Source organism: Triturus cristatus, chromosome 5_1, assembly GCF_964204655.1.
Source record: "Triturus cristatus chromosome 5_1, aTriCri1.1, whole genome shotgun sequence".
Taxonomy (NCBI): Eukaryota; Metazoa; Chordata; class Amphibia; order Caudata; family Salamandridae; genus Triturus; species Triturus cristatus.
In genome coordinates, this window is record NC_140587.1 from 649,311,239 (window position 1) to 649,599,596 (window position 288,358).

Below are 288,358 nucleotides of genomic sequence, written 5' to 3' on the forward strand. Positions count from 1 at the left end.
TGTTCTTTTCCTGAAGAAGTCCTCCATCAATTCACGTAGGCGTATCTTTCACAGATCACATTCATGCAGGCTCCTGGATAAATGTATATATTTTAATACGGTAGAAGAAAAGTGTAGGGTAATCAATGTCGACAAATAATACCTTAGGAAATCCATTGGGTAGCAGAAAAAAGATTTCTTCAGGACAAAGGTGTTGTAACAAAAGTTAGATAGATGTTAAAATGAGGAAAAAAAAACATGCTACGGCCTTGGGAACCCACGTATTAGGTGTGACTCAGAGTTGGGTGGTAAGTGCTGAACTCACGCGGCTAAGCTTTCTGTAATCCTCGGCATCTTAAAGCCAGATGTACCAAAAAGTCAGTTTGCGATTTCCTAATTGTGAATTTTTGCGATTTGCAATTAGGGAATCACAAAACCCATGTACAAATGTGTCTTAGACACCTTTTGCAATTCACAGTGGGTCACAAACAGACCTACCTCATTATTATTCCTGAGGTAGGTCTCGCTTTGCAACCTATTGGGAATAGCCTGCACTCACATTGATGGTGGCCTGCTGGGGTCAGCAGACCACTATGTCTGTGACTGCTTTTTAAATAAAACATTTTTGTTGTTGTTGTGAAGCAGCAATGCATTTCAACATTTAAAAAATAAACATAAAAAGCTTCCTTTTTATTTTTTAAGAGTAGGCAGTGGTCCGTGGAACCACTGCCTACTCTTAAAAAATGTTGGCACCCACATTCACAAAGGGGAAGGGGTCCCTTGGGGACCCCTTACAATTTGCAACTGGGTTACCACCAACTTCGGTAACTGAGAATGTTTTGCGACTGCATTCCAGGTCACAAAACATTCCTACATACCAGTGCGACTCGCTATTAAGAAGGGACGCACTTTACATGCCCCTTCATAATAACAACTTGCAAACTTTATTTTGCGAGTCTATAATAGGTTACCGACTCGCAAAATAGTGTTGGTACATGTCAAAAAGTATTTTACTGGTCGCAAACGGCGAGTGGTAAAATTCTTCATACATCTGGCCCTTAATGTCTTCTGAATGCCTGCTGAATCGCGTGGCTATGGCTCGTGCATAGCCACTCCAATTGCCATTGCTCGGCAAACCTCATCAATGAAACTCACAAAATAGCTGAAAACAAGCGCCAGCCACACCAAAAGGTAAGTCTGTTCCTTCCTTCCTGAAATGCGCTTTGTCTGTGAGCCAAATGCACCCAAATCTTGTGCATTAAATCAAAAGATAAAACTGACTTATTATCATTAATTAAGATACCGAGTAGTAAACACAGCATCGCCTCTGAAAAGTAGAAACTTAACCATTCATACCGGTAAATATTTTTAACAATCTGAAAACTTAACACTTTAAACAGTACTGTTCCCTATCAGGAGCAGCATTTAAAAGAGGAAGAGTGTTCTATGAGGGGAATATTTATGGACTAAGATTGGACTAGATTGTTGTTTTATTGTTTGTAAGTTCTTTAAAGGTGCTGCAGGAGTGGCAATTAAAATGTTGTTGCACAATGTTAGCCTCCTTTCTTGAAATGAAATCAGCCTGTGGTGGTACATGCAACACAGGAATAGTATCATGAAGGGGATTCTCTTCCAGACTTAGCACTTCTTTCAGACACTGTTGAACTGCATGTTTCCAACCAACTATAAATTGAGTATACACTGCTTGATTTAGTATTTGTCTGAAGGCTTGCCTGTCTCTCTCTGCAGAGGAGGAAACTGATTCCTCACATCAGCTGTTGACCATCTGCCATATTTTAAGATGCATACTTTTTCTCATTAGGTGACAGGCCCACTGACTCATGGAGGGATGATGCAACTAACATTCCGAATGTTGGCAATAGGAAGGTACACTCAGAAGAGGTGTAAGTTACCAGTACTCCTGAGTAAAATAGCCCTGATTCTCTAAGATCTTTCCTGCCTGCATGTTTTAGACATTTTGAAGCTTTTCAGAGCAAGATGATCATGTTCGTCTTGCATACAAGAAATCACTGGGGCTGGCGCATTAGTTGTGCGGTCCTGGGCAGGAAAAGCTATACTGCTCACATGCTGCAAGAAAACGCCCCAGTTCATTAGACAACTTCATTTGTTTTATTTTTCATGGAGATCTCAATTTTGGTGGTTTTGTATTGAATAGCAAAATTAATCGAATAAAGTTATTCAAATTAATTCAACAAAATAATAAAACTGTGGCCGTTGCCTCAGGCTGTCTTGACATTAAGCATGACCATAATTGAGCGTTTATGCTGAAAGTGTTCTTACTGTGACAGCAAAATACCTTCTGAGTACACCTCTTGTAATAGCATCCTATTGCTGTGCTGTGAAGTGGCCTGGTTTAAAAATCAAGCCTGTCAATCAACTGAGCATTTATAACATGATAAATATCTTCTCATCAAAATATATAATAATAGCTATGCACAATTAATATAGTCATGTTTCTTGCCTTTTGCTCTGCTCTGGTACCTCCTGGGGGTGCCATAGTCCTATGCTGGTGCTCCACCTTGACTCTGGCATCCACAGAACCCACTACTAGCTGGGAAAGGTCTGGTGTTCATGCTCCAGAATGTCCTGACCCTCTCTTCCCGTTCACCTACTCTAGCCAACAAGGGGGATATCGGCAGAAGAACCTTAGACAGTGGGTGAACTCTAGGGCCTTAGCCTTCTCATCTGGTGGTATGAGGGGGATCAAGAAGGTATCTGAGAGATCCCAACATCCTGATGCTGCCCTTGCACTGTGTGTGAAAATTACAACCTGCAGTCTGGAGCTCTGAGACTCGGAACCATGAAGAGACCTTGTGAAGGCAAGGAGATGCGAGACGGTACCGTCGGTGGTTCTGTGGGTGGGACTGTGGAAATCCACCTGAACCCTTCTTCTGCTTGCTCTTCTAAGCTAATGTTAACAAGACAAATGATTTCAAGGACTGATATTAGGATCTGAGAACATGGGGCCCGATTCACAAAGAGCTTATGCAGTTGTGGCGGAGGCTCCGCACTCGTTCCAGAATCTCCACTCTGCAGTTTCTCACTGCGGAGCTTTCACCACAACTGTGGAAAGTCTTTGTGACTCAGGTCAATAGAGCCAAGCTTTAGCTGTTTTCTTTCAACCACTATTGCTGGCTGACTATACGTATCCACACCACCAATTGTGGAGCCATTTAATACTCCTGAGTATTAAGGCTTCTAAAATGGAGAATGCCTGTGCAGTTAGCTCTAAGATAGTCCCCAAAGCAAAGAAACAGCATAACAGCAGTTAAGAGGCCTTTAATAATAAGGACAGGGGAACTGTGAGGGAGAGGCTGACATTATAGGAATCAGATGTCCCACAGAGGCCTTTTGCCCCAAAACCTTCTGCCCCTTTGTTGCCACCTCACACTATTCATGGAAACACATAGCACCTGGGTACACTACAATAGGTCAATACCGCTGCCATCCCTTAGTCATCTTATTGAGAGGCAACTTACCTTCGCTACCTTAAGAAAGGATCTTTCTGCAGCCACAAACACAGCCTCTGCTCAATCCACAGGCAACAATAGGCCGATAGAGCTATAAATTGACGTCAACTCTATATTAGCTGATAAGAATTACTCTAACAACCCATGGGAGTCAAACAACAGGAATAAATCCCTAGTAGATGACTGCACCTCCAATGAAGGAGGTTTGCTCATACCCCATTTTGCTCACACCCCATAATGCCATCCAGAGCGCCACCCAATAATATCAGAAAGGTCGGGCTTGAGAAAGAATCATCTAGCTCTGTAGTGTTAGCAGCTTTAGTCATATCACTGACCCTAAGTCTTCCAAGGGTGATTCACATAAATTTCACCATTCTCTGACATGCTTACCTTCCCTTGGAGCTGGCACCAAAGCGAAGATAGTACCTAATCAAGGTGAATTGATGTTACACCTGACAGCATTTGAGGTGGTCTTCCGCCAAGCGTTTTCCCTTTGGCCCTCCGGTTTGTTGAAATTTGTTTTTATTGACTGCTAACAAGTGCTAAAGTGCTTGTGCTCACTCCTCTAAACATTGTAAAATTGTCTAACACCCAATTGACACATTTAATTTACTTGTAAGTCCCTAGTGAAGTGGTACTCCATGTGCCCAGTGCCTGTAAAATAACACCTACTAGTGGGCGCACTGCATTGATTGTGCCACCCTTGTGCCACCCACTTAGGTTGTCCTTTAAAACATGTCCCACGGCTGCCATTGTAGCTTGTGTGAAGTTTTAAACAGACAAAATCAACCTGGCAAAATAAACCTTATGCCAGGCCTAAATCTCCTTTTTTAATACATATAAGTCACTCATAGGGAAGATCCCAAACAGCCGACAGGGCAGGGTGCATTGTATTTGAAAATGTGGAATAGCACTTTTAAATGTTATATGTTCTGGTAGAGAACAATTCCTACATTTGTGTTCACCTACTGTGAGGCCTACCTCTCCCATAGGATAATATTGGGTTACTTTATTACATTTAATACGTGCGGCGGGTTTCATTGGCAACAAGTAGAAATGTCATATTTGGTCCCAAAAGAGTTGTAATTTAAAACTCCCTTTAATGGTAAAGACTGTATTTAAGTCACAATTCTGAAAAGGCCATTTTAGAAAGTTGGCATTTTCTTGTCCTAACCAGTTTGTGCCTGCAGCCTGTTTCCTGGGTCACATGGCTGTGATTAGCATGGGAGCTGGCCTTTGTGTATTCCTCCCAGGCAGTGAGACAAAGGAGCATGCACACAAAAAACTTCACACCAGCCATTTGTTTCCCTAGACCTTTTGGTGCCTGGGCAGGCGAAGGGGGAAGTTTCCAGAAACCAGATGCAGAGGGGCCTAGAAGTTTTCCCCACTTCAAAGGCTGGCAGCAGGTATACATATTGGACCCTCAGAACAACTCTTCAGTTCACTACTGGACCTGCAGAGGATTGCCTTGTATTTCAGAGGACTACTCTACTGCTTGAGGCCTGCTTTGTACTCAGAGGACTGCACTGCTACTACCAAAGGAATGCCTTGCTGCTTGAAGCCTTCCTTGCTGCTTGATCCCAGAACTACCAAAGTGACTTCAAGGGCTAAATGCTGTGTTCTGAGATACAAAAGCTCCACAACCTTAAACCTGCACGTGGACCCCACCTGCAGTGACTCCTGCCCTCCAAGTGGTTCTCACCTAGTCCTGGACCCTCGTAAGTGGGGCTAAAGGTGCCCAAATAGCTAAAAACCAAACCTTTTCCCCAAAAAGTGTCCTGAGAACCTACAGGAGACCGGTACCTACCTGCTCTCTGATCCACCTGAGGTGCATTGCCAGTCAGCCTGACTTCGCAGTAGCTTCCAATACGTTCTTCTCGGTAGCAGCATATCCTGTTCAGTGTCTCCACTTCTGAAATGTATCCAGCCTCTTGGAGTCTTCGTCGACTACAGCCTGCAGCTTCATTCTGCTGGAGATTTTTTACATCAAAAAAAGTGACTAAGTCTGAATGTAGAAATCTCCTCTATCTTCGTCCAGTGGCTCCCCGATGCCTCCTCCGCGGACACCACTGGCTGCCTTGCCCAGGTGAACTTTACCTTCTCATAAATTTTCTTTAAAATGTTATTTCTTCCTAGTTCAAAGTCTCAATCCACCTCATGTATCGAAACCGTGCTCCATCGCGGTCAGCCATAACTTTTGACTTTGCCCCAGACTTACGTGGTTGGAGTCTTGATCTTTTAGACACTGTTTTTCACAAAAAAAAGTAAATAAATGGCAAACTCCAGTTCTACTGATTGGATTTCATTTGTTTTGCTGTCAAATTATTTCTTACAATTTTCTCAGTTCTTTCCAAATTGCAGTGGAATTTTTCGTGTGTGTGGATTTTTACGTTATTACTGTTTGTGTGCTGCATACATACTTAACACATTGCCTCTAAGTTAAGCCTGACTGCTTTTGTACCAAGCGACAGGGCCTTAAGCGCAGGTTAGTTTAGTGACTTTTATGGTTCACCCTAAAAGGGATTGTGGTTGTTGCTTGAGAAGGGTGAAATCTGAGCACTGAATCTGAGGTTTGAAGTCCTCTCGATTCCTATCACATTGGTAGCTGACTTTCTGATTAAAATGAACTGGCAAGGCTTTTTTCCGGTCTTTTCAGAGGTGGCTAAAGCACAGCAATTCATCTACCAATCTGTTGAAGAAACAATTTATAAATTTAAGATAATAGGCATGATCCAGCAGAAGGGGGTGTGGGGCTAGCAGGAATGCCCTAACCATGTTCTACCACTGGTATGGCAGATTATGGCTGTGGGTTAGGGTAGGCTCAGGGCAATAGGAGTTGGATGGGAAATAGGGAAATGTGGAAGGGGGCTGAAAGGGAGCACAGTAGAGTAGGGGACAATGGCATGATTAAAGCATGGTTTTGTATGGCTGTGAAACAGATTGACAAGGCTACCCAGATTAGAATTCTTGACCATAATATGAAAGGATTAAATGCTCAGGCTCAGCAAAATAGGGTAAAAAAGGAACTAACCTATTTACCAACACTTATTACATGCCTACTCTAAGAAATTGGGTTACTGGTTGATGGGCTTGAAACTCTACTTAAGCAGGAACCACAGTCCTTGTCAGGGTGAAGTCATAAGCAAACCCTAAATTAACTTGTGCTCAACCCTCTGGCAGCTTGGCACAGAGCCGTCAGACTTAGCTAAGAGGCAGTGCGTACAGCTGCAGCCCCCCATTAGGGCAGATGAGCATCGCCTCCCTGCTGCCAGTGCCTCAAAGGTGAAAAATAAAATGGTAATAAAATGAATTACCATTTTTTTCCCCTGCTCCCAGCCCGAGCAGTTTGAGGGCGGGGCCATTGCTGCTCACTGGCAGCAGGGGAGTGGTGCAAATGTCACTTTGGCTGGCTGCTTTGCGACAGCCAGTCTGACATGCGCACTTTAAACTTCTCCTGGGTGGAGAGCAGGCACAGACCCCCAGTGCCTGCTAGAGCGTCGATGCAGTCCGCTCTAGCCAATCCTGGCAATGCTCTCATTCAGCTCATCTGCAGCATGAGAGCAGCGTCGGTATTTGGAGAGCGAATTTGGCTGAGGCTCCATGAGGTGCCCTCAACATTCATGAAGAAAACACGGAGGACTGAGGACTAGTACGAGGACGAGGAGGCCAAGGAAGCTTGGGTGAGGGCATTTAAAAAATATTATATTACCTTAGTTTCATGTTGGCATGCTGGCAGAGCACAGCAGTGTTCTTCCCGGTACATGTCTTGATATTTCTTATAGCCGGTGGTCTCCGTGTGCCCTTGTAACACTGAGACCCTTGACCAGTAACTAGACCTCGATATGCAACGAGACCCCTTTTGGTGAACGAGTGGTCCTAGGTCATGTTTGTGTAAAGCACGTTATGCCGCCTATGGCATGTTCTGTAATTGAAGAGTAGTGAGAGCGGGTGTAATAGAAGTGAAGAGTGACAGAGGGAGAGATGAAAGGAGAAAAAGGGAATGACGAACGAGCATATGGAACAGCATTGTTTCACCATGAGGTTTGTACAAAGCTCTGAGGATTAGATGTCGTCACTCTGCAGTGAACATTTACATGATGCCAGCACTACCACTCATATACTAGTCTATTGGTGTTTGGATAACATTATGATTGCTTGCCAGTTCAAAGGAGCACGTTTTATTGCCCTGGGCTGCGAAGGACGCTCAGCTGAATTGTCTTTGCCCAGCAGACTGTCGCTGTGAGCTACAAAGAATGGGAACGCCTCCTGCCTTTGACCTATGCGCTGCCCACGATCAGCCAGATCCTCGTCAGCTCTCGGTGATTGATACACCCTTCCTATGTACGTGAGGTTTTTGGGCCGTAGCTGTAACTGGACAACATCCGGCCATGCTCAGTGTGCCTGGGTCCTGCGTAGGGTTACCTGCGGCCCAGCAAGGAATAACACCGTTCATGGTGAAAGCAAACCTTTACTTGCATGCCTTGCAGTTTTTGCATAAGCCTTTCCTGCTCACAGCACCACCAGACAATAACATGCACCATCTTTTATTGAAGGTGAATAGAAGTGAAATATGTCTGTTCAATCTGCTCATTACAGAGCCACTGAAATTATGTGACAATAATGACTAAATTATGCAGTGAGGAAAGAAAAATGATATGGTACATTCTATGGTATTATTTCGCTATTTTTGCATTTTTGGCCCACTGTGAGAAACTCAATTTGCCTTGAGCCTCAACTCCAGAGCCTTCATTCACGGCCTGTTAAAAACAATAATCAGTTAAAGAGCTATGATTGAGAGTTTAGGCATTTGAGCCTGAAGGCATTGTGATTTATTACAATGCCTGTCACTGGGTTTGGCTGTCAGTCTCCTCGATTCCCCTCCACTGATGTGGACCACCGCAGCCACTGAGTGTGTAACGTATGTGTGCAGCACTTCATACTGTAGCAAAGTGAAAACACACTGCAAAAAGGATACCAGACCAAACTAGAAAAATAGAGTAAATTTTAATAAATAAAACAAGACCAAAATGAGAAAAGTCCAATGAGTAGAACCAGAGATATGCAGGTTTAAAGATTTAAGTGAAAATAGTGTCAAAAAGCACAAAGAGCCAACTGTGGATATCTTGGTGCGATGGGCCAGGACAAAGGCACAAGTTCAGGTTGACCACGATGGAGCGCGGGGCGGCTACAGGGACCCACTTAGGCCGACTGAACAAGAGTACCATAAATTCTGATTGCGAAGCTTTTGTAACCTGTGGTTGCTGCTATGCATCTTCTCCATAGTTCCCAGTTCCCTGCTGCACAGCCAGTGTGGGTGTGATGTAATAGAATGTTTACGAGTACCTGGTTGGGATGAATGTCATTTGGAGAGAGTGGGTTTAGCAGCAAGGATGGTGGGGCATTTACCATTTTACTTATAACCTGTAACTAAGACTTAAGAGTAGCAGGCCAGGACAGCATGGCAGGCAGTCCTTCAGTGCGGCAGTCCTGCACAGTGGCAGTCCTTGCAGCAGGCAGAAGTACTTATTCCTGGCAGAAGTGTACTGAAGAGTTGGTGTCTGAGGTACAGCATTTATACCTGGTGCCTCCTTTGAAGTGGGAGCAGCTCCTAAAAGTTTCCCTTTGAAGTTCACAGGTTTCCTTCATCCCTTGCCCTGGCACCAAACAAACTACAGGGGGTATACAATCCTTTGTATAAAGGCAGGACACAGCTTATTTAAGTGTAAGTAGGGCTGAGCCCAGCTCCACCCTGCCATCTTGCCAGTGATGGCCCAGCCAGGAATGCCTAAGCTCTCTATTGTGTGTGGCTGTCTAGGAGGAATACACAAACACCAAATAGCCAGCTACACCCAAGTGGTATTTTCAAAATTGTAACCAAAAATTGGATTTTGCCATTAAAGAAGACATTTCATTACAATTCCAAAGACACTAAACATTAACTGTTTAACTGTTCCCATTTGGAAGTTACCGTTTATTAAATGTAATAAGTTAACTCTAGTGTTATGCTATGGGAGAGATAGGCCTTGCAATATTGAAAAACAAATGTAGGAATCTTTACTATTAAGACATGTAAAACTGTTACATGTCCAAGTTTTCAAATACATGGCACCCTGCCTTGTGGGCTGTTTAGGGACTACTGTAGGGGGGAATTACGTGTACTAAGAGAAAAGTTTGGACCTGGCAAAAGGTTTATTTTGCCAGGTCGAAATAGCAGTTTCACTGCACACACAGGCTGCAATGGCAGTCCTTTGACATGTTTCAAAGGGCTACTTAAGTGGGTGGCACAATCAATCCTGCAGTGCGACTAGGTAGCATTTAATTTACATGCCCTGGGTACTCATAGTGCCACTGTATTAGGGACTTATAAGTAAATTAAATATGCCTATTGGGTTTAAGCCAGTGTTACCATGTTTTAAGGTGTGAACGAATACACTTTAGCCCTAATTAGCAGAGGTAAAGTGTCTAGAGTCCTAAGGCCAGGAAAAACAAGAGCCCCAAAAATGGAGCAGGAAGGTAAAAGGCTTAGGGGAAGACCACCATCAGGCTGACAGGTCTGACACCTACAAGAAACAAGAGCGGTACATAAAGACTAGGTATGTTGTTCCAGTCTTGGCGACTTCCCAAATTTCATTATTTAAGGGCACCGCCATCCTAATCTTTGGTTCATCCTATCAATTCACATATATTGTGTCTGATCCTGGTAGTTTCTGGGTCGCATTATGTTTTAGGATAGTTGTGAAGGTATCACATGTCTGCAAAATTAGAAATACTGGCCTATCTGGTTACTTAGTCATAACAGGGGATTTCAACTGTATTCAGTGCCCTTCAAAAAGATAAATCAGTCTTCTCTGATGGTCTCACATACCACAAGTACGACATGCTATTTTTTCACTAATAGATAGTCTTCATCTGATTGACCCATGGAGTTAAAAAAAATACAAATGAAAAACTTACTTCCGTGTCCACTTTCAATACTCCCAATAGAATCCTTTGGTTATTAGAACACTAGCCGAAAAAAACTATCGTTCAATATGGGCATCCAGTCACACCCCTTTGTCATTAGGGCTGGAGGTAGATGGTAGAAGTAAGAAATATTTATCCCTGTACATTTCATTGCGCCCCCCTCCGCAACAGTTTATATCTAGAGATTAAGAGCATTATAAAAGTTACTGATAAATGCTCACACAGCTCCCAATAATATAGCTTAGGAAAGCCAGCATCTAAGGGCTCATTCTACATCATAAACTAGCTAAAACCAAACAGCAGCAGCTGAGGGACAATTTAGATGAAAAATATGGATATCTGTGGTATTTGTGTAGAGCAAATATAGCTAAGAGACCGCGGAGCGCTGTACAGTATCAAAGGCAAGCATTCTGTCAATGAGTGATAGGGAAGGTTGCTGGATTCTGGGAGCAGAAGTGTACTGTCACTGCACTGTGATGTAGTGTTCTTTAAAGATATGCACTGTTAACTCTTTGGTGCATGAATATGACGATGTTGTTCTAGATCCTGATACATGTATGAAAGTGGCCTTGTGCCTTGTTTCTATTTTCTTTAAACTTCTTAGTCTGCAGTCTGATGGTGTCCTGGCTGCAGGTGCCCCAAGAGCCACCAGAGATTGTCAGCGTGTATGCAAGATAAAGGAGAGTGTTGGATGGGATGGCTTTGTAAATGATGCCGCTGGTTTTGAAGATGGTGCAGGTGGAAAGGGGAGCCAATGGAGTTCCTCCATAATGGGGTAATGTGATCGTATCTCTTCAGGCCCTGAATGAGATGTGCAGTGTCATCTAGGATGCTCAAAGGGGAGACAATGTGTTATATCTCTGAGGCCATAGAGCATAGTGTTACCACCATCCAGATGCAAGAGTAAAAGAGCTTGAACAGCAGCTCTGCAGCCAGTGTTTGGAAGAAAGAATTTCACTTTCTTTAGCTGAGAGAGCAGGTGCTAGGCAGACTGTGATTTTTTTCACAATGTGTTCCCTGAGGGTGAGGTTGGTGTCCAAGGTAAATCGAAGTGACATGACATTTGGTGAAAGTTGGGGTTCAAAGCCGTTAAGGTTCATGTCACAGAGCCAAGTTTATACAAATCCTTGCTTGGTGTTCCTCACAAGTAACAGGGGGGTTTAAGATAACACAGAACTATGTAGCGCCATGGAGGAGTCTACTTGTGATATAGATCTTTTGGGATGTGGAAGTGACCATGCGAATGAACCGGTGTTGTCGAAATGTCGAAGAGAACCAGTGAAGGACAATGCCAGTGAATGCTATTGAAGAATACAGAGCGTGAATGAGAGTGTAATGCTTGAATGTGTTGAAGGCAGCTGAAAGGTCCAGCAATATCAGGAGGAGGGGTGTCATCTTCATCTCTAATTGAGTGTCATGTGTAAGGTGTCCATGCTGCACCATGATCTGAAAACAGATTGATAGTCTTGCAGGTAAGAAATCATGTGGTCTTGGACCTAAGCATAGACTACTTTTTTAATGATCTTGTTGACGAAGAGTTGGTGAGTGATAGACTGGTAGTTTGTGAGGTCATCAAGATCAAGTGTAGGTTTCTAAGGAGTGGAAGCATTTGGCATGGCTTGAGAGCTTCTGGTAACATGCCTTGATTGTGAGAGGCATTGATAATTGTGATCCTCACACAAAGTAATGGGACGCTAGTTCAAACACAACCAAAAGATATCCTTGTGTAAGGGGAAAAAGGGGGAAGTCTTTATCTTAAAGACGAGAACCCTCACTCACCCAAGGGTGACATGCTTCATCATTGGGTCCCCTCTTGCACACTGTAACTGCAAGGTATACAGTGTGGGCTACGACTCTCCCTGTGGAGAGGAGCGTGAGGTGTTTTGTAATATTCCCAATTTAGGCAATGGGGGTGAGGGGCAGAGTGCAAATAAACAACAAAATGTGTATTAAAACTAGCTCCTGGGAGACTAAACTAAATTTGATACATGTCCCCATAGACTAGGATTAAAAAGGCTAGTGATATGTAGGACTGAAAACATTTCCTATTCGTCAGTGGTCAACATGTTTCTGCCAGATGACTAAAAAGTTTGCGGCATTCATCAAGACCTCAAGCGATGTCACTCTGCTAAAGATTAGTGAAAAATAATAACGTAATTAAAAACCATACTTCATTGTTATGGTAGTTACGACAAAGGTACCAGCTGCAGTCTGTTCCAATGTCTGAAAAAGACAAACATTCATGTCAGTTTCATTATCACTTTCTACCATTGTAGCTCCCTTAACCACACACGTGATATACAACCATACATGTGATTTAAAAACGTGAAAAGAAAACACGTCTAAATGAACACAAAATAATTCACCTAGGCGGTAATATAAGTTTACCTCCACCTTATGGGAGTTTTTTACCTCAGATCACAGATTTCTGAGGATGAAAAAAAGAAACAGAAACTAAAGCTCAACCTCCAGTATGCACAACACATTATAAGTATGGAACATCATTTAGTCACATTCCAATTGCCCATATCATACGATGATGTATATTTTAGGATTGGTAATATAATCAATTTGATGTCACATCTGATATGGATAAAATGTCAAGAGCCCGTAACTGTGCTCGTCACTGTGTTAATTAAAATATATGAACATACATATCCACTACACATATTCCCAACTCAATGAATAGATGACTGAATCTCTTATGCATCTAAACTATAATGGCCCAGAGCGCCGCAGTTGCCAAACGCTCAATCACAATCATTCCAGAAGTAATGCCCGCTAATGTTGTAAAGGCTCAAATACCAAAATGTCAAGCATACACTCCTGAAATAAAGTCAGTCCAAATGCCGTCCTTCTAAAATATAACATAACCCCGTTACCTCATGTTCCTCTGTGTCCTTGCTTCAAACTGTAAAAACCAAAGGGGGAGAAGACATTGTCCCGGTGTGTTTTTGTATCGACGGGTGCCTCCGTGAATGCGTCTGACCCAGAAATGACGCCACCCACCTCCGGGTCAGTTGGATCATGGGAAATGTAGTTTGAACATCTCCCAATACATGTACTCTGGAACGGGAACCCTTATACAAAAAGGACGGTACAGTAAAGCTCAAAAATAAGAGAACATTGTCCCGATGTATCATTCTGTCGGATGGTGCCACCATAAATTTGTTTACCCACAGTGGCACCACCAACTGAGGTGTCATTGGGATCATGGGAAATGTAGTATGTAATTGTTCCAATGTCCGTAGACCGGAGTAGGAGCTCCTATACACACAGGGCGGTGCAGACTGCAACTTGCAAAATCAAGTGTGCACAGTATATATGACAATTACTAAATAGAGACAAACTTATACCGTTGGTATAAAATGCCATGCACTCATTTGTACCAAAAGTATCCTCCCATCAATGATTAGTGAGATACTATAAAGACCAAATGTCTATATCATGCAGTTTATCAGTATTCCAAACAGAACAATGTATATGTATTAAAGTTGTACCCACCCCAGTCAAGGTCTGGGGTATAACAAATGTACTGGATGTTAACATATACATAGACTCACTAACCCACAGAAAAAGGGCAAGGAAAGGGCTACACAGAACACCAAGGAATGTCCTCATTCAAGCCCCTCATATGGTCTTCGTGCGAAACACCCAACGTTGTTCGCGATGAAAGAGAACCCTATCAAGGGGCCCCATATTGATGTCATAGTTGGGTTTATCAATAATGACCCACTGTAAGTCATCCTCTGTGTGTGCCTTCTCTAAGTAATGTTTAGTCATCCGTGTGTTGGATCTTTTGCACTGAAAAGCACTCCGGTGTTCAACTATCCTGTGTCGGACCTTCCGTGTTGTCATACCAATGTAGATAAGTGAACAGGGACATGTTATCATGTAAATCACTCCGCTTGTATTGCAATTGGTATGATTATTCAGTTTCCACGGTGTACCTGGTAATATATTGACTTCAGTCATATGTCGCGTAAAGGGACTTACTGAACAGGATCCACAGGGAAAATGGCCACTCACAGGTGCCGCTCCCCACAAGGTCAATTGTCTGCTCTGGCTAATCGTAATCCTTGGTCTTGTGTGTACCATCAGGTTTTGTAAGTTACTACTATGTTTGAGTGCAAAAAGGGGATGGTCTAATGTCAAATTACCAGTATTGAGAATGTGCCAATTCTTATTAATAGCCCTTTTAATATTTTCAGTAAAATTGCTAAAGATAACCTTATCTAAGGTGAATCTATCAAGATGTTTCTTTAGTTTGCCAATTTTATATTTAACCAGGTCGTCTTTAACCTCATTCAAGTTCTTAGATATCTCATCTAATTTCTTTTTATAGGAGGTAATCTGTATTCCAGTTTTCAACTGTGTTGCTAGAGGTTGGATTTCTATAAGTAGTAGATCTGCTGTTTCTTTGGCTGTAGTAATTATTAAAACCAACCAGTCTCTAATACAGCGCCAAGCTATTTTCGACCAATTGGTAACAAAGAAGATTCTAGGGGCATTAGATACTATGAGGCCTGGAGGAGCTATATTAGATACTCAGTTAGAATGGCAGCATGTAAGATGGTTCGTACATGTTGCTTTTTGGTGTTACTAAGCTTCGTCCAATCTTCTGAATTGGAAAGTGTATGGGAAATGTGTGTATCGAGGATACTTGGTGTATCTAGTATGGCTTGTACTGTGTCTTCGTCAAAGGCCAATTCTGTATACTCCGTCATGTTCAAAAGGGCAAACTCAATGAATCACAATTATGTAATAGTGGTCCCTGTATTGCTTAAAGTGATGTAAATGGGATGTGCAACTGGAAAAAGACTCAGTTAAAGCTAATCATAAAAATCAGTCGTAAAAAACCCACAGCAGCTGCTGTACTCCATATAATTCACACTAAGGGGTTATAACATGCGAAGTGAGTGTCAGCATCCACACCACCACTCCAGAATATGATCCTCACACAAAGTAATGGGACGCTAGTTCAAACACAAGCAAAATATATCCTTGTGTAAGGGGAAAAAGGGGGAAGTCTTTATCTTAAAGATGAGAACCCTCACTCACCCAAGGGTGACATGTCACCCTTGGGTGAGTGAGGGTTCTCGTATTGATAATTGTGAGTAAGGGTGAGAGAGCTTCCCAGCAGAGAGGTTTGACGAAGGACTTGATAGAAAGTGGCTTTGAGGGAGTTGAGTATGTTTGTGAGATCAGTGGAAAATAGGTCTTCGAAGGATAACCATTTTGGGATTCTATGAAAAGTGGTGCATGTAAAAGGAGAAGCAGGCTTGGTGTTTTTGATATGCTGTTGGATCTTCTGTATTTTGTCACTGAACAAGCTAATAGCCTTTCGCTTGTACGTAGATTGTGGGATGGGAGGGTCAGACACACCGCTGATGCACTGCTTGGTGGTCTTGAAGAGTGTTCGGCTTAAGCTGGTGGCTTTATTGATGGTGTGGGTAAGCACATTAATTTGGCTGATGTGATGAATGGCCTGCATTTGTGCAAATGGACTCAAGTATCATGAGGTTATCAGGAGTTCTGTTTTTCTTCCATGTTTTTCCTGTCTGCAAATGGAGTATTTTTTGTCAACAAGGTCTTCAGAGTACCATGGTGACAAAGGTTTTGGCATGCACCTGCACATCTTAGTTGGTACATGGATATTTATATAGTTTTCCAAAAAAGTGTTGAGGGCATTTAAAGAAGGATGAAAGTAATGGATTTTTTTATTATCAACATACACTTGCATGACGGACAGCGGAATCCATCAGTCACAAACCCATTTAACCAATGAGGGATCGAGACCACAGAAAAAGGTAAGCACAGCATGAGTTCTGTTTTTCTTCCATGATTTTCCTGTCTGGAAATGGAGTGTTTTTTGGCAGCAAGGTCTTCAGAGTACCATGGTGACAATGGTTTTGAAATGCACCTGCATTAGTTAGTTGGTACATGGATATTCACATAGTTTTCCAAAAAAGTGTTGAAGGCATTTAGAAGGATGAAAGTAATGGACTTGTTTATTATCAACATACACCTGCATGATGGACAATGGATTCCATCAGTCACATACCCATTTAACCAATGAGAGATCAAGACCACAGGAAAAAGGTAGGTACAATATGGCTTGCTAGTCCTTCATACATGGCCGAAATGTCAGGCATCCAACATGGTAGGTCTGCCTTTAAAAATATTGTCTTCATAGGGTATGCACTGTGACAGAAACTTTATAGCAGACCATGAGTACATCATTGACAGAAGCATCCATCATCCAATATGTTGCTTCTGTCAAGAACAATACAAATGTCCTCATTACAATCAATAGCTTTACACTGTCTGCCGAGAAATTTCTATCAAGTTTAACAGATTTTTTAGAAAAGATTTTTAAAAACATGTTTTTTCAAATGTGAATACATCATTAATTTATTATATACTGTTTTAAAACTATATATTTAAAAGGTATCACCTTTATATTATTACAACTAGTAATTTTTGACAAAAAGAAAGAATTTAAAAAGTAGGTGTCTATATAGGTTAATTTTATTTTAATATTATTGTGCCTGTTGCATACTATATTTTTGTGTGTGTAAAACCAACAACAGAATTGACATTGTAGGCAGGTCATATGTGTGTATATTGATAAGTATGAGTTCGTTTTTAATAATAAACAAAGTTGTCTATGCAACAGGTATGTACCTATGTCATTTAGACATGGCATGTATATCTTGCAGTAGTGTCCATCAACCACCCCAGGAAAGACATAGAAACATGCATCAACATAATGAGTGCATGTACTGACCACAGATGAATTCACAGACCATGCAGGAAATGCACATCTTTAAGATGTGCAGGCTTACCTGAACAATCTGAACTGCTGCCAGACATCAGAATTCAAACCGCCATCCCATCCTTCGCAACACATGTAGTACAGCTCAAGAATCGGGGATATCATACCCCATTATCGGGGATATCATACCCCATTGTTCAAACGAAAGTGTGAGTGTCCCTGTTTGACATGCCATTATCATCATGCAGGACCACAATCTTTTAAAAAAGTGTCTAGTTAAGGGGAAGGGTATATTAAGAAATGGGTATAGAAAACAGTGTAGTACAATCATTTTTGCTACCTCAATTTGGCCCATGAGTGACAGCAGCATCTTGATCCATTTTGGTACCTGAACTTCTAATTTATTGATGGTGGTGACATAGTTGTCCTGCCAAAAGCTATCCAGATCTTTCTTTTCACATGTCCTGGGGTATCTTACTGTAGATGTGAACCATTTGCGGGGGAAGTCGAGTGTGCACTCAGATATCGCTTCTGTCAGAGGAAAAAGAGTTGATTTTGTCCAATTGAAGGTGATGTCTGTTAGCCACCCAAATCTTTCAAACTCTCTAACGACGACCGATCAGTTTGTCTCAGGTTCAAATACATATATCGTGACATCATTGTCCTGAAGAGGTATTAACAGGGGCTGAGCAAGGACATTGGGACCTCTTTTGGAATGATGGTGGCAGGGCCTGGCCGCAGACAGCGCAGTAGCTAACATAAAAAGAATAAAAGACTGACTATCACAGATTTGCATAGTGAGTTGCGGAGAGTACTTGTCTCTCCAGCTTCCGCATACACTGCCAGGAGTCTGGGGGCCAATAATAGTGCAAATTCTTTGTAGAACTGTGTGGTCAAGTTATCAGCCCCAGAGTCCTTGCCAGATGGCAGGCACATATAATGTGCACAATCTCTCCCTCAGACAACGCTATCTCCAAGTATTGGAGGCATCCTTATTTTTTTTGCAATCAATTCTTTATTAGCATTTTTGCACTTCTGTGCATTAAGTAAACCTGTTTTACATGTAATTAAGAATTCTGAAGAATCCTAATATTACAACCAGAAACCACATATTTAACAATCCGTATTCAACGATGGGTATAATTCATGTGTGTGTTCATACTCAGTTTGGAAAGGAAAACATAGGAGAAACCTATTACTCCACAAAGCAGATCACAGTATTACAAACAGGTTAGAGATAACATTTTAAATGTTTGGGGGATTTGTTTGAGGTTAAACACATTGTACTAAAGCAATTTTAAAGGTAAAAAATGAAGCATTAAAATACCTGCAAATCGAGAGTGGCGCTATTGGGAAGCAATCTCCTGACCTTCCTCTACTTTTTTTTTGCACCGCTTGACGGCCGCCATTTTGGGGTCATCAAAGTGAGAGGTCTGAATTTTTGCAATTTTCATGAAGGAGGGCTACAAAAGCGACATGGTGTCACGACTGCGCAGCTAACTATCAGACCGAGTAAAAGTTGAGTCAGTGACCTTTTGCTGTGGGGAAACGGCTGCTTTTAAAGGGGAACCATCTCTAGGCTGAGTACACTATCTTTGAAGCATTTCTAACTGTACTAAATTGAATTTGAAATATTGTGCAATGCCAAAGTGGTGATTTTAAATGTTTGGGGGAATTATTTGAGGTTGAACACATTATACTGAAGTGAATCACAATCTGATAGTTCTTTTTAGCAGCATAGAAGCGTAGGGGGGGAGAAAATGTGTTATTATTGCCAATCAATCAAACAAGAATTCCTTTGGACACATAGTAACCACAGACAACTACGTAAGGTTAGTTGATTTATTGCAAAGCCAAAAGTAACTGAACATAAAGACACCTCAAGACGAGTGTGTAAAAGTACATCAGAATGAGCATAAAGCCAATTCAGCGTATCCAATTGAGATGATGTAACATAAGAAAAACAATTAATTCAAGAAATAAAATGCAGAGGGTCTGCAAGCAGGAGACCAAATTTCCCTGCATCGAGGGTTGATGAGTATATTGCATTAATCTATCCCTACACTGACACTAAGATGACATCCCTACTCAAGCATCTTCAGGAAAAGGAATAAAAAGGCGTCAGCATGTGGAGTCTTCCTAAGAAGTCTCCCCACCATCAATGGGCCAGATAGTATAAAACTATAGAGACAGAGCTTGTTCTATGATGCTCTCTCTCCGAAGGCAAAAGAAGAAGTGGGCACTTTCCCTAATCCCAACATCACAATATTGTAGGTAACTTTCCCAAGATTCATTGCAGGTCACACCATCTGCCCTGGGTACAGTTCTAAAGGTAGTTTCCATGGGAAAACAATGTTCTTCTCTTGCAACAAGTTGTCCTTGGTTCCCAGGCCTTTCCTTATCGACTCAAGATTTTGTTACTTTTACTCTCCTTGACTGACTAATTAAACAAACACATTATTCTTGCTAACAAGAGCACTTCTTTCACCTGCAACACAAAACGTGAGAAAGAACAAATTCCACAGCACACATGAAATTCGATTTGTTAATTCTAAAGCGAGAATTTCCAGGGTACTGCATGTCAGGCCTACAAAAATTCAGCTGATATAAGATAACGGCATATGAGCTTTTTCAAATTTCCATTGGAAAATAAGGTACATTCAATTAATGCATTTATCTACATGTAAAATGACACAATTAATGAACACATTTAGTACATGAATAATTGTCCGGTTCGCAACACGAACACATTTTTCCTGCTAGTTACATTTACTTACTATGTTAATTCTCCATGTTACTTTTTAATGGCCTAAGAACATCATGTTTCAAGTTAATATATTTCACAATTCTAACACTTCATGTAAATATGACAAAGGATTGTATGCGGGTGCCCTCTATGCATGTGATTATAATGCACTCCTACAATTAAAATGTTATTTCCACTACATCAAAAGCAATTTTAAAGATGCAAAATGAAGCCTTAAAATACTTGCAAATCGAGAGGGTGGTATTGGGAAGCAATCTCCTGACCTTTCTCTTATTTTTATTGGCACCGCATGATGGCCACTATTTTGGGGTCATCAAAGTGAGTGGTCTAGCTGTGTTTGCAATTTTAGTGAGGGTGGGCTACAAAGGCGAAATGGTGGTGCATCCGTGCAGCGGGCGCACCAGGGGCGCACTGAAGGCACTCCAAAGGCAAACCTATCTGTGCCCGGTCTCGTCATAGAAGCGGCCAGCGCCAGCCATGCTGCTGGTTTTGGATTCTGTCCCACATGAGGTGAAAGGAGAATAACATATTATAACAGAGAATTATATGACCTAAACCCAAATACCTCTGAAACTCATCAGGATCAATCAGGTCCTGACACAGTGTTGTATAAAGAAGATGATGGATTAGGGAAATTGAATAATATCAGGAAAACCAAGTCAAACAACTTGTCATGTTGATTACTTAATACTCGATCCTTAGTGAAGCATGCTGCTGCGCTGAACCTATTACTAACATCTAATGATTGGGACCTGTTTGTCATTCCTGAAACCTGGCTCTGTCAGGAACCTGGGGTTGACTTGGAAAGGGCTTGTCCACCGTGCTTCAAAGCCCTGTTTCAATCTAGAACCAAAAAGTGAGGGGGAGGTTCACCATAATTTTTCAAGACAAGCAGGCCTTACTAAACCTTGAAGTGGAGGAACGTAAGGGAACAGAGTTACTTGGCTTCTCCCTAAAAGAAAGGAAGGCTTTACTCTATTGGGGCTACTATGCTATAGATCCCCTGGCCCGTTAAAGGAGTTTCCCCTGCCAATTCTGGATTTAATGGACAATTTTGTAATGACCCATATTAATTGCCTGATTCTGGTCGATTTTCACATATGGGCGGAGGACACCCATCAAAATCAAACTACAGATTTGTTAAAATCCTGTGAAGTCATGGGCCTCACACAGCAGGTCAAAGGGTCTACTCATGATGGTTGGCACACCCTGGATCTGATATCAACATTTTCTGAAATGTTAACTGTAGGAAAGTGCTCCTTTTTGCATGATTACCCCCTAAATGGTTTGCCAGATATCTGATGCCAACTTGACTGAGTGTGTGCTGAGACTCTGCTAACCAGTCCCCAGCACCTGTGTTCTTTCCCCAAACTGTACCTTTGTTTCCACAATTTACACATCTCTGGGACACATGTAAGTCCCTTGTAAAAGGTACCCATAGTAACAAGGGCCATGTGACCAGAGAGGGCCTCCGAAGGCTGCAGCACGTATTATGCCACCCTTAGAGACTCCTCACACTGCCATTGCAGGCTGTGTGTTTTGGTGCAGACCAAACTGAAGAGTCGACATGGCATACATCCCTGTGTGCCTTGCCCACCAACACTGTCTATGGCATGGGTAATTTACCCCTCGAGCAGGCCTTACAGCCCTAAGGCAGGGTGCACCATACCACCGGTGAGGGCATAGCTGCATAAGCAAAATGCCCCTACCATGTCTGTGCCATTCACAGACATTGTAAGTGCTGTGAAGCTATTTTGACTGCATGGGCTGGGAGGTTGGCATTACGAACTCCACAGCTCCATGATGGCATTACTAAAAATGGGAAGTCTGGTACCCAATTTCTCAGCATAATAAACCCACACTGATGTAAGTGTTGGATTTATTATAAAATGTACTCCGACGGCATCTTAGAGATGGCGCTTGAAAACGACCAACTTCTAGTGTTTTGGCTGACTGGTCCCTGCTGGTCAGCCACCACCAGACAGGTGTCTGACCTCATGGGAAGAGAGCCTTTGTGCTCATGGAGGTCAGGAACAAAGCCTGCTCTGGGTGGAGGTGCTTCACATCTCCCCCTGGCAGGAACAGCAATACTTGACGGTGAGCCTCAAAGGCTCTCACCCAGCCGCGGTCCATGCAGGTAACAGTGATGGGGCCAGGTAAGGGGGGTTTTGAGGGATGATGCAGAAGAAAAATTAATTATTTATTTACTTTTCCTTCTGCATCGTTCCTCGAAATCCCCATCCCCTACCGATGTTACCAGCACAGACCGCGTCTGCTCTCACCTTGTGATGTGCTGATTTAGGCAGCTCCAACTAGAGGAGATGCCCACACCCCTGTCCTGGCCCCACTTTTGGAAAAATATTAAGCAGGGTAGAAGTGTCCACCTCAGCCTGGCTCCCCCTAGGGTCATCGGGAGCTGAGGTGGACCCCTCTCTTAGAAATTCTCCATCTTGAATTGGAGAATTAAGCCCGATAGGAACAGGGATGTGCCCCTCTTGCCAAAGGGAAGGGGGCACCCAAAGGGTGTAGTCACCCTAGGGAACAGTAGCCATTGACTACTGCCCGACCTCAGTAACACCCTTAAATTTTGTATTTAAGGGCTCCCCTAAATCTTGTTCCTCAGATTCGACAGACCAGGACCACTGCAGACTGAACCAGGCAAGAACCCCTGCCACCTGCACTCGGTTCAACCACTGGACCTGCTGTCTTCCCAAAAACCCTGCCCGGCTCCAAGTATCCCCAGATACCCAACAACCTTTGCCAAGGTGCCAAGAACCTTTCTCTGTACTAGTGGCTCTAGTCCCCGGGGTCCGCCAGTACAAGACCTACAAGAACCACCAGAGGGAAGAACAACACTTGTACCAATGCGACTGCCTGCTACAAGAGAACTCCAAGAACCACCGCAGTTGAGGACCAACACTCCTGTCAACGTGACTCACTGCTACCCGAGACCTCCAAAGGCCGCAGTGGTAGAGGACCGGCACTTGTGCCGACGCGACTCTACTCCGCCAGAAGAAAGCACCGCAGCCGGACAACCTCCATGACCGTGAGGGATCCGCTCAGCCCCACGTCCATAGCTGTTCACATCCCCGGGCCTGAGAGCCCGTACTCTACTTCAAGTGACCGTGCCGGCCCCCTCCTGCACCACCTGCCCGATCGCGACTGCCCCAGGATGGTCCAGCGCTAGTGGGAACCCATCCGATCTACAGCAACTGAACACCAGCGAACAACGGTATTTGTGTCGGCTGCCTGCTGAAACATATCCCGCTCATTGCCCCTGCCAATTGTGAGGGTAAATATCATTGTTGGCATCGACTGCCTCGGTGCTGATACTGAATTCCACAAGTTTCGAGTGGTCATAGCCCCCACGACCAACACTCCACTCAGTGGTGGCCTGTATACAAAGAATCTTCTACTAGACTAAAACGTGTTTTACATATGTGTAAAGTATTGGTTGATGCTATACAAACCTGTTACCTAGAATATTGAAAATATTGCACAATTGGAAAGTATACTTGTCTGTAACTGAGCTTACTTGGTCAATAAAATAAAAGTAACTACAGTAATATTTTTACAACTATTGGTTTTGAGTTAGTCATTGAGTGTGTGTTCCTGTCTTGAATGAGTGTGCACAACAAATACATTCACATTACACTCTGATAAGCTTAACTGCTCAGCCCAGCTACCACTATTTTATCTACTTTAACTTCTGCCATACCTATGGGGACTCACTGGACTTTGTGCACAGTATATCTCTTTTTGGGATAGTATAAACTGAGCCGGCTTCCTACAGTAACAGTTAATGCCCCCACCCCCATCAGCTGGTTGGACCACTCTCTGGTTACTTTCAACCTTAAGAGACCTAGTCTGGTGAATAAGATTGAAAGCCCTATGAGAAATTCAACATTGATGTGACTATGGGCTAAACTCAAGAAGCCCAACTGGGAAGTTGATTTTAAAATTATCACATGCTTTCAGGAATCAAACTCAGTAGGGGTGAACCATTCAAATTATGAAAAGATAATTTTAGACAACCTAGATAAAGTAGTACTGCTAAAAGCTATCGGACCCAAACTTAAACTATTGGCACCTTGGTTCTCAGAAACCCTGAGAGACCTAAAAATAAAGTGTAGAGTGCGTGAGAGGCAATGGCGAAAAGTTTAGGCAGAGAACGACAACGCTGTATTAAAATTGACTTTTAAGGAATACAAAATAGAAATAAAGAAGGCGAAATCTGCTTTTCTCTCAGCTACCATTCTCTCAGCAACCAATAAGTCAATGAAAGTCTTTGATATGGTAAAAAAAATTAGCTATGCCTAATTGTATAAGACAAACTATTTCACCTTCACAGGAATTATGTAACAACCTCTCAGATTACTTTCATAATAAATTCAAGCACATCATTGCCGATATACAAAACTAGGTCAAGCGTGAGCAAAAGAATGAACCTGACAATGCGACCAAGTTGTCAGACACAACTCAAGGACAATCCATTGAGACAATCCTACATAAGGCTGGTCTGTTAGGAGTAAAGGAATTCAGAATCCTTTCTTCTTCAATCTCATCAGGCTCTCCTCTAGATTCCATTCCTATTGGATCTAGAAAATAGATCAGAGGAACATTTCCTTACTTTATGAATGATCTGCAATCAATCCCTTGACATTGCCATAGTAACAATAGCCTGGGAAAAAGGCATTGGTTCCCCCACTATTAAAAAAAACCCTGGCTGATATTCAAGAGCCCAGCTATTATTGCCTTATTTTGAGATTTCCCTTCCCAATCAAGATACTTAAAATTATCCTAGCAAGATGTTAGCAGACTTTCTTGAAGAAAATAACTTTCTAGAATAGATGCGTTTTAGGCTGCCCCATGGAACAGAGACGGCATTTTTACTAGCCTCTTAGGAAATATGGATGCAAGTTGCTGGTGGCTGAATGGCAGTACTGATCCTGCCGGACCTGTCTGCCGCCTTCGACACCGTCAACCACCAAATTCTGCTTGCAGGTCTAAAGGACATTGGAACAGGAGGCACACTGCTTAAGTGGCTTGAATCCTTCCTATCGGGAAGACTGCAAGCAATAACTCTTCCCCCATTTGTATCCGAATCCAAAGAAACTGGGCATGGAGTACCTCAGGACTGTGCCCTGAGTCCCATCTTGTTCAATGTCTACTCAAGACCACTGTTAACTCTGAATAAGTCCATTGGGATATCCTTTGTAATTATGCAGACAGCACCCAATTAATAATATCACTGGACAAATTGGATTTAAATCAACCAAACAACTTTCACGCCTGTCTGAATGCGATGGCCCAGTGGCTTGACAAGAACATGTTAAAATTTAATAAAAATAAAACAGATTTTCTATGCTACTCACCAGGGAATCTACAACAGCAACTTCTAACTAACTCCTGGCCCTCGCCTAACAACTCAGATGTGAACATAGCACAATCAGTGCGAAATCTTGGAGTCCAAATTGATGATAGCCTCTAAATGGGGACTCACATCAATAAAACGGAAGCGGTATGCCATGGACTACTTAGAAACCTGAAGAAAATTGTCCCTATGCTTCCACAGCCTTTTAGGAAATTATTAGTACAGGCCACTGTATTGAGCAGACTGTACTGCTGTAATTCATTGCTTCTGCGTAGTCCAGATTATCCAAAGGATCCAGATGATGGCTGCTAAATTAGCATTTAAACAACGGGAGACTGGACTCTGCAACGAAGACACTGCAGGAACTTCACTGGCTTCCAGTAAATGAAAGGTCATTTTTTAAGGCTCTATGGACATTACATTGGCCTCAAATTGTAAGGGACATAAGTCTCTGCAACAAAAGTTTGAACTCTAAAAGCCCGCATGAACTCTGAGATCATCCTCTGCCTGCCTGGTGTCTGTACCATGATTTAAAAAGACATGATTTGGAGGCATGTCTTTCCAGGTCAGAGCTGCTCAATTATGGTATGATCTGCTACTCTCTTTAAGAACCAATAACAATCTGTTGAGTTTCAGGAAAAACTTAACAACCTGGCTTCTCCCCAGGTAATGGAATGCTGTAGCAAACTGACCCAGTGTAACCATTTATAGATTCTCTTCTATACTAATAAGTTACTAGTGTCAAAATGCCCGTTGGGTGATAGCTGTACTCTATAAATGATTAATAATAACAATAAAACATTGCCTTCCAAAAGGCATGGTATCTTTGAATTAGAACAGACTAATGTGGACCCACCAGTGAAGTGGACTGGGGAGTAGCAGTTCAGGGCTCAGTCTGACACATTTGTAGAAGGGAAAGGACTCCAAATGTTTGGCACTGCAGGTACCTCGAATCACTACATTGAATGCCTCCCATAGAGTGCTTGTGTATCTATTGTGTCAGTGTTAACAGTTAAGTATTCTTTTAGAGCAGTTGCAAGCTCGGTATTGAGAATAGAATCCTTAAGCGTGTTGGGTGGGAGTGTCCAGGTAAAAGCTTGGCATTTCATGTTTCTAATGTGTACTTCTAGAAGGACCGGAGAATGGTCCAATAGAGTATGGGACATATGCTCTGTTAGTGCAGGAGCAAGTGTCTCTGGTAACCGACCAATAGTCTGTGTGTGACCATGACTTGTGCAAGCTAGGGATGCACAATTCTTGAGGATGCCTGAGTTCCATATATCAATTTGACTGCCGTCTTCCATTATGGAGTGTAGTTTTAATGCAGCTGGTGAGTGTGGTCATCTGGTAGTACTAGATCTATCCATGTCAGGGAGCAGGAGTCACCTCCCCATAATATCTATTGAGGGCCTAGCATGGCAACCTTGGTCCAAAGTTCCTAGAAGAAGAAGGGCCAGTATGTACGAGAATGTAGTGCTCAGGGTGGTCCGCAGTATACTGTACTGGTTGAAATGGTAGGGTCTTTCGTATCAAAATGTGACTAATCTTTCATAGGCAGAGTATGATGCAATGTATGTGGTACCAGCCCATTTCATACTAAGTCTGATTGCTGGGCAGTCTGTGAGGCGAGACTCCTGCAAGACTGCAAGGCTGATGTTTTGTCTGGTAAGATAAGCCAGAATGTGTTGGGAATTCCATGGATTGCTAAGTCCACGGATACTCTTGGCCAGGGACCTAATGCATCTCACTGTTGATTTATGTGGTGGTCTTGTTTGTAAGTATGTGCTTGAGATTGCAGATCAGTGATTAGGAGTGTTCTGTGCTACTTAGCATGTCAACTGTGTTAAGTGAGCATGTGCAAAGTCTAGGTCCATTGCACAGATGTTGTTTATGCTGTGCATTCCACCCCCTCCCTCTGTGGCCACCCAAATCTGCCAGAAAAAGAAGCAATCCATTCCCCCGCACCCATCTTTCCACATCAGCATTCCAACAATATCTACTTGATTGGCTACAGGTCACACCCAGCAGAAGAAGCAACTCAAGCACACTGGGTTTAGTAACTCCAAATACAAACCATATAGGGATCTTTTTCAGTTTTGATAGATGGTGATTGAATCAAGTATGGAAACAAACAAAATTCCTGGTCAGAGTGCAGAGCCATGTATTCCTTCTTAGGCACAAGAGGGCGGCTACCCGGGTCAGGTTAAACTGCTATTAAGTAAGTTTCTTATTTCAGTGTGACCCTGTCTAGTTAAGGCTCTGTGGGTACATGTGCGGAAGTCACACTGTTGGGGTTTAGTTTCCAGATCCATCCTCCAGCATAAGGATGCCAAGTAAGTGTGTTGTCATTGTGAATTGTATCCAGGTCTGACTCAACGAATTCCTGATCAAGTCAGTGGTCCTGTCAGTGCCGGTAAGTCAGCAGCCTGTTGAGTCCCAAGTGATTCAGTCTCGGCACATCAAGTAGTGGTTTCTTAGTTCATCTGCATAACTGAGATTATCAGAGGGCCATAGCAATCCAAGGGAGAATCTGTTTAATTTACGACATTATTTTGCAGCCTGCTTGGGGTCATTGAATAGCTGGGGTTTGACGATGAAAGATATGCAGAGCGGGCTGGATATAGCAGCACATACTATATGCCAGCCTTCTGGAGACCTCTCCTGAGAAACTCCCTCCTACGAATTTGCACCACAAGGGTAAAGCCAGGGTTTATTGACAACCTGCTGCCATCATATGAAATGTTCTCTGGCCAGGTGCAATATCATGTCCTTGTCTTTAAAGTTCTTTGGGTGGACTAAAATGGGACGGGCAGGCGCTGTAGGCAGGGGTCTCTGGCCCACTTATCTATGCCAACGCTCCATGGCAAACATTAAGGTAACAGCATATCTTTCAAAAATACTCTCCAGCAGCTTCTCCAAATAATCTTTCATTCTGTCTGTTGCTGTAGATTCTGGATCCCCAAGGATATTGATGTTGTTTCAACGTGAGCGATCCTCCAAATCTATTTTTTTGCCTTGATCATCTCAAGGACCTTTTCCATGCACATTAATTTCTTCCAGAGTACTTGTACGCTGCATTTGACACTCGGCTCCGGAAGCTCCATCTTGTTGGCGTATGTGTCTATTTGCTCCTTCATCCTGTCCAGCCTCTCTGTTAATATGGTAATTTTTAAAATCTATCATGACCAGGCTTGCTTCATGTCTAGGAACATTGTTTGGAGCTCTTGCTCTTACCAGTGTGGATAAATTAATTGCATGGGCTGGTCTTCTGTTAGCAGATATTGTGTTTGTTTGCAGGTGAGGGCTGATTAATTAATTAACTCAAAGAACTTTGTCAGGTTTAAATAGTTGGCCTGAATGGAAGGAAAGAACAGTTCTACAAGCTATCCAACATTATCACAGCAGAAGCAGAGTCCTATCTCATCCTATCAACAAGACCATGCCACTGGTGTCTGAGGAGAGGAATGGCGGGTCATGCAGAGACCTAGGCCTCGGAGGATGTCTCTGTGTAGAAATGGGAGTGGCCGTTATTTTCTTCGCACAATGGAGCTTTGTCGATGGCAGCGCTATTCTCAGCCCGTCTGTACTGTATCTCAGCAGCAGCAAAAGTGGGAGGACCATATCAGGTCTCCAGCCCAATAGTGAAATGAGGCAGTGGTTAGATAAAGCAGATTCACTGCTAACAGGGGAAAGGGATGCAGGGTCATTTCAGCAATTGTGGCCCTTGCACAAGATATTATTGTGCACTTCACCAACCCCAATAAGCTGGCAATGCAGCCTGCACCTAGAGGCGATCCAGGCAAACAGTGTTTACATCTGTGCACATACGAAGCTCAGCCGTGCCCCCTCTCATGAGCCACCCCTGCTGCAGCACACAGCCGATGAGTGTCAGTAGTCGATGCCAAGCCGCTTCACTGTCATCAGGTCTCAGGGCAGGGGTTGTCCATGTCTCAAGCCCTTATCACCACGGCCTCATTAAACAACTCTGGAACCTGAAGCAGCAAGTCATCTAGGCCATGACCTCTCTCTCAGCACAAGGTCTGCCAGCTTCTGCTTGACACCTTGACTGTAGCAGCAGTCTGTGACTCCTTTGGTCACCGCTGTATTTCCGGGCATGGCACTATCTTTTGAGGGCTCTTAACAGCCATAATAACACAGATTCTTCTGTATTTTGTGTACTTCAGACAGTCGGAGCTTTAGCAGAACCCAGCCATCTTGTGGCTCTCTGCTCTGGTGCCCCAATAACTTCAAGGTGCATTGGTGCATGGCAGCCAAGTCCAGTCAGGCTTGAAGGTCTCCAGTGCCATGACAGCCAGGCAGTGATTCGACACAGAATGTCTTGAAGCAGCAGCTTCAGTCTTTGGAATGGTGTAGTCCATCTGGCCCACCTTGGATGCTGGGCTAGCCAATCAGACTGGTTGATGGGGTAACCTCAGGTGGGGTGGGCACCACAAGTTGCAAGCTTCTTCTTCTGGGGTAGCAGTGATCGCTCGGGCATAGGGCAGAGAGTGTCATGTTCATGACATTGTCAATCAGAGGAAATCACATTTAGACTTTTAAACTAAATTACGCCATTTTTGAGAGAAAAATAATAAACGTGCACCAACCTCATGTTTAGAACACAATGAAAAACAATAGAATCTTAGTTACTACATCGTAAAAAGCATACCGAAAAAGGTGTAGTCTAGATGATATTATTCATGTAAATAACATAGACTGTGATTTATTAATAGATAAAGTACTATATTTCATTAACATGTGATAGAAATGTGCAAAATGGTGAATTCTCACGTTATGGGATTTGCCACTAGTCATTCTTTATTATCATTTACGTGTGAAACTAATGAGAATTTATCAAATATATGTTTAATTTTGACTATGATGATGAATTTACTAAAAATCTATCATTTATGTGTGTAAACGTGTGCACTGAAAATGACAAAAGAGAAGAAGTTGTTACACATTCCTAATTAATGATGCTCTCATGGAACTTACATAGATTGTATTTCGCACATGTACTAATGTTTTGCATTTCAAACGAGAATATAAAATACAAATGTAAAAATATTTACACGTTGGTACATTTGAAAAATAGTAATGCATCATGCTGACATGTATCATTTGTAATCATACTAAATGATTTTCAGTGCATCAGAGTTATACTAGAATCATGACATCTTTATATTTTCTATGAATTTATGCTTAATAAACATTTTATATATTTCACGTTATATTAGCGTGATTTAATGTAGGTTTAATTGAATGTGTAAAGCTTCTTGACTTTCTGAATCCACTGCTCATGAGAGAATTCCTCAGTATAACAAATAACATGAAACAGTGTGTTCTTTCCTGAGTTCTCATGTCTTGTACAAGATACTTGCTACAATTTCTGAAACAGTGTGGAACAGCTGCCTTGGAAAGTGTCCTCTTGAACTTGCTTACGTGCTCTTGATAAAGGAGCATTGTTCGAATGTTTCACGTGGTGGATTATCTGAGAACTTTATAATTGTACCACCTATTCCTCTACAGTTTGTGTCTTCTTTATGTCGCCTGACACTCATCCTATCCGAGCTGACCAATGGACTGAGTGGTCTGAACTAATGACGTGATTCTAGGAGGTGTCAGCCCTGGAAACTCTAAGAATATAATTTTGCCTAAATCAACAGACTCTCATTTTCCTTACTCCTTTGGCTCTTGATGGTGATAGATGAACTTTTTTCAGAACTTTCCTTGGCAAATCTTGACTTTCCTGATGTGGACTCATCTGGCTGCCTTTACGAACTGACGCATACTTTGTGTGCACTGAGTGGCCTTTTCCTTCTTGGGCAACTGCTCAAACTGACATATTTGATGTCCCTTCCTAAACCCTTGAGCTTTACTATTTTACTTCGAATGTCCTTCTGACTTGACACAAAATTCTTATAATCTGATTTATCTATTCACTTGACTTATTTTAGGATTTATTAAACTATACCAAAATTCTATATAGACTCAGCTATCATGATTTGTTTCTATCCAAGCGAATGTGCATTCATTATCTGGGGTTACTAATGACTAGAGGAGATCATATTAGAGAGATCTCAGAGCATCAAATACTAATGTTATTGTTTTGTATAGCCTTGACTGAACTCTTAGTGTGACCAATTCAGGAGATTTGGGATTGCAGTGATTATATATTACCTTGATAGCATTGTTCTGAGAATAATATACTTGTGTGAGATCTCTAGCTTATAGTTCAGTTGTCCAATTCCTAGTCCTCATTGGATGGCTGTTAGGTCCTTATATCCAACTCCTCTTGGCACTAAGCAAGATCCATCGGAGGGCCAAAAGAGTAGTATGAGGCATTGGCAGGAGAAAGAGTAAGAAAGACCTAAAAGAAAAGAAAATATTTTCCATGGGCCTAGTACTGCTATGACAGTGCCAAGCGGCAACATTAATCCCTACTTCAATCGGTCACACTTGACATGTGCCATCACTGTGACAACAGGGACGACAGTGGAGACTGCTCATGCACACTTCAATAGTGCTGTTGTTAGAATAGAAAATTCATGTTTACGCATTGTTCTATGTATGTTAGCATTCGCTGTGCCATTTTCTATGCCGCGCCATTTTGTGTTATAATCGAAACTTATACTCTGCTATTTCTAAGAAAAGGCCTCTGTTAGGTTCTGTTTGTCCAAGGTTAGGTTGTGCTTCACTAATGAAGACACTGTTCTTATTAGCGCATACCTTTCCCTTTAGATATAGGCCTTCTCCACCTTGTCTAGTGGTGGGCACGGGTAGAACGACCTTGGATAGTAGCTAGTGTGTGCCAGGCCTCAGAATCAAAACTTAATTTTGTTGCATTTCATGTTTTGCTGCATCTGCTTGGAAAATTCCATTGTGGGCGTGCCTTCATTGGTCCTGAGATGTACATAATGTATCTTTATGCTTGCTGATGTCAGTCCCACTGCAGCACTCCTAAGCGACTGGGCAGACTGGGCTCCACTCTGAGTGTATTCGAATAAACAGATACTGGTTTGCATTCTCTACTGTCTGACCGACTCTTCATTTGGTATGGAAGGCTGAGAGGTGGTCGTGAGTGACCCGGGTGACCCTAATTGGGCCACTTCCTTCAATATGGTTCCTCCGATGAGTTCAGGAACTGGCTCCCAGCCTAGAGCACACCAGTCACTTGGGTTGTGAATCTCTGGTGGAGAGAACACAGCACCAGACCAATTCTGTCTACATCAAAAGGCATCTCCAGTTGCAGAGCTGACTTGCTTTATACCTATGGCTTAGGTAGGACTCCTTATGCTTCAGGACTAGGCAGGAATTTATTTCTTCAAATTAAACTCCAGGTAATAACCCCTCACATCTGTGAAGGCGAGTGTCAGACAGATACCAGCTATAATTGGGAAGTAGTTCTCTAGGTATTCTATGGAGCACCATTTCAGAGTCAGGGAGAACTTTGAACTAGAACAGTAAGTGTGTCAACAGCTCCCATTCTTACACAGGAGTACCAGATAGGTGATGTGGGTTCCCTGCATGTCCATTCAAAACTGTTGTGGGTTGATTCTATTTTCATGTATCCTACTCAGGTTGTCTTCCAGGCTCAGCCTTTAGCCTAAGTTATGCTCTTCACTGCAGAGTTGTCTCCAGACTGGAGCACCCACAACAAAGTCAAAAAGAGGCTGGAGAAGTGTGGAACTGCCTATCTACAGCCACATCTGATAGTGACCAGGACAAGTCAAAGGGATGATCCCCTTCTAAAAGAACCTTCACACTCACACAATAGGAAATGCAATCCCACCCTTCAACCTGCTAGCCATGAAAGGGCAGTGTTAAGAAGACTAATCAGTAGTCTTCTTTATTAGAAAGGACCTAATCAATTTCTCCCAACTTCATTGTCTGAGTTTACTCCCTCCAGTCTCAAAAATATCAGCAATTCATTTCCACTGTCTTCGAAAGTAGCTTAATCTTCATCTTGTGCACATGAACAGGTGGGGACTTCAAAAATGGAATCCTTAGGCCTGTATCACTCTGGTTTACTCAGACACGCATGCAGCGTATGACACAGTTCTTACACACATATGCATTCTTCCAGGCACTGGGGATCTCAGCTCTAGGATTCCCAGTTCACAGCAGCGGAATTTTCTAGAAGTGGTTGAGTAGGCTATCACTAATGAAAAAGAACTAGTCACGCTAGGATCCATTCAAAACATGGAATGCTGCCATCACTATGCTACACGTATGAACCTGTGACAGGGACAGTAGCCCTCTTCAATACTGATGGCTCACTTAGTGCACTGCTCTATGTGGAGAACAAGTGGCAGTTAAACATTAGGCCTTGGCGTTCACACACATGCTAAGTTGGAGGTTGGGGGTCCAAAAAATCCAGAAATCAGGATACCAGATTTTGACAGTTAAGCACACAGGGCAGGGTTCTCCTCTGCACACAAAGCAGTTGACATTCCCTTCCCAATATATATCAAGACATTTTTCACTGAAAAATACTATTTTGATGATTAAGACAAGTGTTCAGAGATTTCATTTCCATTGTCAGTAAAACATCTCTTCTTCCCACTGTGTCAGATAAATTGTTCCTAAGAAATCAGTCATGTGCCCTCTGTATGATTGTAGAGTTTTGATAAGTGGATCTATTAAAATGGCAATGAATTCTGAAATTGTTTCTGTAAGGGATCTGATAACAGAGACTGTCAGTCTCCCAGTTGAGTTATGAGTGTCTTTATGAATTTTAAGAAGGAAGTACATTTCTGGAGTACATGATGTGTGCTCTTCAAATAGAGGTATGCTTCTTCTGAAAGAATTCCAAGATCTGTCCATTTGCTCAGCACTGAGAATACATTCGTTTTAGAGTTCCTCAACTCTTCTGCAGTTTCTCTTATACAACAATCCCTTCCATTTGGTTGTTTCAAAGTTTCACGCTTGTAATTGTCATAATCCATAACAACTACACCTCCTCCCTTATCATCTGCACAGATTAATGTAGTTATCTTTCTGTAATGATCTGATTGCCATCCTTTCTTTTTCACGTTGAAATGTCCATTTATCAATGTCCCTTAAGGAACATTTGTAAAAGACATCAGTGTCACAAAAGTTTCTTTACTTCCTCAGCTGCTTTTTCATATAGCACTACTGATTGTAGTCACAAAATGCCCTTTACCTTATAGTATGTATATAAATACCTTTGCATACTTTCCCCATGTCCAGGAAGAGCTGGATTATTCCTGACAGTAATAATACATTTAGCACAGTCCTTTCCTGTTGTTTTATGACAAAGAAAATGACAGTGTGATACTTAGCTCCCCTCCAGATATATATCTCATGTAATATATTCGTTCAGCTGATGTTTTTCATTTGTCGAGAAATCGGAGCAGGCAGGACGATGATTTAAATGGCCACCATTAAATTGTTTGATTGGAATCCAATCCTAATGAGGTGCAAACATTTCTCTCACAGTGCACATCCTTGATAATTGAATGCGGCTGGACTGCTGATAAGAGGAGATTGAGTGCTAGCAGAGGGGTAAGAGAACTAATGAAAAACTACTAGAAAGATCATGTTCAGGGAAACGTTATAAGGAAGGGAGTTAGGTGCAGGAAAGAAGTATAGAGAAATTGACAATAGGAACGTGTGAAGAATTGGATTATTATGTGGGTTGGGTGAATACCCACCACAAGGTATAATCACAACCCTTTTCATCGTGGACCCTCAAAGTAACTAAATTAGCCTGAGCGCAACTTCCTGGTAGATACGGCATAGAGCAGACAGGCTTAATTTAGGTCAATGTGTAAAGTGTTTATGCACTGCCAAAACAGTAATAAAGTCAGAATGGAAAACAATAAAAATTCCAAACCAAATTAGAAAAGTAAAGTAAAATTTAATAAACAAAATGACACTAAAAGGACAAAACTCTAAAACGTGGAATAAAAAATATGATTTTTTAAAGTGTTAAGTAAAAGAAGGTCCAAAAAGCACAAAGCTCAAATGATAGTCAGTGGTCGCACTTAGGACCTTGTGTAATTTGAGGTCAACTGTGATGGAACGTGGGTCGGATACACAAACCAGGTTCAACCTGGACAACGATTTTACCTTCTTAGGGGGTCTCTTTTTACTAAGATTTTATGCTGTGTTTGCATAACAAAAGTGACGCAAATCAGCACAAAAACTTTTTTTACCTATTTAAATTGTTTAGCGCTGGAAATTACTCAAAGCAGTGCATAGAGCTGCTTTGCATTACTTAAAGCCAAGGAGACATACCATGGGTGGTGGATGGGTGTTCCCATGCAACCACCCAAGCTTTTTGATGCTTAGCCCTATTTACTTAAAAAGTAGACAGGGGGTAGCATCAGCGAATAGCGCCCATTTCAAGAAGGTGCTAGGAAGGAGAAATACTTTAATTTCTTCTTCCTCTTCCAACTTTATCTGTGTGCTGTACTGCACAGCACAGATACAAAGAGGGAAACAGTTTAAAGTTAGTCTGAGTGTAGTATTTTGTACTGGAAGGCTTTCATCCCAGTACAAAACCTATGCTAGACACATGCAGACACCCTTACACTATGGTGCTAAGGTGTGTGCATGGAGCACAGTGGCTAATTTCAGCGCTGGAGCTAGGGAGAGGGGAGGAGAGTGCCATATTTCTGTAAATATGGCGCTCTCCTGCTCTCTTCTTCTCACACAATGCAGCACAATGTTTTTGCTTTGGCGCTGCATGAGATTTTAGTAAATCTGCCCACAAGTCTTTTATGTCCCAACTTGAGGAATAGACTTCTAAGGCCTCCAGGGCCTAAAGTGAGGCACTTAGAGACGCACAGGGTGTCTGGCAAAGGCCAACAGCAGGGCCCAGTCTATATCCAATTTCCACTGCTCAACTGGGTACTTCATGGAAAAGACCTCTTGCATCTTGTTGTGTCACTGTAGCCACACAGAAGGTCCACCAACTGACCCTTGGAATCAACTTCTTTGGCCTGGGTACAAGAGGGAGCAGGTCCAGTCCTTCAGGGTTCCTCTCAGATCACAGACAGCAGCTCCAGTCCTCTTCTGATCTTCCACAGGTCCAGAAAGTGTTCTGAAGAGAGTACCTGGGGATGACACATTTATGCCTGGCATGACCTAGTGGGTGTAGGTGACTCCTGGCCCCTCCCTAATCAATGGGGTGTCAAAGTTCTATCAGAACCCCTTTCAAAGGGGCAAGCGGCATGCAAGGGTTACTAGGCCCAACTGTGGTGGTTGTGACCTTTTACTCTTTATGTTTTAGGCCCAGGCTTAGTACGGATCCTGAACAACTGGGACAACTGGGACAAGTACCCCTTCTGCACTCGACTCTCAGTGGTAGCTATCATTGAACAGTCCAAGTCTCCCTTGCGGGGGCAGGAGGAGTGGTCTGTGTAGAGACAGTTTAGTAAACACAACTCATAACTAAATGATCAAATCTAGGAAAAATACGATTTTGAAAAAGAAATTGAATAAACTGAATAGGGGCAAGCAAAGCAAGGCAGGTGCTTTACTTAACTGGCTACAAAGAGAAAACGAGAAAAGCACTAATAGAGCCCTCCTCCAGTCTAAGTCATGGAGGAATGAGACTTGAGAAACCTGGATGAAATGTGAGTGAAAATGGTTCAATAGGGGAACAACACAAATGTGCTACATGGGCCCAAACAGCCGTAAAAACCAAAAAAGAGCAAAGAGAATGTCAAATCAAAGAAGAAAAAGAAAATTGGAAAGAACTGGGAAAACGTAACCGCAAACCCAACTCCAAAGGCCAGCTGCCGCTTTGGGGATCCCGAAGAAAATATCTCGAAGCCAGAAAAGACCTAAGAAAAGACCCTAGAAATATCAACAGGATGGCCACAAGCGCCGCAACACATTCGATCAGGGAGTGAAGAGGGCAACCCAATCCTGAACAGCTCCCATTACGAGCTACTGCACCAATGTGAGGCAAGAGGAGAAGGAAACAAACCAAAAATTGAAACTCATGGGACATCACCCCCAGTAAATTGAACGGATTCGACAGGGACAAATCAAAATGAAAGAGCGTTAAACACCACCCGTTTAAGACACAATAGACAACAGCACCCTGAACAAAAGGCATGGGGATATAAATCTCAATGTGAGGCATACCTAAATCACTCACAAGAAGTAACGTCCATTCAGAGAAGTCCTCCCCCAGAGCCCAGGGAGGACAGTGATGGCCTATTGGCAAGACCATTAGGAAAACAAGTCAAACTAATCAAAACGAGTACTCAAAATTTAACCCTGAAGATCAAAAGGTGAGGTTATACCCAGAGTACACGTCACAAGGGAACACTAGAGGTAACATCCTGAAGCCTTGCAAACACTTGCTGGGCCTTGAGAAACTTAAATCCACAGATATCAATAGCGTGGCATTTATTGGTCCTGAGTTGGGCGACCCAAATGAGGCAACAGAAGTCATCTTCCTCTGAAAGGACATGGCAAGTGCCTTAAGGAACAATAAAAACCGTCTCGGTGACTGGGGAATTCAGATCAGAAATGTAGTTACAATAAAGTCTCCAGCCATCTTAAAAGAAAGACCTGACAAAATGCATAAGAAAAACAAAAAAGAGAGAATTATAACAACACTACAAAGCTTACATCAGGCTCCGCTTTACAAGCTGCCACGGATGGCACAGGACTCATGCCCTGGAGAGAAGGTGCACTACAATTATAATGGGTAAAGAAGGGGGCAAGCGTCAGTGTCTTATCAAACGGAAAAACTCTCAAGATTGGTCCTGGCTCCCGCAGGCCCTCGGATCTAGTACCTAATATTCCGTTGAATAATATCACAAAACTAATTACATCTTTAGCCTATAAACCTGTTCCTGGAACATTCGAGGGCTTAATGATGATGAAGATAAGAGATCATCAATAGACCTCCTGATGAGCCACAACATCATCACATTACAAGAAACCTGGGCCTTGCAAACAATACCTTGGCAGAATTACACTGTCTATGAATCCAATGCAATAGTGTCCCAAGTAGGGGGTCATGCCTCAGGGGGCTGTGTCAATCTATGTTAAAAACAACTTGGCAGTACACTTCTCAATAATGTGCAAAGGCCATGGAGATTACATATTCCTCAAGGCTCAGTTCCAAACACAAAACACACGTACCAGAACAACAAACAGCGATCTTGCACAGCATCTACCGCCACCCTTCTAGGACCAAACGTGAAGCAACACTGAGAGGCATGCTTCCAGCCATGAGGGATCTCTCATCTCAGTCCCCAAATGATTTATGGATAATAATGGGTGACTTTAATGCTAATCTCATGGAATCTGACTTAAACTCTTCCTTAGTAACATTGGACAATCAAATATGGGCCTTCCTGGAAATAATTAGTCAGTATCACCGGAAAGACAACTCCGGGACAAAAATAGCAACTCATCTAAATCAACCATGTCTTTGTACTTTAAATGGAAGATCACCTACTGACTTACCTGCAGCCTACACCCACACCTCGTGTTTCAGAATGGCCACACTAGATTACATCTGGATCTCGATCGCTCATTTTCAAAAATTCCCAAAATTCTCAGTTATTTCATCAATGACAAGCGATCATGCAATCCTCTCCTGTGAAGTACCGGCTAGGCACCGTCCCCCAAAAATCTACTCGATTGGTGCAGAAGAGAACCGGTAAAAAACATAAGGTTGATCATAGGGCAGCGAGAGAAGATCGATGAAAAGATTGACCATCTGTTGGACAAACTAATCCAAGGATATAGGCTACCCGCTGTCCACAAAAACATGGGAATCAACATTGGAAGAGTTGAGAGAAAACCTAACCTGCTGGATAAATTCTGGCATAAATTGAGCTCTGCCTAAAATCCTACTCTTTACTGAATATAAGCATACAACAGCAAAAATTAAATGAAAGCTAAATAACATAATGAGCAGAACCGCCAATGATAATATCGAAGCCAGATTATTATGGGCAAAGGTCCCAACAACTTGCCAGGAATACAGGAAAGTGAGATTCACTTATAAGAGGATGATGGAAGAGCAATACTGGAAATTATAAAATCAAGAGGCCACAGGAAATTTTGGACTTGGATGAACAGATGTTTCAGGCCAAATCAACCGCCAACAGTAACAAATATTGTCCCCACAGATTGGGAAGCCTGCATTCAAGCACTCTATGTGGAACTTCTGAGCGAGGAGCGTGTATGACCTAATAATTGGTATAGTAACAACAAATCAAAGAATGTGCAACTCGAAGAGGATCCAACGAACCCCACCAAAATAGCATCTGCCCAAGTTGTACATATTATTTAAAAAAATGCAATCGGGGGGGGGGCGCTTGGTCCAAATGGCACCCCTCATGGCACCCTTGTTTTGGGAATGCAAAATGGGAGGAATCATCCCGGAGTCATGAAGGGGTTCCCTTCTCGTTCCAGATCCAATCCAGTAAACTATCGGATGATCGCTCTTCTTGACGTGGAGGGGAAGTGTTATGCCAGTATTTTACACCAAGAACTGGTGGTCTGGGTGGAAGAGCGCAATTTGATCCTACTCACACAAATAGGTTTCAAAAAGGGCTGTCACATCGAATACAACTTGATCTTCATATCCCACATGATCGAGGACACGCTCGGGACAAAAGGGAGGGCCTTATATCTCGGCTATATTGACTTCCAAACAGCATTCAATAGCGTGGTCCACTCGAGATTATGAAATAAATTAAACAACTGGGGCATACCTCAAATCAATGCAATACACGTACAATACAATACTGCTTGACCAAATCCCGGTGGGGCTCCAGAGACATTTGACCGTACTGACATCATACTGTAAAGAAAACGGCCTGAAAATAAAAATAGCAAAAGCCAAGGTGATGAGAGTCACCAGACAAAAGCAAGGAAAAGTTTTTGGCACTTTAAAGGAAAACCTATTGAGGTAGTGACCGCATATAAGTATTTGGGTGTCTGGATTGACAATAGGGGAAGACTGACTAAACACATAACGGCAATGCAGGGTTTGGCGCACTCCCTAAGGAGGGCTTTTGTCGAGTAAGGAAATCCATGAGCACGCCAGACCTTTCCCCCCTAATCCGAGTAATGGGTGCAACATTTTTACCATCAGACGCCTATGGTGCAATGATCTTTTAAAGATAAAATGTCGACATGGTTGGATAGAACTCAGTCTGCTTGCTTCCATAGAGTGTTGTCTCTTCCAGCTTCCAACTCTCACACTCAAATGCATGTGGAAGTTAATTTATCATCTCAACAATGGATGTTAAAAGCTAGATTTGTTGCCTACTGTTTGAAACTCAAACAAGCCTGGGATTACACTTTAAAGAATCATATTTGGTCATTATTAAATAGGGAAGACATGGCTTGGCAGTTCGGGCTGGACTGTTCCCATGAGGCACAAGGTCAGACTGATTTGCATATTGCCATGTCAAAACTGGGGTGGCGGAGTGAGCTAAAGAATGATGATGGATTAAACACAGATCAGTTGACTGGGGGTGAGTACTTGCAATGTTCAACACTCCATCCATCATCCCCTTTGGTTTTGCTTTGTTCGCCCTAAGTTGGCAGGGGATGCCCAGACGTGGGTCCCTTGCTCACTTTGCCACTGGATTCAAGCAAGCCTGGCTGACGATGGCTAATTAGCCAGAAACTGGTCCCAGGATGCTTGTTTCAGGTCCAGGGAAGACATGGCTTGGCAGTTCGGGCTGCACTGTTCCCATGAGGCACAGGGTGAGACTGATTTGCATACGGCCATGTCTGAACTGGGGTGGCGGAGTGAGCTAAAGAATGATGATGGATTAAACCCAGATCAGTTGACTGAGGGTGAGTGCTTGCAATGTTCAACACTCCGTCCATCATCCCCTTTGGTTTTGCTTTGTTCGCCCTAAATTGGCAGGGTATGCCCGGACGTGGGTCCCTTGCTCACTTTGCCACTGGATTCAAGCTAGCCTGGCTGATGATGGCTGGTTAGCCAGAAACTGGTCCCAGGATGCTTGTTTCCGGTCCAGGGAAGACATGGCTTGGCAGTTCGGGCTGGACTGTTCCCATGAGGCACAAGGTCAGACTGATTTGCATATGGTCATGTCTGAACTGGGGTGGCGGAGTGAGCTAAAGAATGATGATGGATTAAACCGAGATCTGTTGACTGGGGATGAGTGCTTGCAATGTTCAACACTCCGTCCATCATCCCCTTTGGTTTTGCTTTGAACATGATTCACTAGCCGTGGAAAAACCTGAGCCACGGAAGTTGGGCGTTAAAACTTTACGACTGTGGAGGCTTGCCTCACTAGCTATCATCCCCCTTAAAGCCAACAAGGAAGCGCAAATTAATGAGACTATGGTGTGGACTAATCCCAATGATGGAATAAATGTTTGGTCAGAGGTATAGGAAAGTCAAAGATAATACAGGGCCGTCTCTGCACAATAGGGGAGGAATCACTAATTCACGTGTTGTGTATCTGAAAAAAGTCCAGTGCTTTGAGATCCGTTTTGCTTCGCCCCATCTGGCGCATTTTGAATGTACGTACATGCCATGAGGCACTGGGAGAATGCACGAAAGGTGATTTGACACAATTGGCCGCCCGTTTTTTAAAATTTATGGCAGCAGTAGGAACTTTGATGAACTTTGATAACTGTCTAAAATTTTAAACATGCTGCTTTTGAGCCCAGCCACCTCTTTGTTTGAATACTGATAGTAGAAGGGTCTAAATACATCGACTTTAAGAGTAATGATGGCCACAAATTGATATATGTTTTTATAAAATGGAAAAAAGTGCTCTTTTACTGATCTTTATGTATTCAACTGCAATGATTATAAGTAATTGTGCAATAAAAATGTATGTATAATTACCCCCACTGGAGCGGACTCCATTGGGGGTAATTGTAGGCCCGCTGCCCGTTTTTAAAATTCCTGTTATTAATATTTTAAGTCGCTGATGTTCTTTAAATCTGATTGCTCATTTTTTTTTATCTGTGTTGTGTTTTACTACGGGGGAAACTTGTCGGGGGTGTGAGTGGGACTCCTGCACTGCTGCGTGTTGCAGGGTGCAGGAGAGTTGAAGTTTTCCCATTTTTTTAACCTCAATTTACTTGCCTTTTGCATTAGCCCTCTGTAGTAATCACCTCAGGAGTCTGGTCCTTTTAGCAGGTTTATTACTGGTCATCACAGCAGAGGCAACATAAGACATCCACCTTCAACAATAAAACGTCTCTGCATACATTTGAAAAGCCTGGAATCCTCTGACTCCATCACCCAGCAACCCCCATGAACATTCCTAAACCCTGCCACGCAGGCTAACACTCTAAACCTACCCACAAGGCATAACATATCCCCCTTTCTCATTTTTTAAAAAAAAACGAAAATAAACATTACACACAATAATAAAACAACCCCAACTTTCACATCAACACTATGACATAGAATCACTCACGAAAACGCATGGGAATTCTGCGCGTCCTACTGCTCCTCCTCACCATAGAACGAACATCACAAGTTCTACGACTAGCCTCAGAAGAGTAAGGCTCACCATAGCTAACCTCCTGTCCTGTCCCACTCGTTTCCCTAGCTTTAACAATCTTACCTACATTCCACCAACTTCCCCCTTCAACCTTTACAGCATTCCTACCTAATTCTATAACACGGATGGGTAGTCCAAACTTACTCTCCCCTTTCTTGACGTGTATGGAGGATTTAATCCTAACAAGATCCCCCACATGCACTTCAACAAGCTTTGCGGAATTTTTCTTATCAAACCACCGCTTTTGCTTAACTTGAGCACAACCAACATTCCTTTTCACGATCTCCATTAGACTGTTAACATCATGCAACGACTTGATCCACTTATTCATCCAACCTGGTCGGAAACATGTATTAGCTTTACGTCCTCTCAATAGCTCAAAAGGAGAAATTCTAGTGGTAGAATGAGGAGTAGTCCTATAGAACCAAAGCATGCTATCTAAGGAACCCTGTATATTCACTCTCTCACTCTTAGCCCATCTGATACAATCACCCACCACTCTGTTCATGCGCTCCACTTGACCATTAGACTGTGGGTGATACAGAGAACTTTTCGTATGTTTAATGTTGGAAGACTTTAGAAATGATTCAAATTCTACACTAACAAATTGAGTGCCATTGTCTGTCACCAATGTCTCAGGAAACCCCTCTCGAATAAACACCTCTCTCAAAAACATAATCACCGTAGAGGAAGAAATATCTTTAACAACCTTAACCTCTGGCCATTTAGAAACATAATCAATTAAAACCAGCACAAAACGTCCACCATTCTGCAAACCTTCTATCGGCCCCATGATGTCCAACCCCAACTTGCTCCAGGGAGCTGGTGGACAATCAACAGGCAGAAGTGGAGGAGTCTTTACTTTCAACCCTTTGTCCGCTTTACTGCATATGACACACCTGTCAACAACTTCTGTAACATCCGCATCCATTGATGGCCACCAGAAACCATCTCGAACTCTACGTTTGGTGAGAGTCGAACCTAGATGACCCTCATGAGCTCTGAGAATGATGTCTTTTCTTACACCAAGAGGAGGGATAAGTCGTTCTCCTCGAACCAACACCCCCCCTTCAATGGAAATCTCAGACTGTACTTTCCAGTAAGGTTGTAAATAATGCACCAAAGTGCTTTCTCTAGGCCAACCATTCATCACATAATGGTTCACTTGCTGAAGAACTTCATCTTGAGCAATAGCTTCTAACCAACTTCCTTCGTCTCCAACAGCAATATCAACTGCAGCTATGAAACAATCATCCGAATCGTCTTCGTCCTCTCGGTATTCATCTGAACAGACCCCTTGGTTTAAACCTACAGGAAATCTAGACAAGAAATCCGCTCTTGTATTCTTTCCACCAGAAACATGGACCACATCGAATTGATACTGCATAAGTCTAGAAACCATTCTTACAATCCTCGGTGAACAACACTTGCTAGTACCAGCACTGAGAATATTCACCAAAGGTTTATGGTCGGTCCTCAAAGTGAAACGTCTTCCCCAGACATATGTACGAAACTTACTCACAGCCCAAAGACAAGACAACAACTCTTTCTCAATTACTGAATATTGCGTTTCCGCATCCCTTAAGACTCTGGATGCAAACGCAATAGTATTTTCACCACCTCGAGTATCTTGCGTAACCACACATCCCAAACCCACCTGACTTGCATCCACCGTGATGCAAGTAGAAAGGGAAGGATCATAAGGCTTAAGTGCCTCACTGTTCTTAAGTAGAACTTTCACAGTCTCCAAAGCTGCAGTGCACTCGTTTGACCAACCGAACATAACACCCTTCCTCAATAAATAGCTGATTGGCCTAACCACAGAGGCATAGTTTGGAATAAATTTAGAATAATATTCCAATAAACCCAACAGAGACTTAACCCCCGTTTTATCCTTGGGAATAGGCGCATTGGTAATGGCATCCAACAAACCCTGCCTTGGTCGAATACCTTCGCCAGAAACGTGATGTCCCAAATACTCAACCTCATCACATAAAAATTTACACTTTTCAGGCTTTACTACTACGCCATATTCTCTGAACGTTTCAAAAACCTTTCTCAACAAGACATTGTGCGAACTAATGTCTCGGGAATGAACCAGCACATCATCTTGAAATACCAGCACCCCTTTGATTTCACCCAACATACTCTGCATCACACGTTGGAAAACCGACGCGGCAGAAGCCAAACCAAATGGCATCCGTTTATAGCGAAAAGTACCCAGAGGTGAAATAAATGATGTAAAATGACGAGACTCCTCCTCCAATTCGATCTGGTGGTAAGCATTTGCCAAGTCTAACTTAGAAAAATATCTTGAACCCCTGACGCATGCAAACAGATCATCAATTTTTGGCAGTGGATGGGAATCCACCCAGATCTCCTTATTCAGGGACCTAAGGTCCACACAGACACGCAACTTACCACACCTCTTGCGTGCTACGACAAGAGGAGAAAGCCATAGAGAAGACTCTGTTGGTTCTATGATGTCCTCCTGGCACAAACGCTTTATCTCTACTTCAAGGTCTTCCCTAACACTGAACGGGACACCCCTTAATTTGTGTTTAACAGGTAGAGATCCTTCTTTGACAATGATTCGGTGCTTGAACCCCCGGATAGTTCCTAACTCCTTTGAAAAAACAGTAGGAAAAAGTTGCTCCCATTTGACATTGCCATCAAAACCACCATCAGAAACTGTTAAAACTTGCACTCTACAACCTGGCTTAAGGATCATTCCAAATAACCCCTGGTGAAACCATCCTAAGATATTTAGTCCCTTGACAGCAACATAAATCTTTCCCTTGATCACCCTACCATCAAATTGAAGTTCATCCTCGAAATACCCCAACAGTTCTATCTTACGACCCTCATAAGATACTGGCGAGCGATCGGGGGGTAGCAAACTCCTATTTCCCCAAGTTTCTTCAAACAGTTCCTTGGTTATCATTGTTATCCTAGCCCCAGAGTCTACAAGTAAATTTAGTACTTTGTCCCCCACCAGAATTTCAACAATTGGATCGATACAGTCTGTCTCATCAGAAGTCTTTAAAACATGATCAGGACTATCTAGAACAACACCAATTGTTTCTGAATCTGACTCACAGTCTGACTCTAGCACACATGCAACGGACCTTTTTTGCTCATTGAATTTCTTCTTAAAACAAACTTTGGCAAAATGTCCTGTTTTTTTGCAATAACTGCATATAACATTCATCCCTGGGCATCTAGTCCCCTTCTGATGTTGTTTGTTACCACATCTGTTGCACATATTTTTGGAGTCATGTGAGGGATACATATTTTTCTTTGAAATGGGTCTCTTAGACTCATTATCTTTGACCTCTGGTTTGGAGTCAATACGCTTGAATTTTGAACTTGACGAGATCACATTCACCGGGTCTGGAAGCTTGTCTTCCAATTCTTTTAAAGATATTTGAGAAGTTTCAATACTTTTAGCTATCTTTATAGTTTCATCTAAATCAGGATTCGAGAGAGAAAGAAGTTTTTGTCTTATTTGTTTGTCACTGCAGTGACAGACAAACTGATCTCTGATCAGTTGCTCTAAAAATGTCTCTAACTGACATTCAGAAGCAAGTTTTCTTAGCGCAGAAACATACATGTCAACATCTTCTCCATCTTTTTGTTGCCTCTTGAAAAATTTATGTCGCAGCACCATCAGGCTGGGTTGTTTGTGAAACCTTGTCCTAAGTTTCATCACTGCGTCTTGAAATACATCTATGTCTTCACCTGGAGTATGAACGATCTCAGGAAGATGTTTGAAAATAGACCTCCCCTCAAAACCAAGAGAATGAAGAAGTAAAAATCTTTTACGTTCATCGCCGAATCTGGATGCTCCAATGGCACCCAAATAAGTTTGAAAAGCATCAAACCACAGTTCCCACCTAACTGGTGGATCCCCCGCTGATTCTAGAAAAGCAGGAGGCGGAGTGACTGATTGCATATCGGTAGTGAAAGACAAATGATGAACACAGAAAGATGATCAAACAGTTTTGATAAACAAAAATGAAAAGAGCAGAAAAATAACACCCAAAATACGAAATTATTCACAATAACGTCAAATCTGGGTTTGTATGAAGATAACTGGAAAAATGTGCTTCAAAAAACAACACAATGTGTATGACAAAAAAAAGAAAGAGTCTGGGAGGAAAAAAAACAATTTAAAAAAAAAAATGTCTGTGTGCAGATCACAGGAAGAATCTGCTTCTTTTTATTTGAAACTAAAAAAACATGACTGTGTGCAGATCACAGGAGTAATCTGCTGATTTCGTAGACAACATCACAGAATCCATGGATATATGTATGTGTGTGTGGATCACAGAAGCAATCCACTGAAGAAACGATATTAGCTGTAACACTGTACACTCGAGTGCAGCGTGTAGAAGGTTAATCACTCGTGTGGTGATTGTTGCTAGGTAACGAGAACAGCAGGACTGGCAGATAGCTTGGACGTGTTGCCGGTTCGCGCATGCGTAGTAAGAGTTAGATCAGAACTACCTTCGCGCATGCGCGGCAAAAAACGAGAAATAATCTCCAAAACGTCCGGAACAGACACAGAGTCAAAAAGAAGATACACCGCGGTACGACAACAGCGGAAAGAAGATCGATCTTCCTCTGGTCGGGTAAGTTCGTGTTTTCACGAAAAACGGTTGCCAGTCTGTATTTAAAACAAAATTAGACACCCTTACCTTGTGGCCACGTAAGGGTGTTTGTTTTTTTAGAAGCGTTGAATCGCTGGTTGTCTCGAGGTAGAAACCGCTCGCACCCAGCTCAAATTGGTTGTCTTTCTTTAGTTTGTCCAGACGAGGCTGAAACACTCGCGTAGGTTCGAAGGAACAGCTGTGAAGACCGGAAATCGTCGCCAATCAAATTGTAGTAATCACCTCAGGAGTCGGGTCCTTTTAGCAGGTTTATTACTGGTCATCACAGCAGAGGCAACATAAGACATCCACCTTCAACAATAAAACGTCTCTGCATACATTTGAAAAGCCTGGAATCCTCTGACTCCATCACCCAGCAACCCCCATGAACATTCCTAAACCCTGCCACGCAGGCTAACACTCTAAACCTACCCACAAGGCATAACACCCTCTCACCTGGGTTACGCTGGTGAAGAAGGGCTCCTGGCTCGCCTGGCTGACACTTCGGGTGCGGACATTTTCAGTCCTCCCAGTTGGGCCATTTCTCGGCGCCATCTAGGGTCGTGGTCTAGTTGTTGACCGACCGGCCGCAAATCCCCATTTAATGGGAGCCGCGACGCGGATGCGCAGCGAAGTCCAGTGGGGATAATTGTAGGCCTGCTGCCCAGTTTTTTAAATTCCTGTTATTAATATTTCAAGTCGCTGATGTTCTTTAAATCTGATTACCCTGGTGAAGAAGGGCTCCTGGCTCATCTGGCTGACACTTCGGGTGCGGCCATGTTCAGTCCTCCCAGTTGGGACATTTCTCAGTCCCATCTTGAGTTGGCGGTGTAGTTGTTGGGACATTTCTCAGCGCCATCTAGGGTCGGCGGTCTCAAATCCTCATTTAATGGGAGCCACGACGTGGACGTGCAGCGGACTCCAGTGGGGATAATCGTAGGCCTGCTGCCCGTTTTAAAAACACCTGTTATTAATATTTTAAGTTGCTGATGTTCTTTAAATCTAATTGCTTATTCTTTTTATCTGTGTTGTGTTTTACTATGGGGGGAAACTCGTACTGGGTGTGAGTGGGACTCCTGCACTGCTGTGTGTTGCAGGGTGCAGGAGAGTTGACATTTTCAGATTTTTTTAACCTCAATTTACTTGCCATTTGCACTAGCCCTCTCACCTGGGTTACGCTGGTGCAGAGGGGCTCCTGGCTCGCCTGGCTAAAACTTCAGGTGCAGCCATTTTCAGTCCTCCCAGTTGGGACATTTCTTGGCGCCATCTTGGGTTGGCAGTCCAGTTGTTGGCCGACCGGCCTCAAATCCCCATTTAATGGGAGCCGCTATGCAGATGTGCAGCAGACACGTCCAGCGCGCGCGCTGCTGGCAAGCCGACGGCAAGCCTGTCTGTGCCCGTCCGCGTCCCTACCGCGACCAGCACCAGCCATGCTGCCATTTTTCCTCTTTGACCAATATTGTTTGGGCCAGAGATCAACTATTAAATATGAATGAAGAGGCCTGTGCAGGTAGGGCCAAGATAGACCTGGGGACAGTCAACCAGGAGTATTGTTGTAACTCATGTCTCTTTACACTGGTGGCTGGCGGAGGAAGGGCGAATGGCAAATGGCAGTTTGACCATACTAAAGCCTCCCACAAAACACCCTAGGCTACCTGCACCCATATTAAGGATTGCTTGATTAAATGTAGATCCCTCCCTAAACATTCAGAGGACATCTGGTTTGCCCTGGAGCCTAACTACTGGGATCTCATGTTTTTAACAGAAACCTGGCTAAAGGCGAGCTCTAACCCGGATCTAATGTCAGCGGTACCTGAAGGTTTTCGAATGACATATGCTAAACGAGGTCGCAACAAGATGGGGGGGGTGTGGCTATTATTATAAGGGATGGTTGGGAGATTTCCTGTAGAAGACCAGAGCACTCACAAAAGCATATACAGTGGTTAATGAACAGCATACAGAGTAACTTACATCAAAATATAACTTTTTAAAAAAAAGCAAAACAAACAGTGCTTGAGTATCATATCAAAATCATAAGTTTGGGCCAGACAAATAGGATGCAGGATGTTGCCTAATACCACATCCAAACCCAAATTCTGGTGGGAATATGATAGGCTGCATAAAATGGCATGTAGAGATAATGAGGGCGGAGCGAATAGTCCAAGGTCATGCCCTCCACCCAAAATTCATGTGCACAGCTGACGACCATGCCTCTGGCATCTGTGGGCAGGGGTGTTGGAGCCAGGGCAAGGCTGCTGGCCATGTCTAATTATGTCAGCTCATTCATATTTTGAGCACTAGCCGATCATAACAAAAATCAAATTAAAACAGGACCTCAAATTGAAAATTATCATGCATATTTTCTGAGCTGAAAAACAAAGATCGCAGGCTTTTTCACCATAATGATCGTCACAAGCGCTACACATACATGGCAATTGGTTGGCAAGCTGTTTTTGAAACTCTGGACTCCAGTGGCCACTACACTTCATGTGTGGGACACATCAGTGGTGAGACCGGGTCTTACAAGTTTTCCATCCATGTAGTACACTCTTATACACTTCAATGGCGAATTCACCCCAGCTGTGATGTCAGGCCCATTGGTCTGTGCCATGTAGTGGCAGACCTATTTAAAAGCAGGATAATGTAATCATTAATGCAACAAAAATAGATTTCTCTGGGTGAAATGAAGAGCCTATAATATGCTCAGACATGACATTGCATCCAACACTTAGGGGCCAATTCCGATCCGGGTCGGAAGGGCATCGAACGCGATGTGGCCGGAAAAACTACGAGTTGTACGCGTGTTTTCTGGCCGACTCGTACAGCTGTACGAGCGAGCCAGTACGATGCGAGCTACATGAAATTCACCGACCGAGTCGTTTCCGGGTCCGAACTGCTCCGTACGTCTTGGTCGTGAGCTAACCGTGGCGTGCAATGGATGCGATTCACGACCGAGCCAGTGCAATGCATGCGTCGGACAGCCTGTGCAAAAGCTCCCGGAGTCGGACTTCGGGGGTCCGCGTCGGACCCCCCGACACCCGCAGCCGTACGACTCGCACACAGGGGGAGACCTATGGGTCTCCCCAACACAGGCATGTACGCTGCGGATGGCACCGACCCGTACCCACTGTAGGGGGCGCACTTGTTCGAGACGTACCCATTCAGTCAATGGGAGCGCATGTACGCGTCGTACAACTGGCTCCCATTGACTTCTATGGGAGTCCGACCGAACCGAGTCTGACAGCATACGTGCGCATCGTACTCACTCGGTCGGACTGTAGGGGTCCGGCTCAGTCGGAAAACACTCGGGATCCGACTCGGTCGGAGTGCTTTCCGACCCGGATCGGAATCGGCTCCTTAGTGATCAAACAGGCAGAAACTAAAGAGAAAACTCCTTTCAAATTCCTAATCCCTAAACTGGTGGGAGTCAAAAGCCTTGTCTCCAAACTGTACACTGAAGGCCTGATCCACAAAGGTTACTTACACTTTTGAGTACGTTTACTACTTTTTGGCATTCACAAACTTCACTTTTGTAGTAGTTTACACCTTTGTGGTATGTTGCACTTTTGTAGTAACTTACACTTTTGTAGCATGTCCAGCACTGCACATGGTCAACCATTAGTTAGGCATCACCTTTCCATATAAAATGATGGACCTAGGGACCTAAAATAAAACCCCATAGGAAACAATATTAAATTAAATAAAATTATTTGAAATAGTAAAAAATACTAATAAATATAAATAAACATTGGAAGTATTTATCTAGGTGCTTTATGGCAGCTTCTGTTTCTCTTAATGTATTATATGAGTGACATATCATCATGACTGACACTGTAATTCTGCATACAGGAGATAGGAGTTTTATGATATAATTTTCTATATGTAACTATGGGGGTGTGTGATTGTTATTCATCTCCAGCCATGAACGGGCTTGTTTAACTAGGAAAGCTATTCGGTAATTAAAGAAGCAGTGCAGGCAAAGTTCTCCTTCTTTCCACCGTATTTTAAGTCTAGTGAGGGAGATTCTGACTCTTATTTTTCCAAATGAGATTTGTTATCAATTTATCTATGTTTTTTTACATTTTTTAGATAAGTATAGTGGGAACATGTTGGTGATGGGGAACATGGCAGCTGCATGCTGAGCGGCAGCGGGTGCCCCGGGGGTAGTTTCCCCGCAGAGCCACACTAGTTGTTCAAGTTTTCGCCACAACATACCTGATTAGTTTTTAGTCTCGGTTGGGAGTCCCTGTTTCTTGGATGGAAGTGCTTGGGGGACTGGCTGAACCTCAGGCAGAGACGGTGATTGCTTACACCACTTTCAGCACTGCAGGCTCACGCTGGGAGGAGGCAGCACGGAAGCTCCAGAGTTGCAGGTCACCCAGTGCACGAACCTATGGCAAGGACAGCACAAGTCAGGCTGCTGGCAACTCCCCCCAGCCCTCAATGGTGACACGGATAGAGGGCTTTAGCCATTCTCAGTCATTGGGGGTTGTAAGGGGAGACTGGAAGGAAGGGATACAGAAGCAGCAGGTAAGGAGCCATCAGCATTTGGAGAAGGGTGCCTCAATTACCGGTAAAGCTGCAAATAAGGTATATGTTGCGTACCAGGAACAGTGTGGCCGGCAAGGTGGGTCGTGTGCCTGACTTCTCTCCTGCGGTAGTCCCTGGTACCATAAAGGACGTAAGGAAAGGGAAGTAAGGTGTGCCTGGCGGGGGCATAGGGGGTACAAGTTCTACTTCTCAGAGTGGGAAATTTGCTAAGTCTACTGGTAAAAGCTCCAGAGGATGGGGTAAAAATCCTTTGATCCAACAGATTAAGATAACCACCTCGCTAAAATTCTTCTTCAAGGTTTTACCAGACTCAAAGGCAATATCCCACGGAATAGATCCAGAATAGAAACTCACTGTAGCAGCTCCCAATACTACTTACTCCAGTACCACGGAAATACCTGCCTTAATAATGTCCTCTGAAAAAGAAAGGTGCCTTGGGACGTACTGAGAAATATGGTTTGGGTCTCTATTGGTAGTAGGTTTGAAGACTTGACAACAAGGGAGGTTCTGAAAGGGAAACATTCTTACAAAGCAGGCATTACAACACAATGCCTTTACAACACAGCAAATACAACACAAGTTCCATTACAACGCATGCTATTACAGTGCATGCCATTACAACGCATATGCCTCAGTGACCAGCACCTTCCTTGAGGTAAGCAACAGGTGCTGTTAGAATAGTAATTAACATTGTAATGGCACATGCATTGTAATGGCTTGTGTTGTAATAGCATGCATTGTAATAGAAGTTGCATTGTAAAAACCGCGTTGTAAAAGCATGCGTTGTGATAATTTGCGTTGTAACATCATACATCCGTTCCGGAAATGACTGAGGATCTGTCTTTGAGTAACCCTGGGTGGAGTTCATAGAGTTGCACTACGCGGAGCTACGCAAAGTGGAAAAAAGACTCCGTCGCACTACGCGGAGCTGCGCAAGCGGCAGAGTACGGTAGAAAAATGCCGTTCGCGGTGAGTGGACAGTGCCAGATGCCTGTGCAATCAATGCGAACAGCACCATGCACAGCACAAGCTTACCTTTTCTGCCGCTCAAGTAGATTTTTACTCGAGCAGCAGCTTTCTCAACGTAAACGGGCAGTTTCTCATCACGAGTGGTCGCAAGCATATGCGACCACTCGCAATGAGAAACCTGACACCCCGTGTTGAGAAATCTCGCCGGGAGGTTTATTCTCCACACTCGCGCTCCCCTAATTGATGTTGGCGATTGCAAACGAGGAAAAATCTCGGGAGGTGGATTTTCCTCGCTCGCCAACTTGGCGAAGCGGAGTTTTTCAGAACTCAGCGAGCTCCGCGTGACGCGGAGTGTTGGAAACTCCACAAAGTCCGTTAGCGGAGCGGAGTTCACCGCCCAGGGTTATCTTGGAGGTGTAATTTGAAAGAAAATGTGGAGAAACACCTAAAGAAAATGCAGAGGAATCATTGGCGGGTATTCTTTTGAGGCTAAAAGAAGAGATCAAAAATTGATTGGAAGTTTCGGAGGCAAATCAGGAGGGTATCCAAGGATCATGCTCGGCGTTAGCACAGAAACTTGATGAAGTTGCTGCCCATACCAGAGCTTTGGAAGAGGAGGTAGGATCAATAAGAAAAAATGTGGCAAAAAAAACGACTGGAATCACTATGTTGGTAAAGCACAATCAAAATTTGAGTGAGGACCTTGAGAGGGTTGAGAGTCACTCGCAAAGGAGCAATCTAAGATTCTTAAATACGACAATCAACTCTGTTTTCTATCGGTTCCATTTTAGCATACTTGGCCGCGATAGCATTTTGATGTAAAATCTCGCCTTTATGCATTTCGGCGATCGCACCCTCATGCTTACTGCCCATTTTGAACAATTAGGATTTTGCAAGTGAGGTACTGACCCTATTGGCACTTTATAATTAGAACTAAGTACCCTCACAAGTAAGATACATATAGTCACGGCAATTCCTTTTCCTAAATCGCAAAAGTTTGTACTTCGGCGATTATATCTCCGTGTGTCTGGCTTTTCCTATTATCATCATACCGCAAGTAAGGTAGTACTTCCTTCTTCCTAAAACTAGAATCCACGTAAAAACAGTGCTCCTTAATCGAATATTTAATATAACTAGAGATCTTACTTGATTGAGGGGCGCTACTATAAAGCATCACATATACACATACGCTTTTCTCACCACGAATAGTTAGCTTTTCAATAATCTCAGAAGGAGTTATAGTGATTATGCCATATAAGTCCAGGGCGTATGTACATATTAAACATAACTTAGAATCCTAGCTAGAAAAGACTCGTTCTTGGACTGATAGAAAATACAGTGTTATAAAATGTATTAGGCGGAGACGGAGGTATTTTGTTTTAACTATTACATTATTCTTTGCTTCACCCTTAGGAGGACACGTACCTTTGAACAGTTTTAGGGTTCCTACCCCTCTACTTTTCATTCTTAACTCCGAATATGGGGATGAACAGCTGACTATATGCTTGTTGATTTACAATACATTGAAGTGAGTATTTCACAACTCTGGGCCTTCATCTTGAGTCAAACATATCGCGCTTTTAGATCACAGTATCGCAATATATCATGGATTTACTCTGAATGCTTATTGTTTGGTAATTGTCTTTATATTTTTAGACAATTAACACGTTGATGCGCAGGAAACCGTCACTTTCCTCACAACTAGAGCCACAGAAGCAAATCCAAGTTTCATATATATATTAGGTAAAAACAGTTTACTATGCAAACTCTTCGTGAGGCCATGTTTGTCAGCAATTTTATCTTCATAAACCATTTAAATCGTTGCCTACTATCTCTTATTTTTCATGTTTTTCAGAATTAACTTTTACATTTGCGCACCACGGACATAATGTGTTCAATATAGCCTGTTGAATTCTGGCTTTTGAGTGTATATCTTCCGATACCAAATAGTAAGAGATTTACATGTGTAATCATCTGATCACAAATCTATAACCTCACATGCTCCTTTTCTATATTCGTCCCTTTTTAACACACAAATGGAATTTCTTGTGAATAACCTTTTTTCTTTCTTTCACTTCCTTATCTTCAGTCTGTTTTTGTTTTTTTTTAAAAATCACCCATCTCTGGCTTCAAACGGATGTGCACAATATCTATATATAGGTGGGGTATCCTTCCCTTTTCTTTTAGTCACATATTAAAATAGGTCTGACACACCTCTTTTTAGTCATTATGAAATGCTTGCTGTTCTAGCATGGGTCAATTGAAAACTGAAATGAATATACTGTTTCATTGTTACGTTTTAGGTATTCCTACTCTGTGCTAAATTGATGACACTGTACCCTAGTTGGGCGAGGTCCTGATGAAGGTGGTCCCTGTCTGTCTAAATCCACCGAAACGTGCGTAGACCACGTGCGCCCCGACCTGTTTAGGTTGTTGCCATCTACACACTAAACACTGGAGATGCCCCCACATTCTGATGCTCCCTGTACCCTTTAAGTACATGTATTATGTATGAGTGTGAATAAGTAAGAGTGCTTAGTATGCCTGGGAATTGATTGTGTCGTGCCGAGTAGGTTGTAGTTGTTTTTTTATTCATAAATTTTCAAAAAAAATTATGTGTTTTCTAATGTAAAATGATATGTACTGTTTTCAGTTAATAATGGAGACTAATGCTCAATGGTCATACAAAAAATATTATCTATGACCAACCAACAAAATAAAAGGAAGATTCTTATAACCAATGCAAAGACTAAGCATCTATGTATTTAAGTTAAAATCCTATATGCACTATAAGAAATGATTAACCCATGCATAGATTAACTCTTGGGTAAAAAGAAATATAGGTCCATGAGGAGTTGATTGTCGTATTTATTGTTGTTCTTTCCCCTCTGACTCCTGGACCTTATATGCTCTTAGAGGGGGTCCCTTTATTTACAAGTGCAATCTAAGATTCTTAAATATCCCTGAGGCAAAGGAAGGCATAGATATAACAGCCTTTATAATCAGTCTCCTGCGAGATATAGCCTTAAAAGATAGGCTAGAAATGAATTTAGAGCACGAGATCCAGAGAGCACATAGGGACTCTTTTAGCCGAAATCCCCAATGGACTAAAACAAGGAAGATCCTGGTTATTTTCCTCTTATACGAGGTCATGGAGGCAATCCTGAGTGAGGCCCTAAGGGATGGTCCTTTTATCGTTAAAGATTCTTCTGTCTAAATCAGATCGGATATATGCAAGGCAAAAGAGCAGAGGCAATGTGAGCTCGGTAAGAGGATGGAGGATCGTTGGAAACTGAGAGCGAAAGTACAATTAAAATTTCGTGCAATGCTCCGCATCATGTGGAATAACCAAATGTATAATTATCGTGCGGTGGAACATGTGGATGCATTGATAGACTCCATCAAAAACAAAGGAGATGATCTCTGAATTATAGATTGCCCTGAATATTAGATATATGGTGGCGGGAATGACAGGCGTGGTCTATGGAGGCTAAAACTGTTATGAAGGGTCCAGGTTTATAACCCTGGGGGTAGCACTCAAGGCATTCCTATGTCTTCAAGGATTGGGAGGATTCCCCAGGGTGTGGCAATGGGAAGGTGGTGGGGTTGGTGTGGTGGAGGGGCACATGGTAGGGAGCAGTGGGAAAAAAGTAAAAAAAATCCTCAATATCACCAAGTAGGTCTTTTTTTATCACATCAGAGATGCAGTGTATGAGGAGGGATTTAATCCAGGCAGATGATGGCTGGCATAGGTAAATATATAGGCTTTCTAACATGGAACGTGAATAATATTGGTACGGCTCCCCCAGGAGTTGTATGGGATACATTTAAAACATTTATCAGGGGATTGAAAAGTCAGGGTTGTTTGAAGAATAGGGAGGAGAGGGCGGAATCGGCCAAATTGGGCAAGCTGTAGGGGCTTTGGAGGACCACCTTACAGATGCAGAGTGAATGCGAGGAAAAGGAAACGGTATTAAAACAGCTCAACGAGGCACAGCTTAATTATAAAATCAAGCTGGACTCAAAGTGTAGGGAGAGGTGGCAGGCTGGAAGTATGAGGCAGTTTGAGTATGGGGAGTGAGCTAGGGCTCTATTGGAATGGAAGGCGAGGGTGGATAGATCTAGGAACATGATAAAGGAGCTGGTAGTAAGCCCCCAGGGGAATGTCATAGATAAGCTAGAAGATATGCAGAGTCATATGGTCTTCCTATTCTCTATGCTGTGTATGGAAGAGATATTCCCAGAGCCTGATAGACTGAGAGAGTGGTTGGGTGATATTGGCCTCCCTGAGCTTACAGTAAAAGGAAAAGAATGTATGGAAGCTCCGATTACTCAGGAGGAAATGAGAAAGACTTTGTTGTGTATTAAAAATGGAAAGGCGGCTGGTCTGGATGCCATCCCCTCTGAACTTTATAAACTCCTCAAGGAGGAAGTTGTACCTGTCTGGGAGACCTTGTTTAATTTTGTTTATCAGGGGAAGACACAGATTCCTGAATCCTGATTAATGGAAGGAAGCCACAATAGTTTTGATTATAAAAACAGGAAAAGATCCCAGGAAGGTGGATTCATACCGTCCAATATCTCTACTAAACACAGATTATAAAGTATTTACAAGTATTTTGGCGGGGAGATTGGCCAAACTTGCCTCTCAGCTCATACAACCAGACGAGAAGGGCTTTGTCCCAAGGAGGCATATTTACGAATTCACTCAGCAGCTGATTGATTGTATTGATATTGCCACTGCTTGGTCAATGCCCTTGGCTATAGTCACGTTAGATGCAGCAAAGGCATTTGACTGTGTCTCTTGGGCTTTTTTAGGGGAAGTGTTGGCAGTATGTGGTTTCAGCCCCTGGTTTATCGCAAAGTTAAAGGGGCTGTTTGAATACTCAACAGCCAGGATAATTCTTAATGGCTCACTTACCAGGAGCTTTGCTGTTTCTAGGGGCACCTGGCAGGGTTGTCACCCTTCCCCATTATTCTTTGACAATATATATTGAGCTGCTTGCCCAGCTTTTACTGAGAGATAATAACATTTTGTTATACGCAGATAATTTATTAATGTATACCTCGGATGCAGCTCACAATATTCCCAGGGTGAAAATCCTGGTGAAGGAATTTGGGGCCCTATCGGGATTTTCAGTAAAAATAATCGAAGTTGGAGGTGATGTGTTGGAATGTAACAGATTGGAAGGGGGAAGTACAAGCAGAGTTCAGGTACCTCGGTATTACTATTATAAATCCATTGGAGGAAATACCGCAGCATAACTTGGGGAGTGTAGCAAAGGAGGTAGATGCTTTGCTTGCCAAATGGAAGAACATCCCCTTGACAATATATGGGAGAATAAACTTGATCAAGATGGTGATACTTCCAAAATGTACATATCTTTTTAATTGTATACCGTTGACATTTCCAAGATCTGTAATAGACAAGATTCAGGGAAAAATGGTAAGCTATATATGGGCATCTAGAGGAGCTCAGCTTGCATGGCAAAAACTGACGCGAAGGCTTGAAAAGGGGGGCTTAGCGCTCCCAGATTTGAATTTGTACTGCATAGCTTTCCAGTTTAAAAACTGTAGGGTGCTCCTAGGTAAACCGGGTCCTCAACCTGGGTAGGTGTGGTGGAAGACATGGTAAGGGAGTAGGGCTCCGAAGGTTTTTTGTACAAGTTTGGGGCAAAGAAATGCTTCAAAAAGGTCCGGCTGAATGTCCTGATGGCAGCATTAACCTTTTGGCTTGGAGTCAGAAGGATTTTGTGCATGGGTTATTTTTAAGATTTTTCCCCAATTTGGGATTCCCCGGGAACCCCAGAGTGTCTTAAAGATGGGCTGAGTCTTCCACTACAGAGAGCTGGGATAGAAGTTTGGGGGAATTGCTAACAGCAATGGGTATATTACCCTGGGAATTCTAGCGGCTAAGACTGGCAGTTCCGTTTTCCAATATCTCCAGTTGTCTTCTTGGTTTGTAGCCAACTCACGGGAGATCGGGGTGCATGGGAATTTGAGTCAGAACTGCAGGAGTGCTCTCCTAGGGATAAGGAGGTCACTCTGAGGTACTGGAAGTTGCATGATGCAGAGGACAGAAAACTGAAGGCACTGTACTCCATTTGGGAAGGAGTAATTCAGGGAACTGAGCAAAACTCCCTAAAAATACTCTTTTCAGTAGTAAAACCTGCCAATTTTAAGTGTAATCATGTTTTCACTATCAACACATTATATTGGACACCCCAAAAGATAGCTAAGTTTGTACAAGAGCCGACTCCCGGATGTAGTAGGTGTGGTCTCTTAAGAGCGGATGGCCAACACTCTTTTTTCACATGCCCCGAGATAAAGACTTGTTGGCAGGATGTGGAGAATGTGGTCAATAACATCTTTGAGATGAATATAACTTTAAGCCTAACATTGGTTCTAATGGGAGTGCAAATCTGATCTAGCCAACCTCTAACAAGATGCTTTTAGCCAGGATGAAGATCTGTAAGCACTGGATGAATCCCCTACCCTCTAGAGCGATGGACTGGCTCCAGGCAGGGATTGTATTTAGTTTCCATTTCAGTTTTCCTTTTTAACTTAGCATCTTGGAGGGTTTGAACATGTTTTTCGCTAAACACAAGAAAATGCCAAACACGCATTTATTTCTGGCTGACATTGAATAAACAAAAAAATATATATATATATTTTTTTTTTGCAACATAGCATAGACAAATGGTAGACAACATTTATGCGAGACAATTCTATTATCTGCATGCATATGACAGTAACACTTAACAACCCATAGCTCCTCCACCCCCACTGACATTATTCCATACAGGTTTACTGATGAGCGAGAGCACCAGGTGATAAACGGTGATTACAGGAGATAAAAACACATATGTTGCCACCAAGAACCAGACCAATTCTATGACCCATCGTCCTCCAGCACCTGTAAAGAATAATATTCTATCCATTTACACAACACTCTGCGAAATTTTCGGGGGCAACCTCTACTGGCATATGTAGCCTTTTCAGCCGCCTTATACATGTCCATGCCTCTTGTCCATCACTTTAGTGTGGGGCACCTTCCAGACACCCAATAGCGGACCACATCTCATTGTAAAGCAGGAGTTGGGGCAGACCACTGTCATTTAGTTTCCCCAGGAGTAGGAACTTAGGGCGTTATTCCGATGCCAGTGGGCACACCAGCAACAGGCCGTCGGTAGCGGGCCCACTGACATCCACAGAAGGGGTCCTACCACCGGATTTTGATCTGGCGGTCAGAGGCATTAGACAGAGGGACCAACCGCTACTTTTCTGGTTGGCTCAAGGAGCCCGTCAGGGCAGTAGTGGGACCATAATCCCTACAGTAGGGGCGGTGCATGCTCAGGCACTGCCGTAGGAATTACAATGCCCATTTCCTTCTGTCTTTTCATGGCGGTCCAACTGCCATGAAATGGCAGACGGAAAGGCACTAACAGGGCCCCTATCCCTCCTGGGCCTCCGCAATGGGACATGGGAGGCACATGTGATGCCCTCCCAAATATCCATGCACCATGTGCCAGGGACCATGTGGTGCCTGGCACATGGTGCATGGATGTTTAAAAATATGCCTTCTTCAATTGGAGCTTGTTCTGCGGCCCTTTTCCAGGCCGCAGCACAAGCTACAACTGAAAATGGCATAATTCGGACTGCTGGGCTGGCGGTCGCATTGGAATATGGGGGTGGAGTTTGGCGCTTCCACTCCCGCTGCGAGGATGGTCGGATGCTCATCCGACCAGCATCGCAATGAGCCCCTTAGGGTCTAATGGAAGGTGTGTCGAAAGAATACCACCAAGTTCCGCAATGATCGCACTCCAATAGCACTGTATTTGGGGACGGCTCCAGATAGTGTGAAAGAAGGAGCCCATGTCATCATTACACCTCAAACAGTGGGGTTCCTGAGCCCTCCACATAGCATGGATGCAACGCCTTTCATAGTACACTCAGTGTACAATTTTGAATTGGACCAGTCACAGCCGCGTTTTTGTAGCTACTTCCATAGTGTGCATTGGGGCTGCCTCCCAATCTACGTCCTTCATGTCCTCCTCATGAGCCACCCATTTGGTTCGCAGACCATTCAGGGTATCAGGCATATTGTTATTAAGGGTCTTATACATGAGAGAAATCGCACCTCTCCCCAATGCCTCCATCAGCAATCTCCAGGACACCCTCACCCGGTAGTCTCTCTACCCTCCACCCATGCTGCATCTGCGCGTATTTTAGAAACTGATTCACTCTCTGGAGAGTGGGGAATGGCATAAAGTCACCCTTTCCAATTAAGCCACCCACTTTGGAGATTTCTATTAAATCCCAGGCCTTCAATCCCTTCAGCTTTTGCAGTTCAGGAAGCCAATGCCCCTCCCACAATAACATTTCACCCATATGCTTACCATAGCACCCGATGGACTTTGTGCCTCTATCCTAGGCTGCTATCACTACCCAAGTGGCTGGGAGGAGAGATTGAAACCCAGTATTGCCATACAAATAGTGTAAACGGTTCACTGACATAATATCGGGAATACTAACATCCACCTACAAAACTATTGTCACACTAATGTCGATAACCAAAATATTGGCAACCTCCTCGTAATAAAAAAAATACACAAACATCATAAAAAAAATTAGTCATAAAAACATTGATAACACTAAGTGGCCGATATCGATCTGGGTCAGAAAGCTCTCCGACCGAGCCGGATCCGGAGTGTTTTCTGACCGAGCCGGACTCCTGCAGTCCGACCGAGCGAGTACGATGCGGCCGTATGCTTCCAGACTCGGTTCGGTCGGACTCCCATAGAAGTCAATGGGAGTCAGTCGTACGACGCGTACATGGGCTCCAATTGACTGAATGGGTACGTCTCGCACACGGGTGCCCCCTACAATGAGTACGCGTCGGTGCCATCCGCACCCCACATGTCTGTGTTGGGGAGACCCTTGGGTCTCCCCCTGTGTCCGAGTCGTAAGGCTGCGGGTGATGGGGGACCCGAGGCAGACCCCCATAGGCAGTTTCCCAGACATTTTGCGAGCCGGAGGCTCCGACTCGATCCGGCTGTCTGAATCGAGCATCGTACTGGCTCGGTCGTGAAACGTCTCCACTGCGCGGTACGATTTGTGTCCGTACGGGTCGGACGGAGCAGTTCGGAACCGGATACGGGTCGGTCGGCGCTTATGCGTTCATTCGCATCGTACTTGGACGTCCGGACCTGTGTATGACTCGGTCGGAAAATAAGCCTCTGAATCAGATCCGCTACTGCCGAACCCGATTCGGTGCTCTTCCGACTGAGATCGTAATCGGCCCCCGAGCCGGAGTCCTGCAGTCTGACCGAGCGAGTACGATGCGGCAGTATGCTGCCGGACTCGGTTCGGTCAGACTCCCATAGAAGTCAATCGGAGCCAGGCGTACGACACGTACATGGACTCCCATTGACTGAATGGGTACGTCGCAGACAAGTGCGCCCCCTACAGTGGGTATGCGCCGGTGCCATCCGCACCGTATATGCCTGTGTTGGGGAGACCCATGGGTCTCCCCCTGTGTCCAAATCGTAGGGCTGTGGGTGACAGGGGGTCCGACACGGGCCCCCAAAGGCAACCACCCCGACGATTTGCGAGCCAGGCACTCCGGCTCGCATAGGCTGTCCGACGCGTGCATCGTACTGGCTCGGTTGTGAATCGCATCCATTGCACGCCACGGTTAGCTCACGACCGAGACGTATGGAGCAGTTCGGATCTGGAAACGACTCAGTCGGTGAATTTCATGTAGCTCGCATCATACTTGCTCGCTCATACAGCTGTACGAGTCGGCCGGAAAACACGTGTATGGCTCGTAGTTTTTCCAGCCGGATCACGTTCGGTGCCCTTCCGACCCGGATCGGAATCGGCCCCTCGGTCGGAAAACACTCCGGATCCGGCTCGGTCGGAGTGCTTTCCGACCCGGATCGGAATCGGCCCCTAAATGTTACTTTTAAATAAACCATATTTCTTGGAAATCTAAAATATCACATCACATTTTATGCAATTAAATTACTCAAAAATAAATAGCATATATAAACATCACAAAATAAAAAAAACATATTTCTTACATTAATTCAATTATATTACACATAAAATAAATACTTATATTTAATAAATAGTACACATTTAAAACTCCATATCCCTTTGAACGAAATAAATTAGCGTTTTCCATATCAGGGCATGAATGACAAAACAATGAAACAGATGCTATAACAGCCAATAAAATAAAACTACAAACAACAATAACCAGTAAAATCTTCTACCAATTAAATAAACAATATAAAAGACCCCAAAAATTATCTGGTGAAGGACGAAACTCAGCCGGATTTCTACTAGAACGCAGCAGCTTTAAATACATACTTCACACACCAACTTTACAAAGTAAGTATACTCTATATTTTAATACAACACCTAAGTAAAATAAGTTAAATGCAATATAAAATAATTAAAATAATTAATATTTTCTTTCTATACATTTTCTCTTCTCTACAGACTATGTCCACATCAATCAAACCAACTTCTCAGGAAAACAAAGAAATAACCAATTAAATATCGTAAGTATACTTTAAATGCAAACTAACACATAAGAAAAAAATCTAAACCACTTAACAACATACTATTTCTAAACTAAATAGCTAAACATTTATTTTTATTTCAACAGGAAGAAGCAGCAAACTGAAAATAAGAAAGAAGAACAGAAACATTTTCAAGAAACAAACATTTCTACGCACCCCAAATATGTAAGTGTATTAACAAATGTGAAATGATAAAACATAAAAAATGCATTTGATATATTTTACTTTTTCTACATATATACTTAATTGCAGCATAATTTAGAAAATGACAGAATGTGCAAAATGTACCTGTATGCAAAAAGGCACATTTTGTTTATTCTATATTGGGTACACATACAGCCAAGAGAAAACAACAGCGAACCACATCAATTGGAAATGTACAAAATAGTAATAAAATGTTTGCTATGAGAGGGCAATAACTAGAGAAACAACTGTTATAAGTGTTAAGGAACATAACCACCTCCATAACATGACTGAAATTAAAGTCAGAGATGTATTAGAAAATATTAAAGAGCAAGCACTAGGTCCCAAAAACCCACTACTATAATTCTCAAAGGCATTTTGCCCCATGTCCCATAGCACATAACTGGTCAGTTACCTGTGATACCAACTTTAAAATGACTAAGGGGCCGATTACGATGACAGTGAAACCGCCACCTCTCTCACCACCATCGTTTGCATAATTTCTGCCCACCATATTATAAAGGCAGGCAGAAGGATGCGGCCGGAAAGTCTGACCGCCCCGCATTCAACAGGCTCCTTGAGCAGCACCCGCCGCAATGCAAAATATAGACCTTGCGACCACAATGGTGGCGGTCACATCCAAATGCCTACTGCGGAACCGCCGACAGCCTGTTGGGTGGTCCCTTCTGCGATAGGGTGTTCGCCCACCAACCTGATTGGGCCCAAGTTCCAGAACCAAAAAAGCCTCAAAAACATTGAGTGAGGTAGAATTCCACTTGAACTCGCAATAACTCACAAAGTGTTACAGCACCGCCCGCTGCAATGTCAAAGATGCGGGATGCGACCCCCAGGGTGGCAGTCGCATCCTAATTGGCATTGCAGGACCACCGCACCACTGGCGGCCGGTCCCAGCACCGCTAGGGTGGTGGGCGGCATCCTAACGGGGCCCTTAGCATACATAATTTACTATTCCTACTCCAATGTAGCTTGACTCAGAAAAGGTGCATGACACTAAACTTGAAAAACATACTCTACTTATTTTACAAATATTATACTTTCTCATATACATTTTTTACACACCTTTGTTAACCAAAAGTAAAAGATATTATAAATATTGAAAGTTAACAAAAAATATTTTTGTAAAAAGAAATATTAAATCATATTTCATTGAAATGGCCTATTTATTACAAATAAATTACATATAAGTAATTAAACATATTAAAATTTAAATAAATACTTCAAACAACACAAATACAAGTAAATCACAAATACAAGTTTCAGTAATTTTACAATATAAAAAAAATAAAGCAATAATAACCAAACAAAATAAATAAATTAAATACATAAGACAATAAGTAATGAGGCTTCCGAAGTTATATGAATAAAGATTAAATATCAACAAAAAATATTTGTTAAAACAAATGTCATCATATTTAAATTGCACATGTAATTTGGAACCCATTAATTTTTTTAAATAAAAAAAACCAAGTCATCTTAACTAAAAAAAAACACTACATACAAATAATGTATTTTAAAAAGTTTATCACAAATTAATTTTTTATTTCAAAGTAAAATAACACTTACTTTTTAAAAAATATTTCAATTTTTTCACTGTTTAAAGCAAATGTAAAAATTCATAACAAAATTTAACATATCTTGTCACCCATATTGTTCGAAGTCCTACACCTAAATTTCTAAAATTAAAAAAAAAAAGAAATGCTCAATTTTTTTTACAATTTTAAATTACTGCCCACCCTTAGCACTGATAACACCAGCATCCCACTCTTAAATTACTTCAAACATTTTTAAAAGTTTACAATTGAAATGTAATCAAATTTCAAATTATTTGATAACATTTTTCAAAAAATATCCACTAAAATTACAACATCCCACTAATATTTATCCACAGATTCTATATAAATGTAACAAAAATGCAATACATTTTTAATAATATTCTCAAAATGTTTTACTCCCCACCTAATCCCCTATAAACCCAACGTCCTACTCCTAAATCTTTTAAAATTCTATCACTTTATTGCAAACTTTAAGAAAGCATTATACAATTTTTTTTAATTACTCCCACCCTTACCCCCTATAAACCCAACATCCCACTCCTAAAAAATATTTTTAAATGCACAAAAAACAATTCTACAATTTTAATTTATTAAAACATACAAATTTACATAAAATAATTACATTTTTTTTTTAATTTACAGTTTAAAAACATAAAAAATAAATATAAACTCTGTTTTACTAAAATATCAATATTATACACAACGATATTTTTAACTTAGATATTTTTGACAACAATATTTAATTCAACACCTAATTTCGATATTTTTGACTTTGACATTATTTACCACAATATTTTCAAATCACAATATTTTAAACACGATATTTTTGTTACTCAATATTTTTTTCCGATATTTTGTTTGAATGCCAGTGTAAACAAGGCCTCAATTGCCTTTGTGACTTTCCCAGTCTTAGGGGCTCATTATGATGGCGGGCGGACTGCATCATAACGTGACCGGACCGCCCGCCAGACGTGCAGCGGTCCCACCAGTGCAATTAGGATGCGCCCACCATAGTGACGGGCGCATCCTGGCCTTTTAACATTGCAGACGGTGCTGCAGCCCGCAGCACCGTCCGCAATGTTAAAAGAGCATGCACAGCATTTCCCTGCACAACGTGGCAGGTACCACCCGGTGCCTGCCACTGGGTGCATGGAAATACATGGGGGTACCATGGGTACCCCCCAGTGCACCCCTCACCCCACCCCCACAGAAGGGGCCTGCAACGGGCCCCCAAAGCCAGTCTCCGCCTGTCTTTTTGCGGCGGGCCGCAAAAGAGACAGGCAGAAGGGCAAATCATAATCACTATGGTGGTTCCTGCATGGCACCGCAGCAATGTTGCCCTGGTTCTGGGTCCCGCAAGGCGGGCGGAAAAGGACTGCCTTGCGGAACCATGCTGAACCATTGTGATTCCCACCGCCATCCTAATTTGGCGTTGGGTAAATCCCATTCTGATGGCGGGAGGATCGCCACTGCCGGGCCGGCGGTGGTGGTCCTCCCACCATCAGAATGAGCCCATTAATGTGGAGTGATCTGAGGGTGTAAAAAACAATCCTTAACATTTATGAGATGGGACGGCCAGTAATAGCTATTCCACCATTGTATTGGTTGCGCAACAGAGTTTTAAGTGTAATTCTAGTGTGCTTGCCATCCCACAACAAAGTCTGCAAATTTCCTTCTATCTTGGTAAAGGCCTCTAGGGGGATTGGATAGTATGTGTTTTGCAGGGCATAAATAACTTAGGTAATAACACCATCTTAAACATGGCAACTCTCCCTAGCAGTGTGAGGGGCAGTCGTACTCTCAGCAGGTGTGTATCACTCTCCGGAGGTTACATTGGAAGCATATCTCCTGTCATAAGGTCATAAATATGCCCAGATATTTAAACCCTAGGGTGGAGTGTGGCAAACAGTGTGGGAGAGGAAGCGTCTCTATCGTCTCCTGGGAGAAGTAAAGTACCGATTTGTCCCAGATAATGCAATAGCTTGAGTAGCTCCCATAATTTTAAAACAGCTGTAAAAACAGAGGGAGGGACTGGGCGGGCTTTGTGCTATTTAGGTGTCGATTCCGATTCCGGCCGCAAATCGAACTGACCGACACGGACCCGGACCGGAGACCGACCGACACGGACCAGCGCCGTACGACCCATGCAGTACGATGCAACGCATGTGAATTACAACCGACACGCACGGAATACAAGCCGTACGACCGAGCCGTAGGGAAAATAGTGATCATGCCGGAAAACCGACGCGAGTTTCACTGACCGACACAAACCCGGAATGAACCCGACCGCCCCGTACCCAAGATGTCTCTTCCAAACACAGGTGGTGCTGGGGATCCAGCACCAAATGAAGAGGATTCCCAGTCCCAGACTCTGGTGGACACTGAGCTCTCTGGTTTGACTCTGTCTCTGTCCTCTTCGGATGACAACGACCAACCTGGCCCCTCCGGTGTGAGTCATCATGCAGCACCAGCAGCATCAACATCTGCACCCCCTGTACCCACGCCTCCAGCATCTGGAAACCGACAGGGCACCCCCGCCAACACGGACAGACCAAGGCCACTAAAACACCCACAGCACAGGGACACAGGACCCCCCGGAAGCTACAGCAAACACCACCAGCAACACCACCCAAGGGGTCCCAGTGTCACCTGTGCGTCCCACCGCTGGTCCTGCCCGTGTGGATAGGGGTGCTGGGAGGGGTGGGAGGCAGAGGGTGCGTCTTGCAGAGGGGTCTGGACTGCATGATGACCCCAACTGGCACGCATCATAGATGCATACCAGCATAGCACCGGAGGAGTTGGCCAGGTAGTAGGGATTCTCAAGGACATGCAACAGGAGCAGGCTACCCACCATGCCCACATGGAGGCAGAGTGGGATGCCCTTGCTGCGGTGCATAGGGACATACTCCAATGCTTCCACCAGATCAACATAAACCTGTCCACACCTAGCTGTGTGGCCACCACATCTGTTGCAATACCATCTCCCAGCGCCACAGGGAGGGAGGAGGACTCTGGCGGAGAGTCCCCTGCACCTCAGAAGCCTGCACCTGAGGAACCCCCCCAAGAAGAAGAGGGGTCGTCCGAAGAAGGACATGTGAGAGGCAGATGTCCCAGCACATCCCCCAGGGCCTCTAAACCTGTTCTGGACAATGTTCTTTGTGCGCAACCCGTTCACCTTGTTCAATCGCACACAACTTGCCCAATTGACATGGAGGGTTCATGTTGGTCCAATGTAGCAGATGACTGTGGACTTTACTCTGGACATTTCATCTACCGGCACTTTCAACCCTAATGTGAACTTTGGATTCAAAAACCAATGTACAGCACCCACCATCCTGTGCACTTTCCTCACACATGTACGAAAATAAACTCACCAGTACACCATACTTGTTGTGATTCCAACTTGTCATGTGTCATGGAGATGTCGATCTGCTACACAACACAGTGCATGCCAAATACTGCAACAATGTGAACAACGTTAGGTGAGTCATGGTGATGTGACACATGTGAGGGAGACACACCACTATGGCAACACAACACATACTCACGATGGCCATGTTACTCATCCCACACAATGATGTTGACCTGAAACACATAGGTATGCCCAAACAGAACACCTATCCACAGTCATTGGTAACAAGTCCACAGGTGAGGTAAGCAAATGTCACTCAGATGTGGGAAGACAGACAACGCACCTAACAAAGCATAGCACAGGTTCATTACACATCAGCAAATGTTTATTCAAAAATAGTTGCAAGGCAATAGTACGTTACGGTGGACACACTGTCACAGAGTGTCTGAGAATTGTAGTCCAGGGGTGTGTGGCACATCACTTGATGTCAATTGACTAATCCCACACTGGTGTTGGATTCTGGGTGTTGGGGGTCAGTGTTGGCCAAACAATAGGCAAATTACCCTGGGAAGGACAGACACAAGACACAGTCAAAAGCACAGCAGAACAGGAGAGAAATGCAATACACATGCATAAAACATGTCACAAGAAACCTACACAGAAACAAGTTAGCAGTACTACCCTATTGTGAACTATACACCACCTGAAAGGACACATCACTGCACGCATCCAGTCAAGTGGCACACAGACACACTCAGACAGCAACAGAGCAGCCACAACACATTCCGGGCTAACTCCATACATTGACATAACAACCCTGGAAACTCACGAATGTGAAGAAGGTGAAGAAGTTGTTGATGAGCTGTGAGCGGACGCCACCCTCATCCTCATCATCACTGGCATCGTGGCCCAGGCCGAGATCCTCCACAGGTGGCAGAGGTTGGTCATCGTCATCCTGGATGAGAGGCACCTTCTTCCGCACTGCCATGTTGTGTAGCATGCAGCATACAAGGATTATTTTGCACACCTTTGCTGGCTCATATGGGAGGGCCCCTCCGGTCTTGTCCAGGCAGCGAAAGCAGCTTTTCAGGAGGCCGAATGTCCGCCTCCTGCTCCGACCATGTGTCTCATTATAGCGCATCTCGGCTGGTGTCACAGGGTTCCGGAGGGGTGTCAGCAACCACGGCATGTTGGGATATCCGGAGTCACCTACACACAAAATAATGAACAAGTAGCTGAGTTTTGTAGGAGTGCGGAATACAACATTGACAAACACACACAATGGAAAACAGTCAGCACACACCGACAAGCCAGGCACACTGATCTGGCATCTGTGACATCGGCATTGCAATGCGACTACTCCTCATTATGTAGGCATTGTGCGCAGAACCAGGGAACCGTGCACACACATGTGTGATAGACATGTCTGCAAGACATACCACCAGAGCATTGATCGAGTGGAAATGTTTCCTGTTACGGTATGCCTGCTCATGTGCCTGTGGTGGTATCAGGGCCACATGTGTCCCATCAATAGATCCGATGACGTTCGGCATCCTCCTCAGTGTATAAAAGGCATCCTTTATTTCAGGGAGTTCAGCTGGGCTAGGGAACTTGATGCACAGGTCAAGGAAATGCAACATCCCCTCCAAGGCATCGCATAGCACACGACTAAACATAGTTTGCGACATCCCACCTGCTGTAGCCACAGTGTACTGGAAGGTACCAGTAGCAAAGAAGTGCAGGGCTGCCATCACCTTCACCTCTGTGGTCAGTGCTGTAGGGTATGTCCAGCCAGATAGCAGATGTGGCGCCAACTGCTCCGCCAACTCCTCAATCAGTGGCCTGGTGAAGCGGTACCGTCGGATACAGTCGCGTTTCTGCATGGTTTCAAGGTCTGGGAACGGTCGATGGACAGCTGGTACCCTGCAGAACAGAGATGAACAAAAGAAGATTGTCGGTTCATCCACCCATGTGGCCATGACCAGGCTCAATATCACATGATACATCATGACATTACACAATGTACTGAGGTGTGTGCTCTTGGGCATGGACACATATGTCACCTACATGACCATCACCTCACATCTCAATTCCACATGTCCACATAAGTCCCATGTAGTGCAATGGCCAATCATTGGGCTGTGTCACCCGACCTATGTACTGCTGTGACTTTACAAACACACACCACAGTGACAAGTGAGGCCTGATGTCTCCCAGGCATCACAGATCTTTGCCATGCAGATACCCAGGGTCCATGTATTGCCAAATCAACACTGGCATGGACATGGCGTAACACGTACACACCACAAGGCAAGCGTGAGTCCCACAGGTAGTGGTCACTGTTGTGCCTGCAGGCCCTACATGTACGTCTCTTAGACACACATACACCATCAAGGTTGCTGCATATACCACATTGATATGGAGACTGTCTCCCATTGGGCACATTTGATCAGACACATCTGAGACACAACATGCACACAGACTGTGGGTGCACATCTGAATTGTGGCTACAGGTCTCACTATGACGTACATGCCATCACCCCCTAGACTCAGGGTGTATGTGACATGTCCTAAACATATCTAACCTGCAACTGTGTCCGTGACTCATGCCCATTACTGTACATTTGCACATCACAGTGGTAATGTGCACAACACACAAAGGATTCTGCCCCCATGTACACGTGCACAGCCTGGCAGTGGCTGAACAAAAGTGCCACACAACCAACCAAATGTTGCCCCCCCAACACACGGGCAATGCAGCCTTACATGCCATGGGACACTGTGTGGCCAATGCTGTAGTGAGGTAGGTGTGCACAGGTGTCCCTGGCAAGTAATTGTGTGTTTAATCCGTCAAATAGTCACACCAATGAGGTCCGACGCAGGGTGACAATGCGTACGCATTGCACGGTTCATGACCGAGCCGTGCGTACGCTTTGCCATTGACTGCAATGAGGTCCGACGCGGGAGACTATCATGCATGCGCGTCGGGAAGGCATGGTCCAAGACAGGCGTTCGCCTTGGCCATTGAATCGTATGGAGACGGGTGCATGTGTATTTTCAAAAATACGCGTTGTACAGTAAGTTGACCGAGCTGGGTGCACCAATTGGCTCTGGACTGTCATGGAGACGGATGCCGATTCAAAACTTGTACGAGTTGTGCGCTGGAAATTCAGTTGGATGCCTACAACAATGTTGCAATTCGTAGGGTTTCATGAAGGTGAAGATTTGAATGATGCAGAAGACGTGTACGAGTCTTACATTTCCATGGATTGGCCAGATTCATAGAATGCAACTGTGTTGGACCTATCACTGGGGACACATGGCACAGAGTCTGCCTCTGCAGCACAGATATAAGGCTGGCTGGCCCCCAGGGAGCTCACTTGCCTGCACTACATGCTACTGGACCACATCCCTGCTACCACTGCTGCTGTCTCTGCATCCTCTGGCTCCTGCTATGGCACGTACTCTGGAGAGGGCCCCAGCCTTCCTTGAGGAGGAGAACCAGGCCCTGCTGGACGGGCTCCTTCCACAGTACAGCAAGCTGTATGGGAAACCAGGGGAGCAGGTGAGTGTGTAGTCCACTGCCTACCTAATTGTGCATGTTGTCTGACTAGCAGTACTAGCAGTGTGTACACCAGTGGCAAGCATTCTCACTGACTACTTTCATCCCCCAAAGTGTGTAGGTACATGTAATGAACAGGTGTTCTGCTGCTAAAGTGCATTAGTGCAAGCTTAAACTTCCCAGGCATTGTTAACATGTCAGACATGCAGGTTATGTGTCCTTTTCCATTGTTGCACTACCTGTGTAACTCATTTTCCTCTGTGATGATGACATGTATATCCAAATGTGTGCATCACAAATATGGGGCATGTGTGTTAATGTACTTTTAACTTTGTCATCCTCACAGGTTGATGCTCACCAGAAGCAGGAGATATGGCTGACCATTGCCCGGGCAGTTCGTTCGGTGGGGGTCTACAAGCGCCGGATCCGCAACTGCCAAAAGAGGTGGCAGGACCTTCGGAGCTGGACCCGGAGGATCGCTAGAGTCCAGCTGAAGCTGTCACCTCCATGCAGGAGGGGCGGACACCGGACCCTGACCCCCCACATGCTCCGGATCCTGGCAGTGGTCTTCCCAGACCTGGATGGGCAGCTGAAGGCCAGACAGCAGCAAGAAGGGGGTAAATCTTTGCCTAATCTGTGTACTATGTCTGACATGCTAATTGCAGTCTTTTGGCCTGGTCACACTTCCACATTACGTAGGTCTTGTAGTCCAATACTCAGGTCCCTCAATTGTGTGATACACCCTCCTCATCTCTTCCACACGTGTGGCCCCTACAGTCTGTTGCTTGTGTCACTAGGGCACTGTGTCCCTGCAGTCAGCTATACTTCAGCTACCGGACAGCATCTGTTCCCGTGACTCAGTTGTGTGTTTCATGGGTGGATCAATTGTTTACCCAATGTCTGGGATCTGACATGTGATCTGTGTGTGCCCTTGATAAGTGTTACAATTGCTGGTCTGACTTGCCACAAGTGGCTGGGGTATTTCAAACAAAACCATGCAGCAGGGGACTCCAATTTGTGGGTCTCAGGAGTATGTATATAAAGTATGTCACACTTGCTTAGCCACCTGACTACTGTCCAGGGCCAAACACTGTTTCACGTAGACCTGGGCAGTGGGCAGTCATGCCTCCTCAAGTGCATTTAGATACACTCTGTAATCCCACTCCTGTGTATCAACTTACAGGTTGTGCTTAGTGACATGTGCCTTCAGGTGTCTGCCTCTGTGTCATTATGGTGTGGCTTCCTGTTACATACAACTGGGGTGTCCATGATTTTGAGGGTCAGCAGGACATCTGCGATGTGACTGTGAGAGACCTGTGTGACATATAGGTGTGTGATCATCTGACAGCGCACAATGGTGTGTGCAACTGTGTACTTCAGGCAGCTGGGTTACATGCACGGCAGACTGTGATGTGCTAATGTACAGGGAGTTGTGTTTGCAGAGACTCAAATGTCTGATTAGCATGATGTGGGGTCTTCTGGGTCCTGGATATGTTGTTTGCAGGGGATGGGCAAGTGCACTTATCATCTGCAGAGTTAGCTTTACCCCTGAGCTATGATTGTGACACAGTGCATACTGTTGTTGTCTGGATTCCTTGCCCCTGTGACAGGAGATAGTGTTGACTGACTTTCCAGGCATGCCAGTGCCATGGCATTTAACTTGCTATGAGTGATCCTGCATTGTGTTCAAGTGTGCACCATGCACCCCATTGTGGCATTGACTATCAGGACATGAGAACATCATAGTGTGTGTTGCTGGCATGCACCACAAGCATGTGAAATGAGTCTCTGCCCATCCCTTCATCTGCACACCTGTACTGAGTCAGTGGCAAGAGATGTGCTGTGTGTATACTGACATACTCCTACATGTTCACTTGCATGTCCAACTAATGTGTGGGTGGTGCATATTGGGACATTGGGGTATTAGCATCCAACATGCAACAGACATATGGGTGCAAGTCAAGGAGGGATATGTGTGCCATGGTTGATGTTGAGAATGACAATTGGCTTATTCTAAACAGTGTTGGCACTTTGAGCAGTATTCAGCTAATGATGATGCCAGGGCTTGCCCTGTGATGTGATGTACTCACTGTGGTGTGTGCAGTCAGTGCAGGTGACTGATGTTGTTCTCTTTCTTCCTATTCCTATCCAGATACATCCACGGCCACAGGAGGGGACAGCTCCATGGACCAGGAGGAGCCACAGAGCCTGACAGGGACAGAAGGAGAGGAGTCAGGGGGACCCAGTGGCACGGAGGGCGAGTGGAGCCACACCGAGGAGTCGTCAGCACCATCCCGCCAGCGGAGGGCCACGGCAGCTCTGAGGATGACTCCCCTGTGGAGGCGGGTGTCAGCAGCCACCAAACCCCAGCTAGTAAGGCTGTCCCCGCCACCGCCCCCACCACCACCATCAACACCCTCCCATCGGCTCCCATCCCAGAGGTCCGTGGAGGCTCCCGTATTCTGGAGCATGTCTCCTTTGTGCCAGGCACCGCACCACCTGCCCCTGTGTCCCCTGCTGCCCTGAGTGAGGAGTCTGTGGACTTACTTAGACAGATCCATGTAGGGCAGACATCGATGCTGAGTGTCCTCTGTGCACACACCACTCTGTTGATGCAACTGGTATCGTTCATGGAGAGCATTTCATCGGGCATGTCTGCCCTACAGAGGACCAATCAATCCATGACCTCCTCCCTGACGGCAGCAGTGTCCCTCCTCCAACAGTCCCACACCACTCCTACCCCTGCACCCTGCACCACCCACGATTCCTAGCAGCCTAGCTGTCCCAAGCACACACACACCTGCACATTCTCACAAAGCCACAGACACGAGCAGCACACAAACACCCAAACCAAGGGCTAGACGTGCACACAAGCAAGTGCAGGGGACTGACACCACACTCACAGGGGCTGGTTTGCAGACACACACACAGTCATCCACAACCACTCCGCATTCCTCTGAAACCTCTCCCTCCCAGCCCCCTTCCCTTGCCTCACCTGCAACCCCATCTCCACAGAAGCTCTTCATCTGTGACCTTGGCCTCTTCCCCACTGACCCAGCAGATCCAGATTACAAGGGGTAGAGGAAGTCCGCACACACAGAGGGGAGTGCCCATCACACCCGGACACCCTCCCCCAGGCGCAGTCAGAATGAGGTCCCCACCCGCAAGTCCCCCCAGAGCCGTAAGAGCAAGACCCCACCGCCGCCACACAGCTCCAAGGCAAAGTCTTCGTCCTCCATCCCCCAGGCCACCACTCCAGAGGTTCCCCTGCCACACCCTGCCCTGGGTTCCCCCACCCACAGATACACTATCCCCAAAATGCTGAGGCCCTCCCCCCTACCACTTGCTCCTCCACACCCGGTCAGACGGTTAGTGGCACTGATGTGGGGACCGTGTGCCCCCCTCTGTCCTGCCGACCTCACCTGAACCCCATTCCGCACATATGGATTTAGGCACTGCAGTGGAGGCCACGACCACCCCATCTGACCTGCCCACTGAAGTTGTGCCGGCACCCACCCCATCTGACTTGTGCCCCACAGTTGTGACTGCACCCACCACTTCAGGCAGCTCCACTGCAGTTGCAAGTGACTCTCCTGCATCCACCACCACTTCACTGCCTCTTTCTGCTGGGCCCTGATCCTGTCCCTGCGGTGCCTGGCCTGCCCCCATGTATGCCCCTCTGAGGGGATGTCCCCTGTCCTTAGCAGTGCAGGCAAGCAACGTGTGACAGTTGTCACTCAAGTTCACTCCTTGTAATTTGATAATGGACTGGCCATTGGCCTTTTGTTTTAACAAACGTTTGCATTTTGATATGCTGAATAAAGCTTTTTTCTTTATCCGTGTGAACTTGATTTAGCTGTACATTAGGTTGATGATGTTTAGCATGCCCTTGCACCTGTAATGCTTGGTTTCCAATGTTGAATACTGAGGTGTTTTTGTGAGGTACTCCATGTGGTCCATGAGATATGTATCCTATGCAGCTAACTGTGTGTGTCATGATCAACAATTTGTGGACATCTCTGTGAACATTTCATTTACATGATCACATCTGTGGCTTGCACCCATGCACATATGATGTGCTTCCCATTGTCCAATTTATCTATTTCCCTGACTTTGGGCACATCTCCACTGGACCTACAGGTGTGGGCATCATTGGTATAGGAGCAACTGCATCCTCTGTGCAACTTGCTTAACATATGTGTTGAGTATGTGCAGATGACTTAGGGGAGACTCACGTACCCAGGCTGTTGTTGTGACCAGAGCCTTCATTGTGTGGTAACTGATGGCTGACTGACCAAGTGTTCTGCTGACATGAGTGAGACGTACCGTGACTATGTTTGGCACAGCTGGGCTTCCACAGGAGTTGGGCCCCCTCAGGCTATGTCACGGATGTGTTGTTCCGTGACATAGCCAGGGCCCCTGGCGTGTGTTGTGTGAGCATGTGTGTGTGTGTCCACATCCCTTTTCATACACAGGCAGTGTTCCCTTGATATGTTCCTGTTGTTTGTACTTGCTGAGTGGAACTGTGTTCATCCCACAACTTTGCCATGGGCTACCAGATGTGTGGGTGCATGACACACTACTGTTAATTGATGTTTCATCATTGGGATTTTTCAGTTCTGAGTTGTGGTGATGTTGTCAGACGCAGATGGGACACAGTCAGGGGTCCCCAAGGCGAATGAAGCTTGAATCACAGCTTACGTGTCGGTCGGGTTTTTGGCAATTATTCGCATCGTACTTCATCAACAGGATGGACCGGCTACGGGTACGTGTCGGTGGCACTGTAAGGCTACGGACAGCTCTCGGAGAGCTGTCCGACCCGGATCGTAATCGACCCCTTAGGGGCCAATTCCGACATCGGTTAGGAGCCGCAACCGACCGACCTGCTGTCGTCGGTTACGGCCCTGCAAGTACGATGCGACCGAACAGGGTTCGGTTGCACTCGTAAACTTCACAATGCAAGCATGCATTCCGAGCGGAATGCATGCTTGCATTGTGAAAAGCAGGGGTGCAGTTCATCCCTGCACCCTGTGGCCAGCACCCCAAGGTGCCTGCCACCAGGTGCAGGGATACACAGAGTGTCACCATAGGTGCCCCCAGACCGCCATTCGGCAGCCTCGCACCCATGTGGGCCCTACTGGGGGCCCCCAAAGACAGTTTCTGACTGCCTTTTTGTGCCAGAAAGACCGGCACGAAAAGGCAGTGAAAAACTGCCATCGTACTCCCTCGGTCGCAAAGAGGTGGCCGGGGGAGTACTGAGGGATTTCCGGACGGCGGACTGGCTCTCTGAGCCTGTCGTCCACAATCCGGAAATCCAAGTTGGATTCCTTTCCGACCGAGCCCATCAGAATGGCTCGGTCGGAAAGGAATCCAGCAGACATATTCCGATTCGGTCAGAAGGGCTCTGACCATCGTCAGTAGCCCTTCCGACCGGAATTGGAATCGGCCCCAAAGTAGGATGTTCTTCATGTACAGCGAGATCTTCTCCGCAAATGTGGGCTCACCCGAAATATGAAAACCCTGTATCCCTGGATGGCCACGAACCCTGCATGCCAATGATTCCATCATGAGGGCAAACAGGAGAGGGGACAGCGGCAACCCTGTATTGTACCCCTACTGATCGGAAATTCCGAAGACATCACCCAATTCAGACTAACTGAGGCCACTTGGTGACTGGTAAAACAGTTTAACCCATTTCCTATAGCGGGAACCGAACCCAAATGTACCCAGTGTATATTCAATGAAGTGCCAATGCACTATATAAAAGGCTTCTCAGAGTCTAAAGCCAGAAAAACATGTGGCTCTATGTGATCTTTTATTTCATTCATCTAGTTATGCCTACATCTAATATTATATCTTGTGGACCTACTGGGCATAACGTCAGACTGGTCATAATGTATAAGTGGTGCAATAACTTGTATAAGTGTAGTGGGCAAAACAGTGGCCGGTATTTTCACGTTGAGTAGAGAAATCGGATGATATGAACCACAATGTTCCCTAGGATTGCCATCTTTCTGTATTACTACTATAGCTGCCCTCCTAAAGTCCGGGGGGGAGAGTCTCCTGCTGATCAGCATCCAAAAACTCTGTATCGCTTGTAGAATTTTGCTGGAATTTCATTGGGACCCGGGGTCTTATGGAAGTTGAGCTTAGCTGTGGTGGCTCTCACTTCTGCCAATGTTATCTCCGCCTCAACGGTTTCTCAAACCTCGTCTTCTAGAACAGGGCATGTTATTGACTCTAGACAGGAAGCTATCCGGGTTGGTACCAGCTGTGGTCTGGCTCTATAGAGGTCTTCAACATTAGGTGAATGCGCGCCGCGAGCGGCTTGCCATTTGTTATACCATTTTAACTGCTTTTTTATCATCGAATTGCTGTATTTTGCACAATAGTTGGCTGCTTAAACATGCACTGCTGTTTTTAAGTATTTCATTTTTAAAACAAAATTGATGTTTGCACTGATTGGGGGCTACTTACTGAGGGAAACTTGATCATGGTTATGGGCTCCCGGTCCCCGGTCCATCACGGCAAATTGTGCCGATTGTGCGGAGGGACAGACGCGACTCTGCCCACGCTACTCATTCACTTCCGGTGCCCGGCTATATGGCTCAGCTGACTTGGCAGCCGCGCAACATGAGGTGAATGCACGCCTCGAGAGGCTTGCCATTTGTTATACCATTTTAACTGCTTTTTTATCATCGAATTGCTGTATTTTCCACAATAGCTGGCTGCTTAAACGTGCACTGCTGTTTTTAAGTATTTCTTTTTTTTTAAAAAATTGATGTTTGCACCGATTGGGGGCTACTTACTGGGGGAAACTTGATCTTAGTTCTGGGCTCGCGGTCCCCGGTCTGTCACGGCAAATTGTGCCGATTGTGCGGAGAGACAGACGCGACTCCGCCCACGCTACTAATTCACTTCCGGTGCCCGGCTATATGGCTCAGCTGACTCGGCGGCCGCGCAGCGGACGCACGCAGCAGGCGCGACGCTGGCGCACCGAAGGCGCGCCAAAGGCAAGCCCGTCTGCACCCGTCCGCGTCTGGAGCACGGCCTGCGCCGGTCAGGCTGTCGGTGATGCAGGAGGTGAGAGTATATGTTGGTTGCGAGATGAATTATTGAGCCTCCAAGGCTCAATCTGTAATGGGAACACCTGATTGATTTAGGCAAAAGTCCTCTACCTTATCTATGTAGCTTATGTGGCCAGACTTTAAAGCAAGCAAAGGAATCCTGTTTAAAAAATAAAAAGACTTCAACCTGGGGTTTGACGAATGAATGCACAAATAAAATCAAGGCATGCCTAGTAAATTGCAGATCGCTGCCCAGGCATGCGGAAGAGGTTTGGTCAATTTTGATTGAGTCGAGATGGGACATCATGTTTTTAACGGAAACCTGGTTAAGTACGGATGCAATGACCACAGTTGCATTAGCAATCCCGCCAGATTTCAAAATATGTTTTGTCAACTGAGAAGATGGGAAAAGAGGGGGTGGGGTGGCTATTATCTTACGAGATTCATGGGAATTGGTGTCCTCAGCCCCGCTTCTTATGCAGGGCATTGCAGGCCTAAATTTCTGTCTACAAATCAATCCCTCTTTCGCCCTTGCGGGCATTCTTATTTACAGACCAGACTTCAACCTTCACGTAAATTACCCAAATTGCTCACAAGCAGCGCAACTGATCGAGTCCCTAGCAGGGGCTAATCTTTTACAACAGGTACCTTCGGCTACACACATAGTGGGACATACCCTAGACTTAGTCTTCTCGAATATTAGGGATACCACCGTGGAGACTCTCTGCCGCTGGTCTGGTCAGATCATTTTCTGATTCCCTTTTTAATTACCCTGCCATATATTAAGCAATTTAAGAATAATCGAATCATTGTAAAGAGAAATTGAAAGAACCTGTCCGAGGCATCAGTAAGCCCCATTCTGCGGGACAACTACCCCTGTCTTTCTTCTGACCCCAATGCTGATGCAGAGGCTATACACCAATGGATTGCGGATGCGGTTTAGCAAATTGCACCGGTTAGGGTAGTGAAACCCTCTAGAGGCTCCCCCTCCGCTCCTTGGTTTTCCAATGACCTGAAAGAACATAAAAGTAGATGCAAAAAATTGGAACGCAAATGGAGACTGGCCTATTGCGTTCTAGCTAAGGAATCCTATAAAAAGGCACTAAAAGAGTTTCATAAGGCTTTAAAAGCAGCCAGACGGGACTATTTGGTCTCATGTATTCAGAATGCAGACCACTCTTGTAGTGAAGTTTTTAAAGTAGCTCAAACCTTTTTTAAACCTAGGGCAATAGAAACGGAAGTGATGCCGTCCCTAGCCTTATGTGAAAAAATTTCCAACCACTTTCAAGATAAAATTTTAAAGGTTTATGATTCTTTTACAACTTCTGTAGCAACTATGAAAGTAGCTATATCTCCTGGGGCAGGGGTGATTGCTCCTCTTATTAACTTCATGCCGATCTCTCATCAGCAGGCGCTAGCTGAAATTAAAAAATGTCGCTCAGGCGCTCCAGATGACCCATGCCCATCTAAATTATGGAAAATATCAGCTCTACCCTTGACGGATGGGCTATGCCACCTCTTTGAATACGGGCATTTTTCCTGACAAATGGAAACATGCCACACTTCTCCCTTTGAGAAAGAAACCGAATTGGGACCCAGGTGAACTTGGCAATTTGAGACCCATCTCCCTGCTCCCCGCACCAGGTAAAATGCTAGAGAAACTGGTTCAGCGCCAATTGACTACTTTTATTGATCAGAACGACGCCCTTCATGATACTCAATCGGGCTTTTGAGCAGGCTGTAGTACGGAGACCGCTCTCCTTGAGGTGGCAGTGTCAGTTAGATGGTCATTGGATGCAGGAGCATCAGCACTGCTGGTGCTCCTGGATTTATCCGCTGCATTCGATACGGTTGACCATGTTATATTGGTTCAGACACTTCAGTGTGCAGGCTTTGGTGGGAAAGTACTAAGGTGGTTATCTTCCTACCTGACTGGTCGCACGCAGAGAGTTGCTCTTCAACCATTTGAAGCTAAACCGAAACAGCTTAGCTGCGGTGTCCCCCAGGGATCTGCTTTAAGCCCCTTACTTTTTAATCTTTATCTTGCTCCACTGTTCTCCCTTATCTCCAACTGGGGTGTGAAAGCAATCTCCTATGCTGATGACACCCAGTTGGTTTTTCCATTTAAGGAACGAACAGTGGATGCTTTTAAGAACTTTAATGGCTGTTTGCGGGACATAGCGCTGTGGATGAATACAAACAAATTAAAACTCAATGCGGGGAAAACTGAAGTGCTGTTTTTCTGCAAGGGCCTCATACCAGATCCAGAGTTGTGGTGGCCGCCTGAAATGGGCTCACCTCCCGCTCCTGCCAGTCGCATCCGTAATTTAGGGGTGAAATGGGAGGTGGACCTTTCCTTTTCAGCCCAGATACAGCAGGTGTCGTCCATCTGCTTCAGTAAATTAAAAAACCTTTCGGAAAGTTTTACATTTTGTACTGGAGGATTGCCGCAAAACCATAGTACATGCCATAGTAACATCTAGGCTTGACTATGCGAATAACCTCTATCTTGGCCTTCCCAAATCTGCCATTGGTCGTCTTCAGATGGTACAGAATGCGGCTGCGAGATTGGTTCGGCGAATTCCTTTCCGCCACCATGTCTCTCCGCATCTACAGAAGCTTCACTGGCTCCCCGTGGAGAAAAGAATTAAATTTAAGACTTAGGGCCTCATGTAGGTAGCTAAATACCGGTCGGTAACGGCCGAAATTCAGTAAATATCCCGTTACCGACCGGTATTTAGCTATTTGAGATGTAGGAGGCATATTTCAGGATTCGGTAAATTACCGAATCGGTAAAATACCGATTCGGTAAATACCGAATCCTGAATGTAGGGAGCACTCTAAAGAGTGAAAAATAGTTTTAAGAATTCGTTATTTACCGCCAAATACAAGTTGGTGATAAATAACGAATACCTTGCAAAAAGCAATATTTTGCAGATTTAAGAGTGCCATGTGGCAGACATACATGCCCTTAGGGCATGTATGTGCGCCACATGTGCACACATGCAAGATTCAGGGGTGCAACAGGGTGTCAATGTGACACCCTGCCACCCTTGAATATGCTCCCCCCATTACCGAATCGGTATTTACCAATTCGGTAATGAGGCATACCTTCCCATTGATTCCTATGGGCCTCCAGGCCCATAGGAATCAATGGGAAGGTATGCCTCATTACCGAATCGGTAAATACCGATTCATAATTACTGAATTATTCCGATTCGGTAAAATTTACCGAATTATTACCTACATCACATTTACCGATTCATAAATACCGAATCGGTAAAATTTGGTATTTATGAATCGGTAAATGTGAGGCTACCTACATATGGCCCTTAGACACTGGCATTCCGGGCCAGTAATGGAAAATGCCCTGGTTATTTGAAAGAAAGATTCTGTCCATACAAGCAAAACCGTGCGCTGCGCTCAAACTCTCAGAACTTGCTATGCACCCCCCGCTTTGTAAAGGCTCGGTTGGGCAGCAGAGCCTTCTCGGTTGGTGCAGGTTCAATGTGGAATGCCCTTCCAGGCTTCTTACGGCAGATTAGTACAGAGGCTGGTTTTAGAAAAGCCTTAAAAACGTGGCTTTTCACGTCAGTTTGATATGGTGTAATCATGTCCACCGTCTCCCTTGGCTGTATTTCTGCCTGCTTTTCTCAGCGCCGGGACACCCCTGTTTGGGGTAACTGTCGCGCTCTATAAGCTCCTGTATTATTATTATTATTATAATAACGAGCTAAGTCCGCGACCACCCTCCAAGCCAGACTATCCGGTGAACCCACCCGTCTTGGTAGACATTGTTGTTCTGTAGTCTGCACTGTTAGTTCCAGGGTCACCATACTAGAATGCAATGTCCTCTCTTTATTATGTGCTCTTAGTAGACAACTCTTTTCTTCAGACTAAAGAAAGATGTTGTTCTGCATCTCTAGAAGAATGAGATAAGACTGGTGTTTTATTATTTAAACAGAGTCCATTTTGAAATCGATGAGAGCCAACCAACAAACTTTGACCAGTACACCCACCTCCCACCCCAACCCATTGTTTACCCCCTGTGTCTAAGGCAAGGAATCATCCCACCCTTATGCTGTCCATTGGAATGACAGCACTGTGCAATCTCTAACTGGGACACCCGCCCGCAGCCACCACCCCACCCCCAGAAATCAGAGAGAATTTTAGCCCAAGTAGTAAAAGGAAAAAGTAATGAAAGGGTGTGATAGCAAGTAGGCATGCAAGAAGAATTCAGCATGCAGAGTCGAACATATTCAAGCATAAATAGGTCATGAGTCAGACACAAAAATTCGCCCACACTTGTTGTCAGACCATCAATATTTCAGATCAGACAGGCGCAGGTGGGCCTTGCCATTGACTGAGAACTTGTGCTGCATCTGATTCATTATAGCAGAATTGTGTCTGACCACCCTTAATAATCTTAAATCTGGCTAGTTCCTGAAGGAAAACCTGCGCCCCTACCACTTTCAATGGATCAATCATTTTGTGTAACTTCCAGGGCCCATCCATAGTGAGTTTCAAGAGGTCTGATCGACCAAACACAGACATTACGTCAACTAAAATAGGGACAGTGGGGTGAGCTTTGAGGAAAACTGCCTGCCTTATTAAGAAATTGCCCTCAAATATCAGAATCCGGCTAGTGTGCATTGTGTTGGGATTAGCATGATTTCGGATTATCGGAGTCGATGTGCCCACTCTATTTGGGAGCCCATGTCTACCAGGTCTGGGAACGCCTTCCCAAACCGCTTGACTATGAACTGCTGTGGATCATCTCCTTCTCTTCCTTCTGGTATCCCAAAAATCCTCAGAGTACTCCTATGCTGACGATTTTCAAATCTTCAATTTTAGACTGAACGTGCACCAGCTGATTATCATGATTTATGATAGACTTAAAGGTAACTGTCCCAACTTCCTCCGCCCCAACAACCCGCTGCTGGAGCTCCGCCATTTCCGCAGTAAGTGCTACAACATTCCTGATTACCTCTGCCAGGCATTACTATAATATCTGGGTGTCTGCTCTGACTTGGGCATTATGTTGCAGCGTCTCTGAATGCTGTACCTGCATAAGCTGTATAATTATTGACAATTATAGCTCCTGAGTTCCCCCTGGAATCAGAGAGCTAATTGATGTAGCTGGCAAGTGATGTCCTGTGGAGCTACTGCCAGAGAAGTCTAATGCTTTTTCCTGAGACAGTCTTAGATCAGGGCTAAGGGAACTGCTAGAATGCAGAGTCAGCTTGTGAGATGCCAACTGGATTTCCTCTCACCGTAAGGACTGGCCCACTTAGCCCGCAGTAGTAAGCTGTGAGATTAGAGCCTCTACCTCCCATTTAGAGGTAACCCAGTTTCCCAGCGGGATGCCTTTGATGTTTCTTGTAATGTGGGAAGTTCCTAAACTGCCATGCTATGCACTTAGTTGAGCCTGCATTGCGCCAACCTTTCTCGGCTTGCTGCCTGCCTCGCTTCCCCTGCTCCACCTCGTCTACCTGTGATATCGCAGCTGATATAGCCCCCGATTCCTGTATGGGCTCCTCTTGTGTGTTCGCATCAGCATTATGCCCTCATAAGTAAGAACATCAGTGGGTGTTATTGTGTTATCAAGCGCAGGAAAGGCTTCCTGCTGAATTGCTACATCAGTGGGGGTTCAACAATTGCTATTTATGCTTCATGCTTACCATTCGAGCTGTATGCTCAGTCTCAGTTTGCCTCACCTCCTCCATGGCCTCTTGGTTGCGCAGATAGGTTCCAAGATCATGTTTTGTGTCGGCTCTCCCCTCCCAGTTTGGGTGTCAGCAAGTGTAGCAGTAGTATCAGAAACAATGTTACATTGTTGTACCACAGTAACAGCCACTGCATTACTGTTGCCAGCCACAGGAGGGGCTGCAGACTGGATGAGTAAATTTTCCCAGCTAAGGCTGCCTCAATTAAAATTGCTGCTAAATCCACTGGTGATGATTCTCTGCCCGGCTCAAATTGATGTTCTGCACACGCCTGGAGCAAAGTAGTTGCTGTGTCCGATTTCAAAAACTTCATAATAGGCGACTGACTCGGTTGACCTGCCCCTTCTCCTCCACACTCCGATGGCTAGCAGAGACACAGAGAGCCTCTCCTGAGGCTGGAGAAGTCGCCACAATAGAGGGATGGAATTTACTTGTGTGGGACTGCGCCATGCTGCTGCCTGGACTTAAGGAGATGCCGCTAGCCAAAATACCAGAAACAAACGAGGCTGCCCCAGATCCCCCAGCCACACAATTGCCACATTGAAAATCACCCCTATATTAATGAGGGATTTAGCCACCGAAACCCGGCGGCTTCAGTGAGCAGCGACGGAGCAGCGCTGGGGGTGGCAGAGCATCATGGGAGTGAAACACATAGCAATGGCGTCAACCCGCAATCTCCCTCTCTACACCTGCTCAGTGCTTTTGTTGGGGGTTGATGGCAGGCTAGAAGGATGCTAGGGGTAAAAAGAGTCTGAATGGCTGCAATGTTATACCTGAAAGGGCATTTCGTTCTCACATTTATCTGTAATGCTATTACAGGATGGTTATGTTGAACATTCATGGTCTGTTGCGATTGCTCGATTAAAAATTCAGTTTTGGAATTTTGCTGGCCTGAACTGCCTCATGAAACGCAAATTGTTACGAGAGGAGATAATTTTGTACAAACCACAATTGCTATGTCTAACAGAAACTCCTTTAGTATATAAGGATCATTCTTTACTGAAACATCTTGGCTATGATGTTCTTAAAAGTACTTCACAGTCTGCCTTTATACTGGGGTTGTTGTAATGTCAGCCAGGCAATCTGAAGTCCTCAAAAATGCAGTTGACTTAAGTGGGAGGTGGGCAATTGTTCAGTTTTTATTGGGAGGACAGAAATATGTTATTTGCACAGTGTATGGTCCGAATGGGGATGTTCGATTTGCTGTGTATGGATCTATTCGACTGGGTGGAGGATTTGATATTGATGGGTGACTTCAATTGTGTAATGGACTACGGGTTGGATTCTACTAATCAAACTGGTCATCTACGTATTATTATAAAAAGGGCATCTATTTTAGAATTTTCCCGTCTGCATGGGTTGACCGATGTATGAAGGGTTTTATATCCTAACAGTCCTCACAATCAACATCCTAGAATAGATATGATTTTTGCTGGGGTAGAGTTGGTCCAAGGAGCAGAAATGGAGATCTGCCCTAAGATTACCTCAGACCAAAATCCATTACTTCTTATGCTTCAGATAGTTACTGGCAGTAGGGAAAGTCATCACCTCACCTTCCCACGTCACATTTTTTCTAATCTGGATTATCGTTAGTATCTGTCTAGGCTATTAAGGGAATTTATAAGGTTAAGTACTGGAACTGCCCCACCACTACAGGTTGCATGGGATGCAGTAAAAGCTTTCATACGTGGAACAACACTAAAGTTTACCCTGAAAAAAAATAAGGAGATGCTGGAGGGCACTAATCAGCTGAGACATCAAATAGGTGAGCTAGAGCAATCTTAGTTAGAGATCCGAGGGAGCAGGCTCTCTGGCTGGAACTGATCGAAAACCTGTGCCTCTTAGACGAGGGCTTAGGGAACAGGTGGCTGTTAGCTATCACAAATATAAAGTACTTCAATACTTAATTAATCAGCCGGCAAGATCTTTTGCAGTATCTGCATGTTTGTAGACTTTCTTGCTTAGAAGCTAAGCAGGTCCCTGTCTTGGAAAAAGAAATCACAGAGCTAGAAGTAGAGGCCGCTATTAAAGCCCTACCCTTTGGAAACGCAGCTGGTGAAGATGCTATTCCGCTTAAATGTTATCAAACATTTATGGATATTATACTACTGAAATGTATTAACTCGTTAAGGCATATTGATAGGGGGAGAGGTCCCTGCCACATGGAATCTTACTAACATAGCTGTATTTTTAAAGAAGGACAAGCCGCCAGACGACAGGGGCTCCTATTGGCCTATTATGCTGATAAAGTTGGATGTAAAGGTATTCTCTAAAATATTAGCAACCAGACTGGCCCCTCTCATGGAGACCCTAATGACATTCTAACAACACTGCTTTGTACCTGGTAGAACACTACTGGTCATACCTACATGGCTATTGCAGAATTCGATCTTGCGGGAAGAGCTGCCAAAAGGGTCGGTATGATCCTATTAGATGTTGTGAAGGCCGGTGGCGTGGTTTCTGGGGGGCGTGGTTTCGGCGCCAAAGGAAATGGCCGCTGCTCCGGAGAGCTCCGTAGGAACGTAGCCGCGACGGTAGTCCTTCAAGTGCTCCTTGCGACTAGCTGTGCCACAAAACCGCATAATTCACCTACGTAATGACTGCTGCTTCTTCTGTTGTCCTCAGGCTTCATTGGGGTGAGCGAAATAGTCCTTTTTAGGCCGTTGCGTTTTCGGCGGTTCCTGCTTGAGGTGCGGCCGCCATTTTGTGCTCTCTGCCACCCCCAGTGAATGATGCATTTTCTCCACTCAATGAGCGCTGCATATTCTTCGCTCAGCTTCACGATGACATAGAATTTGTCAAGCGCTTTTAAGCTGGAATATCTGCCTACATTGCTTTCAAGGAATGGAAATTTCTTTTCTAACTGACTTTGCTTTATTTTCAATTGTACGTTCAACTAACCGCCATTTTTGATGGGGGAATCTCCTCACTAGCCTATACCTCACTATTTTCCTACGCTACAAAATAGAGTTCTTCGAATTACAAATTTCTGCAAGTCGATTATCTACTTGAGGGGAAAAGTCATTTCTACTGTGAACTCCTCCCTGTTCAAGTATTTTTAGTCCTGTAGTGTGGAAATGACAGATAAGGTAATACTGCACCCACTTATGCCAAGTCGCTCTCCCTTTGTGACACTCTTTTTCGTGATTTGTTATTTTTGGATCAGTGGCTCTTGTGAATTTTTATTACAGCATTTACAATTCACGTTTGTCAAAGTACCCAACTTACTTCTTGAATTGTTATTTCATTTTTATATTCAAACTAAGCCTGGGCAAAGCACTACGCTACGCTCGCGTAGTTTGTGAAGTTTGCGCTACTTCGCACTACGCGAATTGCACGAAGCACAGTGCGAACACGCGTAGCATAGTGTTGCGTAGTGCAGCGGTCATTTTTTGCTTGCTCGCGGTCCTCAATGTCAAGTTGGCGACCGCGAGCAAGCAAAATGACATCCCGGTGAGACTTTTTCCTCGTTCGCGATCAGCAACATCAAGTTGCCGATCGCGAGCGTGGAAAATAAACCTCCCGGCGAGATTCTCAACGCGAGGAGGTCAGGTTTCTCATTGCGAGTGGTCGCGTATGCTCGCGACCGCTCGCGATGAGAAACTACCAGTCCGCGTTGAGAAAGCTGCCGCTCGAGTAAAAATCTACTCGAGCGGCAGAACACTACAGCGCGCACTGTGCAAGATGCCGTTTTCAATGATTGCACAGTGCCGGTTGCTTGTCCGCACTGTGCAATCATTGAAAACGACATCTGGCACAGTGCGAACAGGGTACTACGCAGTTCGCGAAGTGCTACACGTAGCTCGCGAAGTGCACTTTGCGTAGCTTCGCGTAGTGCTACTTCGAGAACTACGCCCAGGGTTAATTCAAACCTCATTTTCTCAATGGCAATGCCATGCTGTAATCGGAATTCCTTTCAGCAAATTAATGCTGCCAACGTGTCTTTGGAAGACGTTAACCCCTTCAGTGTCTTGCAAGAGAATTTGGAAGATTCACCCAATGACTCTAATGCTGCAAAATGCTCCTCTCCTCATATTTCGCGTCCAAGTTCAAAAATTGCATCTAAACTATCTTCTTCTTCTGCTTCTACGTCTGGGAAACGAGCGAAAGCGAATCCTCCCTCTCCTACAAATATAACCTCCTCCATCTCTATGGAGCTTTTATTAGAGGAAATTCGTTCACTCAAACCCTACATGGCAGAAACAAACGCCCGACTTCAAAGTCTCGAAGACAACTGGTCGCATACTGAACAAAAGGTGGAGCACCTTGAAAAGACAATCGCGTCAGTTCAAGTTTTCACTGACCAAGTTCCTAGTATGCACAAAGAAATTCAGAACCTCAAGCAGCAAGTTGAAAATTTAGAAAATCGAAGCAGGCGTAATAATTTACGCATTTATGGTCTTGCAGAAGGTCTTGAAGGATCAAACTCCGTATCCTTTTTCCAAACGTTTTTACCTACGCTGCTTGGTCTCCCAAGCTCTCCAGCTTTGAACATTCAACGAGCGCATCGCCTGGGTCCAATTTCTCGTTCATCTAGTGCTTCTTCTTCCTCTGTATCAAAACCCAGGGGTGTTATTCTGTATTTTTTAGAATATACAGATTTACTCAAAGTTCTTCAGGCTGCTAAGCAGAAAGGGGAAATTACTTGGCATGGCTCTAACCTTTTCTTTGCACAAGACTACGCCAAAATTACTGCAGATCGCCGCAAGAAATTTTTGGAGATGAGACCTGCTCTTCGTTCTTTGAATGCTCGTTATGGTCTGTTTCACCCTTGCCTGTTTAAAGTGACTTATAACAATAAGACGACGAATTATGAGGACCCAGCTGTGCTTCAACAATTCTTGGACTCTTGTACAAATGAGCTGATGGATATCCCTCGAGTTTAACTATCGAACATAAAATACTTTTTATATATTGGAATGATATTCCGTCCTGATGTCGTTTCTGTATTACTTCCCCTTTTGTATTTTGTTTTCCGTACTTGGTTTTTTGTAGTATATATTTTATGCTTTATACTCTCTTGTCTTCTGTTGTGATTTTAATTGTTAATATTATCTCTTTTTGTATTCCTTTAGACGCGGTTTTGTGACCCCTGACTTGTGTGTACTTCATGTTCACTTGGAGGTCGCTCTCCCCCTGCGCTTTCCTGTGGAGTTTTCGGTTTGGTGTGCTGGTTTCCTCATGTGGTTCCACCATCCCCAGTCTCATTGTTTTCTTGTGGTATGTCTTTTTGTCGTCTTTTTTCTTTGTCAATTGTTAATATTTAATCACTTCTTTGTTCATTGTTCTCTTCTCTCTCAGACGTTTTTTCTCTTTTCCTTCTCCCTCTTTCTCCCCTTTTTCTTTTACGGTATCTTCGCTTCTAATCTAAACTATATGTCTTTTGTCATCTCTCCTTTTATACATATCCTGTTTTTCTTCCTTAACCTGATTATATTTCGCTATCCTTTTTTCCCTGTTTTTTGTCTATTAGGTAATAAGAATCTGAACTATTATACTGTTTGCATTTTGATCGCTCATATTCTTTTTGCTAGATATTCTTCAACTGATTTCATTACACTTGTGCATGTTCTTTTTAATGGTTTGCCTTTACAGTTGTAACCTGGAACGTTAAAGGAGTTAATAATCCTATCAAAAGACAACGAGTGTTAACCCATTTATCTAGATTGAATACAGATATTGCTCTATTACAAGAAACTCACTTATCAGATGCTGAAGCAGCTAAGCTGAAAAGATGTTGGGTGGGTTATTCTACGAAAGAAGAAGGGTTCATCGATTTTATGTCATAAGAAACATCAGTTTTCAGTTATTTCTCAGAATAATTATCTAGATGGTCGTTGGGTAATTGTTAAATTACTTATTGATCAAATACCCTTAGTATTATTTAATGTTTATGGACCTGTTAATGTGGATAATACGTTATGGACTCAGATTTCTGACAAACTTCTTTTGTTAGATGATGATTATGTTATCTTTGGAGGTGACTATCTAATATGGGGTCTATAACCTGATTACAGACGCTCTTCTGTAAAATTTTCCAATACCAAGATGCACTCACAATTCCTTTCTGCCATACGTCGTAAAGCTTTAATTGACAGTTGGAGACTTTGTAACCCAGATTTACAAGAGTACACTTTCTTTTCTCCTCCTCACCATTCACAATCTAGGATAGATTATCTCTTTTTCAGTAAACCGTTATCTCAACATATTTCTCATGCTGAAATTGGTTCTATCCTCATATCAGACCATGCTTCAGTTTTTGTAGATTTTGATTTGCTGCCCTTTTCCCCTACTGTTGGTAGATGGCGTTTTAATAACACATTATTATCAGACCCTAATTTCACAAGCCAATTCACTTCTTTTGCTTCTGAATTCTTTTCTTTTAATTCCACTCCGGATGCATCTCCTGTAATGATTTGGGATTCTTTTAAAGCTGCAGCGAGAGGATTTATCATAAATTTTGTTTCACGAAAGAAAAAGTTTCTTGAAGCCAAAAATATTCAGTTACTAGCCACGATTAAACAACTTGAATATTGTTATTATCGCTCTAATTCTGAAGCATCGTTAAAGAATCTTATTGAAGCAAAAATCTCTTTTAATAAATCTACTACAGAAGCCGCATCCTCTTATCTCTTAAAAAGTAGTGCCCGTTATTATGGAGGACAGAATAAGATGGGCAAACTGCTTGCAAATTATTTGAAAATCCGTCGCGAACGGACTAAAATAGAATCCATACGTAATAATGTCAGAGATTTGTTGTTTAAAGATAATGACATCTTAAACGAATTTGTTTCATTTTACAAAAATCTGTATACACCAGAACGCCAGCCAACTTCAGATGCACTGTCCACTTTTTTCCAATCAATAAATTACCCCCCTTCGCATGATACTGATTTTTCCTTATTAGAAACGGACATTACTTTAGCTGAGATTAAGCACGCTGTATCCGTACTGAAAAGAGGTAAAGCACCTGGTCCAGATGGATTTACTATTGAATTTTATGCTCACTTCTCGTCCCTATTACTTCCGCATCTTTTATCGCTTTATAAGTCTTTTGTCAAGGATGGTTCCTCTTCAGGATCATTTCAAGAAGCTATGATTTGTTTGATTCCCAAGGAGAACAAGGATCCCGCTTTTTGTAAAAATGATCGTCCGATCTCCCTAGTGAATTTAGATTATAAGGTTTTCGCTAAGATTCTTGCTCTTCGTATTGATCCCATTCTACCGAACCTTATTGGCCCAGGGCAATCAGGTTTTGTCAAAGGTCGTTTGTCTTCAGATAATTCCAGAGTCTTTTGTAACATTTTGAGTAAGGCCTCTTCTCTCGATTATCCCATTGCTGCAATAGCTTTGGATGCGGAAAAGGCATTCGATAGAATCGGTTGGGATTTTATGTTTCATGTTCTTCAATGGATTGGTTTCCCCCCTAATTTGATTTCTCTTATTTCTTTATTATATTCTGGCCCTAAGGCCTCTATTTTTGTTAATGGGAAAACCTCTGACTACTTCCCTCTTTTTAGAGGTGTTCGTCAAGGATGCCCTCTATCCCCTCTTCTTTTCATAATCGCATCAGAACCTTTTTGGACGAAAATTAGGTTAGACGATAGAATCACTGGTTTTAATCTGACCTCTACTCATGTTAAAATGTCTGTGTATGCTGACGATATCTTTCTTTATTGCTCAAATCCGGCTACTTCTCTTCCAGCCTTTCTTTCCCAAGTTGATACTTTTTCTCATCTTTCTGGATATCGCTTTAATTCAGATAAATGTGAGGTTCTTCCATTAAATGTTCTCTGTTTAAAACAGGATTTTGTCTCCGCTGGCTTCTCCTGGAAAACCTCTAAAATAAAATATTTGGGTCTATGGTTCTCTCCTACTATCCCAGAAACCTTGAAAGAAAATTTTGATAATCTTACAAAAAATGTATCTATATCTATTGATCGTTGGCACCCACTTTTCCTCTCATGGTGGGGACACATGGACTCTATCAAGATGGTGCTTTCTCCGTTAGTTCTCTATCTCTTGTCTATGATCCCGGTACATATCCCTGGTTTTTATTGATTCTGTGTTAAATAAATTCCTCTGGAAAAATAAGACTCCTCGAATAGCTCTCAACGCTCTTAAAGTCAACCAAAACTCTGGTGGTCTCAAATTCCCTGATTTTAAATCCTATCATTATGCCTTTTCTCTCCGACAATCCTCCTGCTGGCTTTCTCCAGATCAAGGGATTCATCCCCCTATTTGGTTGAATATTGAAAAACACTTTCTATCTCCTTTCAACTTTCCTGAATCTCTTACTTTTACTAACACTATTTCTTCTTTTCGTTCTCAAGTCATTTCTCATACACGTAAAATATTAATGCCATTTTAGGTGTATTTATATATCTTTTTACTAATTTTTCTGGCTTTTATTTATGCTGTATTGTATTTACTTTTATGATACCTTGTTATCGAATAAAGTATGTATCAATCAATCAATCAATCAATTGGCATTACTTCCATCCTCGTATCCCTCTCCTTCTTCGTTAGACCAACAACCTATCTGGCATAATCATCTATTACGTGTCAAGGGTCGTACTATCTATTGGAAATCCTGGAGACTCAAAGGTTTACTCTGGATTTCACAATTGGTATCAAATAATATTCCGTTATCCTTCTCAGAACTTCGTTCACAATTTTCTTTACCCCTTCATGTAAATCTCAATATAACTCTCTTCTTCCTCCTCTTTTACACTATCTTCTTTCCCTGCCGCCTAGTCCCAATATCCCTTCCATTTGTTCCAATCTTTTTCCTCTATTATCTTCTAATTCATCGGCTTCATCTTTATATAGAACTTTGTTTTTCTCTTCTGATCGAATTAAGGGGAAGGCTGAATTGGCTTGGGAAAAGGATCTTGGGGAATGTTGGCTTATTTTATTTTGGGATAAATTATGGTTAAAAATTCATAAGACATCTAGGGCAGCAAATACTTCTCAGACTCTTTATTTTGTTTACAAACGCCTCCTTCTTACCCCTTTGAAATTAGCTACTTTTTCTACAGACTATTCTTCGGCCTGTTGGTCATGCGAAAGAGCTTCAGCTGATTTAAAACATATGCTCTTTGACTGTCCCTCCCTCTCCCGTTTTTGGTTTCTAGTTTGGTCCCAAATTAATAAAATTTTTAATACCCACATTCCATTTTCCCTATCTAACGTCTTTTTAGGCTCCTTATCACCTTCCTGGTCACACCCAACTCCCAATCCCTCTTTAATTGACGTACTATTAGCTATAGCCCTCCATTTAATAGCTTCCAATTGGAATCAAGCTGACAAAGTCACTTTCAATGCTTGGTGGAATGCTGTTTGTTTTGATCATAGACTGGACACAAGCAATGTTTCTCCCATATCTTTATCTATTAAAAGGGATCTTTTATGGCTTCCTTTATCTTCTTACCTAACTGATGTAGCTTCTAATTCCGCCACTAAAGTTAATACTCCTGATGAAGTCAGAAAACCTCCATAAATCTTATGTTGTCTCTTTAACTCGGTGCTAAGTGTATATTTTTGATATTGCTCCTTTTTATTTTTCAATATTGTTTTTTATGAATTTATAATTACAGTATATTCATTAGATTTCTTGTTTATGCAATAGAGTTTCAGGCTCTGATGGTTTCTTCTACCCATACAGGATTTTTCCCCTTGCCTATCCCCTCTCTCCCTCTCTCCCCCCTTTTTTCTTTCACTCATGGGTTTTTTGTCTGTTATAAATGTTAGAGTATTTCATTAAGCTGTGATTTATCCTATATAATGTTACTTCCTTGTATGCTGCAATTTATTCTTCAATAAACTTTAAACTTTAAAAAAAAGATGTTGTGAAGGCCTTCAACTGGTTCATATGGGAATGCCTATGGGCAACAAAGAGGGTTCTTGGTATTGGTGGCAGATTTAGCAAGTGGGTACAATCTCTCTCTAAAAACCACAGGGCTATATTAGTTTATGGCGGAAACTGTTCTCTGAAGTTATGTGGTCGGGAGAGCACACCGTTTATCATTTTTCTTTTCAACTTGAATGAGTTTTAAATTTGCGGTGCGACAGCAGGGTAGAAGTTTGTCCACTTCTACTGAGAAAATTGTAGTTAAATGACAAGCTGTTGGCTTGTGTGAAGCTGTGCACTGTTCGCCTGGTGTGTACTGAGACACTACAGTTTTTCGAAAAATAATTCAGTTTATTTCTGACAATGTCAACATAAATTCAACCTTATGTTAATATATCACACGTGGTGGCATAATGAAGTTTGTATACAATATGCTTTGATGTACATTATGAAGAAAAATGACACATAAAAATAACTTCTTTTTACATCATCATTAAGTTTCATCAAAACATTACATGATCATTGCATAACATTTTAGTATGTATGCCCAATGCATTTCGGAACACAGTGGTTCCTTCATCAGGGGCTGATCTGAAATAAAAGTAAACATGTGTATCATTGATGGTGTCATTGGAGGCTCAAAATCATGAATTAAGTATGTGAATATGAATGAGTTGTTATATGATCATATCCTACCTGTAATGGATTATTGGCTTGATATGCACTGTGAAATGAGGGTAAAAAATGAGTTAGTGATACCCTGTGTTCTAAGTGTTTAGAGGAAAAGTACTGCCTGAACGAAACTTTAACATCAAACCGTCTCATGGGCTTACCTCGATGAGGATTTAGTATGCAAGCTGTGGAGAAACGAAAATACTAATTGAGCGTTGAATAAAGCTCAGAATCATAACTAATATAAGGACGAAGCTAAAATGCTCAAACATTGATAATGAGAAGTAACAGCTCGCTTACCTCTAAAGTGTGATATTCAGAATTACTGAAAAATAATGACAAGAAACATTTTTGTCAGGAACTATTCTCAGGGGAGGTATCTGGTGTAAAGATCAAAATGCTATGAAACCCGCCTTACCTAATGATGGCTTTGACATAGAAGCAACAAAATTCTCCGTGATTCAGGTCGGGTTTGAAAACGCCACGGATACTGCGTTTAAAGAGAACGTAGCTATAGAAAGAGGACTGATCGAGAGAAATCTGCTCCAGAGTGATAAGTAGTAAGCGCCATCTTAGAACGGTGAAATAATGAACAAATGAAACACGTATGGTAAAAACAATGTTTTCAAATGCGAAATAGTTGGGAAAGAGACTTAATGTAAAAAAGGAAGAATGAAAACTACTGGAAATTTGTGATAATTCAACAGAATGGTGTTGAATATTGAATGAACCCTGTGGGCGAGTCAAGACATGAACCTTAAAGAAAAAAAAAAGGGATTATGTTTTCTTAGATGTCCAGAAAGAATCACCTCTAAAAAAATAGTCTATGAAAAATGGACTCTGACATGAGTACGTAAAGTATTCTGTCATGAGGTAGCGCGATGTTTCCAAAAATAGAAAATGCCAATGTATATAACATAAACTGAACTGAGATAATGTGAGAATGGGAGTTGAAAACAATTAAATGTTCCTGGTGACTGTTCTACCCTGTAGTGAGTCTACAACCCATGAGATGAATGTGCTAATGTGGGATATAAAACCTGTTGTGGTTATTTGCTCTGTGTGTGTAAAAAGGATCCCAGGACTGTGATAATCAGGAATTATATATAGTCAAACGTTCAAACCTAACATCATTTCATAAAAAACATGACATGTCTAATCTGTCATTAATACCCTGTGGAAGCATGGTATCAAGGTATTTTATCCAGTATACTTCGCGTTGTAACAATTTAAGGTGATTGTTAACCCCTTGTTGTGTTGGTATTTGTTCAATCACTTGAAATCTCAATTGGGATATTGTGTGGTTTGCTTCTACCCAATGGTTTGCCAAAGAGGAGCTCAAATTTTTTGTTCTTATGCGACTTTTGTGTTCTGTAATGCGGATCTTGATTTTTCGCTCTGTTTTGCCGACATACATTTTGCCGCAAGGGCATTTAATGCCATATATTACATTGCTCGCATTACAATCACTGGTGTGTCTCAACAATATGTTTTTTCCTGTGTTGGGATGTGTTAAAACATTTCCCACGATCACGTTATTGCAATGTGAGCAGTTTGTACAAAGTTCCTTTGAAAGGGGTCATTGGGTTAATGTCTTTACGTGAGGTTAAAAGTTCTCGTAAATTTTTGCCCCTAGTGTAAGCATGTAGTGGAAGATTCCCAAAAATTTTGTTGAAGTCTGGTTCTTGGGATAATAATTCCCATCTCTTATTGATTATTTTCTTGATCGCTGGAGCGCTCGTAGTGTATTTTGATACAAATACTATTCTGTTTTCTTGAGATGTTGTTGTGGTAGTGAGAAGTTCACTGCGATGTTTTTTTGAAGCTCTGGTTATGCACTCTTGTACTGTTTTCTCTGGATAACCTCTTTGTTGGTACTTCATCTTATGTTCCTCAATTTTAACTTGACAATCTTGTGAGTTAGAACAGATGCGTTTAATCCTGATAAATTGTGAGTACGGAAGGTTATTGATGAGACTAGTTGGATGGAAACTTGAATGATGTAACGCATTGTTCCGATCTGTAGGTTTGGTATATATCGAAGTTTCCAGTCTGTTGCCTTCAGGTGTTTTGGTAATTGTTACATCTAGATATTCGATGGTTTGTATGTGGATCTTGTGGGTGACTTGGATCCTTGGGTTATATGTATTGATTGTTTCGATCATGTTTTCCAGTGTCTGTCTGGAGTCTTTCCAAATTAAAAAAATGTCATCAATGAAGCGGCAATATATATGGATGTTAGCCCACCATTGAGGGTTGTTCATGATGTGTTCATGTTCAAATGCTGCCATAAAGATGTTGGCATACGTTGGAGCCCCCGAAAAACCCATTGAGGTTCCCGAGAGTTGGGCATAATATATGTAATTCCATCTGAAATAACTGTGGTGTAAGCAGAAATGTAACAATTTCATTAAGAACACTTTCTTAATGAAATTACCTATGGCAGGAATGGAAGCAGTGGAATGGGCAATTTTACAGAGAGAAGACATTGAAGTGCAGAAAGTGTTCTTAATGAAATTGTTACATTTCTATAGCTACGTTCTCTTTAAACGCGGTATCCGTGGCGTTTTCAAACCCGACCTGAATCACGGAGAATTTCGTTTCTTCTATGTCAAAGCCATCATTAGGTAAGGCGGGTTTCATAGCATTTTGATCTTTACACCAGATACCTCCCCTGAGAATAGTGCCTGACAAAATTTTTTCTTGTCATTATTTTTCAGTAATTCTGAATATCACACTTTAGAGGTAAGCGAGCTGTTACTTCTCATTATCAATGTTTGAGCATTTTAGCTTCGTCCTTATATTAGTTATGATTCTGAGCTTTATTCAACGCTCAATTAGTATTTTCGTTTCTCCACAGCTTGCATACTAAATCCTCATCGAGGTAAGCCCATGGGACGGTTTGATGTTAAAGTTTCGTTCAGGCAGTACTTTTCCTCTAAACACTTAGAACACAGGGTATCACTAACTCATTTTTTACCCTCATTTCACAGTGCATATCAAGCCAATAATCCATTACAGGTAGGATATGATCATATAACAACTCATTCATATTCACATACTTAATTCATGATTTTGAGCCTCCAATGACACCATCAATGATACACATGTTTACTTTTATTTCAGATCAGCCCCTGATGAAGGAACCACTGTGTTCCGAAATGCATTGGGCATACATACTAAAATGTTATGCAATGATCATGTAATGTTTTGATGAAACTTAATGATGATGTAAAAAGAAGTTATTTTTATGTGTCATTTTTCTTCATAATGTACATCAAAGCATATTGTATACAAACTTCATTATGCCACCACGTGTGATATATTAACATAAGGTTGAATTTATGTTGACATTGTCAGAAATAAACTGAATTATTTTTCGAAAAACTGTAGTGTCTCAGTACACACCAGGCGAACAGGAAACTGTTCTCTGCCATTCAAGATTAATAGGTGTGCCAGACAGGGGTGCCTGCTCTCCCACCCTCTTATTTGCTTTGTACATTGAGCCATACTAATAGTCCCTACTTTTAAATCAGGGAATTCAGCCAGTAAGATCGAACGGCTGTGAGCTTAAGGTCATAGCCTATGCTGATGATGATGCTATGTTCACGACTGCTATGAGACTGCTATCAGGTTAGTTATAGAGTTAGTTATAGAGGAGACCAACAGTTTGGAGTTTTCTCTGGATAGAAATTAAAGTTAGCTGAAACACTTGTACTGCTTGATTTCAAGTTGGAGGTCCCTATTCTGGGGGTAGCTGCAACGGGTACCTACTTAGGGTTTAGGCTTGGAAACAGGCAGTAGTAATTCCTCTGTTGAAAAAGGCAGGAACAGATGTTCTCAATCCTGAAAACTATAGTCCAATTTCCCAACTTCCATATCTATCTAAAGTTTTGGAGAAGTTGGTGAACAGACATTTATCTAATTACCTTGAAACTAACGACCTGTTGGACCCCTCTCAGACTGGCTTCAGGGCCACCAACAGCATGGAGGCAACGCTACTGGCAGTATCGGATAACATCAGATCCTGCACTGTCCAGGGAGGAGCTGTAGCTCTGATACTTTTAGACCTGTCGTCAGCGTTCGACACGGTCTCACATAATATTATGTTGGAAACCCTTCATGAAAAGGGAATCCACTCTACAGCTCTAAAATGGCTCAGCTCGTTTTTTAGTAATTGAACAATTGAACACACACGGTTCGACTAGGTCATTTCCAATCTAAATCCAGTACCATCGGCTGTGGTGTCCCACAGGGAGCATCGCTAAGCCCTACTTTATTTAACGCCTACGTCTCATCTCTGGCGGAAATTAGTAGAAAGTGGGGAATTGGTATCTGCTCCTACGCAGATGACACACAGCTGATGGTTGCCCTTGAGGAAGACCTGAAGTCACCAAAATAAAGCTACATAACTGTCTCTCAGAAATGGCACAATGGATGAAGGAGCATTGCTTGAAATTAAACGCAGGGAAATCAGAAATCCTGCTCTTTGGAGGGGCCAAGTTGATTTGGGAGGCCACATGGTGGCCACAAACACTTGGGGCTGCTCCAATCCCTAAGCAATGCGCAAGAAATCTGGGCATCCTCATCGATGATACCTTATCCATGAAGGACCATGTGCGGGCCCTTTGTGGTAAGGGCTTTGCCACTCTGAAACTGCTAAACAGGCTTTTCCCCTGGATCCCACTGGATTGTAGAAGAACAGTCACGCAGGCCCTGTTTATAAGTCAACTCGACTATGGTAACGCTCTATTTGTGGGCATGAATGAGTTTCTCACCACGCTGTTACAGGTGCTTCAAAACGCCGCAGCCAAACTAGTGTGCAATAAAAGCAGACTAAGCTCAGCATCAAAGTGCATGAAAAACCTGCACTGGCTTCCTATGCGTCAAAGAGCTGAATTGAAACTGCTCAGTCATGCACACAAAGTACTGTATCAAAGCGGCCCCAAAATACTTCAGGGGAAAATTGAGTTCTATGTCCCCACAAGGAACCTAAGGTCTTTACATCAAGCACTGGCCAGAACGATACGTATCAAGAAAGTAAGGTCTGGAGGGCGCTCCTTCACATATCTGGCAGCCAAAAAATGGAACGAACTTCCCATAGACTTACGGCTCACATCCAACTATTTGGTGTTCCGAAAAAAACTGAAAACTCATCTGTTTCCCAAAAACTAATACTCACCTGCTCTTCCTGTACCATCAGCTTAACCCTCTCTTTCGCTATTAGCGCCTTGATATCCCCTGGGATGAATGCTGCGCTCTAAAAAAAAAGAAATAAGAATAGGCTTAGTGTTTGGGTAGATAATATTCTCCAACTCCATTACAAGCCTCTGCTGCAGTCAGTAATTCAGTAAACTGTGGTCATGGAATCGGTTTCTCATCACTATACTTGGACATTGTAATACCATAAATATGAATAGTCTCCCTATATTTCTTTACTTATTCAGAACAATCCCACTTTGAGTTCCAGACTCCCTTTTTATGTGCTTGAAGGGTGCAATTGGCAGCTTCATATGGGGTTACAGATGGGCCAGGTGTGCTGTCTGAAACTCCCATATAAGCAAGGAGGGCTTCAGTTACCCAATTTTAAACTCCACTTTTGGGCAGCGTTTGCCAGCTGAATACATAATCTGCTTACCGTGCAAGACTCAGATCCATCTTCTTTGGTCCATCATTTGTCTCTTGGGCCTAATGCTCTGCTCTTCTTGTATCGGCTTACGGATCCTAACTACCTTAAGGGGGTTTGATTTAAGGTTCTTGGGGACATCTCTCGCATATGGAGGGAAATCTGTAGCCGGTGTTCTTCATCCACTCTGCACGTACATACGCCTCTTTGGCGGAATCCAGCAGTTCCTGAGTTATTTTATGATTCAATGGGCAAGTCTAGGTGTGGAGACTGTTGGGCAGCTATTCGATTTTGACGACTTCTGTTCATTTGCCTCCCTTTAGATCCTTTTCGATAAAATGAATTCGGTGAGAGGCACTTCACACCGGAGTTATCATGTATGCTACAGAGCAGTGCTTAATTTGTAAAATATGAAGTGCAGGTGCTCAAATGTTTGTCGGAGGCCACACCCACTTTTTTCTGGCTCCACCCACTTACTCTATTAGCTCCACCCACATCTTCAACTGGCACTGAGAAAAGTCAAATATAATATCCGATCTGAATTTCAGAAAGGGAGCCTTCCTCATAGTGAGGTTTTGATAGGAGGTTCCCCGTGAACCATTTTGAAAAAGATTAAAGCAAAAGTGCATTTAAAGAATAGTTTTGGAATAAATTAGCTAAAACCACTAATGCATTGAAAAGGGAAAATGTCAGTGCTCTGTGTGCTGATTTGGGGAAAGGACAATACTGGGGGTAGGGCATGCCATTTTTAACAGAGTCTATGAGTTCAAAGATACAACTTTGACATAGCTTAAGTTATGTGACAAAATAAAACAAAATGTTGTGAAAACACTAGTCCAACCAGATAAACTGAATAAAATCATGCAATACACTTGAATGAGTCAGCCACTGTCACTTTCAGTGGCTGAAGGGGTATTGGGTTAATCAGTATAGTAGAGTATTCTGTTAAAGCGATTACTTTTAGAGAAACAAAAATAAAAAGGATGATTACCAATTGGGCTTGTTACTATAGCTTATTCCCCTGGAGCTATATGTGCATTTATTAGACATTCAGAATAGTAAAAAAAAAACATGGAACTATGTAGTTCTGTATGACACAGACAACACAGAGATCAGAAAAGAAGCATATGTTCAAAATATAACTTTTTAATTAAAGATTTGTATCTTAACATAAAGCAAAGACAAATGTGATCCAAAAAGTCCTTGAGGTACCTAGGCCAAAGGAATAGGTAGTGGCTGGGCAGTTTGAATTTGACCTTATCTTAAATAAGTCATACCTATTATTAGTGCAAAATGTCCATAGTGCCATACAAAATGTAATTATATAAAAAAAAATAACTAAAAATAAAATATATAAATACAAATAAATACATGTTCTAAAATGAAAAACAAGTTAAGTCTTATAAAAACAAAATAAATAAAATATATTAAATAGAACAATAAATATAACATCCAAAGAAGGAAGAGACATAAATATAACAAAATATTAAATAAATTGACACTGTCAACAAAGTGTTCTAAATGCAAATAAATAACCTATATAAACTAGAACAATTAAAAATCCAAACACAGTAAAGCCTAACTTTTCCAAAACATTGCAATGACACATTTTTTCCAGTTGGAATGAGCTACATCTATTTTTCTAGAAAAGCCCAGAAACAGTCTAAATTGCTAATGCATTCCAAGTCTTCCTCTTTCCTTGCTTTACTCCTAGTGTCAACCTGGCAAGTTTTGTTAGACCAGCCCCCTTACGGTGTGTAGCAAGCGAGCGCAGCAAGCTTAATGACTGCTAGAGGTGTTTGCATGGGGGGAATTCTCCCTTCAAGAACATTTTGTAAAAAGAAAATCCAATGGTGCACAACACATTTTCCATTACATATTTAGCTGTATTAACTTTCAAAGCAAAGTGAATCGTAAATGATGACCTGACATAAGCAAGCAAGACAAGGAAGCATGGAGACATCACACAAAGGCCCCCAGGACAGAAATCATGGAAACGTCACACAAAGGCCCCAGGCCATAAATCATGGAAACATCACACAAAGGCACCCAGGCCAGAAAGCATGAAAATGTTAAAGACAGGCACTCAAGCCATTAGCCATGTCCTTCTACATTTCAGAAACAACATATGGTAGGAATCGGATTGAAGGATTCCCTGAACCAGCATTTCCCTTTTAGCTGCGCTTGAAAATTACGGATCTCACTGCACTCCACACTGCCGCCCATCTGTAGGACTGACCACCACTCCCTCTATGAGAGCCAGGCCAGCCAATAAGTCAAATGTACCCGAGGCCTGCTGATTGCTATCTTGAGTTAAAGCGTACCGCTAGGGCCTGCCGGCGTGGCGGCTTCAGGTTACTACTAGGCCAGGCACCAGGCAGGCAGGCAGGCACTGGTCTGGCATTCAGACAGTGAAAATGAATGAATCAGACATCGGACTCCGACTATGAGGATCCTATAATCGTCGTATTCGTATATTAGGGAGCCGCCAGAGCCGGGTGAGCTGCCTGCAGCCTGCCTGCTTCCAGTTCCACTGTCCACACCGGTGATCTACAAGTTAGAACCAGACCAATGCCATCACGCCAGGCCCGGCTTCAGGAATTTTTATTTGGGTGGGCCAAGGGTGCATTTGGGTGGGCCACTGCGGGCTCGATTTGTCGTATATATGTCTAGCCAGGGCTGCTACAGGGCCTTCTTAGTCTTACAAGGCCCAGTAAAACGCACTCTTTTCCAGATCTCTTTCTAAATGTTATCACTCTCAAAAAGTGTTTTTTCCATGTTATGTTCCTTTGATGGGAAGAGGAGGTTTCTGAGGTGGGAGTATTAGTCAAGTGACACTTCTCGGGCTCCCTCTGTGCGAGCCTTCAGGGAGTTTCTATCTTCATTACAATCTCCTCCACCTGACCCCGGACTCTGCAACGCACCCCCTTACAGGCTTGATTATCCACTACTCCTCTCAGTGTACCTTATCTCACAGCTGACCTTGGGCCCCAGCCCCATATCAGCCACCATCCAGCTCCACTTTCCTTTTTCCTGGTAAAAACATTAGTAAAATCACCTTCAAACTTAAGCCATTGAATATAGCAGTAAATATATTTAGCACACACTTTAATGTTCCACAGTAGCCCATATGACCCGACTGCTAATTAAATAAACAAAAACAGAAAGGCCATGACAGGGCTGGCTACAGCGCTGATGCGAAAGTCTTTTTTCGTGCCGCTCCAATAACCTCTTTCTCCGTAAATACCTTGACTACCACCTTCCAACAGTGCCCCTGACCTCCTCCTCGGATTCCCTCACTGCCACACGCCACAAGTGCCCCTCATCTCCCCATAACCCCTCCCCCTCATGACCTCCTCCTCGGATTCCCTCGCTGCCACCCTCCACCAGTGCACCTCATCTCTCTGTAGCCCCTCCCCCTCATGACCTCCTCCTCAGACTCCCTCACTACCACCCTCCAACAGTGCCCCTCATCTCTCCCTAGCTTCCCCCTCCACCCCATGAACTTCTCCTCGGATTCCCTCACTGCCACTGTCCAACAGTGCCCCTCATCGCTCCATAGCCCCTCCCGCTACCTCCTCCTCGGATTCCCTCACTGCCACCCTCCAACAGTGCCCCTCATCTTTACGTAGCTCCTCTCTCATATGCATTTCATTTGTTGTATAGCGCTACTCATATCACTGTAGTCAGTACTTTACACCACGCACACATTATACAGAGACAATGAATCATACCAGTATGTAAATTAGTCTACAGGGAATGATAAGCCAATGAAGATTACAAGGTGTAGGAATCACGTCATCCATACTGGTGGGCAGTATATGTTAAGAGGGTTTGGTCTTGGGAAACACAACCTTAGGATTTAAAGAGTATTCCATGGGGGTCAGCTTTACTGATAAAAATGTATATCTGCCCAAACATACTCATTTTAGCAACATTAGAATAATGAAAGACTGGGGAAGTTCTAACTATATCACAAAACAAAAAAAGCGAAGTTCTAACCATACCATTCATGTTTGTATGCAGCTCATTGGTCACCGTCCTATGATAGGATTGTAACTTCTGAACTGCAAGTAACACAAGAATCGCTGTCACAATGACAGTAACCCACTGAGCTTCCACATAAAATACAGTTCATCTGCACTTAAATGCTAACAGACAAATGATTGCTCTCCAGCAGGATCATTAATCCCCAGCGTTATCTGGGCATTTTGTATTGTCTTATTGTTGTCCTGCATCATCCACGATAATGATAAAAACTGTTTAAATAAAGCATACACAAAGTATATGCCTTGCTGGGCCTGTGCAGATTTAAAAAAGAAAAACTAATAGTAACACATTTCCTTACCAACTCCATTAGTCAAACTTAGTGTCATAGCCTGATGTAATAAGCAGCTGCAGGGGTCAGGAGAGGTGAATAGGAATAAACAAGCTTATTTTCTCCTGCACTGCATAGGAAAAGAAATATCCACGTAGCAGAACAGTAGGCAGAGGTTACCATTGTCAATGAAGGGATTTGTCGCCTTTCGCCATGTGGAGATGAAGGGGTGAAAAAATAAACAAAGCCTCTTTAACATGTAAATGGTCTTGTAAAGACCTGTGAAGTACTCGGGTTCGGCTGCGATCATCTCTAAAACTGTCTGCGTGTGTGCACGCCCGGGAAGCTTTCTCAGCCCGGCTGACACACAGAAGGGCGGCGGGGGGGGGGAGGGGGGTATTGGGGGGGTGGAGGAGGGGACGGGAGGGGAGGGTGTTTGAAGCACTTTGTTTGACCGTAGAACCAGGCCTGCATCACGCTACCGAAAAAAAAAAACACCGCGTTGGTGAAGGCACCGCATAGCATTGGAATCCCTAGTTAGCTCGCTTCGCTGTTCTAAAGATAGTTACTGCTTAACTTAAAAGTGCTTAAAGTTGAGACTTCTAAGTGCTAATCTTACCGTTACTCGTGTGGGGAAGCAGGTCGGCTGGGTCACACACACACTCAGTGCTAGCTGGCACTGCTCCCCTGCCCTTATTGTCGTCGGTTGGACCGGGGCTGCCAGTGCCGGGCTGACTCAGTCCACGATGAAGCTGGGCGTGGCAAATTGAATAAAATGTGCGCGCGCTACCGCGCGCACAGCAGAACCTCCAACCCGGCCCCACAGCCCGCCCAAATACGTGTGTGTGTATTCTAAACTTCCGCAGCCCGCCCACACTGGCAAGTCAACACTGCATCTGCGATTATCTGCATCTCTGCACTGAAGGGACGTTCGGCCCGCGGCCGCCATGATGATGATGACGAGGACATATTTATATTTATTATGCGAGTGCAATAAATAAGCCAAAGTACATTTGAAAACATCTATCAATGTGGGCGTGTGCAGCAGCAGATGCGTAGACCCGGCCCTAATAATTAAGTGCCGGTGCTAAGCACCGGAAAGCACCGGCACAAATTAAGCAGTGCTACAGAGAGCTGTGACTGACATGCAGCTCCGTCTCAGTGTGCGAGCCTGCACATGTCTCTGCTTGCACAGCTATCTTCCTTCTTGGGATGAATGTCGGGCCTTGCAGAACATTGGAAAGAGGGAGAGTGTGTGGGTTCAATCCTGAACGCACTGCCAAGCACTGGTCTCATTTTGTTATCTCATCTGGATGAAAACATTGAAATGAGAGTCCATTCTTTGCCTTATACACCAATTAAACAGACAGAACCTGCACTTTCATTCATGTTCCATAAGATATGAAGATAAACTCCACAAACATAAATTACTAGAGTTATCTTAAATTACACTCTTTAAGAAGACTGTTTCTGCTCACAGATGTACCTGAAATGGATGCTCATACTGTATTTGTTATTTGGCACTTGGATACTATACCTTTCGGGTAGAAAAGGGTTACAGAACCTTTGTTTCAGAAAAAGAGCTCTTCTTGGAGGTCCTTACATCTATTTGCGCCGACATTGAGTGCTGTAGAAGGGTCCACGCTGCACCTATGAGTGCTGCATAAAGCGGTGAAGTGCTGCTAATTGTGCCAATTTTGATTGAACCTCTTTTAGTGCACGGACAGGATCTGTTACATGCCTTTACTATGTTTGTGGTTCTGACTCATTGAACTCTTGCGTATTTCATTCATGTCTTGCTCCTTGATGCAGATCCTGTTGAGCTCTTTGAAAGCTGATGATGAAAGGGTACTCAGTTAGTTGAGGTTCTACGGGGCATATCAACAACAACCGGCGATAATTATCGCAAAGCGCACTTAGCGCTAGGATAATTATCGCCGGCTAGCGTGGATTTTTATCGTTGAGATAGCGTGCTATTAGCAACGCTTATCTCAATAGCGATAAAAATCCTCACGCTAACTGGCTAACGTGAGATTATCGCTGGAAACCCAGCGATAATCTCACGTTAGCTTGCTGATAGGGACTCACAAACTTAGCTATGATATCCACCTTCCATAGGATATCATGGCTAAGTCAATCCTGAAGCAGGCGTAAGGAAAGTAGCGATAACAGGTGTTATCGCTACTTTTCCTGACGCTATGCTTCATAGCGTGGGGCTTGATGATAGGAGAAATCATGTCAGGTCAGGAACGCCCACTTTGCATCTCATTAGAGATGCAAAGCTGGGCGTTAGAAATCCCCACGCTAAAGCAAGGTTTCACACGTTAGCGTGACCTTGCTAATATAGCGATAAAATTATCGCCGCTTTTCGGCCGAAAACGGCCGTTAAAGCGGCGATCATTTTTTATCGCCTCGTTGTAAATATGCCCCTACATTTTTAGCATTATACGAGTAGAGTTTGTGTTCCTTATTTGCTCATTGCTCCTCTTAACCCATTAGCGTTTGTTATGATCCTATAATATCCCATCACAAGGGTATCCTTATGGCAACCCTCTGGATAGCCTCTCTTCTTGAAGCCTCAGCAGAACTATGGCAGTGGCTCTAGAGAAGTAAATGGACGCCTTAAAGTAATCATGTTCAGCGGTTCCTAAGGGTCAAAGAGCAATGTTCTCATGTAACCCCAGATTTCTGCCCACTGTATGGGTGCATGTGTGCTTTAGAAAACGCCCCTGTTAAGCAGAAGCAGAGCCTTATCTTGAATGCAGGTCACACACAGTTTCTTTTCTCGACCTGAGAGGTCCAGTTACTACTGTTCACACATCACATCTAGAGGGATTCAAAATGGCTGACCTGTCTGCCTTCTAACTCCTCTCCAGGAAAGGGATGTATTTCTAGCGCGCATATTCTGAACTATCCTGGTTGCCTTGCCTTTAGGAAATTTGAGCCCTTATTCAAACATAATGTTTGCAGTAATTATCCAATGTCTGTGTTGTGTCAAAAGAATGGAACCATCTGCAAAAAGCCCATCTATAAGACTCCACCAGCCTTGGTGCATTGTCATTAGTTTGTTGCCAGTATAGATCTCATATTTAATGAAGATATTATATAGGGTCCAGGTAAGGACACCTCTTTTGGCATCAGGAAGAAATTTGTTGTTGCTCCCTTCTTTTCCTATCAGTCTGTAGGCCAAGTTGCCTTGGATTTGTTTGCAGATGAGGCTACTGATTGAGTCTACACGACTGCTTCTTACTTTAGGTGCTAATCTCATACACAACTCTCCAAAACTCTCATTAAGTATGATGTTTCTGTTCCCTTTCAAGTGACTTGTGCCTCTTGTATTTCCTGTTAACTAAAGGTCGCACGCTGACGTCCAGTAGGTTCTCTTGTTTGTGCTTCCATTCAGTTACAGTTTTTCATCCTCACAGCCCATGTTCTCTTTCTTGCCAACATTGCTTCATTCTTCTTTAGCTCTTGAAGTTGAACCCCGAGGGCCTCTTTACGGGAAAGTCTCCTGACGTCAGGTACCAGTACACCAGGCACCAGTTACTCTGGAGGGGGGAAGTGGGCAGAGTCGTCCATTATTGCTTGTGGGACCCTGATGGCACCCTAAGAAATGATGACAACACCAGGCACCTTCCCGTTTATTCCTCAGTCTTGTCTGGAACTCCATTGGGATGTTCCAGCTGCAGTTAGCAGACCCTGTAATCCCCATTCTTGCCCACTCTGTCTGGATTACGGGAGACCTCAGAATAAGACCCCCATGCTACTGTGTTTAGAATTTTGGTAACATACTTTCTATCGGGACACTGGGGGAGTACAAAATAAACACATACCACTGGTATCCTTAAGTTATCCTCTATGATTCTTCAACAACGATTGTTTAGGTAAAAAAAGGCATGCTGATGTTTTTCGGTATAAATTGTGAGGTACATTATGCTCTAAATTATTTATTTAGGATTTTATTTAAATGTTAACCTTATTTGTGAACCACGCATTGCTCTTAAAATACCTACACGTCCCATTTTATGTATGTAATACATCAGTGGGACATTAGTACTTAGCCCAGTTCGTGCAGCTGAAAAATATGCATTGATATATGCATCAACTGACAGAGTACCCTTATATAAAGCACAGGAATTACAGCAGAGCCTGATACTGCTTGGAATCTGGGACTGAGGTTGAAGCACTTTATTGTTTCAGCTAATAAAAACCAAAACAATCTCCCAAATAACAATTATTTCCACATCATAAAATTATTAAAATTGAATTTCACAACAAAATCTACAGGAGTGCTATCGTTTCTAATCTCAATATAAAATACAATTCATTAAGTCCATTTAAAACTAATCTGTAAATCATTTATCATACCTGACATAGTAAAAAACGAGCTAAATGATCCAATCCCTATTACCATAATAATAAAACAAACTTCCATTATCATCTTTTTCAATCCCAATATAAGGTCCGTTAATGCAATTAAAGAACCCATCATATTGATTACTTTTTTAACTCCTTCTACATCTTTTTACTTATACAAAAAATAATTCCAGTACACATAATCACTATTCGATCAATGAAGCAGGGGTGTGTTTGTCCTTTTTCATTATTAACTGTTCATAACGTTTCAGAAATGTCATCACCTTGCAGTTCAGTGACTAAAAACTAACAGACAACAAGGTCACCTAACCATGTAGGCAGGGTTTGGACATCTGACTGTTCTCTCGTTTGAAAAGCCACAATTACGAGTGGCGTGATACTTCACCTATTATCTCGTCACATGACGAACAACACAAAGTAATATCACAGTAGGTCACTGTGACATGCATTCTGAGAATTACTCCTCGGCAACAGTACCTGTCCATCTGAGTGAAAGTTCTCATACATTGAGGAATTTACATTGCTACTGTTTGTGACACCCAATTTGAATAAGGCTACTGGTTGTGCCATGGCCACACAAGGATGCTTGTGCCAGGTGCTAGAAAATACTGGAAAATTAGAAAAGGCTGGAAATAGGCATGATTGGTAACAGAGAGCTTGAGCTAAAATATGTTGTCTAAATTGCTTTGTCTCCATTGTGTGCCCTCTCAGTTCTTAAGGAGCGCCCTGTGCCCAGGTCATTTTTCGTTATTGTGTGCAAGCTTGCTATACTTCTTGCCGTCTGGACCTGGCCCTTTGGGTTGGCGCTGACTCTGCTATGCTCTATATTTCCATCTCTCTTCAGGTGTTGGGGAAGTAGGCACTTCTTCTTGCATGCTCAGTCACACCCGAGACCTGGCCACCATATTGGATTAGTGCATTTCACACCAAGGGCATAATTACGATGAAACTCGGACAGCCTCTAAACGCAGGTCGGAGGCTTTCTGAGTCTCATCGCGGTTTCTGTTTCGACCACCGCATAATGATGCATGCGGTCAAAAATGAAACAGGACGGTCATTCTGGACAGATTCGGACGGGCTCCAGTCAGAAGCCAGCCCATAATCCATATGAATGGCATTTTTGCCGTAGGGATTACAATGTCGGGTTCATACAGGCAGTGCTTAATTTGTAAAATATTAAGTGCCAGGGCTCTGACAAGGAGGCCACCGCAGCTTGCACCACCCAGCGCTCCTGTCGTCACTGCCAAAGCAACTACAAACCCTCTCTCGCATGTAAATGCGACAGTAAAGATTATTCCGGCTCCCCAAAGCTAAAGGAATGGCTGGGGTAGGCAGGTATTAGTAATTTTTTATGTATATTGTTTCCCTAAACAGCTGTTTTACTGCTCCTCTCTAAATTACATGAGCAGTGCCACCTTGTTGCAGACTGCTTTAAGCGCGGTGTTGACAATTAGGTTCCGGTGCCGAGCACCGGAAACCAATTAAGTGCCGGTGCTCAGTGCCGGTGCTCAGCACTGGAAAGCTCCGGCTCAAATTAAGCAATGCATGCAAGCTTTCCATGTTGTGCTTTCCTACATACAAATCCTGTCGGAAAGCGACATTGGGATCCCCTAGCAGGGCCCCCTTCACCCTGCGGCCTCCAGTTGGGAGCTGAGGGGGCACCTAATGTGCCCCTCTGTTAATCCCTGCGCCGTGTGGCAGGGACCCTGAGGTGCCTGGCACGCATTGCAGGGATGAACAGATTCTCCCATTTCTCTATGGGAGCTTGTGCTATGGCCGGTTTACGGCCGCAGCACAAGCTCCCATAGGGAAATGGGAGTATGCAACCGCACTATGTGAGGTTGCTTTGTAGTTCTGCAGTTGGGACCACCGATCCAAGGTTGGTCGGTCCCATTCCAGCAACGGTGTCGGGCAGACATGAGTCTGCCTGACATCGTAATTAGGCCCTAAGGGTGCTCCCACAATCTTGTCAGCCATTTCTGTTTTTTTAATATTTCTTTTTTCATCTGCTGCATTGTGAGAGTATTGTGGCTGCCTTACAGCTACAATATTGTCTGCATAAAACATAAAAAAGAATAATGTGACTTTCGAGTAGGGGTGTTTACCTAAAAGATCCTATCAGATCTCAACTAAAGAGAGATAACTGTGAAAGGAATTTTCCCTATCACTACTGCACCACAGCTATGCCCCTGTCACCCCACATCACCTTATGTGTGCATCTAGAAGTTTTTTCATGGACCAGACCAGTGGCAGTGGAAGTAAGGGTGCGAAGGGTGCTACTAACCTCCCATATTCCCTTTATGTGAGTCAGTTGAAGAATGAATAATACAAGGACTTTTGATAGTACATGGAGCATTTAATGTGCGCTGAAAAGCAAACTGGCACGCCAGCCAACATTGTTTCACATTCTACTGCGAATTTAGGGAGGTTTTGCCAAAGGGCAGCGCCACAGGTCTTCCTACTGCTCTGCCCTACGGCAAAAGGAAAAAGCAAGAATGTGCCATATCCATCAGATACAGTGCATTCCTGTTCTTTTCCCCTGAGCCAGCGCACAATAGGCTACTGTGCGCCAACACAGGCACCTTTGCACCATGGTGCAAGGGTGTCTTTGTTGCATGGATGATTGTTTTTGTGCAAAAAACAATCACAAGAGGCTTTTTCCTCTTTTTATGTGTGCTTCAGAATGCAGCACACATAGAAAAAAGAAGAAAAAAAGGAGAAATAAAGATATTTCTCCTTGTTGTGCCTCCCTTACGCCTCACCTAGGGAGATGTAAGTTTTGGCGCTGCCTTTGAATAAAGTTTTCTCGTAAATCTGGGGCAGTGTCAAAAAGCCATGGCTGCTGCTCAGAACTCCCCCAGCAATACCCATTGCATGTCCCTTTAATGCAGAAAACTGCGTTAAAGGGAATGATATTTACTGATCTTTACAGAATTAAGCCCAAAAAGGGGTTTAGTGCTGCCTTGTAAATATGAAGCAGGCTCCGGTGCCACTGAACTTCACAAAAAGTGACTGCAGCGCAAGGGATCTCATAAATGAGGCCTTTGTTATGTTGCAGACTACAGACCGTCATGTGTAGGTAATGTGTGCTCTGTATAGTTGTGGAGATGCAAAGGAGACAACTGGGCCTAGAACAAATAAGGGTCAGAGACACGAAGGGGTGTGGTATTGTTAGACTGTTTGGGGGTCAGTCACTGAGGTCACGCCCAGCAGCAGCCGCTTTTATAATCACAGTCCCACGTGGTGTGGAATGAACCAAGCCTGCATTAGCCTGGGGGCACAATGCTAAACACCCCCAGCTATACACTGACATCTTCGAGGTGCTCTGTAAACCTCTTCTGCAAAGTGGCGACCTTACATTCTCCCCAAAATACAGAAATACAAAACATAGGAGTATCTGTAACAACGTGAAAAATAGCAAAAACACAAACTGAAAATTCGTAGGAAGTCCCAAGCATCAGAAAAGATGCATTTACCCAACAGAAATCCAACATACCTGGGATCAGGAATTTACCTCCCACCTTGAACACTACAGCTCATCAGATCACAAGATCTTTCAGTCTGGTCGAGGGCCTGGGATTGCTACGGAGGTTATTACTGGTTCCAGAATCGCAGCTAAGTTGGAGATCAGTCACATTGTTGACAGGAGTCTCCAGGGGGTTCATGACTGCACCAGGACTTTGGACTCTTGGATTGACACCCCTGTTGACCCACTCTCCATTTGTTCAACTTCAGACCAATTGTTGAGATCGTTGGTTCCGAAAACTGATACCAGGGGCTTTGCTTCGGCAGGATGAAACTTTTTGAATGCTAAAATGTTCTAAGTTGTTGTTTCTTGCCCATGACGTGCAGTGACTTGAGTGCCATGCAGAGAGACAATGTACCAGGGGTCACATCCAAATGGTAACCTAAACTTGCTGCCTGGATGTCGATTTTGTACAAGCACCAAGTCACCTACTTTCAGATTTTACATCTTAGCTTTTTGTCAATGACTGACTTTCTCATTGGACGTCTTTCCTCTTTTCATAAACCAGATGGTCATTAACTGGATCCAGGACCTACTTGGAATGGTGGGGAATAGAGTCCACAACTATCCTTGCCATTGACAGGTGCCCAGGTGCTTGCCCCATAGTAGAGTGGGGAGTCTATCTATAGTCCCGTAGAAAAGAGTAAATGGCTTGCTCGGGAGACTGGTGGCTCGCTAAGGCAGTCCGGATGACCTTATAAAGAGTTCCCATGAATCTCTTGCCCGCCCCATTGGCTTGGGACCACTTTGGAGTAATCTTCTTTTAGATGATTCCTAAATAGTTGAGATATGAAGTTATTTCCTGCCCTTGGAAAGAAGACCATTGTCGATTCAGATTTCTTTGATTAATCCATGAGTAGACATGATTTTTTCCAACTTGGGCACCACCTCAGTGGCACTCAAAGATGACAGAATTTCTACTTCAGGATACTTGCAATAATTGTCAATTATCACCAGAGTATGCCTCCCATCTGGGACACTCCCAAAATCTAGGCTGGCGCATTCCCACAGACCACCTGGACCTTTCTTAGTCAGTATCAGACATGGCGGATTGGCAGCCCCAGATGCTTGACACCACGGGCAGGACCTGACGTCTTCCTCAACCTTCTCATTCATTAAGGGGAACCATACTTTAGTTCAGAGTTCACTTTTGGTCTTCACCATGCCCTGGTTACCAGCATGGGCAGTTGAATCACCCTTCCGGTGAGCGTGGTAGGGATGACTAGACGATGTCCTCTCAACAGACATCCATTTGGACTAGCACTCAATTCTTGGTGAACATGATGTAGACTTTCCCTTGCCGGCCATCTTTCAGCAGTGGGTAAAGCTCACTAGCTGTTGAAACTGTGCCACTTGTTCATTTTCAGAGTCTCCAGAGTTTTCTGGAGACATTCATCCTGGGTGGTGGCACGACAAAAATCTTCAATGGATAGTGGTATATAACGGGACCTGTCAGTCATGTACTGCACATACTTCTCAGTTTCATCAGCGTCATCTTCCTCATCAGGAGGGTGCTTGGACAAATAGTCTGCCAGGTTGTTAGATCCAGGGTGGTATTCTACTCTGCAGTTGTACTCTTGTAACTGAACTATCCACTTCTCTGTTCCTGGTGGTGGCTTAGACATGTTCACCATGAAAAGTGAAATCAATAGATTATGATCGGTGGTGACCAAGAAGTGTTTCCCATATACATATAGGTGGAAATGGCAGCATCCCCAATGGATAGCAATAGCTCCCTTCTCTATTTGAGAATATCACTGTATCACGTGCTGGTCAGGGATCTACTTGCAAAAGCGACCGGGGCCTAGTCATCTTCATAAGTGGATCTCTGCATCAGAACTGCCCCTAATCCGCGACGGCCGGCATCCACGGCTATTATTGTGTTTTGTTTCAGGTGAAAGTAACTCAATGTGGTGGAGGAAGACAAGGCATCCTTTGTAGCCGGAAAGGCAGCATCTTGTTCTGGCCCCCACGACCATGGGACAAATCCTTCGGTCAACTGTCAGAGAGGTTGTGTCAGTGCTGTGAGATTTGTTTATGAAGTGACCACAATAATTGACCATACCTAAGAAGCTGCGCACCTCGGTCACGGTGGCAGGTACTGGTGCTTCCTTGATATCCTGTACCTTCTTTGAGTCTGGGGCAACTCCCTCCGACGAGAAGACATAGCCAAAGAAGGGTAGTCTTTGCTGTAGGAATTCATACTTGTTGAGATGCAGGGTGCGACCAGAGTTCTGAACTCGTTGCAACACCTTCCTTAACCGGGCATTGTGCTCTGGTATGGGCTTGGCATGAATCAAGATATCATCGCTGACATTTACCAGTCTAGGGAGGTCCAAGAAAAGCTCTTGAATTACATTTTGAAATACATCAGCTGCACTCGAAACTTCAAAACTCAAACGTTTGTAGCGCCTTAGTCCCACATGTGTTGAAAATGTTGTAATGTAACAGGACTCTTCAGCAAGAACAAGCTGGTGATATCCTGAGCGCAAATCCAGTATGGAGAACCAGCTGGCTCCACTGAGCTTGCCAATTAAGTCATCAATTTTTTGGGTAAGGGGCCGTACCCTTTTTATGGCAACATTTGGCAGGCACATGTCTACACATATTCTCACCTCTCCAGGCTCTTAGGGTTTCCTTGCGATGACAATTAGTGATACCCATATAGTAGGTCCTTTCACTTTCTCGATGATCCCTGCAGCCTCAAGCTTGTTTAGTTCCCTTTCCACGAGAGGTCTTAGATGGAACGCAATGCGCCGGTGTCGGAGAGCCACCGGCTGCACTGACTGATCTATATGCAAGTGTATTTCTTTCTCTGTCAGGAACCCATTACCTTCAAATACCTTTGGAAATTCATCCGGAATATGAGTTATGGCTGCCTGATGGATTTCAAATGCAAACTTTATGATGCCCCCCAGAATCATGCCATGACCTTCTTCAGTAACATACACTTGGGAGTCTACAGATTGGGAACCACATATTATAGTGGTTTTTGAATTTCTCTTGCATCCCCAGAGGTTTCTCTTGGCTGTGTGCAAAGACTTTGATTGTGGCTGGATGTAGCTGTGGGGGTGGTCGCATGGCACCATGGGCTTCCGCTGTCATCATGTTGATCGTCGCACCCGTGTCTACCACCGCAGGGGACGAGTGATCTCCATCTGCATTTGGCCTTGTGGTAGGTGCGTTGTGGTTTGAGAAGCTGAACCAATGGTAAAAACAGAGTGGACCATGTGTTTCTCACTCTCGTCATCATCCATGTCGCTGCTTCTCTCCTGCACCTCTGGTAGGGCATTGACAGTGGTGCGCAGCATTCGCCCTTTTCATGAGTGGTAGACTTTCATGAAATGATTGCGTTTTCCACACCCTATGCACTTATTGCCTCTTGCCAGACACTCCGAGGATCGATGAGTGGGTCCACACAGCATCCACAGGTCCGGGTCCTCGTACCCATTCTCCTGTCTTGTTGTGCTGTAGTAGCCGGGGTAATTATGTTGACTGGTTCTGTTTTTATAGGTTTTTGTAATGCCGTTTCCATGTGCTCATTGCACGCTCTGGATAGTTCTTTGGTCCAGCCTAGCATCAGGATGTCAACTAGAGAGTTGCCTGACTCCTTCAGGATCTGCTCACGTAGTTTAGCTGAAGCACACCCTTGGATTATTTGCCCTCTTATTTCCTCATTCTTGTCATTGAACCCACAAGTAATGGCTAGCTACTTCAGAAGTGCATTTAAAACAGACATCAATGGATTCTTCCGCCTGCTGTCTTGCCTGCTGAAACACATATCTTTCGTAGTCCTAGTTTGCCATCAGTTCAAAATGTGTTGTTAAGGCTATTATGAGGGTGAGGTGTGTCTTCGGCGCTGCTTCACTGATTGATTTGGATATTTGATAAATGTCTCTTCCCCCTAAATGAAGTAACAGTGCCTGTTTTTGAGCATTATGCACCTTTGTGGCTTCAAAGAAGAGTAGTACTCTTTCCACGCACTCTTTCCACTTAGGTGCCTGCACAGATGGGGCACCTTCCACAATGAAAGGTTCCACTGTGGGATGTTTGCCATTATGGGTGTGGTGATGATCAGCTATATCTAGTCTTTCTTCCTCTGGCTCCCCTTGTGTTCCTACTCCTGTCTCACTTAGCCGGGATGCGGGGCTGTTGGGAGACGAGTGGACTTTGTGTGTTGTTAGGGGATGTTATCAGTGAGATCCTCCTTTGAAAGCAAAATGTGCTGTGTTTAACTTTGTCCCTTCTTCATGAATATTAAACTTGACCTTGTGTCTTTCTTTCCTTTTCTTTAGTTTAACATTAAGCACAAATGTCCTTCTCACAGGATGAACTTGCCCACCAGTAGATTTCCTTTTCTTTCATTTGTGATGGTATGGCAAGGTCTACAAGAACAACCTTTCTCCCGTTGTCCTCAACGCCATGCGCCAGAATACAGCTCCTCTCTTTGTATGAGCGATTCAGCCCCTGGGAGTGGCTCCTCGATCCGTGAGCAGAAGTTCAGGATTGCCTCGTTGCATATGCCGACTTTAGCGCACAGCGCGACCTGGAGAAATCACCCGCTGCAGCAGGGCAAATGCGCACACGCTTATTCACACATCGACAACGGCGACCACTATACAGGGACTTGGTCTGTTTTTCGATAAAATTTTAAAAAGTCCAATTCAATTTGCGTGGACACTACCCAATGAGTGAGGCTGACACGCTTCCACTATTATTGAGTGCAGTACTTACCATACTTCATAGCCACATAGAAAAATTCTACTATTGGAGTTTTTATCAAGAAGTTTTTGGGGCGACTTCCATCTTCCGCTACTATATACGCCTCGTTTGCTACTTTTTGCTTCACCGAAACAACTGTTTCGAAGCCTTGAAAAAGTCACATCTGTGACGAAACACATGTCGGCTGTTCTCCATCATCACCAAACATACGTGCTTTGAACAGAATTAGAAAACAATAACTTGTAACAATTGTATCTTGTTCATAAACCAAATTGCTAGAAACTGTTAAAGAAAAGCTTACAAAGAAAAAGCTCTTTCTTTTTGTACATCAACTCTTTCTTTCTGTTGGTCTACACCTGTGAAAATATTTAAACTTATCTTTATGAAGACAAATTATTGTCGATAACAGATTTATATGTAACTGTGGAGTGCCGGGGTATTTCTCTCGTATACACTCGAGGGGCTGGCCTGGGTCGGGCCAAAAACGCAGCACGAGCACCACACAACCTTCCACGAGGTACGCAGCTGCCATGTGACACCGGGAGCAACGGAGAGCACCCGCTGGTCACCAATGTTATGTTGGTGCACTACAGACCGTCGTGTGCAGGTAATGTATAGTTGTTGAGGAACAAAGGAGACAACTGGGTCTAGAGAAAATAATAGTCAGAGACATGAAGGAGTGTGGTTACTGCTATACTGCTCGGGGGTCCCTCTCCTAGGCCACACCAGGCAGCAGCCGCTTTTATTATCACAGTCCCACATGGGTCACAATGCTAAACACCCTCAGCTACACACTGACATCTTAGTGGTGCCCGGTAAACGTCATCAAAGGAGCAACATTACAGCCCTTAGGGTTTTCTGTAATTTTAACTAGTGAAACTCTTTCTGGGGTAAAAGCAGAAGTAGATGGCCACACTATTTTAGAGGTTGTCTATCACCTATATGAACAAAGATGTGCTTGCATTCCAAAGTAATATACACCTATCTCAAATATATATATCAGTGGTGTGTAAAGTAAAAAGGAGGGACTTAAATCACATGATGTTGATGACCAGCCCCCACCTCCCTTTCTGCAAATAGTTTCAGCGCCACTGTGTGGTTCTGCTTTAGAGGGAGAGGCCACTCAAGTGCAACATGACTACCACATTCAACTCACCATTCAGAAAGTCATAGAAATGTAGTTTCTGTGATTATTAGGAAAGTCTTGTGTCTGGAAGTTGACACACACCATCTCCTTGGGGCTCATAGTGATATTGGACTCACTCCCATATCTTATTCAGGTGACTCGCCGACTGGAAGTAATTTGGCAGCAAATGTTGCTATACTAGAGATTCTAACTCAATAACCCCAAATAAATCTTCCATGTCGACTTGGTCAGCCCAATTTCTGCACATTTTGTGGGTACATTACAGGGTCACTGTGTGTGCTTTGGCTTGTTCAATTTGTGGGCGGGTAACTTTTTCAAAACTTGATGAATATCCTGCCTTCTTTTCTACAAGTGCATTAGGCAGACGGAAGGAATATCTGCCATCCTGTGACGAGTACCTGTAGGGCCACCCCAGGATATGATTTGTGTGCATAAAACTGCTGACTCTCGTTGGCTACCATCATTCAAAAAACTATGCTGAAAGATTGCTCTTTGATTTATTATCTAAAAAGCTAATATCTCTGTGGACGGCCTGCTTCTCACAGGATCACGTAGCTATTTATATCTTGAGTTTGATAAATGTAAATCCCATTAAGTGGGTGCAGCACCTTTACACCTAAATAAACATTACCCAGCTGATTCACAAAGCTTTTTTTTCTAGGAGTTTGTGGTAAATATTTCGTTACCGGTACTATTTTTTATGCGGTAAAGTCTATTAAAAATAACTCAGTAAAATGAGAGGCAGAATCCGTGGTATTTAGAGGTTTAAAAAGGCTTTATTCCTATACAAAGGAATACAATTTAAATTGTAGGCGTTCTATTCCATCACCACGAAAGTTCAGGAAGGAAGGGCATATATTATTGACTAGTAATCATTTTTATAGAAAAGGCATTACAGTAAAACAGATGCAGTAGGCGTATCAACTGATAAGAAAAATAAATTATGCATGCGTAACTAGAATAGGCGTAACTAGACAACGTCATCATACATGATGTCATAAATGGGTGGATCCATAAGAGAATCCTGCAATGTCAGCAGAAATATTTGGCAGAGATGCGTGCGCAGTCGCATGACGTGTGATTGACGTGCAACTAGAGGGAGAAAGGGACTTGACATTTAGCTCTACATGTGGAGACAAAAGTCTGGGGTTATGTCAACCTAATCCCAAATCATATCTAATATCCTATGTTTAAAGAACTGTGTTATCCAAAAAGAGAGGTCTCTTAGGATAGAATCTTATTCTATACTGACTATACTGACTAGTGCGTGTACAAGCGTCTAAGTGTCTACACTAGATGCGAGGGGGTAGGAATATTCCATGGTAACAGGGCTATGAATTACTTGCATGAGGACAGCGAGGCCTGGCCCCTTTGCACGGTAGCTGGAGGAATGTTTACCTAAACTGCTAGACAGGAATGCATCGGATGAGGGGCGGAGGAGATAATCTTGAAGGTGAAATACAGTTCTTGGCAGGCGACGGGCTGGATCAGGCACCGTTAGCCGCGCAGGGAGTGAGACAAAGTTCATGGTCACAGATGCAGGCTCAGACTGGAGCTTTCAGAGGCAGAAGACAGGAAAAGGCTTGATGACAGAATTCGGGCCTACTCGCCTGAATCTGTAAAAATGTGGAAAATGAACCACATAAAGTCAGTGGCCTTTCATACTTAGAAAAGGAATATCTGACCCATTCATGGTGGATCTGAAAGAGGACATATTGACGGTGGACGCACATATATTTGCGTCTTCAAAACTGGAGCAGGAGGGAACATACATGTACGTATAGCATGTACATGGAGCCGTTGGGGTCTACGATAGGGGACATAACTGATCACAAAATTCATATTTCCTCATTCCCTCCTTGTCCCCTTCGGACCCTTAGGAGATATCGATCTTCATCAATCCATCGATCTGTTCATATAACATCATTTGTTCTTCTTTCTTCTTCCGGGATCTCGAACGAAAACTTGGATGTGGGATACACGAGGTGGCACACAGACCACAAATCGCTGGCCCACATTGTAAACATAAGCAGCAACTGACTAGTACGAGGAAGCCAATACCTAGGAAGGAGAGCATTCTCCATCCCCAGGCTGACAACACGCCCCAGAACCAACCGGACCAAGTCCAGGTGCCTGGACTCTGGTGTATCTGGCTTACAATCTTATGAAGGCAGGTTATGGCTTTATATACTGACGGCGAATTTTCTGGTATGAAAATGCAACAACTTGATCCGATGACCCTACAAGCTCCGCCCCTATCGGCTAGGATGACGTCAAGGACAAGACGATTTTGAAGCACAACAATCCGCATAGCAGACTGCTCTTCTGTTAAATTGCCTAAAGCGGAAATAGTTTCGTTCACTACTGCTTCAAGGGTTCTGGTTAGTCTACGTATCAGCTTACTATTAGTGACTGTACCTATATAAGGAAAGAAACCTTTATTGAAATCTGTGTATTTTTCCCATGCTGTTTCAGTGTAATCGACAATTGGGAGATCTCTCTGCTGTCTATTGTGTACTAAATGAGTATTTCTGTGATAATCAGGAGGAGCTAGGAAAACAGGTGGTAGGCGGAATGCTATGTAACAGGTACCATCCCAATCTAAAGGTAGGCGTATATATGCGGTCTGGCCACATATAAAGTAGGAATGACGAGAAGCTCTAAATGTAGACTTGCCTTGATCACTGAATTTTATTACAGTGGTGCATTTACTATGGCCCATGTGTATGGAGCCATTCTTTCTTATACATAGTTCCCCTTTTACTGGGAATACGGACATGGCGGGCAAGATTGGTGTAGCTTCAGATTCAACGTTCAGGATCATGAGGTTAAGTGTAAAATTACCTAATCCATATACTTCATTTTCTAGATCAGTTCCTGTTCTTTTGGGAAGTCCCTCCTTGTTAGGGTAGCAGACTTTAAGCAAAACTAAGTTCAGGTTTCCCCATACCCAGTTGTCTTGATAAACTGCGGAATTCGAATCTAGGGAATTAATCAAACTAAACCATGCTCCACAGGAGCCATTGTGTGTGAACTCCCTTATAGTTCTGATAGGGAGGGAGTCGGCCACATATCCAACAATTTGTGGCATTGCTGGTTTGATGGGAATGATGTAGCATACTAATGAAAGTGTTGTTGCGCAGCGCAAATCTATAAGACAATTCATGTGGAGGTAATTCACTAAAAGAATGTTCTGCAGTTATATTATAAGTACGCTTAGGAATAGGGTAATACATGTGCAATAGAATACTGACAATGATGATAAAAAGACTTAGAAAAAACAAAATTAATAATGTTACTGTACAATGACTACGAAATGATTTACAATACGCATGCTTTTTGAGCAGCATTTGATTATTTCTTTCTCTATTCCGGTCCAGAGGATACATGTCAGAGACAAATTCAACCGATTCACCTTGGAGAGGACTTAAACAATCAAATTGTCTGACTTACTGGACCTCAATTTTAGTTTATACAGTTCTTGTTTCGTGGATTCAGCCAAAGGGAGCTTTGAGTCTGTTTGTGAGGGAATACAGGGTTGAGTCTCTACGCTGGATGGTAGTCCATAAAATTTCTTGATATGACTCGAGTGCAACCACCCTTTTCTTCCCTCGATTTTCACAGCTGTCCTTGTGGTAAGTAAAACCAACTTCGGTGACTTCCACCTAGGATCCAGTTGGGTCTTCCGGTCGAAATTCCTGACTAAAACCAGATCCCCAGGAACCACGTCATGGGGTTTCACCTCAGTATTGTCGGGAAAAGCTGCGGATACCTGTGAACGACAAGATTGTAGTGCAGACATCAAGGAAGCCAGGTAATCTGTCAGCATATTACAGTCAACGTCAGTTATTTTACGAGGTATAGGCGTCCCCCACATATTTGGTGGTCTACCGAAGATCACCTCATACGGGGATAGCCCTGTTCGAGAATGTGCTACCATTCTCATGTAAAAGAGCGCAACTGGTAAGGCTACTATCCAATCGACTCCTTTCTCTCTACATATTTTGGACAATCTAATTTTCAGGGTTTGATTATGGCGCTCCACGAGACCTGCCGCCTCGGGATGTCGGACACAGTGAAATTTCCATTGATATCCTAATAGAAGGGAAACGTGTTTCATTAGTTCGGATGAGAACGGCTGGCCGTTATCTGAGTAGACAACACGTGGTAAACCATACCGTGGGAAGAATTCTCGAACTAACTGTTTGGCAGTAGTCGGGGCAGTGTAATCTGAAACCGGGTATGCTTCTGTCCAACGGGAAAGAGCACAGACAACTACGAGAACATATTTGAATCCTCGACATCGTTCCATCTGGATATAATCCATCTGGAGGACTTCAAAAGCATGATCGGGAGTTTGGAATCCACCCTGCTCTACGGGGATGCTTTTACCTGGATTAAACTGACAACATATCATACAGGTACGAACTTTTTGTTTCGCTGCGGCTCGCAAGTGTTTGTTGAACCAAATGTGTTGAATGCTGTCTAGCATAGCTTTTTCTCCTAGGTGCGCTGGACTATGTACAGTGTTAATGATGACTTGGACCATTGAGTCGGGAAGAAACCATATAGATTTTTCCTTCGTCATCCATCCTTGATCTGTTTGGATCCCTCCTAATTCAGTCCATTTCTTTATTTCTTCTGGTGTAGCATGTGTCTGTATGTCAATTACATCAAGGGCGGGATCCTTAACTGTCATGCAATGTGTTGGTGTCGGGACTATTGTCTTTGTCATGTCAGTTGTGAGAGTCTGATTCTGAGCAGTCTGTTTAGCTGTTCTGTCAGCTAGGTCATTACCCTGGGAAATAATATCGGTAACTTTTGTGTGGGCTTTGCATTTCATAATCGATATTGCAGTAGGTAGATGAATCGCGTCTAATAGGGCTTGAATGAGGGGTCCGTGTTGGATGTGGGCACCGTGAGAAGTTAAATAACCTCTCTCTCGCCACAGTACGCCGAAGTCATGGACGACTCCGAATGCATAACGTGAATCTGTGTATATGTTGACTTTTTTATTTGTGGCTTGAATACAGGCTTGTGTCAGAGCGATGAGCTCTGCTGCTTGAGCTGACAAAGTGTTAATACAATTTGTTTCAATGACTTCAGTGTCTGTTGTGACTGCGTAAGCGGCCACTAACTCTCCTGTACTTGTTCTCATACATGACCCATCTACATATAATGTCAAGTCTGGATCTGTCAAAGGGATATCTGTCAAGTCTTGTCTGGGTTTCGTCGTGATAGTAATGACTTCGACACAATCATGTGCCAATGGATCTGTTCCGCCTACTGGTAACAGTGTGGCAGGATTTAACGTATTACAACGTCTGATTTCTATGTGTGGCTGAAACAATGTTAATTCGTAACCGGTGAGTCTTGCTATAGTCAAGTGTTGTGTTTGTGTGCGGTTCAAGAGAACCTCTACTGCATGTGGTACTTGTACTGTCAATTGATGTCCTAACACTATGGCGTCGCTTTGTCGGATTGCTAAAGCTGTTGCTGCCACTGATTTTAGGCACGCTGGAAGTGCCTGCGCTACTGGATCTAATGTACTAGAGAAATAAGCACATGGTTTGTGTGATCCTGCTTGTTCCTGAGTGAGTACTGACAAAGCAGTACCTTCGCGTTCTGTAACAAAGAGTGTAAACTGTTTACTGTAACATGGTGTTGCTAGGACAGGTGCTTGACATAAAGCTTTCTTTAAGCTTTCAAAGGCATGTGTATGTTCTGGAGTCCAAGGGAGGACAGTCGGTGTGGCTGCCTCCTGTGTTGTCAACTGGATGAGTGGTTTTGCTAGAAATGCATATTGAGGGTTCCACTGCCTACAGTATGAAGTGAGGCCTATAAAAGCCCGCACCTCCTTTTGTGTCTTGGGTGGTGGCATGTTAGCAATTAACTGGATGCGGTCGGGTGTAAGCTGCCTTCCCTCCTTGGACAGCGAGTGCCCAAGATAAACAACTCGCTGGACACAGAATTGCAGCTTGGAAGGGGACACCTTGTGCCCCTTGTCAGCCAGAAATTTTAAAACCGTCAGTGACGCTTTTTCACATTCATGTTCGCTTCGGGCGGTGATCAGCAGATCATCGACATATTGAAGCAAGGCAGTGTTAACTGGCATGTGGATACTGTCAAGTTCTCGTTGCAGTGCTTGGCTATAGATGCTGGGGCTTTCTGTAAATCCTTGAGGTGCGCGTGTGAATTTAAAACTTCGTCCATTTAAACTAAAACCGAATAAGTATTGACTTTCTGGATCAATTGGGACACTAAAGAAAGCATTCTTGAGATCAATTACAGTGAAAAACGTTGCTTCTGAGTCAATAGCTGTGAGTAATGAGGAGATATCTGGGACCACAGGGTATTGTTGTACAATACATTTATTTAATTCGCGCAGATCAATAACCAATCGATATACTGGTGGTGCTTTTGGATCCGTTCTTTTAAGAATCGGAATTATCGGGGAATTACATACATTGGAGTCAGTTTCGACAACCACTCCTTGGGCAATAGGCTCGTCAATGATTTGCAGTAAAGCCACTACAGCATCTGGTGGTAACTTGTATTGTCGCATTCGTGGTAGTACCACTCCTGATTTCAGTGTAACTCGATATGGTGTAATGCTCATGCAACCAACATCAGTGGGGCCTTGTGCCCATAAATGTGTAGGTAAATTCTGCAGTCGGTGATCCATGTCTCTGGATACGTAGTGACCTTTAAAGTCACGTAAAAATAGTCGTACTCCTTCCGGAGAGCAACATATTATGGCTCCTAGAGCTTTCAATGTTTTTATACCTAACAAGTTTTCTGGACATGATTTAGTAAGCAATAAATCTGTAGTATGTGTTAATGGACCGACTGTAAGTGGAAGAGGTTGTGTTACGTCATTAATTATAGGTTTTCCTGAGAATCCAAGGGAAATATTTTGTGAGCCTGAGAGGGGTGCCCCTGGAACTTCACTGCATCTTATAGTTGTTCTGCTTGCCCCTGTATCAAGTAAAAACTTTCTGTCTTCCCCTAATAGTTCACTATGTACATAAGGTCCCTCTTGGTCTACAGGAACCTCTATAAGGGGTAAGCCAACTTCCCTCTCCAGGCTATCTCATGAGTATCGTTGATAATCGGGATAATCTGTTTGTGCATACTGATACATCTGTTGTGTTGTTGCTTGTGTTGCAGCAACAGGCTGCGCTTGTGGTGGTGCGACGATCTGTTGTGGAGCTGCCTGTTGCGGAGCTAACCTAGGTTGTGCCTGCTGAGGCAGTTGCTGTTGATTCTGATCCTGTCTAGGTGGACGTGGTCTCTCATGTGTTCTACCTGTAGCAATATTATGTTTCAGGACTGGACAATCGTGTATATAATGACCTGGTTGTTTACAGTAGTTGCATGTCCCTTTCGCAGGACTTGCGGAATCACCCTTTTGGTGACTATCGGCTGGAACTGATTGTGCAACAAGCATTTTCATTTTCGTATCTTTCATACGTCTTTGTTCATGTTCTTGTTCTTCTCTAATTCTATTGTGGTGATATTGTAACATCTGTAGCATCTGTGATGGGGTATTACCTTGCCAGGTACTTTCGAATTTCAATACTCTATTCTTAACTTGTAGCAGAGAATTTTCGACTAATTTTGTCACAAACAGATGTGGGTATGACTCACTACTGGCTTTTATACCACTATTTATACTAAAACATTTTTCAAATCGGGAATAGAAATCACTAGTGTCTTCATCTGGTTTTTGTTTACAGGCTGAGATTGCACCCCAGTCTTCCTTTTTCGTAGTTAATAAACGTGGCAGTACCTGTATTAGTAATCCTGCTAATGCTGTAGTCTTATCCCCAAGCCCTGCTCCTGCAGCTCGGGCCTTTTCTTCGTTTTCTAATGCTGTCCAATCTATCTTTTGGTCTCCCACCTCCCATTCCTTTTCTTTGAGTTTCTCATAAACACCGGCAGGTAATAGGACTTTCAATATTTTCATAATGTCGGGGTAGGTATACTCTCCCATGAGTAACATGTCTTTTATCTCACGGTGGAAACCTGCTGGGTCCTTGTCATGACTAGGTACTACTTTCTTCATTTCTAATAATTCCAGTTTAGTTATAGGCGTGTATACAAACACGCGTGTAAAATTATCATCGGCACCTCTAATTGGGTGTACTTCGCGTAACGGATTCTGTCTATCTATGTGATACATTTTTCTCCCCATGATGGGAACTGGAACGTGTTCTGGGCATACGAAATTTAAATATTGATTTCGAGATTCTAGAATTTCCTTAATCAAATCAGTACCTGACCCTCTCCATATATTCGTGAGTAGTTCTGTCAATATGTCAGGTAAGGGTCCTGGATCGGAGTGTTGGCCTTTATATAATATAAGGAGGTGTTGAATCATGTATATACTAGCTAAACGTTGTTCATATGGGTCTAGATTCAGAAACGTGTGTGCAAGTACATCGTCATTGTATTCGCCGGGACTGTCAGCCCATTGTACTGCTGACCTGGCTAATTCTTGTTCGTCCATGGAATCGAGCACGTGGTACCCCCTTCGATCTCGGAGTAATTTATCAGCGGCTTGGAATAAGTGTTCAGGGGATTTCGTATTTAGCATAGGGTTTGGAAGATGTCTATTACATTCTGGACGTATTGGACGTATTGGGTCGTTAAAACCTCTGGTATTGTTATGGGATCTTCCTCTACCTACATAAGCTATTGTATCTACTTGGTCTGATTCTTGCTCCTCCTCTCTGTTTAGGTCAGCGGCGTCTACCTCTAATCTTTCTTCGTGTATTCGTTCTATTTCTTTGCGGATCTTTCGGTACATAGCTACTATACATAACAGTTTATCATGTCTCCCTTCTGATATATTCTTACCCCAAGTGACAAGTTTTTGCATTTCTTCCGGATTTACCCCTGGCCGGTCTTGATTTCTGATTACACAGTTTATGAGGAAGCGTAACAGTTGTCCCTGTACCTCCGCTTTCTGGTACTCCATGGCTCTGCTAATACTTTCAGGACCTCGTCCTGACTGGACAAAGTGATATATATTTTCTAAATGTGTAGCCATTCCTGGTAGCTTCGTTAAATATATTGCAGCTCGTCGAATACGTAATGATGACAGCAGCATTTCGTCCCATTTACCGGGTACAGGATCATATCTACAATCTACTAGAAGTTCCTTGAGCATGTCGGGGTTTGCTAGTTTGGGCGTACGTTGGTGTGCTAATTCTCTAAGGGAAAATTTATTTCCTCTGGGTGGCGTAGAAAAAATGTCTGTCGTACCTCCTGTAGCACCGTCTGGGGTGCTGGACGTGAAAGGATTTGTTGAAGGTGAGACAGCAACCGTCGTTGCGGGAAAAGCTGTAGAAACAGATGTGCTTGTCGGAATGTGTGTCGAAGCTTGTTGTTGTGGAAGTACAGACGGAGAGTCTTGGCGATGAGCATCATCGGCAAGCGGTCTATGTGGTGCGGTATTAGCATACTCGGGAGCTGCGTCATCTAAATAGGAGGAAAGGAAAACATCTTGTGCGGTTCTAGGATGTCCCTTGGGATGTGCTTTTATCGGAAACAATGGAGGTGGCAAGTCTTTTGGTATTTCCGGAGTAGCCTTAGGTAACCCTTCGGCCAGAAGTGGATACATACCATTCATAAGGGCGTTTCTTTGTCTGTCTATTTGTTCTGATTTTACTCGGGTACCTTCCTCAAGTAATAGATTTTCTCGGGTTTTATTTGAATTCTCTCTACCTTTCTCTTCCTGTCTGAGTGCTTTTTCCGTGCGTCTATATGATTCTTTACGCCATAATTCAATGGCATCTTTCTGTGACTGTCTGGCTTTCTTTTTCCATAATTCTTCTTCTACTCTCATGATGCAATCCGCATCCCAGGTCCCAGCTGCGGGCCACCTCTGACTCTCTGGTAATTCTTTGGTGTAGTCCACCCATAAATCAAGAAATAATACGGCATCTAGGCCATGTTTATGATACATAAAGAACCCTGGAGTGTCCCTAGGTGGGATGGGAACGGCTTCTTCGAGTACACCTTTTCTAGTTTTGATCTGTCTTAGTTTCGAAAAGAGCGGCATTTTTAGACTTTATTACTAGAACATACTTTACAAAAACACAATAATGAACAGTCATTCACACCACAGTATATAGAACGTATTTAAAACATTTAACACTTAACAGTTTTACGAATAATGATAACTAATAGAAAACTAGTTACTGACATAATACTGACACTAGATAATACTTCAAAACATACTATATATACTGCTAAACAGTACAGATACACTGCTAAAACAGTGCAGACCGGATTTGTGTACCCAAACCCGTCTTGACCGGCACAGACTATGTGCACGTTAAATGCCTCCCCGGTAATGGTACTCACCGGGTAGCTCGGAACGGAAGGCCTCGGAACGGAACTGAAACTGGACTGGACCGGACTGGACTCGGAACTTCGGAACCTGGCGGGTCTCTGTATACCTCGGATCTTGCTCTCTCAGCTAGGCTCTGGTCGGGATACTTCGCACTTCTCACCGCCTCGTCTGGGTGTTGATCGCAGCCTCAGTCGTCCCCGCTTGGCCGGAGGGAGATACAGGAAATCCTGCTGGTACGCGTTTTTGTCCGTTCAGCTGCGGCAGGAGACCGGGCCTGCAACGCACCGCCGGCGCGTGAGATGAGAAAGTGTCCCTATTCGGGCGCCAATTTATGTGGTAAATATTTCGTTACCGGTACTATTTTTTATGCGGTAAAGTCTATTAAAAATAACTCAGTAAAATGAGAGGCAGAATCCGTGGTATTTAGAGGTTTAAAAAGGCTTTATTCCTATACAAAGGAATACAATTTAAATTGTAGGCGTTCTATTCCATCACCACGAAAGTTCAGGAAGGAAGGGCATATATTATTGACAGGTAATCATTTTTATAGAAAAGGCATTACAGTAAAACAGATGCAGTAGGCGTATCAACTGATAAGAAAAATAAATTATGCATGCGTAACTAGAATAGGCGTAACTAGACAACGTCATCATACATGATGTCATAAATGGGTGGATCCATAAGAGAATCCTGCAATGTCAGCAGAAATATTTGGCAGAGATGCGTGCGCAGTCGCATGACGTGTGATTGACGTGCAACTAGAGGGAGAAAGGGACTTGACATTTAGCTCTACATGTGGAGACAAAAGAGTCTTCTGTTAATGAGACAGAATATCGAGGCGAAAAGATTGGAACTACATGAATGGAAATAACGAGTGCAAGAATATCGTCAAAAATATCGATTTGAAGGTAAGTAATATCGAATTAAAAAATATAGAAGTCATTAATATCGTTTGCAAGAATACAGTTGTTTAAAATATCGATTTTTTAATTAGTGTTATGTATTTTAGTATATATTTTAAATGTATGTTATGTGTGTTATGTCTTTTTTCTATAAGAATAGTTTATGTTTTTTAATATACATGTTAAAGTTTTAGTAGTTATCAATTTTATTTTAATTACATTTTGCATTTTTTAGTTCTGTAGAGGGTTGTGGGTTTATAGGGGAATAGGGTGGGAAGTAAATTAATCATAATAAGTTAATTATTTATTTTCAATTTATTAATATTATATATTTGAGATTTTATAGTGTTAATTGTGGGAAGTAATGTAATTAATTGGTATTTAATTATGGTAAATGTGTAATTTTTACAGTGCAGGTTGTGGGGTTTATAGGCTTAAAGGGTGGGAAGTAATTTATTTCTAATTAATTAATAATAAGTTGTTAATTAATGTTAATTCATTGAAAATTAAATGTGGAAATTGAAATTGTACCCCTCCGCTATCCAACACTTTCCATACTGTTGCACTTACTAGAGTGGGAATAGTAATTTTTAGCCCTCCATTATCCAACACTATCCCTACTGTTGCACTGATTGGAGTGGGAATAGTAATTTTTACCCATCCGCTATGCAACACTTTCTCTACTGTTATAATGTCTGTAGTGGGAAATTTAAGTTTAAAGATTTTTTAATAGTTTAATGTTTTAATTTATAATAGAATGTTTTTTATTAGATTTTATGTTATTTATACACACACACATATATATATATACGTTTGTACATGTTATATAATTTTATATAATTTTAAAATGATAAAATAAATTAAAATTAATAGTTTATTAATTGTTTTGAAGTATATATATTAATTATTATGTGTGTGTGTTCAACTTTTTATTAATTACGTGTACTTGTTATATTTGTTAAAATATATATTAAATCTAATTTAGTTTTTATATTTATTATCTATTATTTTATTTTAAATATGAAAAATTCAATATTTTGTACAGCTATATTTTTGACACTGATATTTCTTTCATCTATATTTTTAAAGTCGATATTCTGTCAATGAACTGAGTCTTCTACCTCCAATATGGTGCAAGGTGCACATGTAAAGTCTACAGTATTAGCAAAGCAACTTTGTGGGTATTTAGCAAACGCACAGTGCACAGGCCGTACTGTATATTACCCATAGGCAGTTTTAACTTGTGTCTGAGGAGCAGTCTGGCAAACACAACGAACAAGAGATGAATACCCATCCTACAGTTGCTTTATTCAATACCATCTTGCCAAGCATTTCCTACAACAATCAGCATATCTTCTTCTAGCAAGTTAGGTGAACTTCTTTCTACAATGCAGCCAGTGCAGAAAGTGCACGGAACTGAAGGGTCATTTACCGCTTTCACAGGGCGTGTGCAGGAACCAAAAATTAAACATATTATTAAACTGAAACAGGAAGCATTCCTAATCCTAAAACTACATATAGAGGGACTAGGGGTGGATGGAGGTCCAGCATACACACCACTAGAGGCACAAGTACATTCAGAGGTATGCAGTTTCTAAGGAAAGTGAGAGGTCAGAGGTACCTGAGGTATCTGATCCATCAGGAGCAAGGACCCTCACACATCCCAAGAGGTGTCTGCTTCATCATCAGACTCCTCCTTGTTGGCCAGCACTGCAATGCCCAATGGACCCTGCAGGGGGGCTTTTTGCCGGAGTTCTTATGATGATGCCGACGTGAAGTGTGGGGTGCTGTGTGAAGGTGCGGCAAGTGAGTAGACTGGTGTACAGTGAATCTAAAACTGACCATGGTGCAAGGGTGCCTGCATTGTAAGCAGGATTGTTTTGTGCAGGAAGGGGCATCTTCCTGCATAAAAACAATCCCCTGTGGCATTTATCTCTTTCCATGCGTGCAGCACAATGCAGCACACCTGAAAAGAGGAAAAAACAAGGACCAAAAAATATATTTCTCCTCGTTATGTCTCCCCTCAGAAGGTGCAGCGTTTAGCGCATTCCCAGGTCTACCAGTAATGGTAAATCTGGGAATGCATCATATTTAATAGGTTTTGCATAGGAACTCCCTCGCACCACCCTTGGAACGCCTCCCTGGGGCAGAGTTACGCAATGCGGTGATTTGCGCTGCGTTACACTAGATTTATAAAGCTACTCAGGGTTACGACGAGCCCCTAATCATGACTTTCAGAGTTCAGGTGAACCTCTCAACCAACCCAATACTCTGGGGGTGGTAAACGGTGATGAATTTGTGGTGAATTTGTAGTTTACTCCACACTCCTTGCAAATAGACTTCATGCATAGTGACATGAAGTTGGTACCCTGGTCAGATACCACCTCCTTGGGGAAACCCATGTGAATAAAGATCCCCATCAGTGCCTGGGCCATGACGGGTGCTCTCACTGTCCTCCAGGGATAGGTTCTGGGTACTGGGTGGCATGGTCCACCAAGACCAGCATGAACCTGTTGCCCGTAGCTGTCTTAGTGTCCAGAGGCCCACAATGTCAATCACCACCCTCTCGAAAGTGGTGCTTACGGCAGAGAATGGTTGCAAGGGAGCCATATATCTCCCCCTATTCTTGCCACTTGCATGGCAAGTCTGACAGAATCTACAGAAGCAATCAGAATGCTTCCTCATTTGGGGTCTGAAAATTGAGTGATAAGCCTGTCAAAGGCCCTGCCTTGGCCCAAATGTCCTGCCAGAAGCCCATCATGAGCCAATTCTCAGCTATGTTGCATGCTGCGCAATCTTTGGCGAGTGTGGACCAGTGGCTTTTCCAGACTGTCATACCGGATGTATCCATTTTATTCCATTTTAATCTTCTCAGAAGTGCATATTTCCTCCCCGTTGGACTGACCCAGAAGGGAGATGTATGGGAGTCTGGCCATTTGCATCAAGATTACTGTGGCCACTGGTCTGCTGCACTGGATTTTGGAATTCTACCACTCGATCATACAAACGATTGCACATTAAAATGTAGTCAACTGAAGATTTGTTTTTTCCCTGTCGGAGTTCGGAAATTGTATCTCTTGTATTGATCTTAATCTGTACGTGTTTGAGAATGTGTTCAGAAGAGTCCCGGCACGTCCTTGGGCAGTGAGACATCTGTTACTATCCCCAGGTTATGAGTATTAAAATCCCCGGCCATTATAATCCCGCAGTTATTTACTAAACAGGACCCTCATCTCGCAGTATCTTGGTGTATCTTTGCAGTTGAAGTAGACATTAAGGAGTAGAATTGTTAATGGATAGCCATTCAATTCCACACCTTGCAGGGATATAGCTTGAACCATATCCATGCTTAGTGAGGATTTTGCTGTTATATTACTGCCAATTCTTATATATATGGATGGCCTTCCAAATATATTGTGATAAGTGCACTCCCTGTGGAAAATGGGTGGACAGGAAAAATTACTGCCTCAGACAGCAGTTCATAGAGTCTACATACAACTTTCTGGTCTACTGCCTGTTGTAGAACTCATTTTCTTGTTCTCTGTTATGCTGCGGCACAGTCTTCATCTGAATCAGGCAGAGATCCCATTTCTCTCTCATTCATGATTCGTCTCTCTCGTGCTGCTGCCTTTTCTCTGATAGACACTTCAAGAGATGACCCAGTTAGCTTTGCAAGAAGTCACTTATTTGTTGAATATACTGAGTGGAAAAAAAGGAAGGAAATGAATTGCACAGTGTTTAACTTTGGCTTCTCAGCCAATCAATCAATCAGGATTTATATAGCTTGGCTAATCACCCGATAGGAAACATTACAGTCATTCTGTCAGACTCTTGTCCTACAGTCAATCAATCAAACAGCATTTGTAAAACGCAACTCTGTTCACCCATAGGGGTATCTGGGTGCTGTGTCTCAGTCGAAGAGCCAAGTCTTGAGTCTATTTCTGAAGTCTGCCAGTGAGGAGGCTGTATGAAGCAGGAGGGGAAGGTCATTCCATCGCTGTGGCTGCGACTGCGACTGATGCTGGTGGTGTGTGCCAGGGCGAGTGAAGAGGAGTGCAGGTATCTAATGGTTTTGTGGAAGTTCAGGCAATGGTTGATGTAGAAATGTCCTAGGTCATGGAGGGCTTTGTAGGCGTGCGTGAGGATTTTTAACTACCATCTCTTCTGTATAGGGAGCCAGTGGAGTTCTTTCAGGTGGGGGGTGATGTGGGTTTATTTGGGGAGGTCCAGGATGAGTCTGGCTGCAGCATCCTGGAGTCTTCTGAGCAGTTGGGTGGAGATGCCGGTGTAGAGGGCATTGCTGTAGTAAAGGCGGCTGGTGATCATGGCCTGGGGGAGGGTCTTTTTAGTGTTGGTTGGGATCCATCTGAAGAGTCTGCAGAGCATGCGAAGTGTGTGGAAGCATGAGGAGGCGACTGTGTTGACTTGTCTTTCCATGATCAGGATGATAATGAGGTTGCGTGCAGGCTGATTGGATTCATTGCAAGGTTGCAGAGGTGGTTGGGGCAGGGGTCGGTGGTGCCCCGGAGTGGATGGAAGACATGATGGCTGAGGTGGTCAGGTAGGTGAGTGGGGACCAGGTGGTAATGGCTTGGCTGACGTTCGCTGGTTGGTTGAGGCCATTGGTGTAGAGGGTAGCAGGTTGGAGGTTGAATTTGTTGTGGATGTTGGTGATCTTACTGTGGAAGTAGTCAAAGAGGGTTCAGAGACTTCTTGGGAGGGGTGGATGGTGTTCTCCATGGCTGTTGGGTTGGAGAATTATTTGACTATTTTGAAGAGTTCCTTTATGTGGTTGCCTATGGAGTTGATGCGGGTGGTGATGGTTGCTTTCTTGGCTTCCTTGATGTGCTGGTGAAAGTTGCTGAGGACTGGTTTGTGAGCTGCTCTGTTGGCAGGGGTCTTGGTAGTGCTCCATCGTTTCTACAATTGGTGGCAATTGTGTTTGGTGGTCCTGAGTTCTGGGGTGTACCTGCTGGCATATTTGGTGGTCTTGTTAGATTTTATAGGTTTCAGTGGGGTGACTCTGTCGGCGCTGTCAGTGAGCTAGGCGGTACAGTTCTGGACGCCCTGGTCGAGGTCTGTTGAAGCCTTGGGTTGTGAGGTGGAGAGGGCTTAACAGTAATTAGCTGTTTTATGAGTCACTGTGTTCCTAAAGTTACTGTAATTGATTGATGTCAGAGGAGGTGATGTTAGGTAGGAAGAAAGAATTGGGGAAAGGAAAGAGGGTGCAGGAGACAGAAGAGCGAATGGGATAGCAAGAAAGAGGAAGGGCAATAAATAAAGAAAGAGACATCTAGGGAGAGGGAGAGAGGCACACACAGAGAAGGGACTTATGCAGGTGTTATCAGTGGTGGATGGCATTAACCCAGGGCCGTGGGGTGGGGGCACCAAAAAATAAACCTTCCTGGCTTGCTGCATGTTAGAACTGGGGGTCTCTAGTTGGCAATGGTATACACCTTTGTCCAAATAGGGACCCTTGCTTCTAGTCAGGGAAAGGGGATTACACTCCTGGATAACCCCTGCTCACCCCCTTGGTAGCTTGGCACGAGCAGACAGGCTTATCTCAGAGGCAGTGTGAACACACAGTAACACAGTGAAAATGCTACAAATGGACACTACACAGGTTGTACAAAAATAAGTATTCTTTATATAGACTTAACACAAGACCACAAACGACAAAAATCCACAATACTGTACTCAAAATAGACTTAAAGATGGTAGAAGTAACTTAGTTCAAGTTGATGATAAATGCGACACGTTTCTCACAAAAGTACCTTGTATCTGTAACGCAAAACAAACAAAAGGTTTGCAGGGAGGCTGATGTGTCAGTTCCTTGCTTCAGGGGAGGTGATGCGTCGCTCCTCAATGCTTGCGCAGAGTAGGGGATGCGTCTTGCTCCTTACCGGAGAGGAGGTGATGCGTTGATTCTCGTACTGCATTCCGGTTACGAGGCGGCAAGATGGCACCTCGATGCGATGCGACGACATGAAGACGATGCGTGCACGCCCGATGGGCGTGCGGCGATCTCTGCAACTTTGGAGCCGCGACAGGCCCTGCGACACGCTTCTCCGGTGATGCGACGACGACCCTTGCGGTGGCGACACACTTCTCAGGTGATGCGACGACAAGCAACTGTGGGGAAGATACGCTTCTCTGGTGATGCGGTGGCAGCCTCTGCGGTGGCGACACGCTTCTCCAGCGATGCGACGGCACAGCTGCGACAGTGACACGCTTCTTCTAGTCGAGTCGCGCTTCCAGCTCCCAGCGACATGCAGGCTTCTGCAGACAGAATTTCCAGGAAGGAAATTCAGAAGGAAGCTGGTGGTGAAGTCTTGTAGCCCTTAGACTTCAGCAGGAGGCAAGCACAAGTTCAAGCCCTTGGAGAAATATTCTGCAAAATGATGAAAGCTGCTTAAAAGTTCCTTCTCCTTTCCTTGGCAATAAAGAAACCACTGCAGGCCATCACAGCAAAACAGCACACTGGCAGAGGGGCAGTCCAAACTCCTTCAGCTTCCTTGGTTCTTCTTCTTGGCAAAGGTTTGTCTGGTTTTCCCAGAAGTGATCTAAAGTCTTGGGGTCTGGGCCCCCATATTTATACTAATATTCTCTTTGTTCTCTGAAGGCAGAGGGTCCCGTACCAAGTCCAAACCAGTTCTGGGTGCATTCTGCCAGTGCACACCTTCTTCCTTTGTCAGTGTGGGCCACAGGAGGTGGAGCCAGCATTGTGGAAGGTAGGCAGAGCCCTATTCAGGCCCAGGTGCTACTCCTCCCACCACTCCCAATGCAGATAGGTCTATTCAGCCTTGTTCTGACTCACCCTGTCTCCTGGAGGCCCCCAGCCCCTGTCGCTCACCAAACCAGACATACAATACACAAGCTAGCAGAGGCAGGCTGGATGGTAAGGCAAGAAAATACCTACTTTCTAACAGTGGTATTTTCAAACACAGAATGTTAAAACCAACTTTGCTAAAAGTTGTATTTTATCATTCTGAGTTCAGGCATACTAAACTTGAATTTCTACCATGTTCTCTGGGTCAGTTAGGATTATAAAATGTTATAATCAAACTGCCCATTCTGGCCTATGGGGATTGGTAGCCTTGCAATAGTGAAAAACGGAATAGGCTGTAATTCACTATCAGGTCATGCCACACACATCAGGGCATGACCTACCTTTTACATACAATGCACCCTGCCCTAGGGCCTACTTTAGGGGTGTCTGATATGTAGAAAAGGGAAGGTTCAGGGACTGGCAAGTGGGTTGCACTTGCCAAGTCGACATGGCCTGCGACACACTTTACAAGCTGCTTCTGTGGGTGGCACAACCAGTGCTGCAAGCCCACCAGCAGCATTTGATTTACAGGCCCTGAGCACACATGGTGCACTGTACTAGGGTCTGACAAGTAAATCAAATAAGCCAATCATGGAGTCAATTATCAATACATGAATTTACAATAGGGAACATTTGCACTGCGGCACTGAATAGCAGTGGCACAGTGTCCAAAGCATCTAAACCACCAAAACATATCAAAACGGAGGAGGCAATCAGTGAAAAATGGAAGGGAGACTCACGCCAATGCTACCAGGTTTAACACTGCACAACGTCCTCCTCGCTTGGGTCTTCTTTCCTTGAGTCAGGCTCCAATGCGGGACCCAGCCAGCTCCCCTAATCAATCCTGATGCTGCGTGCTCGAACTGCGCATACCTGGTCTTGGTGTCCGGCAGTGCTCCATTGGCATATGCGTTCAGGACAAAGTACCCCTCACTCTTCTCCTGTAGCAGCATGGCTTCTAGCCTCACTGGACTTGCATGGACTACCAGCTCTGTGTGGCATTTTGGATTAAAGAAGGCCATCTTGGCGTCTGCCAGTAGTGCTCCTTTTACTTGATGGAAAACCAAATAAGCTTGTGGGTCCCACTCCCACAGAGGGTCAGCTCTTTTCAGTGTCCTCAGTGGCTCGGACAGAGTCCCCAAGTTTGGGATTAATCTGCCTCAATAAGTGGCAATGCTCAGTAAGCTCCGTACCTTGGTGGCATCACGAGGGACAGATGCTTATCTAATCCCCTCTACTTTCTTTAGGTCAACGCACAGCCCTTCCCTTGAGATGATGTATTCGATCACTCCTATCGACTTTTCATAGAATGAACACTTTTGGCGATGGAGCATCAACCCACAGTCTACAAGCCGTTGATAAATGGCTCTGAGCCTCACTTGGTGCTCCTCGAGGGTGTCAGAGAATATCAGTATGTCTTCACAAAAATTCAGGACACGCACCAGTCCAGAGAGGGTTTTGTGGATGTTTTTTTGAAACACTTCTGCTGCCAGAGACCTATGTGGGTTGCAAAAGTTGTGATGTACCCACTGATGGGTTCTAGTCAGTAGCGGCTCACCGAGGGTGTGCTGCGGGGTGGTGAGATGGGGGAGGGGCAGGGTGGGGGGGAGTAAACTCCGGCATACGGCCGAAGGGAGTTAAGTAAATAAATAAATAAACACATTTATACATTTACATTGCTCACGCTGCATCGCCGAGTTGGCGTTGCAGCGAGTCCAATGTAAATTGTTTTATTTATTTATTTATTTACTTAACTCCCTTCGGCCATATGCCAGAGTTTACTACCCCCCACCCTGCCCCTCTCCTGCCCCACCGCACCACAGCACACCCTTGGCAAACCACCACTGGTTCTAGTTCTAGCTGATAGTAGCCAGCATTTAAGTCCAATTTAGAGAATAATTGGGCTCGATTCAGGTCTGCCACAATGTCATCCACCTGGGGATGTAATGTGTCGCTCCCTTCGGATGGCTTTTGTTTGGGAGCCGCTAGTCAATGCACATTTGGATTGCACCTGGTTGTTTGGGTGTTGGTGCAATCAAGAGGGGTGAAAACCACAGGGTTGAACCTGTGACCTTCTCAATCACTCCTTGTTTTTCTAGGTTCCATAGCTCCTTTTTCACAAGCGGTGCAAGTGGAACAGGACCCTCTGGTGCTGAAGTGCTGTGGGCCTCACTGTCTCATCAATACGTAATCTAACCTTTCAGTCGTCCCAGCCCTTCGAACAGTTGAGGGAACTCCAGCATGATGTTGGAAACAAGTGACTCGTGGATCTGTTGGGCTAAGAAGATGAGTCCCTTGGAGCGTGTATCGGTCTTTGACTACCTGGGGCTTACACTAAGTAATAATATGGACTGGGGACCCCAGATTTTGAAGGCCAATTTGAAATTGGCCCAAATCTCTGGGGGAATTTTGAAGATGTATCGGGACAGCCCAATAAAATTAATTGGCCCGCTCGTAGAGGTTTACAGGGTGCAGGCTAGAGGAGCGGCGACCTATGGCGCTGAGCTTTGGGGCCATAGTGCTGCCCAATCCTTAGCTAAGTCAGAAAACCATTTTATGAGACAACTTTTAGCTTTACCTAAAAGCACCCCCCTACAACCTCTGAGGATGGACCTGGTAATCCGGCCAATAGTTGATCTGGTCGCCTCCAGACCGGTTATGTATTGACGCCGTTTGTGGAGCACACCAGAACTCAATATCTTCAGAGAGAAACTAAAATCAATCATGATACTCCCAGGGGCTGGTTCCATTCCATGGCTCGCTTATATTAAAAAGCTTTTAGGAGAAATTGGTAGGGAGGACCTATGGTACAACCCAGAGGCTTGTGTCTCCCTTCCAAAAAACCAGCTGGCAATAATGATTGAGGATCATAAATTGACCCAAATTTTACGTTCTGATTCGGGTGCTAACTCGACCTCTGTATTCCTAGAAATGAAACTAAGCTACAGCTTCGAGCCTGCACTTGATATGATCCAACCTTTGCTTGCCAAGAAACTCTATATACAATTCAGGCATGGGTCCCTTCCCCTATTTTGTAGGACGAATAAATGGGTAGGCTCAATAAATCGTGCTTGCCCAGGGTGTAGCTCGAATGAGGAATCAGAGGTCCACGTGTTATTCTTTTGTAAGGCCTACGCAAACCCACGTAAAAAATGGATCATTCAACTAGCGAAAAACATTGGGGTAAGCAATTACAGAGACCTATATAGGGTAATGAAATCTGATACCTCCCCCCTATTTGTCACAGTCACTGCGAAATACCTCTTTTCCATGTGGGTAACAAGAAAACATTTAATACTGTAATTCCTTCTTCTTTTTATATTTTAAGTTGTGTTTACTTCTTTTTTGTGCTAAACATTTTACATTCTTTTAAAGAACACTTAACGAACTAAATTATTGTTTTATGAGAGGTTTTAAAGATTATTGAGTGTATATGTAGAATCTTTTTAAATGTGATGTATGCACTTTTATGGTATTTTTACCGAAATAAAGTTTTCTGACTGACTGACTGACTGAGTCCCTGGTCTTTCTCTATATGAGCGCAGGTGCCTCCCTCTGTGATGTGGAATTGTGCTTGGTTTGTTCTTCCGTCGCTTGCCATCATGACTTCCACCACCCCTTTTAAGGGTAATGGCTCCATGCCACCATATGTGTAAATCCTCAATTTTGCTGGTGCTAGCTGGGGGTGAGGTATCAGCTTGTCGAAATTCGCCAAGTCCATTACATTAACAGATGCTCCAGTGTCAATCAGCACCCTCACGAACATGCCTCCAATTTCCACTGTGCATATTAGTTGTGGCCTTTTCCTGTTGCCCTCTCTTCCAGGAAATATGATGGTAAATACCTTGCTGTTGTCTTTGTCATCTTCTGCGCATAGTCTCTGGATGCCATCTAACAGTGGCCCCACTGTCTCATCCGCCTCGATTGACGGCTGCCACAAAGTAGATTTTGCCTTGTCCCTGTTACTGGCGGGGGGCCCTTGCTACGGCAAACTTTGGCGAAATGGTGCATGCTCCCACATCTGGAACAGGACCGGCCTTGGGCAGGACAGGTGTTTGGTACTTGGTGCTTCAGGCCATTGCTGCACACCGTCTCTCTGGTGGCCTTGCCCCACTGGTGTCCTGGGTCAGGAGAGCGATCTCTGTAAGGCAACTACATGCGCCTCCTCGACCTTAATGGTGCAGGTCCTGCCAGGCTGGGCTGTCCCTCGTGCCAATGCTACCTTCATCTCATCTGCCCAGCTGTCTGCCAATCCATTCGACCTCGCCAACACCAGTATGGCACCCAGGGTGATTCCAGGTTGGTGCAGGATGAGCTGCTGGAGGGCCGCCAACCTGCAGCTGTGAATGAGTTGGGCCCTAATTTCTCCCTGCTGGTTGATGTCAGTGCACCTGATCACCAGCGTCCAGAGAAGTGAGTAGAACACCTCAACGTATTCTTTCTCCCGCTGCATGGCTTGCCGCAGCTTGAATCACTCATAGTCAGGGTTAGGGATCAAAAAGTTGGTTTAAAGCTGCCCCTGCAACTTTGAAATCCGCATCATCTTCTGTGTTGGGTAGGGTCCTAAAAAGGTCAAACAGTTATGCCTGGCCAAAGTGCATCAGCAGTGACCTCTTGACTGCACCACCTGTTTCCCAGGTGGCATGGATGTAGTGCGGTAGGCACCCCACCCAGTGTCGCCAGCGTGATGCAGCTGTCGCAGAGTCCGCTAGCTCGCAGAAGGGTAGCAGGGCCATTACTGAAGAATGGGTAGCTGCCGTGGGTGGTGCTTGATACTGTTTTTGCATAGACATGGTGAGTCAGAGCTATTGTCAGGGCGCTGGTGGATGATACGGGCTGAGAGTATATAGTGCCCCTGTTTAAGAGCATTTCCTCTGTACTTCGCAGCATTGTCTCTGATCCCTTTCTGTCTGACCATCACTTATGCCTTGCACCTGTTCTCTAGTAGCTGTTTTCCTCACTTCTGATCTTTTTCCTTTTCCCTTAAATTCAGTCAGTACTCAGCTCACACTGGCTTCTGTTATTTTTCTTTCTTTTCCTTTAAACACAAAGTCTCAGGCCTCAGCCTCTACCCCTGGTAGGCCTCTCACAGGCCTCCTCTGGCTTGCAATATGCAGGCAGCGTCTGGCTGCCTCGTAGCACTCACCCAGCCCTACGCTCCAGTGTGGGTGAGGCCCAGCATCAACAGCTCTCTCTCTCTCTCTGCACTAACAGGAACTTTGTGGCACACCGGGTGTGGTGTGCACTTGCTGTACCTTGGTGGTGTTCCAGCAGCAGCTTCAATCGCGCTGGAGTGCTGCGATCTTCAACCTCTCCAGCGCCCACCTGGCATGCACTCACCTGTAACGATATCCGTGGGGCCCGCTGAGCTAGCATCGCAGTAGAGGCGTCAACTCTGCTGCTGGGCTCAATGACCTGCCACTGCATGCTGCACTGCACAGCTTGGACCCCCTCCAGTTGGTGTGTTCGAGTGCTGGGGAAGTGCAGGTGGCTGTAGGGTGCTCAACCATTCTTCTCTGCAGTGTAGGCTTGGGGGGTTGCACAGCAGCTACAGGCCTCACTCAGGAATAGTGCTAATATGAGGGACGCACACAGCAGATCAGTGATTCCAAAGAGTGACTACGATCGATCGCTCCTCTATTTATTTATACCCTCGGGCCACACCTGGCCTTCAGGATGTGGCTGCAGCAACAAAGTATTGTAGAGGCACTCTACATGTACAAGTGCTCAACAGACTGTTTGAGGTCTGCCAACTAATGCACCAAGACTGTGCCCATAGAGTTTGCATTTAATGGCTTCCATTTTCCACGAGGTGGAAGCACACATGCCAGATGGGCCAGAGAGCGCATTTCCTGCAGAACCCAAGAAAACAAGAAAAGGACAGCGCTTTACGTTTCTCTTAGCAAATGAGAGACAATCTTGCAGACTTTGGCTTCCTACTCCATGGGTATGTTTTGTGTGTGCTCAGTTTGTCTCTGTAATTAATTGCATACAATGGACTGTAAATAAGGATGAAATCTGAGAGTATATGGGGCACAGTTACAAGGAGTTAACACCACCAGAATATCACTTTTTGCAAAGTTCTGGTGGCGTTAAGTCCTTCGCCTTACTTACAAGGCGGTGTTAAGCCACTTAACATGGCGTAATGCTGCCTTGTAAATAATGCCCCTATTCACCAAGCACTTAGCGTGAAAGGGGTGTGCAATGGGTGTTGCAGTGGGTGTTCCACTGCAACACCCATTGCTTTTTGATGCCGCCCCATATTTAGAAGGTATGGGGCAGCGCCATAAATATCGCCAGAGAGTACCTAGTCTTAAGCAGGTGATACGAGGAGAAATGTTTTATTTCTCCTTGTATTTTGCTCTTTTCATGTGTACTGCATTCTGCAGCACTCATAGAACCAGCAAATCGCCTGTAAAGATTGTTTATGTGCAGTAAGGTGTCCCTTCCTGCACATAACAATGACCCCTGCAGCACAGGCACATTTACAACACGGCAAACGTTTGCCTACACTGGCGCTAGGCAGCTTATTTAGCACCAGTACAAGGGGAAATGCAGGGGGCGCCACATTTTTGTAAATGCGGTGCATCCCTGCGTTTTGAAACTGATGGAGGGCGGCATTACCAATTTTGGCTTAACACCGCGCTCTGCCAGTTTCTTGTATCTATGCCCCTATGTTTCTATTTTCCAATTTCCTGTTCGTTAATCTTTCTCTGTTTTTAAACTATGCTGTACTTAAGGAACAGAAAATAATCTGTTGCTCTTATGCACCCATTTTTTATATCCTTGTGCAATTAATCGGTGAAATATCACCAAAAGCACACTGAAGACAACCCTATCTTTGTCCGACTGGAACCAGGGGATAGGAACTATGTCAATTTAGGCATGAAAACTTACTGAGACAGCCTGGTTATATATTTACCTTACTCCTCAGTTGAATGTAGAAATCTCAAACTGGCAGCGTCTTGGTTAAAACTATAAGCAGGCTGAAAAGAAATGCAACGCAGTAACTAGAGAACTTCATTTTTGTGTTCCATCCTCACAGCTCCCGAGCAGCAACTGTCAAAACCCCACATTCTGTGTTCCACGCAGGGAACAACCACGAGTAAAGAACGACCGGAGGCGGACCGTTCCAGATCCCTAACACCCCACCCTTTCTTCACGAGGAAAAGAAAACAACAATGTAAGATAACTCAAATCAGAACATTAACCAAAAGGGCAAACAAAACATACATCAATCCATGAAATAATCTTGAAACTTGACAGGACCAGCTCTTACCTTGGTAGGAATCTTGCTCGAAGTGATGCGATCCAGACAGACACCCATTCTGGAAGGAATTGCACCAGCGCCAGCGTAACCAGAATGAACACCCATCTTCTCACCAACATACACAACATTGGATTGAGGTACCACTGAGACAGCACATTTGTTCCACATTTTCCCATTCTCTAGCACCACCACATGGTCTTTCACCTCCATCACTTTAACCGGAGCTGAGAACCGAGAAGTCCCCTTGCAAACAAAACCGGGCATCTTGGTTCTCACCCAGTCACCAACACAAACACTCGCAACCCCCCCCCCATGAAAAGAGTGTAAGGAGACATGTCAGTACTGATATGAGGGGTGGGGCTCACTGCCCACAGCATGTCAGCAATGGCCATTGCTCACAAATTTGGCATAGTACTCCACTAGCCCTAGCAAAGTGCAAAGCTGATCTTTGTTTGTGGGTGCAGGCACATTCTGAATGGCATCTAAGATTTTCACCTTGGGTTCCACTCCTTTGCTGGATATGTGGTGACCCAGATAATCCACACCCTCTTGAAAGAACTGCCACTTGTCCTTCCTTAGAGTCAACCCATGCGACTTCACTATCTCCAATACGTGTTTGACCCTGTAGTCATGCTCCAACTCAGTTTTTCCATAGACGAGAATGTCGTCTTGAAAGAACACAACCCCGACAGTGTTCTCTCATAAATTGCCCATAAGGCGTTGAAACACAGCGGAGCCCGAGGCCAAACCAAACGGCATACATTTGTAATGGAAAGCTCCTTTAGGTGTCACAAAGGAGGTGAGGTGTCTGGAGTCTTTGCTCAATTTAACTTGGTGATAGGCTGAGGAAATGTCAAATGAAGAAAAATACCTGGCTCCATCTAATGTTGAAAGCATCTCGTTGATGTTAGGTAGGGGCTGGCGATCCACACTCAGATGTTAGAATTAAGATCGCGGAGGTCCACACACATCCTAAGAGATTTATCTGCCTTGCGTGCCAAAACTATAGGGGCCAACCACTCAGAGCCCTCAATGGGCTCCATTACATTCATGACAGAAAAACGTTCCAGTTCCTGCTTTAGCTAATCTTGCAGATTCAGGGGTACCTTTTGCACCTTGTGTGTAACTTCCCTTGCACCGTTTTCAAGGAGGATGCAGTGCTGAAAACCCTTCAGCTTGCCTAGACTATTGCTAAAAACTTTAGGATACCTCTGGATCCACTATTCATCTGTTACGGGTCCAACTGTTCCAGTACCAGAATAGTTGGAAGGCAAGGGTGTGTTGTAAAATTGACGTGCCTCAAGTCTTGACAAAACCATGTCAGGATGGTTGGGATCCAGAATGATCCCAAGTTCCCCTTGCTCCTCCCACCCTAACAAATTTGCACCGTCCTCCACTATGTGCACAGTTCCAGTGGCAAAATCCCACGGAATTCCAAATTGGCCTCAAATTTGCCATGGACTTCCACTCTTTTTCCTCCATAAGCTAAATCCTAGTGTTAGACTGGTGTCATTGAAGGCCCCCCAGCCCACCAAAACCTTTGGCATTAATAAGGGTGAATGGGGAACCAGAACCAGGCAAGAAACTGACATTCTTGCCATTCACACAGATATCACACACTGGGGATTTCCTTTTGCGTGATCCGGCCATGGGCGCTATCTCAACCACCCCCTCGGACTGTAAAGATGAAGAAGGCAACATTAATAAAACATTCGCATTCTCTTCACTAGAGTCAATAAAGTCTTCTTCAATAGATCTGATGGTTTGTGTGGTGCCTTTGTGTAACCCGATGGCCTTGCACACCCGAACAAGATGTCCTTTCTTACCCCATATAAAACAAGTTTGATGTAAGGCAAAACAAAACTTAGCATTGCCCAAATGGGATTTGCTCCCACAACGAAAACATGAGAGTTACATCTTCTCAGTCTTGGTTTTGTGCAACGTAGGTGAGGATGTGGGACTCCGTGTAAAATTATCATTTGTAACCTCGGCAAGCTTAGCATTGTGCTTTGCACTTAGCAGTTTGACTTCACCAGGTTGCACAGGACCACTCATTTCCTCCATGCAGAATTGGGAATATTCGCTACTTCTGGCAAGAGTGAGGGCTGTTTCTAGGTCAGGGTCTTCTGATGATAGGAGTTTTTATTGGATTTTCTTATTGCATGTGCGTTCAATGAGCTGATATTGATTAATTTCTCTGTAATTACAAGTGGTGGCAAGGGTTCTGAGTGCAGCAACATAATTATTGATGGATTCACCAGGAACCTGAGCACGTTGCAAAAATTTGTGGCGTTCTAGCACTATGTTTTTCTTAGGATTGAATCTTTTGTCTAAAGTTTTGATGACAGATGCGTAGTCATCGACAATTAAGGAATCGCCCTCGTCACACCCACTTACATGGGTACTTACGAGTTCTGGGGGTAAAGTTTTCAGAATGTTTCTACTGTCGGCCCCTAGATTGTAAATTAAGAGTGCTTTCTTGTTCTTTGAAGTGAATGTATCACCATCAATGACTTCAAGGTAAGCCTCAAATGTGTCCTTCACTGTTGTCAATTAAGTGGAGGAGTGACAGGAGATTGTAAAAAGGGTGGTAGTGCTCAAACTTGATTCATTTTGTGGCCGTGCATAGGTGAGTTGTTGCCCACATGAATGTAAACTTAGCTGAGCGTAAGATCAGAAATTGCAGTACAAGGTACGATTCTTGCAGCAAAAGGTTTGCATAAAACACAACCGTGTACACTAAAAGAAATTGTGCCACCACGAAATGCCTACAGAGAGAGAACGTGTTAAAAGAGCCAAAACACTTTTAGAGAAAATTGATAAGCTGAAATCAGAATTAGAGTGTAAGGTGTACACATCAATGTGAGCAGTAGGCCATTTTAGAGAATTGGAGATAAGGAATTCCTGTGTAAGGTGTGTGCATCCCCGTGTGCGCAGCGTTGGGAGAGGGGGCATGAAGAAATCCAAAATACTAAAATTGTGAGCGCATCACAGAAGAATGAGGGCATGAAGAAATCCAATATACTAAAATTGGGAGCGCATCACAGAAGAATCAGGCTCCCTTAGTGCGCGTCACAAATTGTGAGCCCTTCACAGATAAATTAGGCTCGCCTAGTGCGCGTCACCTTTAAGAACTGCTCACAACTGATGGAACTGCTCACAGCGGATGGAAAGACCTGCGTGGAGCATCACTTGCGGGATTGACGTCCCCGAGAAGCAGCACAACGCGTTTGCTGTAGGGTGACGTCACCGTCACTGAAGATGGAGCGTCACTAGCAGGGCACAACGTGAGCAGGAAACCGCCACAGGGAGCACGCGAGGCATCTCCTTCCAATCAATACGATAACGAAAAGGACCTTGAGTAGAGGGGCCTCCCCTTGTGAGAGCTGTCGGTTGTCTTCAAAAAGCAAGCACCACGGTCTTGGAACCAACTGTGAACAGCTCTGCACAGCGCAAGGTCAACGGCTGCAGGCTCACCGTGCCTATTCAGGAAACTCCGCACTCGGCACATCACAAGGCATTGCTCCTCATGAAGGTGAGGAAGCTGGAGATGGGACAACTTGTCGCCAATGAAAAGAAGTGCAATGCAGTAAGTAGAGCGCTTCATTTATTGTGTCCCATCTTCACAGCTCCCCGGCAGCAAATGTCGAAACCCCACATTCTGTGTTCCACGCAGGGAACAACCACGAACAAAGAACAACTGGAGGCGGAACATTCCAGATACCCAAGCTCACCTCATAAAAAATATATGTTCAACTGTTGGGAAAGACAGGAGCTCTGCATGGTAATGGACGTGCACTTTAGCCCAGAGTGCCACAGCGACAAGTGGATCTGGAACCCTGGTTTAGAATTGGTCAATCGCCATGGATGCGACATGGAATGACCTAAGCATTGGTGGACTGCGGTCTAACATATGTCTGAAGGGATGCCAAAAGTGCTTCCCAGAGAAGTGCATATGCTTTGCATGATTCCATGAATCATCAACCAATTTGCTTATTCTTAAATTTACATTCTAACTAATGATCGCCTTATGGCTTCATGGAACTCAAGAGTCAAACCAAAACTGTGCAAACAATTAGTTAGACTACACTGACCATCGATATAGCCCTTTACACACATGTTAGATTTTAACTTATGAACATTTTGACACATTGTATTTATTTTTTGTGTGCTACTTTCTGTAACTGCTTTTATTAACTATTCGATAAATTCATTTGTTTGTTTACTCCAAACGCATTTTGTTTGCTGGCAACAGACAGAAAGAAATTTCCACTGTGGTTGATGAACTTTTTAATATCACCAACTTAGCTCCTCTGAACCATCTGTCTAATATTTCTGAAATTAATTAGCTAATTATGTTTCTGATAACATAACTCAGATTCAGGCTACTATATTTTAAGTCCTTCCACTCACAGCTATCCCACAGAACACTCCTTCTATCCATCACTTGTCCAACTCACAATACATTTCCAGAGAAGATGTAAAAAAATGAGAATAAAATGCAAGCCAGAATCCCCACTAGAGCCAATTCCTATTAAGATGTTACATCCACGTCCACCAGGCCAATAGAAATCATATATTAAATCATCAAGCTTGCTTTAATATCTGGCATTGTGCCACTGGAATGAAATGGGACATAGTAACTTAATTAGTGAAATCTGAATCTTAACGTCCTATCTAATTAGATACTTAGCACTCTTCTACTGGATATCCCCAAACTCCTTGAAAGAGTTACAGCTACTCAACACAGTTTATGCACAGGCAGGATCCTGCCTCAGAAGAATCACAGGATTAGCCATGATTTATGCCATAGAAGACCTACACATGGCAGCTAGTTCTGACAGTTCCAGTGCCCTCATATTGCTCGGTCTTTCTGTGGCATTCATTATTGTGGACCATAAAATCCTGCTCTCCCAGCTCATCCTCTGTAGGATGCTTGGCAAAAGCCTGCGTCCTAAAGGATAGGACCCAGAGATTTGCTCTCAACCAATACATTTTACCTCTCCAAACTGTGACCACTGGGGGCCCCCAAGGATCAATACCGTTGCCCCATTCATTTGACATGTATGTAGCACTCTTTCTGGCTTATTTGGGAGCTTAGATTCACACTCTACTGATTTTTCATTTGACAGGGATTCTGTTAAATACCTCATGAATGAAAGCCTCTGCAAAGTGACAGTGCGGATGGTCAAAAATTGGTTAAATATCAACTTAGATAAGACATAGTCCGGCTGTTGGAGGCAGGCCAGCTTTACGGTGGTCTAATCTTTGGCTTACCTCCTTTGGAACTTTTAAAATTCTGGAAGTCAAAGCAAACTCCAATTTAAAGATGGCTATTTTAATGCCTTATGTTTAAGCCTAAATAAATCTCTTTTGCAACAACTCCAATTGGTCCAAAATAAAGTTGCTAGGCTCACTAATGTCTTGATTGGCAAAAGCTAAACCAATACTGGCTCATCTCCAATGGCTGTCTATGCATGAGAGAGTTCATTTCAAAGACCTCTGAATAGTGAGCAAATAGCTCTTTGGATAAGCCACCTCTTTCCACCACGCTCATCCCATTCATAGATTCTGAAAATACCCCAGTTTAGTAAATCCTCTCATGGTGGAGATGCCTTCTTGGTTCTTCTACCTCAACTGTGGAATGCCTCGTCTACACTCCCTCAACAACTGGCACCAAGAGACCCTAGGGTGTATGAGCACTTCATAAAATACATTTAAAAAAATGTACTTTTCTCCAAATTGTTTGTGAAGAAGGAGCACTACCTTGAAATGCCAATTGGTATTGTCACACTGAAGTATAGACTGGGATTGGAATGGGATGCGGCTGGGTAATTACCAATGAGTCAAACAAAAGCTAAGAAGCACCACAAGTTTATGAAAGAATTTAACAATAACAGTATATATATATATCAACTTCAATTAAGAAGGCTGAGTATTTCTTGATTTCAAGTTCTTTATTCCAATTTCAATACAGTACGGTACAGCCGACGCGTTTCGTCCTGACACAGGACTTCTTCAGGGCTGTCAAAAATACATAGTTATATAATTACAATTACAAAAAAGGGTTTTTTAAACAATTAAAACAATTATCATACATTCGATGTTAAATTGATACACGCTGCCTACATAGAGACAAACATTTTTCTTTCTTAGGGTCTCTAAAATTAAGAAAAGTATTTACAATCTACTACGGATATGATTTGTATTATATATCATCTCCATAATTTCACAATGAACCCCACAAAGAGAACCTAACACAGCAGCATTACATTTATCACATTGAGTATCCATATTAATAATTATCTTACATCAGCATCACGTGACTACTTGAAGAGGAAAGGGAGAATGTAGAGAGGAAAAGAAAAGAAACTGGGAAATAAGGGGGAGATTTATACTGCCATACGAGTTTATTGTTTCGATCAGTCTTATTATGAAAAATAGTTATTCCATAGTTACAGATTTTTTGTGTATAATACACTTGAAGTTCCTACCCAAATCATAAATTGTAGTAAGCATATATCGTACCTACCAAATCTATAAATGAAGATAAGATCACTCCTATGGATATTGATCAGACTTTAAGCAATATAAGCTGATAGTCTCCTGTCCCAATCATACTCATCCATCTAAGGTGTGAGACAGATGCTGAAAGAATAAAAACAGAATAAAAGCGGTGTGTGTATACATCTAGTATGTATCCCAAACAGGTACTCTATATGTGAATGAAATATAAAATTATATTTATTATTTATTATCAACGATATTCACCTATAAATATATAGTCTCTAAGAATCAAAAGTATTTGATCTAGTTTGTGAATGAAAATATATAATTAATATATGCATCATATGCATTACCTGTATATAAGAAATTCCAAGATCGTAATTTTTTCACGAGTTTTATAAAAAGTATTATTCAACACCATTAAAAGGCTGAAGTCATCCACCTAAATGAGTGGAGAAGTACCCAATCCGATCTGAAAGGAGAAAACCAGATAAGAGAGCGCCTAAGTTTGAGCTAAATACCAGTCTGATGCTACATTATATATCAAGCAGGGCTGTCTCTTAATAGATGATCTTGCTAACCCCATACTGGAGCCTACTTGTGTTTTAGAACCTATCCCAAAAGCCACCCTACACACAAAGAAGTAATAAAGTAAAGGGTTCTTAGATACTATTCTAATGATCTAAGTCCCTGTCTGGGCTGTGTCCCAACTAAGTGCTCCCTTTTGGTATAGGCAGACATAAAAACTTAGTATAATAGGATAAGGGGGAGATATCCCTCTTAAGTGCTTGTCTTGCTTAGCCTATGATACAGTTTAAGATAATTATATTTAACCTTCAAAAATTTGGCATGTACTTACCGTAATATGCTAATTACGGAAAGGCAAAGGGGCGGCAATACGGTTTACGGTCACACGAACGGTCCCACGATCCGGTACCCTCTTGTATAGCCAGTGCTGTCTTTATATAGTTTTACAAATAACCCGGCAAACTCATTCACCTGTGTTGGTTTCCAAGGTGACGCTCCTTACCGATCACATGGTTTTTGTCGTTTAGCTAGCGGCCATCTTCGAATGTGTAATCTTTCCCGTTTTGATACATAGAAAGGACAGCGGATTGTATAAAAGAGATAATCTTGGGAATAACCTATATGTAAGTGAATAGTAAAAAATGAGGACTTTAAAGCAAAATGTCCAGGTAGTAATCCTCTCCCACAGATTCCTCCGTAAGCTTTATTAACTAGACGCCCTATAGGGTCATGTGACTAACGGCGTAAACAGAGTGGCCATCTTTGAATGTATAATATATCCATCCAAAGGTCGAGAAGTAAAGAGACATATTTTAAAACGGCCTAATATACCGCCGATACGTTTGCTTGTGTGTACCTTACGGGTACATAGAGAGTATTAATGGGTATATAGTAGACATGCCAGTTAATAATCTTCTCCCATAAGTACCTCCATTAGCTTTCTACATAAGACACCCATGTGGGTCATACGAATAACGCTATATATAACGTGGCCATATTGGAATGTCTAAATTGCCCGTCCCTACGTCCAAAATAGCCGGGAAAGGTATTTTAAAGCGACCTGATTTACCGCTAGATGTAAACCAAGCCAAACCAAATTATATTGTCCATAACTACATTATTTTAAATTATGGATTATATTCTGATCTATATATACATTGTTCTGATTTAAGATGTACCCTTGGGAACATAGCAGTATTTTGAAAGATACTTGATGTGAGTTACTATTGGCTTCAAAGTGTGCAGGGAAGAAGCATAGACAAGAGTTTAAAGGGAGATTGAGTGACAGTAGTAAAACAAAATATTGGAGCCTTTTTGACAGTATGGAGGTACTTATGGGAGAAGATTATTAACTGGCATGTCTACTATATACCCATTAATACTCTCTATGTACCCGTAAGGTACACACAAGCAAACGTATCGGTGGATATATTATACATTCAAAGATGGCCACTCTGTTTACGCCGTTAGTCACATGACCCTATAGGGCGTCTAGTTAATAAAGCTTACGGAGGAATCTGTGGGAGAGGATTACTACCTGGACATTTTGCTTTAAAGTCCTCATTTTTTACTATTCACTTACATATAGGTTATTCCCAAGATTATCTCTTTTATACAATCCGCTGTCCTTTCTATGTATCAAAACGGGAAAGATTACACATTCGAAGATGGCCGCTAGCTAAACGACAAAAACCATGTGATCGGTAAGGAGCGTCACCTTGGAAACCAACACAGGTGAATGAGTTTGCCGGGTTATTTGTAAAACTATATAAAGACAGCACTGGCTATACAAGAGGGTACCGGATCGTGGGACCGTTCGTGTGACCGTAAACCGTATTGCCGCCCCTTTGCCTTTCCGTAATTAGCATATTACGGTAAGTACATGCCAAATTTTTGAAGGTTAAATATAATTATCTTAAACTGTATCATAGGCTAAGCAAGACAAGCACTTAAGAGGGATATCTCCCCCTTATCCTATTATACTAAGTTTTTATGTCTGCCTATACCAAAAGGGAGCACTTAGTTGGGACACAGCCCAGACAGGGACTTAGATCATTAGAATAGTATCTAAGAACCCTTTACTTTATTACTTCTTTGTGTGTAGGGTGGCTTTTGGGATAGGTTCTAAAACACAAGTAGGCTCCAGTATGGGGTTAGCAAGATCATCTATTAAGAGACAGCCCTGCTTGATATATAATGTAGCATCAGACTGGTATTTAGCTCAAACTTAGGCGCTCTCTTATCTGGTTTTCTCCTTTCAGATCGGATTGGGTACTTCTCCACTCATTTAGGTGGATGACTTCAGCCTTTTAATGGTGTTGAATAATACTTTTTATAAAACTCGTGAAAAAATTACGATCTTGGAATTTCTTATATACAGGTAATGCATATGATGCATATATTAATTATATATTTTCATTCACAAACTAGATCAAATACTTTTGATTCTTAGAGACTATATATTTATAGGTGAATATCGTTGATAATAAATAATAAATATAATTTTATATTTCATTCACATATAGAGTACCTGTTTGGGATACATACTAGATGTATACACACACCGCTTTTATTCTGTTTTTATTCTTTCAGCATCTGTCTCACACCTTAGATGGATGAGTATGATTGGGACAGGAGACTATCAGCTTATATTGCTTAAAGTCTGATCAATATCCATAGGAGTGATCTTATCTTCATTTATAGATTTGGTAGGTACGATATATGCTTACTACAATTTATGATTTGGGTAGGAACTTCAAGTGTATTATACACAAAAAATCTGTAACTATGGAATAACTATTTTTCATAATAAGACTGATCGAAACAATAAACTCGTATGGCAGTATAAATCTCCCCCTTATTTCCCAGTTTCTTTTCTTTTCCTCTCTACATTCTCCCTTTCCTCTTCAAGTAGTCACGTGATGCTGATGTAAGATAATTATTAATATGGATACTCAATGTGATAAATGTAATGCTGCTGTGTTAGGTTCTCTTTGTGGGGTTCATTGTGAAATTATGGAGATGATATATAATACAAATCATATCCGTAGTAGATTGTAAATACTTTTCTTAATTTTAGAGACCCTAAGAAAGAAAAATGTTTGTCTCTATGTAGGCAGCGTGTATCAATTTAACATCGAATGTATGATAATTGTTTTAATTGTTTAAAAAACCCTTTTTTGTAATTGTAATTATATAACTATGTATTTTTGACAGCCCTGAAGAAGTCCTGTGTCAGGACGAAACGCGTCGGCTGTACCGTACTGTATTGAAATTGGAATAAAGAACTTGAAATCAAGAAATACTCAGCCTTCTTAATTGAAGTTGATATATATATATACTGTTATTGTTAAATTCTTTCATAAACTTGTGGTGCTTCTTAGCTTTTGTTTGACTCAACTGATTATGTTCCTTAGGGAACTAGCACTGTAACAATGGGTGCTATCCAGAATGCACACATCCCCTTGATTTATGTATGATGACATTTTATTGAGGGTAAGAAAATAGTAGGGTGATATTAATTTCAGGTGCCGGTAACTCAGAAGGTTCCATTGTTAGTCTCTTTAGCAGTACTGTAATTACCAATGACTTAGATTAACTCAAGCATAACATCCATCAATTTTTTTGGTATACGCTAGCACAATGCCCTAAGTGTGACGGGTATGCCCAGACGTGGGTCCTGTGTTCACTGTGCCACTGGAACCAAGCTACACCCGAATGAAAAGCCACAATCAGGGTGGAACCAGTCTCCTCGAGAAGGCCATCAACCACAACTCAGAGATCACCTGAAGAACAACAGTCTTCTGGATTCTGCCCAATATGGACTCCATATTAACCACAGAACCGAAAATGCCCTGATCGCTGCCACAGATGACACCAGAACCCTCCTTGACCGGAGAGAAGAGGTGGCCCTGATCCTCCTCGACCTCTCTGCAGCATTCAACACCATATCCCACATCACCCTTATCATGAGGCCTCATTACATTGGTATACAAGAAGACGCCATCAAATGGATGACCTCCATCCCAACCTGAATAACCCAGAGAGTCTGCATACCACCCTTTACCTCGGATCCTAAAAACATAATCTGTGGCATTCCTCAAGGCTTGTCCCTCAGCCCTTCACTGTTCAACATCTACATGACCCCCTAGCCATTGTTGACCGAACCCACTGACTAAATATATCTTACGCAGACGACACCCAGCTCATCCTCTCGCTATCAGATGACCCCTCCACCGAAATGGCTGACTTCTGCAGGTGCATGGCAAGCGTCTCAAGTTGAATGAAGGACACCTGCCTAAAACTCAATGCAGACAAAATGGAAGTACTGATCTTTGGGAAAAAAACACCTTCCCATAGGAATGACTCCTGATGGCCAGCTGAACAAGGACCCTCACCTACTCCAACAGACCATGCCCGGAATCTCAGCATCATACTGGAAAGCAAGCACACCATGAAGAGCCAAATCAATGCAGTCTCTTCCACCTTGTTCCTCACCCTCTGCATGCTCCGTAGGATCTTCAAGTGATTTTCTTTCAACACTAGGACTGTCGTGATTCCTCTGCCTTTTAAATAAGCAGAGTTATTCATCCCAAAAAAACCCTCCCCTTTCCCATGCAACCCTACACCACCAAAGTGTGAAATGTAATGTTTTGTGTCTGCACTGTGTACAATGTAATGTTTTGTGTCTGCGCAATGTTTAACACAGTTTACTTTAAAGTTTCATCGCATTGTTAAATTGCGGGGACAATTAGCTTTTCGTTTACATTTGAGCTGAGCTACTTTGCATGATAGGATCATTGGTCTTTGTTATACCCAGCGCTGTTTAGGGAAAGCCATTCTCTGTAATCGCACGCTGTTTAGAAGCTTCAGGATGGCAGCAACCACAGCGCTTGTTACCGCCGGTGCGGCATTGTCAATACAGAACAGGTAATGCCACACCCCACATCATGTTAAAACATGCACCAACGTGACGGCCATTTTGGGTGTGGTACTTCTATTTAAAGCCACACCCAAGTTCCAGAACGTGCTTAGCCTTCCTCCTGTCTTCCTGGAAGGTTCCCGTGACTCCATCCTTACCTGCAAATCCGGCACAGCAAGTCCTCGGCTCAAGATCTTCGCAGGCATCATTCTTCAGACATCAGGACTCCTGACTCAATTAAACTGCAGATTTACAAAATACTTCGACGCAGTGGCGGAGAGAATTAAGCAGAAACAAAACGAGGAAATTGAGTAAAAGCCAAATAGCACCTCTGACAATAACTTATGGGCCATGGCCCTAATGAACACTCCAAAAATGTAAACTATCAATATGATCCTCACAATTTTTAACCCCTGATAATTAATTTTTTTATCTTTGATATGTATCTCTTTCAAAGGCTGTGTACCTGAAATTGTAAGTTTTAATTAACTGTGCAATAAATTATCTTATCTTATCTTATCTCCTGATCAGCTGGAAACCTGAAAGGAAAAGAAAGACATAGAAAGCTAAGTTATTTCATTTGAATTAAGGCACCCATCGCAAGACAGTTAATTATACTAACGTAAGGAAAGAAATTTAACGACAATTTAAGGACAGTATTTATTTAAGGAAAAGACTTCTGGAACCTAAGAAAGCTACAACAAAACCTATGTTGAAAGTTTGTAACTAAAACAGTTGAAGCTTGTTGTTTGTTTTGGAAATGTGTTTTCTCTTCTCTTAGTGATCATATTGATGGACCTCATAGGGGATAGTAAAAGAATGTAAGTACAGTTAGAAAGATATATTTTTGTAAAAGCATATTGTGGTATGTTAAATGAGTAAGATTGTTCAGAAGTAATTTGATAATATTTTTTCTCTCAAAGAAAAGAAGAGGTAACCGAAGGTGAGAAAGGCACCTCAGAGTATACGCGCTGCATCATCCCCACAAGAATCATCATAGTGGACATTACAAGAACTACTAGGATGCTCATCACGCTTATTTGAGTTCGCAGGTAGGGAATTTACCACAGACATAGAATTTTTTAGCAAGAAGAAGTGAGACTATGCTTAATTCACAGTCTGACAATTGCTATTAAGTTAGTGTCATATTGTTGCCTCGCAGGTCGACAACAAGAGCCCACTAGCTTCCAGTATCCGGCCCTCCTCCCTAAATCCTATTGTTTAGCTTAGTGATCCTATAAACCACAGGTTATCAAGTAGGGTGAAGGGAAGTTGGTCCATAGCGTCTCTGCGAAACCAACGGTGCACAGACAAGGTAAGAGTGCATGGTTATTCTGACAAGGACAACCGTCACTGAAGCACTGGTCACCAGCTGTCTGGACTTCGGAAACGCACTCTACTTTAGAATCACTATGCTCCTCCTGAAGAGACTACAGACTTTACAGAATTCAGCAGCCAGAATCCTTCTTGACCTACTCAAACAGACACACATCACCCCCCAATCTCAGGGGGGGCATGGCCAACTGCCAGGCATGGAGGACGCGAGCTGAAAGAGCTCCGTTCCATACCCTGACACTTAGCTAAATATCCTGCACTTGCCTGGACCTACATGACTGGGTCACACATCCTTAAGCAGCGGAACGTTTCTGGAGCCCCCGGCTGCGATTAGAGCTCTATAGCTTGGGTGAATCCTGTCCTTTTCCACGATGTTCCTGGACGGTGTGGGAGCTGTGGAGTGACGGAGGGCGGAGCCATGTCTGGTGCGAGGAGTTCCCGATAGAGCTCACGGCTCCCGCTGTGCCTGCGATGGGCATGGGCGATCTCGATGGAGGAGGTAAAGGCGCTGTTACTGGCTGGTGTTGACGAGGGAAGTGCCCGCGGCAGAGAGCTTATTGCCTGATTTGCTACGCTATAGAGACTGCTGCGAAAACAAGATGGCGGATGCCGGCGGCTGCGAGCTTGACCTGCACACGTAATGGCGGACAAATTATATGTTGCGGTGTGTGCCCGGGCGCTTGATGAGAACACTAGCGCTGTGAAGCGTGGATACTGCAAGCGACTCTCCCCAGCAGGGACATATCCCAGACGATCGCACCACACTACTGTGTGAGGAGGCTTGTTGGGAGAGTTTATATGGGGACACCCATACTCCTAAGCCAGACGCTGCTGCAATCCCCACTGTGCACAAAGTGAGACAGTCTGCATGGGAACACATTGAGATGAACTGTGCTCGCTGCTCCAGACTATGTGCATGAGTTAGGAAATTGCCACTGGGACCAGGGAGCTGCATTGCTGCCAAGGCCGCCGCTGCACATTGACGACCCCCGCCCCAACACTCTGTGGACAAACACACTGGCTTACTGCCCTGGCTGTGGTAGCGTGCCCAAGAGCAGGCTGGGAGTGCACAGGCATTGCCACCGATGTGACCGGCCCACTGTCACCATTTGCGAGGGGACCGGCGTTGCTGTCAGCGCGCACTAAGAGAACGAGATCGGTGCATGCTGGGAGTTGTGGCTCGTGGCACGCCGCTGGGGGCATAGCTTGGTTGAGACTTTGAACTGAGCCTATCTGTGGGTCTATAGCTGTGAGGTGAAGTGCCCTGGTGGCCAAACAAGTGAACATCCTGGAGCAGAGACACACGGGCGGACGCCATGGCACAATGGGACGCACTAAAAACAAACAAACAGATGCGGCTGCCAACGATGATGCGCAGTTTGCATTCGGCAGTGACCCCTCCAATGCTTCGGATAACGATGTGATACCTCCCACGGGAACGGACCCCCACGATGCTAAGCTGGATTTAATTTTGAAGGAGATACGTGACTGACGAGCAGCGCTTGAGAGGCGAATGGGGACGATGTCCACCAATCTGGGTTTACTGCAGGCGGACCACAAAAAGCTTGCCGACAAAGTCAAATCGAACAAGCTAGCTCTGGACAATCTCATACCCCAGCAAACTATGCATACCTCCCAGCTAGAACAATTCCGCGCCAACTGAAGGGCTTGCAGGACAGAGTGGACGATGCGGAAGGGAGGTCCCGCCGCAACAGTGTCCGCATCCTCGGAATACCGGAGTGCAGCGAGGGATCCAACCCCACCCAGTTTGTAGAGGACTAGTTGAGAGATCATGTGGCGAATGAGGGCCTAACGGCCCTGTATAGTGTGGAACGAGCGCAACGGGTGCCGCCTAGACCGCTTCAGCCGGGCGCACCACCCTGCCCACTGATAGCGCGCATACTGCATTACAAAGACCGTGACACGATCCTGCGGGCCGCTAGGGAGAATGAGAATAGAACAATTTCCCTCTACCCGTATTTTACCCCGGCGCTTCAGAAAGCTAGTGCCACTTTTCAAGAAGTAAAGAGGAACTTGACAGCGCGCAACTTGAAATATGCCCTGCTTTTTCCAGCTTAACTAAAAGTTGTTTACGGTCAAGAATCAATCTTCTTTGATAGCCCGGAGGAAGCGGCGGACTGGCTCGAAATAACTTTTACACCGGAGACCTCATCGGGAAAACTACAACGAGCCCCCCCCGCTGTGGTCTGCTGGGCTCTACAGGCCGGGAAATGGCAGTGGTGTGGAAACTACAGATGCTGGCCCAACCTCGGAAGAGATCACAAACAGCCAGAAAGATGCACTCCTGACAGCAGCGGCACTGGCCGCTCATGAAGCTCAAACTGCAGCGGCTTCAGTGCCCTCCACGGATGCGGCCACGGTGCACTCCGACTCTGAGACTAGTATAACACTGTTCCCCTCGATCACTGCGCAAATTGCCAGAGACTTCTAGTGTTAAGTTCCGGGATGATCGGGAGTGGTAACGTATAAGTTGCTATGCAATATACTCTACTGCTGGTGACTGCGTTAGTAGGTCTAGTGTAACTAAGCTGTATAAGGAAATGTATCAGCATAGCAAGTTCATTTTTCTAATGGGCAATTGATGTTTGTATGGATTGTCGCAGTTAATGCCTCCACCCCCCAGGCGATTGCGATATGGCATTTATTGTTTGGAGTCCATGTTGGACTTTTTTTTCAAGTTTGGTCCTCTGCTGTTTTATGGGGGAACCAAGTATTGGGGAGTTTATATGTTAACGCATGCTCGGCCCGTATGCAGCTCATGTCTGAAGGGCTTCGAACTCCACATGTCACATGGCAACCACGCTACCTGCATCACGATGGCATCACAAAATAAATACACCTACTACACCTGGAACGTGAGGGGCATGGGTTCGATCCATAAGAGGCACCGTGTCCTGGCGCAACTAAATAGAAGGAAGGTTGCTATAGCTTTCCTGCAGGAAACTCACCTTAAGGCTGATGAGGCAGCCAAGTTACTGAAAAAATGGAGGGGGCAACTGTTCGCCACGACATACTCAGCTTTTGCCAGGGGGGCGGCGGTGTGTGTGCGAAATAATGTCCCTTTCAAGCTACTAGAGCAAAAAATAGATTACAACGGCAGGTATGTGCTACTCCATGGGTTATTGGATGGGTCTCATGTGTTTATGGGTTGCATATATGCTCCGAACACTGATCAAGATAGGTTTCTAGCTGCACTAGGTGTAGCCCTGATGGACTGGGCTGACTATCCCTGGGTGTTAGGGAGCGACTTTAACGCTGTATTGGACATTGAGGTAGACAGGTCTCAGCACCCTTTGCATGGTATGGAAAGCAAAAGACAAGCTGAGGCACTCAAAGGGTGGGCAGAGGGCTGGGAACTACGAGATGCCTGGCGAGCAAAACATCCAGAGCATCAGGAATATTCCTTTTATTCACCACCACACAGACTGCATACTAGGATAGATAGGTTTCTGTGTTCCAGGACCCTGTTGGGTTCCGTTACTACTGTGCTCCATATGGGCAACAACTTATCGGATCATAACCCGGTGGAATTAACCCTTCAATGGGGTAAGATCCCAACACCGATACTGACCTGGAAACTGCAGCCCACGATGCTGGAAGATCCGGTCTTCCGCCATACCCTATCGGACGCGATTGCCCATTATTTCTCAGAGAACGTGGGGTCTGCTAGCACTCGCCAGCTGAAATGGGACGCCTTTAAAATGGTTATAAGGGGAGTGGCAATTAGCAGAAAGACGGGAGTTCGGCTAGCTCTGATAGAGCGGCTCACTGAACTCGAGGGTAAGTTGGCTGCATTGGAAGGTGAAGCGTCGGGGACAAATGAGCAATTGACGCAGCTAAGGGAGGCTAACATACAATACGTGGAACTCCTTGAGGAGCTGTGTGTTGTGGATCACCGGCTATACACACAGAAACAGCACACACAGGCGGACAGGTCAGGGCCGCTACTGGCACGATTGGTTCGGAATGCTCCCTTGCCCTCACCTATATTGGAAATTCGAAATAGTGAGGGTGATATAGTTAACACACAACTAGATATCAATACCCCATTTAGGGAATACTATGAACACCTATATGGACCACCAACTGGAAATACTAACACGGACTTTGAACCCTTCTTTGACGGGTTATGCTTACCAAAACTCACATAACAGCAGCATGACGAACTAGCACGACCAATAACAGGGGTGGAAATCCAACAGGCGATTAAAGCTCTACCACGTAATAAGACCCCCGGGAATGATGGCCTGCCGGTTGAATTCTATGCGGTATTTGCCGACTTGCTGATACCTCATCTACAGTGCATATATCATGAGTCGTTGGATGCAGGTGGGCTCCCAGCTACTACACTGCAAGCGTTGGTGGTTTCCTTATTGAAGCCTGGGAGGGATGGATTGAACCTTTCGAGTTACAGGCCGTTATCAGTCCTTAACTCGGACTATAAAATCTTTAGTAAGTTGTGGTCTAACCGACTCTGTCAGCTTATCCCCAAACTAATACACACTGATCAATGTGGGTTTGTACCTGGTAGGAACACGGCACTTAACATCAGACGCCTACATCAAATTATAATGGGCACGGTTTGCACGGGAACCAAGGAGGGTTGTGTATTGCTTGATTTATGGCAGGCGACTCGTTGCACTGGGACTATATGTTCTATGTCCTCTCACGATTTGATATACCAGACGAATATATCGCGTGGGTGCGATTATTATACACGAACCACATTGCACGGGCACGTACGGGCAGCATATCTAACGGCACCATACTGTGGCTCGGGGTAACTGACAGGGATGCCCCTTGTCACCGTTGTTGTTTATACTGACGCTGTAACCCCTTCTGCATAGACTCCTTTCTTTCTCAAGCTGTAGGGGGATAATGCGAGGTCATACGTCTCACATTGTTTCCGCTTAGGCGGATGACCTCATTCTCTATATCAAAGACATGGTTATGGACCTTCATCCAATGCCCTCCACCTTTGTTTCATTCCAGGAACTTTCTATCAGCTATCAATGCTGCCAAGTCTTATGCCTATTTCTTTGATGGTCCTGCGCGGAGCGGTCAGTTTCCGTTTGGCCCCTGGACCTTTCATATAGCGCCTGATACTGTTCGATATCTCGGAATACAGGTCTACCGCGATGCCGCGGATCTGCTGGATGGCAATTTGATGTGTGCAATTGCTGCTCTTAAATCCCAGGTCCACTTCTGGACCTCGCTGCCCCTGTCAGTGGCGGGCCGGGTAGCCATAACTAAAATGGTGCTGTTGCGGAGGCTGCTTTATTACTTCACCAGCTTGCCTATACTTGTACCCACGAGGATTTTTAAATCGTTGAACTCTTTACTGATAGAGCTAGTCTGGGGCACAGGATGCAGACGTATTTGCCTTGCAAAACTACAATTGAGCACGAAACAGGGGGGGCTGGGAGTGACGGATTTGCGGGCGTATTGCTATGCTAGTCAGCTGCAATGGCTGGCATATTGGCTTGCAGGACATAATTTACAAGAATTGGATATGTCACAGCAAGATAGGGACAAGGGGGTCATCCACAGGCTCTTGCTGCCTCTGGCCTTGCTACCGGCATCGACACCCCACTTACTACGGATAGCCATTACATACTGGAAGAGCGCAGTGAGGTACACTGGACGGACACCACGTATGCTCCCACCATTCGGCTGCTGGGTGTCCCCACACGAACAGGACTGATCACTAGCCGTGCTTTGCAGGTGTGGACTGATGCGGGAATTACCACGATGAGAGAGTTCTTTTCAGAGGGTATATTAATGACACATGCAACATTTATACGCAAGCATAGTGCCCCCGATACATTGTTCCTACTACATGAACATATATCCAGATATATATGCACTACATGGTCACCAGAAGGTACCGAACCTACCACAAACACGCTACTTACCATGCAATACCTAATGGGACATGGGTCACGCCTGACAAAATGGTTGACTTACGGGATTCGTGCTGAAACAGCGATCTCGCTGCGATCACTACGCGACAAATGGGAAGGGGATGTAGGCCGCGAATTTACAGACAAGGAGTAGGACACTATACTGGGCTACCCTAAGAAGGTGCCTCGTAACCCTAAATTTAAATTTATCCAATTGATGCTACTCCACAGAGCCTATCTGACCCCGCGTAGACTGTGTACTATGTTTCCAGGAGCAAGTGATATATGCCCGCGCTGTTTCGCACCCAATGCGGGGCTGATACACATGGTATGGGACTGTTCGAGACTGGGACACTATTGGACGACAGTATGCAAGATAATGACGGATATTGTCCTAGTGCGTAACAACCACACATTGGAATATTGTATACTGGGACTAGGGCCCGTGAGAAGAAGGGTAACCCTATTTATAGGTTTGCTAATCTTGCGCTCTTACTAGCTAAAAGGACCATAACCACATGGTGGAAAGCCGCTTGGGCTCCATCTCTACAGGATTGGCATACGGAAGTAGTAAGGTGGGGTAAGGCGGAAGGGGCTGAACTAAAACGAGAGGAGTATAGAGGCCTACGTAAAACACTGATATCGATGAGTTGGAAAGCAATGATGGAGGAATATGCAGCAATAGATATATAATCCAATTGAGAGGTCATGATACCACCTGTTAGGGCCTTGGACCACAGTCAAAGATCGCGCAGGCTCCTTGCAGTGCCAGCAGAGTCTATTCTTCACTATGACAGGATGCAGGATACACATAGGACTGACTGTGGAATTGAGATGCACGCTGAATCAAGAATTGGGCATGTGATTGTGCTGCTATTGAAAATTGTTGGCCGAGATTGCGGGGAAGGGGAGAGCTGGGTAAGTTTTGTTAGGGTGGTAAAGCTGTTGTAGGACATGATAGATGTGATTAACCAAGATATGTTATGCTGGACTTTCTGATGTAGGCGAGTGTGCTGTACGTTAACGAAATGTTTTGCTGTCAGGGACTCATTCTATGATTTCAAGACTCTTGTGCAATGGCATTTTAGGACTCTCCTAGATCCTCTGCAATATGAATGTGTACTCTTCTGCCTTTGTTGTAACCATATGCAACTATGCCATGCACAAGTACGTTTATATCTCGCATTACAATGTCTGGATAATTGCTGTGAAAATCAATAAAGACCAATTTTAAAAAAAAAATCACCCCCCAATCTCAAGAAGCTCCACTGGCTCCCCATCCAGAAGAGATGCCAATTCAAGATGTTGATTCATACTTATAAAGCCTGGCACAATCAAGGACCTGTATACATCAACCACCAAGTCAACTTCCACTAACTCCCCAGACACCTGCACTCTGCTCCCTCCCCCTTGCACACACCCAACGCATATGCAGAAGCAAAAGTCGAGCTCTCTCCTCCTACCTTGCTTCAAAGTTCTGGAACAACCTCTCCCTTCACCTCAGGGCCTTATCCTCTCTTCTGGAATTCAGGAAGAATTCAAATCCTGGCTGTCCCACTGAACCCTCTGAAGCAGAGAGGCTTCTTAACGCTTAGATACTGTTGCGGGCGATTAGCCACGCTTTACAAATCCTGCTTTTTTTGGGTTGCTTGTGTTCTGCTTAAGGGAGGACCTTGCCTGGCAGTTCGGGCGCTGATTGTTTGAGTGAATCAAGTTCAAGACGACTGATTTGCATTTGGATGGTGCAAACTAAAGTGGCATAACTATGGACTGACATGAAGTCCCTAGTAGTTACCGGTGGTTGAGATTAATTCAAGCATTCCATGCATCACTTTCAGTATACTTTAGTGTGATGCCCTAAATGTGAAAGATATGACCAGACGAGCATCCTGTGCTCCCTGTGTCACTGGAACCAAGTTGCACCTGACTGATGAGCCCTAATATGGGTAAAACAGGTCTTGGGTTTCTTATATTCTGGTTCAAGGAGGGCCTTGTGTGGCAGTTTGGGCTGGAGCAGGGTCAGGACTGATTTGCATATGGCTGGGTCTAAACTGAGGTGGGATGGTTTGCAAAATAGCAATGCACTGGGTTGACGCCCCAATGGCTGAGATTAGTCCAAATATTCCAGCCGTCACTTTTTTGTATACTTCAGTGTTACACCGTAAGTGCGATGGGTATGCCCAGTCGTGGGTTCTGCGTTCACTGTAGTAACTAAGGAGCACTCGACTGACGAGCTCCAGTCAGGGTAAAACCGGACCTGCGTTGCCTGTGTTCCCATTCAGGGAGAACATGGCCGAGCAGTTCAGACTGGACTGTTCCTATTGGAGCAGAGTCAAGCCTAATTTGCATATAGATGGATCCAAACGGAGGTGAGATGGTTTGCAAAATAACAATGGACTGGGGTGTATCTCAAATAATTACCAGTCGCTGAGATTAGTTCAACTATTCTATCCATCACTTTTTTTGTATACAACGATGGTAATATCAGGTAAACTCATTTTACAAAAACGTGTCATATGGCCCTTAGTTTTCAACTGCTTTGCAATCATCTACCAGATTATTTATGAACCAAAAACTACAAATAAAGGGAGGATGGACTCACGCAATGATCCTCAAATGGAGCCCTGAGGGCATCAGTCGAGAAAGCAGCTGTGAGGGAAATGAAAGCAGCACGTCATGACACTGATCTGAGCTCTTGGCTGTCACAGGAGATCACGGCCTATTGGAAGACTCAATTGCAGCGCCATCTGCCCACAGTTCTTCAGGCCGGCCGCGTTTATCAGCACCACTGAGACGAGAAGCTACATGAGCCCCGAGATGTGCTTGTAACAAAGCGCAAACCCCGTCCGAGGCACAGTGGGCGGGAGAGGTGCTCTGTTAACATCACTACTGGATGCTGGGCCACTTCCAGGGCTCACAATAACCCTTGCAATTGCAAAGAGGAGATGCCTGGGGCTTGTTTACAAGCCCCTTGCGCCGCCGGTACGTCATTTTTTTCCTATGTTAAAGGTGACGTACCGTCGTGGCACGGGGCTTGTAAATAAGCCCCTCACTTTATAAATTCAAAGCCTTGCTTAAAATAACGGTCAGCATTACTAAGAAGCTGCTGCAGAGTTTAGACGGATGTGATGTCTAATGTAGTTTATACCAGCCCCCCAACCCTAAAACAAAAACTCGCTGACACGTTGCAAGGCCTACAACAGTATATTTTTAAGACAATATTTGACATAAAAGATGTCTAATTACGTGGAACTTGCTCCTGAAAGTCCGAGTGACTCATAGAGGTGGTGGGAAATACATGTAACCTCTTCTGAGCCACGCACAAGTCCTTCTTGGTAGAATGGCAGAGGTTACTTGGGAAACTGGATTTCCTCAGACACCCCATACCCACCAGTTCTCATTTGAAACATCAAGGCACTGAGGAGAGAAGTAAGCGGGCAGGCCCCTCAGAGCTCATGGTCCAAGGCTCCAGAGTACTCTTAAACTGATCTTTAGAGCAGCGTTGCAAAGCCCTTTAAAGAGAGCCTTCTACAAAATTCAACTGTTGAATCCACTGTAAGCCACCACTGCAGCCTAAAGTACATTTAGCCATTCCCCCTTGTTACCCTATGGGAAGAGCTAACCTCTTAGATAGTGAAAACACACATGGGTACTCTTCACAACCTGGGCAGGGAACACACATGGGTACCTGCCCTACCTTCCACCTACCATTTGCTTCACCCACAGGGCTTACCCTAGTGGGGCTCTAGTGGTAGTGAAAGGCACTCTCAGGATTGACTAGTGGTTTAAAAATGCCAACCTGAGCAAAAGTGCAACTGTGCACCCACAGGCCTTCAATGGCAGGCTTCTGATGGGTGGTACTATCAGTGCTGTGGCCCACGAGTTGCCTGTGAATTACCTGCTCTATAATGTGGTGTACCTTTTCAAACGGCACTCAGAGATACCACACCTAAACCGATCAGATAAACACCACTTCCTAGCATGAAGGGTGAGCGCACTTTCACACTGCATTACAGTGGGAAAGTGCCAGAGTCCCAAGGTCACGAAAAGAGAATCAGCAAAAAACACAAGAGGGAAATAACAAACATTTTAAGAGAAATCCCCTAAGAATGGCCATGTCCACAATCTGTGATCCAAACTTCTCTACAGTAACAGTAAAAAACACTTTGGTTTCCAGTGTTTTAATCACCTATATTCACCATATTATGGGCATATTCCAGTCCATGTTTCAAAGTAACAGGAAGAGTGGGATTTGTCCTCATAAATGAGATTTGCTCAAATGGAAAATAAAGGAAACTGTAAAATTCATGTCTATGGAAATTTGGTCCAGAGACATGTATGTAGGCTTTCATTAGTACAACACCTAGGAAATCTTAGTGAATATCAAATTATTGTTATTGAAGTTACTCTATACGATGAAAATGTTGGTAAATGTACCATGGTCAAGGCATGTGTTAATGGTTACACACTTGAACACTCATGGGTGTCTATTACTTACACAGATTTTTAGGAGTTCTTTCTGATGTCCAAGAAAATCAGAAATGTAATCCTTTGGAAAAACTGTCATTTGGATTACTTTTCTGAATTGTTTGTACTTATTGCTGGGGGCTGTCATGAACTAAAAACTCTGGGGCATATTTATGTTGGAGAAAATGGCGTTATGGTGGTGCAATGCCCTGCTCCATATTTACAATGTGGCGTTAAGCCACTTTGCGAGGCTCAACACCACTTTGTAAATATGGTACCCTTTCACACATATATCTGCGTGAAAAGGCGAGCAAAGGGTGTTGCTGTGGGCGTTCAACCGCACCACCTATTGGTTTTTGACCTGCCCCAGATTTACAAGGATGTGTAAATCTGAGGTAGCGTCAAGAGCAGGCGTTAGATTGGTCCAACAAGGAGAAATACTTGTATTTCTCCTCGGTTTTGCTCTTTTTATGTGTGCTGCATTCCCTTGGGGGATGGGTTCCCAGGGCCCCAAATATTTTAAAAGGAGGGGGGCCACACAGCCCCCCTAGAAAAAAAATAAATAAATAAAAAAGCCAGCATCGCGGCGGAGGTCACGCCCCCTAACTGCAGTACTCAGCAAACGCGCCCCCTGGCGCGTTGTAGGTGGGGAAATTAGTTTTCCTTGAATATTGAGGGTCCCTTGGGGCCAACTATCCCACCAGGTACCTCCAGTATGCGCCAAGGAGCTGCGTTGCAGAGAGGTGTTCAGAGGCCATGCCCCTTTTTACACCTCAGGACTCAAGGGGAATTAGTCCCCCAATTTACAACATGCCAGGGGGCGCATTTGCACAGTGGTGCAGGAAGGGGGCGTGGCCTGATGTGACAAGTGTGCAAACGCGCCCTGCGGAGCGTTTTAAATTGAGGAATTAAGTCCCCTTGAATCCTGAGGGTCCCGGGGGGCCAACTAACCCACCAGGTACCTCCAGTAAGCGCCACAGAGTTGCGTTGCAGAGAGGTGTAAAAAGGGGCGTGGCCTCGGACCACCTCTCTGCAACGCAGCTCTGTGGCGCTGACTGGAGGTACATGATGGGCTAGTTGGCCCCCAGGGACCCTCAGGATTCAAGGGGAATTAATCCCCCAAATTAAAACCCGCCAGGGGACGCGTTTGTATAGTGGTGAAGGGAGGGGGAGGGGCCTGATGTGACATGTGTGCACTTATGCAATCACTCCACCAAAACCCAAGCACTTATAAATTCACCATGCACTCTCCTTGCAGCACTCTAATCATCCAGTCACTACCCATGCACTCATGCAATGACCCATGCACTAACTTATGCGCTGCTACAATACCCTGAGCAGTACCCATGCAGTCCAGCCATTGCCCTGTCACTACCCATGCACTCCTCCAATCACCCAGCGTGCACCATGTACTTATTCAATCACTCCACCAAAACCCAGGCACTTATAAATTCACCATGCACTCTCCTTGCAGTACTCCAATCTTCCAGTCAGTACCCATGTACTCATGGAGTGACCCAGGCACTAACACATGCACTGCTACAATCCCCTTCGCACTACCCATGCAGACCTCTAACCACCTACACAGTCCTGATTTACTCCTCCAATTACCCCCAGGTTGCACGCATGCTCTCCAGAAATCCCTCTGTCACTACCCATGCACTCCTCAAATCAGCCATCCAGCATCATGTACTTATCCAATCACTCCGCCAAAACCCAAGCAGTTATAAAATCACCATGCACTGTCCTTGCAGCACTCTAATCATCCAGTCACTAACCATGTACTCATGCAATGACCCAAGCACTAATTAATGGCAAATACAGAGGAGGTCATGCTAATTACATGGGTACCCCAACGCATAGTGTTCCCTAGTGTATGTAGGTGTTTTCACTGTATTATAAGTGTCTTTTAGCATAGCACTGGCTCCGGTCCTGGTTAGTCAGTGTCAGTTACCACCAGTACCTGTCACTAAAACAATGGGGGCACAGGAGGATTTTCTGCTCCTCTGTCAATCAATCAATCAATCATGGAACTTATAACGCGCGCTACTCACCCGGAAGGGTCTCAAGGCGCTTGGGGGAGGGGGTATGCTACTGCTCGAACAGCCAGGTCTTGAGCTGTTTCCTGAAGGCGAGGTGGTCCTGGGTCAGCCGCAGGTGGACGGGCAGGGAATTCCATGTCTTAGCCGCCAGGTATGAGAAGGATCTTCCTCCGGCGGTGGCTCTCTGGATGCGAGGGACGACGGCGAGGGCGAGGTTAGCGGATCGTAGCTGGCGGGAGGGCGTGTAGAAGGTCAGGCGGTCGTTGAGGTACCTTGGGCCCATGTCATGGAGGGATTTGTGTGCGTGGGTGAGGAGTCTGAACGTGATCCTCTTGTTGACTGGGAGCCAGTGCAGGTCTCTCAGGTGGCTCGAGATGTGGCTGCGTCGGGGGACATCAAGGATGAGTCGGGCGGAGGCGTTCTGGATACGCTGAAGTCTTTTTTGGAGCTTGGCTGTCGTGCCGGCGTAGAGGGTGTTTCCGTAGTCAAGTCTGCTGGTGACGAGGGCCTGGGTGACTGTCTTCCTGGTGTCGGCCGGGATCCAACGGAAGATCTTGCGGAGCATGTGGAGGGTGTGGAAGCAAGATGAGGAGACGGCGTTGACTTGTCTGGTCATCGATAGGGAGGAGTCCAGGATGAAGCCCAAGTTGCGTGCGTGGTCCGTTGGCTTGGGTGCGGTGCCTAGGGCCGGGGGCCACCAGGAGTCGTCCCATGCGGAGGGCGATGGTCCCAGGATGAGGACTTCTGTCTTGTCCGTGTTCAATTTCAGGCGGCTGATGTTCATCCATTCGGCGACGTCTTTCATCCCTTCGTGTAGGCTGGCTTTGGCGGTGTCGGGGTCTTTGGTGAGGGAGAGGATCAGCTGGGTGTCATCGGCGTAAGAAATGATGTTGAGATTGTGTTGGCGTGCGATGGCAGCGAGGGGTTTCATGTAGATGTTGAAGAGGGTGGGGCTGAGTGATGATCCCTGCGGGACGCCGCAGATGACTTTGGTGGTCTCAGAGCGAAACGGGGGGAGGCGTACTCTCTGTGTTCTGCCGGCGAGGTATGAGATGATCCATTCCAGAGCCTTCCCTTGGATGCCGGTGTTGTTGAGGCGTTGGACTAGGGTGCCGTGGCATACAGTGTCAAATGCCGCGGAGAGGTCTAGGAGGATGAGTGCCACTGTTTCACCGTGGTCGAGCAGGGCTCGGATGTCGTCGGTGGCTGCGATGAGGGCGGTCTCGGTGCTGTGGTTGGCTCTGAATCCGGACTGAGATGGGTCGAGGGATCCGTTCGTCTCGAGGAAGGCGGACAGTTGCTTGTTGACGACCTTCTCGATGACCTTGGCAGGGAAAGGAAGGAGCGAGATGGGGTGGAAGTTCTTGAGGTCAGTTGGGTCCGCTGTTGGTTTCTTCAGCAGAGCGCTGAGCTCGGCGTGCTTCCAGCTTTCCGGGAAGGTGGCTGTGTCGAAGGAGGTGTTGATGATGTCTCGGAGGTGGGGTGCGATGGTGGAGGTTGCCTTGTTGAAGACATGGTGGGGGCATGGGTCGGTAGGAGATCCGGAGTGGATGGTGTTCATCATGCGGCTTGTGTCTTTGGGGGTTACCTCGGTCCATGTCTGAAGGGTGGCGGCGGGGAGCGTAGGTTCGGCCCATGAGTGCGGGGGTGGAGCACCGAAACTGTTGTGGGTGTCGGCGATCTTGCGGTGGAATCGCAGAGGTCCTGTGATGGAGTGATGTCGTTGTTGCCGGTGCTTGGGTTGGAGAACTCCTTGACGATGTTGAAGAGCTCCTTGCTGTCATGGGCGTTCTTGTCCAGTCGTTCATTCAGAGATTTCTTCTTGGTGGTGCGGATGAGCTGGTGATGTCTGCGGGTGGCGAGTTTGAGGGCGATCATGTTGTCGGCGGTCTTGTCGAGGAGCCAGGCCTTCTCGAGGGTGCGGCAGGCCTTCTTGGAGTCCTTGAGTTCGTTGGTGAACCAGGGGGCCTTCTTGCTTCTGGGCCTGGTGAGTGGGTTCTTTAGTGGGGCGAGGTCGTCGGCACAGGAGATCAGCCACTGCGAGAAGTTGCGGGCTGCTGTGTTGGGGTCCGTTGTGCTGACAGGTGGGTTCTGGCTGAGGGAGGTGGCGAGCTGGTCGGCGGTGATCTTGCTCCAGTTTCTGTGGGGAACCTGCTTCGGGTGGTGGTGGGCCGTGTTCTTTCTGAAGCTGAAGTGGACGCAGCTGTGGTCGGTCCAGTGAAGTCCTGTGGAGTGGCTGAAGGTGATGTGCTTGCTGGATGAGAAGACAGGGTCGAGCGTGTGGCCGGCGTAGTGGGTGGGGGTGTTGACCAGTTGCTTGAGTCCGAGGTTAGCGAGGTTGTCCAGCAGGGCGGTGGTGTTGCGGTTGTTGTTGTTCTCCAGGTGGAAGTTGAGGTCCCCGAGGAAGATGTAGTCTGTGGATGGGAGGGCGTGTGGGCTGATGAAGTCCGTGATGTCTTCGCAGAACTGTGCGCGTGGTCCCGGGGGTCTGTAGATGAGGGTGCCTCTGAGGGTAGTCTTGGGGTCGGTGTGAATCTGGAAGTGCAGGTACTCGGCGGCGTTGAATGCGTCGATGGAGTTAGTCGAGATGCGAATGGTGCTTTTGTGTACGATGGCGATGCCCCCTCCGGTCTGGTTGACGCGATCCCTCCTGATGATCTTGTAGCCGTCCGGGATGGCTATGGCGATGTCGGGGGCTGAGGAGGCGTTCATCCAGGTTTCCGTGAGGAATGCGACGTCTGGAGATGCGGTGTCGAGGAGGTTCCAGAGTTCCACGGCGTGTTTGTGGACGGAGCGGGTGTTGAGCAGGATGCACTTGAGGTGGTTGGTGTTGTCCGTCTTGGTGGGCGCAGAGCCGGTTCGGAGGCAGGAGAAATTGCAGGCTCGGCAGATGAAGGGTCCATGGGTGCGTCGTGGGGATGCTCGGTAGCATCCGGGGGCTCGAACAGTGTTGAGTGCGATGAGTGTGGCGGCATCGTAGGTCCTGCGGGGGGGCTGGCGGGTGCGGGGGCCAGGGGGTCTGGCGCTGGGCGCGGTCCAGGCGCGGACGGGCGCAGACGGGCTTACCTTTGGCGCACCTTCGGCGCTCAATCGGCGCGTCCGCTGCGCGGTCGCTCAGGGGGTGTCATAAGTTAGGAGCCGGGAGGGGGGGTCAGCTGGGAGGCAGGGGACCAATGGGCAGTGAGTGGGGGCGGGATCTGGGGTCAGCGGCGGGAAGGAAGGAGCGGACTCGGGGCAGCGGCGGGAAAAAAAGGCGCGAGTGAGAGAGGGCGAGGGTGGCAGCACCTACCGAAGGAGAAGGTCAGCGGCAGTGGGGCAGAGGAAGTGGAAGAACGGGGGAGCGAGTGTCAGGCAGCAGGAGCAGTCGCGGTGTAGCAGGCAGCAGGAGGCGTCCGTTTGCGGCAGGAGGTGAGGAGCGACCAGCTGTGGGAACACAGGGGGTCACACTGACCAACCCGCCTCGGTCCCCTTAAGTAAGGAGCCGGGAGGGGGGTTCAGCTGGGAGGCGGGGGACCAATGGGCAGTGAGTGGGGGCGGGATCTGGGGTCAGCGGCGGGAAGGAAGGAGCGGACCCGGGGCAGCGGCGGGAAAAAAAGGCACGAGTGAGGGAGGGCGAGGGCGGCAGCACCTACCGAAGGAGAAGGTCAGCGGCAGTGGGGCAGAGGAAGTGGAAGAACGGGGGAGCGAGTGTCAGGCAGCAGGAGCAGTCGCAGTGTAGCAGGCAGCAGGAGGCGTCCGTTTGCGGCAGGCAGCAGGAGGTGAGGAGCGACCAGCTGTGGGAACACAGGGGGTTCTTTCTGCACATCTCTTGCTTCTTCCTGCACTTTTCTTCGTCTTTCTGGACTTCTGTTGCCTCTTTCTGCATTTGTCTTGCTTCTTGCTGCGCTTTGCTGTCCTAACTTTGTAGGCATAGTTAGAAATTAGCATTTAAAAAACCATTGAAATTCACTGAAAAAACCATAGGTTTCAGGCACGTTATAGTTAGAAATTAGCATTTAAAAAACCTTTGATGTAATATGCGACATCATCAGCAGTGAATTGCGGGGGCGCGAGTTATAGTTAGCTGAACTAACTTTAACGGGGGAATTTCTATGGTTTTGTACGAGTGAAATGTCCAACTAACTATAACGTCCTCGAAACCTATGTTTTTTTCAGTGAATATATATATATATATATATATATGCAAACTAGAGCGAACCACTCCGGTGTGAAGGTGAAAATATCAAGGCTTTATTCGGCAAACAAGACGCGTTTCAACCTCAGGCTAGGTCTTGGTCACATATTTATATATATTACCTACTGGCGGTCGCCAGTAGGTAGTTCTAGTTAGAACCTAGTTTCCATAGGAAAAGCGTTTTTTGATTTGCCAATATCTTTGGCGCCGTTTGATGAATCTTCATGAAATTGTCCGAAAAATAGGGTTGGACCGCTCAGTTTGAAAGTTTGAAAGTTGAAAGTTTTGGGGTGCTTCGTCAAGCGGGGGCCGAGAAAAAAGGGGGGTCCCAAAGCGCGTTTTCTCCATGTTATTTTCCATAGGAAACTTTATTACAGGTTACAGCCCGACCTGCTGAATGAAATTACACCAAATTTGGCAAAAAGCTAGGTCTTGGTTTAGACTGCGCCCTTTTTTCAAATGGTGCAAATCCGTTCTGTAGTTCCTGAGAAATTTTAAAAAGAAAAATATCGATATCTGAGCACCGAGGAGGGTTCGCAAACCCTCCCAGGCACGAGCTTCACTCAAATTGGCTGCCAACACTCCAAACCAGGAATTTTTGGCAGCCATCTTGTGACTCGGTAACCGAGTCACAAGAAAAAGGGTGAAACAAAGATAAGAAACAAGAAAAGAGGGCAGAGTACAAACACCTGACCCCCTAGGCTTGCTCAGGGGGTCACAAGGACCCCCAGGGCCAAAAAAAGCTTTTTTTTTTTTTTTTTTTTAAATCGGCCGAATTCGCACTGGGGTCACGAATCCGGCAGAGAAAATAAAATAAATGAAGCGCGGGCTCTCGCGCTTCGTTGTATTTAACCCCCAGGTGGGCCAAGCCCAGGGGACACCACCTCCCCGGGGCTTTTTTTATAATTAGGGGATTAAAGTCTTGCGCACTGCTCTGGGGCCCACTACGGGTGAAATTTATGTTTTTAAGAAGGATGGAATGCCCGCAAGATCTACTAAAGATGTAATATTGTTCTTTTACAGACTACGAGTCCCAGCGTGCAACAAGAAAGGGAAATACATAGCACTGAGCGAGAGGCCCACTGAGGGTGGGACAATCAATTAATCTTGCAGCACTTAAGGCTAAACTGGAACTGCTTGCAAGATAGCCATTTGTCAAGAGACCTTTGAAAAAGAGACAGCAGTCTTGAAATGCATTAGGTCTGAATAACAATTACCGAAGAGCAGTTGTGCAAGTTTGCTCCCTTGGAACAGAAAAACCGTCTGTATTTTTTTTACTGTGAGTGCACCCCCAGAAGCTCTTGTTCGTTTGCTGGTCAATCTGTGTACACGGCAGCCCCACCATGGGGGGCTGCAACATCTTCACAATGGAAGGAGGCAGTGGGGTGGAACTGTGTCCTGGTCCCCGTAGCGGTCCAGTAAATTAAGGAAAAATTAACATGCGCACTGCTCTGGGGCCCACTAAGGGTGAAATGTATGTTTTTAAGAAGGATGGAATGCCCGCAAGATCTAATAAAGATGTAATATTGTTCTTTTACAGACTACGAGTCCCAGCGTGCAACAAGAAAGGGAAATACATGGCACTAAGCGAAAGGCCCACTGAGGGCGGGACAACCAATTAATCTGGCAGCACTTAAGGCTAGACTGGAATTGCTTGCGAGATAGCCATTTGTCAAGAGACCTTTGAAAAGAGACAGCAGTCTTGAAATGCGTTAGGTCTGAATAACAATTACCGAAGAGCAGTTGTGCAAGTTTACTCCCTTGGAACAGAAAAACCGTCTGGTTTAATTTACTGTGAGTGGGCCCCCAGAAGCTCTTGGGGGTTTGGTGGTCAATCTGTGTACACGGCAGCCCTGCCGTGGGGGGCTGAAACATCCTCACAATGGAAGGAGGCCATGGGGTGGAACTGTATCCCGATCCCCATGACGGTACAGTAAATTAAGGAAAAATTAACTTGTGCACTGGTCTGGGGCCCACTAAGGGTGAAATGTAATTTTTTAAGAAGGATGGAATGACCGCAAGATCTACTAAAGATGTAATATTGTTCTTTTACAGACTACGAGTTCCAGCATGCAAGAAGAAAGGGAACTATATCGCACTGAGCGAGAGGCCCACTGAGGGCGGGACAATCAATTAATCTTGCAGCACTTAAGGCTAAACTGGAACTGCTTGCAAGATAGCCATTTGTCAAGAGACCTTTGAAAAAAAGACAGCAGTCTTGAAACGCGTTAGGTCTGAATAACAATTACCGAAGAGTAGTTGGGCAAGTTTACTCCCTTGGAACAGGAAATCTGGCTGGTTTAATTTTCTGTGAGTGCACCCCCAGAAGCTCTTGTGCGTTTGGTGGTCTATATATATGTATATATATATATATACAAAAAAGAAGCAGAGAACTCTGGGTAGTTCTCAAGTTTAGGTGGAAAGCAGCTCCTGTAGAGAGCACTCTCAGCACCAGCAACACTCTAGATCTGCTCACCTCAAATGTCATATATATATATATATATATTCACCGAAAAAAACATAGGTTTCAGGGGTGTTATAGTTAGCTGGACTTTTCACTTGTACAAAACCATTGAAATTCCCCGTTATAGTTAGTTCAGCTAACTGTAACTCGCGCGCCCGCAATGCACTGCTGATGATGTCACATATTACATCACTCATGACATGGTCAGTGACATCACTCATGACATCACTGATGAAATCTCAAATGACATCACTCATGACATCATCCAGTGAATATGTGTTTTTCTGAAAATTAAATATGTTTTATATATGTATATCTCAAGGTCGATGGAAGAATAAATGGGTATATAAGTGTCTAAATGGATGATTTGTTTTTGAAAAATTGATTGTGTAACTGACTGATTAAGTGTATCATAGTGAATACATGGCTTAGTGAGTAATGTTTAAATATGTAAATATCTGTCTCAGTCTCTCACTTTGTGTATAAGTGGCTGAATGGGTTGGTGAGTAGCTACATGGGTGTCTATATAGGTTATTAGTTGGTTTTTTGAGTATCAGTCTGAGTGTCTGCATGGTTCGGTGGGGGTATTACGTAGTGCATAGTTGCATGAATGAGTGACTCACTGTTTGTATGTGTTGAAGACAGCATGTGTGCAGGACTGTATGGGTGGATGAGTGTGTGTATGGGTGTGTTAGTGAGTGAATGACTGTCTCAATAGTGTCTTTATGAGTAACTACATATGTTTTAAACTAGTATATGTGACTATTGGTGTATATAAGTGAGTATATGTAAATGCTAATTCCTAACTATAACGTGCCTGAAACCTATGTTTTTTTCTGTGAATTTCAAAGGTTTTTTAAATGCTAATTTCTAACTATGCCTACAGAGATAGGACATGTGAAGAAAGAAGAAAAGATGCACAGAAAGGAAAAAAAGAAGTGCAGAAAGAAGCAACAGAAGTCCTCAAAGACGAAGAAAAGTGCAGGAAGAAGGATAACGTGCAGAAAGAACAAAAAGAAGAGCAGAAATAAGCCTTGTTGTAAAATCATCCTGTACCCTCAACTTTTTCAGACGGATACTGGTGGTAACTGAGTCTGACTAACCAGTCCTAGAGCCAGTGCTCTGTTAAAAGACACTTAGAATACAGTGAAAACACCTACATACACTAGGGAACATTATGCGTTGGGGTCATCCTGTGATTAGCATGACCTCCTCTGTAAGCCCCTAGTATATAATAGGGCAGGGGGATTAAAACTACCTCTTAAAACAGGCCACAGGGAGTTTTTGCACATGTTAACTCAGGCCCCGTCCCCTCCCTTCACCACTGTGTAAACACGCCCTGTGTCCGTTTTTAGTTGGGAGATTAAGTTCATTTGAATCCTGAGGGTCCCTAGGGTCCAACTAGCCCACTAGGTACCTCCAGTAAGTGCCACAGAGCTGCGTTGCAGAGAGGTGTAAAAAGTGGGACCGCCTGGACCACCTCTCTGCAATGCAGCTCAGTGGCGCTTACTGGAAGCACTTGGTGGGCTAGTTAGCCCCCAGGGGCCCTCAGTATTGAAGGGAAATTATATCCCCAATTTAAAACGTGCCATAGTGCGTGTTTGCACACGTCACCTCAGGCCCCGTCCCCTCCCTTCACCACTGTGTAAACGAGCCCTGTGGCTGTTCTAAGTTGAGAGATTAAGTCCCCTTGAATCCTAAGGGTCCCTAGGGTCACTAGACCGCTAGGTACCTCCAGTAAGCGCCACAGAGCTGCGTTGCAGAGAGGTGTAAAAAGGGGCTTAGCCTCAGAACACCTGTCTGCAGCACAGCTCCCTGGCGCATCCTGGAGATGCCTGTTGGGCTAGTTGGCCCTCAGGGACCCTCAGTATTGAAGAGGAATTAATTCCTCAACTTACAACTCGCCAGGGGGCGCGTTTGCAGAGTGCTGCAAGGAGGGGGCGTCGCCTCCGACACAATGCCAGTCTTTTATTTATTTTAATTTTTTAAGAAGGGGGGCTGTGTGGTTCCCCTTCTTATTCTAATTTATTGGCCCTGATGACCCCATCCCCCAGGGCCTGTCTCCTAATTATATTTTTTTGACCCCAATCCCCATGGCCGGCCACTGTTTTTTATTATTTTTAAAAAATATATATTTATAGACACACCTAGGACATGCTGGACAAACCGTACGTACCTATCACCATGACGATTTGCGTGATATTCATTAAAAGGCGACTATGCATACAATGAATCCACGTGGAATGTATTTACACCACTAGTGAAGCTCTGACATGTCTGATGCCCTACCGTGCCTAATCCCGGTAGACACCCTTGTCGTTTATTTATACAAACATGGGTAGCTATTGACGGGCACGTTTAATACACATGCACACCAAGCCATTCAAAGGGGATTCGACAAAAATTCGACCAAAACTATGCAAGAAACCTCCCTCACGATTAATAAAACACACATCCACTGCCGGATGTGTAATACTTTTTGTTTTACTCTCTGGAAAGGGGACGAACATCACTTGAGAGGCAGAGCCCAATGCTGTGTTACACCCACCATTGCCTGCTGAGTGCCACACACCTCTGTGTTGTATTCCACTAGCTAGTGCATATGCTATGACACTCTCTAGCCCATGTGCACTGTAACACCACCCCGTGAATATGTCATGCCACACTTGTCTTCGCACGGGTTATATTGCCCCATCTAACGTGCCTTCCTCGATGCCTATGTTATAACGCACAGTGCTATGCCATACATATTACAATCTGGGATCCATATCTTTGTCACAGTGCATATGCAACGTTACACTCCCCAGCACATATTTTATATTACAACTTTAGAGACTAGTGTTAGGTTACACAACACTGCCCTGTGCATATTACACTCCAAGGCGCATATCGCATAGCACGCGCTAGTGCCTGTGCTATCTCGCGCTCTCCAATGAATCTGTCATTGTGCACAATGTATTGCATATTATATTTCACGCCCGGTTCATCTTATATCACACTTTTTGGTGCATAGTTTATACCATACACTATATCTAGTTTTCATTTTCAATCGTGCTCTCAGGACTATGTTCTATATAACACTGTGTTCACCTAACCTTTTCACGGGCATTACATTTTGTGATAGGGGGTGGAGGGTCAGGGGGTGTTTCTGCCAAGTGAGCCCGGAGTCACAGTCACAAACGTCCTCTTCTTCCTGAATAAAAGTGAAATTATGCTGCATACTTGTTCATATTTTAAGTAGTTCGCACAGACACACGTTTTAAAAACAATAAAGTTCCTAATACCCGCCTTCTCTGAACAGTTAGCTTGCTGCCCCATCCCCCTCCTCCCTATCCTCTGTTGTGTGAATCCATGAACTAGCCTCCTCCCTCCTGCCATGCATGGTCTGATGTGCTGCCACTGCCCTCAATTTAGTATGATGTACCAGTCCACTCCTCCTGCCCTCCATTGCCCAATTCTATGCCCCATCATTGACCTCCTGCTTAAACTCTGTGCTTAGCTTGCTGCCCCTATTCTCCTTCCCCCTGCCCTCCGATGTCTTTGTGTATGCCCCTGCTCCATCCTTTTTGCCCACCATGTTCCATGGACCTGCCACTCCTATCTACTCTGAGTGTTCTGTTGAGCTGCCACTCCCCTTCCACCTGCCTAGCATTGTCAGATGACTGTAACCTGTCCCTGCCACCTCCACCCTGCCTGTCCACATGCCATGCCCCTATCCTCTTCCTCCTGTCCTACATGGTCCATAGTACTGCCACACCCTTCTGCCCTCCCTGGTCTGTTGTGCTGCAACTGCTCCTCCTGCCTGCCGCGTGCGGTCTGTTGTGAGGCCCCTTCCTCTGAACTTTCTTGTCTGTGCACAGGTCCTGACCCTCCCTTCTATCCTCCATCGTACTTTGTGCATGCCCCTGCACCCTCCTTCTTGCCCATCATAGCCATTGTGCTACCACTAACCCTCCCACTTGCCATGCATGGTCTTCTGTGCTGCCATGGCCCCTACCACCTTCCCTGTGTGGTCATTAAGCTGCCCCTGAACCCCTCCCACCTTCCCTACATGGTCTGTGTGTATGCCATCACAGTCTCACTGTTGCTCTTCATGGTGTGTCTTGCTTCTAGTGCCCATCCTGCCTGACCTCCATGGCTATCTTGCTGCTCCTGCCCTGTCCCCTTGCCCCAGCCCTCTGTTTACATGTGCAGGCCCCTACTCCCTCCCTCCTGGCTTGTCTGTTCCATTGTAATGCCCCTGATCCATCCCTCCTGCCCTTTATGGTCTGTTATGCTTCAGCTTTCTCTCCTGTCTGTCCATTATGGTCCTGCCTCTTGCCCCTCTGTTCTCTGTTGTCCATGTGCATGGTCCTGTCCCCTCCCTCTTACTTTCTATGGATTGTTGTGCTGCACTCCCGTCCCGCATGCCCTGTGTGGTGTATTGTGCTGCTGCAAACCCTGATGCCTGCCCTGCAGGGTCAGTTTGGTGCACCTCTCCATGTCCCTCCTGTCCTCTGTTATCCAAGTCCATGTCCCTACCCCATTTCCTTCCATGATCCAATGTACCATACTTGCGAACATTTTGAACTTGGTAAGAGGGAGATTTTGAAAAAAAACTGTGGTATTGATTTTCCCCTTTGAGTTACATTGAAAAAGAGGAGATTGTAGACAGGAGACAGATCAAATAAAGCCCATTTAAGCTTAAAAACATTGGACGTTTCCTGGCTGAATCGGGTCTGTTGGCATGTATGGTTGTACTACCATTGCCTCTTCCTTCTGCCCACAATGGTCTATTACATTGCCACAGCCTCTCTTGCAAGTCCTGTATTGTTGGTTTGTTGCCCCTGCCCCCCTTTCCACTGCCCTCCATAGTCTGTTGTGCTGCCACGGCCCTTCCTGCCTGCTCAGTGTGGTTAAATTGTTGCCTTTGCACCCTCCTACCTGCCTTCAATTTTCAGAGTCCGTGCCCCTGGCCTCTGCCTCTCAACAGTATCCTAATGAACAACTAGATTGCTAACATTCTATATTTATTACAAAAGTGTGGAATGCCTGAAGTCATCTTGATGTAATCAAAACTGTAATACCTAGAGCATTTCCTTTAGAAATTACATATATGAGAGGGTCTTATTGGCATCAAAATTATGGTTAGTGCTCTAAAAGACTAAAATAAGGGTACATTTTCTGAGTTTTCAAATAGCGAGAAAGCACTTTTAAATTATTTGTTACCTGTATATTTTTTTATCCAGTTGACCACTTGATTAAATGTTGCACTTAGGGGAGAGGATGTGGTGTTACTTCCAGAACTGCAGACTTTGCAACTGGGGAACCAGGTTGGATTTTCTGCTTCAGCTCGACATTCTGTGATTCTGGTCAAATCACTTAGTCTCCCCATGTCTACAACCAAAATGAATTTGTTCTTGTGTGATGTAACCAATGCTCATGTAAAGCACTCCAATACCTGACAAGTCTGCACTATATAACACTGCAAAAACACAAAATAATAAGTGTTTTGCACACTTCTGTCATTGGGCTATATTTGGGCTACATCTGGGTGATATTTGGGCTACATTTGGGCTCTTTTGTCTCTGGTGGCCATTTTGGCAGACTTATTTGTTATGAAGTTTCCTAATTTCCTCATTTACGGCAGTCTCCTCAGTAGGAAATACTTTCAGTTTTTTACTTTGATTCCAAAGGCATTCAGATGTGTCACACATTTGCCATAAATTCAGAATGTTAGCACTCTTTTTGCTCATTAGATCACTGTAGTAAAGCTACTGCTCACCAGGGAAAACTGCTGCTGGTATTGAAAGTGCATGTTTCAGTCTGCATGTCAGAATTTTTTAATGAAATAGAAGAGAATTTGAGAAGTCACTCAAAATGTGCCCTAATTTTTCTTTCTGCAGCACTAATTATACTTTTTATGGAAAAATGAACCCCCTCATTTTGTTCCTTTTTAAATTAAATGTTTTAAGAGTTACCACTTTAATCCAAGCAAGATGGCTTCAGGTGTGCCATACGTTTATCATAAGTAGGACTGTTTGCGCTCTAGTTGTTCTTTGGAACACTCTGGGAAGCTGCAGTAGAACACAAAGGAATCAACTGACAGTCTCTGCCCTTGTTGGATGTACATGTTTTACTGAGAATGTCAGACTTCATTCTCACATGACTGAGAAAGATAATGTGAATTTACAGAAAATAAGCTCTCAGTTTAGCTTATAGATCACCTTCCAAACCTCTGTGGGAAAAGCATGAGAAAATATTTTTCTCTCAAACATGATATCCCAGCAGAAGGCTTTTTCACATGGTGAAATCACCTTAGAACATACCACAATTCCTAAAATGAGTATGGTACCATCAACAAATGATTTATAATGTAACTAAAGTCTTAAAACCTTCTATTAACTGCAATGCTTTTTAATGAGGTGCTATCATGTATATTGGTCCCAAGATGGCTGCCAACACTTCTTGGATGAAGTGCTGACAGCCAATCAGATCTCAGGATGAGATGTGTGGTTAGGCTCCGCCCACATATATATATGCTTTTACTTTTGATTTTCTCAGGAACTACTGAACAGATTGACACCAGACCTGCAAAAGGCACATCCCTGACCTGAGGACTACCTCTCTGCCAAATTTCAAGTAATTCTGTTCAGCCGTTCGGGCTGTACCTCGGACTAAAGGTCTCTATGGAAAATTGCATGGGGAAAATGCGTTTTGGGACCCCCCTTTTTTCTCAGCCCCCGCTTGACGAATCCCCCCGAGACTTTCAGGGTAGGAGCGGAGTGGAGCGCCCCACCTATTTTGAAAATTTCGCGAGGATTCGTCAACCGGCGCCAAAGTTATTCCAAATAGAATGTTGCGGATTTCCTATGGAAACACGGTCCTAACTATAACTATCTACTGGCGACCGCCAGTAGATAATATATATATACACCGATACTCACCCACAACTGATGGGTGTAATACAACTCAAGAGTGAGGGAGGGGGGCCCTTTAGTCACACACTGTATGTGGGAGGGAGGGAGGTAAAAAGAAGAAGAAAATGATGAGAGTTAGTGACCGGGTGAGCGTGTTGAAGAGAAATCCTGTTAGATTCACAGGGAACTGTCTATTCCCATCGGCAGCCTCACGTCTTAACACTTACTTCATCAAGGGATTACCCCGGCTATTTGCCTGAACTCCCCCCGTCCTCCCGGCTTTGGTGGAGAAATGCAGAGAGGACGCCGCTCATTAAAGGCTGCATCCTCACGGGCGCGGTTTCCTTCCGCATTACGTGGTCCTCGTGCAGGCCAAATGCGTGCACGTCGGTTGACATAAGCCCCATAGTGTCATGGGTATTGTAGTCCCCATTTCATTCAAGGTGTTAACATAGTCAAACCCCAGAGGGAGTAGGTAGAAACAGTAGTTGTAATAGAGAAAGAGAACAGATTGGTCATTTGTGACGCTCGTATGTGATTGCATATCAAATGTCCAGTGGATGCCAACATTATAGTTCAATTTAACAGCACTCAGAGACAACGGGGAAGGGGTTCTTGGAAGAAGTTATGTGCATAAGCTTATCACCGTAGTTCTCATGATATAGTGCTGTGAGTTTTCAAAAAAACAGAAAGTTTATTGAATTCTCTAGTTGCATTGAACGCAATGCATGTTTTGACTAAAGGCCTGCTATAAAGGGTGTGGTTAGACCCTACAGGTATGTTTATGATTGACAGGTGACTATAGGAGTGAGGTTAGCGTCTTCTTCTTTCCATATTCTTGACATTTTACAGTGTGTTCTTATCCTACACATGTATTATCACAGCTTTGTTGGCCCGTTCCTAGTACTTTAGCATGTTGGCCATCAGAGACATTGGCCTTTGTAACAATAGATCTTGGAGATTTATAATGAAAAAGAAATGATAGAGATTATCAGTGATATAGTTTAGAAGTCCTATAGCGCTAAGAAGATTCCCATACCATGGTGCAAGGGTGCCTGCATTGGCGTTGGCAGCCACAACTGTGCCAACATAGAGAGAGAGCATGAATGAGCCCTTGGTTAGAAAAGATGGTGTATTCCTGCTCTCTCCGCTTGCCGCAGCGCGGTAGAGCAAGTTGTCTTGCTGCGCTGCATCTAGATGGATCTGTCCCTCTATACTGCAGTATTGCTGTTTTTGACATCCAGTGATCTGTTGAGTTTAGTCATTGGTATGGCAGACTTCTATGCAATCATTTTAGACTGCATCTGAACGTATAACAACCAGGCACATATGACTTATTTCGTCCTCTAATAGCTTGGCACAGCCTTCTGTATTATTCCAATGAACACCACGTCGACCTGTCCTCTAGTGCTTACACCAGTCTTTACACGAAGTGGGAATTCCTGCCATTGAGCAGAAACTGTTCATAAAGTGACAGGTTGAACCAAACCTTAACAATTCTTTGCAAAGTTCAATCAATTGCGTTCTACTACTATGCCCTGCTGTGCTGGTAAGACTGGTTTGTACTTCGATTATTGTCTTGACACTCATGCGGAAAATGATTACAGACGCTTTCTAAGTGCTCCATCCAGTAGGTTGTCTACTTTCTCTGTTCGTTGCCTGGTGTAAACCTGTTGATGTTTCCTGGTGCAGTCTCTGAAGTAAATATATCTCTTCCAAACCACCTCGACCTCACTGCTCCCAGGTCCTTGCACACTGTGACGAAGGAATTATTGCTTCAGGTGAAGGAATTATTGCTTCAGGTATTATCCGACTGCCTGAATCTCCTTTAAAAGACTACCCTCAGGGCATCAGTGCTGGAATGTAGGAACAAGACCAAGGGGAGTTCTGTGCACATGCGGGGCTCTGTCTCAGCAACTAGGTTTGTTGAGCTATTCCTCCCCCGTGATTGCTCCGGGCTTGCAGGAAGCTGGATGCAACTGGCTCTGCTTATTGGGCATTCAACTTAGTGATCCAACTTGGCAAGTGCATTTTACTACAACAATGAAGAGGAAAAAAAACGTTCTCTCGGTATCAGACTTTGACAGAAAAAATATATTTTCACTGGCAAATCAAGGGGTCATGAAAGGAAGGCCCAACCAGGGCTTCAGACCAGATGACATTGTTCAGAATGTTAAAAAGAATTATGTTATCGAACATCACCTCTATTACATTCCATTACTAGTCATATAACAGATGACGCCTTTAGGATGTAACCCTTCACAGACTCACCATCCCTAAAACCAATTATAACTCTTTAGGATTTAGCTGTTTATTCTCCTCTGCATTGGTATTTCCCCCTGACATTTCCCCAACCTCTTCCAGCGCCTCTAAAATAACTGAAAACAGCACGCCCTCCACCTTGAAGTGTACACTGCAGAGTATGAGCCAATCACCGACATGTGCCCTGACCCATAACACAAGGGCAAATCGTCAATGGCTTTTAATCTTTTTTGTTATCCCACCCTACCTCCATAACCTAAGACACACTTCCCATTACTTACTGTTCCCATTTCATTGTTCTCCTAAATAATTAGTTAGCCAACACCCTCGCTGAAGGGTCACTGATCCTGTGTTTCTGAATTTGCTTGTGTTGGCTTTAAGACTTTGCACACGTTGCTACAGGCCCATAGGGATGGATGCATTGTATTTAGAAAGTAGGACATGTGTTCTTAGGTTTTACATGCCCCTGCCTCACTTACTCTTCAAAGGGCTGGCCTCCAACACAAAAAAAGGAACCTGACATTAGCGTTTTGTCACAGCAGAATTCTTAGATCCTAGATAAGGGAAGGAAAGAACTTTCCAGAATCAGATGTGGGGGTAGTATAGGACCACCCCCCCACTTCAAAGTGTGGCACCAGGTATAAATAGTGAACTCTCAGAACAACTCTTCAGTACTCTCCTGGACGGTGGAAGACTTCAGAAGGACTGCCTGGCTACCAGAGGACTGCCTTGCTGCTTGAAAAACTGCCTTGCTGCTTGAAGGAGAACTGGGCCATCTCCTTGAACCCAGGACCACAGAAGTGATTCCAAGGGTAGTGGGCTGGCCTCCTGTGTGGGCTACAGGAACATAACAAGTTCCAGAGGCCTTGAACCCTGCACCTAGTCCCTGCTGGAGTGAGTGAGTCCTAAACCCCCATGTGGTGCCTCCCTGGGTCTTGGACCTATGGAAGTGTTGTTGGTGGTACTGCTCTTCACTAACCCTAAAACATGGAGACCCAACAGGAGATCGGAATCTACCTGCCAGTCAATCTGCCCAAGGTGCATCGCCAGTCAGCCTGACTTTGAGGAAGCTTCTTCTACGGTCCTCTGCACAGCAGCAAATCGCTTTCAGTGGTACCTCTCAGCAATGGTATCTGGCCTTATGGAGCCCTCTTCTGCTACAGCCTGCAGCTTCATCCTTCTGTAGGTTTTCACCTTCCAAACAATTGTCTAAATATGAAGGTAAATATCTGCGCTGGGCTCGACGGCGACTGGTTCCCCATTGACGACAACTGGGGCCCGGAAATCCATTGTCAGCCTCTCCCCCTCTGAACTTTTCCACACCATGAGTGACCGCTTCACCCAGACTTCCTGGCAATGACTACGACGTCTTGGTCACACCCTCCTGCCTTGCCCTGCTGAACTCTACCTTTTCCTGGATTTGTCTTCAGCATAGTTTCCAGAAATCCATTAAATATCCAAATATGCAGGTGCTGTAAAGTTTCTATGAAGCATTGTATGCAACTGACAATAAATAGAGGACGATTTCGCTCATGTTGGTGTCAGAGGATTTATTCCATTGAGCTTCCTAACACAAGCTGTGTCTGCAACAATACCCTCCTATCTGTGAGCAAGATGAATGTTCTGGTCGTAACACATACAGACATCACCTTTCCATGGAACAAAAATGATGAAAGTTGCAAAGCTGGTTCTGCAGCCATCATTTGACATCTCCTGGAAAGGAGTGCGGGGAGGACTTCCTATGGATTAATCTTTGATTCATGCTGCGCAGGGTTTATGAGCTTAAACAGATTATTTAAGGGATGCATCAGTGATCTACAATCTGAAAGGACACAGATTATAGAGTTTTGTTGAATCGCCACGAGCACTTTGAAGATATTATGTGTTCATTTAGATATTACAAATGTCAGATCATGGATTTCCTTGCCAATTATAAGGAAACAGCATGGTAATATGGATATACTGTAATGCGTATTTAAATCGTTAAAAGAAACCATCAAACTGTGAGTGAATGCTATTTTTAACAGGAAAACAGAAAAAAGGAGGCATAAATAGAAGCTTGGGGATGCTGTAGTCTGGTAAGTTTACTTACCTGCTAAACTTGCATTTAAAGCTGCTGGGGCGGAGTTAAATGTATTGTTTGACTGCATTTGCCATAACGGTTATGTATGTTGCAACAGCAGGATGTGGCTAGCACTACATGTACAAAATTTGACTGATCAATCCAGCAGCTTCTGTATAGCGCTCAAACATGCGAGCAGGCGCTCGAAGGAGGGAGAAAGCAAGCTCCCCAGAACAGAACAGATACCTCTCTAGATCCTTTTGAAAGTATAAGAACTGGTTAGTGAGTCTTTAATCTCTGGAAATTGGACCTTGATGCCACCCGACCGTCACTTTTTATGATGCTCCGGTGGCATAGCGGCATTCCCTATATTTACAAGGTGGTGCTAAGCCACTTAACGTGGCTTAATGCCACCTTGTAAATGTGACCCTTTCCGCCGCAGTACTCTGTGGCAAAGGGGCGTTCAATGAGTGTTGCAGTGGGCGTTCCACCACAACACAACACAACACCCATTGCTGGTTGACGCTGCTCCAAATTTACAAGGGTAGGGTAGCACGAAAAACTAAGGCCAGTAAACACCTGGTCCTAGAATGACGATACAAGGAGAAATTATTAATTTTTCCTCGTTATTTTGCTCTTTCTATGTGTGCTGTATTCTGCAGCACACATACAAAGAGCGAATCACCATTGTTGATTGTTTATGTGCAGGAAGTTGTCCCTTCCTGCACATAAACAATCGCCCCTGCAGTGCAGGCACCCTTGCTACATGGTGGCAGGGTCCCTGCTCTTGCGCTAGGCAGCTTTTTTAGTGCCAGCGCTAGGGGAAACACAGGGGTGCACTGTATTCTTGTGAACATGGCGCATCCCTGCATTACAAAAAACGTCAGTGCGCGGTGTTGCCAAATTTGGTGTAACGCTCCACTGTGACGTTTATTTTGTGAATGTGCTACTGAATAGAAGGGCCTGACTTTCTGCCCTGCTTCTATTAATCTTGGTTAGCAACTGTCTACCGCATGAGTGTAAAAGTTTACAGGAATGACGTAAAGGGAGTATTTTTTTCAGATGGTCTGGGCCATTGCTCTATATCAATTTAAGGGTCCGAGAGAGGGCTTTGATATCAGTGGTGAGATGTAATCCTTGGTTCGAAATCCAATGATGTTCTTCTTCTTCTTCTTGAAAGGTTCTCTCACACTTTCTTGCACTAAGGGCCTCATTTACAAAGATTTGGCGTAGGGTAGCGCCACAAGTCTTTTTGCTGTGCTGCCCTACGCCAAATTGAAAGGGCAGGAATGCCCCGTATCTTTAAGATACGGGGCATTCCTGCCCTTTCAGGCAGCGCACAATTTGGTGCCTAGCGCCAACACAGACACTCTTGTTCTGCGTTGTTGGCAAGTTGAAGGTTTACCTTCCTGCACAAAAACAATCCATGGAGGCGTTGTCCTTGTTCTATGTGTCCTACAAAATGCTGCACACATCGAAAGAGGAAAGAACTAGGAGAAATGTAAAAAAATTTCCTTGTTACACCTGCTTTGGGGAAGCGTATGGTTTTGGTGCTGCCCCAGGTTTGCATGACTTTGTCAATCTGGGGCAGCATCAAAATCCATAGGTGTTGTGTGGGAACACCCAATGCAATACCCATGGAAAGCGTCCTTGACACAGAGTAAGGCATGCAGCGCTTTACGCTGCCTTGTCTTACTCTATATCTATGAGGCCACGCAAAGATAACAGAAAACGAACACTCCTTCTCCATTTAGCAGGTGCAGAAATTCATAAGATGTCCAAAAATGTTATAGAAGCTAGGCTGCCACACACTTATGAGACACTCAAAAATGCACTCACTGAACATTTCAAACCCCTTGCCAATCCAACTTACAAGTGATTCCTCCTCCAGCAAGCACGCCAATCCCAAAACTAATCTGTAGACACGTTTTACGCCTGCCTCAAGGAAATACAGAGTAGATGCACTCTCAGGGAACTATTTCAAATATGCCCATATTAGACATCCTTACCATGCCAGGTTCTAAGGACCTATCGAAGGCAAGAGCATCTTATATGAAACCTGCCTTGCAGAGATCTATCAAGGCCGAACCTGTCAATCTAGTCAGCAGAAACCCATGCAATGACAAAAAAAGACAACAGCAAGTCTAAAGTAAGCAATTAACCTTGCAGGTGGTGCAGGGGACTATTCTCCCAAGTTAGTGAGTGCCCAGTAGCAGGAAAGAAATACTCAACTTGTGCCAAGTGTAACCATTTTTCAAAGGTCTGTCACTCCACCCCAAAACAGAAAAAGTCTCAAAAGAAGCTAACTGAGTCTATCCACATCATACAAACAGTGGAGTCACACGAACAATTTACCCGCCCCACACCAAGTGTCAGATACGGCTACAAGGGCAACACATCGCTGCTCTCATTGGTAAAGGAAAAGACGCACAATTGTGGGACGGGTTTGCCCAGACGTGGGTCCCGTGCTCTCCATGCCACTGGAGTCAAGCTATCCTGGCTGATGAGGGGGGAAACCCCCAAACTGGTCCTAGGATGCTTGTTCCTAGTCCAGGGAGGATCTGGCCTGGCAGTTCGGGCTGGACTGTTCCCATTGGGCGCAGGGTCAAAACTGATTTGCATATGGCTGGGTTCAAACTTGAGTGGCACGAGGAGCAAAAAAACCGATGGATTTAGGCCCAGATCTCTGTACTGGGGTGAATGCATGACATTGTTCTGTATTCTGTCCATCAATTGTTCTTTTTTCATTTGTCACCCCGAGAGGGATGGGTAGAACCAGACGTGGGTCCTGTGCTCTCCATGCCACTGGAGTCAAGCTATCCTGGCTGATGAGGGGTGAAACCCCAAAACCGGTGTTAGGATGCTTGTTTCCAGTCCAGGGAGTATCTAGCCTGGCAGTCCTGGCTGGACTGTTCCCATTGGGCGCAAGGTCAAGACTGATTTGCATATGGCTGGGTTCAAACTGGAATGGCATGGGGAGCAAAAAAACGAAGGATTTAGGCCTAGATCGCTGTACTGGGGTGAATGTATGACAATGTTCTGCATTTTGTCCATCAGTTGTTCTTTTTGCATTTGTCACCCCGAGTGAGACGGGTATTACCAGACGTGGGTCCCAAGCTCTCTATGCTACCTGGAGTCAAGCTATCCTGGCTGATGAGGGGTGATACCCCAAAACCGGTCATAGGATGCTTGTTTCCAGTCCAGGAAAGATCTAGCATAGCAGTTCGAGCTGGACTGTTCCCATTGTGCGCAGGGTCAAGACTGATTTGCATATGGTTGGGTTCAAACTGGAATGGCATGGGGAGCAAAAAAACGAAGGATTTAGGCCTAGAACGCTGTACTGGGGTGAATGTATGACTTTGTTCTGCATTCTGTCCATCAGTTGTTCTTTTCTTATTGGTAAAGGAGCATCAATCAACCTCCTCTCTAAAGAACTGTACCAGACTCTGCCAACACCACCCAAATTGGAAAAAAACTAAAGTGGAACGATACACGTTCGGAAATTGCACCCTGTTACTGGCAGGAGTCTTCCACACTGATATCAGCCACCAAGGCCTCACCACACGGATAAATGTCTATGGGCCCCATTTATGAGGTTTTGCTGTAGGGCCTACTCAGGACTCTCATATCTACATAATCCTTCCAACTCTGGGATTTGGTTTTCTGCACACTACTATAGGAGACACCCACGGGTGGGTCTGGTCACCTTTTCAATTATGTTACCTCTTCTAGATGTTTAAGCTGCTGTTTTACTTTGAGGCGTAGGTGGAAGGCAATTCTTCTGTGACGAAGAGTGATTGGTTACATAGAGTTGTCGATGTGGATGTGCACTGTCCTCCCCCTGAGGCACCCAATGCCGTAGATCAGGGAGGTAAATTGTTGCACCAATGACTCGCATCCTGTGAAGAGTATGCAGAAAGAAAAATTTACTAAGCAGAGGTTTTCTGCCATTTGGCAACCCAATAGGAAGCCTATTTCCTCCTTGGAGACATAATGCCTCATTTACGAGGCCCCTTACGCCGCCGGAACGCCTACTCCGCTGCCCCTATGGCAAAAGAAAAGGGCAGAAATGCGCTGTATCAAACACATGCGGCACATTCCTGTCCTTTTACCCTGCGCTGGCACGCAATGGGCTGCCGTGCACCAACGCAGGCACCTTAATACCATGGTTCAAGGGTGCCTGCATTGCGGGGATGAGTATTTTTGTGCAGGAAGAGGCTTTTTCCTCTTTCTATGTGTGCTGCAAAATGCAGCACACATAGAAAATGGAAAAACGAGGTGAAATAAAGATATTTCTCATTGTTGTGCCTCCCTTACACCTTCCCTGGGGAGGCGCAAGTTTTTGGCGCTGCCTCAGAGTTTCTCATAAATCTGGGGCAGTGTTAAAAAACCATGGATGTTGCTGGGAATTCCCCCAGAACACCCATTAAAAGGAACTATATTTACCAGGCAGAATTAAGCCCAAAAAAGTCGCTTAGTGCTGCTTCGTAAAATAGGAGCAGGCTCCTGCACCACGGAACGTCATAAAAAGTGACGTTCCGGCGGCGTAAGGGGCCTCATAAATGAGGCAATATGTCTCCAAGGAGGAAATAGGCTTCCTACTGGGTTGCCAAATGGCAGAAAACCTCTGCTTAGTATTTTTCTTTCAGCATACTCTTCACAGGATGCGAGTCATTGGTGCAACAATTTACCTCCCTGTTCTACTGCATTGGGTGCCTCAGGGGGAGGACAGTGCACATCCACATCGACAACTCTATGTAACCAATCACTCTTCGTCACAGAAGAATTGCCTTCCACCTACGCCTCAAAGTAAAACAGCAGCTTAAACATCTAGAAGAGGTAACATAATTGAAAAGGTGACCAGACCCACCCGTGGGTGTCTCCTGTAGTAGTGTGCAGAAAACCAAAGCCCAGAGTTGGAAGGATTATGTAGATATGAGAGTCCTGAATATCGCCATTATGCGAGAGTACCACCTGACACCCATGGTGGACAACATCATGGGTGAACTCCCAGGTTCTCAGTGGTTTTCAAAAATAGACGAGATCAGATTACCACCAAATACCCTACACCCTGACTCTTGCCAGATAATCACTTTCTTGACTCATTTGTAACCTCTTTCTTGACTCACATGGGACTTCAAAGGTTAAAAAGGTTCAACTTCAGTATCTCAATTGCTGCCAAAGTTTTTCAGAACATCATCAAGGAGGGACTGACTGGACTACCAGTGGTGTTAAATGTCATTTTTATCCACACCCAAACCCACCACCTCACTTGGCTGAAAGCAGTGTATTTTAACAATTAAAAGACAACGGATTGACGGTACAGTGAGAGAAATGTGAAGTCCTCAGATTAAGTATCAGATTTTTCGGTTACTGTTTCTCTGCACAAGGAGTCACACTTGACCCCGAAAATATAAGGAACATTCAAGAAGCCCCTGCATCAACATTTGTATCTGGGGTCCGGAGTTTTCTCAGAATGACCACATACTGTGCCCGTTCATCCTGAACCTGGACGACCTCACTGCGCCTCTATGTGAACTCACCAAAACATCCACCCATTTAGGCGTGGGGTAGAGTGCAGGACCTGACATTTTAGAACATAAAGAAAGCAATCTCTATGGAGACAACACTGGCCTACTTTGACCCCCAAAAGGAGTCATAGCTAGCTGTAGATTCCATTCCACGGACCTCAGAGCTGTGCTATTGCAATGCCAGAATTGTGGAGAGTGGACCCCTGTACCCTACCAAGCAGAGCTCTAACCCTAACTGAGATACTCCCAGATTAAAAAAGAAGCTATCATTTTTACATTTACTTGTACATTTACAGTTAATAGCGATCATAAGTCACTTATCCCGCTCTTCAGATGGGCTGCTTCTAAGCCACCACACAGAATCACAAAATGAATATTACAGCTTCAATAATATTAGTTCACAATTGTGTATCATCTGGGGTCATTATATCCAGCTGATTTTCTCTTGTCGACATGCTCGGACAGCAATCCCTGAAGAAGAAGAAGCTGCCTTGAAACCAAAGAATATGTGACATTGGTGTTCGAGCGAGGCAGACCACTCCGCTTGTCTATGTCTGAAATCATGAAGGCCACCCAATCAGACAATTGCTTTCAAACAGCTATTACAGCAGTTTAGACAAGCAACTGGAAACTCCACCCACTCTGCTCTTTGAACAAAGGAGGTACAACTAACTTTACAATCCTCCACTATGTACGACATGAACTGACAGTAAAACTGGAGGGTTGCCTCATGAGGGTTACGAGGCTGGTTCTACCTGTTAGCCTGAGACAGAGGGCAGTACAACAAGCGCACAGTTCCCATCAAGGGGTTGTTAAAGCCTAAAGCTAACTGCTCAGCAAAGTCTGGTTCTGGGGACTCGACCACCTTGTAGAACCAGTAGTGCAAGCCTACTTGGTGTACCACCCACTGGGAGTCCTTACCCTCCGGCCCCAGTCAAAAAGGAGGATAGCCCTAAGACTCCAATGGCAGCAAGCCAGTACTGACTTTGGCAGCCTTCCAAATGGCAAGCACATGCTAATAGTCATTGAAGATTTCTCAAATTACTCTGAGATAGAGAATGTGACGTCCACGGCATCCGCAGAAGTAATATCAAAAGTTTAAAAAATCAAGACGACCCATGGGCTCATAGGTGAACTGCACACCAACCATGGACCCCTATTTAATAGGCTAGAGTGGACCAAATATTTTCAGTCTTGGTATACAAAGCACCAACACATTACACCCCAATGACCCCAAGCCACTGGGTAAGTGGAAAATCTTGTGTAGCTGAGGCAGAAGGAAACATCATAGAAAGTGCCATAGACACCTTCTTAAGGGAATTCCGAGTAACGCCTCACACTACCAGTGGAGGATCACCCAGTAAGTTGTGCCTCGGCCGACCCATAACTGATACCATTCCCCATCAGCCAATATTGACTGCTCCACCTCATAACCCCAACCTCTCTGCTGAAACAACCACACCACCTGCTGAAGACAAGCCTAGCATTGTGACATTCAACCCAGGGAACTGGTGCTAGTGAGAGATCACCACCCAGATGGAAAGGTACGGCTCTGTTTGAACAAGTCTCGTGGTCACAGAAATCAAAAGAACAATGATCACTGCATGCTAAAGTGCAGAATGCATCATTTGAAAGGTCACCCAGTTCAAAAGATTTTGAAGCATTCCAGGAAGCACCCTGGCAGATCTGGACTCTCCCTACTCCCGACACTAGTGTCCAAACCAAGTAATCAGAGTGTGACCCAAAACAATAGAGAAGGGTTGCAAGCTGAGTCACAATCCGTCAATAGGAACCCTCAGCCCAGGCAAAAACTTGAAGGCAGTGCCTCCTCACAAACATTAACACAAAGTAGTGGCACAGAACAGTATCACCTGCAAGCTAATCCTGCTCCGTCACAGCAATTTAAGGACTTTTAGTTGGAGTAGCGTGTGTATACCTCCTTGACCTGAAGAGACTCCATGTCTGTATTGTATTCAAATTCTGTATGTCTTATTTTTGTCCCCCATAATGTTTGCTTCCCTCTGTGTTTTATGTGCATGATTTCCCAGAAAGTGTTGTTTTCTGAAAGAAAATGAGGAATATAATGTTGTAAGTTTTTGGAATATCCCATTTCTGTCCTTTGCCGGAGGGGATTTATGAAGCCCCACCTTTGATCGTCTGGGTCATGGTTTGTCCCACTGCCCTGCATAGATTTTTTTAAATAAATAGTCTGACCGTGAAGGCGGGGCAGGGAGAAACAGACAGTATTGCATGTGGCGCTGGTTTGGGTGAGCTGCCAAAAGAAGACTCAAGGAATAGCTAGTGCAACTTTTTCTCTCCGTGGGTCATGTAGAAATAGGTCAACTCTATTAAGTAGCTTAAGATGCTACTGTGAAGCTGGTATGATTGCTTTTCTTCCATTGGAGTAGCTGTACTGTCTCCTTTGGTTATAAAATTGTTTTCTCTGATTTTCATCATGGTATGTTTTGATCTTATAATTAGGATCTCATTTGACTCTGTGTTGAGGCACGATCAATCTTAAGGAATCCACTACTGAATGTAGTCTAGCCTATCATGGGCAATATTCAGATCACCTTTTAGCGTTATTATAATCTGCAGTTCATCCTCATATTTGATAAACTACTGTTGTGAAGTAATTTAGACAGTGGTTTAGTAAGCTACAGGGAGAATCAAGAACCCACTTGGCCCCCGCAGGTTACTAATTTTCACCTGTGCCCATTGATCTGAAAGACAGCATGCAAGCCATTTCTCAGCTAGCTACACCCTTGCCACCTTATGTGTCCAACTAAGATACTGTCAACAAGGGTGTAAACAGTTGCTATGCCTAAAAACATCACTAATGCAGTCTGTCCTTTGTCCATGATATTGAGAATGGTGTGTTGCACATTGTATGAAAATGATACTGCTGTTTTTTACTCTGCACACCAGGACACTGCGAACCAGTCCCCAGTGCATGTGCCCTGACCCCTAAAGTGTGTCTAAATTGCCTACACACCTGATTGGAATGTTAGTCTTACCCATAATTACCTTGTATACAATACAACAAGTGTACCCAGGGCCTTTAAGGTAAAAGTCACCAGTGGACTGGAGCACATATTGTGCCACCACCAAAGTAACAATGCAAACTTTGTCTGCGTGCCTCACCCTACAGCCTGTAGTGCAGTTTTAAAACTACCAATCCAACCGGTCAAAATAATCTTCTTACATTGCCTAAACCTCCATTTTTAATACTTATAAGCCACCTATAATGTAGACCTTAAATGCCGAAAGGGCAGGGTGCATGGTATTTAAAATATAGGACATGTATATTTTGTTTTACGTGTCCTTGCAGTAAAAAATCTGCAATGCCATTTTTCACTGTGGCAAGACTGGCTCTCTACAGGAAAGCACTGGGTTACATTGCAACACTTTATAATGCTTAACTTCAGTTTTGGAATAGCTAGAAAATTGATTCAAGGACTCATTTTAAAAGTAATATAAAATCCAATTTAATGGTCAAGTTGGATTTTTTATATTACTATTTTGAAAATTACACTTTTAAAAAGTTGTCATTGTCCTACCTAAGCCAAATGTGCCTTTCTGTCAGCGTTCAATGTCACCTGACTGTTGTTGACTCCCCTGTGGTGAGATGTGGATTTCTCCCAGACAGTGGACAAGTGGCTTGGGTGTGGGTAGATGTTTCCCTCCCTGAGCAGAATGGCCTGAGGCTGTGCCCTGCGCCCGCCTCATTTTCAAAGGATGCTTACCATGTCACTTGCAGCTTTGGCTCATAGATAGTCCCTTTTGTCTTTATAGCCAGCTTTTCTCTAAACCAAGTGGGTAGGGAAACCACCCCCGAAAGGGTTTGGCATGACCACAAGGGAGTGTTTACCCATTATCATAGTCACTCCTCTGGGTGGTCGCAGGGAACTCTGCACAGGGGAAGAAAGATTCTGCCATGTTGGTTTTAGGGAAAGAGGGACAGACTGGGATAGTTTACAGTAAAACACAGGAACGGCTGAAAAAGTGGGGAGGAATTCCCCTGGGAACGCTTCCCCTATTGGTCATGGAGGGGTTAGTAGTCAACTCTACCCACCACAGGCCAGTGGCAGGAGTAAAAGTGGCAACACAGGCCACCCTCTCCTGAACACTGCTGGACCTTTAGATGACACACCTGCTGCTGTGACCTATGAGGAAAACCCAAAGAGCTTTACCTGGTTGCACTTGTACCTAGGACAAAGAAGTAAACTACAAGGGTCAGTTGACTGACTTCATGATAAGCTACAGTTTCAACTGGACCTGCCTTGGACTCTGCTGATGGCTTCTTTTGGAGTGAGTGCTGAAACTCAAGTGCTGTTCCTGTGGCCCTGGAACTCTTGGCTAGTTTTAGAGTGTCATCCTCCTGTCCAACCTGCACTTTTCCCCCTGATCAACCAGTGGAAGATCGGGACTGCCGTCAAGTCAAAGCAGTCAATGTAAAATTTCCGGTCAGCTCCAACTGGCTGGTCTGCCCCGCTGATTGAGAGCTTACTTCCAGAAAAGTTACTAATCCAATCATAGAGGGCTTCATCGAGGGCGACACCGATCCAACACTGAAAGTGATTGACATTGAGATCTAACATGGCATGGACACAAGGCGTCACCTGTTAAGAGCTTTCCAACCTTCGTTGATGACTGCATCAGGACCACGCTGTTCAGCAACCTGCTGTCTTCAAACCCTTACTTGGATACACCTTGCAGTTTCCCCACCGACGTCTCATCAAGAACCACCTTTTCTCCAGAAACATTTCCAAATCGGAAGATAACTCTTTGACCAGGACCTACCTGGGCCTTGTATCTGACCCATGCTCAACCCTTTCCTTTGTCCCAATCAAGTTACACCAGTTTCCAGCAGTAGGCAATTTGCACTTTTTAGTGCTATTTTTATTTTAATCATTAACAATTCATAGCTCTGGTTCCTTTATTGATTTTCTTGTCATTTTATTCTCTTTTTGTTCATTAAAATATTCTCCATTTTCATAAACTGGAGTGGTATTTTTATTGTATTGGGCTTCTGCATTTTTACCTGTTTTGCTATTTTTAAATGCTTTACACATTTTCTTAAGTTAAGCCTGTATGCTCTGTGCCTGAGCTCAGGTTTAAGTTACTGAAACCTTTACTGGACCTAACAAGGATAGATGGACAGACTTTGGTAGCCTTCTTCAACACCTTTAGTATTAAAGCTGAGGTATAAATGAGGAGATAGTTGTTAGGTCTTGTGGATTTTGGTCAGCTTATTTCCAAAGAGATGTTATCTGAAATATTTTTAATTCCTATGTTATGGAACCAGATTTCAATGTTTCAATACCAAAATGTAGCAAAAAAGGGAGACAGTTATTTCCTGTATGACTTAACACTAAATGGCAGGGATCACTGAACGCAGTTAGATTCAACACCTAGAGTATTTTATCAATGTAATTCCTGGATACCTCCTTAAAACATAACTGATGTAACCATACTGATTCCCACCCATCTCATTGATAGAGATATTATTGTATTTGACTTAATGGTTCTAAAACGACTGTCGGTGAATTGCTTAGTAGCTGAGATTTAGTTGTCAAAATAGTTGTGCATCTTTTGACAACATTAAGTTGAGGGGGAAGTTTCATTACACTCTGGAACCAGGTTAGGAACAAATGTAGATGTTTTAACCTATGCACGTGTGCAGTGCTTTAATTTTTAATCCTTTATGAAAAAACACACTGGCTGACTTCCTGTATTGCTTTCTTATACAAGCTTCTAAATACTTAAATGGAACTAGAATTTTCTAGGATTTTTCTGCCAGTCTTTACAGAATCTCCATGCCCCTTTCTTTAGCGAGAACCATTCTTTTAAGAATATTTGAAACCATTCTCCTTGCTTTTTTCCCAATCTATCCTCTTGGGTTCATAGGTATCACAAAAATCCATAAGAGTGTTATTGTACTTAGTTACAAGGAGGTTCATATTAAATACCGTTTCTACATAGTCTGTATCACATTTTTAACATTCGAATTGTTTGCAGCTCTCCAAGCTTTGTGGTGGTTAGTAATTGCTTCGAGTTGAACCCGAAGGGAATCAATCATCTTCTTGTTAGTACAGCCAGTCACCTGAGTTGTTAAACTGTCACCTTGGTCTTGCGGAATAAGAGCCAATCCAGGGTAACGTGTGGTCTTTCTTATATGATGCTAAAACTTGGAGCTTGACGAGATGGCCATAGATCTTTTCAGCTGACATTCTGGTTATCCCCAAATCAAAGGTTCAGGTCCCCTACAACTAGTACATGGGTCTGGGGTAAAATAACATCAAGAACAATAAGAGGCACTCATTCCCTTTGGGTGGACATTTTGCCAAAACAACCAATATGGCGTCAATAGACGATAGGGGAACACTTACCATCAAGTGTACAAAAGCATCCTGGCGTCACCAAATGGATCTGACATTCTACCAGGCTCACTGTGTAATTGCGATCCCTCCCCCTTACTTTAATCTTGTTCACTCTGATTATCCCCTAATACTCCAGCACTGAGCTATGCTCAGCTAAACTATGAGTACATGCTTTACTGATGACATACCAGAACTAGGTAATCTAAATTTCTGTATCTTTTATGATGTACATGTGGATGTCTGCCTTTGTGTCTCCCAATTTAGGGTAACCAACTAATAAAGATTTTCTTTTTGAATGGCCTACATTTTGAAAGTTTAGGTGGCCAATGCTTTCACACAAAAAAGGTGTCAGATTTACTAAAACGGATTTGTTAACGTTTAGTAGAGTTGGGGGCGCTTGGGGGCTCTGGGGCTGGAGGGTAATAGCTGATCATTCCTTGAAGCTACCATGAAGATTATATTCCTGTGACGAATTAAAAAGCACCATATTTGAGAGGCACATTCTGACTAAATTGCAGATGTGCCTTTTCTAGAGTTAGTGAATTTATTTGCATGCAGCCATTTAGAAACGAAATGCTACCCTCCAGGGTGATTATGCATGTTATACTCATTTGCACAGCAGACATTGTCACCTGCCGTTAATTCTGCTACTTAGTCTGTGTACATTCTGGAATATGCATCACTATTCTGCAATGGGATCTCAGGTGAAGTGCTTTGCCGCTTTGCTCTCGGTGATATAGACACTAATCAATCAATCATTCAGGATTTGTAAAGTGCAGCAAATCACCCATGAGGCTCTCCACTTGGCGTTGGATTTTTTAACTGCTCCAAGGCGATCTGTATCAAGCAGCCAGGTCTTGACTTCTTTCCTGAATTACTGGAGAAATGGGGCGGACCTGAGGTGCAGGGGAAGGTCTTGCTAGGCTCTGGCCACCAGGTGTGAAAGGGAGCGTCCTTTGCTGTTGCTTCTGCAGATCTGTGGGGTGGCTGCGAGGAAGAGGGAGGTGGATCGTAGGTGTCTGGTTGGCTGGTGGAAGGTTTGTTGATGTATGTTGGTCCTTCATTGTGCAGGGCTTTCTACATGGGGGTCAGCATCTTGAATTGGCATCTCTTCTGGATCGGGAGACAGTGTAGCTTCCTGAGTGGGAGTGGTGTGGGTTCATCTGGGGAGGTCGAGGATGAGTCTAGCCACTGAGTTTTGTATTGTCTGTAGTCTGTTCAGGAGGCATGTGGTGATTCCTACATAGAGTGTGTTCCTGTAGTCCAGCCTGCTGGTGACGAAGTCCTGTGTGACGGTCCTTCTGATGTTGACTGGCAGCCATCTGGAAGCCCTCTGAATATTTTGCGGAGCATGCATAGGGTGTGGAAGCAGATGGAAGAGACTGTGTTCATCTGATTCTTCATAGATTGCTTGCTGTCTAAGATTATGCCAAGGTTGCAGGCGTGGTCTGTCGGGCGGGGCCGGTCCAAGTTCAGCAGGCCACCATGCATTGTTCAATGGAGAGGTGTTGTTTCCAGAGATGCGGAGCTCCATTTTGTCTGTGTTGATCTTGACACAGTTGTCCTTCATCCATTCGGTGATGCTCATCATACATCTGTAGAAGTTGGCTCTGGTAGTGGAGGGGTCTTCTTAAGGTGAGAGGATGAGCTGGGTGTCATCTGCGTAGGAGATGATGTTGAGCCCATGCGATCTGACGGTGTTTGCCAGGGGGGTCGCAAACACCAGGCATAATTGTTCGGGACTGTGAATATTGACTGCTGCTGGTGTTCACATGTCTAAGGGAAGCCCATTTCCAATTTTACAAAGTATCAACATGATATTGACAAACATACATGAACTGCTGTGCACTACACAAAGGTAATGAAAATTAGAGTCCAACTTCTGGCTTCAGGTCTTGTTAGATGCATCTAAGTGATATGTGCATTTGCTGTGCATGCTGCCCTGAGTCAAGTTTTTTTTATCAATGTTTTATTTTTATATTCCAATTTACGAAGAAGTCACTGACGATGCTGTATTCTGAACTTAATTGCTGGAACTCACTGAGGAATGACACACAACCAATATATTGAGATACAATAAATACTATATATTAGAACACTACTGAAAAGAAGGAGGAAAGGGAGAGGTGATGTCGCGTCACTCACTTGTGGGACTGAGTAGGGTGTGCCAGATAATTCCACGGGAGCGAACACAGCTTTCCCTCCCCTCCCGAAGGCAGAATCTAGCAGTACTGTGTCACACCTGGCCCGTAAATTCTGCCTCCAAAAGATAAGGAGAATAAAACCCAGAGTGACCCTCACTCTTCTCCACTGTTTTTGAAAGGTAACCCCTGGGGAATCGTCAGTTTACTCAAAGAGCTGCAAGAGAAAACAAACCTAATTACCAATAACATAAAACAAACTCTAAATTATTATGACATTTTTTTAAGGAACAAGGGAACCCAAAAAGGTAATTGAGGACCTTGGGTAATCGTATAATACAAGCAACAATGATCCTCAAATGAATAGAATGATGTACAGATAAATATAGTTCAGAATCGATACTATATTCCGGAAGTCCAGCCGGACAACCGATTTAATTATTCAAATTGAAAATACATATACAAATTACAATACGTGTGGGACACAGTCCTGTGTCCAGAGTAAACATTGACATTGACAAAACAAACAAGGCATTTCAGGCAAGACAAAAAATATAGCTTTTTTAGATTATTCAGTGTGAAAAGCTTTTTCAAAACAGCGAATGCACTTTCTTAACACAATGGGATAACGTGCATGCTATTTAAGGGGTCGACGACGTTTCGATCCTTTTAAGGGAATACCAGGATCATCATCAGGACTACGATGTGTACATGCCTGATTGTGAACGAAATTGCCTGTGGGGAAACAAAAAACGGTAGATGTAGAGAGAACAGAGAGGGAAATATAACAAGAAAGATTTGGCTAACCGCTAGTGGTGGGATCCAAAAAGCAGGTATGTTTCCACAAGTGCATGCGACTTTGTGGGCATGCGTGAGTTAATGCGGAACACGGGTTGACGTGATACGCGCGGTGGTACAACGCGAAGGTGATGAGAGAATGGTTCGGGTTTTCATTGCCATGCATATGAAACTGCGCGATTGTGTCGTCAACCAGCGGTGAATGGTAGTGAAAAGTCCGGATGTGGACATGCTGTATTAACGCCAGTGGCCTAACAGAGGGGTCTGGATGGGTGGTATAAAAACGAGGTATGGTCTATGGCGGTGGAAATTACCAGGTGGATGCGGACAGGAGCCATGTGTTGTGGGAGCGTGCGGAATAAAAGGACGATGGTGGAAAGGACGGCAAGTGAGTGTTGACGGATTACACTGAAACCAATGAGGGAAGGGTCTGACCTGTACTCTTTTGAGAACGAGAGCCGTACAATGACGGGGGCAGCTGCGGAGGCTCGAGAGTCTGAGCCGGGCAGAATTAAAACAGGTTGAAGTCACGTAAAGTGAATCCGTTCGGTGAGCGGCCACTGAAAAAGACCGGAGAGGTTAATTACTGCAAAGGGAGTGTCGTGAGTGAGCAGGCGTGTCTAGGATAATAGTATACCTGGATGATACCAGTACGAATGACCATCCGAATGAAAACTGTCGATGATCGAGGCGGCGTGACAATGCACTACAAGAAAAATAAAAATAAATGGGGGTGTGAGCACATAGCAGGTGCCCAGGACACGAAGGGGAGGGGGGGGAGGTGGAGAAATTGGGCTTACCGTGATACAGCCTGCTCCTTCGGGTTACAGTGAACCGAGTGATAGCGTTGCGCGTGACAGAAACCAATAAGTACCGGGATGTGTGTTAAAACTAGAGCGGGTGAAAAACGGCGCCATCTTGAAGTAGAATAATAGAAAGAGAGGAAACATATCGGAAGTTCTTTTTGACAGTTGTAGGCAGACCAAAAACTTCATATATTACTTTAAAAAGAAACATGTTGCATCTCAATTATAAATGATTGGATAAAAAAGCAAAGCATGTATTTGGAACACGAGCAATCGGAAAGTTATTTATACAGAGAACTCGTGGCTCATTGTCATGGACAAGAAAAGGAGAACACATGTGCACACGATTTAGACATAGGGAGCCAGAAGAAATTGTGACATACAATAAGGAACACAGCTGTTCCTTGACAGTCGCTGTGCAACCATGCAAGATTTAACATTAGGGCGAGAGAACATGGTGTTAAAGGAGGTTAGTCCAATCCTCACTCCGATTCAGGCCTTTCCTGATGCTGTCAGTGCGGATGATCATTCTAAGTTCTTCCTTATTCAAGATTTTGGCAATGTCTCCACCTCTTGGCGGCTGTTTGATACATTTCAGAACTGTCCACTTAATGTCAACATCTTTGTGCCCCATTTCGGTAAAATGTTCAACAAGGGGGGCATTTGGGGTTTTGCAGCGCACTCTACTTTTGTGTTGGCCAATACACAATTTCACCTTTTACGTTGTCTGTCCGATATAAATCTTGTTGCATGGACAAGAAATAAGATAAATAACATTGCAGGTATTACAGTTTGAAAAGGAATTCAGAGAAATAGACACATTATTAAATACAAAGTCTTTGCCTTCCATAGTAGTGCTACACACATTACAGTTGCCACATTTGGCATGTCCAATGAAGGGGCCTAACCCCCAGTGTGCATCAAGGGTCACCAGTGGGCTGGGGGAAGGTAAAGCAGCTCTTACCAGATGATCCTTTAGATTCCGGTTCTTACGGAATGCAAAAATGGGTCTTTCTATTGAGAGATTACCTGCATTGACTACTGGCCAGTGTTGTAGGATGGATTTGCGTATTTGGTTAGACGCTGGTGAAAAAGTGGTCACGCAAACCAAGCGGTTTGCATTGGTTTTGTCCTTTGGTGACAACAGGATTTCCCTTGGACAATACCAAGCGCGTTTTTGTGCATTTTTTACCAGTCTTTTCGGGGTTACCCGAAAAGACTGGTAAAAAATGCACAAAAACGCGCCAGTAGTCAATGCAGGTAATCTCTCAATAGAAAGACCCATTTTTGCATTCCGTAAGAACCGGAGAGTGCGCTGCAAAACCCCAAATGCCCCCCTTGTTGAACATTTTACCGAAATGGGGCACAAAGATGTTGACATTAAGTGAACAGTTCTGAAATGTATCAAACAGCCGCCAAGAGGTGGAGACATTGCCAAAATCTTGAATAAGGAAGAACTTAGAATGATCATCCGCACTGACAGCATCAGGAAAGGCCTGAATCGGAGTGAGGATTGGACTAACCTCCTTTAACACCATGTTCTCTCGCCCTAATGTTAAATCTTGCATGGTTGCACAGCGGCTGTCAAGGAACAGCTGTGTTCCTTATTGTATGTCACAATTTCTTCTGGCTCCCTATGTCTAAATCGTGTGCACGTGTTCTCCTTTTCTTGTCCATGACAATGAGCCACGAGTTCTCTGTATAAATAACTTTCCGATTGCTCGTGTTCCAAATACATGCTTTGCTTTTTTATCCAATCTTTTATAATTGAGATGCAACATGTTTCTTTTTAAAGTAATATATGAAGTTTTTGGTCTGCCTACAACGGTCAAAAAGAACTTCCGATATGTTTCCTCTCTTTCTATTATTCTACTTCAAGATGGTGCCGTTTTTCACCCGCTCTAGTTTTAACACACATCCCGGTACTTATTAGTTTCTGGCACGCGCAACGCTATCACTCGGTTCACTGTAACCCGAAGGAGCAGGCTGTATCACGGTAAGCCCAATTTCTCCACCTCCCCCCCTCCCCTTCGTGTCCTGGGCACCTGCTATGTGCTCACACCCCCATTTATTTTTATTTTTCTTGTAGTGCATTGTCACGCCGCCTCGATCATCGACAGTTTTCATTCGGATGGTCATTCGTACTGGTATCATCCAGGTATACTATTATCCTAGACATGCCTGCTCACTCACGACACTCCCTTTGCAGTAATTAACCTCTCCGGTCTTTTTCAGTGGCCGCTCACCGAACGGATTCACTTTACGTGACTTCAACCTGTTTTAATTCTGCTCGGCTCAGACTCTCGAGCCTCCGCAGCTGCCCCCGTCATTGTACGGCTCTCGTTCTCAAAAGAGTACAGGTCAGACCCTTCCCTCATTGGTTTCAGTGTAATCCGTCAACACTCACTTGCCGTCCTTTCCACCATCGTCCTTTTATTCCGCACGCTCCCACAACACATGGCTCCTGTCCGCATCCACCTGGTAATTTCCACCGCCATAGACCATACCTCGTTTTTATACCACCCATCCATACCCCTCCGTTAGGCCACTGGCGTTAATACAGCATGTCCACATCCGGACTTTTCACTACCATTCACCGCTGGTTGACGACACAATCGCGCAGTTTCATATGCATGGCAATGAAAACCCGAACCATTCTCTCATCACCTTCGCGTTGTACCACCGCGCGTATCACGTCAACCCGTGTTCCGCATTAACTCACGCATGCCCACAAAGTCGCATGCACTTGTGGAAACATACCTGCTTTTTGGATCCCACCACTAGCGGTTAGCCAAATCTTTCTTGTTATATTTCCCTCTCTGTTCTCTCTACATCTACCGTTTTTTGTTTCCCCACAGGCAATTTCGTTCACAATCAGGCATGTACACATCGTAGTCCTGATGATGATCCTGGTATTCCCTTAAAAGGATCGAAACGTCGCCGACCCCTTAAATAGCATGCACGTTATCCCATTGTGTTAAGAAAGTGCATTCGCTGTTTTGAAAAAGCTTTTCACACTGAATAATCTAAAAAAGCTATATTTTTTGTCTTGCCTGAAATGCCTTGTTTGTTTTGTCAATGTCAATGTTTACTCTGGACACAGGACTGTGTCCCACACGTATTGTAATTTGTATATGTATTTTCAATTTGAATAATTAAATCGGTTGTCCGGCTGGACTTCCGGAATATAGTATCGATTCTGAACTATATTTATCTGTACATCATTCTATTCATTTGAGGATCATTGTTGCTTGTATTTTACTAAATTATTATGAGGCCACACATCAATGATTAGAGACAAAAACAATCCCACTTACCAGCCAACGAGTGTACCAGGCTGAATCATGGGGTCTTGGGGGAAGGAGTTTCAGTCACTCCTAACATAAAGCTCAGCCCAGCAAAGAGGCACTTCCAGGACAGTGCCAGAAACACAAAAGATTCTCCTATCAAGTCCAAATGAAGTTCCAAAACATAAGGAAGGAATCTAAAATGATAACCAAAAAAATAGGGGTCAATACAACCCGAGGTAGAGCTGGCACAAAAATGTGGCATCTGGATTCCGTGGAACGGAGTCCTGTGTGGGGGTTTGTCTGATGCTGGGGGCTGGTTGCACAAGGAGACCAGGCTCAGCTCTGAAGAAGGGATATGCACAGCGCAGCTGCAATGAAGGGGCGTAAGTCACAGGACAAGGCAGACTTGCAGGAGCGTAGGTTAGAGACCTATAAGAGGGCTCATGGAAAGGCTGAGCAGTGAGGGAGGAACAGCAATGTAAAGGGACAAAAATCAGGGCATATGCGATAACAATCAGCCGCACTCGTTATCAGCAACAGGGCGAAGCGGAGTGGGGAAAACAAGTGTTTTGCAAAAGCGGGGAACGCGAATGACTCTCTAATGAGACTCACAGGGAAACAGGACTTGACACGATGAGGGATCCAATCTTTGATTCACCGCCAACAGAGTTCAAATTCAAGGGGAGGCGAGGTCACAGGAACGATGTAGTGAGCCAAGCATCGGCTTCTTCCTTTTTTTTTTTTTTATTAATCTTTTTATCATTAACAGGACAAGAGGTCAGTTCCTTTCAACATACATAAGAAATTATAACATAACAAATCGAATTAAATTAAAGCAGGGACGGCGGGAATACAAAGTTCAAATATGAGCAGCAAGCATATTGTAGTTATTTACACATAGCAGGTACATATTACAGTAAGAATAAAAACAGTAAAAAAAAGAAAAAAAAGAAAAGAAAAAAAAGGGGGGGAAGTTTTCACATAAAAGAAGATCCCCAAATTCTTTTTAGCCTCTGTAGGGATTTGACACCTCTAATCTTGGTGAGGGAAAACTCCATAATATATGTTTCTTTAGCGAGTATCCACCATTCCATAACATGGGGCGGATTGCTTGATATCCATGTTCTAGCTATGATCATTCTAGCACATCCCATTAAAATATGTATAAGGTCATCTTGTGGGCTATTTAAAGTCTGTATACCAAGCAATGCATATGCTGCATTGAGAATTATTGGTCGGTGTAGTATCTGGGTTAAACCCTGCTTTACTTTCGACCAGTATTCGATAAGTCCAGGGCATGTAAAAAACATATGTTCTAAACTTGCAGCCATGAGATCGCATTTGGGACATCTAGTCCGTTCACTACTCAAGTTATTACTGGACCACTCGAAATTCTTTCTGGAGTATAATATAACTGACAGATGGTTTTGTATTGTTGAATTCTCAAGCTTGAGGAGTGAATAGATCGATTTAGACTGCAGAGAGCAGCAGAGATCTGATTGGCAGTGATGTTTATACCTAATCTTGCTCTCTATTTCTCGGCTATTTTCCCACAGCCGTCCGGTTTGTAAGAAATAAAGCTTCTGTACCCCACACTGATGAGTGACCTAGCCTTGGTGGAATAGAAACATTGCCATATGTCAGAATCAAAGATATTTATGAAGTTTCAGGTAATTTATAGAGTGTTTTTAATGTCTCATATGCCAAAAAGCCGTCATTACCATATAAACCACCAAGTGTTTCTATTCCAGCCAAATTCCAAGCTTTAAATATCCCATCATGAAATATTCCTGGCAAGCCGGGATTCGCCCATAGAGATAATTGGGGATGAAAAAACGAAGTGTTACATTTAGTTAGAATGAGTTGCCAGATTTTAACACTGTCTCAAATGGTCTTAAATTTTACTCGCTTGAAGTAGTTTGGATCATTCACTTTAGCTAGAAATATATTAGAGTCCTCGCCCAACATAAATTGGTAACAATAATATTGGTGCCTGTTCCGAATAAACAAACTGCGAAGACGGCTTAAAAAAGCTGAAAAGAAATATAATCTAAAATCAGGAAAATTAAGCCCTCCTTGGCTAACCGATAATTTGAGTAAAGTAATTGAGCTACGGGCTTTCTTGTAACCCCAAATGTAGCTACTGAAAATCCCATCTAATCGTTTAAAATAAGTGTTATTAACCAAGAGTGGTATAGACCTAAAAAAATAAAGAAATTTAGGAAGTATACTCATTTTAATTAAATTAATCCGATCAGAGATACTAAGTGGTACCTTATGCCACTTTTTTAAAGTAATAGCAGTTTCTTTAAGAAGAGCCTCATAATTAAGGGCAGTTATTTCATTAATTTTAGAAGAGATTTTAACACCAAGATATGTGGCTGTTCCACACATACCTAAAACCGGAACCGGTGACTTATAGTTCATAATAACTTGTGTTTTATGGGTATTGAGTTTGTATCCTGATACAGACCCAAATTTGACGGCCTCCTCAGTGAAGCATCGGCTTCTTCCATGCACGTCTTTTTACATGCTTAATGGAATGTGTACAAAGAACCAGCGCCCCCGTCGCTTCTCGTGGAGTAAGGCAACATCTATAAACATCGGACTCTGTCTACATTGACGTGTGTCTTCATAATCCTACCTCTATCACTACGCAGGCGGCCTGTTTCCTGACAGTTCTCACACCCAAAGGTCTATTTACAGGGCGAGGCTTGGATGGATGAATGGCATGTAATCTGCGTACTAATACAGGAGCATGGACATGATCAGCAGGCTCCCAAGACCTATCTTCAGGGGAATACCCCACCTAATCTATGACATATTGTAATTATCCGCGATATCTTCGGGAGTCTAAGATTCGCTTGACCTCATACTTTCTTTCCCCGTTTACAATCACAGGAGGAGGAGGTTCTTCGGGTTTTAGGGAGGGGGTGCATTTCTTGATCAAGGAACTATGAAAAACTGGGTGTATTTGCATTTCTGGAGGTAATTCTAGTTTTAATGTAACTGGTGTTAGTACCCTTTGCGCCGCATTGGGACCTATGAAGCAAGGCTGTACTTTTCGGGGATCTTCTAGTCTTAAGTTTCTTGTTGACAACCAGACCTTTTCTCCTATCTCATAGGTGGTTCAGGGCTACGGTGCTTGTCTGCCTGTTCCTTCATGGCCTCTTTGGCTCGTTGTAACTCTTTTTTAGCAATATCCCAGGTGGCCAGAAGTGGTTTTTAACAGCAGGAATACTTTCTAACACAGAAGGCAATGAAATAGGAAGAAAACAAGGATGATGGGCATGAGAGAAATAAAAAGGAGAGATACCAGTAGAGGAGTGTGTAGTGTTGTTATATGCAAACTCTGCTAATGGAAGCGCCTGTACCCACTCACTGGTAATGGTGGTTAGAAGACAACACAAGAACTGTTCAAAAGTCTGGTTGGTACGTTCTGTTTGGCCGTCAGTCTGGGGGTGATATGCGGTGGATAATCTATGGTCAATGCCCAGAGCGGTGCACATGCCTTGCCAGAACCTCGACACAAATTGCACCTCTCCGTCTGATATAATGATGTAAACGTACTACTTAATCAACGAATACCTGCAAAGTTCACTTGACGAGGGTAGCTTTTTTCAGAGGAATAAAATGGGCCATTTTTGTGAGCATGTCTACCACCACAAATATCGTGTTGTGCCCTTGACTGCGAGGGAGGTCTGTAATAAAGTCCATGCTAATGGAGCGCCAGGGTATGGGAGGAATAGAAGTGGGTCTTAGTAAACCCTGCAGGGGAACTATGCAAGGCTTTTAGTCTAGCACAAACAGGACAAGAATTAACAAAGGCTGTTATGTCCTTACTCATCCCCTCCCACCAAAACCATCTTTGGCAGGTCTGTAATGTCTTTTCACCTCCTGGATGTCCAGCAAGAGCACTATTATGGCACCATTTCATGATTTGAAGTTGCAATGAAGGGGTGGGTACATATAATTTGTCTTCATGATAATAAAATCCTTGTTTAACATGAGTTACAGGATTTTGTTCCCACTGCGTAAGAGGAATAGTAGAACAAGCGTTCATCAATTTATCTAAAAATGTTGCAGATGCAACGCTTCTAACGTCTCCAACTCCGATGATCTTATTGGTAGGTATAATGGGAGGAGGGATGTCAGGACTATCTGTTTTCTCTGGACCTAATCTAGATATAGCATCAGCTTTCCCATGTTGAGGTCCAGGCTGGTAAGTGATCAGGAAATCATATTTGCTAAAAAACAAAACCCATCTCATTTGTCGGGGTGTGAGGGCCCCAATTGATCTAAAAAACTGTAGGTTTCTGTGGTCTGAATAAATGGTGATGGTATGAGGGGAACCCAACAAAAAATGTCTCCATTCCTGGAATGCTAACTTGATTGCAAGTAACTCCCGTTCTCCAATGGTATAATTCTGTTCGGCTGGCAACAGGATCTTCGAGAAATAAGCCACTGAATGCAATAATCCTGTTTCTGGGTCTCTTTGGTATAAAATCCCTCCCACCGCTTCTTGAGACGCATCAGCCTCAACAAAGAAGGGTAATGTGTTGTCAGCATGTCTGATTATAGGCGCTGTAGTGAAACTACTTTCAGGTTCATAAACGCTCTTTCAGCTTCTTCAGACCACATAAACGGTACACCTTTGCGGAGGAGTCTGGTAATGGGCGTCAATAAGTCAGATAAATGGTCAATAAATCTACGCTGGAAGTTTGCAAACCAGATGAAAGACTGCACTTCTTTTACAGAGTTGGGGCTGGGCCATTTCACTATTGCGTGGACTTTCTTAGGATCCATGTAAACGCCCTTGGGGATGATTGCAAAACCCAGAAAATCCACCTGAGAGGTATGAAAGAAGCTTTTGTCTAGCTTGGCAAACAGGTAATTCTCTTTCAGTTTATGTAGAATTTTCCTTACATGTTCCACATGTTCTTGTTCGGTCTTGGAGTATATCAAAATGTCATCGATATACACGATGACAAAGATATCCTGGTATTCTCTTAGTATTTCGATAACAAAAAACTGAAAGGCCGCAGGGGCATTGCAGAGGCCAAACGGCATCACACAATATTCGAAGAGCCCAAATTTGGTGCGAAACGCAGTCTTCCATTCATACCCCTCCTTGATTCTGATTAAATGATACGCACCTTTTAAACTGATTTTGGTGAAAATTGTTGCTCCTCGTACCTGGTCCAGCAAGACAGAAATGAGAGGAAGAGGTTACTTGTTCTTCACGGTCACTTTATTGAGGGCGTGATAATCCAGTCAGGCGTGCAAACCCCCTTCCCTTTTGGGAATAAAGAATAGAGGAGAGGATACCGGAGAACTGGAGTGTATAATAAAACCTTTCTCCAGTATCTCGTCCAAATATTTCCTCAAGTACTCGGTTTCAGGTGCAGTTAGCGCATAGATGCGACTAACCAGTAGGTCGGCTCCAGGGACGAGGTCAATCCGGCAATCGTAACTGCGATGCGGAAGGAGGGCTGAGGCCTTTGCTTTGTCAAATACCTCACAGAATTCCTCATAAGCAGATGGAAGACAAGGCGTTTCGATTGTCGTATCTGATGCACAATATACCGGTTTGTTCCACTCGCTAGCTTCGTTATAACACTGCAGCAGACAATGCTGGGATCTCAGGGTTACCGTCCGAGACACCCAATCAATGAGCGGATTGCGCTTTTGCAGCCACGGAACACCCAGAATAGCCCCAAAATTGGGTGTATCGATAAGATCAAAGGCAATTGATTCTGAATGCCCATTGCTGCAAACCATGATCAGTGGCGGGGTTTGATAGGTGATTAACCCTGATGATAATTCTGTGCCGTCCACGGCACACACTGGTTCTGGCCGTGCTTTCGACATAAAGTGTATTCCTAGTTCTTGAGCCAGTCTGATGTCAAGGAAGTTCCCTGTGGCACTGGAATCCAGGAGGATGGCTAGATGTTTTCTATTTTGTGCCAAGATAATCAATGTAACGGCCAAGGTGAAATGTTTGGGTATGAGAGTGTCGCTGGTTATTCTGGTCTTGGAGACCTTAGAATTGATAGCACTTGAAGAAATGGTCTCTTGTTTCTCCAAGTGACCTAGTTTCCCGACAAAGCAGCACCAGAACTGCTATTGGCAATGATCTTCATTGAGACACTGGGTTTTGCGGGGCACTCTCTGGTGTAGTGTCAATAGAGACTTAGGTTATGTTTTCGCCTCTTGTCTTTTTCTTCTGAGGATAGAGGACCCCTTACTCCCCCAATCTGCATGGGTTCACATGTCTCTTTACTGTCTTTGATCTCTTTTTTCTCTGTGCGAACCAACAAAAATCTAGAAGCGACACCACAATTCTTTTCTCCCTTGCTCTCACTGAGTCTATGATCCAACTTGACAACTAGGTCTATGAACGCAGGACAGTCTTCTAGAGGGTCTACTATTTGGGACTTTAAGTTCATCACACAACACACAACAAAGATGTTCTCTTTTCTTCTGGCCAATGAGTTTTAGCGACCAGTGTATTGAAGCTGGTGATGTATGAAAGCAGATGCTTAGATCCCTGCCTCAGGTTCAAAAGTGCATTATCACTGACTTGCATAAAGGTATGTTTGGAGAAAAGACTTTTCATCTTTTCCTGGAACTTAGAAAAATCATACAGTAAGGGATCGTTATTTTCTACCACAGGGACCGCCCAATCCGCCGCGTTTCCTACGAAATAAGAAATGACAAATGCTACCTTGGCTGCATCATCGGGGAAGGCTGCAGCTTTACATAAAAATTGTAGGTGACACTGGTTCATAAATATACTATATTTAGAACTATCTCCGTTGAAGCTTTCAGGCATTCCTAGGGGGACAGGGCTAGGTGTATGCACAGTGAAATGAACAGGAGGAATGCTCCCCTCCTCCCCTCCTCTCCAGAGGAAGCGCCAATACTCTGAGAAGGTACAGAGAAACGCGCTGATTGAATGTAACTTTTCCTACTTCTGGGAGTAGTTCCTGGGGTTCTGCTATCCAGAGGGTTCTGTGTTTTCATCTGACCTAACTATACATGCAGGCATTGATTCTCTGTGCTTAACCTCCCCACCTCTGTTTGAAGGTCCACTAATGCTGCTGCAAGTTCCGCCACCGAGGGGCTTTGTAAAGCAGTATGTAAGTCAGAGTCTAAGGGGGAACCTAGCACCATCTGGATTCATCTTTGCTCTGGAGGAATATTATTCTTGGGCTTGACTTTCTGTTGCGTCACCCACTTGTGGGACCAAGTAGGGTGTGCCAGATAATTCCACGGGAGCGAAGACAGCTTCCCCTCATTTCCCGAAGGCAGAATCTAGCGGTACTGTGTCACACCTGGCCCAGAAAACCTGCTGTTTTAAAATCCTTAATTTTACATTTTGGTTCTTTACTTCATTAATTTCTTGATATTGTTTAATTTTCTAAGCAGTCATGGACCCACCTAAGTAGGCATAGCATACCTCCAGGGGTCCCCAAATCACAGGTAGAGCCACTGGTCAATTAGAGTAAATCCAAGCAAATTCACATATATTCCTAATGAATGCTTGAATACACAGAAGACAACAAAATCAATTAAGAGAAGAAAAAGTAACATATACAACGTTTCGGCCAAATCATTATAGAAAGAGGGGCAGAGAGGTGGAGACATGTATCAATGAGGCAGATCCAGCCAACATCTTTTCAAAGAACTAGTACTAAAGCTAGCAATTACAGCATGCTGGAGAAACTAATCGACAGCTCAGAAGCCTAGGAAAGCACCCCCACATTCAGTGAAATACAGACACTGGTAATTGAACATGCAGACAATTCTTACATAAGAAGCAAATCAGATACATTTAGAGAGCTCTTCACCCTTGGGGGGGGGGAAGACATTTCCAGTCCTACATTGACTGACAACAGCAAGCAAAGCGGTAGTCCACCTGGACCCATACACAGGTACACCTAAAATATTTTAGAAATTGTGTAGATCTCTTAGTCTGGCCATGGGCTGGAAAATGAAGCAACTGGAGGTATTCCATGTTTGCAAAAATATAGTCCAGTATTGTACAAGCTTGGGCAGGACCAAAGGACTGAGGGGCATATTTATGTAGCTTTCACTCTGCGCATCACAGAAAGTCTCCTTGCCGCACTGCGTGAAAGGGCAAGAATGCACCATATTTAACATACTACAACACATCCCAGTCCTTTCCTTACGCTGTCACCCTTTTGTCTGGCTAGAGCCAACACAGGCTCCCTTGCACCATAGTTCAATGGTGCCTTCTTTGTAAGCAGAATTGTTGTTGTGCAGTAAGAGATACCTTCCTGCACAAAAAACACTCCCCTGGGGCATTTCCCTCTTTCTATGTGTGCTGGAGAATACAGCAAACATAGAGAGAGGAAGTAATAGGGAGAAATAAAGATATTTGTACTCGTTACTCCTCCACTGGGGAGGCATATCATTTTGACACATTCCCAGTTTTACCACTGATGGTGAATCTGGGAATGCGCCAAAATCCATGGGTGGATGCATGGAAACACCCACACTCCTCCCTTTGCATGCCTCACTGGGACAGAGTAACGCAACACAGCAGCTTGCTTCGCATTGCTTTACTCTTGATTTATCAAGCCACACAAGGTAGCCTTGATAAATCAAACATAGGAGTTGCGTCGCTCTTACGCCCCGTTGCATGGTGCAAGGGCGATGCAACTCCTACATTAATATGTCCCTAGCAGCATATTACAGGTTAGTTGTTGGCATCTTTCAGCATGATGAAATGAAAAAGAGACTTATAAAGCGTGGACATTCACCCGAAGGAGTCAAGGTGCTATATGCATATAAGGATAGTCCTGCCTTAATAAACTTTTACGGTATCCAGTGCCACTTATGTTGTTTATTTCATCAATCGATAAGTATAACGTGGCCACTGTTAATCCTTTGTAACATGACAATAAGAGAGATGCCCATTACTCTCTGTGTAGTCAACGTAAGGTTGTGATTATAAGTACAGCAGCATTCAGTCTCTGTGGGTATTTAAGATCAGTTCTGATATCAAAGTATTTTCTAAGCCAGAGATCCCTCGTCTAGTCTTACCCATCTAACAATATACATGAGGATGGCTGATGTAGGTAAATTGTGATGAGGGGTAACCAGGTGGAATTTGGTTCAATGTTCAATGTACAATTGTAAATAGCTCCAGAATTGTAGATAGAATTCAAAATTCAAGTCAGTGAATAACTTTAGGCAGCCATATTTAAATACAGGGCCTGGTATGGTAAGCCTTCTCGAATATCCCTCAGGTATGTCAAATGGAGTACATGTATAAGCAAACTGACATGTATTTAACTTCCTGTGGGCGGTAGATCGAGCGCCCTGCAAGCCACGCGAGGTCGAATTTAGAGGAAGGGTTCTTCATGCAATACAGGGTTGTGTGTCAGAACATTGATAACAAGAAAGGTCATCTGACATGAATATCATGCCCTAAATATTGTTGACAAAAATATCACTCTTGTGGGTGTAGACCTTCTGTTATTAGCTCCAAAGATACAATACGTTTGTACAAGGTATAATATTTTATTAGATTATATTTAGGCCATTATATTCTGGTACCATACTCAATACATAATTTCAAGTCTTTCAATGCCTTGAAGACAGTGTCCATCTTGGATCAGGGATAAGCAGAGGAGGTAAGCAATAAAAAAAAACAACATTGAAATGTGGTGCACAAAGGTAATACATTACAATGCTGAGTAGGCAAAGGCCTCTAAATGAGAGGGCTTCCTTTAATATTGTAATGTTAGTCCATGGTGTTTCCCTATCCTATAATTATGAGTTGGTATAAAAATTGAGAGCCTGACAGGGATTCGTAGCATGGCTAAAACATAAGTATAAAGTGGTGCTACCATCTTCAACCCCTGAACCTTATCTCATTGAAATAGCTGTAGGTTCGCTATCTAGAAAAATCCTTTTTAGTCTTGCCAATTAAGGGTTTAGGCTGTCAGTGAGGGAGCGGGATTTTCTTTATGTTAACCTTTGGGTATAATCATAAAATAACCTCTGCCACTGGTCGTATGGACCTTTGTTCATCGTGAAATGAGGAGCAAACATCTACATAACAAAATATAATTAAAGACTTTTATTTTAGTTAATATAGAGAGTTAGTATGAGTTAAAGGGTTTTATTTATTTATTTAAATTCTTTTCAGTCTTCCATCTGTTTATTCATTAGATTTTAATTTTTAGCTTTCAGCTTTCAGCTTTAAAAGTTAACATAATCCATCAATCGATATTTGATTATAAAATATAACAAAATGTTTGTTACAATCACAGTCAATCACAGTCAATATTGTGATAGTACAACAAGAGTGTTCTGTAAAGGAATCTTCCTATTCAAAATAAGTTGGAATAATGAGAGAAAAAGATGTCAGTTCAGAAACCCAATGAAAAGCTCTGATGACAGAGAGAAATCTAAGCGCAAGCATGAAGCCTTTGCGTTATACGCTGGAAAGTATTCTAAGCTCAAAGATATCAGCAGAAAATTCAGTATAATCTAAGTAAGGCAGACTCTCATGAAGAAAAGGCATCAGTAACTCAAAAGTGAGTCTCCATTCAGAGAATCGGGAAAAGAAATCCTATTCTACTCTAGAAAACGCACTAATATAAACACACAAATTCTAGATTACAACATTATTTTCTTCCGTCTTCTTCATCCTCCAATAGCATATCAGCAAATTCCGGGGAATAAGCAAACTCCCCATTTTCTCATAAGGGCACAATAGACATTCAACCACTGAACCTTGAAAAGTTACATTGTTGATGTTTTGCGGTCCAGACAATTCTTCCCATGAATCATCTTTCCGGTCACCCCCTCTTCTCTCTGTGAGAACTCACTATCAGTTGTCTAAAACATAATAACTGACTATTCAGTAGCTTACAGAAGGGTTCTAGAAAAATACAACATTTGCGTGAAAAAAAATATTGTGCAAAAAAAACTATTAAATGTGAAAAACAGGCCTTTCAGTGTTAATGCATTATTTTTCAGTAAACATGCCATCAACAGTTAGGCTAACTTACATCAGCATTTTATTCATTTTCAGGCCCATATCATTTAAGTATTATTACCCACTGCAAATTTCACATTTAAACATATGTTTATTTAAACACAACTTTGCATATTATTAATAAAAGCACTTTGTCAGGTAACAAAATACGCGTCAACATCAGAGAACATTTTCTGAAACTCCTGCTCACTAATATTCCTAGGTATTCGAGATTTTTCTAACAACCATTCAAACTAGTGTTCTTCCATAACTACTTGGTAGTGCATCTAGATTATGGCATCACCTCGCTTTTCTCTCAATTAATTTAGTATTACGAAAATTTTGGCGAAACCTTCAATCAGAGACAGAAGAGAGATCAAAGATTTGGGTTCAAACCTGGAGAGCCAGACATTGTCAACAAAATACCTAACTATAAATTCTCCAACAGGCCTTACTATAGCTTGGACAATTTGGAACTAGTGTACAGCTGCCAAAAAAGGCTCAATTGTTAGCAGAAAAGGAGAAGTGAGACTGGGAGGCCCTGTCTTGAACCTCAAAGATCTCAAACGTAGCAGAGAGAAACCCCCACAATAAGTTGGGCTGTCACATGTTATATAGCCACTATAGACTGAGCCAGGGAACAGTGAGTTAAGATATTTTTTTTCCAAGTACCTCATCAGTTCAGAGGTTTGATCCCCATTGTATTGCTAGGTGGGTGTTCTGATTTATTGTTCCAAAAGGGTATGTTTAGTAGTACAATTTCTATTGAGAAGGCTGAATCCCCATGTTATGGCCTAACCAGCTGCTTATATTGTGTGAGCAGGAAAGGCTGAAAATGTATTGGTTTCAAAACATAAATGAATATGGCCTCTGAGAATACATTTTGTCAGCTGTCATCTTATTTTAGTTATGTTCACCTGCCACAATTATGTATAGGGAGATAGGCGACGTAGGTTAACTACTAGTGGTATTGGAGAGTGTAATCACTTGTCTTCAAGTGGCTTCAAGTATAAAGCAATCAGAAACATCAAGAAGTACTGATCTCAACACTATGAAGAAATCAAGTCTGGAGCATAAAACATGAATAGAAGAATGATGGTGTACTCTTTGTCCCTAAGGAGCTCCAGTTGCCATGGGTGTACAAGACGTGAGTCTTCAAAGATATCACATAGCTTTACCCTCTCATTAAAATAGCTCCATCAAGTGGACCAGGTTTGTACTATAGCAGCATAAGCGAGCGGTTCCTGTCTTCCCCCACTACAACTTACACTTTCTTACATTGAGCCATCTATCTTGCAATTGAGTACAGTGAAGGTGCTTTGGTAGTATCAAGACCCTATACAGAACCTACAATGAATCTGCAGACCTGGTAATCTATCTGTGCAACAATATATCTGTATTCAGGATCAGTACAGGTTTTCAGGATTTTGGCAGGAGAAGACTGAGAAAATCAAAGTGACCCCATATTTATTAGAACAAGTGGATGAAGGAGTAGGAGTAGTTGTGGTTCGAACAGTGTGGCTATTGCTTACTCAGCGTGTGAAAGGTGGGTGTTGTGAAGGACTGCAATATCTTGCATAAATAAACACTATTCCAGTCTATATACTGAGTGGGGACATTGATGCTTGATTATATCATCTTCAGTGGTTTGGTGGGAGCCGTTGATTGGGCAAAAGAGGATGAAGATGGACTCTGACTAATACGTAATAGGGCCTATAACTGACTGAAAGACAATATTTCAGTGGGTCACAATAATAAGGTCCCATATGTGGACAATAGGAAAAAGGTGAAGACTTCCCGAGAGGAAATCTTATGAAGCAGAAGAAAGAGGGGCTGGGCTGGTAAAATATGGATGGTCCATAGACTACCTAACTGGGAAAGAAAGCAAAGGAAAATAGAAGGAAGGTGATGGTAGTGATGATTATCTTATGGGTCTTTTGCTGGTGGGCTGTTCTTCCAGATTCCAGATTTGGGGTGATGGGACATTGCGCTGTAGCAGAATAAAGGGAGGTCAGGTTGACCTTCCAAAGGATCCAAAGTGAACAAAATACATGATACATAAATTGTACTGATGGAGAGAGAGAGGACGCGGATAGGAGAGAGTGCTATGTAGATGGATACAGAATGACCAAAGCCCAGGGTGGGACGTGGCTAAAAAGGGAAAGGAGTCACAATGCTGACTGGCCCAGTCTAAATCTGACTGGGGTTTCACATCAATGCAGTTGTGCAATAATAATGGAAGGCAAAATAAGGAGATTGACCATGTTGGCCTAAAAAGACTAAGATGATTCTGGGACCCAATAGGTAGCTTCTCCTCCCTGTGGCAGTAGTTGTATGCGTCAGTAGATACCATTATGTAGGTTGAATATCAAGCAACAGATATATCAGGATAAAGTGGTTAATGATATCCTGGAGCCTTTTTATCTTTCAGTGCAGAACAATATTTGCCTTTTTCCTTGAGTGCTTTACAAGATGTACAAGATGTTTGGTCTCAACCATCTCAGTCCTGACAGTTGAAGGAAGTGGCCCGATTATGGTCACCCGGGTCACTTGCGACCTCCTTCTAGCCTTCCAAGAAATGAAGAGTCGGTGACGCAGTAGAGAATACAAACTAACTGATTTATTAGTAAATACACTGCAGTGGAGTCCAGTCTGACCAGCCCTATGGGATAGCTGTCAAGGGACTGACTTCAATACACTTGGTAACACAGAATAAGCTTTCCAAATCCCCCAAATCAATAATGCAGTCACTTCCAACAGACCCTCCTTTTAGCATTCATTGCTAATATCTTTATTATTATCAGGTAAGAGTCTTTACAATACTAACTAATGAAAAGAATATTTAAACATAGGCAACACACGTAGGAGTAATAATTGTGGTACAGTGCATAGAATGGACATGGAGTCAGTAATAACCTAAACTGTCACCAAGGGTGTTACATAAAGAAAAAAACATTGAAGCAATAGTACTAAGTACTATCAGAATGCTTGATATCAGGGACAGAGACTGCAAGGGAGGTGGTAGAACCAAAAATACCCTCATCTATCTGCATCATAACATGAATATCCTTCTGTAACATAATTGTAGTAGTGTCAGGAACTGTCCTCTGCAACCTAGGTGCAAGAAATGCTGTACAATAAGAACAACATGAAGGAAGACACTGCACTAAGAAACAACATGCTAACATAATCACAATGAAATAAATCACTTGTTCTAGGAGCCAACCCATCTACCAAAAAGGGACCAACCCCAGTTTCCACTCTCCATTCCCTTAACATTTTCTAATATGTGCAGAATGTGTTGGGTGATATTCTCTTCCATGTTTGTGATGCCGAGTACACACTGATCTCCTACTACAGCGCACACACCACCACTCTTAGCTAGAGTAAAATAGACTGCATATCTTGTTTGCTCAGAGTATATGCGCATACTTTCCAACTGACTATTGATGTCAACCAAGGCTGCTACTGTAGAGTTAGACAATATTTGCTACTTACATCCAAAATATTCTCTAGCCCTTTCACCCCTTGCCATGGAGGTACCACCAAACGTGATAATGGAAGACAGTATATATCCAAAGGTGATACCATTTCCATAATTGTTGATCTCCAGATCTGTAACACCATCACAAAATTCCTTTGTCAACGTTCTTTTAACCCATCTCACATTTTGCTTACTGTACTTGCAAGGCACCCCAAGAGGTAACACCATTCCCAAAGCCACGTCCTCTGTACCATTATAAACATTAGAGTATGTACCATTGGACAGGAAGTAAAAGCCTGGGTGTGCATAAAGCGGACCTTGGTAATCTACCGGAGCATACCTAGTATTCATCCCCACGGTGCTCGGATCATCCTTTCTCACTAAAGACATAGCACTCTTGAACAATATCAGTCTAGAACAATTTATATACAAGAAAGCATCAACACTATTTACTATTGGGCAGCACGCAGGATAATACCTTGCCTCTCGGGTAACTCTCAAATCTTGGTAATGCCAACCTGTCAAAGTGATATTCTGTTCCTCCATATACAAATTGTCGCAATACATATTAGTGGTACAGCCTGGGTATCCCATCCCTTGTGGCTTCCTATAATACAAGCAGGGACTGGGATATCCCATTCCAAACTCGCCCTTCACTTCTACAAATTGCGGTGGGCGAACATATGTATAATTTACCAGTGACAATGGGTAAGCAGTCCACAAACTTGTAACAGAGTTAATAGGATGACAAGCTGTACTTTCACCGAAAAATTTCCTGTGTGTGTCTAAAAACACATGCTTGACATTGCTCTCTTGGTGTAATCTGAAGAAACAACCTGATACAGCACACACAATGGGGTATTATAACAGCACTCCAAAACCCAGAACATCCCCCCTAACATTAACATGAACAATAATAAAAAAACAGCATAAAATATCTTTGTCTTAATTGACCGACCAAACCCAGTCTGCCCCGGATGCGGGGCAGCAAAAGGCTGCTCGTCTTCTACGATGGGACGACCAAATGGATACATATTTACTGTGTACCTAGGACTGAAATCACCAGTGGAAAAGTCATATAATGGAGACAACAATGGAGAGAGAGCAAAGGAAAAAAAAGAAAAAAAAAAGGAAAGACCCGAGGAAAAAAAAAAACAGTGTCCGTCAAAGCCTCACTGGTAGGCTTCTATTGTCCATCCCTCGATGGTGCTATTGAGCACTTCGCAGTGAAGCTGCATTGTTGCAGCCCGTCTTGAAAATGTTCAAGTCTCTCAGGTTAGGGCACTCTCCCTCCTGGGAAAACACCCTCAACTTATCCTGTCCTGCGTCACGGGTACTACACCAATCTTCCTGTCCCTAATCTAACATGAGTATCACAGACAAGGGGCATACACACTAATCTTTATCCTTTCAGTCCATCCCTACTACTCTGACTTTTCCCTTGTTGCAATGCTTCTCTGTCAGGGACGCAAATTGAACCTAGCCATTCCAGGCACTACATCGTCACGGAAAATAATCTTAAATTCAGAGGAGGCCGGGGACTGCAACTCAGGCGCCTTTGGACCAGATGGAGGGGAAGCCTGGGCAGCCCTTATTTCTGGGGGGACTGCCACATTCAAAGCAGCATCGTTCTCCTCCTCCGTCTGTTGCCAGGTCAATCGGGCATCAGAATAAGGAACAAAATGTGGAGCCTTCTCCGTCTCATGGTCCCCTATGCCATCAAGGACCCACTTATCGTAAGGGAGAGGCAGTGGGAATCGCCGGCAATGCGATGAATGGATACAGTTCTTCTGGCCGTCCACTTTCACTGCAGTCCTGGTAGCAAGGAGGACTTGTAGAGGCCCATCCCACCTCGGCTCCAAACACCCTCTCCTCTTGTAGTTACGAACAAGAATATAATCTCCGGGCTGTATGGTGTGTCAGGGCCCCTCAGGCGCTGGAGTCAAAGCTCCATGTATCTGTTGGTGAATAGAACGCAAATTTTTAGTCAATTCACACAAATAATCTACAAGAAGTGGGTAATCTATTTCTGAGAAATGTTTGGGCCTGGGGACACCCCCCACATTTGCAGGGCAGCCAAAAACCACTTCATATGGGGAAAATCCTATTCTAGAATGAGCTGTTGTTTTGATTGCGCCTATCAGATAATACAGAATCTTCCACACGGTAGCCCAACACCCGGCACAGCCAAAGACTTTAACACAGCACCTTTAGAAAAGGGTTTTATTTTTAAAAATGCAAAGACTGTCTCTATTGAAATAAGCTTTGGGGTTTTATTTTTTACAATGCTCTCTAGCAGAAAGGCTTTCCCAGATGTCATATGCACAAGATTCAAATACACAAAGATATATATATGTTTATATGCAAGCAATAATAACACACTTGGTAAATAAAATGCATGAATAATACTGATGAATAAACAATCAGCAAATAATATGACATAAGACTCTAGCAAATATACTGGACGTCCTGCAAGAGATCAGAAAAAAAAAAAAAAATATATATATATATATATATATATATATATATCCAACGTAAAAGTTTCCTTTAAGAAGGAGCCCACACGGAGAGTAGAATCACCTCTTTATTGCGGACTGCAGCAGAATGACCGTTCCATCATTAGCCCCTCATGTAAAGTCAAACGCGTTTCAGAATTTTCATTCCTTGTTCACTGGCAAGCGGCAGGAAAACAACTGCATCAATGAGGAACTCATTTTAATGTTTGTTAAGTCCCGCCCCATGGGCGTGTGCAAAACTGCCTCTTGGTACTCGTAGTTCCTCTAAATTCAATCCCACGTGGGTGTTTCCCAGTCCGCAATAAAGAGGTGATTCTACTCTCCGTGTGGGCTCCTTCTTAAAGGAAACTTTTACGTTGGATGTTTAGCGGCTTTTCCAGCCGCGAAGAAGCCCTGCTGCACGTTGTGCAGATCTGCATCTCGTAAACACGAGATGTGTAAAGAACGGTGAGCCACACATTGTTGGGGATTTCAAAGGCAGCAGATGCAAGTTTTCTTATTGGCACCCACCCACTGGGGTTCTTATTCGCATTAACTTTGGATACAACAAGCAAAGAAACACCCACCTGGGATTGAATTTAGAGGAACTACGAGTACCAAGAGGCAGTTTTGCACACGCCCATGGGGCGGGACTTAACAAACATTAAAATGAGTTCCTCATTGATGTAGTTGTTTTCCTGCCGCTTGCCAGTGAACAAGGAATGAAAATTCTGAAACGCGTTTGGCTTTACATGAGGGGCTAATAATGGAACGGTCATTCTGCTGCAGTCCGCAATAAAGAGGTGATTCTACTCTCCGTGTGGGCTCCTTCTTAAAGGAAACTTTTACGTTGGATATATATATATATATATATACATCAGATGATTACTTTGTATGTGCACCTCAACTCACTCGTACATCACAAATAAAACACCTCAAATGATCAAAGCCACTGGCCAAACATCACAATGGCAATAACCAAAACTCAATACATCACCTGGTGCAAAACACTGCATCTCAGATTGGGGAAGTAAACAGCCGTGATTGAGAGACTCAGCAACCAGGGTCTACTCTCTGAGGTAGACGCGTCCCGCCCCCACTCAGATTCCAAACTCCCAGTTTCCAAGTCTGCAACCCTCAGCTTTAAACACACTAGAAGATTCGAGAAAGACCTCCCCCGGGCCAGAGGAATCTTACCAGAACTAGCCAGGTTCCAAGCAAGCATTCCCACGGCAGGAAGGAGTTCTCACGTCCCCTTCTCCAAATCTCGCATGTTCCAGCCTCTATCTTGACGAAGCCCACAAAGCCTTTCAGAATACATAAACAATCCCTCACAAAAACAGAAAGACCTTGAACGTGAATAATCCAAGCAACTTGCTAGCGCTGCTGTGCACGCAGAAGAGCTGAAGCAAGGCAAAGCCAGAAAAAAGGATGATATGAGGCCATGTCAAAGTAAATAGAAAGAACTTCATAACTAACCCATACAACTTGCAAGCACTGCTGTGCACGCAGGAAAGCTGAAGCAAGGCAAAGACAGGGAAAAAGGATGACATGAGGCCATGTCAAAGCCACTAGTAAGAACTTCATAATTCTCATCGATGTACAACATAATGCACAACTGTGCACAACTGCTTAATGATTCACACACTTATTCTCTCAATGTACAACACCGAGCATGTGTACATCACTGCCCACAACACTGTACTTCGAGAACAAAAAGTACATTCCACAACTCCCTCTCCCTTTCATGCTTTCAAATGCACATCCCACATGCTTTGCTCTTGGCAAGGCTGTTCTACTCCGTGACAGCTCCCACTGAAAGACAGCAAGATTAAAAGAAAGAGAAGCAAGGCTTATGCATGACTGTCGTACGTCCAGGCTAGGATGAAATAACACACTAAAGTTAAAATAATGGTCGTCAAAGGTCATCACTGGGTGTCAAACCACAAGAGTGCCTCTAGCATTACAGCTGTCACCCTCGTAGACAACAGGGCAAGGGGTAACGCTTCTGGCCATTACAATCATGTGCTCTCTATGATCTTTGCCAGCTTTAGCTTGAGAGTACCATTGTACTTCTCAACTTAACCTGCTGACTGGGGGTAATTTGCTGCATGAAATTTCTGCTTAATGTGCAAACCGTCACACGCCAGCTCACTTTTGAGTTGAAGTGACTTCCATTGTCACTCCAAATCAAACGGGGCAGGCCAAAGCGTGAGAAAAACTCCTTGATAAGGGCTTTTGCCATTGCTATGGCGGTATTCACTTTAGTAGGGTAAGCCTCAATCCATTTACTGAATGCACAAACAACTACCAGCACATATTTCAATTTATTAACTCGTTCCATTCCAATGTAATCCATTTGGAGAACCTCGAAAGGGAAGGAGGGCGGTGCAAAATTACCAGAAGGTGTAGGGGTGCCTTTTCAAGGATTATGCTTCATGCAAACCATGCAGTGCTTTACTAGATGGGCAGCTACTTTGGGGATATTGTCATTTTGCCATATGGGATCCAGTAGCTTGCATATCCTCTTGGCACTACTGTGGGCTGGGCCATGCTCCATTGTAACTACATGGAATACGTATGCATCTGGTAACATCCATCTTTGCTTTTCTGATTTATCTGTCCAGCACCCCTGCTCGTCCAAGCGCCCTGTACTCTCCTGCCACCTTGCCAACTCCTCAATTGTTGCCTCACTCTGTATTTCTTTCACATTCTCTTGTGTGTCCTCAACCATCCCATTGTCAGGCACACATCTGGCTGGTCCCGCCACAAACATTATTTTCATCTTAGACCTGGCTGTTTCTTTAGCTGTCTGATCTGCAAATGCATTTCCTCTCCCCACATCATCAGTAATTGCTTTATGGGCACTACACTTCACTATTGCCAATCGTTTGGGAAGTATCAAGGCTGATAAAAGCCTGTCTATCAGGGGGTCGTGCTGTATTCGTGAGCCATGGGAAGTCAAGAATCCCATCTCTTCCCAGAGACACCCAAAATTATGGACTACTCCGAAGGCATGTTGGCTGTCAGTATAAATATTGACAGCCAACCCCTCACTCAACTCACATGCTCGCAAAAGAGCAACTAGTTCGGCAGCTTGTGCTAATTGGTCGGGAACACGTGCTGTCTCAAGAAGAGTGAGCAGTTTAGTAATAGCATACGCTGCTGTAGTGGTGCAATCTGCCAATTTGAAACAAGAACCATCAACATATAGTTCCCCTTGCTGGCCAGATAAGGGAACATCAGTCAGGTCTACCCGTCCCTTCATCTCCTCTTCCATCCAAAATAAACAATCATGGACATCTCTGTCCTCATCTTCTGAAGGGAGGGGTAGTAACGTGGCCGGATTCAGCGTGGCCCATCTTTTTATGGTAATATGGGGGCAAATAAAGTCAATTCATAGCTAGTCAGACGAGCACTGGTAAGGTGCTGCATTTTTGTTTTATTCAAAAGTGTGTCCACAGCATGAGGTACCATTACTGTGAGATCATGATTAAGGCAGAGCCCCGCCGATTGTAGAATAGAGACCGCCACAGCCGCGGCCGCTCTTAAACAACTCGGAAGGGCTCTGGCGACAGGGTCAAGAACAGCAGAAAAATAAGCACACAGCCTCTGCTTACCTCCAAAGGCTTGTGTTAACACAGAAAGCACACACACAGCTGTTTCCTGTATGTTAGAAATGGTATCTCTGGTTGGCTAAGGCTTACGCCAAAGTCAGGCAGAGACCCTCACTCTAAGTCAGGGCTGGGGAGTTACACGCCAAGATAACCCCTGCTCACCCACTTGGTAGCTTGGCATGAGCAGTCAGGCTTATCCCGGAGGCAATGTGTAAAGCGTTTGCGCGTGCGCACAAAAACACCACCCTAGGCCCACCACAAAAGAAACTCCACACAAGGTTATATATAAAAAAATAGCCTTCGTATTATAATAAACACATTAGATGATAATCACATAATTTACACTGTGCCAACGGGCACTGGGCAGAATTTTGCAGGGGACTATTTACACAAGGCAGGGCCACATGGACCACTGTCAGAATTAGCACAAATCACCAATGGTAACTGTAGAACATATACCAACTGTAACACAAATTATAACGGTAGAGCACAGTCAGTAACTACTGGCGCAATAAGGACCTCAGCATTATCACAATAGAATCAGGTATAAAACCTATCCTGTAGGGGCGTGGCTTGGCGCCCGAAGGAGATGGCGGCGTTCGGCTAGGAGCTCCGTCCACACCAGGGTCTACCGGCGGTTCGCGCCTCATTTTCCACCAACAAAGGGCTGTCTTCCCTGTCGGAACATGCTAGGATCATTTTTAATCCTTTTTTTGGCGCTGAGGCACAGTTATTTTAGGACTTACAGCCCATTTTATTTTCGGTCGCAGCTCGTTATCGGCCGCGGCCGCCATCTTGTTTACTCTCGCCCGTGATCGCCTCAGCAGCGCTCCTTATCGCGCATGGATCCCCTGGACGCCTCACGCTTATACTACTGTCCCCAGTACCTCCTGAAGCACAGATGTGGATAATCTGCACTCTAAGGTGACTTTTTTCTTCTCTCTTCAACTATGATTATTTCCGTTGCCTTTTTCAGCTGACTGGAATTTTCAATTTTCCTCATATATGGCGGCCATCTTTATGACTCTAGCCTCCAACATTTTTGACTCCAATTCTGTGGCCTGGCATTTCCCTTCCTTTTTTTTAATTTGCTCCCTGGTCCTTTTTCAGCTGGGCAGTAAGATATTTCTTTCTTCTTTTTGACCTCACGTTCCATTAGTGTGCTGATGGCGCATTGCTCCAGTCAAGTCCAAAAACGTAGTTATATTAAGAATTCCAAATTATTCACAGCATTGGCTCATCTGGAAGCTTCTCAGTCTTTATCTTCAACCGAGATGACATCAACTGCGGACATCTCCTCACAGCCTTTGGCAAAAGTGAACTCTAAGAGGTTAAAGAAAGACCCGCCTTCGCCTCCTAAGTCCTCCTCGCCCATCTCAATGGAGCTAATCCTCGAAGAGATACGGGCCCTGCGTCCTTACATGGAGGAGACGAATGCTAAATTGCAGATTCTCACTGACAATTGGGCTTCGATGGACGAAAGAGTGTCGTTGGTGGAACGCGACGTTTCCTCTCTTCAGGAATCCGCGTCCAAGGTCTCCCACATGCATACGCAGATTTCCTCTCTTCAGAAGCAGGTGGAGGACCTTGAAAATCGCAACAGACGCAACAATCTCCGTCTTTATGGCTTGGTGGAGGGTGTGAGGGAAATGATCCCATCAGTTTTTTCAAGTCCTTTCTCCCGAAGCTTCTTCACCTACCTGAAGACACTTCACTGAATATCCAACGTGCCCACAGGCTTGGTCGAGCTTCCTCCTCTCCTTCCGCGTCAACGAAGCCTAGAGGTGTAATAATGTACTTTCTGGAGTACACAGACTTGCTGAAAGTCCTCTTAGCCGCCAAAGCCTCTCCTCGCCTCACATGGTCAGGCTCCACTTTGTTCTTTGCGCAGGATTATGCCAGGACCACTGCAAACCGTCGCAAGGCCTTCCCAGATATGAGACCTGACCTTCGCTCCATTGGCGCCAGATATGGACTTTTTCATCCTTGTCTATTTAAGGTCACTCATAATAACAAGACTACGACATATGAGGATCCTGCGCGACTTCGAAGTTTCCTGAACTCCTGCGGTCAACCTGACATGGAGATAGCTGGTCCCTCTTCCCACCCACCATGACTTGTTTTCGTAGTTGCAATTTGACTCTCTAATTTGTTCTGCTTTAATCCCTTCATTTTTTGCAGGTTCTTCAGATTGTATAACTTCTAGTTAAGATTATATTTTTCATTTTTTCGTCTGAAAGTGTTGTTCTGGCTCCTCAGTTGGCCATATGTTTGTTTTTTATCTTCGTTGTATTCGAGTTTCTAACCATGTTCTTTTTCTCCCTTCACAGATCATTGTTTTGCGTTCCGTTGTGTTATCTCTGGTTGGACGTCTCCCTCACCCCGAATGCCTTGCCTCTCCCAGTTGGCCCTACCTCCCTCCCCTCATCTCCACGTGTGTTTCCGCTTGTTCCCAGTTCCTGATTGTATTTTTCCCTTGCTACCCCTCGTAAGTACCCTTTATTTCTTATTTATCATGTTTTGCTATGTTCTATATCTTCTTATCTTACCTCTTCCCTCGTTGCTTTCAGATTTATTGGTGTCGTTACCTTTTCCTTGGCTCTCCTCCACTTCTCTTTCGTCACTCCTTCTTCTCCCCACTGCATACTGGTTCTCTTGCTCGTATTCATCTCCCTTTACCTATTTGATTCTCCCTTGGACCTTACTTACCACTATTTTTCAGAATTACTGTATCTTCTTACCATTCTTTCTATTTTCTTGGCTCTCTCCTATTTTTATGGCCTCACTGGTTCCTCTCTCATTTTTTCTTCTTTCCTTGTTCCATCACGTCAGTTCTCACCTCATTCTTTTTCTTTCTTGTGCCCTTGCTTGCTCCGAGGCATTTCCTTGTTGTCCTACTCTCCAATTGGCCCACTTTTTGATTAATCCTTAATGTCAGTTCGAATTTTATCCTGGAATGTTAAAGGTCTGCATTCTCCTATCAAGAGACAAAATATTCTCTCTCATTTAGCCAAATTAAATGTAGATATTGCCTTCTTACAAGAAACCCATCTGTCTGACGATGAAGCTGCTAAACTTAAGAGAGGTTGGGTGGGTGCTGTATTTTCATCTCCGGGTGATGGTAAAAGAAATGGTGTGGTTGTACTGGTTCGCAAATCTCTTGCTCATTTGCTCTTAGCTTCTGAGTCAGACCCTGAAGGTAGATGGTTGTACGTCAAACTCTCCTTAAAAGGCGTCCCTCTCTCCCTTCTTAATATCTATGCCCCTACTGGTGGTGATCAGGTTTTTTGGCGCGCAATGGCCTCCCGTATCACTGAATTTATTGATGATAATTTTATTTTAGCAGGTGATTGTAACCTACCCCTTGATCCTTTTTTAGACAGAAACTCCAAGGCACCTTATATCCCTAATAAATCCCACAAGCTTTTCGCTCAAGCGATATCCCAACATAAACTCATTGATGCCTGGCGTCTCTGCAATCCCACTTCTAAAGAATTCACCTTCTATTCCCCGACTCACCATTCCCAGTCACGTATTGACTATATTTTCCTCTCCCACCATATGTCCCAATCCCTCACCCACGCTGACATAGGCCCCATCTTATTTTCTGATCATGCCCCCGTTTTGATAAACATTGACATCTTACCCAAGTCCACTGGACCAAAGAGATGGCGCTTCAACAACACCTTACTCCTCGATCCCAAATTCTCCGCCTCCTTTGTAGACTTCACCACAGAATTTTTCACCATTAACGACACACCCACTATGCCTAACCACGTTGTCTGGGACGCCTATAAAGCAGCAGCCAGAGGTTTTATTATCAGCTTTGTAGCTACTAAACACAAGAATGCTCGTAAACGCACCAGTGACCTCCTTTGTACGATCAAACAGTTAGAGCATTCCTTCTATACATCCCACTCGCAAGAAAGTCTGACTGCTCTCATTGCCGCTAAGATGCAATATAACAAACAATCCACTGAGGATGCTTCATTGTATTTGTTGAAATCCAGTTCTAAATTCTATGGAGGTAAAAATAAGGCGGGGAAGGTCTTAGCCAATTATTTAAAAGTCAAACAAAACAAACTGAATATTGAATCTGTCTACGATGTTAATTCTGTTTTAAAACATACGGATGTTGAGATTTTAGAGCAATTCTCCCAGTTTTATTCCAAACTCTATTCCTCTGAGACGCACCCCACTGCTCATTCTCTTGCTACTTTCTTTGCCACCATCCAACCACCTTCCAATTTCCCTGTTGATTTATCCGCCCTTGAATCACCAATCTCCAGTGATGAATTACTTACAGCACTTCAGTCACTCAAGAAGGACAAGGCCCCTGGGCCAGACGGATTCACAGTTGAATTTTATCTGCATTTCTCCAAATTGTTGTTGCCCAGACTCCACTCCCTTATTGATTCCTTCATATTAAATGGCTCTTCCTCAGGTACATTCTCAGACGCCCACATTTGTATCATACCCAAAGAAGGCAAAGACACCCAGCATTGTAAGAATTACAGACCAATTTCTTTGGTCAACATTGATTATAAACTGTATGCCAAATCTCTCGCCATTAGATTAGACCCCTATCTTCCCGAATTGCTAGGCCCTGAACAATCTGGCTTCGTCAAAGGTCGCTTCATCACAGATAACACCAGACTTTTGTTTAATGTCCTTTCTAAATCTCCACAGTTCCAACATTCCCTAGCAGCCATTGCCCTAGATGCAGAAAAAGCGTTCGATAGGGTGAAGTGGACTTTCCTTTTCTCCGCCCTCAAATGGTTTGGATTTGGCCCATGTTTTATTTCTTTTGTCTCCTTCCTTTATTCCAGCCCTAGAGCGGCGGTTTGTGCCAACGGTCTAGTTTCCTCTTTTTTCAATCTAGGCAGGGGCGTTCGTCAGGGGTGCCCTCTTTCCCCTTTTCTTTTTAATTTGGCCCTGGAACCTTTTCTTTCAAAGCTTCGTCAGAATCCCAACTTACACGGTTTCCAAGTCTCCCACACTAACATCAAACTTGCTGCCTATGCAGACGATATTCTATTATTCATGTCTAACCCCGCAACTTCTATTCCCGCATTTCTAGCTGAAGTCCATGACTACTCTCAGATCTCAGGTTATAAGCTAAACAATGACAAGTGTGAGATTTTACCCCTTACTAAGTTCACTTTTAAACCGGACTTTATGGCGTCCAATTTTACTTGGAGCCCCTCACACATCAAATATCTAGGTCTACACATTACTTCCTCCCTCTCTGACACTGTCTCGATGTGCCTCAATAAATGCATCCAGAAATTATCCGACCTCACTTCGAGATGGCACCCATTATACCTCTCCTGGTGGGGCCGTCTTGATACGATTAAAATGATGCTCTCCCCGTTAGTCCTTTACACCATCTCCAACATCCCAATCCCTATCCCTGCTAAGTTCTTTAAGAAAATTAACACTATTCTCTCTTCCTTTCTCTGGTCCGGCAAAAAAGCACGTATGTCCCTGCTCAGATTGCAACTCCCCAAGTCTGAGGGTGGAGTTAACTTTCCGAATTTTCCCGCTTACCACAAGGCATTCCTTCTGCGGCAAGCTTCCCATTGGTTGCAAGACCCTGCTGAGCCATCCCCCTTATGGGTTATCATTGAACGACTTTCCCTATCCCCCTTCACCTTTGCTGAATACCTCTCATTCTCTCGCAAGCCTCACTTTTCCTCCATCCCTATCCACAAGTTTACAGCCAAGCTGCTTCTTTCCACCTCCCCAGGTCCCCCCTCCTCTGTAACAGAGTTTCTTAACTCCACTATCTGGCACAACAACAGTATAACCATCAATCGCAAGCCCCTTTACTGGAAAACCTGGAGACAGAGGGGTTTAATCTGGGTATCTCAACTCTTCTCTAATTCTGATTTCTTATCCTTCTCCGTTCTCAGCCAACACTTCCATCTCCCCCGTTCTTTTGCCTGCAAGTATCTTGCGCTTAAAAATGCAGTCATGTCCACTTATGCTCTTCTCTCTAGCCCCCCATGCATCCTCACCCTCCCAATCCTACCTCACAGCTTCATTCCTTCTTGCGTACTCACCCTACAGCCTCCTCATTATACCACTCATTTCATACGATCCTCACACCTAGACCAAAATCCAAAGTTGAGGAACAGTGGGAATCTGACCTTGCCATTTCTTGGCCCACCTCCCTTTGGGATAAATTATGGACCAAACTTCGCAAGACATCTAGAGCTGCTTCCCTTACACAAACTCTTTTCTTCATATACAACAGACTTCTCTTTTCTCCCCAGGTGTTGAATAAGAGATTTTCTTCTACACCGGATCTCTGTTGGTCCTGTTCTGCTCCTAAGGCCACTCTGTTTCACATGCTTTTCTCTTGCACTTTCACGCAAGATTTCTGGACACTAGTTTGGGCCCAAATCAATGCCATATTTCACACTACATCCCCCTTCTCTTTTGTCAATATTTTTTTAGGAAGCCTTTCTCCTTGTTGGGATGACACTGACCTTAATACGCAAATTGTTGATTTGTTGTTAGCTGTTGCTTTCCAGCAAATCACCGTCAACTGGAAAAACTTTACGAATATTTCCTTTAAAGCATGGTGGTACAATGTTTGTTATAATCACAGGCTAGATACTGTTTTTGTGCACCCCCTTAGTTTAGCTGCTAAACGACATGTTTTATGGCTTCCTGTAACCTTGTACCTAGATACCTGTGCTAAACGCTCCTCTCATGTATCACCTATTCAGCAAGAGGTCCCTAAGCCTCCCTGAGTGACATTGCTTTTTATTTGCACTATTCTCTCTATATAAGCTACCTTATTGCTCATTATTACCAGCGCTGTTTTTTTTGTTATTTAGCCTCAAATTTTTGTTATCCTCTGATTAACTGTATATTTTCATTACCATGTTTTACTTTTCTCCTCTATTTGAAGATATGTTTGTATTCTTTCTCATGTATTGACACCTTTACTTATCCAATAAAAATCTTTTGAACTTAAAACCTATCCTGTATACATCACAGGGGCTTAAACACATTATGCAATCTCTCACAAGTCTAAACACATTAGACCCTAACCTCCTAAGTATAACTACCTTAGGGAATAATTCTCACTAGCATAAACCATCATATGCGAACCACCCTCATAATCATGAATCACATTTAGAGGCATCAACAGAGGTGCGTAAATCCTACTACACACATTACTTTTCCTAGCACCAAAATCACATTAGGGCCTGGCGCCCTATAACCCTAACAATCCCAACAGCCCCCCTGGCCAACTGGTCATCGCAATGGAGAGGCTCAAATGCCCTGTGTCCCAACAGTCAGGGCGCGCTGCAAAGGCAGCGAAAGTCAAGGTGCGCACTTTAGCGCAGACCTAAACGTTGCAGCTGCCCACTATTTGCTGGGCAGCTGGACATGGTCAAAGAAGGCTTGGGCTCTCGATGGCCCTGGAAACAATATGCAAAACGTTGGAGCCACATAGGCTCTAAAAACAACCATGTTCCCCAGCACCGTGGAGCCACACGGGGCTCCTGAAATCACTATGTGCCAATACCTAAAAGAACTGGCACCTCAAAACACGATGGAGTGCACTGGCGTTTCCAATAAAATATGCCCCCAACCGTTGGAGTGGCCCGCTCCCTGGTGGGGCCACTCAGCACTACTTGGCCAACACTTACCGGTTCTGGGGCTACAAGGAACGAATTGCCCCCATCGTGGCAGCGGTCCGCTTTTGCGATACCGCTGGAAACTCTACAGAGGCTCCGGCACCTCTCTGTCTCGGGCCCCTCTGAACCAACTTGGCCCCCAATCGTGGACAAAGGCCGACAACGTAGAAGCGGCCCCCTATCAAGCGGGGGCCGCTCAAGAAATAGAAATGCAGCCCACTCACCGGGACTTGCTCTGCGGAATGCAGGGCTCTCCTCCGACGTTCAAGCCTCGCCGGCAGGGGACCAAACTTGTCCGTACTTCACCCAGGCCCCCTCCTGGGACCCGGGACTTCGCTCCGGAGCAGTGAGGCAGAGGTCCGGTCTTTCAAGAGGCGTCAATGCGGCACGGGGCGGCCTGTATCCAACATACAGTGCGGCTCCCTTTGTGCGGCGCGGCCTCGGAGTAAAGAGGGGCTGAGTAGTACGCTTCAGGCGCACGGCGTGGCTTTTCAAATCAGCTGCGAGGTGGTACGCTTCAGGGTACGGTACGGACTTGCAGATCCGCTGTGAGATGGTACGCTTCAGGCGCACGGCGCGGCTTTTCAAATCAGCTGCGAGGTGGTACGCTTCAGGCGTACGGCGAGGACTTGCAGATCAGCTGCTAGGCCGTACGCTTCAGACGTACAGCGCGGATTTAAATATCAACTGCGAGGCCGTACGCTTCAGATGTACGGCGCGGACTCAAAGAGGAGCTGCGAGGCCGTACGCTTCAGATGTACGACGCGGACTCAAAGAGCAGCTGCAAGGCCGTACGCTTCAGGTGTACGGCGCGGACTCAAAGAGCAGCTGGGAGGCTGTACGCTTCAGAGTACAAGACGTCCCCGGAGTGCTGCGCGGCTTTCTGATAGGTCTCTCTCCCCCAGTGGGGATACGGCGGCCAATACGGTGTCCCTTTCACAGGAGGGCGAAGCGGGTGTGGGCACAGCGGCACGGTGTGGACACGGCTCGTTGGCAGAGCGGCTCACACGGGGCGGCAAGCACAGGTCGGCTTCACGGCAGTCCGGCGTACGGGGAGGCACTTGGTGCGGTTCCAGCAGCGGGGGGAGAGGTCAGCGATGTCTTCGCGGTTTCAGCCGCACGTCCTTGTGGGGCAAGGGGCCATGTAGGGCAAGGCTTTCAGGGCAAGGACAGTCTCCCAGCCATCCTCAGGCCAGGCAGGAGGGTCCAAAAGAAGTCCTCCAGCATCCAGGGCATCCAGGGGCTGGACAGGGCCCAGAGAGGCAAGCCTTCCCCTGAGCCCCAGCAGCAGCACGCCCCTGGTAGTTTCTAGTCCAAGAACAAGAACATTTTCATGGGGTCACAGCCCCTCTTTTATACACAAAATCCTTTGTCTCCAAAGGTGCAGGGAAGGGGCGAACCAGATGCAACTGGTTCCTGAGCACTTTGTTTTGCTCAGGCCCTCTCCCCATTCACAGGACAGGCCAGGGACATTAGACGCACCACAGGGGGTGGAGCCAGCATTGTGATGGGAAAGCCCAGCCCTATTCAGGTCCCAGGTGTACTCCTCCCTGCCATCAACATGCAGCTCTCTCCATCCACCACCGGGGCAGACCCATCCTGACTCCTGGAGCCAGGCACACCAGCCAATCACAAGCCAGACAGTCACTTCACATTTATTACAAGGATATGCCAGCTTCTAGAAGTGGCACTTCTAAACTAGACACAGTAACACCGCACACATCATCGCGCAGCATTCAATCTCACGAGTTCGCACATACCAAACTCGACCCTGTACTCCTCTCACATCAGGACTTAACACGGTCACTCAGATCCCCCATGCATTCCTATGGGAGGGCAGGTCCTTCTCACTAAAACATACACAGAGCGCACGCACTTTCCACTGGGACACAGTGTAAAACCGCCTAGAGGCCTAAAACGACTAATACAACATAGGAAAAAGGCAATGATAAATGCAAAAATTTTTAGGGGTGAACTTGCCAGAAGGGCCAAGTCCAACACTGTACGTACAGAATGAAAGGCTTCTGATAATCAGGCGTACCAATCACAGGTGCAGAGCAAAGCGTGACTTTTAATTGCTCAAAAGCTTGCTGAAATTCATGCGTCCAGGGTAAGGGTTCATGCACATCTTTAGTCGTTAGACTAAGCAAAGTCTTTGTTAATAAAGAATAACTAGGTATCCAATGACAATAAAACGAGGTGATGCCTATTAAAGCACGCACACCCCTCTGAGTCACAGGAACAGGCATCTTAACAATGGCATAAACTCGTTCAGGTGTTAGCCTCTTTTCCTCCTTCGACATCAGGTGACAGTATTGGAATTTTGAAAGGGACACTTTGTGTCTGTGCTGCGCCAAATGCAATAATAATTTGAACTTTCAAGGCTTGACTATACATACTGGGACTTTCAGTATACCCCTGAGGAGCTCGACAGAATTGGAAACTCCTACCAGCCAGAGCAAAACCAAAAAGGTACCTGCTATCTGGATGGATGTGGATGCTAAAAAAAGCATTTTTCAAATCAATCACAGGGAAAATTTTGGCTTTGGAAGGAATCATCGTTAAGAGAGCACTGATGTCAGGGACTACCGGAAACTGAGGGACCACTGTTTTATTAACCTCCCGCAAATCACAAAGCGATAGATATCAGAATGAGCATCAGGGGAATCCAAGGGTGCCTTTTTAAGGATAGGGAGAATAGGAACATTGCACACATTCGCCACCGTCTCCTCGACTACCCCTGACTTTATTAGGTCCTGTATAATCTGCAGCAAAGCCCATTCCCCTACCTGTGATATTTTATACTGCAGAATGCGGGGGAGCACACCATTATCCTTACCTTTAATAGAAACTGGTGGTGTCTGCAACAACCCTACATCCGTATCTCCTACTGCCCACAAAGAGGGCGGCACATCTTTGAATTCAGCAGGAAGCAGTGTAATCTTTTGAAAAACACTGTTTGGCACTAGCTACATCCCATCCTATTGTCATATAAACACCATCTGGAGAACATGAAATTGTGACATGTAACCTTTTCAGCAAGTCTAATCCCATTAAATGTTCTCTGCAATTTGTTGTCAATAAGAATGGCAAGTCCACAGTAAAGGGGCTAATAGTCAAAGCAAGGGGTTCGGGGATGGGGCTCACAACCGACATACCTGATAAGCGTACCGAGACATTGTTATGGTCAGACACGGCTGCCCCAGGGACCAGTGAACGAGAAACAGAGCTATGCATTGCACCTGTAACCACCAGAAACGTCTTAGCCAAACCATAAAAATCTGCTGTGGCATAAGGACCACGCTGATCTACAGGTATCTGAACTGGTCCCTCACCCTGTCCCTGGCTGTCCTAGTTATAGGACATCCCTGATGCCTCGTCTAGATCATAATCGTTGTGCTAGTACTGCCTTCCCCGGGGGTCATTAAAATAGTTCTGATCGGAGCGCCCCCCGAGGATGCCCCACCCTGAACCTCATTGCGGCCGCCCTCACCACAACCCCGTCCACCTGCACCCAGACCTCTCGGGCTGCGACCTTCTGCAACGAGTCTGGACACCCATTCCGCCAGTGCCCCTCCTTCCTACAATACGCACACTGGTTTCTGCCCCACTGGACGACCACCTCTGCCATCCAATCTTTGAGCCGGACCAGTGCCACGTCCTCTCCCCCTTGCTGCCTGTTGCATTAGTACCTTAGTCTTCAAGTCCATATTCTTCTTCTCCACCTTCTCCTTCTCCTCATTTTCCCTATGCTCATAGTACCGAGACATACTCAAATATCACTGAAGGGGAGGAGGTAGTCCACGTGCTCTCAGAAGCCTGCAACCAAGTCGCGATCTCAGGAAGCAGGTTTGTAATGAATCTGTTAACAAACAACAGGACACCGCCTTCCACTGACAAATCTTGTCCACTGAAATCCAGAAACACCACTTCAAACCGAGTGAAAAAATCTGACACACTTTCATCCTTCTTCCGACGACATGCCGTTAACTTGTCCCAAACTACACATCTGGGCGGGATGGGAGAATACATGTAAATAATGATACGCCTTGGCAAAGCAATATTTCAGCCTTAGGCTTCTCACCAGGTTTCCGTTCCTGATGCACAAGTTACTTACCTTAGTTAGTTATAGATTCCTTACCTTAGAATTACCCTCAGGTGTCAGACTGGATCTGGAAAGCTTTTTCGTCTGCAGTTCTTCTGCGCGTCGGAAGGTGGCGTCGGTCGGCTCCACATCCGTCATCAGTGTCGTGGTCGCCAGGATGACGTTGCAGCAGCAACTTAGCCGCCCTTGCGCACTGACATCAGTTCTGTACACGACTTTCCGCGCCAGAAAAGCAGAGCCATGCAAGACACTGACCACTGGTGCACAAAACTAGGGCCCCGAAAGGATGTCCTTAACCCTAGAAATCATTTCTCAGAATAGGGAGAATGGGTGGGGCGGTAAGGAATCTATAACTAACTAATGTTTCTTACAGATATATCGTTACCGAAGGTAAGTAACTTGTGCATCTGAAAGACACACGTTAGTTATAGCCTTACCTTAGAATAGATACCCCAGCAATACCAACCCCGGTGTTGGGTCTGCAAGCCAAGTTCACACCAGAAAGTCCTGGAGAACAGAATGGCCAAAGAAGCTGTCTGTCCAGGCAGTAGTGTTTAGTGAACGTGTGCAGCGATGCCCACGTGGCCACCTGACAGATATCATTCAGAGGAAATCCTCTTCCCAGGACAGTAGTGGCTGCCATTGCCATTGCCCTGATGGAATGGGCGTGTAGCCCGACTGGAGTCTCCTTTTTAGCCAGAGAATAACAAGCCTTAATACACAACACGACCCATCCAGAAATGGTGCGTTTGTGTACGGACCGACCCTTCTTTGTGCCCAAGTAGCCAACAAAAAGTTGATCATCCACTGGGAACTGTTTTGTGCGCTCCAGATAGAAGGAGAGCGCATGCTTTGGGTCCAGACGGTGGAGCCTCTCTTCCTCCTTCGAAGGATGCGGAGGTGGAAAGAAATGGGGCAAAGTAATGGTCTTCCCGATGTGAAAGGCAGTGACTACCTTAGGAAGGAAGAATAGACGGGTTCGTAGAACCACCTTGTCCGGATGAACTGACAGGAAAGGAGGCTTTGAAGAAAGAGCCTGGAGCTCACTCACCCTTCTAGCAGAAGTGATGGCTACCAGGAAAGCAGTCTTAAGAGTCAAGAGACGTAAGGGACAGTTGTGAAGCTGCTCAAAGGGAGCGCACATTAAATAAGTTAGTACAAGATTTGGGTCCCACTGAGGCATAACGAAGGAGACTGGAGGAAAAAGATGTGTTAAGCCTTTTAAGAAACGGTTAATTACCGGTGACTTGAAAAGAGAAGGCTGATCTGGCAGCCAAAGGAAGGTAGAGATGGCTGAAAGATAGACCTTGATATTGCCCAGAGCAGAGCCCTGCCGGGCTAAAGCAAGAAGAAACAAGAGTACTTCAGAAAGAAGGGCAGAAAGGGGAACCACAGCCTCTGCTGTGCACCATGCCACAAATTTGTTCCACAGGCTGCCAAGATTACGTCAGACTTCGGGAGGCAGGTCGAAAGATGTCAACTGCCGCCACTCAATCTTCACGCAAGGAGCTGGAGACTGGACAGGTTTGGTGGAGGACCGTCCCCTGCTGCTGCGATTGAAGATCCTCCCAAAGAGGCAGTCTTATCGGAGAATCGATGGCCATATTGAGCAGCTCGGGATACCAGACTGTTCATGCCCAATCCGGAGCCACAAGAATGACTTGGGCCTGGTCGTGCCTGATCTTCTTCAGAACTCTGGGCAGAAGTGGTATAGGCGGATAGGTATACAACAGACCGCAACTCCACTCCCAACGAAAAGCGTCGCCGAGCGAGTGCCACCTTGTAAATTCAAATGCGCAGAATTGCTGACATTGCACATTCTCTTCGGTGGCGAATAGATCTAACCAAGGCTCCCCCTACTGTTGAAAGATACCTTACACCACCTATGAGTGAAGACGCCATTCGTGATCCATCATGCACCTGCGGCTGAGTTCGTCGGCCCTGGCGTTCAAGAAACTTGCCAAGTGTTGAACCACCAGGGATATGCCCTGATGTTCCAGCCGTGTCCAGAGGCGGAGAGCCTCCTGGCATAGGGTCCACAACCCCACCCGCCCTGTTTTTTGCAGTACCACATGGCGGTGGTGTTGTCCGTGAACACCTGCACTACTCTTCCCCGGACAGAGGGAAGGAATGCTTTCAGTGCAAGACGAATCGCCCAGAGCTCCAGAAGTTTGATGAGAAGCCTGGACTCCGCTGGAGATCAGAGGCCTCTGATCTCCACCTCTCCCATGTGGCCGCTCCATCCCAGAAGAGATGCATCCGTCACCACAGTGTGGTCTGGTTGGGGAAGGGAGAGGGATCTGCCATTGACCCAATCCTGGTTCATGAGCCACCACTGCAGTTGTTGTGCAGTGCCCTCCGAGATCTGGACGCAATCGGACACATTCACTTGATGCTGCACCCACTGGAACTTCAGGTCCCACTGCAGAGCCCGCATATGCCACCTGGCATGATCGACCAGAAGGATGCAGGAGGCCATGAAGTCCAGCAGCCACAGGGTCATTTTGATTGAAACCCGGGATAGAGGCTGAAAGATCAGAATCATAGCCAGAATATCCCGGACTCGCTGTTCGGGAGGATAGACTCAAAACCGAGTCGTGTCCAGAACCGCTCCGATGAAGAAGAGCTTCTGAGAGGTGCGACTTCGGCACATTGATGGAGAACCCCAGCGAATGCAGGAGGTCGGCCGTAGTCTGGAGGTGGGAGATGACTGCCTGGGGCAAGCCCACCTTCAACAGCCAGTCATCGAGATAGGGTAAGACTGAAACCCCTGATCTGCACAGATTAGCTGCGACCACCGCCATCACTTTCGTGAACACCCGAGGGGCGCTTGTAAGGCCAAAGGGGAGCATGGTAAACTGAAAGGGCTCGTGGCCTACCTTGAACCGTATGTATCGCCGGTGGGCCGGCTTAATGGGGATGTGTAAACAAGCGTCCTGCAAGTCCAACACTACCATCCAGTCTTCCGGGTCGAGGGCAGACAAGACCAGAGCAAGCGTCAACATCTTGAACTTCTCCTTCCAGAGGAAGCGATTGACATCCCTGAGATCCAATATAGGACGCAGGCCCTTGTCCTTCTTGGGGACCATAAAGTAGTGGGAGTAACAAACACAACCTACTCCTGGGACAGGAACATGCTCGATGGCTCCCTTGGCCAAGAGAGCTGTAACTTCCTGCTGGAGAAGGGCCAGATGATCCTCCGACATGTGGTGGTATCACAGTGGCATGGCTGGAGGGGTAGTCTCAAAGGGGATGGAGTAGCCCCTTCGGACTATGTGCAAAACCCACCTGTCCGACATGATGGTGCCCCAGTGGGGGAGGTGATGGCGAATCCTGCAGCCCACTGGTGTTTGATGTGCCTGAGAGGTCAGACTAGGAGGGTTTGAAGGCTGCTGCAGAGGGGGGATTGGTGGACTGGCCACCCGCTAGCCCCCGGAACCACTACGGTTGTTTCCACATCACCCGCCGCGCAGAGGTTGAGTAACTTGCTGCAGCCTGTGGCTTCCGTAGCCATTAAAGGGGCAAAAAGCAAACTGCACCGGACGGGTGGAGAGGTCCAAGGACTTGGACGTAGCCTGTGAGTCCTTGAAGTCCTAGGGCGTTGTCTGCTTTGTCGCCAAAAAGGTGACGGCCATCAAAGGGCATGTCCATCAAGGTGTTCTGGACATCCCCTGAAAAGCCAGTGGACCTCATCCAGGCGTAGCAACGACGTGCTACAGACATTGAAATGGTCCTGCCCAGAGAGTCGGCGGTGTCCAGCCCACAACATATCGTAAACTTTGCTGCATCCCTCCCGGCGGCAACAGCCTGGGAGAGCACTGCCCGGGCCTCCTCCGGACACTGAGGCAGCGCCACCATATCCCACACTGAGTGGGAATAACAGCCCAAGAGACATGTGTTTATGGACCGCAGTCCTAAGCTGGCGGAAGGGAACATTTTCTTGCCAAGGTGGTCCAGCTTCTTGGATTTCCTTTCCGGTGGAGTGGTAGGGAAGGTGTTCTTGGAAGTGGAAGCTTGGACTACCAAGCTCTCCGGGGAGGGATGTTGGGAGAGGAAAGTGGGGTTGCCATCTTCGGCACCCGCCCCTCCGCCTGGAGCAATGCATGGTGGCCATCAGCCCTCGGTCCGACCCCACCCCTACGGACCACGCAACAAACCTTGGCATTATCCTGGACTCCTCCCTCTCCATGAATCGCCAAATCAACACCGTCTCCTCCACCAGTTTCAATTGCCTCCGGATCCTTCGTAAGACTTTCAAATGGATCCCCCCCAACTGCAGAAAGACGGTCACCCACGCCCTCATCACTAGCAGGCTCGACTACGGAAACACCCTCTACGCAGGAATCAACAAATCCCTGCTATGCAAACTCCAAACCATCCAGAACACTGCTGCAAGGCTCATCTTAGGAACACCACGCCACGAGCACATGACCCCGCACCTGCGCAGACTCCACTGGCTCCCCGTTGAGAAGAGAGTCACTTACAAACTACTCACACAAGCCTACAAATCACTCAACGACATCGGGCCCAAGTACCTCAATGACAGATTGAATTTCCACTCACCAGTGAGGAACCTTTGCTCGGCCGACCTCGCCCTGGCAGAAGTCCCCCGCATCCGCCATAGCAGATCCTGAGGCAGGGCCTTCTCCTACACCACGGCCACGCCTGGAACTCTCTCCCGTTGGAAATACGACGTACACCAACCCTGCTGGCTTTCAGGAGTGCACTCAAGACTTGGCTTTTCAACTGACCTGAGCTGCCCTACCCCCCACACACCTCAGCGCCTTGAGACCCTCACGGGTGAGTAGTGCGCTTTACCAAGCCGTGATTGATTGATTGATTGATTGATTGCCCGGAGCTCTGCGTTTGCGTCGGGTAATCATCTTGTCCACGTGAGCCCCCGTGTTGAGCCTGGACCACGTTCCCAAAAGGACGTCTGTGAGGGCCTCATTAAATGGCAGAAGGGGCTCCGAAGAGCTCGCAGCCGGTTGAAGCACCTCAGTCAGAAGGTTAGTCCTGACCGCCACCGTAGGAAGCTCGAGGTTGAGAGCCTCGGCCGCCCTACACAACACCACTGTGTATTACGCTCCTCCCTCCGTAGCCACGGTTAGAGGAGACACAATGCCAAGGTCAGGGGAGGTTTCAAAACCACTGGCATCCCCCAGTTCCTCTCTCCGGTCCTGTTCACTGTCCAATTGATCAGTTAGTCACCTGACCCCTCCCAGTCCTCCTCATCATCCTCTGGTTGCCATTGTGGTTGAAAAGTGACCCCAGGAGTGAACAGGGGCATAAAACACCACCCAGCACCGGATCCGGCATCGGACGATGCCGATCTGGCTCTGTGTCCACGTCGGGATGGAGGCTGGGGTCGACGCCGGCAGCGGCGCCGGTGGAGGCGTAATGGGGTCAACGGGTGTCGATCTGATCCAGGCCTGGATCCAAGGAGGGCCTGCGGTGCTGGGGCCAGAGCCGCCAGCACCGAAGACCTAGGCCCCCCAACTGAGTCTGCGGGGCCCGAAGGCGCTCCGGCAGGGTCAGTCCACCCAAAGATGGCATGCATCGCCTCATAGAACGTACAAAGCTGGGCGGGAGTCGCTACGGGTCCCAGAAGGGAGGAAAACTCGGAGTCGACCCTTCGGGCTCCCAGTGTGGAGCCACGGGAGAGGCACCACCCCCGTGCCTTATCGGATCGGGCGACCGATGAGAAGTAAAAGAGCGACAATGCTTTTTCGACTTCTTCTATTGTTTCCACTTACCCGACCCCGAGTGCAAAGACTTCAATGATTTTGAACCGGAGTGGTGGTGGCTCCACAACCGGTCCCTCGACCTCCCTCTTGACCGGGACCTCGAACGGCGCAGAGCCGACTGCAGGTGCTCAAGTAGTTTTCGGGAATGCTCCCACAAAGCCTTCGGTGCCATTGACACCGGCAGTCGGAGCACGACTTGGGGTCGTGGTCGTGCTCCAGGCAAAAAAGACACACGCGTTGCGGATCCGTCACCAAAATCATGCGATGACAGGACCCACAGGCTTTGAAACCGGGCATCCGACTGGAAAAAAGAAGTTGACAAAAGTCGAGAAAAAGTTTGTCAAAAAAGGACTGAGGTACCTCTCTTCCTGGATCTGCTCTGGCTGACGCGGAAAAAGAAAAAACTGACGTCAGCGCGGAGCCGACCGACGCCACCTTCCGACACGCAGAGGTACTGCTGATGAAAATACTTTCCGGATCCAGTCTGACGCCTGGGGGTAATTCTAAGGCAAGAATCTATAACTAACGTGTTTCTTTCAGATCCCATGCCCTAATCTCATTCCAAGTGCCCCCCAACTCCAACTCATGGTGCTGCGTATGCACCTGCCTCCATATATACACTGGTCATAGCAACCCAAATAACATCTCAATATCGGCCAGCGTCATCACTGTCGATGAGGCGACCTCCGCTAATTCTTTGTAATATTCAGTTGGATTTTTCCTAGGGTCCGGCAGCTGACTCTTGAGGGCTAACACCTCACTCCTTTTCCAAGGAGTGTAAAACCATTGTTCCTGGAAACTGGCCTCCACCCGTGGTTGAACAACAACATCCTGCGCATTATGCCATTCTGGGATCTCAGGGTGGAAAATAGGGTGAACCTCCCTCATCGGGAATTGGGACACAATCGTCGGTATGTTCTGATGCAACCTACCTTGATAACCAATCATCGTCGCGACATTACTAAAAACATCATTAGGGGCCATATCAGCAGCGTATACACGGTCGCAAATGTCAAATATTATTTGTGGTGCCGCACCTCCGAAACACTGTTTCCACAACCCTATTAATGTAGCCGACATATGCTTGAGAGCTTGCTGCTGTACAAACAGCTCAAAATCTTTCAACACACTCCATACGTCCTCTACTCTGTAGGTCGGACTCCGTGCACACTGTGCAGCATGGTCAGCTACCATCTTTTTCTCCTCATCCCCCACATCTGACCGAATTAGCACCTGCCCCATTCGTTCCCGTGCCGCAGCCCAATTCTCATCGTCCAACCCACGCACTGGGGTCCCAGCACCCAACGATGCAGGGGATGAAATGTTTGTGAAAGACACAATAGATGAAGGGACGGGCACCAATGTCGGCAATGACTGCGTCAAAGGTGTGAGAGAAGGGGGAACATGAGCGGGGACAGCAGACACAGCGGGAGGACATGCAGCTACTTCACCCGCAATGTGCAAAGCCAGGGAGGGGACAGGTAGAGCCATAGCTGAAGCAGCCTGGTGAGAGACAGAAGGGCTAGATGCAGAAACAGGAGGAGCAGAAGACTGAGATGTCCTAAGAACAGTGTATATCCTCTGTGGGGCGTAAGGAGGTGGGGGCTGGGCTTTTAGGAGTTCATCTACAAAGGAGTCACCTTTCTCTCGGGTGATGTAGGACTTATCACATTGCAATCAAAATTTCCTATCAGCACAATCTATACCCTGTTCTATTTTCTCTGTATCGTAGGCTACTGCTTTCTGTGTGATTGTTTGCATTTTTCCTTTCCAGGCCTCCTTCTCTGCTCGCATGCGCCTTTGCCTAGCTTCCCTCTGCCAGACTTGGAGTGAATCAAACATTGACTGCCTACTCCTCCTGGCAAATAATTTATCCTGCAAATAATTCAATTTCTGTTTATCCAAGGTACCTGTTGGTGGCCACTGAAGCTCGGCATTGTCCCTTGTATATTTGTGCCATAATGTATTAAACATAATAGGGCCAATGCCGTGTTTGGTATACATTTCGAAATTTCGGGTGCCTTCCGGAGGTGTAGGTTACCTCTCCTGCAGCCAAGCTGCGGCAGAACAACAGCGGCACCCCACACACCACAATTTACTCAGACAAGGCATCTTAACATCAGACACATTCATAGTTCACATGAAACCAACCACCCACCCACCAAACAACGGGAATCCAACAGGCAGCCTACATACAAAGTGCACCAAAACAAGGCAGTCCGTAGACAGTATCAGAGACTCCGGAGACTGTAACAAAACAAGGAGACGGGCTCTAGCCCCAGGCCTTTTCAAGAGAAAAACCGAATTCAGCGGGTGGCCTGGCAGAGCGTTCGCAAACACTCTGTCTCTCAAGGGTCCACAGACCCACCAAGTTCAAACAAGCCAAGAATGGTCCTCAGACCATATTTAAGATTATTCAAGATGGCGCCATGATTACCAAGAGACAAAACAAACTCACCTAGTACACACAGGTCAAGCAGAGTTATTCTCCACTCCCGACTCTTTGGACCAAACGGTCAGATCCAAGGATTTTGCCTTTTCAGGACCCTACCCGGGATGACCGCTGGGCGAGGCACCGCCCGACCAGACAGGCTGAGCAGCTGCGAAAACTAAGCTCTATCTTGTGGGGATCCGCGATCCACCCATCCGACCGGATGCGACCCCTTCCTCCCCACCCGTCTGCGGGGGGAGATGGGACAGCTGGTGGAGTCCCTGTTCCGGTGCCAACTGAAGGAAGTGGCCCGATTAGGGTCATCCGGGTGACTTGCGACCTCCTTTTAGCCTTCCAAGAAATGAAGAGTCGGTGACATAGTAGACAATACAAACTAACTGATTTATTAGTAAATACACTGCAGTGGAGTCCGGTCTGACCAGCCATATGAGATAGCTGTCGAGGGACTGACTTCAGAACACTTGGTAACACAGAATAAGCTTTTCCAACCTCCCAAATCCCGCCCCTGGTGGAAAAATACAACTTGGGCAAACACTGAACAAAGGGAGGAAGATGAGCTACCACCTGCAGGGTGGGTACACGTTATCAGACTCCCAAGGTCGTCTTGTTTGGTCTTAACTCTCTCTAGCTACGACTAGGGATAGGCATGCAGAGTAAAATGTACCATTCATTAGCGTGCCTGGATTTCAACCTTGAATACGATCATAAGAATTAACTGAACAGCAGCTTTCTACTGTGGCAGGCAGAGAGGGGCACGAAAGGTTAGTTGCGATTACAGTGCAACATGGCAGCTGCATAACAGAAAATGGCAGCACAGATGCTAACTTTAACTCACACAGTATGAATTCAAAGATCGGTTACATGCATATGCAATAATACCAAATGAAATTGCTACATGAATGCCAACATAATACAATGTAAAGCATAAGTGATGGAGCAATAATGCATTCATTTCTAACACAGTGGTCAGCCACTCATCATGTGGGCATGTCTTCTGAAGAGTCATGGTTGCCTATTAATATATTCCTTTGGTTATCAGGCCCCCAGTGGTTGCAATGTTCAACTGTGACCTCCATGTGTCACAGTCCTCCACAGCAACCAGAAAGTATTCCATGTTCTCTGGGTCAGCGAATTATCTTGTTTTGTTATCCGATGAGATGATCACTGATTGCAAATTCAGGAATCCAAACTTGATGTCCCATTTCTTGAGTCTGGACAGAGAGGGAAATGTTTTCTTCTTCTGATTAGTGTTACATGAAAAGCATGCCAAAATATGGATTGACCAAAAAAGCCCCTTCTTTCTCATGGGCAGGATCACCTGTCTAGTCTGTCAGTGCCTCAAGAAGCAAGTAATCAGTGTTCTTAGGGTAAAGCAATCCTTAGGGTTTATCTGATATAATCCTGTGGACCCTCTGAAAATCAATCCTCCAGGAACTCTATCACATCATTCTTTACTGTCCTTTTTTGATTGTAATATAATGTACACTGCCCCTTTTAATTCGCTATGCATACTTGCAGGTGCCACATTTCATTTCCCCAGATAATTTAGCCAGACTTTCTTCCAGGTCGGTGATTCTTTCCTCTGAGGAGTCGAGATGATTTTAGAAAGAGGAAATGTCTGAGCTTATTGATTGCATGACCTTGGATGCTGTAGCTGTGCTTTTTTTTATCACTGAGTCTAATGACACACATGAAGACAAAATATCCTTCGTAACGGATTTCAGTGTGATTTCCAACATTGTGGAGGTGGCCAGGCTATGGATACAACACTCCCTGAGATCTCCTCAAAGTGTATTAGCTGACTTGAGGATCTGTTAGAAGACATGGACCACCCAGTAACATTGCCACCACACCCTATGTTGGGGAATACAAAAGATCAACCCCAATGAGCATTCAGACCGCTGTGGTGGATAAACTTTATCAGCATGCTGTGGGAAGCCATCAGTTGGATGACCCTCCTGGAATACTGTCAAGGTGTTCCACGTCAAAATATTGTTAGCAAAAAATGTGTTTCATAGAAATATCCTATCCTAAGCACTGTTTAAAAAAATATTGTCTAATTGGGTGTAGATGTGTTATCATTAACTCCAGTGGGGAGATATTTTTTAAAAGTTATTGTAGACCCAATATTTCTGTCAGGCAATATTTTGGTTATGATTATTTGGCACTATAGCTTGTCAAGGGATCAAGGACATACAGCTTGGGATGAGTAGGATATCACAAAACAAAATATTGTTATAGGGGCTGTAAGAGGGCCTGTAGCACCAAGGGATCAATGCAGTAACTGCCACAGGACTCACTCAGATTCCTTGCCTTGAAGGGCTGGGACTTAGGAGAAATAATATGCCCCATGTCATGGGTAGCACTTGTCTTTTAAAATGTTGCGCCCCTAAAATGCCCTTAAGAGTATTTTGCCCTCGGCAACCACCCATCTGGCCCCACCCACGCTACACCACTGCATACGGGAGCAATGCTCTCTCTCATCTGTTAATCAGACAGTATTTATAAAATGACTTTATAACTGCTTTCTGAGTGCATTTTTTAAAACACTGGAAATAAATAACCTAAAGTTTCGCTTTCCTGTTTAGATAAGTAATTTTATAGTGGTTTGTATTTTGTTTAAGAATGGTTATAAAGAATGCTATAAAGAATGTTATGTTTGGATTGATCGCTCGTGCATGGAGTGCGTGGTGGTGCTGAGTTTGATGTACGACGACAGTTGCAGATCGAACTTCAGACCAGCGACGCGCTTCGTGCTGTGGGTGAAGATACTAAGGAATAAAGAACTTATTCAAACAAAACTACAAATTCAGAAGTGATAATTATACTTACCACATTTTTCCATCAGGGAATGCTCATCTCTGACAACAACAACTAATGACATCAGCACTTTCAGTGGTCCCTCTGTGAGTGAGAGAGGAGTGATGGCTGGTGAGTGATGGATGGATGATGAATGAGAGATGAGATTTCCTTAGACAGACACATCACTGTCCATTTAGGATATCTCATGCCTCAGCCATCACCCCTCATCAACAGATCATCTCTTCCTACACACCAACAATCTCCTCCCCAGTTCAGCACATGCATTAATACTTCTCTGTACTTGGCACCTTCCCAAAATGGTGTTCCTATACCAAATCACTTGGCTTCTTCAGGACCAAAGCATGATGCTTCCTCCTTTGCCCAAAACTTAATAAGTCAGCCGGCTTACAATTTTTTTTCCAAAAGAAAACTGAAATCCTTAATCACTCCACCAGACTTCATAGCTGTCCTTCAAACTCTGGTTTTCTTGCACCTAGGCGGCAGACATGTGATGCTGGCTAGCTTGTCTAAATCTTTCCTAGCTGATCTCAAAGTCATTCTCCATGAACCGCATGCTTAGTAAAAGGCACCAAGGTGCAATGAAATCTGTTTATATCACTTCCACTATCACCCACAGTCCTATTGAATCCTATCCTCATTTAGCTCAACAACAAAAAATTGCATTCTGGGAGTAGAAAGGGACACAGCAAGCCAATCACACTGCCTGCTCCAAATCCATGAAATGAAAAAGTGTAAAACACAGAACCAAGGTTTCTCTTCTTATCTCCCAAGACTCTGAAACTACCTAACTGATTATCGGTGGCTCAAAAACAACCTGCCCTGTTTCCAAGAATTAAACAGTTGCCTAATCACATTCATAGCATAGCATGAGTTATTCTATTCTCTGTTGACTAACATCTAAAAGAGGGTATATTGCTATCCTTGAGACACCTTCTCCCTCGCAACCAGCCCTGCCACCTATCGGAAGAGGAAATTCTAGCCCTCCTCCTTACTTACAACTGTGCCCCTATAACCCCAAGCTCACTAGACCTCACAGAAGAGGAAATTCTAGCCATCCTCCTTACTTACAACCCTGCCCCGGTAACCCCAAATCTACCAGACGTGAGTGACAAACATACTATCCGCATGGTTGCAATCAACCCCAACAGATCAGCTTCCCTCCGCAAAAGAGGAGTGGTTGATAGTAACCTAACGCTAGTACCCTTGTCTACCCCAACTCACGACACTCTCTCCGACCCCCCTCTGTCCGAAATCACTGCCCTATGAAACGAAATCCCAACCTCTTCCGGATCTGCCTCCGCTATTCACGCTACCCCCCCCCAGACTTTACCCAAAAACAAAGCGCACTGGACCAATTTCAAAGTTTATAATGAACACTCCGTCTCGAAAATTCTTTCATCCCTAAACCAGAACAACCACTTTAATGACCCACTCCCCTCTAACTGCTTAGCCACCGCCTCTCAATCTATCATTCCTAGTTGGACTGCAATAATCAACGCCTCCCTTCTACAGGGATCGATACCTGACTCTCTGAAAGCCGGCCAAGTCCTCCCCATCTTAAAAAACCTACGCTGGATCATGCTTCCCCCGACAACTTTAGACCTATATGTAATATCCCACTCCTGGCCAAAGTTCTAGAGAAATGTGTGCAACAGCAGTTGAGCCAACACATCACCAACTTTCACCTTCTAGACGACTTCCAACCCAGTTTCATGCCGGGACATAGCACTGAAACCACCCTTCTCTACATCGTGGATGATGCCCTCCAAGCCCTTGATGAAGACAAAATCTGTCTCCTAATCCTTCAAGATCTATCTTCGGCTTCCGATACCCTCAACCACGAAAAACTCCTTGAATGCCTCAAACTCAGGATGGGTATGGATGGCACTGTCATGGATTGGTTTAGGTCCTTCCTCCAGAACCGCTCACAGACATTCCTAATCAACGGTAACCTGTCCGCTCCCTCTCCAATCACGGTTGGAGTCCCCCAAGGATCAACCTTGTCCCCTACCCTCTTCAATTTTTACCTTGAACCTCTAACTGAAGTACTACACAACATAAATATCTCCTACCACATGTATGCCGACGACACCCAGATCTACATAAAAATCTCTTCTCCTGAGGAGATTTTTTCCTGATTTGAGACCTTGAAATTGACTGTCCATTGGCTCACTGCTAACGAGTGCAAACTCAATGCAAAAAACCCAGAATTTCTCCTAATCTCCCCACCCAAAACCAACCCTGACATTCAGGAATGGATTAAGGCGATCACAGCTTTGAACTGCCCACCGACCATAGTGGACTCCGCCAAATCCCTTGGAGTAACCCTAGACTGCAGTTTGAACATGCGTGACCACATCAACTCAATGGCCAAATCAGCCAGATTTCACCTGAACTACCTAAGAAAACTGAAACCCTTCCTTGACACTCCAGACCTAAAAATGGCTGTCCAGGCACTAGTCATCTCTAGACTGGAATATTGATGGGTTTACCCAAGATTTCCCTGGCCCATTAAAAGCCTGCCTCAACGCAGCCGCCAGACTACTAACAGGTTCAAGGAAATTCGACCACATCCCACCACATTATGAGGCCAGAATCCAACTCAAACTGGCCTGTATCATGCGCAAGGCTCTATACTCAAATTTCCCTGCATTTCTTGCCCAATAACTCGTGGTATACGGAGGAACCAGAAACTCCCGGTCCGCTAAAGACCTCTTGCTCCAACCAGCACGCTTGCGAAAAAAAAATGTACAATCGGGCCTTAGCTGGGCCACACCAAGAATATGGAACTCACTCCCGCCTGCCATTAGAAGAATTACATTCCTGGCACGCTTTAAAAAGGAGGCCAAAACCTTCCTAATGGGCAAATTCCTCTCCTAATCTCTTGCGGTGCAATCACCTCAGTGTTTCTGATCCTTTTCCTTTTACTGCTACATCTTGGATGATTTGGATGCTATCCACCTGGCACCTCTGGGCATCCCACCCAAGGATCTTGGACCTCTATTTTCTCGTACATTGTTTTAGATGTTTGTATCCCATATGTTTTCCATCCCCCTTCTAAGGGGCATATTAACAAGGGCCGGCGATAAATATCGCAAAGCGCGCTTAGCGCTTGCATATTTATCGCTGGCTATCTCTGGAAGTTATCGCCCGGTTTGCGCGTTATTAACAACGCGCATCGCCGAGGCGATAAAAATTCCAGAGATAGTTGGGATATCGCCGTTTTCCATGGTGGAAAACGGCGATATCCTAGATGATAGGTCCTGTGGTCTTAGCCACAAAATCCACCCCCCATGTTAAGTATGCCTTAGTCAGGAATTTAACAGACGTTAAATTCCTGCGTTAAGGCATACTTAACGCGATTTTAAAAATCGCTACCCTCCGTTGTTAATATCGCGAAGCTGCCTTCGCGATATTTTCCCAAGGGAGTCTTGTCAGGAACGCCCACTTTGCATCTCATTAGAGATGCAAAGCTGGGCGCTAGGAATCCTGACACTAAAGCAAGGTTTCACGCGTTAGCGTGACCTTGCTGATTAGGCGATAAAATTATCGCCGCTTTTGCGGCCGTCGGCGATAATTTTTTATCACCTACTTGTTGATATGCCCCTAAGTCTCTTGTATTTAACCTGTTAATCCTGTAAAGCGATCTGATACCCTAACTGGTCAAGTTCGCGCTCTATAAAACACAAATAAATAAATAAATAAAAATATATTTTTATTTTATATGGCTCTTCTTATTGTATGTGAAGTGATCCACTGCTCTTGAGGAGAAGTTTGGGCTATATAATCATCTTTAATAAATTAAACAAATGTATGTAAACCTATTACTAAACTAGCACCTACAATCAACCGAAACTATTACTTAATTATATTCATCATTAGCAGCCTCAATGTCTTTACTCTTTATCATTTAGGGTTTATGTTTGATGGCAGTTCTATTAGCAGCACAATAGTCATCCAGACCAATAAGAGCTCTACTGTGTTCAGGGTAAATCTTCAAAGTAAAGCAAAACAATTTTAAGGGTTTTCCTAAACAGGACATTTAGCAGATGAGCCACACAATGGTTGAATAAAAGGAGTGGCAGCATTTGCCTTTGTTTTATCCCTTTTGATGCACAGATATTTTTAGACAGCTCTTCCTTTCTTCAAAACACATGCAATACCCTATGCCTATAAACAATTGCTTGATCAAAGTTAAAAATGCACATTCACAAATCTTTTAATCCCCCCAAAGGTATTAAGCAAGCAATCCTGTAAAACTCATTTGAAAAGTTTGAAAAAGTAAAGTTCACTTTGTCAAGTATTTATTCCATACCTATCCATTTTTTAGAAAGAGAATACTTGCCTCGGTGACCTGCTCCACAAGATATTCTAATAACACAGTAGCAAATATTTCCCACATGTCCTGTAAATCAGTCAGACAAAAATAAGGGTCAAAAGAACAAAGCATCTGTTTGGTCACAAACGGCCTGAAATCGGAGAGTGAGTGACAGAAAAAATGCTTTTTCAAATGTACAAACAGCAAACTTCGATTCCAGAGAATCACAGTTTGGATTTGAGACCCAAAACAGAATCACTATTTGTAAGGAGCATGTTCAGGGAGTCCCTTGGAAATAGGGAATCTGAATGGCATGTACAAATGTTTTGCGACTGAAGTGAGATCCCAAAGCATTCGTAGCTTACTAACAACTCAAAATTGGTGGTAACCCATTTGCAAATGTAAAGGTGTTCCCTTGGGAGGCCTTCTACTTTGAGAATAAAAAATATTTTTTTTTTAAACGCAGGCAGTGGTCCCACTGACCAGTGCATACTCTTATAAAACAAAAAATTAAACGTTTCATTTTTTAATAATGCATCTCATTTTCCTTTAAGGAAAACGAGTTGTATTTTTTTTTTTAATGCTTTACTTAAAAGCAATAACAGACATGGTGGTCTGCTGACTCCAGCAGGACACAATCCCTGTGATGCCAGCTAATGTTAGTGGGCCACAAATATTAATGAAAATTAATGAGGTGGGTGTATTTGCAACCCACTACGAGCCACTAATTAGGAAAATAGGGCCAGCCAGATATAACCTTTGTACATTAGTAATAGCCAATTATCAAATAGCATTGCCAAATAGCAATTCGCAAAAAGTTTCCATTCGGTGATCGCTATTACTAATGTGAGTACATCTGGTCCATAGATGTCTTGCTGTTTGTTCCATGTCTTGCAGTATGCAAGGAATGATGTCTGTTTTCCACTTAAATCATTTTTTTTTGCTTTTCTTATTTTTCCTTGATAAAACTTTTTGATAAAGTGTGTGTGCGTGGTTCCTGCATGGGGTCGCTGTTGTCTCCCATTATTGTAGTTGAAAGGTCTACAATTGTTTTATCATTCACATGTCCCTCTGTTATCGAATCCGGATTGGTTTACATTTTGGGACATTCTGACACATGTAGATTGCTGTTCATTCATACCCTTAAGATGCTATGTTCAAATTCTATCAATGTGTTGCCCCTTAAGTGACTCTACCATTTCATGGTGATTTTTTTTACCACAAAAGCAATGTCTCCATGGATCGCTTTAGAATACCTAATTTTCTGCTATGATACTCAATGTCCTAGCCAGTTGTGTGCCAATGTTATCCAGGGAGCGGGCCATTCATTGAAGCATATCTAGTTGGACATTTTTTTTTTCAGACTAATAGGTCAACTATTGATTTCATCATTGCTGACATCATTTTCTTTTAGTTTTACTGAGATAGACTGTTGTGTTCGTCCTTCAGGAGTCTACAGTTGCCATGAGCCATGAGGATAGGATTTAGAACTATTAGGACATGCTTCCTGATCTTTCTTAACTGGTCTCCACAGATGTGTTTGGATCACTTTGTTTGCATCTGGAGCTTTAACCTGTGAATGTGCATTTTTTAAGACCTTTTGATTTTATTAAAATATGTATAATATTCTCAGATACAGGGGCTTTCAGCCAACTCTCTTCATCCATTGGTCTGTGGTTGTGTCATTCACATTTTTCTTCTGCCCTCTATAGCCACATAGCATGGGGCAGTGGGTCAGTCTACTTAAGCCACTGGCTACCTTCATTGTGAGTGACTGCATTTTGCTGTCTCACAAGGAGCACATCCACAAACAAGCTGGTTCCCTTCAATGGCAATGTTTTGTTTTTACTTTATAATTACTTTAATGTTTCTTTTGTGTTTAGAGCCTGATGTGATAGCGAGATACTTTTGATACAATTGCCATCTTTATCTGATCCTATCTTCTGCCAATTATAAATTCCTTTTGAAGTGTTTTTTTTTCTCAGCTGCTATTTCACAGCATACCAGAGTGTGTCAATTTGAAAATGTTCTCTATTAATTTTTCCTCTTTCTACTTTCTCTCCTTATTTCATTCTTAATTTCTTTTCCTTCCCTCTTTCTCTTTCCTTATTTCCTTCTTTTTTCCTTCTCTTTCCTTCTTTCTCTTGCTCTGTTTCCTGTTTCCTTCTCTCTTTCTCGTTCCTTCTTCAACCTTTCTTTTGCTTTCTTTATTCTTGCCTTATTTGTTTCTTTCCTTCTGTCTTAACTTCCATCTCTTTCCTTCTTTCTTTCTCTTGCCTTCATTTTTCTTCTTGTCTTCTTTCTTTCTTTCCTTCCTTCACATATTGTTCTTTCCTTCTTTCTTTCTTTCTTTCTTTCTTTCTTTCTTTCTTTCTTTCTTTCTTTCTTTCTTTCTTTCTTTCAGCTTTTTTAGTGCCTCCCTTCTTTATTGCCTGCCTTCATTCTTTTCTTCTTAAAGGCAAGAAGCCTGCAGCCATTCCAGACTGATTGACTTTTTCATGTCTGTGTTAGACAATACCTTCTGATTTGACTAATATTGTGGCCCAGATTCTCGAAGTTTTAGCATTGGGTTAGAGCTACTTTTTTAGTGCTAACTTGACGATAAACCCGTTGTGGGATTCACACACCAACGCGAATAAATCTTTCCGTTGGTTTGCATGGTAAAGTAACACCAAAGCAGCACGAAACACTGCTTTGCATTACTTTGCGTTAAGGGGTTGCTACATAGGTGGTTCATGGGCATTCCCATTCAACCACCCATGCTTTTTGATGCTAAACCCTATTCACTAACATTTGTAGAACGGGTTTAGTGGCAAAAATTAATGCCGCACTTTACTGACTTTGCATACATGCTGCACTGTGCAGAACACATACAAAGTAGAAAATGCTTTTGGACATTTCTAGGCATAGTATTTTGTACAAAGGCCACCCTTCCTGTACAACACCTATGCTAGACTCAGGCATGCACCCTAGCACTATGCTGCTGAGATAAGTGCTGAGCGCATGGCTGCTGAAATCAGCGCTGGCGATAGGGAGAGTGGAGGAGAGTGCCTTTTCTCTGTGAATATGGCTCTCTCCTGCAGTTTCCCTGTCATGCAACGCAGCACAGCCTCTTAGGAGGCTGTACTGCATTGCAGGACAGTGTTCAGAATCTGGGCCTATGTGTATAACATAGTTACTTGTGGGGGTTTCATCCAGACTTCATCCATTAGATTGTGGTTGGTGTCATTCACATTTTCTTTCCACACACTCTAGCTTGAATTAAGGGGCTATGCATCCAGCAGCGGCCAGTGCAGGTAAGCGTGGTGGGACTGGGGGGGGGGGGATGGGGGGGAAGGGGAGTCAATAGGCGATGGACTAGGATTTATTTAATTTTCCCTATTCCGTCATCTTTCAATTTACCCCCACACCACCACCCCAAGGTGCTTACCTGCACTGGCTGCTGCTAAATGCATCAGCCTACTTCAGCATTGGCTGACTTCACTACGAGCTACGGCATGCTGCCCCATAACAAGGAGCACAAAGTATTTGCCTTCAGTGTCAGGGAGTACTATAGTAATGTGTATTTTTATTTGAGACCCCAAAAACTTTTTTGCATGTAGCAAATTATTTTTCGTGTTAGATTGACAAGGGCCTGGCGTTTTCCCAAACAATAAGGCTTTGTAAAAAGCATAACACCACAAACCAAGAGTTACCAGAAAGCTAGTGACAGACCAATTGACTTTGCAAATAAGTATTCTGTATTTGGAGAGGTTTCTGAAACCATTCTATCAACTGAATGTTCTAAAAGCACCGCAGTATTCGAGATATATCCGCCATTCTTTCTGCTTAGGTTTGTTATGGGACTTCTCACAGAGGCATCAAGTAGTTTAATAAGCTTAGTTATCTGTGTACCTTGAATAGGTGCATTTTTCGTGGTAGGTGAAATGTGTACTAATGCCACTGTGGCCGCTGTCGCCACTGTTGCTGTTACTGGAAGAGCGTTTGCTTTTGTGCTTTCACTTCCTTTTAGACACCTTCGTCTAAAATCTGGTAGCAATATTGCTTTGAACAATTTGTGGCTTTTTTTGTGGACTTCCAGAGTCTGAACAATGAGGCTCCCCAGGCTTCGTTGTTGTTTTCCTGGGAGGGAGTAACTAAGCACCACCTGCCTGCTGGGTTATTAAAGAGGCCTGTGATGATTCCATTGTTTCTAATGTCAGACGAGTACAAGGATGATTGGACTCCTCGTTTGGACCCCTCCAATTTAGGGCTTCTTGCCCTAGACCACGTGTCTCTCATGTTGTTGAAGATGTCTTTATTTCTTTCTGTTTAAGTAGGCTTTGGTATTTTTTTTTTATCAAAGGGGTCGTAAAGTAAAACCCACTTAGGATCCAAAGTGCAACACATTGGAGCATAGCCAGCCACGCAGTTTCTTAAAATGTTTCTGATGTGGAGGTGTATTAAGACTCACTACATAGGAGACAGATAAGTCTTTATTCGGCAATTCACGAAATCTCTTCACACCAATGCCTCAATGAATCTGGGCCATATTAATCAAAGTTTTGGGGTGCCCTTCTGCCACGCAAGGGCGAAGCAAAACCTAAATGAGCTTTACCAAGCCATGCGTTACTCTTCCCCAGGGAGAAGTTCCATAGGTGGCACGTAGGTGTTCCCATGAACCCACCCATGGATTTTGGCGCATTCCCCTATTCACCATGTGTAGAAGACCTGGAAATGTCTCAAAATGCTACACCTACTCAGGAGAGGCATAATGAGGAGAAATATATTTATTTCTACTCATTTTAACTTCTTTCTTGTGTGCTGCATTCTGAAGCACACGTAGAAAACGCCTCTGATTGTTTTTGTGCGGGAAGGTGTCCCTTCCTGCACAAAATAAATACTGCCTGCAATGCCATGGTGCAAGGGTGCCTGTGTTGGCACTAGGCAGCATATAGTGTGCCAGCGTAAGGAGCAGACAGGAATGCTCCATGATGTAACAAACACTAGGCACCGCCCCCATGGTGACGACATGCCCCGAAACTGCATCTAATGCAGCCTCTAGCCAGGCGTGGCCAAGGGCTATATAATAAATGGTCAGAGACTGCATGTGGTCTTCTGGCTCACACAATATCTCTGTGTGTGTGTGTCATTGCTAAGGCGCGGTGCGCTCAGGCCCTATGTCTGAAATGGGAGGCCCTGTTACACTGGTAACGAGGATGGGATTTTCAACTCCACCTGCACTAAAGGCTACACTGCTGTCACTACAGCGACTCATTGGGCGCTACGCTGCCAACACCCGCTAGCCATCATCGTCCCTTTCAGCAGTGGAGCCCACGCGGCCTGCATTGACTCTGTTCTTGTCAACTAATGTCGGGGGTGTACAGAACATGCATAGCAGAAAGACATTGTCCAACGACCGCCGTGGCAGGCAACTGACTGAGTACCTGCTGGTTTCAGAGGTGATAACTGCACCCTGACTATCATAAACACTCAGCAGTGCTTCTGCCCTGAGGTTGACCGGGCAAGCCTTCTCTCCCGGCCTCCTCGCTACTCTGCACACATCTTATGGCGCGCAGCAGAGCACGATACTCAGCCGATCACTTCACAGCTGCCCAACCCAGAGAAACCGTACAGAGCTCTCGCTGGCCCTTCACACCTCTGTGAATAAAGGACGCCTTATTGAGAGGGCCCAAGCCCTCCCTCTGCATTTTTACACCTGACCAATGAAGCACTCGGCTTCCGGGGTACCCATCAGAGGAGTAAGCATCAGTCTGACAGTGTGAAACACCGCCATCCTGAAAAAACTGAAAACCAGTAACAATATGAGACGTACAGGATGATAAAGAGATCATAAAAAATAGAATACAAAGCAAAATAAAGGAGATTGAAAGGACATGCCAGGAGACAATACCATATCATATTCAGATAATGCTATTGAAGCACCTCAGCCAAGAGCGCCACAAGACCTGCCTGACCCACCGCAAGACATAGTTGGCGCCCTGCCACCCTTCAGGGAGCTAGTGGATCCAGCTACAACCTCACCACATTGGATAACATGGACTGGAAGGTTAGAAAACTACTTTATAGCTACCTGTGAGTCCAATGTGGCCATAAAGCATGACAAATGACTTGCTCCCTCGAATCAATGGCGGAGGGATTGCACTAAATTTTAGCGTCAGTTTAGCGGTTGATGAGATGGCCAGGACCTACCCCGTCCTCCACCAAGTCGGGAGTCCCCACCTGGTGAAGGGCTGAGTAGGTCCTGGTGGGAGTCCCGACTTGGTGGAGGACGGGATAGGTCCTGGCCTTCTCAGCAACCGCTGAACTGACGCTAAAATTTAGCGCGATTCCTCCACCATTGATTCGAGGGAGCAAGTCATTCGCCCTCAGTGGGTTGGTCTACACAAATTAAGGTACCTCACTGTTAGGTTTTACTTTTTGGGTCAACAATATGATTCTATCAGTGATCTAACCACAGTGTTGATAGAACATATAGAATGGGTCCTGAAGAATTGCCACATGATCATTTAGACACACCAGGCAAGAAACATGTCGATCTCAAATCCATAGCCACTATTAGACATTATTCATGAAGTGGCACTAACTATCTGGTTTTAGCTGGGACCAGTGGACTCATCTGGTTAAAACTATTCCTCTGGAGCACCACTGGCTACCCCCCTTTTTAATTCAAACACCCCCCACACCTTCACTGCACATTTGTGCATACACATCTACACCTCAAGGCCCCTTACCCGCACTGCACCAAATGGCTTGGGATAAAAGATCTCCGATAAAGAGCCCCTCATAGGGTGCCCGTCAGGCAGCACTGCCTCCTTCTTTCAGGAACTGCATACTCTATTCAATACAATCTTACCGGTTGCAGGCTTGATACCCAAAGCAAAGTCCAGAGTGTCCAGATGTTTGAAGAAGAAGTGGTGTCGGAAATATATCTTGTCCCACAACGAATCTAGGGACCCACCCTCAGGTAAGCCCTTAAGTACCCTGAGGAAAGGGTTGGGACGATACAGGGGTCCCTCCCTAAGAAGGAGCTGGACAAGGGAGAGGATACTCCCCTGTCCTTTGTCCAGTTCACTCCAGAGCGGGAGTCAATGGTTCCCAGAACTGGTTTGAACTGGACTATGCATGGAGGGCACCATGTGTGTCCTGCACGTAGACATTGTGGCGCTGGCAAGTGCTCCCACCCTGCCCCAATAAATTAAATCCTGTCTGGGAAATGGTCACACCTCCCTGTGATAGGGTACCTATTGTTCTGCCTTCCCCTACCCGAGCTTGGCTCAGCAGCAGGAGGGCAGAAACGTGTCTCTGGCCGGCAGCAGCCCTGGCTGGCTGTCCGTGTCTGGAAGACTGGTACCAGAAGCACCAAGGGCCTCCCAAAGGAGCTTTATGGTGCATGGAACCATAGCCCCACACTGTTTACGGTGTGGGGTTATGATTCCAACATGTTTGATACCAAAAATGATAGGGTTCGTTACAGCCAGTTTTGAGATGGTTATCGCGTAATCACCTGGTGCCCCTCTATATCTCATATGGCTGTCTCACTTACAACAACGGAGAATGGACTCCATGGGCTGTAGGGGTTTCCTGCTCATGACAAGGCACACTCCCATTTAGAACCAAGCACCCTGCCTTCAGGATTGTAATGCCTTGCCTTAGGGGTGATTTATAGGTTTTAAGTGTAGTGACCCTAGATTTAGGTAAACCTATATGTTTCGTAAGTGGTGCTAGCACCAGCTTACACAGGCTGCAATGGCAGGCCTGTAGTTGCAAATTGAGTGGTCTCCCATGGGTGGCATACTGCATGCTTCAGGCCATGGGTGACCCCTGGTGTACCTATGCCCTGGGTACCTTAGTACCATATACTAGGGACTGATAAGGTTACACCAGTGTCCAATGTGGGATGTACCTAAGTACTTACCATACCAATTTAGGGGAGAAAGCACAGAGACTGGGTTCCTGATTAGCAGGATCCCAGTCAGAATAGTCAGAAACAGTATTACATCAAGCAAAAAATGGGAGTAACCATACAAAAGGATCCTTCCTTCCTACAACCCCCCCCCCCCCCCCCACATCCGCTCCCGGGGCCGGTCGAATAGCAGTCTTCCAGGGCTGGTTGCTGCTCCCAGACCGGCGAAGCACGTGGTCTTCTGGCTCACCCTATAGCCCTGTGTTTGGGTGTGTCATTGCTACAGCGCGGCATACTCAGGTTTAGTGCGCGAAGCCAGAGACCCTATTATACATATCATATTAAATATTAAATATGGCACATTACTGCCATCTCCCTGTCATGCAATGCAGCAAATTGTCTTGGTGTGCTGCATTGCAGGACATTTTGCTAAATTTGCCCCCTAGTGTCTCCAGCATTGTACACTGACATCTTTCACATTCTAATCCATGGTGGAATATTTGAGTGGATTTAAAATTAAATGTCTCAAATGCTAAAAAGAATTTCCTGATTGTACGCATCTTAATCCTTGCAATATGTTAAACTCAGTGCTTTAGTAGTCGGTGTTCTTGGCTAAACCGTTGTTAGGTGGCGAAGGCTTCCTGTGCCCCGAAATACTACAAGCACAGAGCCATGAGATCCTTGTCTCAGATTATCTTCTGTAGTTCTTTGTTGTTTAAGTGGTCTGTGAGGGAGCAGCAAAAATGCAGTGTTAAAAAAAGACAAAAAACAGATAGTGCAGTGTTGTAATGCCGCCTCACCTCCTTTATCTCCCTTAGTGCTACAAGCACGCCCTCCTCATTTTTTTTTTCGAAATTTTATTTATTGATTTTCATAGGAGTACAAACAGCAACACAACAGTGCAGTACATTACAGGAGGGCGGGCCAAGCACGCCCTCCTCCTTAACTCATCACCCAGCATAAGTGTTGAAATACTTGCAGTGGCACTAGAGAGCAGCAAACCAATAATTCCATCAGGTGCTGCAAGAATCCAGTGCACATTTGCAAGTTGATGCAGACACCTTTGCTTTCTGCACCTAACTGTGTACAAGATTTTCAAGAAATACATCATGAAAGAATTCAGCTCCACAAAAGGCTTCCAGGACGATTCCCCAACATGGTTCATAATCTGTGCCGAGCAGGTGATGTATATTGAGTGGGTAAATAGATTTTTCAACACAGTGTTACATGTCTTGAACAAAAATGCTGCATTATCTGTGTTAAAGGAAATGACAGTAAGAAAGGCAATGTTGTAATGTGTGAGGACCCTCACAGCTGCTAGGCCTACAGTCCCATGGTTACATTGCAGGAGGAACTCTGTGTCTGCTAGGTGAGTCTGGAATAGGCATCCACCATGTAATGACACCACTGCAAATAACATTTTATTTTAGTACACAGTGTCATACAACATCAGGTGTCTCATCAAATATGACACTGATCTTTTGATCTTGTATATGGTTTTTTAAGCCATCCTTAGCTCCTCAATAACTTTCTTAGACTCCTTGGCATTGCTTCACCATTTCATACTCGATTTTGGAGCAATCTGTGAAACCTGGTCGGTCACTTTTGCTCAGCGAAATGTTCAGTGCTGTACAGACCTTGACCTTCTGGGTGGTAGTGGGATGGTGAGGGTATTGATGTCTTATTTATTTATTATTTATTTTATAGTTTTATAGAGCGCGAACCAAACCCGTGAGGGTATCAGAGCACTTTACAGTAATAAGGGTGGTGTACAAAGCGATGGGAAGGGAGGGATCAATTGGGAAAAATAAGGGATACATGATGCAAGAAAAACACGTAGTGTAAAGTCCCGGCTACATGTGGGAAGAAATCAAAACAGGTAGATACATTGTACAGGAAGGCATATAGTATCACTATTGGGGGGATGCCCAGGAGCGCAGTAATAGGTATCGTCCATGGAAAGTTAATAATGTAACGTGTTCATTAGGCGAGTTATTTACATATTAAGAAGGTTTTGGTCTCCTTCTTAAAGTGTGCCAAGGACGGAAGTCTTCTGATGGCGGGTGGGAGAGAGTTCCAGATCCTCGGCGCAGCCCCAGTGAAGGCCCGATAGTAGGTTTTTTTCTTCCGGAGAATGTCGGATATGGTTGAGGAGTAATGATCCGCTAGGTTGTCAACCGAAGTGCACTGAGGGGCGGGGGAGGTCAGTCTCACAGCGGGCTGCCAGTCTCACGAAATCAAGGTTCTTGGTGCCTCTAACCCATCGTTTGGGAATCACGGGTTGAGGTGTCCATGTCTTGTGGGTGCTGGGCAGGAGGAAGGTGATGGCGTGGTGGTCAGACCAATCACAAGGGTCAATGGAGATAAGTTTGACCGCTGATTCTTTAGCCATGATCCAGTCTAAGTTGGCGCCTTTCAAATGAGTAGGGAGGGAGGAGGCTTGGGTAAGGGCTTGATTGGCCAAGAAGTCTCTAAAGGCATTGACCTGAGGATCCTTAGGGTCATTCCAATGCAAGTTGAAGACGCCAAGGAAAATGTCCTTAGAGTTTGGAGAAATCTTGGCTGTGATGATTTCCATGAGGAGGTCTTTAAAGGTGTCGTTCTTGCCTGGGGGGTGGTAATAAATGTGAAGTTTGCACAGTTGTGAAGTGTTATTGGAGATGGAGAGTGCGAGGTATTCGCAGGAGTCTGTAGGGTTCACCGGCAGTTCCATAACAAGGAAGTGAGATGCAGGCAATGCCCCCACCTTTTTTCTTTGAGTGCCTGTCCATCCTTACGATGTTATAGTTGGGTGGGACTAAGAGGTCTAGGTAGGGCGATGAGGATTCCTTGAGCCAAGATTTAGTCAAAATCACTAGGTCCGATTTATGTCTCAGGATGAGGTCGGTGATATCAGATGCATGTTTTACTGTTGACCGGTAGTTTATTAGGAGGCCGGCTAGGGAGGGGCCGGAGTGAGTGCCAAGGGTGGAGGCAGAGATGGGGACTCTAGCAAGGTTGCTATTTACCACCCCTCTGGTGCAGAGGGTAGCAGATCTGTTAGGATTAGATGCAACCGTGTCGATAGGGAGCGCTTCCCTCAGGTCTGAGGGGCGTGGGGTGGTTAAGGCAGAGTCTTAACCACTGAGGAGGTCAGCAACTTCTTCCTCTGAGAGTTCTGAGGGATTAAGCGTGCCAGGGGTGGGATTGTAGGTATGGAGGAGAGCAAGAATTTCCTCCTCCGAGAGGTGGCAGGGTTGCTTGCGGGGCGCAGGTGTTTCAGGAAAAGTGGTAGGGGTGAAGGAGGGGCTCCCTGACGGGGGTATGGGTCGCGTTCTGCGAGAGCCAGAGATTGGAGAAGGAGAGTTCGGTGATGTGGAGAAGGTGCTTTAGATCCAGGATGGACTTGTGGATGCCCAGTGTTAGTTCTGTGGCTCTGCGGTGAAGATTATCAATGTCTCTAAGAGAGGTAGGTTCTGGCCAGCAGGGGGCCAGTTGCAAGGGAGCGGTCCTGATAGTGTGTGATGGCAGCCTAGAGGTGGGTTTAGGCGGGCAGAGGGACGGTTGCAGGAGCACTCTTCTGACGGAGTGAGGGGGGCTAGGTCGATCAGTGTCATTATGAGAGGGAAAGTCTTGTGGGCAAGTGGCCGAAAAGGGGGGAGCGATTTCGTCTGACTGGGTGTGTCGCCTAGAAATGTGGTTAACTCGGCCAAAGTTCTGGGCCATATTAGGCATTTCCATACCAGTGGGGAGGGCCCTAGTAGAAATTTCCATAACCCGGAGTGCAGGAAGATTCTGCGGGTAGAAGGTTGAGGGTTTAGACACGCTTCTGCCCGTATGTGCTGGATGCGTGATAGCGGGGCTGGGTTGGCATGTGAGGTGGGTCCTAGGGGGAGTTTCAGAGGCCAACGGAGCAAGGATCGCATGAAGGTCTAGGTTTGGTGGTGTGGGCGCGCAGTGGTTCGCATGTGTAGGTGACAGGGTGTCAGGGCTCGGATGACCAGTGATGAGGTCACTGGCAGGAGTGTATGGTGTGCGGCAAGGCACACTAGGCGGATTGGGCGAGAGGTGGAGCGGTGGGAGCGTGGACTGGGATGGGTTGTGAACATGTTTTTTAAGAGGGTGAAGATGTCTGCAAATTTGATGAGGTTTTTGGGAGGCCCTTGAATTAGGATAATGCCGCTGTTGTACAGTGTGATGGTGAGGTCAGCACGCAGGGTTGCAGATGGAGTGGTTCAGAGTTTTTTTCCGTGAGGGATGTTCCTGGCTTCCTGTACTTTGAGGAGGCTTGAAAAGGCATTGTGCCAGAGAGATGTTTTCCTAGAATAGAAGATGAGGTCGTTGATGACAGTGCCCTGGTTCATGCAGAGATGATGGTCAGAAATAAGGGTCTCGGGATGACTTTTCAGGATGGAGTGTTTGAGGGATTTGGAGGCGGATTTGGAGAGATTAGGAGGATAGATAACGGTATAGTAATTATCTCCCGTGGAGGTCAAGCTGGGCTCTGCCATGTTGGGAAGAGTGATGGTGTGGGAGTGGTAACTGGTAATTTGCAGCCACTTCAACATGTTTTTGGGTTGTGGTGGGATAAAAGGAGTACAGGTACTTTGGATTGGGTGTCTGGGAACTCCTTTTGGATGATAGTGGGGTGGATGGGGCATTGGTGCCTTGGGTGAGAGGCAATTGGGGGCCCAGCTGCAGGCCCAAAATACTATTGGGGAACTGTGGGGTTGAATGCTTTGGGGGGAGGAGTGCTGTCCGGGGCCAATGGCGGCCCAACTTACTTTTGGGTGGTTGTTGGGTAGAAGGAGCACTGGTGGTTTTGGTGGGGTGACTGGGATTTACTTTTGAGTGGCAGTGGTGGGAGGGGTCACTGGTGCCTTGGGTGGATGAGAGATGATTGGGGCTCTGCTGCAGGCTCCACATACTTTAGGTGATGGTGGGGCTGAGTGACTCAGGTGGGAAGTGGTGACTGGGGCCTGCAGTAGGGCCAACTTACTTTCAAGTAGTTGTAGGGTGGAAGGACCTTGATGCTTTTTATGGGGTGACTGAGAACTACTTTTTGGTGGTGGTAAGGAGGAGGGGCACTTGTGCGATGGGTGGGTGGGTGGATGAGAGGTAACTGGCGTCCCACAGCAGACCCCACTTATATTTGGGTCATGGTGAAATGGAGTGCCTTGGGTGGGGAAGTGGTGACTGGGGCCAGCTGCGGGCCCAACTTGCTTTTGCGTGGCTATGAGGTAGAAGGGGAACTGGTTTTGGGTGGAGCAACTGGGAACTATTTTACAGTGGTCGTGGGGGTGAAGGGGCACTCGTGCTTTGACTGAGGGGGTGAATGGGAGGTCGCTGAGTGCTGGTGGATTAAAGGGGGCAATCATGTATGGAGTGAGTGAGGGGTGACTGGGGGCCCGAAGCAAACCCAACGTGTGAATAATGGTTGGAGAGGATGGTGTTTGACTTATTAAGCCCTCAGAGCCTGCCACTTGCCCCATAGATGGCAGACCAAAATTCTCTTATTTTATTTAACTCCCCTCCAATAGCGCCACATGCCCCACAGCAGACATACCAAAATTCAGTTTTTGTAATGGCCCCTATGACTCGCGGCAAGCCCCATGGGCTGCAAGCCCAGATTGAGTTATGGTATTAGGTCTCCAGGGCCCGCCGCATTCCGCAAGCAGGCAAGCACATATTCTTCTTCTTTTGGTGCCCCCACCACAACCCTTCTTCAGTGCTTGGCACATGCTACACAAGCAGTGGGCCCAAATTCCAATATTTTGTTACCCATCCTTCGGCATGTCCACCATCCCCGGGCTCCCCATTCTCAGCCCAGGGATGGGAGGACTGCTGAAGGAAGAGTCTATGAGGCTTAGACTAGAGCACGGAAAGGATATAAACTGCAGCTCCTGTGTGTCCTGATCTGAACAGCAGCATTCCTCTGTTTGCTATCTGAATATAGATGTGTCCAGGACTGGACTGCCTATTTTTTCCACTGGGCATTTCCGCAGTGGGCCAAAGACTTTGGAAGTCATTTTTTCGAGTAGGGGGCCACTGCTGGTATCTATGTCACTTTCTCCATCTTCCCTAATTAATTACAGCAGACACGATGGAGGATGGGCATGCTTCAGGAAAGACAGAAGGAGAGGAGAGAAAGAAGGAGAGAGAGATGAAATTAGATGGGGAGAAGGAAGGTCTGGTTTGGACATTTTTCCTTGGTGATTTTGATTCACAGCCTGGGGGCCTCTATTTCTTTCAGACTTGATTGCTGACTCATTACTAAACTGATTACAAATCCTCATCCCAAGGCCATTGCAGTATTAACCCTAGGCTGCAATCCTAGCAGAAAAGTATGAGGAATCTTCAGTCTATCTAAAAATACATGTTTTCGGACAACCAGTAAGTGATACTTCTTATGTCGTGTGAACCCAGTTTGCACATCATGCATAGTTTTCATCATTTGCGCAATATTTAAAGTCAAAATAAATTTGAATAAGATATAACCCTTGAGTACTTATAGATCATATTTTGTTAAAACATTATTCAGACTGAAAATGGATAAACATAATGTATTTTCACATTTTGATTACCGTAGCTTATGATTTAACAACCATAAAACTAGCATGCACATGTCACTAAAAGAGCCTCAATTATGGCCAAAACCACTCATTTCTAATCTATAAATACCTTCAAAATGGATGGTGGGCCACTTTCAAGCCTAGTTCTTAGATCACAGTAATATTCAGCTCTCTCATTAAGTGACTCCACCGAAGTAGGATTCAGAGAGACACCCCAGATGGATTGCATCCTTTTTCACAAGATGATCCTAGAGAATCTGCCTACAACCTTTCACCTCCGAACCCAAGAATATAATCTGCAGCATCCCCCAAGGCTCATCCCTCAGCTCCACCCTGTTCAACACTTACATGACGCCCCTTGGCAACATCATCAGAATCCATGGTTTCAACATTACATCACACGCAAACAACATTCAGCTCATCCTTTCACTCTCAGAAGACCAGTTTATCAAAAGGAAAAACTTCCACAACAGCATGCCGAATGTCCCGACTAGATGGAGACCAACTGCTTGGAACTCAACTTGGACAAGATGGAATTGTTGACCTTTGGGAACAACACTTCTCCATGAAACGACTCCTGGTGATCCTCCGAACTCGTACCTACACTTACACTGACAGACTACCCTGCAACCTTGGCATTATCCTGGGCAGCATACTCATCATGAAATACCAGATCAACTCAGTCTTCGCTGCCTGCTTCCACACCCTCTGCATGCTCCAAAAGATCTTCAGATGGCTCCCTATCAGTACCAAAAAAGCTATCACGCAGGCCATAGACACAAGCTGGTTGGACTACAGTAACACGCTCTACACGGGAATCATCATCCAACTCCTGAAGAGACTCCAGACGATACAGAACTCAGCTGCTAGACTCAACCTCAACCTCCTCAAATAGACCCAGATCACCCCCCACCTCAGGAAACTCCACTGGATCCCCATCCAGAAAATATTCGATTTCAAAATGCTGACACACGCCTACAAGGACCTCAATGACCAAGAACCAGCATCCATCAACCCGAACTTCCACCAACCATGCAGACACTTGTACTCCACCTCCCTCATAAGCACTCCCTGCATCCGCCAAAGCTACAGTGGAGAACACTCCTTCTCCTACCTCGCTGCCAAGTCCTGGATAAACCTTCCCCTCATCTTCAAAACATCATCTTCCCTCCTGGAATTCAGACACGGACTCAAGACCTGAGTTTTCAACTGATCCCAGCAAGACCAAGGGCCTGGATACCCTCACTGGTGATTAGCCACGCTCTACAAATCCTGGTTGATTGATTGATCTACAGGGCAGATTTATAGAAAGGGAATATTAATGGGAGTCCATAATTTGGATAGTAATGCCCTCACACACCTTTGCAGGTGTCATGCTTCATCATCTGGGCTGCTCCTCGTCGGGTCGGCGGTGCAATACCCGACGGGCTCCCTAAAACTAGGGGCTCTTTAACGGAGATCTTTTTATCCAATGCCGTATGGTGAAGTGCGGGTGTGGGGCCAGTGTTGTGTAGGTTGACCTACACTTAACAGACCAAGGATACACTACATGAGACATTATACTCAATCTAGTATCTTGCTCTCCATTTTTAACTAGAGTACGAGACCCCCAGAATAAAAAACGTATTTACCTCGGTACTCCCAGCTCTATTTTAACTCACCCCATCTACACAACATTGGCCCCACACCCGCACTTCACCATACGGCATTGGATAAAAAGATCTCCGTTAAAGAGCCCCTAATTTTAGGGAGCCCGTCGGGTATTGCACCGCCGACCCGACGAGGAGCAGCCCAGATGATGAAGCATGACACCTGCAAAGGTGTGTGAGGGCATTACTATCCAAATTATGGACTCCCATTAATATTCCCTTTACATGGGGCCCATGGGACCACTGTCTTCCGTGACTCTATAACTTCTTCTTTACAAGGAACAGCATAAACTTATTCTTGATTACAATGTTCGTGTGGGCCTTCATTTATGCTGGACCTCCTGCTCCCAAGTAAGCAGCAAAAAGCCCCTTGTGTCCCTCTGTCTTTTTTGGTCTCAGATTTATAGAAACACTTAAATATGCATGTGTTATATTTTCCCTCTCCTCCCCTCACTAAAAGTGCTCAAACTATGCCCATCACTGCACATTTCTAATCTCTAAATACCTTCAAAATGGATAGAGGCCCACTTTCATGTCTAGTTTATGCATCGCAGTAAAAAACTGAATCTTCAGCTCTCTACAGGGCAGATTTATAGGGACACTTAAATATGCTCGTGTTACATTCCCTCCCCTCCTCCCAGTGATTTTATATGACGAATTTACAGTCTTCATTGTTTAATGTTATAGGAAAAACTCTAGTTAAAGAACAATTTGGAGATGGCCACCCTAAAACTGGTAAAATTATGATCCGGTTAAGGTCGAAACAGGTGGTAAAGTTTTACCAGGATGTCCTTAGCGATCTATTAAGTTGTGATCGTGCCCTCTGTATCCCATGGGTGAGCCATATGAGCGAACCACTGATTATTTTAAGTTTGGCTTATTTGCAGTAAGACCCAGAGGCAACAGAGTTCAAAGGTGTCATAACACACTATTGGGTCATTGTTCTTCTGCAAAACAAGCAGGCGATAACTATATTACATTAGGCTCAGCATACTTTTAAGAAAATATCACTCTAGGTAGAAAATAGTTCTCCCTATGCAAACAGCACTTTACTTCGCGTTTACATCAAATTCATTGCCACCAAACAGAGTTGCTGCAAAACAAAGAATTATCTCACCACACTGTGTGCATTGTCGAAAAAGCAGAGAAACGTAAGCTTACTTTCTGTGTATTTACACATTACACCTTTATCTTTGGAGAAAAATATGCAAGACCATTTTTAATGAAGATGGAATAAAATATTAAAAGAATTCCAAAATCATTTGTAAGGATTACACTAAAGTAGAAGTACTTATGTGTGCCAATAATTATTTGACAAGATCTCAAAAATGGAGAGCTATAATTTTAGAAGATGCAAGTTTGACACCCTGTCTGATTACAAACTGCACTTTGCAGTTCGTTTTGTAGAGTTACAAAATGTACAATAAAATACACTACATAATGTATGTTTTGCCTATACTTGTATGTGCAGTAGCGGCGGCTCCTCCGCTAAGGTGGAGGAGCGTCACCCCACTGCTCTGCGAGCAGTTTAAAAATAAAAGATAAAATGATAATAACGCATCATTATCATTTTCTGTTCCTGCTTAATTGCGGGTCGGGGATTGGCTAGCAAGAGAAGGAGCTAGTGGGAGGGTAATGACCATTGCAAAAGTTGAATAGTCACCTTTCTTTTGCTTATTGCTGCATTTGGATATTAAATTGGTACTAACGAGGTGCAACTAACAAATAGGCAGTGTTAACAAGTGTAAAATTGACAAAATAATGAAGCAATAATATTAAAGAATGTTCCACATTACTCCGCATAATTTGATTTTCCCTGCTCTATTTACTAAACCCTGCCACATAATTTGACCCTCCACTGCAGCATAATTCCAGTGTACCTGCCTATAAGGTCCATTTTAGGTGAAAATGACAGGTGAGGGCGGAAGGGTCAGTCTAGAATCTGCTGCCACAATCTTGTCCCAACAGCAGGTGTATAATTTTTGTTGATGGATGCCTGGCTGCCAAGATGACCTCACAGACTTCGGGAGGAAGGTCAAAGGCCTTCAACTGTCACAGCTCAATCTCCAAGCAAGAAGGCTGGAGAGTGCCCAGGTTTGGATGCAGGACCCTCCCCCGTTGTTGTGATAAGAGATCATCCCAGAATGGTAGCCTGATTGGAGGACAGATGCTCATGGAGTTCTGGATACCATTCTCTACTCACCCAATCCTGAGCCACCTAGATGACCTGGGACTAGCCGGTTCTGATCTTTTTCAGAACTTGGGGGAGGAGAGGTATTGGCGGAAAGGCATATAGGAGTCCTGTATTCAGAAAGCGCCTCTGAGCGAGAGCTGCTTCGGAAGCTCCAGCGCTGACACACAAGTTACTTACCTTCAGTCACACCTTATGTGGTAGAGACTCTATCTAGCTGCCTTAGAATAATCCCCAGGCATCAGATAGAATCAATAAAATCTTGAGCTGTTCCTCTGTGCACTGGAAGGTATTGCTGATTGGCTCCTCATCTGTATCATCCGCACCGAATGAGACGTGCGTGTTGCCTCTATAGGTGCCACCACGGCATGCTATCAGTTTCTTTATGTGACGTTTATGCACAGAGCAACATCAGAAGACTGAATTACTAGTGTGCAGAAATTATAGACCCAAAATGACGTTTTTAGGTAGGAAGACTGGATCGCAGAAACTGTAAGGCTTAGAGGGTCAGTAGAAATCTGCAGCTAGACAGAGTCTTTACCATATAAGGCATTACCAAAGGTAAGGAACTTCTTCATCTTATAGAGACATGTAGCCGCAGGTTCCTTACCTTAGAATAGATACCAAAGCAGCACCTCCCCAGAGGTGAGTGTGAGAACTGGTTCAGACCAAAAATCCTGGAGGACTGAATGGGCAAATTGCCCATCACGATGGACCTGACCTTCAAGGCAGTAGTGTTCGGTGAAGGTGTGCAAGGATGCCCATGTCATAGCCTGACAGATGCCCAGGACAGGAAGTCTACAAGGTAACGAAGGGGTTGCAGCTTTTGTCTGGAAAATGAGCCTGCAGGCCCTTAGGGGGTTGCTTCCTGGCCAATGTGTAGCAGATCTTAATGCAGAGTACAATCCATCTGGAGATGATCCATTTCAGCACTGCTTTCCTCCCTTTTCGCTTCAGTGAACCCAACAAACAGCTGATCATCCACCTGGTGTTATCTGGTGTGATGAATGTAGAACAACTATGCTCTTTTTGGTTCCAAGCTTTGGAGTGTCTCCTCCTCCTTGGAGGGGCAAGGTGGAGCAAAGACGGTAGGTGACATGACGCTTTGGCCAACAGGGAAAGGTGTTACAATCTTTGGCAGAAAAAAGCCACTAGTATGGATACTCAGATTGTCTGGAAAGAAGCTGGTGTACGGAGCGTGAACACAAAGCACCTGCAGATCGCTGATCCTCCTGGCAGAGTGATGGCCATGAAGACTGCATTAATTGTCAAAAGTCGTAGGGGCAACCATGCATGGGTTGAAATCGTGGACACACTAAGAAGGTTAAAACCAAATGAAGGTTCCATTGGGGCATAATGAAAGGTTTTGGGTGAAAACTGTATGGAAGACCCTTCGAAATGTGCCACAACAGTTGACTTGAACAGGGAGGTTGATGCAGTGTTAGACCTGGCACCTTGGCGTGAGTTTCCCTTCCACTTTTTTTGCTGATGTGCCTCATGTGTTGTGTTGGTGTTAGCTGCTCAGGGCACTGTGCCACTGCTAATCAGTGCCACAGTGCAAGTGCTCCCTTTTGTAAAATGTATGCATTGATTGGTGTCCATGTTTGGCTTATTTGGTTTACTATCAGCCCCTAGTAAAGTGCACCAGGAGTGCCAGTGCTTGTAAATACAAATGCTGCTGGTTGTGCCACCCACAGAAGCGGCCTAGTAAAATGTGTCTAAGGTCTGCCACTGCAGAACCTGCGTGCAGTCTGGTACTGTCGCGCTGACTGCGCAAGTGCACCTACTTGCCAGTCCCTAAACCTTCCCTTAACTACATATTAGTCACCCCTCTGGTAGGCCCAAGGGCAGGGTGCATTGTAGGTATAAGGTAGGACATGCCCTGATGTGTGTGGCATGTCCTAATAGTCCTAATAGTGAATTACAGCCATTTTCGTTTTTCACTATTGAAGGCTACCTGCTCTCCATAGGCCAGAATGGGCTGCTGGAACTACTACACGCTGTAATCCCAGTGGACTCATAGAGCATGGTAGAAAGTCAAGTTTAGTATGCCTGAACTCAGAATAATAAAATACTTCTTTTAGTAAAGTTTATTTTAATATCCTGTGTTTGTAAATACTACTTTTAGAAAGTTAGTATTTACTGGCCTGGCCATTTCAGTCCGCCTCTGCTTTGTGTGTGTGTGTGCTGCCTAGTTTCAGTGGGGAGCAGGGCTGGGGAATTCCAGAAGACAGGCTGGCTGCCAGGTGGTAGATAGAGAGATTACACCAGGATGGGTGGGAGGAGTACACCTTGACTCTGAATAGACCTGTGCTCTGCCACCACAATGCCGGCTCCGCCCCCTGTGGAGCGGCTGATGTCTCTGCCCTGCTGCTGAAAGGAAAGAGCAGAGTCACCACAATAAAGTGCTCCAAAACCGGACTGAGCCAGGCCCAGGCCCTCTGGCGACAAAGAACAAAAGAATTGCTGTATAAAAGAAGGAACCCTGCTCCCAAGAAATGAGATCAGATCCTGCTGAAACAAGAAGGACCTCTGCCAGAAGAGAAGGAACTGGGAAAGCTGTAGAAGGAGTAACTGTCCCTGACCTGGGGGATTGGCCTGCAGTGGTTGCCTTGCTGCTGAAGGAGAGGAGAAAAGACTACAAAGACTTCTATTTCAACTTGTGCTTAAAGATCTCCAAGGGCTTGAACTGAGCTTGCCCCCTGAACGAAGTCCCAGGACCAGTGGACTTCATCCCCAGCTCCCCAAAGTCTTTTGGAAGTGCCTGCTGCTGTTGTTGGGCCTTCTGAGGGACTGCGTGTCGCAAGGAGCTGGAAGCGCGACGCAAGGGAGAGAAGCGTGCCGCCGTCGGAGCTGTTGCCATCGCATCTCGCAGAGAGTGTCGCCGCTGCAGCATCGCATCAAGCGGAGGCGTCTCGCATCATCCGGAAGTGTCTCGTAATGCAGAAGAAGCGTGTCACCATCGCAGCCGTCGCATTGCACCGCATCGAGAGGAGAGTCTTGCATCGAGGAGGAAGCGTGTCGCCATCGCAGCCATCGTAGTTGCCGCATTGCACCGCATCCAGAAAAGCGCCTCGCATCCACGGAGAAGCGTGCCGCCGTCGGAGCTGCTGCCGTCGCATCTCGCAGAAGGGGTGTCGCCGCTGTAGCATCGCATCGAGCGGAAGCGTCTCGCAACGTCGGAGAAGAGGGCCGCTGCCGTCGCATCTTGCCCAAGGTGACGCCGCTGTAGCTGACGCATCGAGTCGAGCCTTCTCGCAACATCGGAGAAGCGTAACGCATCTGGAAGATCCCGTCTTTATTTCTTTTGCACCAAGAACTTCGACGCATCTGCATCTCTGCAACACTTTCGTTGCCCTGCGTGTCGCATCTAAGGTACATTGACTTAAAGTGTCGCATTTAAGAACTTAAGAGAAACTAAGCATTCTTCTACCAACTAAGCAACCGTATTGTGTATTTTTAATCGTTTAATGGTCTTGTGATAATCCTATATAAAGATTCCTTATTTTTAATATAAATACCTGTGTGGTGTCCATTTGTAGTGTGGTCACTTGGTTACTGTATGTGTTCACAAATGCTTAACCTATAACGCTCTGAGATAAGCCTTGTCTGCTCGCGCCAAGCTACCTAGAGGGTGAGCAAGGGGTTGTTTTAGTAGTGTAACCCCTCATCCTGACTAGAGGAAAGGTTCCCTGCTTGTCACAAGTACCTACCTGTGCCAACCAGAGAACCCGGATTCTAACATGCGGCAACTGATGAAAAGCTGAGATGGCAGAAAAAATCCTTAACTGCGTCCAGAGCACTGCCCAGAAAGCAAACAGTAACATGTTTTCCAGGGCACCAAGCCACAAACTTCTTCCCTATAGGTTATAATGTACCCCCCACATGTCCAGCGGATTCATCATCCTCCTGTGTGCAGATACAAATGCGTTAGTGTGAATGTTGGTGTTATGGGCCCCACCAATGAATGCGTGTGTGAATGAATAAGTGTGGTAATGGATCTGTAACGCAGGGAGGATCTGTAAACTTGTTTTTCCCTCTTATTCTGCTGGATCACTGCGTCCAGAGCACTGCCCAGAAAACAAACAGTAACATGTTTTTCAGGGCACCAAGCCACAAACTTTTTATAATGGCTGGTGTATATGATCATTGAGGAGAGATGCCTAGCTACCAAGATGACCTTATAGACTTGGGGGAAGATCAAAGACTCACATCTGGCACTGTTCCATCTCCACGCATGAAGGCAGAGCAGATGCAGGTTTGGGTGCAGAACCCTGCCCTGTTGCTGTGATAGGGGATCCTCCCGAAGGGGCAGCCTGCTCGGAGGGCTGATGCTCATGCTCAGGAGTTAAGGATACCATACTCTCCGTGCTCAATCTGGAGCCACAAGTATGACTTGGGCCAAGTCTGATCTGATCTTCAAAACTTGGGGCAAGAGTGGTATAGAGCTCCACATGAGACAAAATACATCTTTGAGCAAGAGCAACCTTGGAAACTCCAACCCGATGAAGTGCAGACATTGTGCGTTCTCAGTAATGACAAATAAATCTAACCAAAGGTTCCTCCAGTCACGCAAGAGACCTTACACCACTTCCGGATGTAGATGCCATTTGTCCTCCATGAGGGATTGACTACTGAATTATTCTGCCCTGGTGTTGATAGACCCTGCCAGGTGTTGCATGATCAGGTAAATGTTCTGACGTTCCAGCCATGCCAAGTTGCACAGAGCCTCCTGGCATAAGGTCCACAAGCTAACCCCAACCTGTTTGTTGCGGTACCACATGGCAGTGTTTACCTTGAACACCTGAACCAGCCATCCCCGGCTGAAGCACCTCTGTCAAGACATTGGTTTTGACCACCATTGAGGGCAGAAAAAAGCCCAGGATCTCAGCCACCCTCCACATCACCATGGCAAAAGAAGCTCCTTCCTCCATAGCGACGCAAGAAGGAGAGACCAGGTCAGTATTGTTGAGTTGTCAAAATCACTGGCTTCAACCAGTTCCTCATACAAATCATCCTCAGGCCAACAGCTTCTTAAGGGGGTTAGGGTAACCATAAGATTCCTCAGATCTGCTCCAAGCACATTCCTCACAGGGCCTGGCAGAAAATGGAGGCAGTGTCTCCGACCCATGGGCTCTTGGTCCGGTCTACACTCGAGTCGACGTCTGTCTAGCTCTATATCGAAGTCAGGAACAACAAGGGGGTCGGCGAAGCCAGAAACTGCGCCACTGGATCTGACTCCGATGAACGTCATGGATTCGCAACGGGAGCTGGACTGGATCTAGGAATGGATCCAACAGCCTCAACTGGCACTGAGGGCGAACACACCAGTGGGTGTCCAGTTTAGGCACCTTCCAAACCCATGGGACCCACGTGTGCTCCAGAGGGGTTGGCTTGCCCAAAAATGAGGTGCAGAGTCTCTTAGAACTCTCTCAGTTGAGTGAGGCTCATTCTGACCCTGGGAATTTCTAGGAGGAGTGGAGCAGACCCAAGCTCAGGTTCTGCTGTAAAGTGTGGGACAAGGGCCTAGACCTGTGGTGTTGTTCTCGTGCCTTGTCCGATGAACTGGACTGGCGCAGCAAAGTCAAAGAACGCTTCAACTTCTTGGTCAATGATGACCGATGGAAACAACTGAGTGGTCCCAGGACATGCCAGGCAACCTGGACCTGGTGTGGTACAGAGTCGTCCGGTGACCAGCGACCATGAGCTTCCATGCGGAGTCCCAGACCACTTTGGGGCTCCATAGGGTTTAAAATCCACAAGTTTCTTAGGAGACATCCCTAAGGCACACTGGGTGAATAACTGCTCGAAAAGGGTAGACAAATAACAGTCAAAAATTGAGTGTGGTAGCTCTATTGGATCTGTGCTGATGGTGTGGGGAAACAAACACTGATGTATAGGCACCACACATGTAACATCCATTGCGCATGATGCTGATGCAGAGCAGATCAATGCCACCTACTAGCGCACAGAGGTGCTGCTCAAGATTTTTCAGTTCCGCTCTGACACCTGTTGAATATTCTAGTGTAATGAATCTGTGGCTAGAAGTCTCTATCAGATAGTGCACATTCTCAACAGTGGTAAACAGATCTAGCCAAGGTGCATCAATGGGTGAGTTCGTCCACTCTTGCATTTAGAGATAACACCAGGCACTGCACAGCCAGGAAAATGTCTTGACGTTCCAGCCATGTCCAGAGGCGCAAAGCCTCCTGGCACAGGGTTGACAACCCCACTCCGAACTGCTTGTTGCAGTACCACATGGCAGTAGCATTGTCTGTCAAACAGGACCAGCTTCCCATTGATGGAGGGCAGGAAAGTTTTCAATGCCAAGTAAACCGCTTGGGTCTAATGCAGGCAGGACCTGAGCAGCTGTTAGCATCTTGAATGTCCAGGATGCAGATCTAGGATAAGGTGGAGGCCTCTGTTCTTCTATGTCCCCAGAAAGTAGCAGTAACAGCAACCATGACTTACTTCTGATGCTGGCACCCTCTTTGGCCAAAAGAGCCTGCACTTCATGATGCAGCATGGAGAGTTGGTCCTACTTCAGCTGATCAGAGGACAATGGTAGAGGTGGTGTAACCCTCACTCGACAATTTGGAGCACCCACTTGCCCGAAGTTATGGCTTGCCTTTGGGCAGGGGGTGCCTGATCCTACCTCCAACACAGTGCCTCTGTTGTTGCGAGGGCACACTAAAGAGGTTTGGAGACTGCCAGGGAATGGGAGAGTGGGGAGGCAGATTTATTTATTTGTTTGAGTTTATATAGCGCTGGCTAGACCCGGAGGTATCAGAGCGCTTTACATGAGGACAGTTACATCAGTTACAAGTTGCACATTGTTACACAAGATACATTAGTTACAAGTTACATCAGTTGGTTAGGGAGTGTGGAAGGGGAAGGGGGTAATGTAAAATGGTAACGAGGAGGGAGATATGGTGGCGAGACGAAGGAAAAGTCTGCCCAATGTCCGGCTGGGTAGGTGAAGGCCGAGGGGGAAGTCCACCGCCCATCTCCTCTATAACTATCAAGGTAGCTCCACCGGGCATCGGCCAAAAAGCTAAGTCTCCACGGCCAGTGGCAAGATTCACAGGTTCAATGTCATGATGGGTGAGTCGGATGGGGGGTGGAGGGTGGGGGAAATGAGCGAGGAATGGTCAAAGTCCCCTAAAGGTGCTGACATATTCATACCCTCAGTGAGGTATGGCCGGCACCCACCGCTATTCATCTCTCCTGCTGACCTGAAACAGAGTACTCCCCGGTACCACAGCCATCACCACCGGGCATCGGCCGCACTGAACTGGTTGGAAACTGGAAGTGTTGATGGAAAGTCACCCAACTTGCGGTAAAAGATAAAGGATGACCCAATATCAACATTACAGCAAAAACAGACGACCATATCCCTGATTGAAATGTGATAAGATTTGAGTCACAGGCGCCATTTGTCGTCAGGGCTTCTTCACGCACACACTATTCTGTTGTTGTGGCTACTTATGTCACTCTATTCATGCTCAGCTTATGTTCTCTGCCCCCAGGGCTTCTCTACGCACATACTATTCTGTTCTTGAGGCTGCTTATGTCATTGTACCCACAGCCTTGGGGTTCTAGTTCACATTAATGGTCACCGTCTGCCTTTCAGGGCAGCCATGACTCACGGGCACTCCGCAGCCGCGCCCTCTTCCAGAAACGGCGGTACGGGGATCCCGTGTTCTGTCCAGCAGGAGGCCCTGACCACCGCTCCCTCGTGTATGTGCCTGAGCCCTCGGGCTCACACAGAGGGCCCCTCAGAAATGACTCAGATTGCTACCACACCCACAGTGCTCTTCAGTGCAATCCAGCTGCCGCACGTACTCTGCTCGCCGATACTAGAAAGGAGGCAAGAGGAGTTGCTCACCCACGTATGTCTCCGGAGTCTTCTACAGCCTGAGGGCCGTCATCTCAGTCTGCCCTTTGTTCCCTCGGTCAGGGTGTCTCAAGCAGGTGAGGATATTCTCCGGATCACACCAAACCCAGCGCCGATGTCGCTTCCTAGGTCGCCCGCCCTCCGTTGACGCGAAGCAGCTCCCTCACTGTTTGCTATCCGGCGTAGCTCCGCAACCGGAGCAGCAGCACCGCGCCTCAGCCTTGATGTCTTCAGCGGGATTATGTCTCCAGGCTAGTCAACCTGCCGCATACACCAGGCGCTCCGCTGTGTTCGTTACTCAGCGTTCGGCACAGCAGCAGGCAGCATCAGTCTCTAGGCCCCTCTCTCACAGCAGGGTCCGCTCTAGTAGTGCCATCTTGTCCGGGTTCAGCGCCCGCGGCCAGCAGTCTCTTTCTTGTCACTTTTAGGGGTGATCCGCCGCTTAAAATTACATCAGGTGGGAGAGGCTGGGTTTCTTGTTTATTTTGCTCCGCTTAGTACCAAGGATGTCGCATTTTGGCCAGGATATTTGGCGGAAGGCGACCCCGACCGGCAGAGCTACACTAAAGTGCTGCCATCTTGCCTCGGGGCTCCTCCTCCTAAGTGAGCAGATCTGTTGCCTTAGTTTCCACAGGACTTGTGGGAGCAGCATCTGCAAAAAGGCTGGGAAGCTGGTTGGCTGTGGTATTTTTGCTGTTAAGTACACAGCTGGTAGCCCTTATCGTAGCTGTGGAAGGAGGAAAAAGAAGAGTCTGACTGGCATGGGGCCAGGTGAGCCACAAAACTGGGTGGTCAACTATTCTCCGTGAAGCACTCAAGCAGAAGAAACAGTTTTGTTACTGAGCTGGAGAGTGCCATCAAAGGGCATGCCAATAAAGGATGCTTGTACATCCCCCCAAAAGTCAGCTGATCTCAGACGAACATGGCTGTGGCATGCCACCATGAGCATGGCTGTGGCATGCCACCAATGTGAAGCAATGGCCCTGCCTAGCAAGTCTGTCTGCCCTGGACCTGTCATGCCCAGCTCGCATCTCATGGCAAACTTTCTGTGTCCTTGCCATCTGTGATAGCCTGGTTCAGGATGGCTTGGGTCTCTTCTGAGTGTATAGGCAGCACTTGTGCAACCGAGTTGCACACAGTGTGGCTATATTCACGCAAGAGGCACATGATGTTCAATGACTACAGTGGAAGGCTGGCGGAAGAGTAAATCCTCTTACTGAAGGTTTCCAGCCTCATTGATTCCCTATCCAGTGGAGTGGTAGGACAGTACTAGCATTCACTTTGAAGGTTGAGGCCTGCACCACCAGGCTTTCATGGGCGGGATGTAGGGTGAAGAAAGCTTAGTCTCCAGGAGTGGGACTGTGTCGATGTGAAATCATCCTATGCACGGGAGTGCCCATGCAGTGCTTGGTTCAGGCCCGAGCAGGACATCACATAGAGTTTCATTGAAGGGCAGTAGGGATTCTGTGTGAGATACCCCTGGCTGAAGCACCTCTGTCAAGACATTGGTCTTAACTTCCACGGAAAGTAGCGGGAGGTTGAGGACCTCAGTCATCCTCCTCACCACCATAGCAAAGGATGTCCCTTCCTCCATAGCCACACTAGGAGGAGAGACCAGGCCAGTGTCTGGTGAGGTGATCAGACCACTGGCCTCAGCCAGCTCCTTTTACCGGTTATCATCATCCAATTGGGCCAAAGGTTCTTCATAAGCATCAGGGTAGCCATAAGGATCCTCAGATCTACCTCAGTCAAAATCCCCTCTGGGCCTGTCAAAGGAAGGAGTCACTGTCTCTGACCTGAAAGATTATTGGGTTCCAGTCAGCGACGGTGTAGAGTGATGTTGGTTTGACTCTGTATCAATGTCGGTATTGACTATGACCTCATTGCCACCGAGAGTCATTGGTGGCACTGGGAATGGCGTCAAAGGGCGAAACCCCAGCGAAGGTTGTGGATTTGCAACAGGAGTCAATTCGGATCTAGAGGGTCCGGCTGCCGGTAGAAATCCAGTCAGGGCACCTCCCAGACCCATGGGGCGGAAAGGCATTCCAAAGGGGTCAGGCTGCCCAAATATAGGCTGCCCAAATATACCATGCATGGCCTCATAAAAGTCCTTGAGTTGGGCGGTGTCTCTCCACCTTCAGGACATTTAGGGAGGTGCCGTGTGGACCCAGGCTCATGTTCCACAAGTGGAGTGCAGGAGCGGTATCCGGTTCCACAGGTGGAGTGCAGGAGCGGTGCTCAACTTGTGGGGTTGTACCCATGCCTCATTCATTGACTTGGACCGCCACAGCGAAGTTAAAAAGTGCTTTGATTTCTTGGATTATTTATGTTTGTGGAATTTACCAGATGACAACTTTGACTGTGACGAGGACCAATGGGAACAACTCAAAGAGCACGCCCAGACCTTTAACGTGACCAAGACCATGTGTGGTGTGCTGTCTTCTGATATTGTGCTACTAGTAGTTCCGTCTCCCTCTCCCAAATTGCCTCTGTATTCGTGGTGCGGTAGTCAGGATAGCACCACAGGCAAACCAGATGGGGATCCGTCACAGATATTTGTCTGTGACATGCCCCACTCGGTTTTACACCCATTGGTTTCTTAGGGGACATCTATAAGGCATACTGGGAGAAAAATGCTCAAAAGAAAAGAGTCGACAAAATGTTGAAAAAAGCAGTCGAAAACTGGCGCTGAAAGAAAGGAACTGATGATATCATGACAAGTTTGTATCTGTATAGGCACTGCACACATAACATCCGGCGCAGACAATGCTGATGTGGAGTCTTTGGATGCCACTTACTAGTGTGCAGAGGTACTGTTCAAGCTTTTCCACATCCAATCTTATGCATGGGGGCATATCCAATATTATGCATGGGGGATATTCTAAGGTAAGGAAACAGTGGTTACAAATCTCTATCACAATCTAGTGCCCCTGTGACCAGTACCCACTGCAAAAGTGGTCTGAGTATATCTTGGACTCTCTCTTGAGAAATGAGCCATCTAGACAGAACTCATTCTTGAATCCATTATGAGGCCTAAACGTCATTCATTTTTAGTAAAGGTTTTGATGGCTAACCCTTTGAGCCTGCAACGATTAGCTTGTGCGCTACAGGTCGCCCTTCAGCTACCTGCAAGTAGCTCTCTTATGTGCAGCCAGCCTACTAAATTAGAGGCTTTTGCTTGGTTGAATTAATATACGAATACCAAAACTAAAAAGTGAGTATAAGTCTTAAAGACGAAAATGTGCGGATGTTTGGGGAAAAAGGGTTGACTTTCCAAAATATATTTGAAGCTGATATTTGAGTGCTCAAAATGTTGCTGCAGAAATTGAAGCTATGTCATTTATGCATTATGAATGTATAGGCATTCCAAATTGCCAAAGCCTTTTTAAGGTGAAGCCTAGGCAGGGCATGTGCTGTCTCTTCGAGACCGGCTGTAATCCGTCTGTGGGCTTCCAGCCAGACCATCCCCTTGTGATTGGTCCCTTTTTTGTCGGTCATAAAAACTTCTTTACTATTGGGTAATCCGTCGGCTTTGTCCCGCCATTTTTTTCCCCGTCATCCCGGGAGCACTGGCCAGTTAGCACTAACCTTGCGCCTTGCTTTGTATCTGTTCGTTTTCTGCACTATTTTCTTTTTGGGTTGCGGGTAATGTTTGTGGAAGCTTGTCTATACTGTTGTTTTCATTCACCCGTCTCCCCAACCCCCTTCAACTACACTGCTTGAACAGCCCCCACCACCCCTCTCAGGCTCTCTGTGTCCATCCTGCCCCTGTGTGCATGTGGTGCTTATGTGATTGCAATTGCACAAAGACGTGGCACGGCAGCTGATTCCAGCACACACAGCCGCAGAGCAAGGAGTATGATATTCGTAATGCACAAGTCGGGTGCAGATTTATTTGTCTGTTGATAGATGTTTCCCTTGGGACACTTCAAGCTGTGCCGTTGCTGGAATTGGACGTCTGAACGCTGTTTCTTTCATGCACTTTATGTTTCATCATGTTGCCAGCAGAGGAACAATAGAGACACATTTTTGTGTGCTAACTCTCTATTATTACACTGGAAAACCACATCTCCAAGTGCCAAGAAGTGCTTGTGCATGCCTCTAGGAACAGCATGCCATGCTGCCTGTAATGCCAAAAATTCTAAATAGAATTTCACAACAAAGAGGGAATGAGAGAAGAGACCCCGATCAAAGCAAGGACACTCGCCTGGCATCGCGGGCTGGTCGTAATCACATCCACCACACCCTGGACAGAAAAGAGCAGTTCTTACCGCAATGAAGAACATCGTAAAGAAATAAGCCATGTGCGGAGCCTTCTTTTCCGGTGGTGAGCATGGAGGCCATAGATAGGGTGAATTTATATTTGCCGCTTTTCAATCCGTTGCCCCCGGCCCCAAAAACCTTCCATAACGCTAATGAAATCTCTCAGTTGGGCTCAGCACGTTTCCATGTTCAATAAGGGATCGTTATTGCTGTGCAAAAAGTTGAGGAAGGCTACCTGTTTTTATGTCGAGCCCAGACTCTAGGGAAGATCTTTGGTAGTTCACTACCTGAGGGAAGCCCTGCCCCCTGCACATTTTTTCATTAGCTTGTGTCTTTGTCCTTCGTAAATGCTATCTTCTGATTGATTATGAGGCTTGTTAGTCCCTCTTTATAATGGCCATGTCATCATTTGTACCCTCCCATGGCCACTGGCCCCTTTACTTCAAGTGTTACATGGTACGGTACGTGTTATTTAGACTGTGAGCACTATTTTTTCCATGCCTTCTCACCACTGCCCACACTCCCATTGTCTGTGCCTTCTCGCCCCCTTCGATCCCCCTCTGCCGCCTGCGACTCCTGTTGTCTGTGCCTTCTCCCCGCTCCCCCGTCTGCACTCCTGTTGTCCGTGCTCTCCGCGTTGTCCGTGATGCAATGCAATAGGTCTCGCATAAATGCAAGTCCTATTGCATTGCAAATGCTTGTTTATTACTGTACCTTGATTACCATATGCTATACCTTCAAGTGTCCCATTGTGTCTTAAGTAAATAAAAACTCTGCACCCCATGCGCTTACAAACGGCCAAATAACCCTGTTGCTTATGGCAAATACATGACTGTAAAACGTTTTTGGGGAAATTCTCCAACACCGGGACAGCTGAAGTGTTATTTTCATTCCGCTTCTGCTGATCCGCTTGCGCAGGCTCTCTTTTCCCGGGCGTATCCTTATAACAGTCTCTAAAGGATGAACTCAGCTGTGACATGTGTCAGCTGCTAAGTAGCCCACTACTTACGCTTTGCTACATTTTCCCCACCTAAGGCTTACCCAGTGCTTAATTTGTAACAAAATAAGTGCCAGGGCTCTCGTCAGGAGGCCATTGCAGCTGGCACCACACATTGCCCCTGACTTGCTGCCAATGATACTAACAACACAACTACGAACACTCACACTCCTGCAAGTGTGATAATTCGGAGTATTTCAGGCCCCAGGCTATAAGAATGGCGTGGGCGGCACCTAATAGTCATTTTAAAATGTATTTTGAGTTAATAGTTAACTGTTGTTGTGCTCATCTCTAAATTAGCCATACAGCGCCAAGTTGTGGCAGACTGTCACAAGCCCCGGTGTTGACAATGAAGTGTCGGTGCCGAGCACCGGAAATCACCGGCTCAAATTAAGCACTGAGTTTACCACAATTTAATACAGTATCTGTTTCAGAAAGGTGCTTCACTGTAAAGCGTATCCCAGAGTACTTGGCAGACGCATGCCTCACCTAAAGACTTTTGCAACTCTTCCCAAGCACCAAGCAAAGCCAGCCCGCTCCTGTTTCTAAATGATCCATGAAAATTCCCCCTCCACTGTCCCCCACTTCATTCTGGGGAGGGCTCTCCTGGGTGCGAGACTTCAACTCAAAAAGAGAGCATGTTTCATAGGGAGGTATGGCTTACTGGTGGCAAGCAGAGATTCGTGCGTAAACAAGCTTTTCATAATCAGTCTATGTGCCACAGTGCCTCGGGAAATATGGGATGCGGCATGGGGCAATTAAGTATTAACCTCGAGTGACTTCTGCCAGCAAAAGAGATTAGGACTTTTGCTCACACTAAATAAAGTCCAAGCAAACTTTTTTACAACTTCTAAAAATTGTAGAAGGGGTATAAATAACCAATGTCCAATGCTTATATTGATTATGCCACACTTCTTTATATACATGCTGCAAAGTTGGAGGTTGTAGTATTTTCATAGCAAAAATTAGAATGATACAATTTCACCAAAATGTCTCCCTTTAAATCGCAGGCTGCTGTGATTTGCCCACACCCTTTGTGCTGGAAAGCCCTTGATATTTGTTGAAATGTAAGTGCTCAAAATATCTCATTCAGATTACATTGTAGGTTGGAACGGTATGCAGCTGTCTAAAATGTGTATGCTCATGTAAGGCTACATTATAAAAAATGTAAAACCTGCCGGTTTAATTACATAAGCCCCTTTCGTTTTCTTTTAAACACATACCAGCACCAGTTGTACCATGAGCTGCTTAAGCACATTGCATTTCTGAAGACCTGTAATTATGATTGCGATGCCACGGAACGCACCAGGGTAGACTGCATGAGATCACTGCGCTGCATTCCGCAATACCTTCACAGTAGTGTAACTGGCTCGTTATGCTGCATTTATTTCTCCACATACCCCGCACACTCACCCTGGTCATAAAAGCTTTTACAATGCAATAGGTCTCTTGTTACTAAAAATTTGAGCTATTGGTGTTGCAAATAATAATGTAACGCCAATAGATCAAACTTTGAGGAATGCAAGACCTATTGCTTTGGAAATGCTTGTTTACATTACTGCTGGAAACCCTCCCTGATGAACTAAGGTGATCACTGCTGGTGGTCTTACATCGGGTGGCACCCAGTGTAACCTTGTCTCTAACACAACACTAATGATAGCTTTGCCCCACTGCTCTGCAGCAGTAAAAGAAAGGAAAAAATAAAATAATAATAACAATGTTATTATCATTATATTTTGTCCTTCTGCTGCGGCAGCTTTGCGTGCTGGGCGTGGTGGGGCTGCAGAGCTGAGGAGGAGTGCTTTGCCCACTCTTAAGTGCACAGTGACTGTTTGGTCGGCCCTCTCGGGCTGCCCAAAACAGTCATGCACACATCCCTGTTCTCCATGCAGGCGGTATCACAGCCTGCGTGGAAAACATGCCCACCCCTACAGCCCCTGGCTGAGCGCTGTGTCATGG